Here is a 288,358-nt window from a genome sequence, read left to right on the forward strand (position 1 = left end):
AGCATTCTGAGCAGAGAAAACAGCAAGTACAAAAGCCCTCGGAAGGGAAGGTGAATTGTCATTCCTGGCCCTTCCCATGTTGAGCTGAGCTAGCTTTTTAGCCTTATCTCATATAACAACTCCACATGATACTCAGGTTCCAGCCAAATCATCTTTCAAACTGTTCTCCAAACATGCCTTTGTATTCCTGCTTGCATCTTTCCATTTCATGTGGAAAGCCCTGCTCTTTCTTATGACTATTGAAATCCAACAAAAACCCAGTGAGAGGCCACCCCTTCTGTGAAAGCATCACTGATAACCCCCCAGCCAAGTCCAGTTTCTCCTCACTGAAATCTTATTGCACATGCTGGAAACTCTCTTACTTGCGACATCCAGGTGGTGCTATAGGAGGCTGCATTCCTGGAAAAGGCATGCGATTTTAAGTACATAAGATGAATCTGAATTTTCTCATGGAGACTGTGTCATGATGATGGTTTTTCTCCCAGTCAAGGACCTGATGACTGGAATATAGAGAAATGTTTTGAAACAATAAATTTGAGGAACTCTAATAAATCCATATGCTATCTCAGAGCTATTTGTATTTTATTTTTAAACTCCATGATAATATATACACTTATTTTCCATTATATAAAGCATAAAAGCAGAACCAGTCTGGTTGAATCAGAGAAAGGAAACCCAAGAGCCATCCTGCTCAGCTTCTTCGCCCTCTGCAAGCCCCTCTGCCTCCATTTCCACCCCTCACCTCCACCCCTGAGTCCCTGACACCTTTGTGGAACACTAGGACTTCAGGAGTATGATTCAATGATACGCAATCTTACCCAACATAAAGCATATATAAATCAATTCAATTACCCTCATATTTTAATTTTCTTTAGAAGAAATTTTATGGAGGCTTTGAGGATGGAGGTGTTAGGGGAGGACATTGCTATAAGGCTCACAAATAAGAAATGGCCAAAGTACTCACAGGACAGAGGTTCTGAGATCGTATCTCCATCTACTTTTGTTTAGCCAACTCCTCATATTCCTTTAAGTCTCAAATTATATGTCATTTATTCCCAGAAGCTTCCCCTGACCCCAGCCTGGGTTATATTCCTCTGATATGATTTTGTGTCTCACTCTTCACTTTGTTAAGCACAGATCCCTATTGCAAATGCTTGGTACACATTAACTGCAACAGTAGCTCTTCCACTGTTCAGTGAGCAGCTCCATGTAAATGGCAACTGTGCCCATTTTGTTTACTTCAGAACTCCCAGTACCACTAATGCATGGCACAAGGTGGGTGCTCTGATATCTGTTGAAGGGATGGGTGGATGAAAACAGGCAAGGAGCAATTCAAGGCAGGATAAGACAAAGAAAAGGGCCTTACCAATCAGAGCCCATGTGTAGGCACTCTGATGCCAGCAGACAGTGAGCAATCTGCTATAGAGTTATAAGAAGTATTCTGAGTGCCCTATAGCATGGCTCTGCGTACATGTTTATCTTTTCTTCTAAACTGTAAGCTTGTTGGAAGCCTCCACCTATAGTTTATATCCATTTCCCTGAAGGTAACATGCCTAGTATCCATGCCCTCTTCTTTTAACAGTCCCTTTTGGCAAGTACTCTTGCAGTCTTGACAGCCAGGTGCTGTCAATGGACAGACCAGACTCTCAGCTCCAGAGTGGGTTCTTCAAACCAATCAGCATTTCTTTTCCCAGCAGCCCATGAGATTGATTCAAGAAGAAGTACATAACCCATACAATGGGCTGTTAGCAGTTCTTAGTTGGGGCTTCTGGGAAGGCGTTGCTCAGCAGAGAATTCATAAGCACAACATTTAGCTCTAGACTGGGTCAGAGTCTTTGTCTCGTGGCCATCTAGCTGAAAAACCTTGGAGGAATTACTTAATTTCTCTGTGTCTCAGTTTCTTCACATGTAAAATAGACAATGAAATTGTAGAAGTATATACATATATGTACCCTAATACATATATACTTCCTTCTATGTATCTATAGCTCTACCCATGTCCATCTATCTATTGCTTAGAAAGGCACTGAAGTGGATATTAATTACAGTTGATCATAGGAATATTTCACAACAGTGTGTATTGTCTCAAATTATATGTCATTTATTCCCACATACACAACAATGTGTATTCACAACAATGTGTATTGATATACACATTTATCAAAACATCAAGTCATATACCTTCAGTATATATAATAAAGGAGAAAAAAGATGAAAAACACGCTTCATCCATGGATCAGTCCATATTGTTTCCACTGTTGTCATTGTTATTATTCCACAGGCTATGGCAATAAGAAGATGTGAGGCTTTGGGCTGCGACCATCTTGCTGCCTCAAGGGAAGCCAGCCAGAGAGTGAGGCAAGCACAGAAAACAGTGAAGTTCTAGAGTCAGAGAACTGAGCCCAAAGACATGATTCGAGTCTCTGGACTAAGCCCTGCCTGAAGCCAACCTTATCCCTACACTTTCAAAGATATGAGCTGATGAAGTCCCTTTCTTATGCAAGCCACTTAGGGTTATATTTGCTACTATTTGGAGTGCAAATATTCCTTTTTGGCTCACTCTTCTTTGGTGGCAAGGGAATAAACAGCTTTTTGAATACAAATGTGGGAACTGGGTGATCTAAACTCTGTTAGTCAGATTTGTGTATGTCGTATCATTTAACCTTCATTATGACCTTATATATATGTATGCCAGGTTTATCCACTTTGGATGTGGAAACTGAAGCTTACAGGGATTAAGTGATTTTCCCAAGGTCTAGAGCTAGCCACGGGTGGATGTGAATCATCTACCCTCTGATGCCAAAGCCTGTGTTCTTCCACCATAAACTTTACCTCTCTCCGAAGGAGGAAGAATAGATAAGACCCTGAAGGGTAAGTGCTCCTTATTTAGATACTTGAAAAAAACATGGGGTGAAATTTAATTCTTCCTGACTTTGATACTGTCTCTGTATCATACAATAAAACTCAATCCTAGGGACAAATGCTAGTTAGTATCCAAATGTTTAGAAAATCAATAATCTTGATTTTTAGAAAAGGAATTAATACCATATTTGAATATTTAGGCTCAGATCTCATTTTCTTAGAGCTACCTTAAACCAGCTGAACATTAAAAATAGAAAAGATCATGAAATTAATGTGCAGGATTTTTTTTCCTTTCTTTTTCCCCCTTCCCACTTTTAACCCCAGGCTCTGGGTAGGCAGCAAATAATTATTTCCTTTCAATTAATTATAGATGGCCACAGTCATACAAAAGGTTGTAATCCACAGCTCAATATTAGTAGCTTGGGTCAAAATGTTATGTTGGCAAATGTTCCTGTGGTGAATTGTGATTGTCCTGTTTTTAATAGTTATTTCCCTTCTGCTCTCTGTAGAATCAACCTCTTACAAATCCACTCATAAACTGTTAGCAAGAAATTTTAATTATGAAGAAAATTATATGGATTCTGAGCTACTTCATGACACCTACTCTGCCCACACAATTCTCTACATGATGATCGAGGGCTGTCATTGGAGGGGCTCTGTCCCATATGCTGGATTGAAGGCTGCTAGTGACATCTGTAGTAATTCTAAACCTTCCATGAATAATTTCCAGGATTTCTGTCACTATAGTTTTGCAATTCATTATTCCTGCTGTCACTTGTAATACTTAATTTTTACAAAAAGCACAAGTTGCAAACCCTCATTTATTACTAGTATAAGTTCTTTACCCTACAATAGCCCCAGTGAAGAAAAGATTATTAAAGTTGGTTTTTGAAATACAAAGACCATGAAACAAAACTTAAAGATAACTTTAAAAGTAATAATTTATAAAAAGAAGTATTGCTAGGTGCATCTTTTCTAGGATGTGCAAGTAATTCTTCTAGCTCACCTCTTCTGATTATATTTGGTGTTAATTTTATCTATGTTTTTGTTTAAAAGAACGATTCTGCATAAAAATGCAACAGAAGAAGAAGAACTCTGCCCCTGAAGTTGCTTTGCGGCATTTATTTGGAGATACATTGGATAATACTTTCAGCAACTAGTTAATGTATGTTTTTACCATAATCAAAATTCTTTTCTCCTTCAGTGCAAAGGCTTATCAAGCAGGACTTGTGGCAGCAGGAACCTGTTAGAGAGGGTTTCTGGGATACTTTATACCATTTTCTTACCTAGAGTTTAGGACAAAGAATGTTACTTCAGAGTGAAGCCTTTGGAAGAGGGAGACCTGAGGAATTGTCAGCCTTGCCCCTTCTCTGCTGAAACGTATACCTGAGGGGTTGTACAATGGATGTAGCATGGTGCTTTGGATATAATTCCAGTGCAAATAAAAAATTATATGGTTTTACTATAACCCACTATGCATGTTCACCAAAAGCAACTTGCTGTGCAAACTGTACAAAAAGGTCTTTGGGCAATCCATTAGAAAAGGTAGCTGAAGGTAACTTGGTTAAGTTGTGCTCCCTGGACTCTCTTATCAGGCCAAATCTTCTGTCAAACAACTTATTTTTAACATGTGTCCACATCTTGGTAATCTGGCCCTTCCACCTCATCCAGGGAAGGGAGCAGTTTGGAAAATCAGATGGCTTTCTTTCCTGGTTGATCCTTTGCAGCTTGCCTTGACTTCCTCTACCTTCTACTCTAGAAGAACAGAGTCTGTCTGTAGACCAGGGATAGGTTATGTATGGAAGACCCTCTAACACAGTGTCTTATCCATTCCCTCAGCCAGGCCAACATTACAAAAAACTTCTTAAACTATCCTTAGTTCTTTCCCTTAGATTCAAGTAATATAATCTCCTGGACATAATCAAATTGTGGTAGGTATCTCTGGTTTGTTTAACTTGTTCCCATGCCTAGTCTACAGGCATGGACACACATTCCTAGCCTTCTGATTGATTCTATTGGTTGTTGCAAATTCTCCATAGAGCCACTTTTTCGAATTCTTTTAACCCCTTCTCCACTCCCCAGCCCAAGTGTCTGCTTCTTCTCCCTGCTTTTATTGTTGTTATTGTTTTGTTTTGATTTATTGACATCAGGTCTAGTCTTTCTCAACACAAGATAGAGTGGAGGGGATACATAGGATCTAGACCCCACAGGGAGGGTGGATTATCAAGTCACCTGAAGCTGAAATCTTTCCAAAAATCTTATTTTTTGCGCTATGAAGGTCACACAGACTTTTCCTCCAGCTACTCCCAGGCTATCTCAGCACATGAGTATATATCTCTGTCCATGTCCAATTAACACAGTGACCATCTTTTCATAGTTCTGCTACTCTTCTGTAACTGTTCCTATTTTCAATTATAACTGTCCCATTTTCCTGCCTGTGTATTTTCCCCCTCCATTAGATTTCACGCTTCTAAGAGGAAGGAGCCATATCTTCTATTTCACTTTAATATCCTAAAATCTATACAAAGAGCCTTAATGGATGCTCTTGGCTGCCTGATATGTCTTAACAAGTAGCTTTCATTCTGTGGTGCCCTGGACTTTGAACAGGAAGCTTGTCATGTGGAGGTGCCCCCTTTGACCTTGAGCAAAGCTCTAAATCATAGTCAGCTGTGTATTTTCCTTTCATCATAAAAATGCCACTGCCAAGGAGTTGTGGTCCAACACAGACTCAGGAATCAGACCCCAAATTTGACCCCACTGTTGATGCTGAGAACAAGAGGACTGCAAGTCATACCTTGGATACTGGTGTTTTAGCTGTAGGGAAACTGTGAAATGAATAGTTCCGCTGACAAGGATTCAGCCACTCTCTTCCTCTTCGAAGAGAACACTTGCCTGACAGGCTCCTGATGACATTCTTTTTGTCCCTTTCTTGTATTCTAAAAAATAAAACCAAGGCCATTCGCAGAATAATGACATCAAAATAACACTAAGCTTGTGAATGGGCGTAATGAATGCAGAGAAAATTGCTGGCAATTAAGTCTGAAACACTGTCCCTGTCTTTCTAGGCCTAGCAACGCCTTTCCCAAACTGCTTTCTTCCTCCTCCATCCTGCCCAGGTTTTTTGAGGACATTTAGACATTTGGTCACTTTAGCCCTTGCTACGCTTTTTTCTTGCAATTTGTTGAGGAGTTTGTTGCTTGCTCTTTTAGTGTTACAACTCCTTTCATTTACTGGGGTTTTTAAAGGAGGTTGTGAGTGATCTCAGGGAGGACAAGATTTTAAAAGCTCCTAAACTGACAGATAATGATGACACTAGGGTGAGCCAGCAAACAAAGAGCAAAAACTAAGATCAGCGTTTAGGGAAAACTGGCATTCAAAACTTGATACAGAGATCTGAGGTCATTCAATTAGGCACTCAGAAACCCAACACAGCGTATAGTCAATGATGAGGAATACAGGTCAAGACAGAAATGGCCTCAGGTTTGACGATGGGGGATATTGGATTTGATATTTTATTTTGACTGATTATATTTCATAACTGAAGTGGCAAATGAAGGACTTTATTGGTTATCAGATAAGCACTGTTAAGGAAAGTTGGAGGCACATTTCTGTAACTCTGTCTTTTGATTAGGCTCTTAAGCTTCATTGGCTCTTGATCCCATGAAAAGTGATAGATACCCAGTTGTAATTTTCTTTTTTTGTTTAGAAGAGCATTGTTTTCTCTCTTTCAAATTCTCCTTTTAATTTCAATATAACTACCTCTCCCTGGCTTATGTGTAATCTTAAAGGGAAATTTAGCATATATTTATGAGAATCAGTTCCCCCAGTAAGGAGAAAATGCAGACTTACTCTATAAATGAGGCCAGGGAGAAGGAATCCTTTTATAACACTAATCTTGAATCTACTTTAAACCTCATTATTCTTTTTTTCAGTGTACGCTGATACTCCTTGACCTACCTTGAATTATTTTATTTTCCATGCCCTTACCTACTTTGACATGAATATCCATGCTTTTCATTTCTTTTGATGCTCCTAATGTTTGAAATCATGCTGAGAATCTTTACAATTTAATCAACAGAGAAGTACGATATATTTACCCTGTCCCTGTAGATACTCAGGTCTATCTCACAAAGAAAATGAATTCATCTCTAAGGTTCAGGGCTTCCCAACTGCTTCAAAGTCATGCACTCATATACATTGATGTGAATATGTACATATACATACAGGGCTTAAGAAACAGGGTCCCCTGCGCACTGCTGCAGCTGGGTTCTGGACTAGTGAAAACACAGCTGGGAATTCTTTTCAACTCACAATGGGCTCTACTCCAAGCTGTAACCATCACACTGCTTGTTTTAAAACACTTATTCAACTCCTAGGGAACATACAGATTCCTGCAGGGAGTAGTGGGGATAGAAGAAGGCACAATTCTGCCTGCCAAGATCTAGAGGGCATGAACCAACCTCTCACGAGGGATGAGTTAGAGCAGAGGAGTCTGGCATTTTCTTCATTTGTTTCACATTTATACTCTGGCAGTAGCTGAAGTCAATACTAAAAGTTGGTTGACAGTAAAGGTAGAGGAGAGGGGAAAGAAAGGTAGTTTTGATTATTTGATGTTAATAATGACATCCCAAATATTTTCCACTGCATTTCCATTGCAAAGAAAAGATTCAATTAAGAAAGAACAGTTAAGGTTCAGTCAATTAAGCAACAGCCTTCAACTCAGGTCATGATTTCAAGGTCTTGGGAGTCAGCCCTACATTGGAGTCTGCTTCTCCATCACCCTCTGCAACCCCCACCCCCCAGCTGGTGCTCTCTCTCTTTCTCAATAAGTAAATAAATAAAATATATTAAAAACAACAACAACAACAACAACAACAACAACAGTTAAGTTAGTTTGAAAAGTTCCCTTTTAAAGAGAACAAAAATTTCAAAGACAATGAGAGTTAAATAAATCCTATGCTGAAACTGACACATAAACATCAGACTTTTGAACAAACTCTTATTCTTAGAAAGGCAAAATGTTCTCAGCACAGCATGGGGTTCATCCACAAAAAGTCCTTTCCCTCTCTAATATATTCTGTTTAATTATGCAAACAGATGTCAGAAGGGGGTTATAAATGTTAATTTTTGCTCTGGATTCTTTAGCTTCTAACTACCCAGGTCTCTCTTCTTTTCTCACCATTCCTGGAGTCATTGGTCAGTCCTGTACTCACTCACTTTTTAGGGAACAGCAGCCAAACTGGGCAGGGTGCATGTGGATATACATATAAAATTCAAGTATTATTGTCAGCACTAAACTTTGAAAGGATGAGAAACTGGCTCTATGCCCTGTCATGACTTGCAGTTGGTCTGTTGATACATAAACTTTGGTTGGAGGAAAATAGGTCCTCTGACAATAATTCTGAACGTTAATTTTAAGTGCTCTCCCACAGATTTATTTAACTTCCAAAAATATCATGCTTCAAATTAATGGTCCATTTGTTTGAATTGAATGGATGCAAAAACGGTGAAGATGATACTCCAACTCTCAGCTCAGAGGCAGAACTCCTGCTAGGTTATCTGAGGAAGGGGATAAGAATGTGAACAGAAGTTAGTATCAACATTCTTCACCCCAGAAATAGAGTGACTGAATCAAGACAAGTGGTAATACTTTTTTTAAAAAACATAAAAAAAGGTATTTAAAGTAACCTTTTGCTAAATTTATATTCTAATGACTTTGTAGTGTTTATTTTATTTTTGAGAAATGCAGTGTCTCCCCACCTATTCTCCCTGCTCTCCAAAATTGAATAAGACCTTATGCTAAGAGCATCATTTCCTTCTCATGATTTAGGCATGATCTTTGATAACAAAACTGCCCTTTATTCATTCATTCAACAAATATATTTATGAGTGCAAATTACTGGGCAGGTTCTGTGGCAGATGTTAATGAAACAACAGGGAGTGAGTTAATACACAGTCACTGCCCCTGCAGGGAGCTTAGAATCTTGAGGAGAAAGACAAGTTAACATGTGACTGAGTGACTGCAAAGAGAAGGATAAAGATCATTCTGATGGTTACTAGGGTACTTGGGAGCACATGGTAGGGAAACCCAACCCAGATATTTGGAGAAGGGGTTAATGAATACTCTCTGGAGGAATAGAGAGGGGTTGACTAAGAGCAAAAGAATCAGGAGGTATGGGAAAGGAGTTCAAAGTTGGAGTATGTGGGAGAATTTTTCAGGAAGATAATGTGTTCAGTTGTGGCTAACAGTGGGGAGTGAATTTCCCATTACCTAGAGCAGTCAAGTTCCAATCATTGTTTTTGTTCACACTCTCCAATGTAAGAGAGGTCAATAATGAATATTTCCACTGAGTAGGTAAATATGGAAAATGACCTGGTTTTGAACTTGTACCCATAGAGGTAGGTACATCAAGGGGTCATTTTGCCTTAGAATGGGATTTCATGCAGGATTATTACTTGCTTGTCCCTGTGACTGTTTTTGATAACTAACAACAACAGCCTGTAACTTTATTTTTGAATTTTACATACAGTCATGTGGTATATAATTCAAAAAGAACCAAAAACAACAACACATGTGTACATACATGTTTATAATACTTTTATATGCCTTTATTTCCTCAATAGTAGATGAAGATTATTCCTAATGGGTAAATTAAACAACTCCCCATGTTTTTAAAAAATGGTTTCCTACTGTTCTGTTTTATGGATGTACCATAACTAGTACTACTATAAAGACATTTAGGTTTATCCAAATTTTGATCTCACAAATAACTCTGTGCCAGTAACCTCATACATTCCTGCAGGTTAAGTTTCTAGAAGGTGAATTGCTGGATCAAATGTTATGTGCATTGTAATTTTGTTTGATATTGGCAAACTGTCATCCACAGAGCTATGTCAACTTATATGCTCATTAGTAATGTACACAAGTCCATGTTTCCCCACAGTCTGTGTAATTCTTGGATATTTACCAATATAGATTTTTAAAAAAGATGTATCAGATTAATTTTAATTTGCATTTTTTCTCATTATAACTGAAGTTAAGCATTTTCCCTCTTTTCTAAAGAGCTACTTATATGTCTTTTTTGGGGAATTGTCTTTACATAAATTTTTATTCCATTTCTATTGTGTTTTGAATTTTCTATCCATTCAAGGAGCTCTTTATACAAAGACACATGATATATAGGACACATAGTTTTCTTTTACATTGTTTAGTGTGAACCTGAATACTTCTGGGGCCCAGACTTATTTTAGGGAACACCCCAGTATAGTAAATGGGGTCTTAAACACTGATTCAAGTGATTTAGGGAATTCAGAAATGTTTCCTAAGAAATATCCTGACTTGGATTTCAGATACTCCTGCCCTTCTCAACAAAGGAGACTATGCCTTATTTTCATCATAAAATATCCTTACCCACTACTCAACTACATGATTTTCAAAGCCAATGAGTCAGCAGTGACAAGATCATTTCATTCAGCACCCCCAAGGAAGTAGAAATTTGGTGTGCTTAATACCAGCTACCATGAAGAGCTGTTTGAAGGTAATGTCCTCCAAGTGTGAGGTATGATAAGGTATAGGGGCAACGCTATCTGATTACTCCTCTAGCATCATATTCTAGGTTTTGTTTGTATTTCATTTGAAGACCTCAGGACTACTCACTAAAACATGGCCCTATAATCCCTTTAAGAACTGCCTTCATTGCAGTGATAGTTTCATGGGTATATACTCACATCTAAATACATCAAGTTGTATATATTAGAACATACAGGACTTTGCACGTTAATTTTACCTCAGTGAAGCTTCAATAACATAGTTTTTTAAAAGCTGTCTTTAATTTGTCAGCAAGCATAAGAGTTTCTCTCAGAATTTGTTCCAGGAAAAATGCTGTTTCCTAAAGCATTAATTTGTTTTCTCCTTTTACAGAACTAAAGCTTGAATTCTACCCCCATACCCCCCTCTTTTATTTAAATGCCTTTAATTATTGTTCTTGCTATTGATGATTAATTTAATTTTTGTGGAGGAGGGGTGATCCAGCTTATCAATAACCAACAATTTCCATCAGCATTTCCCAACCCAATCTGTATATTAAAATCTTCTGCAGAGATTGAATACCTCCCTATGTCCCAGACAATTCAATAAACATATCTGGGAGTGGGTCTATTTAGCAGCTGCCCAGGTGATTCTGATGCTCTGTGAAGCTTGAGGACAAGTGAACTAACTAAGGTAAAACTGTATTAACACTCATAAGTTTGAAATGACATTGAGGGGGAGAGCTGATTTCCCTCTCGCTCTCATTAACCTTGAAGCACTGGAAAGGAAGATTCATGCAGTATTTTCCCACAAAACAAGAACGTTTCCTAGAAAATCTGACTGAAGTGTTAATATTGTCCTGGGCTTTTGAGGTGGGATTTTGTTATTTCACACTCCCACTTGGGAAAGCTCATTAAAGGCAAGGATCATGTCTTAACAGCTTTGTATACTCATTGTCCTACCTCTTGCCAGGCATACAGTCTGTACTTAACAAATGTTTGTGAAAGAAAAAAGGAATTAAGTTATAATTGTTGCAATTACCCAAGAATAAATTGAACACTCCATAACCGCTTTGTCATTTTATACTGCATTTAGTCACTCAACTAGAAAGCCTGTTATGAAAATGAACTGGTCTTTAAAAATCCCCTAAGTAAATATCCTATGAAACAGACATTAAAGTATACAGAGAATAAAGACAGTCTCTATAACTGTGTTGTGTATTCCATCCCACCACATATATGTATTTACCTGTTTTATCTTGCCTCTTTGACAACATCTCTTTGATGCTCCTCTCTATAAGAAGAAAGTGAATCAGTGTGGGAGGAATGCTTTCAGAAAGAGATGTGGGTGGAAAGAGAGATGGGGGAAAGGGACAAAAAGAGAGGGATAAAGAAAAAGGAACAAAAGTATGAAGTAAGAATTAGTTCTACACCATATGCAGTTAATGGGGGAAAAGTTGAAAATAATGTTCATGAAATTTTTCTATAGGTTTTGACCCTTCAGATACAGATCAAGGATGGGGTGAAGAGAGCAAAAGTGTAGTAAAGGGACTTTGACCTCTAGAAAGGGAACCCAAACCAACAACACAGATAGCATATCATTTAAGGGCATTTCCCCTGGCATCCCTTCCATTATGGCTCCACAGCCCATCCCATCTCTATTATTAATTCAGGAGAAGTTCACTGAGTACTTAATATTTGCAAGACATGGTGCTTATGTGAATATGAAGAATTTATCAAGATGATTGGAAAGGGAATTCTGTCCTCAGAGATCTTATGTCCATACCTTCAACTATAATTTAAAATAACAAGTAATATTTTCCATAAAAAGGTAAAGATACAATGGAATTTTATAAGTTATAAATTCTCCACTGATTCTCATTGGCAACCCTTTTGATGTTTCCTTTTCAAGGTGGTAATATCTCTAAATGTCTTAACTTCCTACAATCAGCCTATTGTGCCTAAAAGGAAATAATTTGCTTTCTAAAATTACAAATTACCTCCCAATTCCTGAATTCCACATAATTATTATTAAATAATATTTTTTAAGTGGCCAGATATGTATTTCATAGCTCTAGACTGTTAAACACACAGCCTTTGTCTTTAAGGAGTAGATAACCCCTGTAGGACATCAAATAATATATGAACATACCATGTATATGATGGAGTCCCCTGCTTATTTATAGGAATGAAGTAAAAACTGACATAGACATCTTTGGAGGTTCTTACAATCAATGTATTGGTACCGGAGAGTCAGAGCCAAGGCTGACACCAAAGGAAATCTTACAAGAGTTGGGATTCAGCTGATGCAAAGGATGTAATGGAGCTAAATTCAAAGTACCAGAGTACCCCACTTAAATAAGATGTGAAGGCTGTTTCAGGGGATGGAAAAGAAAGACACATTTTTTAAATCCTAGATTGAAGTAACATCTGAGATATTTGTAGAATGTATAATTTTATCATTTTATGATTAATGATAGACTTGGAAAGGGCTACTCTTGGGCATATCTTAGGATTGCACTAAGAGAAACTTGGGTTATGAAGGGAACCTGTTATTCTGATGTATGGCAATCCTTTCTTCTCATTATCTGAAAGAAAGAGACCTCTGTGGCCAGTCCAATAGGAAACACTGATTCTAAAGTGGCAAAGGCCAGGACAGAGAAGTCTTAGACTTGTCAGGTTCTATGCTTTTGTACTTACTTGTTCTTTGCTTTGTTTCAGTGAAAAAATTCCTTTTGAAAAGAAGGAGGAGGAGGAGGAGAAGTAGTTGTGGCAGCATCAGCAGTAGTAGAGCTTCTGTTTCAGCAAACCAGTGGCCTGGAGATTGATGGGTAGATCTCATTTCAGGCGGTTCAGCCAGGGGGCAAAATGGGGCTCAAGGTATACAAAGCTGGATGATTGGAAGAGGAGGCAAGGACACTGACTTCTCTTCACCTCCGTCTATCCTTTACCAAATGGCCAACCCTAAGCTAAACTGAGCGAAGAGAGGGAGGAAAGCCTAAAAGGAGCAATTAGAGGTGACTGGTTCATCAGAGCTTCTTGGACTTAAGGGTGACATGGTAAGGAGGTGCAGGTGGACTCTGAGGAGTTATTGTTAAGGAGAAAAGCCACGTGGTCAAGGGTGGGGAAGATATCCTCTTGGAAGCAGCATGAACCATTAAGAAGCAGTCTCCTAAGGCAGAGCATGCAAATCCTGTGAACTGCTGCCACAGATCTGGCTGAGTTGGCTCCAGCACTCCATATTGTACATGTCATTGTCAATTTGCTAAACCAGGCAGTGGCTGTAGCCACCATTTCAGGGGCCTCATAAAGTGAAACTGCATTATAATTTCAGCAGTGTTAAGAGAAACTGAAGGTTTCAACAAAATGAAACACGGGAACTATAGATATGAAGCTCTATCTTCCCTGAAAACAGCTTTATAGCATATAAAACCAACTTTCCTTTCTGCAATTAAATCAGGACAAGATAAATGTGTCTATTCCTTGACATAATGGCCTTGGAGCATCTTAATGGAAACATTCTAATAAAAGTTTATCTCAAATACTGACCAAAACCTTAGCATTGGCTGCAGTGAGAATGGTGAGCAACATCCCCAAGCCTTCAGCCTTATCAAAAAAGAAACTTCTGTGTCAAAACCTGGCAAAGAAGAGATCGGGATGAATTGTGAGAACTGTGGGATAAGAAATATACAGTGACATCTGGACTGAACCCCTTCCCTCACTATCTCAGATAAGGTATTTCTGATTTCTTAGTCAAAAAGTCTTCTGAAGACCTCCTGATATCTCCATCAACCCATCTATAGTGGCTGGAACATGAATAGGATGACCTCCAATTTCTCCTTCTCTTAGAGCCACGTGAAAGAGAACAGGGCATCACTATACTTCTCACACTGGAACTAGCTCTTTAAGAATAAGATCCCTTTTTAATCTCTAAAAGAAAGGCAAAGAAAATCTTTCGGCAGCCATAACAGAAATCCTAAGAATGTGCTCAAAGAGAAAAACATTTCTAAGATATGCACCTCTTAGTACTAACACAACACCTTCAACGTGGATGGAAGCCTGAATGCAATTTCCTCAAAGGGTTTTCCATTTCCACAGGAATCATGATGTTTCCAAGCTTTGCCTTCCATAATGACTGTATTCCACAAACTTTAGGCCCAATTCACATGCATATCCACTCCGCAACCCTGTCCCCTCAGCAGGAAACTAGGGATTGACTGATCCTCGTTTCAGTCAGTGTAATCAGAGGACAAGATGGTGCTTGAAGAACAGAAGCAAACAATAATCGATCCATCTTAATCTGAAAGAAGTGATTAAACTGGGATAAAGTGGGTAGTCATTTTCATGTCCACAACAATCATCTAGTATCTTTATTTACTGAAGGGGAAAACCAGAATAGAAATTGACATTGTAAACTTATACTGAAATTTAGCAGTCAAAAAATGGAATTCAGTTGCTAAATTCATTTCCTGTTGTTCACCTTGGCTTAGAAATACCACCTTGTACTATTGTTGGGAAAAGTCACTACTTTAAACAACAGTTACTATTCTTAGACTTTAGAAACTCACACAGCCATATGTCAATGGCATGGACTTTTCAGTAAGTCCCTTTTTGAGTTGGTCTCAGTTTGAGTCTCTGTATCATAAACTATTAGCTATATGACCTTGGGCAAGTTACATACCTCTCAACATCTCAGATTTTTCACCTGTAAAAAGGCAGTTACTTCCTACGTGTGTTGGGAGGAGAAATTCAGATGTGGTAGCTGGTACCAGGAAAGTGCTCCATAAATGGTATGTTAGTAGTAGTATTGCTAAGTGTCTCAGGCCAAGGATATACAAACTAGGCAGAATTGGCTAGGGTTGAAGTATCAGTGTACCTTCAGTTTTGTTTTGATTGTTCCACTTTCTGGGAATGAAAGGACATCAGTGAGGTTTTCAAAAAAATGGATCCAATTTTTTTCTGTATGCAACTGGTACTCTTTGTTAGGCCATGAATACACTGTCACTGTGAATAATGAAAATTCTATAATGTTTCACTCAACTTCTGCCTCTTGGCAGCCATGACCAAAATCACCCTGCAGCTGTCATTTACAACAGGGATCCCCAGCCAGTCACTTGCAGCTACCCTGCTGTGAGGGGCAGCTGCTCAAGAGTATTTCAAGCAGGAAAGTGGCAGAGCCAGATGCTATCAGGAATTCCTCAATGAGGTCAGAGCATTAGAAAACAGTAAGCCTTGGCTCCCCAAAAGGATGGGGACTCCTGTTTCCAACCCATGCCAGGCAACTAACCATATGATCTTCCTGAGATCCTGTTAATTACAACAAAGGCCCAGATACTTTACAGTGTTTGGAGATCTACAAAATTTGGAGAAAACCAGTGAAGCACAATGATAAAGTTTCAAGGAAAGGTGATATGTTACAAAAATCCTCTAAACCTTTCTTGTAGGAGTTCAGGATTTTAAAATGCAATGATGTAAGTAAGAATAACACATAATTTGAACTTTCATACAACTCAATCAAATACATAAAACACATTCTCTCCTTAAAATGCTCTGAATTCAATAACCTATTTGGGAAGTTTAAGATCTTATTGTTTCTCTCGAATTCTTCCCCCACTAGAATGGAAAAGATGTTCAGAAAAACATTTTTCATTTGCTGTTTCAGAAAGGTTAGTTTCTTGGGCCACTTACAGGTGTTATACAAAAGGTGTGTCCAAATTTATCTGAGTAAGATAAAATTAGATAGGATTAATTTAATAGTTAATACTAAATAAGATTCTGAGCTTTTAATATGCTTATGTACCCTGTGTATAACATTTCAAAAATATGCTGATGGGGAGAGGTCTGGGGAGGCATAAAGGAGGGGTAGAGTAAAACAACTACAGGAACGTGTTTTTTTCTGTAGTATATTTTGGGAAATAAGTGTAGCCTTGGACTGTAAGCATCTTGAGAATGGGGCAATATTTCATTTTTCTTTATTATTCCTAGACCCTAGCACAATGCCTGGCAAAAACACTAATTAGGTGAATTAATAAATGCTAAGGTGATTCTTCAAATTTATTAATAAATACTTATGCAGCAAGGAGGAAAAATTAGTTTCTGGTCAGACCAAAAGAATGGATGCTAAGATGCATCACCTGATAAAGGTCACAATCGATTTTACAGTAAAATTGAGTAAACTGAGCAATATTAGAATAAACAGAGACTAATTCAGAAAAGAAAAAAGACATTGATATGTCAGGGAGTAAGAACATAGTCACATATCTAGTAGAACAGAAAAATTATTTTAATACAGGAAATTCAATAAAGGATGAGTTTTGCAAATGAGGTCCATAGGATATTGTCTTCTACCTACCTATGTTCTGGTGGTGACCTAAAGGTCTACCGAAAGGTAGGATACCTCCTTGTTCATCTTCTCTTATTTCACCTATAGCACACCAAGAAGTTGAAGCAGTCCCTGCAGGTGTGATTACCCTATAATCCCCTATAATCCCTAGTGAATAGATGCCAGTGAGAAAAGAGAAAACAATTTGAAGGAGGTATATTTCTCCATCCAAGCCTCCCTTTTATGCCCCGACACACAACAGGGCCCACACCACACACCTGGCCACTGCTGCCCTGTCTGCAGCTCTTCCCTAACACACATGGCAGTGTGAAGACCATCTGGACCACTGCTTGAAGGCAGAGTAGATAATGAGTACCCCATAGAGTAGCTACAGAAATGATAACGAACCCCACATCAGCTGCCAGGGTGCAAGCTGCCAAGCCTAGCACCTGCTTCCCACAGAGACTGTATAGGGAAGCTGGAGAGGAGAGCTGAGGACCTGCTTACACCTGGCAGGATACTTGGTACAAGGAGATACAGGTTTTCATCTATCAGAAGGGGGAAAATATCAGTTTCGTAATCAACTATGCTCACTCGTTTTCTCAAAACTGCATATTGTTTATTCTAAGACTATGCTGGTCAAGAGTTTTTGGTAGGCTGATAAATTATCAGCATCTCATGTTAAAGGCAAAAAAGGTGTTATTTTGGGTTAAGTCAGATAATTAAGTTGCAATTCTTCAGTGTAAAAAATACCTTTAAATCTCTGGCAGAATATCTATAATCTAATATCTCCTCTTCCTATGCCAGCAGCGGTTGCATTTTAAGTGCTTTCCTAGGGATTCTATGTTGCCAAAAAATACAATTACTTTTCAGTTACTTCAGAAAACTTTTAAACAAACTGTAGGAAAATGTCAGAATCCGAAATAAGAATCTGCAAAGAAACTTGTTTCAATCACATCCATTTTGGCTGCAAGGTGCAAGCTTGGTGATTCCATCTTGATAGATTGTGAGGTGCAAGCTTGGTGATTCCATCTTGATAGATTGTGTTTCATTTGCCTTGTAAGCACCGTGTAATTTATGTCTAGGGTTGAATTCTATCAGTGGAAATCTGAGCTCTGCGGGATTTGCTGTTGGGCTGCTCTCTGTGTGTAAGTTGCCATGTAAGGCCTAGGATCTATCTTATCGTCGACCTTAGTGTTCTGTTAGATTGGCAGCATACAGAATGGTAAGGACAGTCAAGTCTCCAAATTGATCTCATATAATTACAAAGTGACAGTGGGCATTATGGACTTCTAGCAAATCTTTATAATTTCTGAAATGGCTGTGGACTCCTATTTTAAAACTGGAAGACCACTGTCCTTAATAAAGCAAAGGGCTATGCTTAAAGAACCAGGTGGTCCTAAACCCTTACCTGATCTCTGGAAAGGAAGCAAAAACAGATTATGTGCCTATCACATGGGATTGGTATGATTTCAAATGATCACCTTGGGATCCTATTTAATATTCACAAACCCCTGCAATGTTGGAATTCTTCTTCCCAATTTCCAAGATGGAACATTCAGATGCTAAGAAATTCATTCATGTGACATAAATCATATGACCAACATATTCTGTGGCATAGCCAGAATGTAAAGCCAGATCTGTCTAAATGTAAAATCCAGGCTCTTTCCATTAACTGACCCAAAAAAGACTACATTAATTTGGTCAGTTCATTAAGATGGTATTTAAGATGCTTCCGAGCTATTCTGTTCAATAGAAAGCTATCAACCGGGGCTCCTGGGTGGCTCAGTGGGTTAAGCCACTGCCTTCGGCTCAGGTCATGGTCTCAGGGTTCTGGGATCGAGTCCCGCATCGGGCTCTCTGCTCAGCGGGGAGCCTGCTTCCCTCTCTCTCTCTCTCTGCCTGCCTCTCCATCTACTTGTGATTTCTCTCTCTCAAATAAATAAATAAAAATCTTTAAAAAAAAAAAAAGAAAGCTATCAACCAAGATGCCCTTCAACAGACAAATAGATAAAGAAGATATGGTTCATATATACAATGGAATATCACACCTCCATCAGAAAGGGTGAATACCAACTTTTGTATCAACATGGACGGGACTGGAGGAGATTATGCTAAGTGAAATAAGTCAAGCAGAGAAAGTCAATTATCATATGGTTTCACTTATTTGTAGAGCATAAGGATTAACGTGGAGGGCATTAGGAGAAGGAAAGGAAAAGTGAATTGGGGAAAATTGGAGGAGGAGGCAAAGCATGAGAGACTGTGGACTCTGAGAACAACTGAGAGTTTTGAAGGGGAGGGGGGTAGGGGGTTGGGTGAGCCTGGTGGTGGGTATTAAGGAGGGCACAGATTGCATGGAGCACTGGGTGTGGTGCATAAACAATGAATCTTGGAACACTGAAGGAATAAAATTAAATTAAATTAAAAAAAAGTCATCAGCAGAGTTTACTGACTTTCTTACTATCTACATCTCTAATTGTGGACCAGGAGCGGGGGAGAAAGTGTACAGGACTGTTTTTGTCCCCACAATTCTAGTATACCTTGAAATGCACTGGGATGGAATCTAGGCAGCCTTCACAGAAGACTACCTTAGAGCAGATTCCCAACTGGCATTGGAAAAATATGGCCCATTTGGGTGAAGCCTATTGTAATCTTCCAAGCCAAACGACATTGAAATGGGATGGATTTCTCTCAGTCCCACTGGTCCTTACCATGATCTGTCTCTCCCACCAACTGCCCTGTTCAGTTTCCAAGAGTGTGGACTGCTTAATTTTGCTATCAGGGGAAAGCAAACACTAGTTTCAAGAGAAGAAAGTGTCCTCCTTGTCCCCTTGGAGTCCTTGGAGATCAGTGATGTGCAGGCTTCAAAACAAGCCCAAGGCCATATTGGCAGAACCTGAAGCTCATATCACACTTGAGCCTGGGGCATCCTGCCAGAGGAGAAACCTGAAACATCTCAGAACGAGTAAACAGCATATAGTGATTCATTAACTCACAACTTGTCTCGTGAGCAACAATTGCTACTCAGCTATACCTGGACCAGTTTAGAAAGAAACACGGTATACCCTTTTAAAGAACATCTGGGCACTCTGACATTTCTGCCATCCTTTAGTAAAGTATTTATTTATGACACTTGCTATGTGCTAGGCACTCTTTCAGGTACTCAGAGGATACTCAACAATGAAAAAAAAAATGAATAATCACTAAAAGACATTCATGAAAAGAAAGTAATACAAATTTGAGTGCACGGTTCAATCACAATTACCTAAGATAGATATACCTTAAGCTCAAGAATGCAGTAACAGATGTACAACTGAAAATAATTATCTTGGAGCCAAGTGACAGTTGATTTTTAAAATTTTTTCAAAATTTTCTTTAATATTGGTTTTATACCAAGTTTATAATTTAAAGAAAGCCCAAAAATAGGAAAACAGTAAAGTTAGACACTAGAGTTAACTTGTTTGAGCTGCGTTTTTGTGGGTCTCTGATTCTTTAGTGTAGGGTTTTTTTTTCCTAATTATAATTGGGGGCTTATATTCCTTGAGTATTAAAGCTCGATGCCATTTGGGATAAGGGTTGAAGATGGTGTGGCAATAAATCTATAAAGAAGAGAAAAATTAGCTTCTAAAAGAAGCACCTACTAAATCTTTATGTTCATTTGTTATATTGTCAAACTGTAATTCCCAATGACAGGAAGTGAGAAAAAGAAAGAAAGTAGAACCTATCACCAAGAATTTAAAAAAAGGGTTATGAATTAAAGTATGTTCACATATACTCTTGTCCAAGGGAATTTATTATTTGAGATATAATTTTAGAACCATCATACATCCTATAATGTACTGAAACAGCCTGTGTATGTTAGTTGTACTATTTAGCCAGTTGAACATTAAGTGGACATCACTGGTGAATAGATGGTGATGAACTATTGCACTGAAATATTAATATCATTATTATCACAGTGAAACTACACTTTCTCCCCTTTGCCACCATCTTTTCACTTGTTTGAACAGTAATTTCTATTATAGATATGGATTATCCTTGAGGTGACCAGGCTAAATCCATTCACATCCAGGTTGTTGCTTTTTTTCTTTTTCTTTCTTTCTTTTCTTTCTTTCTTTTTTTGGTCATTATTTATCCAGTACTTAGTACTGAGTCTTATTTGTCCATTCTGTATTGAAGAAAGAATTAAGTATATTGTTACCACTAACTCATGTGACCATTGTCTCATTAGGAATTTGCAACATTTTCTGATTATCAAATATCTTTTTTTTTTTTTTAAGATTTTATTTATTTATTTGACAGAGAGAGATGACAAGCAGGCAGAGAGGCAGGCAGAGAGAGAGGAGGAAGCAGGCTCCCTGCTGAGCAGAGAGCCTGATTTGGGGCTCGATCCCAGGACCCTGGGATCATGACCTGAGCCGAAGACAGTGGCTTAACCCACTGAGCCACCCAGGCGTCCCTGATTATCAAATATCTTGAAGCATTACATAAATAATTTCCTGTTGAGCAGGTCTTTAGGAACTTTGGTGCAGTACCAAATACCACTTGTTATGTTTTTTCTTTAGGTGAGCAAAAAGTTTTGTACTATCTGAAAAGCACTGAAAAGCAATCTGGTGGTTCACTTTGCTGCATCTAGAAAGAATTCATCCTCATACCATGGTTAAAAAAATAAAAAATAAATAAAATGTACAAAATTAGAAGTATCTCCACGAGTAATTTCACACATGCTGCTAAGTACAGCAGACTATTGCCAAGACTAGCCTTTAATCTCTATGGGAGCCAAAACAGCTGTAAACTCTTATTTGCTGTCAAATGTCTTTTTCAGGGTTATTAGCAGAGATAGAAGATAAATCCTTCCAAGTTATCTTACTTTATTTTTTAACCTGTTTTTCTTATCATTACTGTTTTATAATTGTTGATATCTTAAAACGTGCATATTTCACCAGGCCCAAGCAAAATTATGAAGTGGGATTCAGGAGGCCTTGAATTTCTTAGTGTTTTCCTCACTCTGCTTTCTAGGTTTGCCCCTACATTTCCTTCTAGCAAGTTTCTGACCCCCTGAACCCAGGTCCCACCCTCCATTCAAACCATTTTTCAACAATTTTAAGTGTATATTCTCAGCAAAGTGCATACCAGTGTGATCTAGTGACCCACATTCATGGGTCATCACATTACTTCTCTCAGGTAAGGATCTTACATAAGAAACTGGACCGAAAAGAGTAAAGCTAAGCTGTGGAGAAATCACACTTGCTAAAGTTGTCCATCTCCTGAGTGTGGGTCCATTTGTGGATCATTAGGAGACTCCTAGTGTGCTCTAGCTTTTTTTGCTCTAGAGCTCCCAGATATACTTTGCAGTATTACTGGATTCTCCTACCCCCACTTCAGTCACACTAGGCAAAAACAAAAACCCACACTACCCTACACTTTGCCAACTTTGCTGCTATCCTCCTAGTGCTGGAAACACGCTCCTAATTTTAAAACATTTTAGAACTTGTAAGGAATAATCATTCCCACTGTTAAATGTGTGAGGGTTAGATGGGGTGAGGTGGGGACAAGTATCAGTGATCTGCTGAGCCTGGAGAGCGGACTGCTACATTTTTAGGAATTTTGAGGGCCAACTGAATCACCTTGGCAGGTTACAATTAACCACAGGTGGAACCATTTACACCATGACTCAACAAATGCTACACAAATTAGCTGTCCCCACCCCCAGCTGGTGTGAGAAGAGCCAGGATTGGCATGTATAATAAACAGTGATAATAGTTCCTCATCACACCATAAACTCTGAGTATCTAGCTGTTCTATATTTATGTTGTTCATTCTTATATCTCACTTGCCTGGCATGTTAGGTCTTCACTAAGTATTGAATGAAGGAATAAATGAATGAGCTGGAAACAGAGATTTTTTATATAGTAAGTACATGTTCTGGTCATTGCTGAAACGTCAAAAAAGTCTAGGCCTATTCTTGCTGTGAGCTTAGAAGTTCTTCTGGTAATTGGCTCCTAGTCTACTTATCTTGTCACATTTATCTTGGAACTGGAGTTCACCATTTTCTCTACCCCGCCTCACCTCACACCCATTACTTCACCCATTTCTTTCTGTCACATAAGTTCATTGATATCCTACAGAATATGTTCCAAAAAAGTTAGGAAGAAAGAATAAAAGAACATTAACTTGTCTTAGTCTGTTCAGGCTGCTATAATAAACTACCACAAACTGAGTGGCTTATAAACAATAGACATTTATTTCTCACAGGTCTGGAGGCCAGGAAGTACCAGATCAAGGCACCAGCAGATTTGTTGTCTCATGAGAACCTGCTTCCTGGTTCAGAGACTGCCATCTTACAGTGACCTCACAAGGCAGAAGGGACTCTTTTATAAGAGCAGGGTCTCTTTTATAAGGGCACTAACTCTGTGCATAAGGGCTCCACCCTCATGACCTAATAACCTACCAAAGGCCCCATCTCCTAATGTTATCACATTGGGGATTGCATTTTAACATATAAATTTTGCGGGAACATAAACATTCACTCCATAACATTAACTTGTCAGGAAACCTGCTTTCTAGCCTCAGCTTAGTCACGTGATACCTGTACAACCTCAGGAGAACATGTAACCTCCCAAATCTTTGGTGTTTTCATGTGTAAGGGAGAATGTTATTAGTGCTCTACCTATTTTAGTGAGTTCATGAGGATCAAAGAAGGTAATGCATATAACATGGCTTTGTAAACTGCAGAGTGTTCTATAAACGTAAATTTTTTTGTTGAAGATAGCCAGATGTAATGAAGTAATCACTGACTTCAGAGATAGTGAGAATTACATCTGAAATGCATCTCCGCACTTCCTATCTTTTTGGCCTTGAGCAAGACTTTTAACTTTCCTGAGCCTCTGTTTCCTCAACCATAAAATGGGAAAAATTACATCGAACAGGGTTGTTGTCAGGCTTAAATAAAGTCATGTAGAAAAAAGGGGGGGGGCTATCACAGTGTCCCAATAATATCTCCTTCCTTTTCCAATTTCCTAGCTCAGATATCTTTGGGATGATATTATTGTCATTGCCATTAATCCATCATTAAGGTTTCCCTATTCTCAAGGAAGAACAATTTATATCTTACTGGCTAAGAGAGAAAGCTATGGTGCCAGATCACCTGGCTTCAGTTCTTGCTTCTGCTACTTGCTAAGTCTGTGATCTTGAGCAAGTCATTAAACTTCTCTGGGCCTCCTTTTTTTTTTTTTTTTTTAAAACTTACTATAGTACTTATCTGATATGATCAAGCATCCCAGCTTGCCTGAGAATAAAGAGTTCCTAGGGCACAGGATTTTCATTGTATAAGTCCCAAGCAACTGGTGATGACCTGGTCACATCCGTATTGACCTCACAGGACTATAATAATGACAATGAAGGGAGCTGTAAATGTGGCTTGCAAGGACTACATATTAGGTAGGGCCTTTAGTTATTACTCTTATTTCTCAAGCTGTATTCCTTTGGTTCAAAAGTTAAATAGTGAGACTTAAAGGCATGGTGACAAACTACAGTAGAGAGGCTTAGGAATAGAAAGCTAGAGTACAACTGCCCAGGGCTTGCTGCTGACAATGTTCTGAAATGTCCTGAGCTTCACAGGGTGAGTGGTAAAAAGGGAGGGGGTGGGGCACGTCAACCACTGAGCCATGACTGTCCTTCTGGTCACTCTGACCTTGCTGCTTGAAGGGAAGAAAGAGGTCAGGGAAGAAAACAACTACCTGCCTGTTGGATGCTTCTTGTGAGGACTGACCAAGGCCTGGAGGGTGAAGGGAAGTAAAGCCAGGGATGGATTTCAGTCCTGCTTTTCCTATCCTGGTTCTGAACGGGGCCAGCAGAGGGCCTGGACTATATTTTTGATGCTATCCTTTGAACACTATTGTAGTGACCGGAGGTGTTAATTCTGAGCTTCTCTCTGGGTCTGAAATCAAGCAGCCTGGGTTCCTGTGTGCCTCTGGCCCTGCTAGGTGGGTGACTTCAGATAAGCTATTCAACTTCTCAGTTCCTTCATCTGTGACACATATAATAACAGGATCAGCACCATGAACATGTTGTGAGAATTAAATGAGATAATCCATGTAATGAACTTTGCTCGCTGGCATATGGGAAACTCTCCATAGTTAGTCCTCTCAGTGCCCATTTATATCCGGGGTTGCTAAGGGGAAATGATGACTCTGAGGTGTTGTTTCATTGCTATGCTATCTGTAGATACTAAAGCCTTCTCTTTAGCTAACTAAACTCACACATATTTATTCACTCAGTCTTAACACATCTCTGAAATTAGAATGTTGAAAGTATGACTAAATATTTTTTCTAGGCCTAATGCTACTTGAAATGGAAATCATGTGTGGTTTCTCTGCCTTGTTATGAGTTTGTTTGCTTTTTGTCAATAACCAATAAGAATTTAAAATCTGTGCTTCTGAAAACTGGTTTCAGGAATCAGGTTTTAGTGTGTCATCAGTTCTCCCAGAAAGAATGCCAGAAGTGAACATCAAACAATAAAGTTATATCTTGCATGTTTAATTGCTTACATGTTTACTCAAATCACTTTTCATACCAAATTGCCAATCCCCACTCTTATCAATGTTTCAGAAGCGGTTTTACTTGTGATAAGGTAGTCAAACAATGTCTGAAATTCCAGCTTCTATTTTTCCTTCCTTCATGTTCTACTGGGTTTGGCTATTTGGCATTCTCTAGTATTTTTCCATGTGGAGAATCTTGCTCTCGGAAGCACGACCTGAGGCAAGTCTTTCTCCTTCAGACAGACTGGTGCTGGCAGAATTCCCTGTGCTGCTCCCTCTCCCACCACCTCCATACATAATGGGACCAACTAAAGGTCCCTGGTAAAGCTCTGGGGCCCAGATCTTAATACCATGAGTAGCCCTCTGCACTCCCCTCTCACATAATCCTACTCTTCTGTAACAGGCCTTCGGGTCATGTCATTGGTGGTGGAGGGTGTGTTGTGAATCACAAAGGGAAAAAAATCTTCTGGCTTCAGGCTGCATGGTCTTTCCACAGTTCACTGATATGCATCATTAATTTGGTGTTTCTCTATAGACAGCCAAGAAAGAAAATTTCAAAAGTTTATATATTATGACCCTTGACAAACTGTACCCTCTCAGTAAATGTAGTTCAAAATATATTTTAAAGGTAATTTTAGTAATCATTCTCCTTTCTGCTAATTTCCGAATCATTTCTGAATTTCTTCTAGTCCTAGAGATGTTCAACCTGTGGCTTGAAGATCAAAGACTGTATAACTCCCAAGTTTATGGCATCTCCATTTTAAAACTGGACCCACTCATCAAACAGTAGAACAAAAATCTGGTGTTTGTTACTATATGTATATTAAACCTAAGTCTTAATATAAGGGGGGAAAAGTCCCCCAACAGTTAACTTTGGACCTCTTGGTGATGGGGCCTGAATATTAATATATCATTCAAAATGTTCCAGGTGATTCTTATGTGCAACCAGGGAGGAGAGATATTACTTTTTAATATAGGAAAGCCAAGAGTAGTTTGGATACAGGGTTTGGGGCATATCTGCATCTCCTAGTACCGAGTTTCTACCCTGTACCTCTAATAGTACGCAACAGAAGATTCAATAATGCCATTTTCTTCTAAGCTGTTTGGGACTCTTCACACTTTCTCACTAGAACCTTAATTATGAGTTTGTGAAGGATATGTACAGTATTGTTACCTGGTAGCAATGATCCCAGACTATCTTTTCTCATTCATTCCCACATAATCGACATTTACCTTATTGTGAGATATAAAAATGCACTGAGAAGTTACTGTTCCTTTAATCAGGGACTAAAATTCCTATTTTTCATCTCAGTATAATTAGTTTGCATCTCTCCTTTCTTTGCCCTGCTCCCCTTTCTTGTCAGCCACAGGAGCACTAATCCATGATACACTTAGAACTAAGAAAAAACTGGGGCACCTGGGTGACTTATTTGGTGGAGCGTCCAATTCTTGATGTGGGCTCAGGTCATGATTCCAGGGTCATGGGATTGAGCTCTGTGCTCAGTGGGGAGTCTGCTTGGAATTCTCTCTCTCCCCCTTTCCTCTGCCCCTTCCCCCACTTTCTCTCTCCCTCTCTCTAATAAATAAATAAAATCTACAAAGAAAAAAAAACTAAGAAAAAAAACTGAATTTCACCCAGGAAAGAATGAACATGCCCACTATAGACCATAAAAAATGTGAATGGCAGCTTCCTGGCCCAGTCCAGAAACCAGAGTATGGCTTGCACTAAAAATGACAGAATAACTTACATCTCTTCCCTCTATATCCTACTGGCAGAAGGTTTTTAAAAAAAAAAAAAAATGATATTGATCATCTCATGTCCTTGATCAGAATTTTCCTGTGGTCCCACTGGTTGCAGGATGAAGTACAGCCTTCACAGTCCACCACTAAGTGGCCTTACTCCTCAGATCCGCAGCTACTAATTCTAGCCCGAGCCTTATTTTCCACTATTTATCAGCACTACTCCTCATTCTTCCTGAGCGAATTCCCTTTCCACCAGAATGACTATGGGCTTTGAACTAAGACAGATTCATGTTAAAATCCCATGACCTTCAACAAATTTTGTCATTCTTTTTGAGAAAAAAAAATGATAATAATATTTCTGGGAGAGGATTGCTGTAAGAATTATACGAGATCGCATGTAAATGCACTTAGATGACCAATACATATTTCCCTTCCCTTTACCACTCAAATAGCATTGGTCTCTATTGTGGGTTTTTGAGAGCAAGTCTTACTGTCTCTATAACAGCATAGGGTCCTTGAAAGCAAGAGCTTTTTCTTAAACTTATTTGAACATTCTTTAACACTTGCACACAGAAAGTCCTCCACAAATATTTCCGATGGCTGAATAAATAAATAAATGTATTTTCTGACCCTCTGTTGGGTAAAAGTTAATGGCATGAAGAGGGAGGTAAAAGAAGGAGACAAACCAGCCTACTTCAAATAGAGTGTCCTGACAAATGTTATGATGATGAGCATTAATAATCATTATGGAATATGCATTAAATAACATATCCAGTCAAATACTAGCCTATTTAGGCTTCCTGGACATGAGGATTTTAACTTCACAAAGAATCATTAAGCTTATGTTCCATACAACAACAAAGAGGTACCCAGTATAACACAAAAATAAATTCACTGACATTTGATATCCTTACACTTGCAACATAAAGAATAAAATAGGCTCTTACAGTTGCCTCTTTAAAACCTGCCTTTAATAAACTGCCTACTACTGTGTAGTCCAGATGTCTATTTAGTATATCAATGTAAAGAAATGCTTTAAATTCCAGGAAAATACGGAGGAGACACAATGAGGAATACTTTATGGAAAGTCCAGGCAGGCATAGTGTTTCTTTCATAATAGGGATAAAACACATTTTTAAAAATGATTCTGTATAGAGAAAGGATGCTCCTTCACTATGAGATGATGAACTGTTTGACAGGGAGATGATGCCAGGTTTCTATTCCTTGGGAGCAATAGCTTTGTTCTCTCTCAAGAGAAAAAGAAAGAGGAACTAGATGTGATGCTTTTGAGTGTTTACTTCTACCACTGCTTAAAAAACAAACAAACAAAAAAAACACATTGTTCTATTAGATGACACAGGAACAGACTCAGTTTTGTATTACAAGGTAGGAACGAGCCACTCATTAATGTTCAGGATCCATCAAGACTTGCAGGTAAATTGAGACTCTTAACAGATGACCTTGAAACAAAGCAGTGCTATGTGATATTTCTCAAACACCAAAAAGAAAACACATTTTTAACAGCTGATAAATGGTGACCAGATCTTGAAGTCACTGTTTTTCTCCTAAAGCTATCTGAAATATAAAACTTAAGATGAGAGGTATATCTTTGCCAGGCTTTTCAAGAGTTTAAGGTAATATCAAGATCTTGCAGATAAACAATGACTTCTCATCATTAAGTTTTTAAGAAAAAATAAATGATACGATTTAGTGAGGATTAAATTTAGAGCACAGTTTAACAAATGCCTCACAATTTCACATGGACAGATATTTATGCAGTTGGATCTTTCTTGCCACATCTATACTGATGGGACAAATAGAGGCTCACATAAAAATTCCTTGATGTAAATATATGATAGTAATATCATTGCTCTTCCCCTAGGTAATGCTCTATTGGGTGATCAGTATGACTAAACTTAAACAATGCTGCATTTTATGAGCACCTTCAAGATGTGTTTTACCTAATTTATTCTTTCAAGTGCCAAATTACCATTTTAAAAGAAGGAAAAATCACTGTTCATATTAAGGATGGATATCATAGCTAGTAGATAATCAATGACATATGATTATCTTTCTAACAGGTTAGATTTAGAGTAGAAAGGAAAACTGAAGGGAAACGAATGAAATTCCAGATTCTATCACTCTCACGAAGGTATCTACAAAATATTTAATGAGAATCAAGTTATAGGGGTGCCTGGTTGTCTCAGTTGGTTAAGTTTCTAACTTTGACTCAGGTCATGATCTCAGGGTCCTGGGATCAAATCCCAGATCAGACTCCTGGTAGGGCTCAAGGTCAGGCTCCCTGTTCAAAGTCTGCTTGGTCTGCTTGACCCTCTCCCTTCCTCTGCCCCTCCCCCAGCTTGTTCTCTCTCTCACACTCTTTGATAAAAAAAAAAAAAGAATCAAATTATAAAGTAATGTTACTGTTATCTTTGTTACCAAATATAACTGCTAATGCTAGATAGAGATTTTTTCCTGTTTCTTTCTAACACAAGCCTGACCATGATATAGATGAAGAAAAATATCCTTCAATTACTTACTTTACTATCTTACGGAAAGAAAGCTTTTGCTGACACCATTTAAGAAATGGATTCCCTTTCTAAAGCATAAGCTATGCTTCTGAATTTTTACCTTAAAATGTGCAAGTAAACAGACTTAATAAAAAGACAATATAAAATGGGAATTCATATTTTAATGTTGCTCTCATATATTTTTCTTCAATCACTTAGCTGTCATTTTGAGGCCACATTGTTTCTCTAATCAATAAAAGTGGAGGCGGAAGGATTTTTGAGAAATGTTATATCCAGAACTGATCAAAATGTATTAGTCTTTGTTTCACTTTAATTATACCAAATAAACAACTTTGTCTAGAAGTTTCTATATATTTTTTATCCTTTTAATCTCCCAGGTACTCTAATTGCTTCCACATTGTAAAGAATGAACATTGTCATGACAACTAAAAGGAAACTTTGCCACCAGAAGTTTTTCAAAATACAATGAAATACTTACTGTTGGGCTTTCTAGTGTTGGCTGAAATTATAAAAGTGCTTTGTGCCTCCCACCTCAATCTAGATCAAAGTATTTTGTCTGCTTACATCAGGAAAAGACTGTTTGCTTTTAATTTTTGTGTGGGTTTAGTTGAATATATTTTAGTTACAGTAATGGTATGTGGAAGGAAAGGATGTTTAAAGCAATAAAACCTAATTTTCATGGGTAGGGAAGGTGGCGAAAATGCAGTGGAATAAGCATGCAGCTGGTCTTAAAAGACATGGAGCTTCAAAAACATATACCAAGTTTAAAAAAAAATAGGCAAGACTAAACAATAGGGTCTAGGTTTGCATTCTTGGATGATAAAGCAAAGCAGACAGGGAATAATTATAAAAGTCAGTGTAGTGACTGCTTTGGGAGGATGGAATGGCTGAGGTTGAGACAATTCATATGGACAAGCTTCTAAGGTCACCTTGACGTGGTTACAAGGGTGTTAGTCTTATGATAATTCGTTAAGCTATACATTGACCTATCTTTCTTTATTTTACAATAAAGAGGTGGGTTTTTTTTTTTTTTTAAGTAAGGGTATGCAGCTTTATTTTACTTTTTGCAGGTTTAGGTTATGAGCATAACCGTAACTATCTATAATTTGGAAAAGTTTTCTTAGACTTAAAGCAATACCTCTTCCGTGGCACATCTCAAAATTGTACAGAGGGGGTTACAGTTCAAAGAGAAAGATCAAGAAGAAATACTATAAAGAGAAAGAAAAACCAATTATTTGAAAATAAAATTTTAATTTAGAATTGCCTTTAAATTATTATTAAATTATTCAGTATCATGACTTTTTCAAAGAGATACATACTGAAGTATTTATAAGTGAAATGATACAATATCTGAGATATGCCACAAAAATGATCCAGTGGGATGGGATATGAAAAAAATGGGGTTATAGGTGAAACCAGAGTGCCTGCATGTTGGTAATTGCTGATGCTATGAGATGGGTACATGGGGGATTATTATGTAATGTTCTCTACTTTTGCCTATGTTTGAACACTTCTATAGTAAAAAATTTCAAAAGAAAAGTAAATTCTAAGGTATATGGTGAGAACATGCATGCTTTATAAAATACCTTTAGACACTGTAGCCTATATGGAGTTTGTAGAATGCCAATCAGTTTTATATACCTGAATATAACTACTTGTAAAAATTTAAAAAGAACTATTTTAGAGATTAGTTCTTCACTTGGGACTAGTTTAATTACAAATCGGTGACTTAAAATAACTGAAATTCAATGGCTCTATAATGGAAATGAAATAAATCCAAGTATATGAGCAGGTGGGGAGGTTGGTGTTTCAAGCATTCAGAGAATCACTGCATTACTGCTAACCCACAATGAAGAGAGCAAGGGAGAGTTGAGCAAAGGCAAACTGTGCACAATCAAAATGGAGTAGAGAATTGAGTTAATTCCCAAGTTCACTAAAAGAGAGGAGAACTAGAGGACAGCTATTATTATTTCTAAAGAAACAGTTATCTTTTGCTTTTTTTTTCTTCTCCAGATTTGACACCTGTTTTATGGAAATCAGAATAGTTTGTTCTTTCTTACATACTGTTATTTACTTTAACATAAATGTTAAATCTATAAATAAATTTGTCATAACTCACAATCTTATATTCTTCCTGTTAAAATTTTATTCATTCTTGAGCTAAGAGTTCTTCAATATAAGAAAAAGTATCTTTTCCTGGATCAAAATACTACTCATAGCCAGCTTTTTTAGTTGCTTTCCTAATTACTGCCATTTTCTCTATAGATCAGTGTCCTCTAAAGGACAGAAAAATAGTTCACTAAAAGAACACCCATTCCTAAACAGTAATCTTTTCAGATAAAAAAAACCTTTTCTCAGAGCATCTTCCCTAGACATACAAAACACATAAACAAGCCCTAGAAAACAATTAAAAAAAAACAACCTTTGATTTGGAAATGATTTCAAACTTATACAAAGATGCAAGAAAAAGAATATTACAGAAAATACCAATATTCATTTTACCCAGTTTCATCTATTGTTAGTTTTTTACTCTATTTGCTTTATCATTTGTTCTGTATCATCTATATACAGAGTGTGTGTATATATATTTTTCCATGAACAATTTAAAGTAATTTGTATATATCAGGCTGTTTACTCCTAAATATGTCAATGTTTATTTCATAATATTGGGGATTTTTAAAAACATAAATAACCACAATATAGTTTTCAACTTCAGTATATACAACAGAGAAACAATACTTTTACCTAGTTCACCATCCATATATCCATTTTGTCCACTAACATAAAAGCGTCTTAATAACATTTCTTTCCCTCCAGAATAGGATCCAGTCTAGGATCAAATATTGCATTTAGTTATCAGCCTTTTACTGGAAGATTTCCACAGGCTTTGAGTGATTTTCATATTATTGATTTTTTTTTTAAAGATTTATTTATTTCACAGAGAGAAATCACAAGTAGACAGAGAGGCAGCCAGAGAGAGAGAGAGAGAGGGAAGCAGGCTCCCCGCTGAGCAGAGAGCCCGACGCGGGACTCGATCCCAAGACCCTGAGATCATGACCCGAGCCGAAGGCAGCGGCTCAATCCACTGAGCCACCCAGGCGCCCCTGATTTTTTAAGTATACAAAAATATACACTGTTTCTCATTTGGGCTTCTCTGATACTTCCTCATGATTTAATTCAGGTTATATATTACTGGCCAGAATATTGCAAAAGCAATGTTGTATCATTTTCAAGGTATCACATCTAGAAGAACACGATGTCTATTTGCTCTTCATTGGTAAAGTGAATTTTGATTACATGGTGAAGATGTCTTGATATTTGTGTACTACATAGTTACTATTTTTTCCCTTATAATTAACAAGCAACCTATGGGAAATTTTTTGAAGACTATGCAAATATCCTGTTCCCCATCAAAATTAGCCCTATATTTAGCATCCATTGATGACTCTTGTCTGGACCAATCTTCACAAACATATTTATCCAACTCTAGCCTTCCTTCTATGTTTGCCACTTGGCAAGTATTATACTGTAAGCAAGAGCCCTTCCTCTCCCTTATCCATTTATCTTATTTTCAGTATGAGCATGTGGATTCCTAGCTTATAATTAATTTATAATACATGATTGGACTCAGTTATTTTGGCATTAACATTGTCCCAGTTTGGCCATTCATAGGCCCTTTAAACTAGCCTCTATCTTTTTTTTTTTTTTTAAGATTTTATTTATTTATTTGACAGACAGAAATCACAAGTAGGCAGAGAGGCAGGCAAAGAGAGAGAGAGGAAGCAGGCTCCCTACTGAGTAGAGAGCCCGATGTGAGGCTCTCTATCCCAGGACCCTGAGATCATGACCCGAGCTGAAGGCAGAGGCTTAACCCACTGAGCCACCCAGGCATCCCTATCATTTTTTAAAAATAACTTTCTTTATTTCTGGCACAATAAAACCTTGTATGTTCACCTTGTACCTATTCTGCTCCAGTCTTCTGGTATTTTCTCTAAGAAGCCCTGGTTCCTTTTGATAAAAGAATATTTAAGACACCAAAATATGCATACTCAGTGCACTCCTCTGAGGCATCTCTGCTTAACCACCCTCTTGCTGCCTCTTCACATGGTCACTCCTCTGCTCACTCATCCTCCTGCTGTCTCTGTGTGTCCTCATCTCTTCTTACAAGGACATCAGTGAGACTGGGCCAGAGCCCACCCTAACGGGCTCATTTTAACTTAGACTCCTCAAACACCCTAACTATTCTTAGGTACTGGGGATTAGGGCTTCAACATATGAAATTTGAGGGAACAAATTCAGCCCATTATATCTTTCTGTTTCATTTTGTAAAGATAGGTAGGTATGGGAATGCTTTCTTCTTTCTTACACAAATGGTAGCATAGTATTTATATTCTCTTGCACTTTTCTGGCTTACTCTTCTCAGAGGCATTTTTATGAAACAGTTTTGAATTTTAGTATCCATTATGTAACATCTGTTACATATGTTCAATAGATTTCCAAGAATTTTTATGCATTTACAATGACTGCATGGATTTTAGCCTCACAGAAACTGTGTTTGGACTAGAGTGTAGGGAGTCATTTTGGATGTTTGGTCTACCAAAGGGTCTTGCAAAACAATAACAACAAGGTGCAATGGCTTAATCCATTAAGGCAGATATGAAATAATTAAATAACAAAATTGTCATGACTGTATCCAGGGAGTATTTGATAATGTGACTAAAGAAAGAGCATAGTAGCCAGTCATTTTCACTCAGAAGGAGAATTTTTTTCAGGTATAAATGAATATTTTCTCTCCAAAAGTCAGCAAGGTCTGTATAACCTTCTTACTATCAGCACACAGCAAAGAGAGAGACAATATAGAAAATAAAATATATCCCTTAACCCTACCCCCACCCCACCCCAAAAAATCTAAAAGCAGTTATACCACAGATTAAATTTGGATTGGTACAATAGCAAATTAGGAAAAGTGGTAGCTCATGCAATAGAAATATACTTGTCAAAGACCTTATACCTAAAGTCTAAACATACAGTATTAACACAGAGAGACTAAATTATCTTTGCAGAAGAAACTACCTGGCATAGTGAAAATGTACATGGGTTTTAGAGTCAGATATCTGCATATGAGTCAAGTGTCATTGGCCACCCAGCCAAACCACCTTTAAGTGTTTGGAGAATCTAACACTGTGTGTATGAGTCAGGACCTAGATTTCCATGATGAAATAAAAAATAAAGAAGCTGCTTCACTTCTATGACTGATTTGTATCTCCCCCAAAGTTGATGTGTTGTAGCCCTAATCCCAGTGTAACTGTATTTGAAGACAGGATCTTTAGGAGGCAATTAAGGTTAAATAACATCATAGAGTGGGGCTCTTAGCCTATGAAACTGCTGGCCTTATAAGAAAAGGAAGAGAGAATGAGAGAGAGAGAGAGGCAGAGAGAGAAAGAGGTCTATCTTGGTCCACAAGAAGAGGTCAGGAGAGGTTACAGTGAGATGGTAGCTGTCTACAAGCCAGGAAGAAAGAACACCAGAACCTCAATCAGCTGAATCTTGATCTTGGACATTTAGTTTCCAGAACTGTGAGAAGTCAATTTCTATTATTTAAGTTACCTAGCCTGTGGTGTTTTTTATGCAGCTGAGTTGACCAATATACTTGCTCAGACCAGGAGATGCTCTCCATCTTCAGATGCATTCCTTCTGGAGCAAAGGATGTAGAAAAGGCACAGATGTAGAAAGCTTGTATTGATGCCAGAACAGTCACAGAATCCTAACCAGACTCTGCCCTTGAGGTTTAAAAAATTATTATTTATTACATGTACCACATATAAACACAACTACATGTGGTTGTGTTTCTGCAAAAATGCAGAAATGCAATCGTATACAGTGTGTTTATCAGTTTCTTGTTGTCCTTGGTTCTATCATCCCTCATCCTGCCCTTTGCCCAACCTCAGCCAAACACTTCTGGTGACAACCTAGAATATATCCTTCCATGTTTTTCTCTGTATCATCTGTGTCATGTATTCATATGTGGAAAAATACATATTCATATATGTGTGTACAAATATGTAGGCTCTGTGATGTTTTATAAAGATGGGATTATATTATAGATGCTTTCCTGCATCTTGCTTTCCTTACTCAGCAACTCTTTATGGAAATATCTCCAAGCTTTCAGTGAGAGCTCAATTTGTCTTTGTTAATGACTGCATTATATTCCATTAATTCCATCATAACTTATTCAGCCATTCTCCTTGGTGGCCATTCACTGGGTCCATTTTATTTTCTATTATGAACAAGTGGCAGGACTTGGGCTAAAGTTCTGACTGTCTAGCCTCCCCTTTGTTCCCCCAATAAGTTTTGAGCCCATTTCTCCAGCATAATATGACATATTTTTTAAGGGGAAAAAATAATAAAAATAATAAAGGGAAAAAGTGTGTGTGTGTGTGTGTGTGTGTGTGTGTGTGTGTGTATAAAATTTCTGGAAGGATATTCATAGACATGGTGAGGTGTCTGATAATCTTCTAGTAGGTTACTATTGTGCTTTTGTTAGGCAAAACCAGATTCTATCATTTGCAACCCAGAACCCTAAATGGTACAACAGTATTCTCATCTTAGTTTTGGTATTATTGATTATTTATTACAATTATTATTATTTATTAATTACTACCCACGTACCCTCTTTGAGCCCTTGCTTCCTTGTAAAATTGTAAGAATTTGGTAAATACAAGCAATATGGTTGGTACAATGAACAATATATGCTAGGTTCTCAAAAAATGGTAACAAGAATCATCATTAATAATAAGTTACTAATAACAGTTTAAGGATATGAAAGAGAATCAGTGGAAGATAAGCAAGAAGGTGAGAATCCAAATGGGACTAGGCTCAAGTCTTTACCCATCTTTTAATGAGAAGGATTTGGGGTTATTGAGAGAATCATATAGTTATATATATTTTTATATATGTGATATATATATTATATATAGAAGCATATAGTTATACACACACACACACACATATATATATATATGCATATATATATACTTATATGTGTAATTACCTATTTGTAATTTCATATAATAATTCCCCAGTCTGGATCCAGGCATTCTTTTTTTTTTTTTTAAAGATTTTTTAAAATTTATTTATTTGACAGAGAAATCACAAGTAGACAGAGAGGCAGGCAGAGAGAGAGAGAGAGAGAGAGAGAGAAGCAGGCTCCCTGTTGAGCAAAGAGCCCGATATGGGACTCGATCCCAGGACCCTAAGATCATGACCTGAGCCAAAGGCAGCGGCTTAACCCACTGAGCCACCCAGGCGCCCTGGATCCAGGCATTCTTATTTTGCCTTTTGCATTGTCACTACAAAGTTTTATGTTACAAGAGTCCATTTAAATACCAAAAGGAATGAATAGACACATCTGATGACCACGGGCATGATTTGGCCCAGAATGGGTAGTGCAAGAAAGCACCTCCTCTTACTCCAAGGCCCATCCTTTGCAAGTGCCACATGTTAAATTACCATGTGACACACTCCAAAAATGTATGTATCTCTTTGAATGTTTTTTTTTTACCATGTAAGGGTATGGTTGCAGCAGCTATTGCAATGAAAAGAATGTCTACATTTAGATGTCGATATTTTAGGTGGGTCATGAAATTAAATTTCCCTTCAGTAGTGAGCATATGTTGACAGTGCATGGCAGAGCTGTGTGTGTGCGTGAGTGTGGTTAGGAAGAAGGGAAGAGGCCTTCTGTCTTTTAGATGCATATTCATAGGAAAATTCATAAAGTTCTTTGAGAAAAGTTCCATTTATGTATTTAATTCTTGATAATTAAAGCTACTGACTAAAAAAGAATCATTAGTTTCACAGTTTTCCTCATAATTTAGTGCTATTAACACATGGTAACTAATGTGTTTAATGTATTGTTTAACATTTATTTTCTGGTTGTTCTACTTTAGAATCATGGGATAAATTTATTTTCATAGAAAATTATTTATTTCACCTTTTTGGATCAAATAACGATTTCCCTTTATTAAGCTTTCAATTGTTTTTTGATACATTTGCCATTTGCCATTAACTGTTTATGTAATTTTTCATTAAATTTTTTTTCAGTTTTAAAGTTTATTATTATGGTAATTCATGCTCATGGCTAAAAATTCAACAGTATGATGGTGTATAAACTGAAAAGCACAAATACACCTCTCACCACAGTCTCATTCTAGAGGTAGTCACTATTTACAATCTCTTGTGTATTCTTCCAGAAATAATTTTATGAATATGTAATATCCCTTTAGAAGGGATATGTAACTTTTTAAAAAAGATTTTATTATTTATTTATTCACTTAGAGGATGTGAGTTGAGGGGAGGGAGAGAAGAAGGAGAGAGAGAATCTTAAGCAGACTCTGCACACAGCATGGAAACCAATGTGGGGCTTGATCTCATGATCCTGAGATCATGACCTGACCCCAAAATCAAGAGTCAGATGCTTAACTGACTGAGCCAACTAGGTGCCCCCAAAATGATATGTATATGAAGCCATTATATAATTAGAATATTTTATTTAATGGGTATCTTGAATAACTTTCCATATCTTTAACATCTCTATATATTATATATCCTTATTGTTCATGTGACTTCTGTAAAATATTTATATATATTTGGCACATATATGTTATTTTCATAGCTAATTATTATTCTATTGCATTGGATGTGTTATAAATTTTAATTTTCAATTTATGAACATTTAAGGTATTTTGAGGTTTTTTTTTGTTGTTGTTGTTAGATTATTTATAATAAATGATTGATGTTAATTTAATTGTCCATCCTATTTTTGAGTCATGGACATCAACTGATCAGACGAAAGACTTGAAATTTACTAATATTCAACCTATGCCAGCCCTGTTACAACAACAATTCCTATTGGGCTTCTCTAGCAGTATTCTGGAAACTAATTAACTAAGCAATAACCTTCCTAGAAGCATTACTTTTCTCAGTAAAATTCACTTACACTTTCATTTCTGGGTGAGAGTTTGCTAAGATTTAATGAAGTTGATTATTTTAATGGTCAGTTATATAATTTTCTTTTTGATGACAAAGAATGTTTACCAGAAAGGTGATGGATCAGTAAGATCTCAACTGTGCCTCTGCACATTGCCTAATTGTTCATGTGATTCCAGGAGAAATGCAGTAATAACAAGATCATTTGGAGTGAAAAAGAATTTAAAAATTCTCCTATGATATGTACCAAGTGCTTCCCACTTATCTCATTTATATTTGTAGAGTGTTTGTTGTTATTGCTTTTGAGACTTTAATGGTTTTTTAAAAGATTTATTTATTTATTTGGAGGGGGAAGGGTAGAGAGAGAGAATCTTCAAGCAGACTCCCCACTGAACATGGAGCCTGATGCAGGGCTTGATCTCAGGACCCAGAGATCATGAACTGAACCAAAACTAAGAGTCAGATTCTCAACCGACTGAGCCACCCAGGTGCCCCTTTAACAATTTTTCTTTCATTGCAATTGATTTCTTACTTTTCTATTAATAGATTTCTCTCTTTTGGTTGATAACCTCCTTTTGTGGCACCTATAAACATTAAACTAACAGTGAATACAAGTAATTTTATCTTTAGGTTTCTGAGTTTTCCTTGTCTATTTCATGAATGGCTTCAATTTTATAGCTAGTCCCTTTTTCACATTTTGATTGTTTATTTCTATTTATTTTCAAGTCATCACTATTGCAGATACCCCACAATGCATGTGTTACCTGAATTCCTTTCATTCTCTTTTATTTCTCACTTTATCTTTTTTGTGATATAAATGACTCCTAATGTAGGACATTCGTATGCCTCTTTGAATGAAACCAGCCATTACACAGACATTGGTCAGACATTCTCCAGTCACTTCTCTATTTTGCTATCAGCTCTGAAATATGCATTATCTTTTGTTTCGTGACTATTTCTCCATTCCTCTGCAGCAACATGTGAAAATCCTTGAGGTATGGGGGGAAAAAAGATATGCTACCAAAACAAAAACTGTATTTTTATCTAGATAGACTGTAAATTTTCAAGGTGTTGTATTCTTTGTGTTCCTAGTACCTTAGAATATGGCCTAATGTTTAGTAGGCAGAAAGACTTGAAATTTACTAATATTCGGTGCTCACTAGGGCATTTATGTGCTTTTTGAATAGATCCAAATTGCTAAAAGTGTAACTGCAAAACTATGTCTGGTGATGGAGAAAATAAAAAAAGAATATAGAAAAATAATAATTAATGTGTTAGCATGGAGGAGTAGTAGGTGCTTTGCTGCTTATTTCTATTTTTTGGTATTATTATACTGCTGATAGAAAAATAAAAATTTCTGTTAGAGTTCATCTGTAATAGGTCTGTGCCTGAATTCAGTATTCCCTCTTCTTCTACCAATGACAGAGCACACTGTGGCCTTTCTCTGACTCGCTGCCAGCAATTTTTGATACAATAACATTGAACTGAAAAGAGCATCCAGATTGATGTTAAGGGTAATGATAAAAATAAAAGCCAATATTGCATTGGCTTTTTTTTATTCACCCATAGACCAAGTATAGTATTTAGCACATTGCATGCAGCACCTCATTTAATCCTTTTGACATCATTAGGAGGGAGGATTATTATTGTCTCTATTTTAGAGATAATAAAGTAGAAACTCAGAAATCAAAGAACTTATTTGGGAACCCCCAGTATCTTGGGTCTGTCTCCAAAGTCCTTTCTAGTAACCATAATGGAGCTTATTATAAGCAGTTTAGAAAGGGGAGCTGGTAGGCACATCTACTTTGTTCCAAAAGGTTTAATAGGGTTGACTGATTATTCTTGGTTCATGGGTTGTAGCTGCTAACATTAGCTTTGTTTACCCAAAACTCAGATAAATCAGAATATAAGTGAAGTACAAATAAGGTGGACCCATCAAGGGAATTATTTGCATGAAAGACAAAGGGGTAGGGAGATAAAAAAAATACATAAATAAGGAAAACGACAAATATATTCTTATTCTCAGTAAAAAAAGAGTCAAGACCACAGGTTACACTCACTTCAGGCTCAAGACTCAGGATCAGATAGTAACAAGGGTGTTACTACCAAGAACAAAGAGGTTCTTTTGCACCATTTCTTTGCAGCTCTGAGAATACCACTTTCTGAGCCACATAAAAGACGACATATGGACCAAGGGGTGAAGTGTGAGTCAAGGCACCCCTTACATTGTAGCCTTAAGAGTTTCATTGCAGGAAACCAAAGCAAGCAAGAAAGAAAAAAATGGAGATGATTCCTTTCATAAGTTCATGTGAGACAGCTCTAGTGTTCATAACTGGGCTACTGCTAGTGTTCAGAACTACCTACCTTCCGTTCCTCCCTGGCCTTCTGACTGCTTCCCAGAGTTACACCCCACTGGATGAGGGTCAGCCCTACCAGAATGCACTACACCCAAGGAACAGCAATAGTTTATCATTTTTGTTATTAAATATTGCGGTTCTATGAAGGTAGCGAACTCTTCAAGGACAAGGGCAATATTATTTTTTGTCCCTTCGGTAGGGCTTAGGAAAATGTTGGACAGAGAGCAAGCAGTTGATAATTCCTCATTAACCTAATTTGACATTAGTTTGGTTCTTACTGTAAGTAACTCGAAACTTTACAAGGTTGCTGAAAGGTATAAATGAAAAGAAGAAATCCCTCCTTCCCAGCTATCACCAAGGACAACATTGCTTAGAAAGGATTAAAACATTTTGTATCTCTACCAGCCATTTCCCTGGGAAGCAAAGCCAAGCCTGTAATGCTGATTAACAATGTTCATGTTCTTCTGTAGGCGGACAGGCAACTCAGAGACTTGCTTCCCACCTTCCCCCTCTTCCTTAGACAGAATGACTGAACTCCTCTAATTTTCAGAAAGAGCAGGAGAGGAAGAAAGAGACCAAGACTTATTTACAGTTATGTAGACTCTACCTGGTATACACATATCCTATAGGAATTTAGAAAGCTGTGAACTTTAAACTGTAACAACAACACAAACGCTCTAGTTTAACCCTGTCTACCGTATCAGAATAAATTAGAAACCAAGAACTGAAAAGAGACTTGATGCTTTAGGCCATTTAAGGGCCTTTTTGCTGAAGTCAGTGAAGTTTCAGTATCAGAAATAGCTGCAGCCTCTAGATCTCAGTGACTGTAAGAAAAATAAAACACCACAACACACCTGGCGGATTATAGTCTTTCAGTTCAGCTGTTTAGTTATACATTACCATGCATTTTCTTGACTAGGAGACCCCATCTTTCTAAAACATTTTATTGCAAGACCTTATCTGCTGCCAGATTTCCCTGGTGATGAAGGGGTGTTCATTAACTTGTTGGCCTCTTGATGGAAATTAACTGGTTTGGGACGACTTGTGTTTATAACTAAGTTCAATAACCCTTTTTATCCATGTCAATAAGAACTGAGCACTGGTCCAGGAGTCAATAAGTTTTAGCCTGATTCCTTTCTGACCTTTGGTGAAAACCTCATCTCTTTGGGCCCCATTTCCTTACTTTACCTGTTAATGAGCAGGTTGGACTAGATATCTTAGAGGATCCAGCCCAACTCTGATGTCTTTGCAGTGAGAGTGGGGTGTGACAGAGAGGTAACCATCCAGCTGAAAACCAGAAGTCCCTGCCTTGCCATTTAGCTCGTTAAATCCTTATGAGCCTTAGTTTTTTTCACCTGTAAGGATCCGTTCCAGTTCGAAATTCTACAATATTTAAGACACTACTTACTGAGTCTGAAAAAGCACAAACATAAGATCTCAGAAATTACCTTTAAGATTTTCATACTGCACAGACTATAGCACATAAACAACCCAATCTGAGCATCAACCACTGCATTTATTAGGCAAGCAAATGGTTTATCAACACAACCTTGCAGGTGTGAGAGGATGTATATGTTACAAACATCATTCAGTAGTGGTGGCTTTACCTGCCTTGTCATAACTGAATTTTAAGCCACTGTTAGTATTTAGCACTAATTACCACCATGCTGTCTGGTTTTCATGAGGTTAAACATTGTGTCAAGTTGATAAGTTATGTATTTTTAATAGTCTTGATTGCCTGCTTTCTAGAGAATGGTGCCATTGGCAAACAGCCAAACAAGCACAGACTGACACCTTCATATGATTGGTCATTGGAAAGCTGCATGCCCAATGAGGTGCTTATATAGCCTGCTTCCTGTAGTAGGTCCCACTTTAGGGTATGGCCAACTCATTGTGCTCTTTCAGGAAACAGAGTGTCATTTTTCGTACCAGCTGGATTCTGGACCAGGCAGTTGTCTAAGCTATGAGAGTGTGCTGAGCAGAGAAGGACTGCTTCCGAAGAGCTATCTGTAAGATGCAGAGGGAGCTTGCATTGCTCTGAGGGGTCAGCTTTGTGCTCATCAGTCTCCATTCTCTTACTGACTTTCCTGTAAAAGCCCAAAACAGAAGTGTTGGTTGCCAAAGATGGTTTGAATCTTTATCTGGCAGATGCCAAAGTCCAAGAGGGAGGAAAAGAGATGGGCTATAACATTTATTGAGCACCTCCTATTGTTGCCAGTCACGGTTTAACTCATTCAATACTCAAGAAGTGACATCAGACATGATGGAATCCACAAGTTCGAACAACGTGGTCAGCACTCTGTCTCCATCTCGCAGCTCTGCTTTTCCCTGCTTGACTGTTTTACATGGGCTCTCTTCGTGCAGTAGCAAGATGGCCACCAGCAGCCCCGCTCTCACATTTGTAAGCCCATGCATGGAAGACTTCTCCTTCCTTTGTTTGTACAGCAATCTCTGGGAGATCAGACAGGCCTTGTTCTGTCACATGTTCATGATTAAACCAATCACCCCTCTGAGGCATGGCAAGCCTATTTAGGAATCGGATGTCACGGTGGTGGCCAGTCCCAGTGTAGAATGGGGGAGAGATTTCTATAAGGAACCAAAACTAGAGGAGTGGGAACACTTGCTGGATGGAAAAACTCTGTCCAAATAGCTACCCCAGACCATTGCAATGAGCTACTAAAGGATAATGCTGGTTTAAGTTGTCAATTTGAATATTTTCTCTAGAAGAACTGAATTGAGAACCAAAAGGGAAAGTTAAGAGCCATTTGCCAAGTCTCAGTGCACATACGTATTAATATACATTTATCAGACAAGCTACATAAATCTATTTTAATCTTTTTTTCCTTTTTTCATCTTTTGATGACTCTTGTGCAGAAATGGCAGTTAGCTTTCTCTTGGATACATATGCAGTCATCTAGATTTAAAGGCATATGGTCTATCTTGGATCGTTTACAGATTGCAAGATGTCTCTGAAGCCAAACTTGCTGCTTATTTCATGCCCTGCACATTTAATTACTGCTTGATGTGAATGAAGCATTTTATCCGAAGATACGTGCTGCTGAAATTTTAGCTGGGTTGAGTCATAAAACAGTTTTCAACAGATTGAGGCAATCTCAGAGGGAAGTTTGTGAAGAAAGTTGGCCTGAACTATCCCACTGTAAATCATAAATGTTTTGAATCTGTCTGATCATTGCTAGATAAGATGACAACTACAAGTGATCCTTGTTTAATACTTTCCTGGAAAACTCGAAGGCTAAAAAGCAAAATTCCTCTATTGGGGTTAATCAGTATTGGTAAATGGTTAACTATTAACAGGTAGGTTCTGAAAGAAGGAGGGCATTTCCCCTGGCCACTCCTTTTTGGGGTTACACTTTATTTTTAGTTTGGTACAAACTAATTTTTCTGCAGCACAAGTTTTCTTAGTTCTACTCTTTGGCTTTTCTTCCATGTCTTCTTCATGTGAGTTCAACCATCCCTCCAACTGGTCATCTTAGGAGGTACTAGCCTGGGCAGGGAAGAAGTGGTACCTGAGGAGACTACAACCTGGCATTTTGGCAGAAGAAGAGCTCATGAGTTCAGGCTGTTCTATCTCATGGGTCACTCTACCAGCTTCTAATTATGTAAGCATAAATGTAGGGAAATAGCTAGGCTTATAGTGAGGAATGGAAAAAATGATGCTAGTAAACTGTCCTGCATAGTATCTGGCAAGTGTCCTTCATATTAAGTGGCTACTGCATTGTTATTACAGTGCACAGGCTCCTGTCTGTGCGCATTCTTTGTATTGGAGCATTTGAGGGGTAAGGGAGAGTTACTAGACATTTCTGGCTCCTGTATACCTACTCTGCACTAGGCTTCACTATTCACTTCTCTGTTGCCTTCCCTTCATGCAAAATAACTTGGTTAAAATACAAAGAAAAAAAAGAGATTTTATCCAAGCTCTCATTCTGAGAAACAGACTGGAGAAAGTGATTTTACTGACTTCTTTAAACTCCTCTAGAGCAGGGCATGGTCTCTCCCTGCATCTGAGTTTTCACGCAGGCTGTTCCCTCAGTGAGGAACACTTTTCCTTTAGTATTTGGTTCATGAGACTTCTCATAATCCAGACCTTAGTTTACATTTCCTGCTCTCCAGAAAACCTTGCCTGACTCCTGCCCCAAAGCCAGGGTTCGATGCTGCATCTTCTAGGTCTTCTCTGCCTCCAAGCACTTTAGATTCCCTTACCACAGCAGTGTTCACCTCAGGTGACTGACTCTAGCAGAGACTGCAAGTTCCAGGAAGGGTAGAGATCATGTCTGCCTCATTGATCTGTATTGATCATTGTGCTCTTGGCACCTAGCACAGTGTCTGGCCAGGAGCAAGCACTCCATAAACGTCTGTCCTTGGAAACACATGTCAGTTCCTTTTCTGGAAGGGGCTCAAGGATCATTTGCTCTTTTGTATCTGCTCAGTTATCTGTCTTCTAGAGCAGTACTATTATTATGGTGGAAATGTCCAATGACTGTGCTGGTTAGCAGAGTAGCCACTAGCCACTACTGAACATGGGAAATGTGTCTGGTGGAAGTGAGGGGCTTACATTAATTTAATTTAAGTAGCCATATGTGCTATCATATCAGCCAGCACAGTCCAAGAGCCTGAGGTTTAGAGGTTTCTTTCCAGGAGCTGTAACTTGAGGAACTTTCACATTTAAGGAAAATGGAATTATCACAAATCCAAAAGACTGGCAACAGCCCCACAGTTTATTTAATATTTGGAAACAAGTTCCCAAATAACACATACATTGCACAACGGGTTGGGTGGTGTAAGTATTTGAGTTTTTGGCAAAGTGGCACAGGGTCTGGGTTAGCATACCTCTCTGCTACTTTACAGCTGTGTGATCCAGGAAACTCAACTGACAGCCTTGCCTACTAGTTTTCTTATCTATAAAATGGAGCTGATTATAGTTTCTCCCTCAAGTTGTGTTAAATGATAGTGTGTGTGTATTTAAGTATGTAATAAAATGTTTAGTATACAGCCTAGCACATAGTATGTTCTCAAAAAAGCTAATCACCATAGTTGATTATTCTATTCTTCCATTTCTAAATCAGCATGGGGTTTAGATGAACAGTGGTATGTGTTCGTGTGTCTATATACACCCCACCCCCCAATATACCCACTGCCTTTGCTTCATAAGCTTTGATCAGACAGAAGAGGCATGTGAGTGTGAGGTGCTGGGAGGAGGTTAGAGAATATGTGTGATAGAATGTTAACCTGGACCATTATTAGGGAAGGTGACTCATTTTAGAAAGGTAAAGTATCTTCAAATGTTATTTTTAAAGAGAAACAAAGTCTGAAGTGAGAGTAGAATTACTGCTTGCAGAAAGGCTTTGTTGCCAACATTTCTACTCTGCTCCATTTGTGTTCACCTGTCCAGGCTGCCCTTTTGACATCATCCCAATAGGCAAAATGTCGAGTGGGTAGCTCCCTTGTACCATGCAACCACACGGACTGAAATGAGCTGATGCAATGTGTCCAAAATTCAACCTTTGAGTTTTCCCACTCCAATCAGTGTACCATACAAGGTTCGTGTGTTCTTAGTGGCCCCTTTGCCCCATTATTAGGAAACAATGTGAGCAAGAGTGGGAGACAGGGAGAAGGTTTCCAGAATCAGTAGCTGATTTGCAAGCCTGAGGAGTTTGCATGAAAGGCAGCAGTAAAAGTCAGTCATCAGCTCTGATATTTATAGTGAAAGGGAGGAAAAAAAGAAGAGAGAGTCATGAAATGTTATCAGCAAGTCAGGGAAATAAAGCTATTCAATATAACTCATACCTTACTACTTACTACCTGTTCTTCATTTTTTAAAAATTTAGGTATGATGTATATGTGGGGGTCTTTTTTTTTTTTTTTTAAAGAAATGGAAACAAGAAACTGTCCTCCCACTGATCCATGGTGTATGGTAAGTTACTATATCCCTTTGATATAAGAAATTGAAATGAACTAACCACAAATGTAGAACAAGGAGATCTAAAGAGCACTATGAGGCTTCCTTTGTTTTTTTCCCTTGCTTTTTTTATGTCAGAAGTTGAGGAATCACATTGAATTTCAAACAATCTGCCTGGTCCCAATACCAAACTACTGCACATTATTTTATAACCTGAGACATATCTTGAAAACTATCTTATAAAATACATCTGGTGTATTTTATAATGAGAAGTTATATATATATATTATATAGTGAGAAGACAGAAAAAAAAAAACATAGTTCTCACATGATATTAGAAGACTATCTAGCGTCTTGCAAATTAGGAACAATACAATATTGTACAAACAGCAAGTGCTCATGTTATTCACAAACAAAAAAAATACCAATAGTCTCAGAGGCTATGGAAACTGTTGAAACTGCTGAAGTGGCACCAAACTGTAGAGTTTTAACATGCCCCCATGAATTGTCACTATTGGAAGTCCAGAATTATCTGGACTTATTGTTTGTTTTTGTAACTTTGACTTATTATTATCCTGGGAGATTAGACCATAGTGTTTGGAATGCTAATGGACCCTCCATGCTTGAAGATTATACTACGACTGAGTAACTAGAAAGCAGGCAAGTGTTTAGGGGGAAATATGCTCAAATATTTGACCGAATTCCCTTTTAAGCATCTTCTTGGGTCTCTGAAAGGCATTTGTCTTAACACTGAAACTGCTCTTTGGATTAGAACGAGGTCCTTTTGGGAAGGCTTATAAAAGCATTTGCTCTTGTGGGGCCATTGGCTTTCCACTGCAGTGAATTAAACAAACCAACAGCAATAACAGAACTTAAAAGATTCTGAAAGAAGAGTCGCTCTCTCTGCCCATTATTTTGCATGTGAGAGAACTGGAACCCCAGAGGTTAGAGGCCTTGCCCAACCCACACACTAGTCAGGAGTAAGCCTGGTCCCAGAATGGCACTTTCTAATGCTCCTCTAGTGCTCCTTTGACCACAGCATGCTCTCTGGAAATCTACGGTACCCAGCACCTACTCCAATGCCTGGCACATAGCAGGCTCTCAACAAATGTCCTTTGACTAACTGAATGGCCTGAGAGCCTTATATTTAAAAAAAATAATAATAATTTTAAATTAAAGTGATTAACAAATCTGGTTTTGGGAGATGCTAGCCCAATGCTAGCAAGACCATTATGAACAAGAAGAGGGACTAACTGTCTATCTCAGTCAGTAGAGCATGCTATTCTTGATCTCAGGGTCATGAGGTCAAGCCCCACATTGGGCCTAGAGCTTATATTACCAAAAAAAAAAAAAAAAAAGAGAGAGAGAGAGAGAGAGAGAGGCCACTGAATAAAAGAAACAGGAAGAAATAAATAATTCAACTGTAGCCTATAGGGATGGCTGAAACTTATTATGATGGAGAGGGGCTGGGAAAGGTGGTAACTTGTGACTATATTAGAAACATTAAAACATTCTTGGCTATGATGCAGAAAAGCATAGTGTGAGATTCCTTTGCTTTCTCCTGCTATTCAAACAGCAGGCATGTGCTCAGAATGGTTCTTTTAGAGAAAACAGGGTGAAATTTTGACATCAAAAGGTCTTGAGAAAACCGCAGTAATGAGAATGACCACTGGGGAAAGAGCTTCCCTCTTTTAGACTGAATTAGAATATATCTATTTTGAGCATTTTTATTCAAAAAAATGGAAATTTTGCTTAATTTCCATTTATCCTGTTCTAAGTCTACCAACCCTGCAAAGCAGAGGTATGATTGATCTTAAAATGTCAATCTCTCACCTAAGGAGAGGAAGAAAAGATTTATTTAAAGAATAAAATGTCATAGGGGTTCTTAGGAGAAAAGCTCCCGAGTTTGGATTTTGTCTTGACAGCCAGGCTTCCAAGTGAGTAATTTTGCCTCTTCATCCATCTTGTAGCAGCACCCCAGATAGTTATGAGTGCAGACTTCCAGACGAGCAAATGTTTGCATGTTTTAGGCTCCTTTTTGGCACTTCATCTACCTGGGCACTGACTTTCAGTAAAGAGTTCTTGTTACCAAAAGAAAAAAGTCCTTAGAACTTCCAGGAGATAATAAAATTCTACTCTTGAACACACTCATGCCAATAAAAACTCATTCGGTAGACTGGGTTTGGGATAAAGGAGCTAGAACTTGGTGTCTTTGGTGTAGTCCTAGGGGATGCAGGCAGCCAGTTAAACCCACAATTTGGAGAGTTTACCTGAGTACAGTTTAGTTTTTTTTAATTTTTATTTTTTAATTTTTTATTATTCATTTATCAGAGAGAGAGAGAGAGAGAGAGCCAGAGAGTGCACACAAGCAGGGGGAGCGGCAGAGGGTGAGGAAGAAGCAGGCTCCCCGCTCAGCAGGGAGCCCAATGTGGGACTCAATCCCAGGACCCTGAGATCATGACCTGAGCCAGAGGCAGACACTTAACTGACTGAGCTACCCAGACCCCCACTGAGTACAGTTTAAAGTACGAGTGGATACCAAAAATGTGAATGGATTCATGAGAGGGCCTAAAGAATTCTCAGCATCTACATGCAGTCTACACTCTGAACATTTAATGCATGCATTATGCTATATATCCAGCATCTACAGCTGTGCCTGCCTGGCACATCAGAGGTGTTTGATGTTTATTTTGTTAAAATAATTCAGCAGTAAAATTAGAGAAAATCTCCCACTGATTCAGATACGGACAGAAATTTATTTTGTTAAAATACAGACATTATTTTATGACCCTGTGAACTAAAAAATAGAACAAACAAAAAATTTAAAAACACCTTGAGGTATTGTCTAAACTGGCCTCTGTTTCAGAAAAAAAGTCTTACTCGTATCACTCTAGATTACTGAATTCTATTTCTGAAGACCCTTAGATGGAGAATAGCAGTATATAAAAAAAGTCCAGTGACTGGTGCCATGGTTTTCTTTGTGTGAGGGTAAACAATTCCTGTTCTTAACATTTGCTGTATTTCCCAGTGGTGGGCCAATTAATGGTACCCCTGGTCATTGCTCTAGACTAGCTGTAGGGAATCTCTAGTCATCTTAACAGGCTTGAAGACTAGGTTCCTCTCCTCATCCTTGCAGTCATTACAAAGGTCAAAGTGCAGAAAGAAGAATCACCATTATAGCAGAAAATCAGACCAAGGAAAAACCACTCTAAAGATAAGAACCTGTGGCCTGTTCGCACTCTTAGGGAGTTTAAGGAATGAGCCAGTCTCTCTAAGGACCACCAGGCTGCCAGAACCAATGAAGTCTCATTCGTCTCTTTAAAAGATGGGGAGGGAGAAAAGGCACAGGTGAGAACACAGCTAGCAGTTGTAGTAGTAGTAGAATAGCAGTTGGCAATTCTGAAACAATTTAGAGCGTACGTCTCAAAAAAAGAGAGAAAGGGGAAGGGAGCCTACTATGGCCTGAATGTTGGTGTCTCCCCATAATTCATATGTTGAAATCCTAAGCCCTAAAAGTGATGATAATAGCAGGTAGGGCCCTTGGGAGGTGTTAGGTCATGAGGGTACAGCCCTCACGAATGGGATTAGTGCTCTTATAAAAGAGAGCCCCCTTGCTCCTTCTACCATGTGAAGACAAAGACACAGTAAGAAGTCTGCAACCTGGAAAAGGACCCTCACCCAACCTTGATGGCAACTCGATCTGAGATTTCCAAACTGCTGGACTGTGAGCCACAAATTTCTGTAGTTTATAAGTGACCTAGTCTGTGGTATTTTGTTAGAGCAGCCTGAACTAACATAAGGCCCAACTAAGAATGTTCCTCATTAGTTCTCTAAAGAGTTAGTCCACCAGGAAGCCAACTATTCTTACTTTCCAGATAATGCATGTTTCATTCATTTATTTATTATTCAAGTTCAGTAAACAAATATAGTAGCTCAGACCAATATTATGGATTAGATAGGCAAATAACCTCTCTGCTGCTTAGCAGAAAATCAAGCAAGAAATTTACATGTGACTTAAGACTGTTATAAGTAACCTTTTTTAATAGTTTATCTGCTTAAGTAATTTCTACACCCCAAAATGGGTCTCTAACTCATGACCCCAAGATCAAGAACCACACACTCTTCTGACAGAGCCTGCTAGGCATGCCATAGACTGTAGGTTACATGGTTACATGCTTATATTCCAAATATATCAAGGACATACTCACTGTAGGTTACATGGTTACATGCTTATATTCCAAATATATCAAGGACAAAAGGAATGATCTCAAAATAAAATCACCCTCCAAAAATTAATAAAAAGGCCTGGGAGATGTTAAATTGAAGAGAAAGCTTAACATCAAGTCAGGGTCTAAATATACCAGAACTGCTATGTCTTAACAAATTTACTCCCCTAGGGGCAACATAATATACATGAAACTGAAAATGCACAGGCCTGCCACTCTCCAATAGCTGTAGGGAAATGCTCTAATATATTTGGAATCTGCCACGAAAACAGTTTACCCTTTCAGTTATGTCTCATTTTATGTTTTTGAATTTTTAATAAGTTTCATTGATTCTTTTTGACCATTTTTCTATGACACACTGAGAAAATTGTTTCAGAATTTTCTCTCTAAACACCCTCCATAGAATTTAATTATATTGTTTTTCATTTGTGTAGTTCTTGCATGCTATTTTCCCCACTTTGTGTCAATGACTCATCATGGGGGGGAAAAAAAAAGGTTCCCATCCATTTCTTATTTGGTATCTGTATAACTGTAAGGGAAGACATTGGTTTTATCCACAAACTACTATAGCCAGATTACTGTAAAAATATGAATTAATTAATGCAGAACTCATATAACGCTGTTACCAGGAACCAGAGAGTTACATCCGGCTCCAAGGTAATTCCTATAAACCAAAGTGGTTGGGATTTGTGTCTGAATCATGGTTGGGTATTAAAGTGTAAGAGGGAGGGTGGGATGGAGAGACAGAGAAAACCTCCTCACAGCACATGGAAGTTTCTCCTTAGGGGAGCCTTGTGGCTCATTGTGCCTGTCAAGTAGGCTAATGTGCCTGTAAATTTCCTCTGACAGAAAACACATCACAGCAGCACCACCAGAAAACAACACAACCAAACTGTGGAAGACTGAAAGCCCAGCGCTTCCAAGGGTGATCAGAATGTAACAGAGTAAAAAAAATACAACGCACTGAAAATAAACAAAGGCTAGGAAGAAATGAGATCACTTTCTAAGAAAAAGGCATTTATCATTTATAGGCCAAAGGAAATGCTTCTCCCACAGCCATTTTTTATATATTATTTGGCAGTCTCAGTTCAAGGTCAAAAATATCAGAGGGCAAAAGGAATAGGACTCAAGATTTAAGATATGTCATGACTGGCTTTGTAATTGCATAAATATTAACTATGTAGAAATAATTGTAAGCACATTATCTCCACATCTCCACACGTAGCTTTAATTTTTAATGTAATCTTTTATCCGCCTTTTCCTCAGCTGGCTGTGGGTTTGTGATTTGCATAGCTAGAATGATCTGGTGCCATCAATTTAGTAATGAAGTCACTCATTGAGCAGAAGAGGCTTCTAAAGATTATACAAAGCTATAGGAAGGAAGGGTGTGGAAATGAAATTTTATGTTTTAGGTAAATGGGAAATTTATTTTACAGCACATTTTACCACTGTAAATTTCATATGGCCACTTTAAAATAAATTTGGAAAACAGAGAAGAGGGGGGACAAAGCACCCACATTTTCACCATCCTAACTTATTGGTATTGTACATTCTGGTCTTTTGTACCTATGCACACGTATTTTTTTTTTTAATTTTTTTTTTTTAAGATTTTATTTATTTATCAGAGAGAGAGAGGGAGAGAGAGCGAGCACAGGCAGACAGAATGGCAGGCAGAGGCAGAGGGAGAAGCAGGCTCCCCGCTGAGCAAGGAGCCCGATGTGGGACCCGATCCCAGGACGCTGGGATCATGACCTGAGCCGAAGGCAGCTGCCTAACCAACTGAGCCACCCAGGCGTCCCTGCACACGTATTTTTTAAACAGATGTAATCACCATGTGTGTGTTTATAAATTTTGCATGCTCCTTTTTTCTCTTATTAACATGGTTATCATAACTATAACTTTAGTGATTGTAAAATAATAATAAAAAGAAAGGTCTGAAATTTACTCAGTCACTCAGTTTCTGGTGGTTAGCATAGAAGAATGGTTAAGCAGCTGACGCTGCAGCCAGATGAATCAAATACCAGCTCTGCTATCTAACTGTGTGGATCTGGACAGGTTAGTGAAGACTGTATCTCAGTTTCCTCATCTATGAAATGGGGATCCTAACAGTGCATCTATGAGAGTGTTCTAGTGAGAGTTAAAGAAAATCATCCATGAAAAGAACCTAACCTGGCTCTACTAAAACAAAGTGTTACTGAAGATGAGAAAGTCAAATACATTTCACTGCATTTTAAAATTAATAAAAATTACAAAACTGAGTCTCCTGAGACATTGCCGTCACCCCACAACTTCCCACGTACCTTTTACTAGTAACAACTCTCCACTTTCCCTGCTAACCAGACTTTGATGGTTAACATTTCCTCACTTTGTTTCATGCTTAACATGTAAGTATGTTTTCTGAAAAATATAGCTGTTTTGCCCATTATTGAACTTGATGTAAAGGCATCTGTCTCTCCTTCTCTCTCTCTCTTTCCCTCCCACACACACACACACACACACACACACATATATTCACATACATGATATCATTCTGTATTTAGGAGGCATACAATCCATGGATTGATTCTGTTGTGATGAGGAAAGGTTTGGACAGGGAGCCAGAGAACTTGGCTTCTAATCCAGCCTCCATGAGATCCCAGGCAAATCTTTCTGCTTCCCTGGGGCCTCCATGTAAAATGTGTGCATGCGTTAAGTGTCTCTGAAGCTTTAGAGTACTAAACTGTTAAGCCTTTCCTATTTGAGTACTTTGTTGGCATATGAGAAACCCAAGACAAAGAGAATCCAGAGGAAGACCTGGGGCCTACTGGAAATAAGCCTCCTCCGCCCAAAAATCATGCCAATAATAGTGTTAACAAACAAAGGACTATTATAAAAAAATGAAAGTGATGATCTTACACCACAAATAATTTTCTCTTCTCTGATATATGCATATTTAGATATCTTATGGCCTTAGTAATTATGTGCATGGATATTTTCCCCAAGATAAATCATAACCATAAAGATTTTAATGTTAGGAGTTTGACATTCAAATAAATAGTGACATATTATAGGTTTTCCTGGACAGAGTCAGTTTTAAACATCTTCACCAATTCTGTGTATTTCTTATATGTATTTGTTTCTGTATTTCTCCCAATACTGCTCATGGTAAATATTGCAGGTTGGCTCACTTAATGTTGGTTCCACCCTCCTTTTATGGCATCTTTCATAATGCGGAGACTGGAAGCTTACAACTGTTTCTAGATTTCTTTGCACCTAGAGCTATGGATATGAATTAGGTCTGCAATTAGATACATTCATGCAAGATTTAGAAAACATAAGAGAAGTTGGGGCATCTCTGTGACCACTTTTGGCTATATTTCCCTAATAATTAAAGTCACTCAGACATTTTTCTGAAGCAGTTGTTCATGTCCCATTACTCAGCTCCCTAAAAGACAATAAGCAGTTGGGACAGCAGTAGCTTTCTGGCTCTGCCTGCTATTGCAGGCTTATGTTATTAAAACTCGTATTCCAAAAGTCCTCAGCAGTCACAGCTCTGCTGATAGCTCAATTCTGTATTGTACTGGAATCACTGTCTGTCACTTGCTTCTCCAATCCTGTCCATTCATTTTTGTAAGCACCCTCTATTAAATACCTTCCTTCACGAAAATACTTAAAATTGTTTCTATTTGTTTACACTGAATCCTGACAAATACACATCCAAAATGTTAACTTTAGAAAATCTATTCACAAGGCATAAAGTATCATAACTCTGTAAAATGCAGTATTGAAAAGTTTTGAAGCCAGAAAAAATAAGCTATACCATTTAGTATCTATGTACCCTAAAGCAAGTTGTCTAACTTCTCTGTGTCTACATCCTTTCTAAATAAAGTAGATATTAATATACTAAGCTTATGGAGTTGTAAGAATTAAATGAGGCAGTACAGGTAAAGCACTGAGCATACACTAGTCATTCGCTATATAGAGATAATTTCTTTCTATCCCCATATTGGACTTCCTTTAGTAATGAAGGTAATTAGTAAAATAATTTGGGGGAAATTCTCTTTAGAGGACTTGGTAAAAAAAAATAAATAAATAAAACCCACACCCTTATAGGAACATAAAGATTCAGTGCTGATTCACAAAGACAAGAGAAATAGCTTTAAATGCCATTCGAGAGCAAACAGACTTCTATTATGAGCCAGAGTAATCCATTTTGAGTACTACCAATTCACCCCAACTAGTAACTCAAGGCCCAAATAATCATTAATTCATTCAATGAATATATCTTAAGCCTTGACATTGCTAGACACAACTTTATTCATTAAGATATAGTGATAAATCAAAAGGTCCCCAGCTTTCAGGAGCTTGCATTCTACTAGAAGGAACAGACATAAAGTAAGTCAATAAATAATTTCAAATAGTGAGGAAACATTATGAAGAAAAGGCACTCTTCCTTTAACTCTCTTTCCCTTACCTTCTCAGAAGTTAATTACATTACTGGACTCATCCTCTCTCTCAGCTTCCTTTCATGGAAGGGAAAGCATAGGGTGGTGAAGATCATTCCAACAATGTCATGATTCTCTTAGGCAGGCAAGTAGTTTCAGTATCTGTGATGGGTCTGGGGCCTGTCACTCTTTCATAGATGCCAGAAGAAAACGCAAGATGCCTGCATTAGAGACAAAAAACCATGTCAAACCAGCATGAGCATGATGATGGTGTTAGTTTCTCATGTCTCCCAAATCCTAGAGGGCTTAAAGGAAGGGATCCAGATGGCTGCCATACACAAAGTGGATTTCTGTTACAGGCTAAGGAATACCAAACTTGGAGAATTTAGAGCTTTTACAGTGCTTGGTAACCAAGCTGGCTCTTTATTTGGGAGAAGATACGGCTTACTTGCTCAAGGTTGTTCACTGTAAACACAATCCTGAAACTGACCCAAGTCAAGAGTTGTCAGGAGTCTTGCATTCTTGACATACACTAATAAAGTGTAGAGGTGCTCATGGCCCTTGGAAGATTGATTTTCTAGATGGGGAGGAGATAAAATGACTGAACCCTCTATCCTTTATAGTTTTATGCAATTGTAATTATAAAATTTTCTTAAGTTCTTAACCCCTTCCAAATATTAATCTTAGATATGATGTTCAGTCAGACTTAGAATAGCAGCTGGCAGGGGAAGAGATAACTTTTCCAGTTTTACCAAATATAACCTGAGACTCTTGTATAGCTATAGACCCTCTCATCATCAGAAGAATGGCGCTAGACCTCATACCTTCCAGAAAACTCACCCCAGGCTCTCTATTCCTGTTCAAAGATTACACTGATTGCCCATTTTAACAAACCTCAGTTGTGAACATCTATTTATGTAGGTAAGGAAAGAGTGTATGTTCCTACCCTGAGTACTCCTCACATGGCCATTGTTCTTGTATTCTGATGCAAACGACTCTTGCTGGATCACCCTCACAGTCAACTTTCCTTGGGCTCTCAACCCATGGATCAATAACAGGGAGAGAAGTTTGCAGACTTGCTCCATGACATATCAATGCTGTCCAAATTATCCATGGGGACTCCATTATCTACTTCCTGTAGTGGTCATTTCGAATGTTCTCTGTCCTACTCACTTATTCATGGGACTGTTCTTCCCCTTTTCCAGAGAAAATGGAAGGTATCTGGGGAATGCTTTCCTAACGTGTCATTTGTTACTTCTTGTAATCCTCCAGGAAATGCTAAAAAATAGCTATCACTAACCCAACATGGCATATTGGAAAATGGAGCTTTGCAGATATCATATAACTTTTCCAAAGTCACAAAAGCTATGTGTCCTAGAGAAGGAAGCAGATTGAATCTATATGATATGGGCCCTGCCCCCATGCAGCTTCCAGATAAGGTAAAATAAAACTCAGTTGTTTTTTTAAGTGTTCGTGTAAAAAGCCTCCTAAGCCACAGAAATATGTGCACTAAAGAGAATGTTTGCTCTTACCTTTCCTAGATACATTTTCTCATCTCATAAAGATTAGCTGTTTGTCTGGGGTGCCTCGGTGGCTCAGTGGGTTGAAGTTTCTGCCTTCAGCTCAGGTTTGATCCTGGGGTCCTGGGATCAAGTCCCCCATTGGGCTCTCTGCTCAGCAGGGAGCTTGCTTCCCTCTCTCTCTCTGCCTGCCTCTCTGCCTACTGGTGATCTCTTTCTGTGCATCAAAAAAAAAAAAAAAAAAAAAAAAAAAAAAGATTAGCTGTTTGTTTCCCTAATGACAGAGCTAATTGTTCTGATTCAAAGAGCGAATAAAACTTCTCTTATCTTCCTCAAAGCAAAATATTATATCCTGGGATAGGCATCTAGGTTAATTCTGCTGAAGGTGTTAGGGAGACTGGAGTGTTATCTTTACAGTTATTGAAATTCCAGCTAGGAATGAGACCCTAGAGCTTGGAATTATCTGGAGTAAAGAGGAGAACCTTTTAGGAGATGAGGAGGAACACTTGCATCCTTTATCTTTATAAAGAAAAATCACTTCTTGTCCCTTGCCTAGAGAGCATCTGGCCATTCATGTAGAAAAAATTTCATTGGATTTCATAATATCGCCCCAAGGATAAGACCTGGAGGAAGCGAGAGAGTGGAGCATGCCGTTCTTATTTACTCTGGGGTAGTAAGGAATCTGCCTCTGAGCCAGAACACTTCATGTGCTCATTCAAGTTAAAATGAATAAAGACCAACATTAAAAACACAACACTAGGGGCGCCTGGGTAACTGAGTCAACTGAGCATCTGACTCTTGATTCCTACTTAGGTCATGGTCTCAGGGGTGTGAGACAGAGACCCATGTTGGGCTCTGCACTCAGCTGGGAGTCTGCTTGAGTTCTCTCTCACTCTTACTCCATCCCTCCCCGATTGCTTGCGTGCTCTGAAATAAATAAAATCTTTTTAAAAAATCCCACAACACTAGATATTTCAGAGAAGATATTAGAACACAAATACCTCTAGACCATGAAGTAAATAGTTATTACAAATACCTGGTAATATTTGAAGAGATAGAGATAAAGTTTGAGCTTCTTTGTGTAGAATGAATAGAATTTTGCTGATGGACAAGGCTGCTGAAAAGTATTCTAAACATAAAGACAAGGAACTGAGGTACACCTTTGCTCAAGTTGCTATAAAATTGGGTCTTTCTTCAAGGTGTTTTATTTCCCTATATCACAAAATTGCCATATTATATTAATCTCATTAGAATAAGATACTCTACTGCCATCTTCCAGAAGATAATTCTAGTAACTACGCAAATTGACAATATCAATGATATACACAGAACCTCTTAGCGATGGTCTATGCATGGTCTGTACAAACACACGCAGTGGCCCTGTCTTTTTGTCTCAACAGGAAGAAAGCAAGTTGTTCAGCATGACTAGCATGAGGACTGTGTGTGAAAATGCGGGGGTAAGGGGATAGGGTGGATAGAAAGGCAGAGATCAGAATGTGAAGAAACTTAGGGTTCATACTACTGTGATTAGAATTAGATCTGAAAGTGCTGGGAAACTACTGATGGATTTTAGGCAAGAACATGTGGCTGACATTTTCACACACCTAGAATATAGAGAATTGAAAAAGTGGTAACTGTAGGATAAGATGAGTCAGGAGACCTGGTAAGCTGGTAAGAAGACCACAGGAGCTCTATGATAGGAAAGAATAGGGAGGAAGCTGATTTCTTTGGCTTCAGAGGGGCTGGAGCGGGGGTCTTCTTCCTGTCCAGAGTGATTCTCTCTTCCAGGGCTATTGGTCCCCATCACTGTACCTTCTTCTCTACTACCTTGATCTTTCACTTCACTCTTTTTCCTCTGTCTTCAGTCTCTCTCTCCACTTGTTCTAACCCTGCAGGGTTTGGTTGTCCTAATATGCCAAAGTCTTGATTCTGCTCACCCTGTTTTTCTACATGATAATTAGAACAGCTTTATTCACTCTTCAGTTTAGGAAAATACTACCCTTCTAACAAGTGGTTGAATAGTCGGTAAGCTGCAGTGTTGTAGCTAACAGAGTCACAAGGATCACTACTGAAGCTAGTAGGTTGGCTTGCGACACTTCCAGAGATTCAGTCAGTAAGATGCCAATATGCTCAACTGGATTAATGTAACTTATTACATACACACTAAAAACAGTATCAGGGGCACCTGGGTGCCCAGGTGGGTTAAGCCTCAGCCTTCAGCTCAGGTCATGATCCCAGGGTCCTAGGATCGAACCCCGCATTGGGCTCTCTGCTGGGTGGGGAGCCTGCTTCTCCCCCCACCGCCTGCCTCTGCCTACTTGTGATCTCTCTGTCAAATAAATTATAAATAAATAAATAAATAAAAACAATATCAGCACGGTGTCACTTCCCTATAGCTCTAGTCCCACGGGACAATATTGAACTGGAAGGACCTAATGAGAGAGACAGGAGAGATGGATTGTTCTGTTCCTGAGAAACCATCTACACTATAGCCCAACAGTTTCTAGACTTACACAGAAGCTTGAAGCTATAATTGAAGTCCGGTGGAGTAAGATGGAAAGTCCTATGCTCTACTGAAACTAGGGAGCTTGATGAGAAATGGTTTGATAGAAGTCTGTTGCTCACAGGAAGCTTATCTCTCCTTGGTCATGGAGGTATTGCAGGGCATTCCACCAAGACTGATCAGATATGCCTCTCTGGCTTACATAGACACATGGAAGATCAGGTGGTGGCGAGGCTGTACTCCCAAAACTCCCTCTCTGACCTTTCATATATTGAAGTAAGAATTATTTTCAGGAGTTTAGGACACCTGTGAGATTACCTAACTAACTGTACTGATTGATTGTAGGGGCTTGGACCAAATATTTTCCACTCATCTTAGGCCACAGCAGATGAAAGTGACCATGACCATGATGCCTAGCAAGATGGTCAGGCTAACTTGAAGGATAGATTGTAAAAAGGCTCCCCATCCAGAGCCAACACAGCTAAGTATGTCTCAGGTGTTGTTGAGACTGACCTGAGAAAGCCACACTGCTTTCTCCCTAGGGTAGAAGATAATTGTTCCACCTTTCCTGATTCATTAATCTAAGAGCAGTAATAGGTGTTAGCATTTGAGTATATTCTCCCTTGACTGGCAGTGGGAGGTCTAGGGCAACATGATTGTCTATAATCACTTGCATTAGAGACTTTACACTGGTTTATGTTTGTCAGGCAAGGATAGGTCTGATGCCCACATATGTACTCTACTGTTAGGAGTTTAAGTGTCATTTATGACAAGGGTGGGTCATATTTGTGTCCCTTACAGTGGACAAATTCCTTGATTAGAGCTAAATAATTTCCTGCAAAGTAGGCTACAGTGCTGCTTCTGAAGAGGACAATCTGGCTATGAGAGCCAACTAGCCTAGCCCTTTGGTATGGACTGTTCCTGGTGAACTAGATTCTACTAATACATAAGTTTGTAGTGACTTCGGCAATGGCATTTTGCTGACGTGGGGATCAAGGTTTAATTCTTCAGTGTCTGAAAGAAAAGCTGTTAAGATTTTTTCAGTAGGGTCCAGAGGGAATGAGAGATGCAGCAATCAGTGAAATACAGCAGTGGCTTTGGTCTGGAGAAAGCATACAAGAGAACTTTTTTTCTTAGACAAGACGGAAAGACCACAGTTGACTGATGAGAATACCAGGCTAGGGGTGAACCACATTAATATCCAGAAAATTAATCTTGTTCTGTCATTTCAGGTAGAAATCATCCACCTGAAGGAGCAACAGTCCTTAGTTTACGGTCTAAAAACTAAGGATCTAAGTCCTTACATCTAGGAGCCTAGGATTTAAGTTAAGAATGGGTATTCAAGGTTACAAAGGCATTCTGAGATGATAGGCCAGGACAGGTGTCCTCTAAGTGAGATCCAAGAGAGGCTTAATGATTCCTTCCCCAATTCCTGACTTCCCAGGTTTTAGAGTGTTCCTCTTCTACTAGCTGGGCTGTTCATTTCCTTCCATAGCCACATGATTGGGTATGACCAGTCTCTGCAGCTATCACTTTATTCTTTTTTCCAATCAACATTTCTAATTTTAGTATATGTGCTGCCGAAGTGAGCACAATCCACATCATTTCTAACCCACACCACTTGCTTGGATTCACTTCTCAGTGGTTTTTTGTTTGCTTTGTTTTGTATAGCTTATACCATCCCAGAACTTGTCCTACCTTAAAGGTGGGGACCGGCCAGGACCTCTTTAGAGTTATCATTTCATACTCATGGTTTTCTTCTGAGCTCTAGTTCAAATACATCTTACTAAGGCATCTGAAATATCTGCTACTTCCAGTTCATCAGGTCCAATTAGCATAATGTTGTCATAATGAACAACCAAAATGAACCAGTGTGATGTTTTGTGGAATGTGAAGATGATCAACATTTCTGCAGACTATATTAAGGAGAATTGATGTGTCCCTGCGCTAACAATGTGAATGTATACTATGGGCTCTGTTAAGTAATAGCCAACTACTTCTGCTGGTTTTTCTAAATAAGTATAGAGAAGATGGCATTAGCTAAATCAGTAGCTGCATAACAAGCATCAGGGACTGTGTTAATTTGTTCCAGCAAAAATACTGCACCTGGAACGGCAACCCCAGCCGAATTACCTCCTGGTTAAGTTCACAGTAATCCACATTTTTCAAGATCCATGTGACTTATGCAGTGGCCAAACTGGTGAGTTATACACGAATGTGATAGGTATCATTACCCCTGCTTCTTCCAAGTCCTTTCTGGTGGTATTGTTTCTGGTTTACGATTTTGGAAGGCAGTGAAAGTTCTAGGAGTGTCCCACGTGGCTCCTTACTGCTATAATGGCCTCCACCTCATGGGTTACAAAGCCTATTTGGGAATATTGTTAGTTTTAGAATGGAGAAAATAAACACAAAGTTCATGTGTGGACCAAATGAACTAAAAGAACCAACATGAGCTAAAACTTATCTAAGTACTGACCAAGATTAACTGTGGTTGGAGCATAAAAGTAGCATTTTGTATTCTTAGGGATTAGCATCAGTTCAGATCCAGGGTCTAGTAAACCTCAAAAGATCTGCACATTTCATTTTTTTCCAGCACATTATCACTCTAGTAGATGGCTTCACAGCTCTTTGGGGAAGGATTGGGCGAACACTTAAAATGGGTATTGTAGCAGTGGTACAAGTCTTTCCTTTTTTTTTTTTATTTATTTTTTATTTTTTTTTATTTTTTTTAGATTTTATTTATTTATTTATTTGACAGAGAGAGATCACAAGTAGGCAGAGAGGCAGGCAGAGAGAGAGAGGAGGAAGCAGGCTCCCCGCTGAGCAGAGAGCCCGATGTGGGACTCGATCCCAGGACCCTGAGATCATGACCTGAGCCGAAGGCAGCGGCTTAACCCACTGAGCCACCCAGGCGCCCTCCTTTTTTTTTTTTTTAAAGAATTGGTAAAATTAGGGGCACCTGGGTGGCTCAGTGGGTTAAGTCTCTGCCTTTGACTCAGGTCATGATCTCAGGGTCCTGGGATCGAGCCCCGCATCAGGCTCTCTGCTCAGCAGGGAGTCTGCCTGCCTCTTTGTCTACTTGTGACTTCTCTCTCTCTCTTTCTGTCAAATAAATAAATAAAATCTTTAAAAAAAAGAATTGGTAAAATTATATATTTTATATAATGTATTTAACCCATTATATCTAAATATCATTTCCAAATATAAGCAATATGAATAATTGAGATATTTTACTTTTTTTAAGGATTAAAAAATAGATGTTTATTATGACACTGTACATAATGGCAGAAATCTGAACATGATCTGATGGTCCATCACTGGTACTACTGCTATGATCTGTGCAAAGTCCTTCCTGAAGGAGACTCTCCTTCAGTCAAAGGGCTCTTGGTCTGTAAACGGGTTTAGGTCTGAATACTGCATGAGAGGCTGGGATTGTCCTCTCTGCCGACTAAAGTTAGATTTTACCTACCTGGGCTAGAGCCTTTGCTATTATAAATATCAAGCAGTAAAAATTAGGTTGGCTATCTACTTTGTTCCTAGGGCATCTCTGTGGGGTAAGGCATCTGACTGTACATACCTGCTGCCCTTTAAGGCAAATGCACCCACATCGTATTTAGTGCCCAAGTACTGCTTGTCCTCTGCTATTCTCAGGTCCTGTCATCTCCAGTGAAATACAAAAGTCCATCTTAGTGGTGGCATGCTCTGTAGTCATACATGGCCTACAGAGGGGAACATCCATAGTGATTTTCAAAGACACATGTCTTCCTCTAATTTAGTTCACAATTTTTCAGTGAAAGGAGTGTGTCTGAGCCTTTGATGGAATGCAGTTGAGGAAGGGTATGCAGGTCGTATATGGTAAATCCAGAAAAACATTTCCCTAAATCTTTGGATTCCCCTTTCCACGTGTCTGGGAAACTTGGGCACCTTAAACTAAAAACATGGGTCCAGGTTTCCATCAATCAACCAAGCGAGCTGTTAGAACCACCTCTAGCTGTGTACGTTGAAACATCTAATTAACACTATAGTAATAAATTTGGCTCAATATAGTGTTCTACTCCATCCTCCATAGTCTAACACCTTTAGAAGCCATTCCCACACATGTTCTCCAGTTCTCTACCTATGTATCAACATAGCTAGAGTATCAACAAGGTAAATTACTTCTTCTGCCTATGTATCAATTTTGGTGTTTATTTCTTCCTTCACCACAGTGTGCACCTATCCCCCAGAAGCATGCTGAGATTTGACCCTAGTTAAGAGTGTAGTGGCAACAGAGGATGATTGTGGTGGGTTGTGAGGAGAATGTGAATTCCCTCTCAAGGCATTGTCCCAAGGTGGGGCTGTCAAAAAGTTTTCAAGAAGAGAAAGCCCACCTCCTCAGACACTGTCATTGGTAAGAGAGGCACAGAATAACTTAATGGTTCAAGATTGCCAGTTTAATCTGGGTCCAATCTATTCTGAGTTTTGAAGCCCTATTATTTAATCATCAATACCCAAACTTTTACTTGAGAAACTTGGCACATCTGTGAATTCAAAGCAAGTTGTAATTCAGTAACCCCAAAATTAAAATTTTGTGTTCAATTTTCAGAAACACCATTTTGGTTGCTACAATAAGAGCCTCTTTTAGAATTGTTATAGAAGCTCTTTGGTTCTCGTGCCATAACTTTGATCTGTGCATGTCATTCCTCTTTGTAGGTATTCAAAGGAACTCAAAAGAATCCATCTCACATCACAGTCCTTATGGTCACCTTACAGCCATAACAGTTAAGTTCCACTGTCATTTGCACCCCCCCCACTCCGGAAAAGGTTCAGCTGGTTCTTCAATCACAATCACCCACAGGCAACTGATTAATTGGAAGGCCCTGTGTGCCATGAATCACTTGCATCTCATTTCCGTTTGGCAAAGAGTTCAGCACTGAGCTCAGGCCAAAAGCCCAATCAAACCAAATTCCTAACCCCATTTTCCCAAGGCTAGCTCTTGGGGTTACAGGTAAAGCTTAATAAAAATAAAAAAGGCTTAAGCAAAAACCATTTTAAACTATAACAGAGAATTAATGAGAGATTCACTAGTGGGAAGACAACCCTCGAGAATAGACAAACAGCAGTTATAAGGAGCTAACCTTATAACTAGCCCTGGGCTGGTAACTAGAGTTCCCCAAGAAAGGTCCCCAACTCCTCCAGACTTTATTGGAGAGGGGAAGAGTCCTCTCACTGAATGGCAGAGAGGTAACACCTGCAGAAATATGCCCCGTGGATCTTACTACAACGCTTGTCTCTAGAGAGCCTGGAAAGATGTTCATGGGGTAGTGGCTCACCTTAGCGCCTCCACCACAGAAGCACTAGAGTTAGGGATGAAGGGGGAAACTTCTGACTTCCAAGCATTATTGGAGCTTGGCAGTGGAGAAAGCCAGGTACGCTGTAAGGGCCTGCCTACATGGACACCAAAACCAGCAAGAAAATCCCTTTTCTTCCTGAAATGTCTCTTCAGCGCCCTCTACTGACAAAGTTTCAGCGGCTGCGGGCAAAGGAAAACTTTAAAAGGGCTCAGATCCATTTTCACCCAGCAGTCAAAAAGGGCAGGTTTGGAATAGCGCGGCAATAGAAAATAACCCGCACAAGCACCACTTCTTAGGCTCCACTCAGAGACTCTGTAGCCAGCTGTCGTTTGGCAGTCTCCTTACCCTCAGGTTTCACCAAGAGGTCACCAAAAACTTCCTGGTTCTCGTGCCATAAAAAGAGGAGTCTGGGCAGAACGCAAAGCCCCTTTCTCCTCTATCTCTACAGCTCCTCACCGAGTTGCCGTCCCAGGCACGCCAGGCCCGGGTCCTCAAGGACAGGAAACCTGGGCAGTGAAAAGGCAGTGGGGAGAAAGCTCAGCCCCTGTAGAACCGGGGCTGCTGGCGCCTGAAGGCCTCTGAGAGCCTCACCTCCACCCAGGTTGCATGCCAGTTCACAAAAGCCGTCCGAGGTCTTCTCTCCGCCTGGGCGCAGGAAGGCGGGCGCGGGGCGGGCCCGATGGACGGCGCACTGCGATTGGGCGCCGGAGGCCCCGCCCCCATCCCGGCGCGTCGAGAGGGGGCGGGGCCAGCCGCCTGTACGGCTTCGGGGCTGCGGGCGCCTATTGACCCAGCAGCCGCTTCGCCGCGGCTGTTTCCTCTTGCTCGTGGCGGGCGGTGTAGGAGCGCCGAGTGGCGCTGGAGAACCGGCGCTTCCTTTCGCAGCTGCCGCCGCCATCTCCGCATTTACGGGGCGGGAAGGAGGGAGGGGACTCGCGGCTGCAGCTGGAGCGGGCTTCTCTCCGGGGACGCTCCTCTCCTTGCTCTCCTTTTCCTCCTCCGCGCGCCGCCGCCGCCGCCCGCCCCCTGCGCCCTTCTCGCGCAGCCCGGGTCCGGGAGGAGAGAGGAAGGGGCGCCGGGGGGCGGGAGAGGACGGCGGGCGGGCGCGCGCTCGGAGGAAACTCCTGCCGTATCCGTTCGTCCCCTCGCCCAGGGTGCACCCCGGCCTGGCCTCGGCGGCGGCGGCGGCGCCGCCGGCTGTGGCAGGAAGGCGTTCTGGCGGGGGCGGTGCCGCGGGGGCGGGTCCGGCCGTCCCGGCGCTAAGTTGTGGGGCCCGGCTCCTCCCGACCCTGTTCCTTTCCCCTAGTCTGTTCCGACCTAGCTCCGTGCTGTCGACCCCAGAGCCGCTGATCCCGCACCTCCTGGGTGAGGGGGACACGCCTGCCCTCGTCGAGAAAACTTTTCCTGCTGACTCGGTCGGGGCGGCGGTGGCAGGAAGTCCGGACAGCGACCTCTTCTCTGCCTGCCTTGCGCACCCTTGCCGGGTGCGGGCGCTGAGCTCGAGATCAAGTTTGCGGGGGCCCCTTCCGGGCTGCAGGCGGGTCCCGCCTTAGGAGGGACGCCCGATCCCAGGGAGGGCGGTGGGCCCGGGCGAAGGCCGGGGGCGTGTGGTGGCAGGGGAGGCAAGGTGCGGAGCGCGGTCGGGATCCGCACCCGCAGCCAGAAGCGCAGAGAGCAGGAGCCCGGGAGCAGGGAGCCTCCGGCGGCCGCTTGCAGGAGTCCACAGTCCGCTTCCTTCTTCAGTGAGGACAGTGTCTTGGCCCCGAGTCTATCGAGGAAAAATGAAGTTAAGCCGCCAGTTCACCGTGTTCGGCAGCGCGATCTTCTGTGTGGTGATCTTCTCGCTCTACCTGATGCTGGACCGGGGTCACTTAGACTACCCCAAGAGCCCGCGCCGCGAGGGCTCTTTTCCCCAGGTAAGCACCGGCGTGGGGGCTCTGCGAGGGTAGGCGTGGGGGCCCGTAGTTCCTCGCTGCTTCGCGACCTCTCCCTCCTGCCGAGCCACCGCGCCGGGGCAGGGCGAGGACGAACCGGAGGAGGATCCAAACCTTCTCCAGCCGGGGCTCTGCAGCGTTCGGACGGCGGTGGCCGCGACCCGGGAAGCCTCCTCCTCCCGGGCGGCCGAGTTAACAAAGTGCCGGGCAGCATGCGGAGGCGGGATCGCGCTCAGGGGCAGTGGCCATGTTCCCGCACTCGCATTCGGGCCTGTTGGGATGGTCTCGGGCACCTGCCGGTTGGAAAGCAGCGCCGGGTTACCGCTGTTAGGCAGCCCCTCGGCCCACACTGGGTTAAGCTGCCCAGACCCCCCCCCCCCCCCCCCACCGAGCGCCCCCAGTCGCGGAAATTGATCAGGCAGACCCTGTCTGGTCTGTTTTTTTCACCCCACTGTCTCCCGAGAAAGAAGCAAAAGTTTATTACGTGTTGCAGACCTCTTAGATGTGAATCTGTAGGGTTGATTTTAGTGTCGTCATTCTTCAGCTATTACATAGGGTTTGTTTGGAGCAGACGTGGGAGCCCAGTAGGGAAGCGCGTGTTATACTCCAGCCGGAAGCTGTGGGGCGCTCAGTCCTGCGCCCAGTGGTCAAATTCTCCATCGAGTTGGGAAACCACCCGTCTTAAGTCTTTATATAAAGTTACTAAAAATAAGCAAACAGAGACAGTCGGCTGTTTAGAAAGATGCTGTGCTGCGTGTGCGATTCGTTTCAAGTTCTTTGCCCATGACCTGTACACTTCAGAAATTTTAGTAAAACTGGGTGTTGTATAGTATTCTCTAATGAATGAACCGGCAGAACTCAAAACCGTGACAAGCTGATCTAACAACTACTTGACTCAGACATATTGAACAAGCTGACGGGGGTTTTTCTTTTCTTTTGTGACAATGTAAGTGACCAGAGAGTATCCTTGCCATTTGTTCTTGTGATGTATTAAGGCAAAACGCTTGAATTTAATTGAAATTAAAACCACTAACTTCACCAGAATTCTGAAAGTGGGGAAAAACAAAAAACAAAAAACACCTCTTCGTGGATCCTGTCATCAGTACAGAGCCCTCGAAATATTTTGCAGGTGAAAGGTATTAAAAATATTTTAAACGCGTGTCAAAATTAGAAAATACAGTGAGATAAGCACTATGGGATGTCTTTTTAAATCTTGACTTTAGAGTTTGTCCAGTGCGTTCCTGAGATTGAGTAAAAGTTTAAAAATGGGGCAAACCCTCTGAAGCCATAGGAAAAGGAGTTCTAAGCCCTGCCTAACATGTATAATTTGGTGGCTAAACTTGCTGTGATTCCCTCCCCCTCCCCATATCACATTTTCAGAATTTTCTTCATTACAAGTAAAAGCATAAAAGCCGATATATTTTACTTAAGCTGTTATCTTGAATAATATCCTTTGGCTTTGACTTGATGATCACTTGGAAGTGATTTATGCAAACATCTGGGGCTGGGGTTCTCTGGCAACCTTGACATTTTACTGTTTCTAAAGAAGTGAGTGACTCATTCAGTTACTGGGAAATCTTAAGCAAAGTTAATTCCAATACTTTAATATCCAGCCTTAGTCCTCCTAAGGGGGCTTAAGTTCTGGATAGAGCAGAATGTGTTTGATGAAAAATGACAGTGGCTGCTGGAAGAGAAGGCTCTTGTCTGTTTTCTGTTTTGTGTGCAAGGGGAGAGGATTTGGAAGGTGGATTTTTTTATGCTCAAAGTTGACATTCTCAGGTTTTTAGGACTGGATTTTCGGTTCAGGAAGAAAGCACTTTTTTGCTGATTTAGTTTTGGAAGAAGCACTGAATCCCCAAACAGGTAGATAGAATAAGCACTCTGTAAACCTTTTACATGCCTGACATCAACCTATGTGTCTTACAGGACAAACTCGATCCCCACCACCCAACAGATGAGGAAACTGAGGCACAGAGAGATTAACTTGCCCATGGTCACACAGCTAAAAGCTGAGATTTGAACAGATGGCCCTTGGAGTCTAGGCTTCTAGCCAGTATACTACACTCTTAGTAGTTCTTCACCTACTTTTTAGGTCCCAGTCTGCCTGCAGAAAAGATCTGCTGTGGAAGATAGAGCATGTTGCTCTCTGGTTCCTTAGCTTATGACTTTTTTTTTTTTTTTTTTTTTGGTAAAGAAGTTTCATTATGAAGCTCTAACAAATGTGCTCCTTTTTCTGAAACATTTAACACTTGAGATTTATACCTCTCCCAGAATGTCTTGTCGCTCACTTTAGAGCTAAACATTGTAATGAAAACCATTATGCAGCACAGCATCCAGCCTTTTGAGTCAGTTTTAATTTTTTTCATTACTTCTAAATCCCATGTAAACCTTAATTTGATGAGAACACATAACAAAACTAGCTTGCAATATATTACATTTCTTTGGTCAAACTGAAGCAAGCTATTTTATCACTATATATTGTTTTTGGTGTCTAGTAGAATGATTTATCTAGAAAGGGATTGATTTTCACTGAATTTTAGTTTAGGATTTAGGATTTTAGTTTCTTTAAGTCAATGTGGAACCTTCAGTAATGTATATGGTCTATCTGGTAAGCAAGATATGTTTTAAAGCCATCCTAGATGGAGAGCAATCTATTTGCTGTTACTCTGGCTTTCGTTCTTTTCCCTTCCTCCTCCAATTCTGTGTTATTCACCAGTTGGCCAGACTCTGGGGTGGCAGTAGGCCCAACTCAAGGTGCTTCCGTTTTTCCCACCCTGGAGGAACAGCCTACCTCTGACATGGTCTTTGGAAGTCTTTTCCTTTTGCTCTTTGGGGAATTTCTTTGAGGCTTGGAGGCAACAGGCAGCCTTGTCTGTGTTTATTTCTGTGTCTATTTCAGGGTTAATAAATCTCAGCTAGAAAAATTAACAAAAATTACTCTGTAGTTAAGAGACTGACCAGGGCCTAACTCCCAGAAGATGCTTTGAGGCAATATAAAAATTCGAATAGATGGAAAAGAAAGACATTGTTAAGGTCCTGAAATTCTTCATCATTTCTTATAAGCACATTTCACAATTTGCTTACTATCTATATTGTGTGTAATAGATCGCTTATTAATGTCTTCAGTTTGGATCTGGAGAATTAAATTAATAAATCAGATCTTGTATAACAGACAGTTTTTGAATAATTAGTGTAGACTATGACCATAAGGATTAATATTAACTCTTGGAAGTGCCTTCAGAGATTAGAACTCTGATAGAAAATGTATAAGTGAAGTTTAGACTTCCTTGGCCAGATAACAGTTATCAAACAAAAAAGTGAGACTGTCTTTAAGATATTTGATTAAAAGACTTTGGAATGTGGAGACTTTTATGCCTTTTGGATTTTTTTTTTTTTTTTTTTTTTTTTAGAGGCGGGGAGGGGTAGAAGGAGGAGAGACTCTTAATCAGGCTGCATGCCCAGTGTGGACCCTGATACTGGGCTTGCTCTCACAACCCCTGAGATCATGACCCAAGCCAAAATCAAGAGATGGTTGCTTAAGGGACTGTGCCACTCAGGCCTTTTGGATTTTATTTTATTTTTTATTTTTTTTTTTTCTCCCGAAGCCTCAGTAGCGCGCGGATAATCAGACTGCGAGCGCAGTTGTCATATGAGGTGTCAGAAGTACGGCAGCTCATCACAGGCTCAATGCCGCGTAGGGGAGCGGGCCCCGCCCAGCCTTACCTGCCGGGAAGCGGAGGTCTGGAGGCTCCGACTTCCCGCGTGGGTGGGGGGTGACGAGCGGGGAGGCAGGAGGCAGGAGACGCGAATGGCGCTGAGGCAGAAGGGCGTCAGGCGGGACTGCAAGCCTGCGTGACCCCTCACACCCACGCGGCGGTTAGCGCGCCTGCCCACGGAAAAAAAGCCACCCACCTGCAGTCGATCCGAAAGACGCCTTTTGGATTTTAACTTTCATTGTAAATAAACACATACAAAAATATACTTAAATGTTTTACATTTCTAGTACTTTTTAAAGAGTCCATAGTAGATGTTTGATAAAAGTTGATTTTGGTCTTCCAGTTGTTTTTTTTCTTGCTTTCAGAAATCTGAGAATCCTAAAGATGATATATAGAAAAACATGATCTTCCTTGCTTCTGCATACTCTAGTGCACTCCATAAACTTTTGTCGCTGAGGTTTGTGCAGGTATGTGTAAGGGAGTTAGTTTCATTGTAGAGGGTATAATGTTTGAGATCTGTGACTTTGGCAAGTGATGGAACTTTAACAGCGGTGGCAAGTAGGCACTGAAGGAAGAATGCAAGAACATAGAAGCATCTGGAGAGGCTGGTCTACACCACCACCTCTTTTGGTCAGTCAGCAATTCTGCTGGACCTCCTTGCCCAGCATAAGCTCACTTCCTGTACAATAGCTGTGACAAGAGTACATCCATGCATTTAGTCTGAAGGCTTAAGTTTATTATTTTTTTAATTGAATTGAATTTGTTGTTCCCAGATCAGCACCGCTCTCAGGGACTAAACAAAATACTTTTGTTTGGGAGATGTTGCAATCCTAATTATCTGAAGGGCATTTTCTCTCTGACTCATTAATTAGCATTAAAGGGTATCTGCACTGTGGGCATATTGACTTAAATCACCACTTTTTTGGTGGTTTTTACTTTAAGTCAGCTTTTGTATTTTGTGATAGCTGTTAAAACTTTGGCCTTTTTTGACAGACTGGTGGAGTTAAGTGTTGAGATTTTTCCTAGTAGTAGTAGTTCAGTAGCAGCTACTTATCCCTTGCTTCAGTTTTCATTTTTTAGCTCAGTGGTCTTAGTTTTTCCTTGTTATTCCCTCTCTTCCAGAGAGATCTTTAAGAAAATGTGAAGATATTCAACAGCTTGGGATAGGATCACTGGTTGCTGGATTGTAAAGGCCTTACCTATGCTTTTGTCTCGTTTTGTCTTGGTGGTCAAGTTTCAGGTCGCATCAGCTTTTACAGTACACACAGCACTGAAGAGAAGAAGAAGAACTCCTGAAGAGTGGATTTTGCTTCTTTTTACAATTGTGATTAGCACGTTGATCAGGAACATGAAGTTAGACCATTTTGACTAAAATGGGTTTCTGTTTCAGTTGTAAACTTCAAGCCAATTTTGAGGTTGAAACCATGAGGAGGCTCAAACAAATTTTGAGGGTTGATTGTACTGAATGGTGTTTACACTTAGTATTTGAGAATTGCCAGATTTGCCTTATGATAGTCAGGAAATCATTTGATTTGGATGGACTAAGTCTCCTGAGGTTGAACTGTAACTCTGTCGTGAGATAGTATATAAAATGTAATGTTAGTTGTGTTTTTATGCAGAAAAACTCATAATTGATATCTAGGAAATACTTTGTTGAATTTGTAGATCTAACACACCATTTTCTAAGTAAAAGATCAACTTCGAAGCACTTTAGCTTAAAACTTTAATACTCTACCTTTGCCTCACAAACTCATAGCTATTGATATTTGGGGCTGGATAATCCTTTGGTGTAGGGGCTGTCCTGTGAATTGTGGAATGCTTAGCAGCATCCCAGTATACTACCAAGTATAAACCAGAAACACCTTTCTTCCTTCTCCTGGTTGTAGCAACCAAACAGGTCTACAGACATTGCTAAATCTTTTCGGGGGGGGGGGGGGAAATAAACCTGTTGAAAATCACTTGGCTGCAATCTAGCCAAAGGTCTATTCTTTATATCCCTGGCTCTGTGTTATATCATTTTGCATTTTAGGAAGGAATGATCAGAAGGCTTAGTTCTAATACTCAAAAGGATAACTAGCATTTTTTGGTGTATCCTTTCTCTGAATGCCTAAAAATGCACTTATGTTTTCAGGATCCTAAATTGCAGTATGTTGGAGAAAATACAAGGGTAGATATTATGTTCATATGTAAATTAAAGAAAAAATAGAGGATTATTATAATGAAATTTTTTTTAATTGAATATACTTATTCTGAGAAAAACTTCATGGCTAGGTGATAGTAAATAGATAATCTTTTACTTTTTGCTGGTTGAATTAGAGGTTGAAAGTAGTCCAGGTTTAGTCCCCTTATCTTTTAGGACTGAAGGAAAGACACACTGATCACTAATACGGTAGTATAAAAGTCATACACAAACATAATTTGAGATGTCTTAAGGTTTCTTAAGTAAGCTTTATTTCTGTTAATGCTGATGATTCGAGTTCCTGCATTTTGTATTCCTTCTTGAGAAAAAGCAGGAGCAGAAACTGAAAAATAAAGTGGACGGAGATTTCCTTCTTGTTCAATTCATTTTGTTTTAAATAGCCTTTTTTACAGAAAGGATGGTGGAAGTGGGGTAGGAAAAGAATGAAGTTCTTGGCAGATGTTCTCCTTCCTTTTTTTGTCCCCAAGGTCTCTGGTCTTGAACTCTGCCTAAGTCGGCTAACTGTGAGCCAAATCTGGCCCATCACCTGTTTTTGTGGGGCCACATGCTAAGAATGGTTCTTGTTTTCAAATGGTTAAATATTTCATGACTTGGCCACACTCGTTTCTCTACAAATCGTCTCTGGCTGCTTCTGTACCATAAGAGTTGAGCAGAACTGAGTAGTTGCCACAGAAACTCTCTGGCCCACAAAGCCTAAAATATTTGCTGTCTGGCCCTTGACTGAAAAAGTTTGCCAGTCCCAGATTTAAACTATATTTCTCTATTATTAACATTAGAGGCAAATAGTGTGGTTAGATCCGTTGAAGCAGAGGTGTGTATTGAAAACAAAATTCTTGTCACCTGGTTATTAGATAAGCATTAGTGAAACTTAGTTTGTGTTTTGAGACTGTGGTTTAAAACTGGTGTTATATCCGTGTTTCATAGATTTCCCAGGTACCCTTGGGGAACCTCTGTGCTGGAGCATGGACATGCTTGACATGTTTAATTTGTTTCCCTTCTATCACCTGCAGACTTCTCACTACAAGACTGCTGTGGGATGGAGGGTTCTGGGGCATGAACAGTGCAAAATTGATCCATAGTCTCAAGATCAAAAACCATAGCTTTATTGTATTTGGGATTGGTTGTAATTCACAGATGGGCTGAATTCTGAGCCTAAGTGGACAGCTTGGGTTAGGATTGTGGAGGGAGAGCCCGTGTCCATCAGAATGGAAGGTGGCAGTCCTCTCTGGGACCCTGAAGGCTACTCAGTTTGGAGGTGGAGAACCACCAGGATGTCTGCAGGGGCACTGGACTGCTAGTCTTCAAAGAGTAATACATTCTTGCTAATTTTGATACTTCTTCATGCTTCTTGAAGGTTATGTGTGACTTTCTTCTCTCCTTTTGGCACAGGCCACCACCCCCATTTATGTTCTCAGAGATTTCACTATCATCATTCAATTGCAGTACACTTAGTCCCAACAAAAATGAGTTTAATGAGTCTCATTGAGTAGTATTGCAATTTTTAAGCATTGTCTTTCCATTTTTAAATGTATGCATTTCAGCATTTTTCACATGCACGTGGATTTCTCACTGGCTTCATTTGCAGAGGGAAAAGTCTCTTGCCTCTATGAGTCAAGAGAAACTGAATGTTTTTTCCAAGGGCAGAACAAGCCCCAGATGTAACCTAGTCCTACCGGTGAACCTTATTGTCCTGAATTAGGAGCCTTGAGAGCTGAGGAATTTGCCAGTGATTTTTTTTCTTTTAAATTCATGTTTTCTTCCAGGATTGATTGTGTTTTGTGATGGGGAAAGCTCTCCTTCTGCAGGGTGAGGCTGTACTTTGGGGCTGAAGACAGACTTCGCAGCAATTCACTCCTGTTCTTTCATATCACAAGTATGAAAAAATGTGGGGATTTGTGGGTCCTGGCCTTTGTGGTGACATTTTTACTGGTGGAACATTAGAAGATGGAAGCCAGAGAATGTGAATTATTCTCAGAATTACTTTCTCCCTAAAAGAGTCCTGAATTTGCATTTTGAGAGTCTATGGAGCTAGTCATTCTCTTAATGATTAGCAGTACCCCTAGAAAAGTCATAATATAAAAAGTCAGATAGGGGGGCGCCTGGGTGGCTCAGTGGATTAAGCTGCTGCCTTCGGCTCAGGTCATGATCCCAGTGTCCTGGGATCGAGCCCCGCATCGGGCTCTTTGCTCAGCGGGAGCCTGCTTCCTCTTCTCTCTCTGCCTGACTCTCCGCCTACTTGTGATCTTTCTCTCTGTCAAATAAATTAATAAAATCTTAAAAAAAAAAAAAAAAAAGTCAGATAGGGAATTTTAGAGTAGGGAAGGTCCTTCCAGATCAGATAATTTAGTCTTTGATTTTTCAGAGAAGGACACTGAGACACATAAACCAGGCTTCATCTATTTGCCCTGGGTCTCATAACCAGTCATCGCATACCTGGGTTATGCATCCTGGCCTATAATTCAGTGCTTTCTGTTGTACTTTACTCAGCACATATTTGCGAATTACTTTGCGTTAGGTACTTTGGAAATTATGATAGATAATGTTTCTTGCTTTGCAAGAGCATCTTAGTTATTTGAGGTGGTCATTTGTGAAACTGTCATTTGTGAAACAATTAGAGACAGCTAAGTGTTATTCAATTACTCATTAAAAGAGTTATGGGACGCCTGGGTGGCTCAGTTGTTAAGCAGCTGCCTTCGGCTCAGGTCATGATCCCAGCGTCCTGGGATCGAGTCCCGCATCCCGCATCGGGCTCCTTGCTCAGCGGGGAGCCTGCTTCTCCCTCTGCCTCTGCCTGCCATTCTCTCTGCCTGTGCTCGCTCTCTCCCCCTCTCTCTCTCTGATAAATAAATAAAATCTTTAAAAAAAAAAAAAAGTTAGAACAGTGCCTGGCACATAGTATGTGTTCAGGAAATGCTAGTTATTGCCAATGAACAGAGATTTATGGAGTAGCCGTCCTGTATCAGGAGCTGTTGTAGGTTCTGGGCATATAAGAGCTAAGAATAAAATAAGAGTCCATGACCTTAATTCTTGGTATAAGGGCAGAGGCCTTAAAGGAAATTCAATACTAAGTAATGGCCTGGCTTAAGTTGACCAAAGGACCTGGAACCACAACTTGGCTTTTTTGATTGGGTAGGACTTTGTAGGGGGAAAGAACATCTCAGTGTGAAGTTATGAGCTTAAGGCTTGGGTCTTGAAGGAGCCTGGAATCATGAGAAGAGGTGAGGGGATTGGTTTGATTTGGAGTCGCTGGTGCTTGTAGGAAGTGGTTGGGAAGACATTGTAGGTAGTTTGGGATCAGATTGTGAATTGTCCCGCGAGCCAGTCTGAGAAGTTACATGAGTCAGATGATAGTGAGCCACTGAAAGTTATTGAGTATGTTAGGAAGCTGCTTAGGAAAAGCCGTGTTGGAGAATTAATTTTATAGAAAATTTTAGACCTGGAAGGGAGCTAAGAGTATTCAATCTAGATTATTCTGGTAGCAGTGTGTAGGAAGACTCAGAAGCAGGAAGGCAGCTGAGAATCTGTTTAAGGTAATACAGACATAAGGCACTAAATCCCTATATCAGTATTGAAATGGCTAGAAACAAGAGGAAGAGGAAAATGTGCAGACATTTTGTGAAAAAGAAGCATCAGGGCTTTCTCACAGATTTTTATAAAGGGTGTGTGGCTTGAATGAAACAATTTTTCCCACCTTTTTCCTTTGGGGCATTTGGAGAATGAGCTAATACCCCTTGCAGAAAGGGATAGTTTGGAAGATGACCTGGTTTGGGGAGCCAACCTCAGGTTCATGTATGATGAGGTGGATGTTAGTAGAATAGCCAAGGGGGCTGCAGCGCCCGAGTGAGAGGTGAGGGAAGGGAGCTGCTGATCTTGTAGTCAGCAGCATAGAGTGGATGAGCTCACTCGGGACTGTGCTTTGTGAGAAGAGAGCAGACAGCCAAGGAACATTTCTTATAGCCAAAAGCTATGCTTCTTGTATTAAGATGATTGTGTAGCAGATGCTAATAAAATGAAGCAGCTTGTATTCAAATTGTCAGAAACCAGCTCATTGATCAGCATACCTAAGAAAAGATAAGACCATCATAAAGAAAGATTTCAAAGAAGCATTTCAATTGGAAACTAAAAAAGACCCTTCTCATTTTTGGCCCAAATTATGGAGTGAAATAATTTTTTTCCCCTAGGTTATAAGAACAGAAAATAGATTACTCTGTGTGTGTGTGTGTGTGTGTGTGTGAGAGAGAGAGAGAGAGATAGATAGATGAAGAGAGATGGATTTATTAAAGATCAAAAGGCAACACTTGAAATAGGGGATTCATAGCTTAAGGTTGTTTTGAAGATCAGACAGATTTCCGAGTACCCCCAAACTACCTCTTGTTGATAGTAAAGAAGAGCCATTTCTTTTTCTTTAGGGGCTGACCACACCCTCCTCCCCCCTCAAACTGAAGAGATAAGAACTGTCTATGGCCCAAGGCCAACTTTTGAAAACTTGTAGGGCCCAATGACAAGAACACTTGAAATGCAGGATATTTCTTAAAACTTTAAGGGAAAAGACTTAACAAATAATTGTTTAAAATAAAGAAAAAAGACTTAAAAAGAACCTGAGAAATTTTGTATTCTTAACTTATCTTGATAGCTGATTGTATGATACTTAGAAATCTGTTTTTATTATATTTTAACATATCCTACTGTTCCTTACTGCTACATTTGTTGCTTCTGTGGTGTTTACCATGCCCCACCTTGCCCTTGTAGATTGAATGGTTCAGATGAACTTTTAGGAAGTCTGTAAGAAGGCTTTGTAAAACTATAGAATATTTGCTGCTTGAAATGAGATGTTAGGAAATTCAGAATTTAATAATTCAGATGAGGCTTGCCTAGACACTTTTCTCATGTTTGTAGGGAACAGAATGGGCTTATTCAGAAAATGATTAGTATAAATAAGATTGGAGGCAGGCTGTTTATATATTTAAAACAACACTGTCTTCAGAGGGCTCCCCAAAACTTTTCTGTATGAAAAACTGTCTTACACATGTCAGTTGCATTTATTTTAATGGACTAACACTGTTCAGGTTGATTTGCTTTTTCCACTGCCAACAGTTGTACTCTTTTTACATTAACATATTTCTGAAAATTACTTGGGTAAACTTATGTAGTTGGAACTTTTATCATCAGATCCTAAAATACAATGTATGTCATTCGTCCGTGCAGAATGAAATTAGGTGGCATAAATAGTACATAATAACAACCCTTGTTATTAAGACAGATTAACAACATAGATCAGCAGTCATTGACCAGATGACATAAGACAGCATGACCCTAGTTCTCTGGGAATTGTTGCCCTCTGAAAGCATATCCTAAGAACATTCATGCATGTTCTTGGGTGGGATACACTGTTGACATAGGTGTTGACATATGTTGACATAACTTTTGGCTATAAGAAATGTTTCTATGTATAAGTGCTATGTATAAGAATAGAAGTACATTAAAAATATGTTGTAGATGTAAAATTAGTGTGGTTTTCAAAAAAATAATTGCCAAAAAAAAAAAATGTAAAGAAAGGAAATGTTCCACAGAACAGTTTGGGAAGTGCTGAATTAAAGAATTTTATTAGTCAACACCTAATTTGCTTAGCACCACTTAATTGCAGTTATTAAATGTATTTGAAAGTTATAAAGCTGTACTGTATGAAAATATGTTATAATCGAAACCAGTTGTACTTACAAGCCCTTGTTACAATAATCGTTTTAAAAAAGATAGCTGTTTTGCGGCATCTTACTTTATACACAGTAGTGTGGTATCTGAAATGTGGCCTTGGCTGGAGGTGGTTTCTCTACAACTGCATGGAGGTGGTGTGGGTGGGGGCCTTATGGTTCTAACCTCCATTTACATCTGGAAACCCTTGGGTGGAGACGGAGCTGCATCCTGGAGCCTGGACACAGCGCCAGCAACTGGAGTCCTGACCACATTTTTGGAGGGTGGCAAGAGGATGGGGTTCACAAAGGTGGGGGAAACTGAAGTGGCCTGTTGTTACTCTAGGTCAGGGCTGGGAGGCACAGTGATTCAGGGGCAATGTCTGAGTCCTGAGGGTCCCCTCTTGGGGCAAGGCATGGTGAGCCTGAAGTCCCAGCTCTTCCCTTCACTGTCACTTGGCACTCTCATATACCTGCACCTGAATAGGTTCTGCTAACGTCATACGTAGGCAGGTGTGAGATTGATGAGTAACGATTTGCCAAGGCAAAGCCCACCGCTCCTGTGTTTTGGCAGGGTGTTACATAATTAAGTGCTCTTTGTGCTCATATGGTGAGTACATTTATTTCTTTGAATGGGCCAGTGGAAGCACAAAGGCAATAATACCTTGGAAGAGATTCAGGCATGATAAGCTTCAGGTCTGGAAAACACCATTAAAAGGTCATTTGTCACTGTGGTTTGTGGCTTGTTAAAACTGTACTATTACATAGACGACTGTGGCCACAGCCTCAGGTCACACTCTTTCTGGCCTCAGTACCACACATCTTAGGAGGTGGGGTGGTCATTGAGGGGTTTCTTGACTTCTTATGAAACCAGAATGCCTTCCTGTTAGGTGCCTGCAATCTGACTGAATATAAATAGCAGGATTCTTCTGTGTAGTTGAATAGCGGCTGACTGACTTGGAGCTACTGTGGGAACGGTGACACCCCTGCTGGAAAAACAGACTCTCTTTTACCAAATCACTGTTTTTATATTTAGCTTTAATACTGTGGTTCTTAACCGGGGATGTGTGAGAATTGCCTGGTGAGCCTTTTGCAATTATTAAAGGCAGATCTGGGCACTCTCTATAGGTGATCCCCATTTGTCACCACTGCTTTAAATTCCTATTTGTACTGACCACTCAAATATAGATTCTTCTGACTCTGAGACTTCGTGTCTACCTCACGCCGCCGTTGAGCTGTCTCATAGTTCCAGAACAGAACCTTTGCCCCTCCCTCTGCTCCTTTCCTGGGGCTCGCTCCTGATTACCCTAAAATACCACCCATCTTCTTCCCACTTGCCTCAGTAAAACAAAGAAACAAACACAAAACAAAAAAACACAACAGTTATTTTTCTTCTTTCTCTGTACCTCCCTAGCTCATCTGTCTTGTCACAGCCTTTTGCTTTCCTCCACCGCCTAGATCCAAGCCACCGCGGCATTGACTCCCGATTGCCCCACCATATTGCCCCACCATAGCTCCAGAGTAACCTTAAAACACTTTTTGCTCACTGACCCTAAAACGGTCCAAGATGAAGATGTTGATGTTTCTTTCTTGGAAAAATATTTTTAACTATTAAGTCTTTCCCTACCTCCTTTGGTCAAAGATAGGTGTAGAGCCTCGTGAGACCAAAACATGCCCCCGGGAGATAGGCTGTAGAGTCACATGCACTCACCTCTCATTGCTCCATTGCAGGGACTCTCAGCTGCTGAGGCTCACAGCTCTCCAACTCTCTGATGGGAATTGGGACAGACTTCCTCTAAGAGGACCAGCCAGGGGAAACTTTATTTATATAGGGTCAGCTTTTACTGGCTATGTTAGTTTCCCATTGTTGCTGTCGCAAAGCACACGGAGTGGCTTAAAACAGTAAAATCTATGTCTTCCAGTTTTGAGGATTTGAAGTTTGAAATAGGTCTTACTGGACTGAACTCAAGATATTGGCATGGCTGCCTCTCTTCCAGAGACTTTAGGGGAGAATCTGTTGCCTCATCTTTTCCATCTTCTAGAAGCTACCTACATTCCTTGGTTCCAAGCCTCCTCCAGCATGGCATCACTCTGACTTCCTCTTCCTTCTTTGTATCTCCTCTGCTTCTGATTCCCATCTCCCATTTTTCCCCCATAAGGACCCACATGATTACATTGGCCTGTCAGTATTTTAGGACAGTCTCCCCATCTCAGAATCCTTAAGTTAACCACATCAGCAAAGTCCCTTTTGCCACATAAAGTCACAGAGTCACAGGTTTCAGGGATTAGAACCTGAACATCACTGGGATGGCTGTCCTTCTGCCTATAACACCAGACACTCTTTAAACTCATTTGTATGTGCTCACTAATTGAACACTCATAACCACCCTGTGGGTGAGGTATTACTCATTATCCTCATTTTACAGATGAGGAAACAGGCACGGGAAAGTTATATAGTTTGCCCAGAGATTCACTGGGTAGTGGAGCTGTAATTCATAATTGGCTTGGTTTCATTTTTTTATCTTATTTTATTTTCCAGCTTTATTGAGATATAATTGATGTAGAACACTGTATTACGTTTAAGTTGTACCTTGTGTTGATTTGATACAATCATATATTACAAAATGGTTATTACCATGGTGTTAGCTAATACCTCCATCATGTCACATAATTACCATTTCTTTGTTATGATGAGAACATTTAAGATTTACTCTCTTAGCAACTTTAAGTATGTAATACAGTATTGACTATAATCATCATGCTGTACAGTGGATTCCCAGAACTGACTCATCTTATGATTGAAAGGGGTTTTTGTATTTTTGTTTTTTTAAATAACTGTAAGTTTATACCCTTTCATCAACAACTCTCTGTTTCCCCTTCCACGCTCTACCATTCTACTGTGTTTCTTTGACTTCAACTCTTTTGGGTTCCGCATGTAAGTGATATCACACAGCATGTGACTTTTTCTGTCTGACTTATTTCACTTAGTGTATCCTCAAGGTCCATCTATGTTGTCATAAATGAAAGTTTTCTTTTTTATGGCTGAATAGTTTTCAAGTGTGTGTGTATACATATACTTTCATAGACTATCTCTTTCCATCCCTTCACTTTGGATTTATGTTGTCCTTAAACCTGAAGTGAGTCTGTTATGGACAGCATACAGTTAGGTCTTGTTTGATTTTTTTTTTTTTTTTTTTTAATCTATCCAGCCACTCTTTGCCTTTTGGGTAGAGAATTCAGTCCATTTACATTTAAAGTAATTATTGATAGGTTAGGAACTTACGTCATTTTTATTGATTGTCTTTTTTTTAGCTCCCATGTTCCTTTCTTCCTCTTGCTGCCTTCCTTTGTGACTTGGTGATTTTCCATAGTGGTATGCTTTGATTATTATCTCCTCATCTTGTGTGCATCTGCTATAGTTTTCTGCTTTGTGGTTACCATGATACTTACATAGACATTTTGTAGATATATATTTTATGGTAACAACTTTGATCACATACAAGAACTTTACCCTTTTATTATTTTACCCTCCCTTTTATGTTTTTGATTTCACAGCTCATCTTTTTCTGTTGTGTATCCATTAACAAATATTGTAGTTGTAGTTATTTTTAATACTCTTGTCCTTTAACCATTTTATTGTACAATTAAATGGCTGACACTCCACCATATTGAAGTATTATTTTGGGTTTGACTGTATGCTTAACTTTTACCAGTAGGTTTTATATTTTCATAGGCTTTCATGTTACTAACTAGTGTGTTTTATTTTAGCTTGAACTATTTTTTGCATTCCTTGTAAGGCAGGTGCTGTGGTGATGAATTCCACCTTAGCCTTTGTTTGGGGAAATCTGTACCTCTTTTTCATTTCTAAAGGTCAACTTTGTTAGATGGTATATTTTTGGTTGGCATTTCTCTTCTTTCAGTACTTTGAATGTATCATCTCACAATCTCCTGCCCTATAAAGTTTCTGCTAAGAAATCTACCAATAGTCTAATGGAGGTTCCTTTTTCCCCCTCTCACAGCTTTTAAGATTCTCTTTGACTTTTGACACTTTTATTATAATGTGTCTTGGAGAGGATCTCTTTAAGATGATTTGGTATGGTGACCTCTTGGTTCCATGAACCTGAATATCCATATCTCTTCATATTGGGGAAGTTCTCAGCCATTGTTTCTTTAATTAAGCTTTTCTGCCTCCTTCTTCTTTTCTGTCCTTGAATTCTAATAATTTGCAGATTGCTTATTAGTCTTTTGTTGGTATCTCACAGATGATGTATGCTTTCTTCACTCTTTTTCATTCCTTTTTCACTTTTCTTCCTTTGATTGGATAATTTCAATTGATCTTTCTTAGAGCTCACTTACTCTTTCTTCTGCTTGGTCAAGTCTTAAAGCTTTTTGTTGACATTAGTTCAATCACTGTTTCCTTCAACTCCAAAATTTGTTTGGTTCTTATTTATGTTTTCCATTTCTTTGTTGAACTTCTCATTTTGTTCTTATATTGTTTTCCTGATATTATTAAATTTTTATCTCTATTCTCTTGTAACTCTGAACATCTTTAAGAACATTATTTTAAATTATTTGTTGGGAGATAGCTATATTTCCATTTTGGAAAAGTTTACTATATTCTTTTGGTAGTCACGTTTTCCTGAGTTTTAGTGATCCCTGTAACTTTGCACAGGTGTTTATGCTTTTGAAGAAGAAGTCACCTCTTCCAGACTTTATGGACTGACTTTGGCAAGAGAAGCCTTTTAGCTGTGTGGGAGAGGGGACATTGGAGCATGCTAGTGAACCCAGAATGCCCCCAGATCTAGCACCTGTGACTCCAGCTCTAGTGGTATAGGGCACCAGTTCAGGGACATGTGGTAACATCCCTTTTAAGGTGGCATGATGTCTCTTTGGCTCAGATTGCTGGGGTCCACAGCTTTAACAACTGCGTGATCCTTGCCAAATGCTCCAGGGTGTCAGCGGTGGCTGCAAGGGCTGCTTGTGTCCTCACTGGCACCTCCAGACCTAGTGACAGGGGCTAGGGAAGATAGCAGTGGTGGCCAAAGCTGGTTGTGTGCACCTGCTGAGCTGTAGAGACCTGTGCAGTGGCAGGGGCTTGTTGCACACATGCATGTAGTGGTGGGATCCGAAGCAGGCAGCAAAGCTGGGGCCAACAGTGAGTGCCCTGGTAGTTGCAGGGGCCCAGGTGGTTGATGAGTACTACCATGACTCCTCAGTCTCACCACAGGCACACAGCAGTGGAGTCTGGCAGTGGAGGTCAAGCTAGGGATGGGCTGTGCACAGCTGGAGTGTCTGATGCCAGAAGAGGATGATGGTGCAGACTAGTGACCAAAGACAGGACCTCATCCATGTTCACAAGTAGCTGTGGAGGCTCTGGCTATCAGCTTGCTCTCCTATTGTTGCAGTCTCCTCCTGAATGTGTGCAGGCAGTGGAGGCTGGTGACAAGTGTCAGATTGGCAGCATGTATGTGCATAGCTGGAGGGGTTAACTCCATGGCAGTGGGGATCAGCCATGTGGGTCTGGGCTGGAGTCTTGCACTTTAGCAGCCACAGAGGCCCTAGCTGGCTGCTGGTGTGGTTCCTAGGTTCCAGAGGGGCTTGGTGGGGAGAGAGCAGGAGGGTGACAGGTGGGTGGCATTAGCAAATGCCAATACAAGGGTTGTGAAAACTGGTAAAATCTGCAGGGATTCCATGGCAGCTGTGCTGGCTTTTGGTTCCTTCGGTGGTGAAAGCTGGGTTTGTCTGTAGAGCAGGTCACTATGAACCATTCTTGTTCATGCTATGTGGCTACTATTGGTAGCCCCTGCTTTTCTTCCTTGTTCCTAGTTGTCTCTCTGTGTCTCTTTGGGTGGTTGGTGCTCCCAGTGGCTGGGGGACCTGTTTGACCCTGCTCTTCTTTCTTAGCAAGAGGAACTCTTTCTGGGGGGAGCTCCCTCTTGACATTGAGCATTGCTGCCCTGGGGGATAGGATGATGCAAGCAAAATGAAGCAGTCTTTTTTTTTTTTTTTCCCCTGTGTGGTTATTTTCAGATTTTTTTGTTCCACTCTGTTTTAAAGTTTTATAAGTAGACTCCAGAGCTGCTACACAGCTGTTTTTGTTCATAGGTAGCTGTTTCATCGTTGATCTTTGTGGGAGGATGGAGGCTGGGGTCTCCCATGCTGCCATTTTGATGACATTACTCTTGGCTTAACTTTAGAGTCTGTTCTTATCACAGTTGTTGTGCCCTGAAAAGTTGTACCATTCAAAGTGATTTTAGGGGCTCTGGGGTGGCTCAGTGGGTTAAGTGTCTGCCTTCAGCCCAGGTCATGATCTTGGGGTCCTGGGATAGAACCCCACATCAGGCTCCCTGCTCAGTGGGGAGTCTGCTTCTCCATCTTCCTCTGCCCTTCCCCCTGCTTCTGTTCTCTCTCTCTCTCTCAAATAGGTAAATAAAATCTTAAAAAAAAAAAACCCAAAACAAAGTGATTTTAGAAAGCCATAGTTTTGTTCCAACAACAGCAGAAGTAATGTCTTCTTGAATGCCTATTTGGTAGCAGGCTCTGTGCTAAGTTCTTTGCAGCCATTCCAAGCAATACGTGTTAGCACTGCATTTTGCTTATAAAGGAAACTGAGGTCCAGGAAAGTTAAGTTACTTCCCCAAGGTCACAGTGTTACTAAGTGCCAAACTGAAGATTAGAACCCACATCGTCTGACCCAGAGCTGTTGTGCTTAACCGTTCAGCTAAACTGCCTTTATCTTTATCTGGTAAAAGGAGTTATTAAAACTAAAGATAATCATTATTTGCAGTTACTAAAAATAAAAATGTGGTGAGGTATAATATCATAAAGCGTGAAATAGAGGAATCTGGTACAAGGGTAATTAGGAGAATTAATATCCAGTTAAGCAGATTACCAAAGGGTGCAGGTTTGTGATTTATGTCACCCTCTCGGGTAGTTTAGGGGTGATTTGCCAAATGGCTTATCTAAAGTATTTCGCTGACATGCATGAGGTTGGAGGTATAGGTCCCAAACCTGGCTGATCACCAGAGTTACCTGTGGAGCATAAACATTGCAGTTTCTGGGTCCCTTCCCAAAGGATCCGGGGTGGATCCCCGGGATTTGTAATTCTTTTTTAAGATTTATTTATTGGAGAGAGAGAGAGAGCGCACATGCACACATGCAGGGAAAGGGGCAGAGGGAAAGAATCTTCAAGCAGACACCCCTGCTAAGCATGGAGCTCTACTGCGGCCCAGCCCCATCTCACAACCCTGGGATAATGGCCTGAGCCGAAACCAAGAATCTCATGCTTAACCTAATGGGCCACCTAGGGGGTCCCTGGGATCTGTAGTTTTGAGCAGCCTTTCAGATGCTTCTGATGGTTACTCTTAGAGCCTTTTACCCATTTACATCAGTACACTGTGGGCACATTTTAGGACAGAATCCATGTCCAAAAAGATATTGATGTGACGGAATGATTTACTGAATCTTACAAAATCTGACAAGCGGGAAAAGAAAGCATGAATGACAGGTGGTATGGAGCTGGAGTTTCAGACATACATACACACACATATGTATTGCAGGAAAATTTTGTTTCTTTCGGATCCCACTATTGGTGATTATATTATAAATAATATTTTCTCTTTCATTCTCTTAACTAGAAACTTGATTTCATTGAGTGAAGATCTTTTACCACTACTGTGGTAGGAAGAATTCTTTCTTTTGGTTCTTTTACCAAACCCTCTTCATCCCCCATATTAGTTGAAATTAGAGCCCAGTGAGCTATGATCACTGATAGTAGTGAACGTTGAAACTTTTGGTTGGACTGTAGAGTCCATAATCTTTGCCTGCCCTCAAAGAGGAGCCACATAATCTACCCTACTCACAAGGTCATGATTGTCAATCTGTGGCCAAACATAGCTCAATTTCTATATCATTTCCCTCTCAGTCAGTGAAGATCACCCTACAATTTAGGACTTTCTTTCTCATTCTTATCTACTTTTTGGGTCACAGTGAAGATTTTTGTGAATTTTCTTTCTTAGAAAAATTGTTAGACTGTTTTATTTTTATTCGTATTATTTTTGGTGTAAGCTGTGTGCCAAAAAATGGCATTTAATACTGCCTTGTCTTAGGAAAAAATGTTACTTTTTTTTTCTTTCTTCACCCTGCTATAAATATTTGTAATTCTTTTGTGCATCAGGCATTGTGCTAGGCATCAGGGTACAGTGGTGAATAAAACAGCTGTGGTGACTGTTCTCAATTTAGAGATTTACTTAGTGATGAAAATGGGGGAACAATATATGAATAAATAGGTAAAAAATGTAATAAGGCTGGGGAAGAAGCAGGAAATAGAGAAAAGCACAAGAAGGCCTATTTTAAATAGGATGGCTGGGGAAGCCTGTGCTGAGGGAACATTTCAGGTGAGATTTGAAGGACTGTATAAAGGGCGAATGTGTATGGAGGTCCTGAGATGGGTTGAGGAGGACCTGGCTGACAACTGAGCTGAGATCAGGGTGAAGCTACATTGGGGGAAGGATAGATAGATGCAGGTGTTTACGGATTGTAGTAGAAGTGCAGTTAGAAACTACCACTGGATTGTTAGAAGGGTAACACAGCTGCTCAGGGCATAGTTGAAGGATATAAGCCTAGCACTGGGGAATTAGTTAAGAGGCTGCTGTGTACTAGGCAGGAGAGGTTGCTGGAGGCTTGGATTAGTGTGGTTGCAGCTGAGAGGGAGAGATAGAGAATGATTCCACAAGTATTTTAGAAGTAGTAAGGAAAGGAAAGAGCTTGCAGATAAGTTAGATGTATGAACAGGGTGAGGAAGGAGGAAGAATCCGTTATTCCACCAAGATTTTGGGAGTGACCAACTAGATGGGGATTAATGCTACTCTCTGAAAATTTGAGGATTGTAGAAGGCATTTTTGGGGAGCGTATCTTTTGGACATAAGTTTGAAACCCAAGTCGAGGAGTGGAATAGTTGTTTGGCTCGATGGGTTTGTTTTTCAGAGAAGAGGCTTCAGCTGGAGATAGAAATAGAGATGAGACACCAGTACAAAAAAATGGAATTAAAATCATGGAGTTGATGAGATAACTTAAGACGTATAGAGAAGGCAGAGAGCTCAGGTGTTAACCTTGAGGCAGGCACTCTGTCATTTAGATACTAGGGGGAGAAGGAGACTGATAAACAGGAGGCAGGAGGAACCCCAAGAGCATGCTGGTCTGCGAGTTAGTGAAGAAAATGTTGCCAGGAGGAAGAAATGGTCTAGTGTGCTGATGCTCCTTGAGATGATGAGTAAGGGGAGGGGAGTGTATGCTTATCATGGCTGACAACATGGAAGCCTTTGGGGACTTTGCAGGGGCAGTTTTGGTAGAGCAGTGGGCAGATGCTAATTGGACTGGGCAGTTGAAAGAATAGGAGTTTAGAAGGAAGGGGAGGGGTGATTAGTATAGACTCTTCATACTCTATGTATGTCTGTGAAGGCGTTGGGCCCCAGGAAGGGAATCGTGGGGCTAACGAAAACACTGGAGTTTGATTTGGTGTTTTGGATAGGATATCATGTTAAGTTGAACCATAGGAACTTGGTAAATTTTACTATGTTTGGCTTAAGAGAATGGCAGATTTCATATTGCTTGACCTGAGGTTGCATGTTCCACAATTGAGAATGAGTTACATTTTTAAAAAGGGAGTTTGATGAAGCAGTGTTGAGAGAGTTTTAACCAAAAGAATACCAGCCTTTGAGCTATTGAGAGAGTTGGGTTTGGAGCTCACCAGTCAAGTGTTGGCCTTTGAAGTGGGGAAGGGGAAGGCACACATTTTTTTTCCACTGTAACAGGAAGGAAGATGCTGATGTGCAGATTCGGCCAAGCTTGAGTGATCACGGTGATGCCAATTCCGGCAGCTAGTGCTTACCTGGGGCAAATAATTATGTAATAAGCTTTCAGATTTAGCTGTAGGTGTACATTGATTGATTTTGCTCATAGGACTGAATGGGTACTGATCCTGTTTTGCCTTGTACGAGGCTCTAAATTTTCTCTCTTAACAGTCATTCGGATTAGTGATTTTTTTTGCTCAATTTTTCTCTTTTCATCAAAAGCGAAGTAAATCAAATATCATGACCTTCTTCTCCACTCCTCAGCAGTGCAACATCATGGCCTCCCTATAGAACTGATTAGCAAATCAAAGAGTAAAACGGTTTTCTCACAAGTGATTTTCTTACCCTATAGTAAATTTTCTTTTTCAGTATTACTATCAGTATTCCTTGACTTGTCAGTGTAATTGAAACATTTTCTATGATTTCTGTTCCTTTAATGCAGACTACAAGCACATCCTTTTAAGGCCATACTACTCTTCTCTATTGTATATACAAAATTTGTTTATGAGGTGCATGTGTTTCAAGAATTTCAGCCATTTGGGGGGAGACTTTGTGGCACCACATAATATAGTTTATAAAAAATGATTTTCATTAGATTATTCTGCTGACATATCCCCAGGCCACAATTTTCTCCACGGTCTTACTAATTTGGTACAGAATTCCAGGTACTGATCATTAATTGTATCTTTAAAGCTACAGGGAGATAAAAATTTGTCTTTGGTGCCTGCAGGGTTATTTTTCACGAAACATCTATCTCCTGTAATGTTTATTTTGAGTAATACTCTCATCCATGGGTTATGGGGCTAGGGCCATCGTAAGAATATTCCCAGATGGAGCCCTCTTCTTTCTCAGTGTGTGCTTATTGAACTACCTGTAGGCGGCTTTGCTGTATGCATGGCTCCAAAATTATCATTTCCTGAAAGTACAAAAAGGTCTGGGGAAGTGCAGGCACCCCTATATTAATTTATACACTGCTAGTTTATTGGAGGATGAAATATGTAGTAGTATTTAAAAGCTCTAGGGTGCTGATATTTTAGACTAAGTTTTATTGTGCGGAGGAGGGTAGCTTTACTAGAGGCAGGACAAGTCATCATGTTCTAATTCTGCTTGGAATCAGAGGAACTTGATTTACTGTTGTTACCTGCTGTGGTAGAAATTGCAAACATCGCTTGTATCTTCAGGATTGGAAATATTCAACAGAACACATCAGGTTTCAAAAAGCTGTAGTCTCCGTGTTTTGAAAATAAGCGAAGAAAAGTTTTTCCCCTTATTTCAGATGGTCTTTGATAGCACGTCTGTTTAGGAAAATCTGTATGGATTAGTTAGGAAAATCTCTATGGACTCTCACGTATTTTGAGCTTCTTTGGGTGAGCTTTGGGATATGCCAAGGGGACTGCCTTTGGCCTTTCTCCTGAGAATTGCTCAATCAGCATCGACGTCTGCTGATAAAGAAGGGTTTGTACTATGATAGTGCTCACTAGCTTTGCTGACCTGAAGTCTCCATGGTTCACCCAGCTTCTCTCTGAGCCCTGAACTGGTGTTGCACTGATCCATCCTGTTTCCTTTGCTTTGCCATTTTTAGTCATGAACTGATACATTTTCTCCCTCTTGCTTTTCACTAGAGGAAATGGGGCTTATCTTACAGGATGAGTTCTGTGTTAAAACCTTGCACTTCCGGCTTCTATATAATAGACTGATGAACAGGCTTCAGAGTTCTACCTCTTGGAGACATAGCACGCTATCCCAGAGGAGACAGTTGGCTTATAGGACTACAGTTTTGACATATAGAGCTATTTCTGTCACATGTCTCTAAGTAGGGTAGGGGAGCATCTTTCAGGCATGTGAAGGCTATCTTAATGTTTCTTGTTTCAGGATTTGGATATTTGTCCCCATGGTCATCTTTTCTTCCACCTCCCTCCTCCCCACAAAGATAATGTGCTGTTGACTTGCTTCTAATTTTGGATATTTCTTTTCTCATTCCAAAATATTTTCTCTAGTCCCTTCAGAATTCTGTCATTTTCACACAGTTTCCTCCAGTGGCCTTCCCTTGGTAGACACCAGTCTGCTGACTTGTCCCCTCCCTTTGTTGAACTGGCCTCTAACCCGGAAGTAGAATCATTTTTTCTTCTGGCTTCCCTATCACAAAGTTAGCAGCTGTTCATAACAGGCTAAAGAAGAATATAAATACCCTTAACCAGTTTTTACCATCTTGATTATGGTCTTTCATATTTTTTTCAAAAAGGATGGTATCAAATTATAATTATTTTGTGCATGCTTTTTAAGCGTTTTCTCCATTGTACCTCCTGATATACCTTCCCATATATTTCTGTTTTTAAGGAATTTATATTTCTAAATTTTTGTGACTGAAAGCATTTCCATGATGTACCATTTGACCAGTTCTTTACCTTTGGACATTTAAATGTTTTCTCTTTTCCCTTCCTCTTTCTTACTGTCCTCCTGTTACTTCCTTCTTCCTTTTTTCTGACTTCCTGTTCTTTACTGGTGATAGAACTTTTGTTTTTGGGTGTCCAGAGTTATTTGCTCACTGTGTGTGTTGTTCTTTTATTAAACCCCAGTGTGGACTTTTTGGGTAGGCTGTTTCTGAGGACAGTGTCACTTTCTTTGTTCAGGTACAGACTCATATCTTATGTATATCTGTCTTCCCAGCATGTAGCATTATGCCTGGTACAGTGGGTATTCACTAAAGATTTATTGTGGAGTTCCAGAAATATAAAGGCCATGGGACAAATATTTAAGTATCTACCATATATTTAAGGCCCAAGATATAGGCGTGAAGAAGACAAAGATTGTCCTTGCTCTCATAAGCTGAAATATTATTCTTACAACAAGGTTTATGTTATAAAGATGACAAACCTCTTAATGCAATGTGAGGATCAATGAAAAAACCTTAAATTCAGGGTGCTGGGTGACTCATTTGGCTAAGTGTCTGCCTTCGGCCCACGTTGTGATCCCGGGGTCCTGGGATCAAGACCCACATCAGGGCCCCTGCTCAGTGGGGAGCCTGCTTCTCCTTCTGCCCCTCCTCCTCCACTTGTGCTTTGTCTCTCATTTTTTTCTCTCAAATAAATAAAATATATATTTTTAAAGATTTTATTTATTTATTTGACAGAGATCACAAGTAGGCAGAGAGGCAGGCAGAGAGAGAGGAGGAAGCAGGCTCCCTGCTGAGCAGAGAGCCTGATGCGAGGCTCGATCCCAGGACCCTGGGATCATGACCTGAGCCGAAGGCAGAGGCTTTAACCCACTGAGCTACCCAGGTGCCCCTCAAATAAATAAAATCTTTAAAAAAGAAAAATAAAAACAATAAAAAACCTTAAGTCACACAATGTGGGAAAAGCAGTCTACATGACCTCTAACGTGGTTACTTTTCATGCATGTAGCTAATTTGAGTTGATTAATTGATCTTCCTGTAGATGATATTTCTTATTTAGGATTGTCCACTAGGGTTACTACAATGGAATGATTTTTTTCGGGTTCATACTTTTTGACCCTTTCAAGTAACAGAATCAGTTAACTGAAATTTAAAATTTCATACCTGAACATAATATGTTGTGCTTAGCTATTATAGAGAACTCAACAGTCTTTTAGGACTGGGTTTGGGGCAATAGGAAATAAATCCCCAAATATTTTTGGTCTCTCTGTTGCACATTTTAAAACGCGATTAAACAAAGATTGCAGCCATGGAGATTTTCTGCTGTAAATTGGTGTTTCAACACAGCCAGCTGTTCATGCTTTTTGTGATCCCACTTACAAAAGTGGAAAGTAAAGGGTGAGTGGCTGCCCTCTTGGGCAGGCACATAATTTAAAAAAAAAAATGTGTGTGTCTCAGCAGAGCTATATTAGAGTTTCATATAGCTGCCTTTTTCTTTTTTATTGTAGGGCCAGCTCTCAATGTTGCAAGAAAAAATAGACCATTTGGAACGTTTGCTAGCTGAGAATAATGAGATCATCTCAAATATTAGAGACTCGGTCATCAATTTGAGTGAGTCTGTGGAGGATGGTCCAAAAAGTTCACAAGGCAATTTCAGCCAAGGTGCTGGCTCACCTCTTCTGCCATCAAAACAATTGTCCCTTGTAGTGGACCCCGAAGACTGTTCATTCTCTTTGCAGAGTGGAAGTCAGAATTCAGATGTGCAGGTAATGTATGCATTTGTTAATTATCATTGGGTTTTTCTTGCTTTTATTTCTTTTTTTGATCTGGTGTCTGTTTTAACTTAGTAAGTTACTTAAACTCTCTGGATTCCAGTTTCTGTTTTTGTAAAGTAAATTGATTAATCACATGATCATTAAAGTTCTTTTTAGTGATAAAATTCTATAATTCTGTGCTTCCCCCAGTTTTTTTTTATTATTTTATGCTTTATGATTATGACCTTTTTGTATGCTTCTTAGGTCTTATGTAATCTAGTAGATGAAGACCTTTAGAGGTTTAAATTTGTCTAAAGAGATTCTCTTATCTTCCTATAAAGAATATAGGAAAAGCTCTATTCTTACTATATATCTTACACATTATAGGTTTCACACAGTATAGGGTTAGATACCTTCTGGTGAATATCTCTTTGTGAGAGAGGGAAGGGAAATATTCTAGAGCTGTGTTGTTCAGTGTGAAAGTTATTATCCACATGTGGCTGCTGAGCACTTGAAATGTGGCTAGTTTGAATTGAGATGTGCTCTAATGTTAAATAAAGACTTACTGTGAAAACAAATGCAAGATTCTTTGTTTCATTTTATACATATGTGGAGATAATATTATAAATATATTGGTTTAAGTAAATTTGTCTTAAAATAATTTCACTTATTTCATTTTACTAGGAAATTTAAAATTAAGGATTTTGGCTTGAATTCTGTTTCTCTTGGATAGCACCTTTCTAGACAGTAGAGGAGTTATAATCTAGGATAAAAAAGGACTTCTGCTTTTCTTAAATTTAAGGTCAAATGTGCTCTGTTCTGCCAGTTAGGACAGAGCTGTGTTTAACTTGTACCTTAGACCTGCAGCTGGAATTGGGTGACAGGTCCATAAGGAGCAAATATGTTACAGTTGGACAACATGGGTTGGCTCTGGCCTCCCTTCAGAGTAGATGTTTCCACTAACTTCTGGGGACAGAGAACGTGAGGATCTTGAAGTCATGACTCACAGGCCAACAGCTGGGACAGAGTTGGCCAGGCCTCACGCTTATAATCTTATCAACTAGTGTGTGACCAGGTTCACACACTATCAGGATTCTGTGTTGTGAAGGTTATGTCTGTTTTTGTGAGTCTTGGCCTTGTATAGATTTTAAATAAGTACCTTTTAAAGGAAAACAACAAAAAAGGAGGGGGCTGTTAAATCTGGGCTGGACAGAAACAACTGTGCTGCTGAACAACCCCAGAATGTGGGCAGAGCGAGGCAGTGTGGGACAGGGCAAGCTGCAGGGCTAGGAAAAGAAGGAATAACAGAGACTGCTAACACATCCTCCTTTCTAGCTGGTTCCCAAAGAGTTATCGACTGTTCCTTGGGAGCATTTTATTTTATTTATTAAATAAATTCATACATTGTGAAGTGAGATGTTGTTGCCTTAAAATTCTTTGTATTCATTTCTTACATAATGGCTTGGTATCTTTAAATTTTTTTGTGGCTTAAATATTTTATAATATATAATAATTTTACATAATTTAAATGTTATCAAAGACATTTGCGTTCTTTGTCCCATTTAGTATTATAGAGGGGATGAAAAATATAAGTTTTTAGGTTTCTTTTTTTTCCTTCAATATTTTTTCCTTTGTATCCAAAGAGGTTATTACCTAGGACTATTACATTGAAAATGTAGGCAACATTTGAACATTTAACAATTTCCATTTTCACATGATTATGCCTCATTGACTCAGTTGTAGTTTTATTTTTAGAATGAAGATAGTAAATAATATTTGCTAAGAGAAGGAATAGCTGTAGATGCATTTCCATTCAGATACAGATTTTAAAATATATGTGATTAATTGTAAAAAAAGGACAACTCGAAATAAAAAAAAATTATCGATATTGTGTGTGAAAATCCTTAAATATTTGGTCATAATTGCATTTCATGAGAAATTTTTTCTTTGCTAAAATAAAAAAAGAGATTTTGTTTTCTTTGCTGTTTAGTTCCTATCAATTTCTATTAGATTTTATTAGAAGTCAAGCAGGGCAAGAAGTAATTGAATGAACTTATTTTTCATAAGAAGCAGATGGGGGAGGGGCTTATTTATCAGAATAGTAAAGTAACAGTAACATTTTAAGAATTTGAATGGTAATTAAATGTTTTCTGCCTTAAACTCTTCAGTTAATGTACATAGAAATAACTTTATCTGGTAAAATACATACAGGGTCAACACTGAAGAGCTCTGAGCAAATATTTTCCAACATTGAGTTCAAATTAAAAATGGTAATGCATGGTTAAACTTACTCTTTTTTCCCCCTTTATTTTGTCTTTTGTATTTTTAGATGTTGGATGTTTACAGTCTAATTCCTTTTGACAATCCAGATGGTGGAGTTTGGAAACAAGGATTTGACATTAGCTATTTATTTAATGAATGGGACTCTAAGCCCCTTCAAGTCTTTGTGGTGCCTCATTCCCATAATGACCCAGGTAAAATTTGCACTTCAAAAAAACTACAGGTTATTAAGCCGCTGTACACACAGAGTATTTTAATGAGAATCTGGTAGATCCAGTTTCTCAAATGTTTGAGACATTATTCGTTGACTTATTACAGTAACAGATTTCTTTTATATGTCATCGTATTTTGAGTTTTTATTTTTATCAATTTTTGTGCCATTCCTGGATAGTACTTGTACAGTGTAAAATGGTAATAAGCGCAAGAAGATATTTGTTCTGGTAATGAAAAGTTGCACTCACTTAAAGTGCTGATGTTCATTATAGTTACGTCTTATAAAATACTGCATGGGAGAATTACTTCATGTTATAAACTCTGCACTAAAAAATGCAGAATTCTCTTGGGAATGTTAGAATCTTTAAAATGGAAAAACAGTGTGAAGTGGTTAAGAGTCTTGGTCAGGTGGACCTGAGTGTGGAGTCCCAAGCCCCTGGTGTGAGACAACTTTAGGCAAGTTACTGAATATGAAAGTATAAGTATTTTTTCCCCAGTAGAGTCAGGATAAAGTACCTACTTCATTGGATGAGATGTAGAAGCATGACGCATGGCTCCAGGAACTGCTGTCATTATCATTTTTGTTATTATTTCATATGACAGCTTTTGTTATTTATTGGGGCTGGAGACTTTTTCCACCAACGTAAGGGAAAATCACTAAAATTACAATGGGAAACATGATTCAGTGTAAAGATCTGTTAGAGCGAGTACACTGGCACCAAGTAAATACGTCATGAATTTGGTTGCCGGATTTTTGGGGGCATATACTTCGAAAGACTTCCTTTGAGGACTGACTTAACGCTTCTGTTTGTTATTTTTCTCAATTTCTCCATTTCATCATTACTCATCTAGTATCATCTACTCACCATTATTCATCTAGTACTTTCAAGGCTTTTTCTTTACTACCAACATTCATTTATCCCTGACTTATATCCCTTCACATTGGTTTATTGGCATATGTTCCTTTTTGTTTCTAAGACAGTAGAACTTGTTACTTTAGGTCTGGACCCATGATTTGGTAAAGTTGTATGTGTATGTTTGTGCATACACATGTGTGCTGCTTTTGAATGTGAAAGGTACTTGGAGACAGTTTGGATGCTGAAATGTTTGAATTTCCATAAAACTTCAATATATAGCATGCACGGAGGTATAAAATATGTGCAATCAGTATTTTTCTGGAATGTGTAGTGAGCACATGTCATACTTCTGACTTCGGTTTCTCTGTCCTTGGACTTAATATCTTTATCTTTTCTTAGAAATGCCTATCAGTCTTATTAACCATTCCTCTTAAATGTTTTGTGTCATATTCTTCCTTAGTGTTAGCCATTCCCTTCAAATCCAAACTCCAATGGCTGGGCATCATGGAAAGACTGCAGGGATCTAGAACCAGGCAGAATGAGGCAGGCATCCTGGCTTTGCTGTATACTGGCCCCAAGTCCTTTGGGCGTGATTGTCTGTCAAATGTAGATCGTATGGGTAGAATAGTATCTTCAAATGATAATTAGTTATCAAGTACATACAAATGGTGATCACATGTGGTTAAAATTCCTTTTGCTATTTACTTGTATGCCAGATTGAAGAGTATATCTGCATTTAGGGTATGTGTACTAAAAAAATAGATCTTTGTTTATATCTAGACTTACTGTGAGGTGAGGTGCTCACACAGTACACATGGGATCTGAGTTTGCCTGTAGAACTACAGATGATTTTCTCTGTAAATCTCATTCACTCTGAAATACCCCTTATTGAGTGTAATAATGGAAGAGCCCCTCTAGTATTTAAACTGTTATCTCCTTTCTTCTCTGCCGGCTATACACAGTTTAGTTCTTGTCACTTAATTAGGTGTGTGATGGGATTCCACTATGTCCAGTTTCTTATAAATACACTTGGCAGTATGTCTTGCAGGTTCTCGTGTGAACCTATTTCTCCTCCCTCTGAGATTTTCTAAAGACTTTTATTATCTCCTCCCTTTTTATGCCATCCTCAATTTCCACCAATCTCATTTTTTGTAATTCTATAACACATACACTAAACTATAGTAATAAAAATTTGTAGTTTACCAGGCAGTGTGCCAAATGTTTTATGAACATGGAATGCTCACCATAACCCTTGAAGGTGAGTGTCATTATTCATGACTAAGACGTCACCAGCTCGTCAAGCTTCCGGGACCAGTAAGTGGCACCAAGGAATTCCTCGTTAGTTTCCCTGGATCTCCCACCCGAGTACACTTGAAAGACAGAGAATATGTGCCTCCCGTCATTGCCTAGCACCACATTTGGCATATAATAATCGCTAAATATAGACAAGGCCTTCTCGACCTGTCTCTGTGCCCCTCTGAAGCTACTTGAACTTCATACACTTTGCCCTGTTTGCACACAGTCTAAGACCATCAACACTTAGAGCATTTCTGCTTTGTCTCCTCACTTGAGTGTAAGCTCAGTGAGGGCTGAGACTTTGTCTTATAACCAGCACATCGCTAACGCCCAGAAGAGTAAGCAGCACATGGTACTGACTTACTTGGTTAAATAAGCTAATGAACCAGGGAATGTGGCTCTGCAGTCTAAGATGAAACATTGGACCTTGACGTACATTTTTCTTTAGTTTCCTTCCCTCCATCTCTTTTTCCTGTTATCCTATTTCTCTTCCTTAAAAAAATATATATATTTAAAATGTTCTTTGGAATTTTAAATACAAACGGCAAATGATATGAAGCTCTTCAAGGGCAGGGATTGCCTGTGCCTTTGAGATTTTGTGTCTTGGCATTCCAGCAGTAGTTTGTGTGTTGTTCCCTGGGGAGACTGTCCAGTCAGTGGTCCTCACTGCTATTGGTGACTCTGTCTGTTGGTATCTTAGCAACCACAGTTGAGTCTTTTTGTCTTAGTAAAAGATGTTAATGACCCTTACCCTCAGGCCCTTCACCACTTGAGGGATAAATAATGGCCAGACACAGACCTTGTAAAGCGAAAGCGATTTCTGCTATTAAGCAAAGTGCTAGAGAACAGAACCCGCTGGCTTTTCTTCATAATTTTCATTGCTCCTTCACCAAAGTAGAGTTGAGGTAAACTAAATTATTCTGTGAAGAACTAAATGAATGATTCGAATCATGAAGAAACCCCTCTTTCAGTGGAAGAAAAGAGATAAGTGTGTGCACAAACATTCCGAGTCAAAATGTGACTTCGTAATGGGAAATCTTCGTATAATACTCCTAAATGAATGTGCAGTTAGGCGGTTTACTTTCTAAATGAGATTTAGAGAGATTTGTTTGCATTTTCTGCAGCAACAGTTTAAAACAAACTTTAGCTCTGTGGCTTGTTTCGTCGATGGAGTTTTGTCTGTTGGGGATAGGAGTGTTTGAGACAGACTTTTAAAAGACTCCTCTATTGCGTTCCCTAACTTTAAGATTACGTTGCTGTGTTTTTATATATGTTGGTATTTTTCTTTTTGGATGAAGTTCTGATATCTCACAAGACAGATAAATTTCAAATTATGTTTGTATTTTAATTTCTGATCATGCCTTCTTCCAGTCCATGAGGACATGTAACAATTGTCATACAGTATTTTATGTGGCTTACATGAGTTAAAACAAAATTGGAAAGGAATTGTTAAGTAAATGCTGATAACTTTGTACTGTTACGCTTTTGAAAAGTTTTGAATCATAGACCATGAAATTAAATGTTAGTTGATTGATACATGTTCATGTTATATTTAATAAGCTGATTAAAACACAATTACAGCCCCTTTGTATCTGCAATCTTAATTCTTTCCTTCCCACTACTTAAACTGCTGAAATATTTAGTTAATTTTCCTTCAAAGAAATCACAGTGTGTAGAGAGCAGATAAGGTATACTAAATGGAAAGTTGGACAGCATATTGTTAGTTAAGCAATTTGTAAAATGAACATTAGAAAATAATCCCCCATGTGGTATGACTCCAAATAGGAGAGAGACCTAGGCACAGGAGCCACAGTGGAAAATCATTTTATTTTGCACATTTGCAATTCTTCTAGAGTTTTTGTTGATTCAAATGAGTGAGTAGGATTTTTCACTTTTGTTTTGAAAATTAAGAAAACAATTTTGCTTTTAGCATTATATGATAATTTGAAATGTGTTTATGTGCCCTTCTTTTTTTTTTCTTTTTAAAGATTTATTTATTTATTTTAGAGAGAGAGAAAGCAGGGGACAGTCTCCCTACTGAGCAGTCTCCCTACTGAGTGCAGATCCAGACGTGGGGCTCAGTCTCATGACCCCAAGATCACGACCTGAGCCAAAATCAAGAGTCACCTTTAACCATCTGAGCTACTCAGGTGCCCCTATGTGCCCTTATTCTTAAAAAACGAGAAAGACCGAAAACGTGAGGCAGTCACAGAATTAAGTTATTGGAAAGGTTTTTCTGTTCATATATTGTTCAGCACAGTCAGAAGAAAAGAGTTCTGGGCAGCCCTAGTTAGGTATCAAACAGGTGGGTGAAAACAGGGGAGACTTGCAAGTCCTGCTGCCAAAGGAACCTGCAGAGTGGAAGGAGGAGGTGGTCAGGAGAGGGGAGGTTTGTTTGTGGGCACAGTTTGGGGGCCACTTTGTTCTGTTCAGTAATTGAGGGTTAAACTGAGTTCTTGGTTTTGACTACTGTGATGGGAAATTTGAGTTTCTGGAGCTAAGATAGTATGGAGGAGAACCGAGTAAGGGCTGATAGTCATTGCCTGTCTTGTGTTAGGGGAGTGTCAAGTGTGTGTTGCTTCATGTAATCCATTCTGCAACCCTCAAAACTAGTAAATTAAACCCTATTTACCAGGTGAGGACAGTGAGGCTAAAGTAGGTATACTAATGTCTTTGAGATCCATCAGTTATAAATTGGTACAGGGTGGCCACTTAAAGCTCAGATTTGCCTGATTCTGAGATCTCTGTTCTTTCTCTTTACTATGCTGCTTCTCCAGATACTTTCTTTAGTTGATTTTCTTGCTTTATGGGGATTAACTAATTTGGCACATTTATCTGAAACTTGGGTTGTTAATAGAGTTGCCAGATTTTTTTTTATTTTTTTAGATTTTATTTATTTATTTTAGAGAGTGCTGAAGCAGGGGAGTGGCAGAAGGAGAGAGACTCCCCGCTGAGCATGGATCCTGACTCCGGGCTTGATCTCAGGAGACTGAGATGACCTGAGTTGAAACCAAGAGTCAGGTGCTCAACCGACTGAGCCACCCAGGAGCTCTTTGGGTTGCCAGATTTAACTTAAAAAAAAAAAAAAAAAAAGTAAAGCTTACATTTCCAATAAATAATAATTTTTTTAGTGTATTATGTGTTCCGAATATCATATGGAACACATAGTAAATATTTGTTCATTATTTATCTGAAATTCAAATTTAACTTGGCATCCTATATTTTATCTGGCAATCTTAATTAAGAAAATGTTGGCATTAAGAGTTAAATGTTTACACAGCTCTTTAGAATTATTATTTTTTTTTTAAAGATTTTATTTGTTTATTTGACAGAGAGAGACAGAGAGGTCACAAGTAGGCAGAGAAGCAGGCAGAGAGAGAGGGAGAAGCAGGCTCCCCACCAAGGAGAGAGCCCGACGCGGGGCTCGATCCCAGGACCCTGGGATCTTGACCTGGGCCGAAGGCAGAGGCTTAACCCACTGAGCCACCCAGGCGCCCCTAGAATTATTTTTTTAAGCAATTTCTAGAATTGGTATATTGAGGTTCTTTTTCAGAGGGAAAAGGCTGATTGTTGTGGCTCTGACTGCATTCCCTAGGAGCACATAGATCAAGTAGCACCTAGAGATGTGGTAGTCATCAAACAGGTCCTCATTCTCCCAATTTGGTTACTTTTGTCTGTCTTTCAAGTCTGGGTCTTCAGAGCTCACCAATGCGCCAGTTATACAAATAATTGCTAGTACTTACGGGAATTTTCTGTGTTTCAGGCCCTGTTCTATACACATATTAAATCCAGTTCTGCTCCCAGCAACTTTATGGCAAAAGTCTAGTTATTACCCTTATTTCACAGATGAGAAAACTGAGGCAGAAGAGTCCAAGTAATGTGTTGGTGGTAGGGCTGGGCTTGAACCCAAGCTGTCCAGCTCTGGACTCAGGACTTGGAAACATTTAATATTGACTCTTGAAGGTAATACTTATGAAACCACAGGCAGAGCTTCTAAGGAGAAGATCTTTTAAATGTTTCCACGTCAGATATCATCTACTGTAGTATGATTAATCATATAAAACATTTTATAACTATCTCGCAGAAGTAGACCCCTCACTGCACTGTTTCCCGTCCTTTTTCCTTCTGGTCTATCCTTATTAAAATGGATGTCCCTGTCCTCAAATAGTACTTGAGTAAATGAGATGGTGAGTGGTTTTTCTCATTGCTGCATATTTTACAATTAGCAAGTCATTTAGAAGTAGTATTTTCCAGCTTTTAAATGGTTTCTTTTAGAAACTGATAATTTGCCCTGTATTTGCCTGATTGTAAGGCTAACTAGCCTCATATACTCAGAGTAACTCCTTGAAGGAAGTCACTTTTACTTTTGCTTCTAAAGATGTCTCTCATCTTATAGACACTTTTCATTTTTTTCAAACCACTAAGCTCTGTTTGGGGAGGACATATTAGGGCCTGGCGTGTCCTGTGAACTGATGCTCGTGGATGGAGTCCTTAACAAGGGAGGGAAGTGACTTTAGCCCAGATTTAGAAATTTTTGTGGTGGTTGATCTCATAATGCAGGAGTCAAATATTGAGGTACACAGGTCTTTTAAAGGGCATTTTGAAAAGCAATATAGTAAGGAGTCACAATTGGGCATTATACATACAGCTGTAGGATGAACAAAACCCCAGCTTTCCTAACAGTAATGCAAACGGCTCCCGTGGTGTGGGATAGAATTTCCAGTGAGGACATCTTACGTGGGTTCAAAAAGTGCTGTATCTCAAACAACTTAGTGGAAGTGAAGCTGATATGCTTTGAAAACTATTAGATGACACTGAATCACCTGGAAAAAAGGTGAGGTGATTCTGGAAACCCGAGTTCAGAAGCATATACAGGATTCAGCAGGCCTCTAGGTTTTGAAAGACTCACAGGTCTCTGGAAAACCTCAATTTCATCCTCGAGTCTCTCTCTCCTCCCTCTCGGGAGCATCTGTCAGCATATTCTCATGATTTTGCTTCCTTGGCCTCATGAATGTTTTCACGAGAATTTTTGCAGGGGCCTCGTTTCCTGTTTGTTTTTTACTTTACCACCTTCCTTCATGTATAGTCTATAGTATATGTAATATGCTATATATGTATATAGAGTATATATAGTGTATAGTATATGAGTATACATCTTGTATATTCATTTTTGAAAGCACAGATCAAAACACCCTAACTTCCTTTCTCCTAAATTTTCAGCAAGATTCAAGAACGGTTTAGAGGATTTTCAGTGATCTGACCCCCACTTCTATTTTTATTTCTCTCCATACTCCCACTGTGTAAGCTTCCATATAGCCGTACCCGCCTGCCTTCTGCTCCCTGAAATTGACACAGACCTTTGTAGCTTAGTGTCTTTTCCATATGCTCTGCCTTCTATTTGGGAACTACCACCTTTTTCCTCTAGCCAGATGATGACTATTCTAAGAATCTCTTCTGTCCTTATGGTAGTAATTCACCACTTCTTTATTCCCACAGCATTTTGTTCATATTTTCACTGTGGAATCTCTTTTTACTGACTAACTTTATTGCTTTGCCTTCTTAGAGGTTTGAATGTGTTTGAATGAATAATCTGGAACAGGACATTGATTTAAGCTCTTTCACAGTCTGTTGGGTTGAGGGAGGGTGGACACAGGCTTAACTTGTAATAGAAAGGTTGGAATTAAAATTAACCATTAGATTTGATTAAAACAGATACAATAATACCAACTAAGATGGTATGTGATACCTTAAGTGTAAGACTGGCTATTGCAGTCAACTGTGGAAGGGTTTAACAAGTGATGAAAGAAACCTGTTGATCGTATGTTGGTAGACAATAACATAATTCCTGAATTAAAGAAGCTTTCCTATTTTATGAATATTTGTACTTATTTTTAAATCTGCGAGTATCCTGTTAAAACAGAAGTAATCTGAAGCTTCAGTTGTAGTTTTTGTGTGTTTATTATCTGGCTATAATTATTTTTGACTCAAAATTTCTCATGTATTCTTAACAGTTGGTACCTATTTAAATTTGTGTAGAATAAATATAGTTATTAAAAAAATCATCATAGCAGTTAAAATCACAATAGTGTAGCACTGATTTGAGAGGCATGCCCTCTTTGGGTTGTGTGTTTTAAATCATCTTAGGGCTGACATAGCTTTTTCTAAATATAAAATACAGCCTCAAAAGACAATGGCCAGAGATTATTAGGTTAGCATCAGAACGGACAATGAATGCGTTAGAGCTAATTGTGTATGTGTGCCGTGTCTTTTCCTTTTGGTTTCATTTCTAGTTGAAGGAATAAACTTACATCTATACTTCATATACCTTCCCCTCGCCCCCATCCTTTCGGCCATACATTTCATTCATCTATCACATACTTACTGAATTCTTGACAGTGTAAGCTTCATACCAGGTGCCAGCTTCATGAGAATTGACTGCTTTGAAGTTCAGGTTATAGGTTCTTAAATTTGTAGGAATTGGGGCAGAAATACCTGGAGGCCCTCAGACCCTTTGTATAAACATTTAAAAGTCATAAATCACATTGATACGTTGCTAAATAAAAATAGGTCTTTTTCTCCTGCCTTGAGAAACAGAACCGTTATCAGGAAGGCCAGGCGTGGGTTGAGATGCATCAGGCTCCAGTTCTCCACTGGAATGTGTTGGTGTGTGTGGAAAGAGCCAGCCTCTGGTAGCCCAGTTCCATCTCCCAGAAATGGCCCTGTCCTAAACCTGCCCTCCTTTGCTTGCACACACCCCAGGACTCTTCCCATACCTCTGCAAACTGCATCTGCCCTGCCCATTGCTCAGGCTAGGGAGGTTACCACCTGTAGGCCGACTGTCCTATTGAAGGCCCCTGGTGGGCTCTAGAAACTGTCTTGGGGCCATTTGAGTACAGATTTCTGGGCCCTGGTACTAGAGAGGGCAGGCCAGGGCAGGCTCTGGGAGGTTCTTTGCTTTGGGAATTTACTGTGTGAAAGGAGTGTGGTCAGAGGAAGAATGGAACAATCCCTCAAGTGTCCAGGGCTCAGGAAGGGATCCCCTTGCCCAGGTCTTAAATGGGTGCTGTGTGCCCTTGAACCAGATAAAACTGAGTGTTTCTTCTGAGAATGAGAGCCCCACAAAAAGTCTTTGGGCTTTGAAGCTAGATCAAGAGTCAAATTTTAAAAAATTGTGTTTTGTCAGTGTACAGCTATGAGATGTTTAATTGTCCATACGCATTAAAAATAAGCAGTAGAGTTGTCAACTTTACTAGGTTTTATATTTTAGAACTTTTTTTATGATAAAATAGTGATAGCGAATTTGGAGTTATGCCTGCCTTACAGAACTTCTAATTATGTATTCTTCGTTTCAGATATTTCCCCACTTACTAAAAAATGGTGATTAGCTGTTTTATGGGTAAGAGTGTTGTTAGAGGGGAAAAAGAGGAAATGGAAAGGTATTCTTCGTGCTATTCTAGCCCCGGTTCAATTTCCAAGTGTATTCAAGGGAAAGAAAAAGGCTGTGAATTGACCACTTAAGTAAATCAGTTTGCTACTGAATGTCCTAAGATTATTAAATCCAGAGGTAGGAATATAATTTTATGTCCCATACAACTTTTCATAAAATACTATCTTTCTGATTGGTCTCATGTTAATATACAATTGTAGTTTTACAGTAATTGAGGAAAAGAAAGAGCCAATTCAGTATAGAGGGAATACTTGATTACTCTATTGTATAAGAGCAATAAAAGCTAATTTACTGTTATATTACTCAATATTGAAAGCTGCAAGAGGCTATCTTTTAGTTCATTCTTCATTAATTGTGCTGTATTGTAGTGATATTAGTATCTATTATAGATGAGTTTTATGGAAGGCTTTTAAGTTGACATCTCTGAGCATGTATTTTGGCTCACGTAAATATCTTTGACATATTTTCTGTGTGATTGTGGAAGGGCAAATGAAGTGTTGAAGGCAAAATGGATTAATCAGTCACTGTGATTTCTTTATGAAAACTGTGATAAACTATTCTTTGAAAGGGTCTTAGCTAATAACAAATTATAACCGATGAAAACACGTAATTGTGCTTAAAAAAGAAAAAAAAACCTGTTACTTTTTCATCTTCATAAAGACGATTTCTTCTAAATTTCCTTTCTATGCTAGATTACCAGAGTTTTATTATTAAATTAATTTTGGAGTCCTTCTGTTGTTCATAGTTCTTTTCTTTTATTGAGTTAATAGCCAAATAATGAGGGCTTAGCTTTGACCCTTGTTGAAATTCAGGTCAAAGTTATGTGTGATGTCTTAAGACAGTAATTTTCACAGAGACATTTCAAGAATTTACATGGTCCTTACTGCACCTATATAGTAATACTGTGGTACAGAAGTAGATGTTACTTACATACATGTGATTTTAGCTGAGTCTTGCAATATGTAGGTAGATATGTGTTAAATATTACGATGGTACTTGGTAAAATAAATTCTCTCCACATCGTAATCTTTGTTTTTTGGATGGTAACAACACTGATTTGTCCTAGGGCTAAGTTAGTTTGTAGGGGCTGCCATCCCAAAGTACTACAGACTGGGTGGCTTAAGTGACAGAAAATCATTTCCTTACGGTTCTGGTAGCTGGAAGCTGGAAGTCCAAAATCAAGGTGTTGGCAGTGTTGGTTTCTTCCGAAGGCCTTCTTGTATTGGTTTGCAGATAGCACTCTGTCTTTGTCTGGTCTTTCCTCTGTGTGTATCTGTGTCCTAATTGCTTTTTCTTATAAAGACACATTGAATTAGGACCCACCCTCATGACCTTATTATACATTAATCACCTCTTGAAAGACCCTTTCTCCAGACACAGTTGCATTCTGAGGTATGGAGGTTTAGGACTTCAACATAGGAATTTTGAGGGGACACAATTCCCCCCGTAACGGGGCCATAGAATGAATTCTTTGTAAACCAAAGTTTTGGGTCACCAATATGTTTAAGATGTAGAACAGCTGGTTTAAACGTTTTAAATAAATGTGTATTCTTCAAAATTTAGATGTTAGAAATATCTTTTATTTCTTCTTTTACCCGTTTTGATTGTAGAGATGGGGAAGGGACAATTAAAGACTGATGAAGATGAAAAAATAATAGTAACTAGTATTTATCAAGTCTTGTGTTATATCCTGGGCTCAGGTCTGAGCACTTGATTTTTTTTTTTTTTTTTTTTTTTTGTCTTGGATCTTGACATGGTGGGCTCAGCAGTGAGTTAGAGCATTCTAGGGGTAGGTTGGATATTCTTTCCTTGTCTTTGGGAATCCAGATGTGGATCTTGGCTTTGTGCTCTGAGGCAGGAATCCAGGTTTGTATCTTAGCCAAGCAAAATGGAATTCTTTGCAAACCACTATTTAGTGAGCTATCTTTGAATTTTCTCTATGTACAAGCTTTTTGTTTGAACATAGAAAAGTTGAATTATCCATGTAGTATTTCTTTGGTGACTTTAAAAGTACTTAAAAGTGTCCTAGATCAAGAAAGTCCTATAAAGAATATTTTACACTGCATTCAAACCTACACTTTGTACATGCTCACTAAATAACTATGCATTGAATGAATAGATTTTAGTTAAAAGGGAGAAATATAGTCATAGTGGCATGCCCTTTTCAGAAGCTTGTTATCAAAATCGTTGTATTATCTTACCTGTCCTAGCAGATTTTAATATTTTTCTAGCCAATATAGTATATTTTAGATAGTAATTATAGACAAAAAGAACTAACCCATTGACCCCTTAATATTTTAGTCATCCCACATGTTTGAGGTTTGGAAAAAATAAAGAAGTCATTTAGCCTGGATGTATAGAAACTCCTACCTCTGTAAGATTTGAGAGATAAGAGGTTGTACTCTGAAGGGTCTCTTTGGCCAGTAGACAGCTAGGCATGATTTTGCCTCTTCCGCTCATCATGTTGCTTTGATGCTCTGACAGGCAGGGCTATGCTTGGATGTATGGGTCTTGTTAAAAATGTTTCTTCATAGTAATGGGGCACCTGGGGGCTTAGCCAGTTAAGTGTCTGCCTTTGACTCAGGTCATGCTCCCAGGGTCCGGGGGTCAAGCCCCACATCAGGCTTCCTGTTCTGCTTCTCTCTCTGCCTGCCGCTTCCCCTGCTTGTGGTCTCTTCTCTCTCTCTCTGGCAAATAAATAAAATCTTAAAATTTGATGTTTCTTTATAGTGAAATTGCAAATATCTTTAGATAAAATTTCCAGGCTATTTGAGAAAAGTCCAAGAACTAAGTCCTCAATATCTGCAATTTTCTTTTGAAAAAGACCTGACGTACATGTAGACACTTGTGGTGTTTGATTAGTGTCAGTTTGTGCTTCCAAAAAATGGAATAATTTACAGCCTTTGGAAACTAATGCCCGTTCTTGGCAGAATTCTACTTCTCTGTATTCATAATAGGGCTCTTAATTACCTTACTACTTTGCTTCTGGCTTTTAGATACAGTTTATTCTTGTGATTTTCTTTTTCTTGATTTAACTTACTAAAATGGGTAGGAAATTTCAGATGTCATATGAAAAGATACAGTTTTCATCCCATATTATGAGTAGTACCAGCTTGTTAATTAATGCTTGTTCAGATTTTTAAAATTAAAGCAAATTCCTTAAATTAGAGATAGATATAAGTAATTGAATTTGATACCATAATTATTAAGCATAAATAAATACTTTTTGTCCTCAGGTCGTTTTCTCATTTTTTCCTCATTTCTATCTGAATTTTGCAGTTTTCAGAGTATTCTTGTCATCAGTGACTTTTTAAGTTTTGTGTCCGTTGAAATGGAATTTCACCACTTGAAACATTTCTGAAATTTTTAAATGTGTCTTCATATGAATGAAATATCTAAGGGCTTCCAAAGGTGATGCAATGGAATGTGACTCAGTTGAAATCAGACATATGAATCAGACCTTTGTTGTATATTTGTGTCTTGATTTAGGTTGGTTGAAGACTTTTGATGACTACTTTAGAGAGATGACTCAGTATATTTTTAATAACATGGTCATCAAGCTGAAAGAAGACTCACGGAGAAAATTTATGTGGTCTGAGATTTCTTACCTTTCAAAGTGGTGGGATACTATAGATAAGCCGAAGAAGGATGCTATTAAAAGGTTTGTTTTAAAACTGTTTTTTGTTTTTTGTTTTCTTTGTGTTTTTGTTTTTGTTTTTGCAATTTGGTAATATTAAACATTAATTATACACTGAAGTGTTGAATTTTTAGAAGGTAAAAATTCCTAGCCTTATTATCTGAAACTTAAAATATTTCTTCACATCCTTTTTTCCTTGTTTCTGGTTCATCTCTGAAAAAGTGACTTGAAACTTTGCTATTGAAATCCTGTGTTCCACCTTTGTCCCAGAAATTGAATTACTAGGTCAAAGGGGCTCAATATTTTAAACGGCTTTTGAAGCTTATAATCAAAGTGACCCCTGGGAAGATTGTTTCAGAGTATTCTTCTGTCTTCCATATAGAATTGTACCAATGTCTCTGCCTAGTTGGCTTCCAATATAATTTTTTTTTAAACTTTGACCAATTTGGTGGTTGAAATATTTTAATTTCAATTTTTGATTACTGATAATGTTGCATATTTTCTCATATACACAGGCTAAGTGTTTTGTGAATTGCTCCATAGTATACTTTTTCTTACCCATTTGTAAGTTTATATGCATGTACATCAACCCTTATTTTCCCTCAAGTTATTTTCTTACTTATTAGTGTTTGATATACAGACTTGAAAATTCTTATGTAATTGAACATATTAATCTGTTTTCTTAATGCTTTACTTTCCCAATCTAAAGATCAAATGAACAGTCCTTTCCCCCCACCCAGTTTAATTTATCATTCAGTTTTTAAAATGCTGAAATTTATCTTTTTAATGTGGTATGATGGGAGATTCTGTTCCCCATGTCTCCCTCCCCTCTGTTCCCACGAGGTTAAGGATTATCATGGCATGAACTGCTTTCTTTTATTTATTTAATATCACATATATAGCACTTACTGTTTTAGTGGCTGTTCTGAGCACTTCACAAATGATAACTGATAATCCTCTCAGCAGTCTGTGAAGTAGGTACAATGACTGTCCTCGTTTCACAGATAAAGACACTGGTCGTCTGGGGTCACCCAGCTGGGATGCTCCTGGCTTGTGTGCCATCCGGGCAGCCTGTCCAGCCCCACAGGCCATTCCCTCCCATGCTGTGCTCTGCTGCTGCCCTAAGATGTAAATTGTCCATTTTTCCCCCTACTGACTTGAAGTGCCGGTCTTTATTGTATTTAAATATGCATTGATTTCTGGGTTTTCTGACCTTTTTCATGGGCATTTCTGCTTGATTCTAATTGTTGGGGCTTTAAGATCTGTTTTATTAACAGACAGTTTAAATCTCCCCTTGTCTTTCTTTACTGAAAAACTCCTTTAATGAATGACCTCTTAATTTTCCCAAGGAGCTTTAAAATTAATTTGTTAAATTCTTCCTACCATATCAGAGAAGAAAAGGGTTTTGATGGAAGTTGACACAAACATTTAAAGATAATTTGGGGAGAATTGGTTTTCCATCATTATCCATCAGACCTTTTGTTTTTTTCTTCTTGACAGGGCACAACATTCATAATCTTTGCTAGTGACACACACACACACACACACACACACACACACATACACACACGAGATGGGAACATAATAAAGATGCTGGTAGAGTTTTACATATGTTAGGTGGTTAGAAATACGCAAATGCTACAATAAAAGACCTGAGATTTGCTTGTAGACCTGGGTGTCAAAAGGGGTACAGATTGTGAGTTAGTGCAAAGTAGTAGAAAGTGGGTTATCTGAAACTTGACACAAAGTTTTTTGGCATATGTGGATGGTCATGAACACAGGCGGTGAACTGAGGTAGCTGGTAGACCTTGGACGCACATGTGTACGTGTGTGTGTGTGTGTGTGTGTGTGTGTATATGTCTCATGTGTCCCTTTGTGGCTGATTCAGCTGGGTGCAGTTTTCTGCCTTCTTTTTTTTTTTTTTTTTTTTAGATTTTTTTTTTTATTTATTTTGACAGAGAGAGAGAGAAATCACAAATAGGGAGAGAGGCAGGCAGAGAGAGAGAGAGAGGAGGAAGCAGGCTCTCCTCGGAGCAGAGAGCCTGACGTGGGGCTCGATCCCAGGATCCTGGGATCATGACCTGAGCCGAAGGCAGAGGCTTTAACCCACTGAGCCACCCAGGCGCCCCAGTTTTCTGCCTTCTTTTATTTTTTCTCAGGGACAAAATTTCACTTAAGCAATACAAAATTTGCTCCCTGATATAGTCATTCACTTTGGAGTAAATTTTTGTTTTTGAAGCAAGCATTTATAGCAGAAGTGACTGTACCTATTTTTGTCTCTGTTCCCCTGTTGACTTCCTTTTATTTTTAGGGATTTTATTATTTTTTAAATTCAGTACATAAGGATTCATGCCCGGTCTTTGCTTATTAGCTCATTCTGTCATTCATTCTGCATCTGTTTCTTGAACATCTACAATGGGGCTATAAGGTTTGGACCCTCTTGGGCTGAGTATTTCTTTTTTTGATCATAAATTTTAACTCTCACCATTAACAAATAACTATCTTTTCTCTTTTTAATAACTAAAATTACTATTACTACCACTCACTTGTAGTTTGTTGGGGTTTGCCTGATCTCTACTGTCCTTTTTACATTAAAGAGAATTCATTTAGAACAGCTGTTCAAATGGCTGAGCCCTGGAACCAGGCTACCTAGGTTCAAATTCTGACAACTCCCATCTACTGTGTGAACTTTGGGCAAATTACCTAATCTCTCTGTGCCTCGTTTTTTTTTTTTTTTTTTTTTTTTCCGTTTGTGAAGTGGGGATAATATTGGGACATATTTTATTTGTTTTTTATGAGGATTGAATGAGTACAAATCTTAGCCCAATGCCTGGTGTATTTGAAGTCCTTAATAAATATTAAAAGCTCTTGTTATTTCAACTTTTGTCACTTTGAGCCTTACTCTTGGACACTCAATATAGATTTTAGTTCCGAAGTCATCAGGAGAGTCTTCATATTTTATTTATTTTATTTTTTTAATGATTTTATTTATTTGACAGAGAGAGAGAGAGAGAGAGAGAGATCGTAAGTAGGCAGAGAGAGGGGGGGAAGCAGCTCCCTGCTGAACAGAGAGCCTGATATGAGGCTAGATCCCAGGACCCTGGGATCATGACCTGAGCCAAACACAGAGGCTTAACCCACTGAGCCACCCAGGCTCCCTGTGTCTTCATCTTTTAATAAAAGAATTTAACTATAAAATATATGCTTTCTTTCTTAAAAAAGCTTTTTAATGTATTGCTTCAGTGAAGATAACCTTCCCCTCCACCTCCCCGCTCAGACATTTTTAGGATTTTTAAAATTTTATCCATAAAGTTCTAAATTTTGACCACGTATCTAGGTATAACTTGTTATTAAATTTTCCGTCTGTCAGTTCAAGCATATCTTCGGCTAATGTGTTCTGCTTTTACTATGTACTGTTTTTATTTTCTTTGGAGATTGAATTTTCTAGTTATTGAGTCTCTCCTTTGCACATGCATTTTTTATTTCTTTGTTATATTTACTGTGTTTGGGAGATTCTTCTTAAGGGCTCTTTTTCTCCCCCACCTCAGATTCAGTTTTCTGGGCTATGAAACATGTTCTTTTCAGCCTTTGAATGCGTGGTTTTAACTGTTCTTGTTTGCTTGTTTTTTAGCCCTCAGTTCTGCATTCTTTATGTAGCACCCTATAAGTCCAAGTATTTTCCCCCTTTTTATTTATCCTTGAACAATAACAGATATATACCTGGAATTTGTCCCAAAACAGAGAGTGAAACTGGCCTCAATTCCTTCCTGTTCTAACTAAATACTCTGTTTCCTTGTTATGGGTGTTAGTTAATATGGACCGGCCAGAGGTCGTTCCCCCCATTTCCTTTTGGGAAATGGTCTCTCAGCCATGTCAGATCCTCCATCTTCCTGCCTCAGGTCAGACAGGCCAGCTTTAGCCTGAGCTCAGCTAATCTGTATATTACTACCTAGCATTGTGAGTCATTAGTAAGCATCTGAGTGAAATGAGGGTGGACAGATGGAAGCAGGAGAGGCAGACGTAGAGGAAGGTTGTAGGTCATCCCTCACAGTCCTGGTACATTCACAAGACTCTTCCTGTCCTGGTCCCTGTGATTCCTGTAGCATAGCCTCTCATTTTCTTCCAGCCCTTCATTAAGCCTGGACTTGCCATCCTCCGTTCTGTGTGCCCAGCAGAGTCTCCCAGTGCCTTTTCTCTCCACAGTTGGCAGGTGTTGTTGGCAAACAAGAAAGCTAGCTGATGTATGTCCCTCAGTTCCTTTGTTGGAGAGTCGGATTCTGAAAGACTGCATGATCATCAGAGACCCAGCAGCTGGAGAAGATGTCCCTGTCCTGAATAGGAGTGGCCGAGGGGAAGAGAGGAGCTGGGCTGTGGGAAGATGGAGAGATTTATGAAGTGTTTGCTCTCTGCTGGGTGAGGCTGCAGAGGCCAGGATTAGCTTTCTCCACTCAGTTCTTTGTTTTGTGACAAGTATGCCAAATAAGAGCTTTGGCCTGTCTGAAGGTCCTGCTTCACTAGAGTATAGGAAAGAGTCCAGCTACCTCTGTAGGAAACTGGGCTTGCTGCCTGCTGCTTTTTGTAAAGTGAGGCCATGCTTGATTCCTCCCAGCATGGCTGCGTTAGGGAGATGCCTTCTGTGGCAGTAAGGACCTTGGGGTGGAGCAACTTCTCTGTAGGATGGGACTCGCCAAGAGCCCTCAGGTTGAAGTATGGAGATAGTGATTAGTGTCTCAAGATACAGCTTTGCTTCAGTGAAGTATCCATATGAAGTATGGAGATAGTGATTAGTGTCTCAAGATACAGATTTGCTTCAGTCCTTGGACCTCCAGATGAGGGGCTGTTGCCCAAATCTCTCCGAGTCCTTTCTTTTTATGATCTGTGACTCCATGTTGATTGTTCTTGTAGGGCAATGGCAAGTCAGTACTTGAATAGTTTGTTTCATCTGTGCAGTATCTGCCAGAAATGCCACCAATTTATGGCATGAGGATAGTTTCCTCCTCCTTAGTCTAGTTTGTTGCATGTTTCTCTCTTTCTACACTGTTAGCCATTTTACTTAGGTTGAGGTGTATGAAATTGCCAGTATTTCACCATTTTTGATGTACAAAATATCAATTTCATGGGAGTCAACCTAAGATTAAGGATAGAAAATGGTAAGATGTTGGGAGTGGGAATGCAAATTAGAATGTAATGCTAATTCATTGTCTTAAACTTTTTTGACAGATGCTATTTTGGCAATAGGAAATATTCTGGAATATAGGCCTGATCTTGATGATACCATTTTGCTTGAAGAAAATACTGTTTTTGTTTGTTTGTTCTTTTTGGTTTTTTAAAGTTTTTATTTATTTGAGAGAGAGACAGAGACAACACAAGTGGAGGGAGGGGCAGAGGGAGAGGGACAAACAGATCCCCCCTGCTGAGAGGAAACCTGACATGGGGCTCAATCCCAGGACCCCGAGATCATCTGAACCAAAGTCAGATAATTAACCAACTGAGCCACCAAGGTGCCCCGAAGAAAACATTGTTTTATAACATTAGGGCAAATGAGTTTTGTTTCTGATCAAGTTTTGTCAGACTTTTCTCCCTTCTTGGTATAATCATTCACTTTTTTTCACTTATTACATTTATCTGTGGAACTAGGGTGATAGCATATTTTCCCCTACTTACTTAAACATTACATTCTTAGTATTTCTTGCCTAAATACATGTTTTGGAGAAAAATTAATAGATTTATAGGTGTGCTCTCAGGATTTAAAATTCTGAGCTTGTACTAAGTGGTGTTACTGATAGAATTTTTTTTTGACTGCTAGTATAATGCTTATGCAATGGCTTATTTTTTCCTTTTTGAAGATGAGTCTATGGATTATATGTCTGTACCTAAATTTGCAAGCTAGCTGTTGCAGAACAGAACTTGTTAATTCCAGCAGAGTTCCATGTAAGCTTTTATTGTCCCTGAAGAATACCAATTGATTGTGGGAACTTAACAGAAACATAACTCAAATGATCCCCATAATCTATTCTAGCAGTGACTTGTTTGATTCTCACCCCCTGTGGCAGCAGTATTCAGCTCTATACGCTTTTAAAAATGAGAACCTAGTTAACTAAAGGGAGATCCATGCAAATAACATCTAGCTTTTTTATTTTTACTTTTTGTGATTCAAAGTAATTTAATCAATTATAGTCATGGTGCCTACTTGTAACACATATCCAGTCGATTTAAAAGAAACTGCCTCCCATTAAATAATCAGCACATTTTCTGTCTATGCTTGTTTTATTTTTGAAAATGACTAGGATGTTAACATACTTTTTAGGCTTCATATTTGAATATTTTCCGGCTAAATGCAGTTAAATACTGCATGATGTTTATAATACATCAAAATGTGAATCCTTATTCAGAACCAAACAGCTGAAACATTAGCCTTAGCATTTCCTTGACTAGCGCCCAGCATATTACATGCTTATTTTTCCTCTCGACTCTGAGACACTGAGACAGGTTTTTAACAGTGCTGATGCTCTTGCTGTTGAGACTGTGTTCAGTGAAGAAGCCCAATGAGTTGTTGGAATCTAGAACAGTTTATGTGTTCACCAAAGTCTTGACCAGCTTCCATGTGGACATTTTGGTATGAAATAAGGCTTCACATGTGTGTGGGGAGGAAAGGTATCAAAGTGAATGGTTATTGACATTACGGCTAATGAAAATATTTTATCTTCACCACATTGCTGGGTTTCATTGCTTTGCCAAGAATGCAAAGTCTTTTTTTTTTTTTTTTTTTAAGATTATTTATTTGAGAGAGACTGTATGCATGAGAGAGAGCACTAGCTGGGGGGCATAGGTAGGAGCAGGGAGGGAGGAGAAGCAGACTCCCCGCTGAGCAGGGAGCCCAATGCAGGAGTCAATCCCAGGACCCCAGGATCATGAACTGAACCGAAGGCAGACTCTTAACTAACTGAGCCACCCAGGCATCCCAAGAATGGAAAATTTTTCATCTTTATACCAATCCCTTCTATCTTTTTTCCTAGGTTTATATTTAAGTGAACCTTGTACTATTTTCTTAACTATCTGTTTGCTTATTGAAATCAGAAAAATGTTTGAGATCACCTTCTTAAATAATACAAATCCAAACTTATTGATGTACATTTCAAGTATCACTATAAAAATGTACCTTTAAAGTTCTCATACACGTTAATTTATTATACATTTTATACAGGTCAAATTTTATGGTATTTGACCTAAGGCTGCTGTAAAATTTGCAGAGCAATGAGAAGTTACAGTGTGTCTTGTGATGTTCAGAGTAAACTGAAGATTTGGATTGATTTTCGAGCCTAAAGATACATAGCATTTCATCAAAGGAATCAAAGCAATTCACCGGTGTCTAAAATAATTTAGGTTCTAAGTTGAAGCAGCCCCAATGAATATTTGAAAAAGTATAAGGTCCTCTCCCAGCTCCTCCATTCCCAGTTCAGTTCCTGGGAGGCAGCTTTTGTAACTTCTGCCTAGCCCTCAGTCATTTCAGCTGCCTGCTTCTGTTTACATTGTGGATTCTGGCAAAAGCCCTGAGGGACTTCTCTGATGTTCTGCCCACTGGATGTTTCCTTGGTCCCCCTAAAGGCTTTCTTTGCAGCGTCAACCCTGACCACTCCACTGTCCTTGAAATTCTTTTCTCTTTTGTCTTCTGTGACCCAGAGCCCTTTCTCTCCTGTGTCTCTCCCTGCACTGCTGAGCATTCCTTTTTCATCCCCTCAATTTCCTCCTCTGCTCACTTCCTCCACATCCCTTTCTGGCCCATGGGGTCATACCTTTTGCTTCTTCTCTTCATCCTGCAGGCACATCCACCCTGTTGTTGTAATTACTAGGTGTCTGGACTGTTTCCAGATCTAAAGCTCCAACCTCAACTTCTTTTTTCCCTGTTTAGTGGTAATAGTAACAGCTAACACTTCCTATGTGCTTAACGTATACCAGGCACAGTGTAAGCTCTTACGTGAATTTATTCAGTCCATCCTATAGCTTTTTTACAAGTTAAGATGAGAGTTAAGTTTCCTTATGAGGAAACTGAGGTAGGGGTGTAAAGGAACACCCCTAGGATCCTCCGGCTAATAAGTAGGACACGAGAGCCAGGCAGCCTTGCCCCAGAACCAGTGTCGTTAAGCATTGTGTGTTCTGTCTTTCCATCTGCCCATTCAGGCCACATCCCATCAGTCCCCTAAGCCTTGTTAGTTACGCCTTTTTAAGTATTTCTGTGCTCTGAACCCCAGCTCCATCCCCATTACTCTTTGTTTCCTGCTGTTATGAAAACCTCCAGCTGGTCTTCCTGTTTCTAGCTCTGTCTGTGAAATGGAGGTGTCCTCCATTTCTCCAGCAGAGTTAGGATTCTAATATATCATTCTGTCCATGTCATTTCTTGGCTTTAAAATGCTTCATTGACGCTTCAGTGTCAAAAGGTACAGACCCATCTCTTTTGTCTGGCACACACTGGCTCTTGCTCTGATACCTCCCTCCTTGTCCACCCTTACCTCTGATCACTTCCTGCCTCCCATTCTACTCTTAGCCCTGCTGAGCCACAGGCGGTGTCCTCAAACTCATGCTATTTCTTGTTTAGGACTTTGGCCATGAGTTGAAGCTTAGATTTTTTTTTTCCTTTTGTGCACTGGATAATCTCAGTCTTACTCATTTTTCAAGACTCAGCTGAAAGATGATCTGATTTCCAAAGACTTCCCTTATTTACTCCACATCATTTATTCAACAACATTTACTGTGCTAGGTTCCAGGGATATAGGAGGTGAGTAAGACAGGCCTGATTCCTGTCTTTAAGGCAGAACAGGGAAGACATGTAATTAAACCTAGTATCACAATAAAGTGTTTCCTTCTATGGAAGTAAGAAGGGTGTCTTCGAAGGCTTCCTAAAGCAGGTGGTATTCAGGCTGAAACCTGAAGGAGGTTTAGAATTATCCAACTAGGTAGGGGTAGAGTAGGAATTCCAGGTTATGAGAGGAGAATTGTGATTATGGGCCAGGGATTAGCAAGAGCTTGGCATGTTCAGACACCTGGAAAAAGTTTATGAGGCTGCAGCAGTGGAGGAATGTGTGTTTGCTCAGGCTGGTTAATGTCTGGTCATCAAGGAGATACAAATTAAAACTACTACAGGTTCTACCTCAGACCCTTTAGAATGTCTAAAATCACAGATCATGACAGCACTAAGAGTTGACAAGAATGTGCAGCAACTGGAACTCTCATGTTGCTAGTGGGAAAGAAAAATGGGACAGTTGCTTTTTGAAAAGCCCCCAGAGTTTTCCAAAGTAAAATATACATAATGAGACCTTAGGAGCCACCTGCTAGGAATTTACCTAAGAGAAATGAAAACATGCTCACAGAAAGACTTGTTTAAACCTTTTCATAGCAGAGTCTTTCATGGTAATTTCAAACTGGAAACAGTTCAAATGTCCATCCAGGAGATAATAGATGAACAAATGTAGCATATTCATGTAGTGGAATACTGACGAAGTCTAAGAGTAGCTAAACTTATCTGTTATGGTAGAAATGAAGAAGTAAGAATGTCTTTCTTTTTTGGACCAATTGAAGCAGGAAATGATTAGAAGGGGGCATGAAGGAACTCTCTGAATTAATGGAAAAAGTTCTTATCTTTTTTTTGGTAGTGATTACGGGGATGTAAACACTTGTCAAAACTGATCAAACCAAACGTGTGTTGTGTGTTGTTATCTCAATTAAAAGTCATTTTATTTATTTTATTTATTTATTTATTTATTTTTTTAATAGATTTTATTTATTTATTTGACAGAGAGAGATCACAAGCAGACGGAGAGGCAGGCAGAGAGGGAGATAGAGGGAAGCAGGCTCCCTGCTGAGCCCGATGTGGGACTCGATCCCAGGACCCCGAGATCATGACCTGAGCCGAAGGCAGCGGCTTAACCCACTGAGCCACCCAGGCGCCCAAAAGTCATTTTAAAAATACAATACAACCAGGAACACAACGATAGTCTGTTTATTAACATGAAAAGGGATGCATTGGTATAGAAATAAGTAAAATAAGTTGGTTAAAAACTGTGCCTACCATAACCCCTTATGCATTTATAGCAAGATGGTAGATTTTTAAATTTTATTCTTTAATCTCGTATATTTTCTGATTCATTATGAATGAGCATTTTATTAATTTTGTTTTGGAAAATGAGAAAATGAGGTAATATTCATTATACAGTTAAATATTTAAAGACTATCCTCTTTTTTTTGTTTTCTTTTATTTCTTTAGTTTTTGTTTAAATTCCAGTTAGTTAACATACACTGTTATATTAGCTTCAGCTGTACAATGTACTGGTTCAACACTTACATGCAATGCTCAGTGCTTATCACAAGTGTCCTCCTTAGGGGCGCCTGGGTGGCTCAGTGGGTTTAGGCCTCTGCTTTCAGCTTGGGTCATGGTCTCAGGTCCTGGGATCGAGCCTTGCATTGGGCTCTCTGCTCAGCGGGGAGCCTGCTTCCTCCTCTCTCTCTGCCTGCTTCTCTGCTTACTTGTGATCTCTGTCTGTCAAGTAAATAAATAAAATCTTCAAAAAAAATAAATAAAAATAAATTTAAAAAGAAGTATCCTTCTTAATTCCCATCACTATTTTGCCCATCCCTCCACCAACACCCATCTGGTAGCCATAAGTTTATACTCTATAGTTAAGTGTCTCTTTCTTGGTTTGTTCCTCTTTCTTTCCTCCATGATCATTTGTTTTTTTGGGTGTCTTAAATTTCACATATGAGTGAGCTCATCATGTGGTATTTGTCTTTCTCTGAGTTACTTCGCTTAGGATAATATACTCTGGCTCCATTTACATCATTGCAGATGCACGATTTCATTCTTTTATATGGCTGGGTAATATTCCATTATTTATATGTGTATATATAAATATATATACATATACATATACGTGACACGCACACACACATACTTATATAATATATGGCATCTTTAGCCATTCATCAGTCAATGGACATTTAGGGTCTTTACATAATTTGGCTGTTGTTGATAATACTGCTGTAAACTTTGGGGTACAGGTATCCCTTCAAATAAGTATTTTTGTAACCTTTTGTTAGGATAGTTCTATTTTAACTTTTTGAAGATAATCCATACTCTTTTTCAGAATGGCTGCACCAGTTTGTATAAAGAATATCCTTCTATTAAAGCTTTATAGAAATGGGGGCATCTGTGTGGCTCAGGTAATTGTCTGCCTTTGGCTTGGGTCATGATCCCCTGGATCATGAGCCCTATGTCAGGCTTCCTGCCCAGTGGGGAGTCTGCTTCTCCCTCTACCTCTGCTGCTACCCTCTGCTTGTGTTCTCTCTCTCTCTGTTAAATAAATAAAATCTTGAAGAAGAAGAAAAAACTTTACAGAAATGATTAATCAGAGGGTACCTGAGTGGCTCATTGGTTAAACGTCTGCCTTCAGCTCACGTCATGATCCCAGGGTACTGGCATGGAGCCCTGTGTCAGGCTCTCTGCTCAGAGGGGAGTCTGATTCTCCCTCTCCCTCTGCCCCTTTCCCCTGCTCATGCTCTTTCCTGCTCTCTCTTTCTTTCTTGCTCTCTCTTTCACATAAATAAAATCTTAAAAAAAAACTGATTGAGTTATCTAATATGGGAATATTCTTAAATAACATTTTTATACTATAGCTATATTAGTTTTCAATGCTACGAGACATTAGTGTATAATATTTATTGTTTGGAAAAAATTTTTCGTTTAATTAATGTTTTAATGTAAGTCCAAGTATATAAAGATATAAAGGGGACACAGTGAAGGGTAAGAGATGAACCACTCCTGTCTCCTTGTCGTCTGTTTCTTCCCACAGGACACAGTTGCTGTGAACTCTTCTATTATAGATACACAGGAAAACATACATACATAGACCTGTGTGCAAATACATGTGTATTATGAAAATGATAGCATGCCATGTTCATTGTTCTTAGTTTTTTTTTAGTGAGTCTACTTTTTTATTATAAAAATACTCATAACATAAAACTTAGCGTCTTACTGATTTTATTTGTACCATTTGGTAACATTAAGTACATTCACGTTGCTGTGTAGTCATAACTGTCATCTGTCTCCAGAACTTTTTCATGATCTCAAACCGTGACTGTACCTGTTAAACAATAACTTGCCATTCACTTTCACTGCCCCTGGCATCCACCATTCTTTCTGTTTCTGTAAGTTGAACTACTCTAAGTACCTCATATAAATGGAATCATTCAGTATGTGTCTTACTGTGTCTGGCTTTGATTTGACTTAGCATAAAGTCTTCAGGGTTTATCCATGTTAAAGATGAATCCATGTGTCAGAATTCCCTTTTTAAGGCTGAATAATGATACTTTATTGCATGAATATACCACATTTTACTTATCCATTCATCCATCATTGGTCATTTGGGTTGTTTCTACCTTTTGGCTATTGTGAATAATATTGCTGTGAACATGGGTGTTCATGTATCTGTTCAAGTCCCTGCTTTTAATTCTTTTGTGTATATACCCAGAAGTGGAATTGCTGGATCATGTAGTAATTCTATGTTTGAATTTTTGCAGAACCTCCATGTTCTCCACAGCAACTGTACCACTTTATATTGCCATCCACAGTGTGTAAGGTTTCCAATAGCTCCACATCCTCAACACCTATTTGCTGGGTTTTTTTTTAGTATAATTTCCATCCTAATGGGTATTGTACCATGCTTTTTAATCTTAGTGTATCTTGGAGAACCTTTCAGGAAAGAAGAGCCCTTCTTTTTAAAGACAGTATAAAAAGCTTTTTTTTTGACTGTTCCCAGTGGGTGACCGTGTAGTTTTATTTCTGATCTTTTGTGAATGCATGGAATGTGTCTTTATATTTAGTGTGTATAATGCTTCTGTTTATTTTTATACTTTATTTTCTGACTTAATTTGAATGAACATGTATAAAAGTGCATATGTATTTTACAATTTGATAGTTCCTGCCAGCAATATGTACCAATACCAATTTCCATACACCTTTGACCTCATAGTATATTACACAACTTTTTGATCTTTCCAATATAGTTAAGTGCAATTGACATCTCTTTGAAGTTTTAATTTTCATTTCCTTATGAGTAAGACTAAATATCTTTTCATTTTTGGGAGGCAGTCATTTCTGAAATATATGCTGCATATTCTTTGTTCACTTGTCTTTTGAGTTATTGGTACCCTTTTCTAATAGGAGCCCTGGAGTGCTAAATGGTGTGCAAACTAGGTGTGACTCTTGCCCTCGCGGGGCTTACAGTCCATGGAGGGAGAAAGACTGTAAACATACAGTGTGTAATTAAATTTTGTGATAAATGCTATGAGAGAAAGATTTTGGGTTATATGAAAGATAACAATTTAGGTGGCTGGGCTTTGGATGCGATGTGGTGGCTAGGAAAGGCTCCCGATGGATCCCTAAGAGCCAGTGAGGCAAGCGTTGGGGTGGGAGGGAAATATGCCAGGCAGAGAGGACAGCGAAATGAAGGGAGTATGGCTGGAATGAAGTAAGGAAGGAATGATAAGAGAGAACACATTTGCCATCTGTCCCTCATGTTCTAAATCTTTATACATAAATTTTTTAAAGATTTCATTTATTTATTTTAGAGAGAGAGAGAACGTGTGAGCAGGGGGAGGGACATACGGAGGGGGAGAGAGAGAATCTCTAGCAGATTCCGCAGTGAGCCCAGAGCCTGACATGGGTCTCCATCTCAATAGCCTGACATGGGTCTCGATCTCATGACCCTGAGAGCATGACCTGAGCTGAAACCAAGAGTCAGATGCTCAGCCAACTGTGCCACCCAGGCGCCCCCTTGTGTACTATATCTTCTAAGACAGGTGTCAACAATATTCAGAAATACATGATGGATTTCCCCTATTAGTATTATATGAGAAGTCTTAAAGCGGATTTTATTGTTGTTCTCCTATATTAGTTCCCAAGAAAGGCATATGAATAGGCACATGATAAGCAAATGTTTTTAGGCTATTAATTGATTCGTTGGGAACCTCCATCTTTTTGAATTTTCCACTTAGCTAAATTTTTATTTAAGAATGAATCCCTGTACATCATCTTGTTTTATTTCATATTTCCCCAGATGTATGATTACAAATTCAACTCATTTTCTCATGTGAAATTAATTTGTGATTCTTTGAAGCTTGCTAAATGATGCATTTTTTACTACTGAGTTATCTGTAACAATTTCGCCATTAGGGAAAAAAGCTCTTTGAGTCTGTCTTTCTATGTGTGACCAAGTTCCAAATGTGTGATAAGTCTACATAGGGGAAAAAGTGACACTCACAGAAAATGATTTGCAGTTCCATGTGCTCGGCAAGTACATTCATAAGTGTAAAATCTGCATCTTAGGCAAATCGAGCTGTGACAGATATGCTCAGCCTAATTTTGATCAGTTATTTTGTTAAGCTTTTTATACCAAATTCCTCGGCAGTGAAATAGTAGAAACAGAAATGTGCCATGCTGTTACCAGTAGTTACAAGTCAACCATTTAAAAACGTGAAACAGGAGTGTTGTTAATTTTGAAAGTTCGTGCCTGGTTTCCTATTTTCTGTATGTGTATATTCTTTTCTTTCCCTCCGTTTCCTTGCTTTTTCACTTCTGCTTCTAGATCTCATGTTTGTTCGGTAATATGAAGGAAAATGTACACGCAAAAAATTTGCCAGAAGCCAGTCTCTTTGGCAGAAACCAAGCAACACATTCTATGGAGTGGGCATGTCTTTTCTGATTTTGTATTCCTCTGGGCCAGAGAAAGAGTTCAGTTGTTTCTTGTTGAGCACTGAGTGCATGGAAATTGGAAGCACCTGTATTTGTTCTAAGTGACTTTTTCCATAGCTATAGGTACTTCCCATTGCTTGATTAAAAAAAATTAAAGTCTCAAATATAGAGTTGCAGTCTCTCTTAATTTTATTTTCATCATGTTGCTAACAGTGGCAATTTTAAATAATTGTACTTTTTTGTAGACTACCGTAGCTTTTCTGTTATTACTTAGAAATATTTTTCTAAGTCTTTCCTGAGGTGGTGTTTCTCTAGCCTGGCAGTCCTACTTTTTGTACAGTTGCTGTGTTTCTCAATCATCTGGTTAATGTTTTACTCATATTTCTTTAGACCTTTTTGTTTTTCTGTCATTCATGAATACTTGCATAGAATACAGGCTTCTACGTGGGAATTCTGTAACTTTCTCTCTTCTGCAGTTGCAGTGTATGGGTTTTTTTGCTGGGTTTTGGTTTTGGTGAGCATTTTTGCCTAACCCAGTGAATATTTCATATCTGACCAACCATGCTGCTTCTAAGAATCTTCCAGTTTATCATCTGGTTTTCACCATTCTTTTGTATAGACTAGGAAAACCAGACAGTCCAGTGGAATAGGAGCACTTACCAACCTGATGGTTTGGCCAGATGTCTCAGTCACTGTTACATTGCTTCGTATTTCATTTCATGATGTCGTCGTCGTCGTCATCGTCTTCTTCTTCTTCTTTTTTCCACTTTTGGTTTTTCTTCTGCTTGAGTAGAGACACTGTCCTAAGAAAAGCTAAAACCTGTGTCTTTTCTGGCCTGCGACTGTGACATCATTCATACTTGTTGTGACCTGTTCATGCAGTTTTCCTTAAAAAATGTATCCTTATTAAAGCTGATTTTCTATTGGAGATGCTCTTTCAAAGTATCAGTCTTTTGGCTTGCATGACATAATAACTTGGCTTTCTTATGAGTTTGCTTTAAATCCCTCTGATTGAAGCTTTTGTAAATAAAACTGTATCCTGTTCTTTTCCACTAACATAATTTGCTACTTTAATAGTATAAATACTTTAAAAATTTATTTCTCTGCTTTATATTCTGACCCACTGATACGTCTTTTTTTGGGTAGGTCACAATTACATGGTAGCTTTTTAACTATAAAAGTTCCTTTTTCCAAGGGGGAGTATAGGTTGCACCTCATTACTGTTTTCTAGAATGTTCCAGGCTATTTTCTCAGATTTATTCTTTTTATCTTTAACATTTCTTATTGCCTCTATTTCCTTTTATATTTTCTTCTTCTTTGTCCTCGACTCTGCTTTTGATTGTTTTCTCCTTATGCCCTAGCTTTTCTGTTTCCTCTGTGTTTTAGTCCCCTCAAGCTTAATTTTCACTTTGGCCTCTTTTCCTGAACTTTTCTTCTTCAGTTAGCTCCTTTGGGATGTCTCACCATCCTATCAAACAGCTTATCCAAATTTATATTTATGACCACAAAGTGACCTTCATTCTCACCTCCCCTGTTGTGTGTCACACTATGGTGCTGTTAGACACCAGGAATTAACACCCAAACCATATGTGCTTTAGTCCATTCTTTTATTGCCTGTCGTTGCCCAATTCCCATTGATGATTTTTCATGAGACACATCTTCTCTCTCCCTCCTCTTCCATATTTCCTATCACTTTAATTTTCTTTTTTTTTTCCTTAAGATTTTATTTATTTTTGTGTGTGTGAGAGAGAGAGAGAGCAAGCAAGAGTGGGGAGAGAGGGGCAGAGAGAGAAGCAGGCTTCCCCGTGATCAGGGAACCTGATTTGGGATTCAGTTCCAGGACCCCAAGATCATGATCAGAGCCAAAGGCAGATCCTTAACCAGTTGACTGAGCCACCCAAGCACCCCACCACTTTCATATTCTGGGTCATACCACCTCATACCTAGATCATTCACACTCCTTTACACCTGGCCGCTTGCTGTCCAATTTATTTTGCATGTGTCTGTGAGATTCATGTAATCCCAAACTGCCTATAGATACTGATTTTGAGCCGAGAGTCTTGTTCAGTCATTCCTCATTTATCTCACAACTATCAGAGTGCCCCTGACAGTCCACATACAATTCTCAGTGCTGAGTGTGTGTGAGTGAGCGAAACAGCAGGTGCTAGTCCGTGCTCTCTGGGAGCTTACATTATGCTCTCTTGGTGGCTGGGGTGGGAGGTAGGGCATGGAAACTAACAAGGTAATTCTGGTTGGTGATAAATGCTATTGTGTGAGATAAATGCTATTGCATGGTGGTATGGTGGGAGGATTGATTTAAGTTAGGTGCACGGGGAGACTTCTCTGGGTAGGTTTTATTTGAGCTGAGACCTGAGGATACCTGGCACCAGTCAGTTTGGGAAAAATAGGAGAGAAGAGAGTAAGTAGGTAAAAATATTCTGGAAAATATTTTAATGCGTGGGAGGCTTGTCATGCCTTCCAAAATTAAGTGACAAGTTGATCTTTAAGATAACCATTGTGTTTGAATAAGAAGTCAGTACCGATTACAGTCATCTATGGCATAATGGGGAGGGGAGAAAGTCTAGGTATACAAATGGACCTGGGGAAACTAGTTGCTGTATATAGTAGGTGTGATTCTTTTCTCAACTGTTTTTGGAGCCCATTCATGCCGTGGGACAGGGATCATGTAGCAAAATAAAACTGAAATGAAAAATTCCATCATTGGCGTGATTTTTTTTATTTTAATTTTTTGATTTCTTAATCTGTAATTTCTATTTTCTGTTTAGAAGCAGCAAAGACTTTGTTTTGACCAATTTATTTCTGAATTTTTTCTGAAAGATCTATTTGCTGGAATGCTAAGATAAGAAGCCAGGTTTCTGTATTTGATGGCCAGAATTTAAATCCCAAATTGGTCCTGACATCTCAGGCTTCTAGGTACTGGCCATAAGACATAAGTGCTGGGTCTGGGCCGAGGCCTCCACAGTGCGGCTAAATCTGGCACTCACCAGAAAGATGTGAGGGAGAATTGACTGGAAGTAGTTTGGCTTTAAGAATAGGACAAAATAACCTTGGATTTAGTTGTGTTCTTAAAGAAATGAATTTTTTTTTGAGATTTCCAGCATGCATATCAGAAGTTCTTGATTTGGGCCTATGAGAATCTAAGGTTTGGCTGGACATTTGGGTTTTTGTAGACACTGTAATGACGTTAGCCATCATAATTCCATGTAAAATTATGTTAGTTGGTGATTCCCATGGCAATACAGATTAAATTAACATTTAAAAATTTTATACAAGGCATTATTCATTTTTAAAGTTAGTGTCCATTATCCACTCTGTCATGGATTATATGATTATGCATATATTTGAATAAATGAGATGTCGTATTAATGTAGTGGATTCTGTTATAGGTTTTAGAGGAAAATGTTTATCTTTTATGCTTCTGGGCTACTTTGACTAAATGTGGCTTGGTACTTGGCTGTTGGGGGTAGGTATCCAGTGATGTGTACCCTTATTAGAGCTGCTTTTTTATCTGAAATTCTACACTATTTTTCAAACCATCTTACTGCAAACTGACAAATCTATGGCATTGAAGGTGTTTGCTTAAATTCTCAACTTCTATACTTCCTTGGACACTTCTTCACATTTTTAATAGTCTATGATTTTGTTTTTTTGGAGGAAAGGATTTTCTTGTAACAATTCAGTTGTTCTAGGGTTTGAAATCTAGTTACCTTGATAGTATTATGGCAAAGGAGTACCCATTGGACAAGAAATGGTAATGTTAGAGTTTTTCAATCAATAATGTAAAATAAACTATATAGACGCATATTTTTTTTAAAGATTTTATTTATTTGATAGACAGAGATCACAAGTAGGCAGAAAGGCAGGCACAGAGGGAGGGAAGCAGGCTCCCTGCTGAGCAGAGAGCCTGATGCAGGGCTCAGTCCCAGGACCCTGGGACCATGACCTGAGCCGAAAACAGAGGCTTTAACCCACTGAGCCACCCAGGCACCCCTGTATAGACACATTTTAACTGAATCTGGAGCAAAGTGCTTTATAATGTTTTCTGTATTCCCAGAGGCATGTTATCTACTGGCTTTACCTTTATTATTATTACTTTTGTGTAGTTTTCATGATTAACTCACCATTGTCAGAAGGACTAAAATAAATATTGGTTTTTCAATATAGGTATATTGAAACAAATATCATGCTTAAAATGACAGCCCTCCAATAAACATTCAGCATATACTGCAAGGAAAGCACTTTGCTAGGTGCTTTGTAAGATTCAGAAATAAATCAAATGTGTCTCCTAATCTCAGGATCTTTAGAGTTGTCTGGGAGATCAACCTTATGAAAAGGAATTTCCAAAGTCACCTGCAGTGGCTTTGCTTAGGAAAGGATGGGGGGAGGGGTCACTGCACACACTTTCCTACAGATGTTTTATCACTAGGGCCCCAAAGTTGAAATTTATTCCCTGGTTTAAAAAATTTTTTTTAGTAACTCATATAAATACTGGTTATACTTGCTTGATGGCTGTCCCTAATGTTTGCACTATTTTGAATCTTTTATTTAAACTTTTCTTATATATGTTACTATAACTATATTATTTTCTCTCTAGTTTGCTACAGAATGGTCAATTTGAAATTGTGACAGGTGGCTGGGTTATGCCTGATGAAGCTGCTGCACATTATTTTGCCTTAATTGACCAACTAATTGAAGGACATCAGTGGCTGGAAAAAAATCTAGGTATGTATTGATGTCTTTCTCCTTCATTTGGACTACTTTGGGTAATTAATTTTGGGGAACGTGAGATTGAGGCTCTGTTTTATTTTTTTTAAAAACCAATTTTCCCTCTATTTTTTATCCTTCATTAATTTATGATGTCTCTTCAAATATAAGCTAACTTATGTAAATATAATATGGTCACTTTCTGGGTCATCTACTTTATAATCTATTATTTTATGTACTCTTCTTATTAATTTTAGAATAATTTTTTTCTAATGGTATCCCATTGGGATTTTAATTTTATATTAAAACTATTGGTTAGAAGAGGCAAAACCTAATTTACTTGCCTAAGAAAAAGAAGAACTAAAGAAAGTTATTAGTTTTGTCATTGAGAATTCCAGAGGTATGGTAGGTTCAGGTAAGGTTGGATCCAGGGGACTCAAATTATGTTGTGTGGACACTGTCTCTTTTGGCTCTATCTGCTTATTTGCTTATTTATTTGTGAGAGGGAGGGTCGGGGAGGAGCAGAGGGAGAAGGAAAGAGAGAACCTGAAGCAGTCTCCATGCCCAGCACAGAGCCCTACATGGGTCTTGATCTCACTACCCTGAGATCATAACCTGAGCATAAATCAAGAATCGGACGCTCACCCGACTGAGCCACCTGGGCACTGCTTGGCTCTGCTTATTCTGCATGGCTTTAGTCTTCTCCTGGTTCTCTTCACATGCTAAGATGGCCATAGGCAACTAGGATTCTCATCTTCCCAGTCTAATCAGTAGAAGTTTTTCTTAATACGTTATCTAATTGCCTCACTTCGAATTAAGTGTATAATTCTGAGCCAGTTTCTGTGGCCAGAAGTATAGGAGCTGAAAACATCAAGGCCTAGTCAATTTATAGGAAATGGTCATGGGGGAGAGGGGTTTGTGGAATGCACAGTCAGCTCCACTGGAACCATGTGATTAGGTCCTCCCTGAGAAAGAAGGATCTTGTTACCCCAAGATGTGGGGAAGGGGCTACTGCACTGATAAAAATCAGGTGTTCGCTACAACTTGTAAGAACATGGGGTTCATTTAAATCTTTGCAATGTCTAATATTTGCATCTTGCAGTATGTAATTCTTTTCAAATATTTCATATCTTAGTATAGTTTTATAGCATTTAGGAAATCCAAGTCCCCAGACAACAGCCAAGTGCAAAGCTTCCAAGCAAGACCTTTCTAAAGATAGTACATTCAGACCTCCTGTGTTATCTCTTTTCTGTACAGATATGATACCTGCAACTTATTCTGATAATAACAACAATCATACCAACGATATGGCAAAAGAAAAAAATAAAGCAAATATATTAATAGTAAATCTGGTGGAGGAGTTTATGGGAGTTCTTCATATTATTCTTACACCTTTTCTTTTAAGTTGAATTATTCCAAAATATAAGGAATGAGTAGGGGTGGCAGTGAGTTAATCTCTAACAAAAAATGGAAATGCCAAGAAATAAGTTCAATAAAAAACATGTATACTTACCACACTGATACTATGGAATTTGTTCACTATGTTTAAACTGTATAAAAACAATGTAGTTTATGCTAATCATAGATGCTACTGTGATTGTGTATTGAGTTCGTTTCCTTCTGGAAGTCCAGAATCTTAGTATGTACTGCTAGCCTGAGGGTGTCTCCATGACCAGCCCCTAGTAAATACCCTGAACATGGAGTCTCTCGGGGCCTTCCTTGGTTGACAGCATTTCACTCTTGTCAGTTGTTTCGATTGTTGTCAAAACATGGAGGAATTGAACCCATCCCGTGTGACTCCATAGGGAAGGACTCTTAGAAGCTTGTGCTTGGTTTCCCAGGGACACTGTGCCCGCCTGCGCCCCGCCCCCGTGCCTTTTCCCTTTGTGGATTTTTGCATTGTATCCTTTCACTGTAATAAATCACAGCTGTGAGCAGGACTGTATACTGAGTCTTAATAGGTCACTAAATGGGGGAGGCAGACTTAGGGACCCCCTACACAGTGCCACTTTTCTTAAATACTTAGCTATTTTCTAAACCACAAATGTTTTCTTTATAAACCTCAGTTTGGGGGATTTTTTTTTTCCTTTACGTTTAGCTTTTATTGACATATAGTTAAATGCAGTGTAACATGTAAATCTTAACTATGGAGTTCAAGTTTTGGGGAAAATATACCCAATGAGCCACTTTTTCATCACCCCAGAAAGTTCCCTCATCCTCCTCAAGTCTCCTGCAGCCAGCTGCTCCCTGATTTCTATCACTGTAGATTATTTTTGCTTATTTCAGAACTTCATATATGTGAACTCTTGGGACCTGGCGGCCTTTGCTCAGCATAAATTTTCTTCTTACAATTGTATTGTCTCCTGTATCATAACATGTACGCACTTAAAGTGTACAGTTCAGTAGTTTTGAGTATGTTCACAGAGTTGTGCAACCATTACCACCACCTATTTTTAGAACATTTTCAACATTCCCCCAAAAGAAATCTCTTAACCATTAGTAGTCACACTTCTAATTGCCTGCAACCTTTCCTGCCCTAAGCCCATGCCACGACTGCTTTTTTTTTTTTTTTTTAAGATGTGTTCATTTATTTTAGAGACTGGGGAGTGTGGGGGGCAGGGAGGAAGAGCAGAGGGAGACAGAGAATCCAAGAGTCCGCACTGACTGCGGAGCTCAACAGGGCCTGAGCCAAAATCAAGTTTGACCCTTAATGGACTGAGTCATCCAGGAGCCCTCTCATCTGCTTTTTGTATGTATGGATTTGACTTTTCTGGACATTGCAGATACACAGAATCCTATAGTAAGGCCTTTGTAACGGACTTCTTTTACTTGGCATGATGTTTTCAAGTTCATTCATATTGTAGCATGCATCAGTGCTCCATTCATTTTTATAGCTGAATAATATTATTTTGTTTGGAAAGACCACATTTGTTTCTCCTTTTTTCACTTGATGGACATTTAGAGTGTTCCCTTTTTGGCTACTGTGCATATGCTTGCTATACACACTTCTGTAAGTTTTTTGTTTTTGTTCTTTTTTTTTTTTTTTAATTTAAATTCAGTTTAATTAACATACAGCAGATTAATAGTTTCAGGGGTAGAATTTAGTGATTCATGAGTTGCATATAACACTAAGTGCTCATCATTTCATCACCCAGTTCCTTAATGCCCATCACCCAGTTACCCCATCTCCACCTCCCACAGTTATGTACATTTTTGTGAGGACGTAGGTTTACATTTCTTTTGGGTGTATACCTAGCTAGGAATGGGATTGCTGGGCCATATGGTAGCTCTGTGCTTAGCATTTCAAGGGGGCCTAGTTGTTTTCCAAAATGGCTCTACCATTCTACGTCCCCTCCAGCGACGTATGAGGTTTCTAATTTCTTCACGTGTGCAACAACATTTGTTACTGTCTTTTTCATTTTCACTATGCTACTGTGTATGAAATGGTCCCTCATGATGGCTTTGATCTGCATTTTCCTGAAGACTAATGATATTAAGCATTATTCTTGTGTGTATTGGCTGTTTGCATATCTTCTTTGGAGAAATGCCTGTGCAAATTATTTGCCTATTTTTATAATTGGATTCTTTGTCCTTTTATTGTTGACTTATAAGGGTTCTTTATATATTCTTGATACAGGTTTCTTGTCAGACAAGGATTTGCAAATTATTTTTTTCCATTCTGTAGGTTGTTTTTCAGTTTCATGAAGGTGTCCTCTGATGCATATGTTTTGATTTTCATGAAGTCCTGTTTAGTTTTTCTTTCATCACTTGTTTTTATGATGTCACAGCCAAGAAACAGTTATCTCACTTAAGGTCATAAGAATTTACTCTGTGGTTTATACCTAGGAATTGTATGGTTTTAGCTCTTACATTTAGATGATGAACACATTTGAGACTATGAATTACCTTTTTTGTAGCTTTGGCTGCATTTTATAAATTCATGCTCTGTTTTCTAAGCAGCTTAGAACAACATGTTATTTTGGATGCTTTATTTTTATATTTGGTCATGGAATCTTTTTAAAATTATTCAGTTTTTTGTTAATTTCTGCTTTTGTGAACTCTATTATTCAAATATCATTATAAATTTTTTAAAGTTTGAATTATTAAGGTTGTCTTTGGGCCCACATATCCATTTTTTTTAACTGTTACCTGACTTCTATTATGCTTTCATAGTAAATGTACTTGGAATAATCCAGTTGTGCCAATTATATTATTCAGATAACTCATGTTGTAATTTTTAAGTCTATTAGGTTTGACAAAAATCAAGTGGTATATTTATTCTTTTTAATGACTATTTCTTATCATTTTTCCTAACAATTTTTAGTTTTACATATTTTGATAATCTTAATCTTGCCCAATGGCACAAAATTTTTTTCATGACCTTTCCTGGTATTGGCAGACATGCCCATTATAAAACTTTGGCCTTTTTTTTTTTTTTTTTTTTTTTTTAATGCTGCGCTTTTCCCTAAATTTGCCCCATTCCCCCTTTTGAAACAATACTTGCCATACCAAGGAAAACCCTAGCAGGGTACCTTTCTAGGTCTCATCTCATTTCATGTCAGAGTTTTAAAAAATACGGTTTATATTCTTTCTTTTCTCTATTGTTGCCTCCCAGGGACTCTTTCAAGTCCACTGCAGCTAGGTTGCTGCTCCTAATGTGTCAAGTGAGTTTGATATGGAAAATATCCCTGACTATGCTAGAATCTGACATCACTGTAGAATTTGATGGTGATTCTTATTCTCACTTCTAAGCTAAGTCCACCCTTTGTATTTGGGACTTTGCAATCCTTTATTACAACTTTTTTTTTTATTGAAGATTTTATTTATTTATTGTTCAGGGAGAGACAGAGAATGCACAAGTGGGGGAGCAACAGGGAGGGGGAGAAGCAGACTCCCTGCTGGATAAAGAGCTTGATGCAGGACTCAGTCCCAGAACCCCAGGATAATGACCTGAGCCGAAGGCAGCGGCTTAATCCACTGAGCCACCCAGGCGCCCCTCTATAATTTAATTTTGATATAATTTCAATCTTATAAAAAGTTGCATGACAGCTGGGAAGGGTTCTTTCATATGTCTTCTACTTTGATTTATATCCTTTTTTTTTTTTTAGCCATTTGACAGTAAGTTGGAGGCATCTTCCTTTATCTTCCAGTCTTTCCTGGTGTATTTTCTAAGAAATAAGGACATTTTCTTATATAACCAGAAGAAAGTTACCAAATCCAGAATGGTGGTGGTGATATAATACTATAATATAATTCATAGGCTATATTCAAATTGTCTCAGTAGCATTTTTTTTTTCTTTTTTAATGAAAGGTGCTTCCTTTTTTCCTTGAAGTCCAGGATCCAACCATGGTCATGTGTTGAATTTAGTTATCACATCTCTTCCATCTCCTTTAATTTGGAACAGCTAGCTCCTCGGCCTTTTTTTTTTTTTTTTTAATTTCTTGATCTTAATATTTTTGAGGAGTGCAAACCTTTGTTGTAGAAAGTCTTTTTATTTGAGTGTGTCCATTTCCATGTGATTAGCTTCAGGTTATTTTCCCTTCCTCCTTTCTTTTGTAACCTAACCTAGTCTACTACTTTTGCTGGAAGATCACTGCAGTGATGTCCTGCTGGCCTCAGTGCACTCTGCTTTAATCCTGGTGCTACTAGACTTGGTCAGTTGCTTAATTTGTGTCTGTTAAGTTTCTTTGCTGTACTATCACATTTTTCTTCTTTAATTCTTAACTTATTTATGGGAGACACGTTGAGATTAGGTAAATATCCTTTTCCTCATCAGACTTGCATGTTGTAGTTTTAGGATCCATTGATGATTTTCTAACTTTGTCATTCTTTCTATAATTATTAGTTGGAATTCTGTTGAAAGGAATACCTTCCCTTTTTATTTCCTTTGTTTTCTATTTCTTTTTTTTTTTAATTTTCTTTTTATTTGGGGCTCATGGATCTCATGGCTTCTTACTTTATTCAGTGGGTTATAATCCAATACTATCATTGTTTATTTTGATACCCCAGTTGTCACACATTTGGATAGTGGAAGGTCCTACAGGCTGTCTCCCGAGTTATTTTAATATGTTCCCATGATGCTTTGACCATTTCTTTACTTTATGCTCTAAGTATAATTTCCAGGCTTATTTGTATTTTCCTAATCACCATCCTGGAATGAGCATTTCCTTAAGGTTATTTTTAATAGAGCATAGTGTCATATCTAGAAGCTAAGGTGTACTCATTGGTCCTGGGGTGTTACTGCATCTAGGCCTTCCTAGGACAGAGCTAGAAAATGGGTGTGGGTGTGTGTTTCTTAAAAAAACCTAAGTTAGTGCTGATGCCTCCTATTTCAATTCAGTGTTCTAAGTACATTCTGCTCTCCCACATTTACATATTTGATGGTTCCTTAACAGTGGGAAACCTGGCTTCCTTGTCTTAATTTGCCCAATCTTGGAATACAGAAGAAGTAGTTCCAGAATTGTTAAACCATACCACCACAAAAACGCAAAAATACTAAATTGAGTTCAAGGCTTCTTTAGGTTTTAGAGGTGAATTGCATATGTGAAATACAAAAATATGTGGTTGGTTCTTTGAGTTTTGACACATATTCTTGGTCCTCTGAGAGTTCTGACTTTTTCTCCGGTCTTCTCCGTGGGCTTCCCAGCCCTGTGTTCATCTTCAAGATTGTTCCACAGAGTTCTGAGTATCCTGAATAAATAAAAGATCAGATTTGTAAAATGCTGGATAACTAGTTGTCTTTCTTTAATCCCAATCATTACATTTATTATGTTTTTTTTTTATACTGTACCCTGTGTGAAATTGAGCTGTATCTTTAGTCTGTGGCTCTCATAATTGCTGTGAGTCAGTTGTGAAAAATTCCATTAATCCTTTCTGGGTAGAGAGAAAGTACCAGCATTATATTATGTTACAATTATATTTCATCAAGATTTAATGAAATGTGCTAATTATTTTGGCCAGTGCTGCTATTATATAAAAAGATGATTCAGAGCTGTTGTGAGGTATGAAAGCCTGAAAATTCCTTAACGTTGTGATTGAGGGGTACAGGTTGAAATACGTTAGCTTACTTTTTTATTACATAGCAGCAGTTGCTGGGTTATCCAACTCAAAGGAAAACAAGACTGTGAGGTCTTAGAAGGCGGAAGGTTAGGTCCTGTTTGTTTCTCTAGCTCCATTAAATGGCAGTAGCTTTCTAATACCTACAAGATGGCAGAGTGCCTCTTTCAGCACCAACTGATTAACCTCTAGCACCATTCCTCTGCTTGGGAAGACATGGTGGCAGGATCCTCCCAGTTGGGAGCCCTGCTGGGAGTATATGCTAAGAGGTAATGCTGGGGAGATGCTTCGTCCCCAAACCCAGAATACTGTAGAACTCTGAATGGTCTGAATGGATTGTGACTTCTTTTCATTTCATTAGCAATTAAAAAAATAACACTTATTTTCTTTATCAACAGGAGTGAAACCTCGGTCCGGTTGGTCTATTGATCCTTTTGGACATTCACCAACGATGGCTTATCTCCTCAAACGTGCTGGATTTTCTCACATGCTTATTCAGAGAGTTCATTATGCAATTAAAAAACATTTTGCATTGCATAAAACGCTGGAATTTTTTTGGAGACAGAGTTGGGGTATGTGGGGTGTGATGAAAGTAGAAGATCTCACTTGACCTAGATGTTCCTTCATAAGGGTTATGAACTTCTGCTTTTACGGGTTTTATATTCAGAGTGTCTGTCTTGAGAATGAGGTTGCTTCTGGATACACATTCTTACAATTTTTTCCCCAGTGTTTTTGTGTTAAGATTCTCTTAATAAGTGCTGAGGCTCTTTATCTATAGAACATTGTGGCTTCTTTTTCATGCCTTAAGGAGGTAAAGAAATGTAAACAATCGGTCTTTTGCAAATAATGCTTTTACTTCTGTTTTGAAAAGGACGTGTTTTATAACAAAGTTGAACATGTGTTAGAACTTATGTCCAGTCATTTATTTCACATTCAGCCTGTGTTTTCTCCTTTTGGCTTTCCTCTCTCTGCATCTAGTAAGGATTGCTTTTTTTAAAACCTTAATCCTGTCGTCCTGGAACAGCCCTCCCTCCTATTACCTGTCCTGCTTATTTTCACGCTGTATTCTGTGGGTACACAGGTATTGCCAAGGTCATACTTCTACAGCTCTCAGCTGTGGGGTGGGGAGGAGACAAGATTTAGGCTTCTTGAGAGGTTTTTGCCTTTCCCAACCCACATTTAATTCAGAATACTCTATTACTTCTTTTTCTTTACTGAGTTCTTATGATGGGCCATGCATTGTATTGTATGCCTTACACCTGCTCTCTCACTAGATCGTTATCCTTTAACTTTGGTTCTCTTATTATCCCTTTCAAATGGCGAAGAAGTGGATGCTTAGAGCTGTGAAACCATTTGCCAAAAGTCATACAGGTACATACAGCTTTGTGTAGTTCAGAAGCCCAGGCTTTAAGCCCCTGGCATTCACTGCCATCCTGGTACTGAGATCTCAGTAAGATTTCATCTGCAAAAAGGATTTCATTGCTAAAACAATGTTCAGAAATGACTGCATTGCATCATACTTGCTTTCCTGTGTAAGTTAGTTCCCCCTGTAAGTGTTTTCAAAAAATCATTTGTAAATCTAGACGGTAACTTTGTTATACATACTGCTGTTTTTTCAGTAAGGAAAGAAATTAAACTGTATAATTTTTTATTCTGGGAATTAAAACCTGTAGGGAAAACAAGAACTCGTAGGAGGTTATATTCTGTATAGTTTGATCAAATGCAAAAGAGCATATTAATTTCTTTAAAAAAAAAGGATTTTTAATGTGAAGAGGCCCTGCTTACAGTATTGCCCACATTCAAATTGCCCATAAATATCAATCAGCAAGAAATTACTAAGTACTTTTATGTACTGAACACCATGCTTGGAAAAAATAAAGAAAACTTCTTTGCCTATCAGGAAATTACAGTCTTAGTGTGATAAAAGACAAGACCAACTGGCAGCAGATAAACTGAGATGTGCAAATGAGCTGCTAAATAGTACAGGTGCGGCAAAGGAGTGGGGCTGTCGAGTGTGTCTTTGATCTATAGGAGAAGGCAAGAAAAGTTGCCACCCAAGGCCTCTGTGCAGATAGCAAACACTAGTGACCAGCATCTATGATGTCACACTCGAGTGTGATTCAGAGAAGCAACTGACAGCACAGAAATATACAAATTAGAATAGCTTTAAAATTTGGAAAAGAGCTGGTAATTACTTTAACTAAATGGAGTATGAGATAGAACTGGAATATTTTAGCACTTACCAGATAGATTTGAACATGTTGCTTCAAAATTATGTTTTGGAACTCATTTGAGCTTCTTTGTGTGTTCTGGTTCTTAATGAAGCAGTTATTTTCATTCTTTCAAACGTGTGTGTTGTCTTTTTTTTTTTTTTTTTTCGTTGATGTTGTTGTGTCTGTCTTTGTCATAAAAGCAGTACATAACCCACTGCTGAGAAGTAGAAATCCACACTTAAATAAGGGGAGAGTGGTATTTACAGATCAGGAGACGACAAAGGTAACAATTGTTAACCCTTGTTTAAGCTTTCCATCACTGGGTGGTAGGCTTCTGACCTCTCAAGGGCAGTGATAAGGATACTTGCTGGCATTGAGGATTTAATTAAAGACAGTTCTACATCAGGAACCAGTGCTCACTTTCTGTATATTTTTTGTTTGCCTTGTTTTTGTTCTTGGTTTTTTTGTTTGTTTGTTTGTTTGTTCTTTGGTTTTAAGAAGTACTTTCCCTTGTCCTGTGTTGCTTTCTTGGTGACAAGTCCCAGTGGCTCTTCATTGGTGAACATGGAGGAGACTGTGAACTCCTCTAGTGGCCCTTTCTTCTCACAGCAAGAAAGAGATAGGAATTTGCCCGGCATTTCATAAGCCTCCCTACCTCCCTCCTTTCTTCCCTTTATTCTCTTCCTCTGTTCTTCTCTCCTTTCCTCTGCAGCCAGTGTCATGGCCTTTCTCAGTGGGTCCCATAACTGCTATGGGGGCAGATATGGCAAGGAGCTGGCAGCCCATATGGGATGGTCACAGGGATGGACATAGCCCATAATTTTGGATGAGCCAGTGATTAAGTTTTGCTTCTGTTCGGTTTGTATCTTTCCAGGCCAGCAGATGCTGGTCCGTGTTGGGTCTCTGCTCAGTTGAGATAGAGGAGGTAGAAACTGAGATGTAAGTCTCTTCCTTTAGGCTGGTGGTCGTTAAATGCGGCTGGGGCTTATGTACGAGTAGTAGTCAAGTAGGTTGTGGATTTAGGGTGGAGCTTGCATTATATATGTAGAAAATACTGGCAATTTGATCAGTTTTGGGAAAACACAGTTTATAAATCCAGGTTTTGTCTGTTGGCTCTTTATTTTAGATCTGGGATCTGGCACAGATATTTTTTGCCACATGATGCCCTTCTACAGCTATGACATCCCTCATACGTGCGGACCTGATCCTAAAATATGCTGCCAGTTTGATTTTAAACGGCTTCCCGGAGGCAGATTCGGTTGTCCCTGGGGAGTCCCCCCAGAAACAATACATCTTGGAAATGTCCAAAAGAGGTATGAGAATATGCATTTCGTAAAGACAGCCTCTCGAACAAAGCAGCAGCTCTGCTGCTCCTTGCTAAAGGGTTCAGTGGCCAACGTCATCCACGCTCAAGGTAGTTATTCAACCAGATCTAAAGCAACTTAAAAATGCCAGAGCTTTGACTGTGCCTTTTATGTGTTATAACTTAATGGAAAATGAACAACAGTTGATCAATATACAGGGGAGAACCTATAACACTCTGTTATTACCCTCTCCTTTGCTTTCATTATAAAAGCCTTCTGCTGCGTTTCATTGATCTCACATACTTTCGTTGATAATAAAACTTCTGGTCTCTATTGTATACATTAGTAAGAAAAGCAACCCAACTGCAAAAACACGTTTATTGAAATGGAACACATAAAGAGCATAATTATCTGTTCTTTTAATACAATTTCAATATTAGTGGAATGCTGCCGAGCTCTGATGAATACACTCTTTCGATCTTTCTCATATTTTTGACTCACAGACCATTTTTAATTAGGAATATTGATACTTAAAGATCTTTTCTTAAATAAAAAAGGAAAGAATCACTTTTTAAAGAAGAAAATTCTGTTCATGATGGAGGCATCTCATTATACCAAGTTACCTATACTTCTCATTTGTGTGCTTTTTAAAGTTTAATTTCTTCACTTAAAAATTACTGGTGTATAATGCCTTTAAATAAAACATTGTGTTGCAATATAAACCACTCACCTCTGGCAGAAAGATGATACAGGCTTTTATTTTATTTTATTTTTTTTAGATCGATTGTGTTATTTATTATCCACATGAGGAGATTTTTGAGAGTTAGAGGGGGAACAATAAACAATTAAACTAGGATGACAGCCATAAATTCTGCAAACCACAAGTTTCATTAACTCTATTTTTAAGACCCTAGAATTTCTGGTTTCTGAAAACCTACTCTGCCTGGGTTCTTATACATGTTATCCTTAAAAAATTTTCAGTAACATGATGGTAACACAAATGTAGGTATATTTTTAAACTCCTCATATTGTGTACATTAATTGTATAACAATAATTATGTGGGTTTTGGTTGTTTTTTTTTTCTTTTTTTTTGCCATTTGTAAATTTGATGGTTTCTGGGAACTCCACGTTCATGTGAGTTGCTAAGAAGCAGCCAGGCATTCTACCTTCCATAGGAGGGTTAAAATGGGCAGGGGTGAGGTAGGTCAGTAGTTACCAAGCATGGCTGCCCAACTCACCCAGGGAGCTTTCGAAAAATCTCCAGCCCAACAAAATGAGAATATGGTACTCACGTAACCACACCCCACATGGTTGCGAAACACAATGATAAAGCCTTTTAGATAGAGTGAAATCTTTGCAGTATGCACTGTCAAGTCTATTTATTTTAAAAATTGCTTTTTTAAAAATTGTGTGTGGAAGGAGAAGGTGAATTGAATCTCTGCCTTGAGTCAGTCCTTGAGCCATAAAATACTCCATTGTGAGCCTCTCACTGTAGCACACACAAAAGTATCTTAACATAGCAGACTTCTTGAAGCCATACAGCCCTTCTAGTAAAATCTGACTTTCATAGTTATTTTGAAAAACTGTCCAAGATTAGGGATCAGCCTGGTTTCATTTTATTGGTTCCTGCTGCAATAAAGATGAATGAAGAAAGTGAGCAGCATGCTTTCTGGGGTTAGGTTAGTTAGAGAGAGGAGAATAATCCAGTGTATTATGTGGCAAAAGGTAGAAAGTTGGGCAGCATAAGCTGTTCTGTAGCTCAAGAGGTCAGAGATAGGGAATTCCTTTGAAGGTAACCAGATGCTTCAGTTGGGAACTCCCAGTGCACCAAAGACCTTGTGAGGCTCCTCCTTTTCTTTCTTGGGTGCTGTTAAGAGTACCTGTTTAAAGTGCATTATTGGGGAAAAAAGCTATTTTGTGTAATCCTTTTGCTGTGTCCCATCTGACACTTCAAAGATTGCCCCCCAGGAACAGACCTTGTGCTCAGTCACTTCCAGTGAACCTGCAAGTGGTTTCCAGGCACCTGGAGGCATGGAGATGAAAGAGTCTATTTAATACTTATGTAGATTTTTTTAAAAACTTCTTATAAGTCTTGAAATCTTGACTCTACTGGTTACTTTACATTCCAGACATCACCTTCCTTTTTACTTTGTGATGAATGGAGATCAAAACCATGCATTCCGGCCTAGTGGCACTTGATTTTTAATACCCTAAAGAAAATGAAATTTAACTATAATTTACAGGTTCCTCTACTTCACAAATAAAGAATTACCATTCTTTATCAAGTTGAGTGTTTGTTCTCATACAGTATATTTTACATATAATGGTGATTTACATGTCACATGATATAGGATATTCTAGGGAATTTTTTCTTTTTTCTTGGTTCTAGTTAAGTTGACATTTCTAACCTGGTAGAAATAAAGAGCAGATTGCTGCTACACATCTTCAAATGTGATATTGGTCAATTCATTTGGCATTAGTGTACCATAGATTTTGTGAATATCCACTCTCTACCAGGTAGTATAGATTGGTCTCTTGGCTTTGCCAGTGTTGACACCTTCTTGCAGGAGCTTGGGAATTAGGACAGATGCTGAATGGAAAAGTCACATTTAATGTTTGTGATTTCTTTCCTCTTATGTGTCTTATGCACATACACACAAGATATGATGTATCTAGTAGTAAACCTCGGCATTCACTTAAATGATCACTTATCCTTTTCTATGCTGGTTGCCTAGGGGGATCTGATTGAGTATACTTTTATCCATGATTTCTATGTGCAGTTTACTCTCTCATTTATTTTTCTCTTATTTATCTTTCTATTTGATTAGTTTCATTAGACATGTGTTTTTTAATTATAAATAATAATCCAAAGTTATTTTTGGTTAAGTGTGGAATATTAGTAAAATATTAGCAACAATTGAGTATTCTACCGAATGCTAATCTCAGAAAACTATGTTATATCAGAACAGTATGGTTATATTTTACTCACCAAGTTATTGAATTTTACTAATAATTTAATATTGCAAGGCAGTTTCAGAGACCATCAGTATAAAAAGATCATATGAGATTCTAAATTTAAATGTTTTTAATTCTATAAAAAACTTCTTTCCATTATTGATGTTCTTTGAGTTTCTTTTCATAAGTTTTTATATCGTGAATTGGAACTTCTCAATAGCCCTTGACATGAAAATTGGAATATTGGGTAAAAAGCACATTAGTCATCACTAATTTCTTAAGCGTGGCATTACATAGAGAACTACTGTGAGTTCATCTGCTTATTTAATTTCATTTTTGTAAGCCGTTCCTCTTAAATAGTTTGTATTCCTAGACTTGCTCAAATGGTGCCCCGATTCAGCACTCAGCAGTTCAACCCCAAAGGTTTTCTGCAGAATACAAGAATACGATATATAAAAGCACATCAGCACATTTAGTATTTAGCTGACCTTTAGACTTGTGGGTTAGATCTGTGGGAGGTAGAAATCAAAAAAGCTAATTCAACTTCAAAGCTTTATCTGTTGATCAGCACTGGGAAGGACACTGTGACAGATACCCAGTTTATTAATGGCAGGTGTTAAGTGAGTTGCTTTTCTTCCTTTTGAAGAGGAAATCAGGTTCTGTAATCCATTTCATTTAAACTATTACTTTTGTTATGTTTAATCAGGCAAGTTTAGATCAAATTAGAGAAAGGGACCTTAAGTCAAAGCCAGCTTCAAAGTTTATATAGGTGAGAACTCCTTATTGTCTTCTTGGACTGACTTATTTTAAAACACGGACAGTCTGGGATCCAGTGTGTATGGCTGGGCTTCAGGAGGCTATTGATGTTCCCAATTATTATATGCCAAAGTTCGAACGTGACTTTAGTTCTCTAAGGATAATCTATTGGAAACTGCGGGGTTTTCCCTCTGGTAAGAATTTATGAGTATATATTTTTTTAAAGATTTTATTTATTTATTTGACAGACAGTGATCACAAGTAGGCAGAGAGGCAGACAGAGAGAGAAGAGGAAGCAGGCTTCCTGCTGAGCAGAGAGCCTGATGCAGGGCTTAATCCCAGGACTCTGGGATCATGACCCGAGCCGAAGGCAGAGGCTTTAACCCACTGAGCCACCCAGGCGCCCCTATGAATATGTTTTTTAAAAGATTTATTTATCCATTTTAGAGAGAGAGAGAGAAAGCGGGGGGGGGGAGGCAGAGGAAGAGAGAGTCCCAAGTTGACTCTGAGCTGAGTGCAGGACCCAATGCAGAGCTTGATTTCATGACCCTGAGATCACGACCCAAGCTAAAACCAAGAGCGTGGATGCTCAACCAACTGTGCCACCCAGGCACCCCAGAATCTAGGAATATTTTAAAGATTTTATTTTTATTTATTTATTTGACAGAAAGTGATCACAAGTAGGCAGAGAGGCAGACAGGGAGAAAGGGGAAGCAGGCTCCCCGCTGAACAGAGAGCCCAATGCGGGTCTTGATCCCAGGACCCTGAGAACATGACCTGAGCTGAAGACAGAGACTTAACCCACTGAGCTGACCAGGCGCCCCAGGAATATTTTAAATGGATAATGAAAATTAGTTAGTAGTTTTTTAAAAATTTGCCTTATAAATCATACTAATCTAGAATATAGGAAGAATATATAACAATTTCTTTTAACATAATATACTTTTTAATGAGTTGCCCTGTTGTCCTTTTCATAATATTACTCTTATTTTCCCTTTCTCTTTTGTAGGGCTGAGATGCTTCTAGATCAGTACCGAAAAAAGTCAAAACTCTTTCGTACTACAGTTGTCCTGGCCCCACTAGGAGATGATTTTCGCTACTCTGAACGTACAGAATGGGATCATCAGTATAAGAATTATCAGCTGCTTTTTGATTACATGAATTCTCATCCTGAGTATAATGTTAAGGTAATTTGAAAATATTTAATTATGATACTGTATTTGAAGTCGAGCCTTCATTATTAAATGAGGCTAAAACAGAATAGCAGCCTTTGTTTCTTTGTCCCGTCTCCCAATATTTCCTAGTATATGTAGTCCTTATGTAAGAGGGTAGTTCTTAAACAGGAAAATTATCTAGTACTATAGCTGCATTTCTGAAGTTGTCCCTTGCTCCCATTCCTACAGCATTAAAGAGATGTTACTTTTATGTAGTTGTCAATATGTACCTGCTAAGTTGTCGTCTTTATTTTTCAATGATGTCCTGTTTTTCTACCAGCATTGAAAGTTTGTTTCTCTGTGACAGTTGCATCCTTGTGATTTAGTAGTGTGACGGGCAGATACAGATGAACATGTCATAAATTTTGCAAATGAATATCTTGTGTCCAGAGAATACACTAGCATTTTTCTTGGTTGAGAAGACTTCCAAAATTAATAATTTGTCTGTAGCTCTTCTTTCCCCACACCCACCCCCCGGGTTGGAAATTTTCAAATGTACTGTAAAGTTATGAAAACAACTAAAGTACCCATCCCCTGAATCCTGCTTCCCCATATCCATAGTTCAGCTACCACATTGATCAATTCAACGTCACTTTCTCTTCAGCTGTGACTCACTGTCCTCTCTCACCCTCTCCTGGGGAATATTTTGGAGGAAATAGTAGTCATTTAGTTTCATCTGTAACCATTTCACTACTTACAAATTATGAGGACTCTATTTAAAAGTACAATAATAATGTCATTATTATATCTAAAAAATTAACAATAATTCAATATTATCATGTATCCAGATAGATTCAGGTTTTCCTGATCACATACTGGCAATTTTTTCTTAGCATATGTTTCATGAGTCAGGATTCAAACTTTCTTAGACCCTATATGAGAAAATTACCCAATGTGTTTATTATAGTCACAAACTAACCTATGAGACAGTAGAATATCTATGGAAATACTATAGAAAAGAAGAGATGTTACTGTTTAGGAGGTTAGAAAGCTGATGATAGGCCACATTTTATGTTGGGATAATTCAAGTTTATTAAGTAAATGTAAATAATATCAAATAGTTAAATAAACTTAAATAAGATGCCAAGTGTATTCAAGATACTTAACAACTGAACTTCTGCCAGATTATGAACTCAATGCATCAGGTCAATGTTTAAATTATCTGTTTAATCTCCTCAAAGGTGAAGCTGATACACAAACATTTGCTTAGGGGATGGCATGTATAGATGGGGTATTTTATCCCTAAATACATCTTCCTAGTGAATGATTTTGAGATCCACAAAAGGAGCTACCACTGATTTTAAAAAATTAAAGTCCTGATTTTTGTATTTTACCTATTTCCTTCTTTACCCAATAGGGCAGTTTTTACTGAGGGTTTAGAGGGGACAGGGGTGGGGGAATGGGTTGGCCCAGTGATGGGTTTTAAGATGGGCATATATTGCATGGAGCATTGGATGTTATATGTGAACAATGAATCACAGAACAATACATCAAAAATTAATGACGTACTGTATGGTTACTAACGTAACATAATAAAAAATAAAGTTACTTTTTGATTATATGAATTATAAGCATCCCATACATAGGAGATATGCACAAACCAGAAGTGTACAGAGAATTTTTCAAGTTTAAAAACCCCCATGTAACCACCTCCAGCATTTATGGCATCCCAAAAGAGTCCCTTAGATGTCCTTCAAATCATTGCCAAATTTTACAGAAGTAACCTTATTTTCCCTTTTCTCATCGTGAGTAGTAGTTTTCTTTTGAAATGATCTAAGAAGGGAATCTTAAGTGTGTTCCTTTGTGTCTGCCTTTCTCTGCTCTACTTAGTGTTCGTGAGATTCATCTGTGGTGCATATAGTAGTATATTCATTTTTTAAAAAGATTTTATTTATTTATTTTAGTGGAGGGGGGAACACGAGCAGGGGGAGGGACAGACGGAGAGGAAAGAGATTCTCAAGCAGACTTTGCGCTGAGTACAGAGCCCAACGTGAAGCTCAGTCTCAGCACCCCATGATCATGACCTGAACCAAGATCAAGAGTCAGATGCTTAACCCACTGAGCCACCCAGGCACCCCATAATATATTCCTTTTTAATACTGTATATTATCTTTAGTTTCCATTTGATATGTCACAATTTGTCCATTCTATTATTAATGGACATTTGGGTTGTTTCTGGTTTTTATCTATTACAAATAAAGCCATTTTGAATATTGTGAATGTATTTATATATATGTATGTGAATTTATGTGGGTATAAAATGGGATGGGACTGTTGATCATTGAGGATGCACGTGTTCAACTTCAGTAGATATTTCCAAATGGCATCCCAAAATAGATGCGCTAGTCCTTGTGCTGCATGACAATTTCAGTTGCTGTTCTTCCTTACTGACATTTTTTATTGTAAGGATTTTTTTTAAATTTTTTTTATGATTGATGTGATGGTTTTATTTTATATTTCCATGTTGGTTAATGAGTTGAACATCTTTTCATAAGTTTATTGCTGTTTGTGAAGTGACTATTTAAAGTTTTTGATGACTTTTCCTTACATTGGGTTGTCTTTTTGTACCATTTATAGCTCTTTTATATATTTTGGTTTGAGTCTTTCTCCAGATAAAAGTTATGCAAATACTGTCTCCCACTATGGAAGCCTGTTTTTAAATTTCTTTCTTAAAGCTGTCTTTTAATAAACATGGATTCTTTGTTTTAGTTAAATCTAAGTTAACAGTATTTTCCTTTATGGTTAATGCTTGTCATGTTCTGCTTAAGAATTTTTGTTTATACTGCATAGTCATGAAAATACACTTTTTATGAAGCTGTCTTCCAGAAGCCTTATTATTTTACCTTCAATATTTAGGTCTGCAATCTATTTGGAATTGATTTTTTTGTGAATTGTATGAAGATAGGGATCAAGTTCCATTTTGCCCATATGGATATCTACCACCATTTATTGAAAAGACCAGTGTGCCTAATTTACCGTAGCACCATATTTGTCATTAATTATTAGTGAAACTATTTCTGTGGATCTTGTGTAGACTCTATTCAATTTGTCTGTTTGACTAACCTCATACTGTTTTAAATACTGTGGTTTTAGAATGGATATTAATGATAGCTTAAGTCTTTTAATTTGTTTCCTTCTCAAGATTGCATTGGTTTTCTTTATAGTTCTATATAGGTTTAAGATCAACTTTTAAATTTCTACCCCCCAAAAAGTTGGAATTTTAGTTGGGATTGCATTGAACCAATAGATCAATTTTAGTGCAGTTAACTTTTTTACAAACATTAGGCCATCCATTATCGTGGTATATTCCACATATAAAAATACAGTTGACTTTTGCCTTCTAGCCTTGTACCCAGTAACCTTCATGTGGTCCCTTCTTTTATGGAATTTTTGTCACATGTTTGCTGGTTTGATTACCCTTACATACCTTCAAACAAAAGCTTTTTTTCTTTCTGTGGTTTGTATAGTTATATCTGTTCTCTGCAGGATGTTTGACGTTATTTCATCCAAGCCAGAAGCCTCAATTTATGATTATTTTCTTTTGATGAAAAGAAAAACAAAAGCAAGCAATTGAATTTAGATGGCTAAAAAATTGACATTGTACTAGTCAAGACGGTTAGTTTGCCATTGGTCATCACTTATTTAACAATTTATATACTTTTTTCCTCATATGTTGTTCTGATAGAGAAATTTGATTATGTTTAAGAATAAGGTTATTTTAAAAATATAATTTGTTGCCTTTTAATGTAAAAAAATTTACTTTTTCTGTTATTTGGAATATGTACTTTATTTGAGCTACCAAGAGACTAGAAATTATATATACAGGATATATATATGTGTGTGTGTGTGTGTGTGTATCCACACACACATACATACAGGATTATATATCAATTCTTTGAGACTGAGTCAAGTTTGTGAGAAGACCAACCAGTCCACCACTTACATAAACTTTGCCCAGGAAATAGCTAAGAAGGAAATATTTTCATCTTGGCTAATACCAAAAATTAATTAAAATATTTTAAAAGGATATACTTTGTTGTTAATATTGACTCTGTGGCATGCCACAGTTCCCTAAAATCTGAAACTGAAGGGGATTTTTGTTATAGAAATTCCTTTTCTATATAGATGAGAAAATGAGGCCCAGGAATTTAGATTGCTGAATATTTTGTTACTTTTATCAGTATACTTCCCTGAGCTTATCTGTACCCTCTGGGCCTGAAGTTAATGCTATATTTCTTTGTATTTGTGACCCTCATGATTGTACACACACACTTAATTCTGCTTTTTAGAATGTGTTAGGTGAATAATAAATAACACTTAATTTTTGAGTTACTTACTATTTGCTATTAACTTTTTTTATTTAAGAGAGAAAGGGAGAGCATATGCTTGGAGGGGTGTGGGGGAATGGGCAGAGGGAGAGACTTTTAAGAAGGCTCCATGCTGGGGTGCCTGGGTGGCTCAGTGGATTGGGCCGCTGCCTTCGGCTCAGGTCATGATCTCAGTGTCCTGGGATCGAGCCCCGCATAGGGCTCTTTGCTCAGCGGGAGCCTGCTTCTCTCTCTCTCTCTCTCTGCCTGACTCTCCACCGACTTGTGATCTCTCTCTCTGTCAAATAAATAAATAAAATCTTTAAAAAAAAAAAAAAAAAAAGAAGGCTCCATGCCCAATTCAGAGCCCCATGTAGGGCTCAATCTTAAGACCTTGAGATCATGACCTGAGCTGAAATCAAGAGTTAGATGCTTAACTCACTGAGCCATCCAGGCGCCCCTGCTATTAATTTTTCAAAGTGCTTCACCTTAGTTAACTTTTTTAATTCTCTGAACATTTTCCGATAGGTACTATGATCATCCCCGTTATAGATGAGGAAACTGAGACCCAAATAGATTAACTTGCCCACGATACATAGTGTTTGGTGAAGCCCAGACAAGACTAGGTAATACTATTGAAAATTGCTTTTCTGTGATATAAACATAAGGATTTAGAAATAATCGTCTATTTTGCTGTTATAAAATGTATTGTGTCACAGGTGCATGATGATAGCTTAGATTTGCATACTAATAATATCAGTTGTGTTTCCAGCTGAAATTTTGCCTTTGCAATAGAAAAGTGGTAACTAAAACTCAGACCATTATTTCCCAGTTTTGTTTCAAAGCATTTTACTTAGAAACCTATTAGCTGTAACACAAACACAATATATATAACATGCTCAAAACCACATATTAAGTAAGGGGTAGAGATGGAATTCAAACCCATGCTTTCTGGATCCAGGTTCTGTGCTGTTCTTAGCGACTCTTTGAGAGCACTACTCACTGTTTTTTAATTACTCTTAACTATTTTTCTGCCACATTGAATAAAAATAGCTTTCTGTGTGTATGTGTGTGTGTGTGTGTGTGTGTGTGTGTTAAGAAACAGCAAAAACAGCATCTTACCGTTCTTCAAAGAAAAATTCCCTTTTAAATTCTCTGTTTTTCTCTAAAAACACTGCCTTTCAATATCTGTTTACATGGTCTGGTATAATACTTCCTTTTTCCTTTGATTTATGGAATAGCTTGGGCTCATAAAAATGGATTTATGTTCTGGTAATTTAAATCATTAGTCAAAAGACCTTTTCATTTGAGCAGTCAACCGTGCAGTTCTTGTCACTCTTTGTGTTTTACTTCTATTCAATGTTACCTGCTGGTAGAGAAAGTCCATTTTTTTAATGACCTGCTGTTCTTAAAGTCTCCCTCATGAGACCTCAAACTAGGGGCACGGGGAGGCCAGGGGAGTATTTGTGCATATGACATAGGAAAATACTTAACAGTTAACCAAACTGTTATGTAAATGTTTTATTTTTGCTGCTTCCCATCTTTTATTCATCTCTGAGTTATTCTATTCCCTGACCCTTACACAGTTTGAAATTCTGGAGATTTGTAAGGCATTTTCAGACCCACAGATTTGTGTTTCTAAGTAGTACTTCTAACCTCTTAAGTGTGTAAGTTTTATTTCATTTTAGTTTGGGGACCTGATGCAAGTGAAAGAGTTACTGTGTATTTCTCTTCCTGCACTTGAGTTTTGTACAATCTGAGCTAGATTTTCATCCTAACTTGGAAACACATCTTAAATATTTATTATTAACTTTTCCTTTCAGAGCTAGAAGTAATTTTTGAGGTAGAGAATGAATAATTTAAGTGTCACCTTTTTTTTATATTAGATACAGTTTGGGACTTTATCAGATTATTTTGATGCACTGGATAAAGAAGATGTAACTATTACGAAGAATAGCCAATCCATGTTCCCTGTTCTAAGTGGAGATTTTTTCACTTACGCTGACCGAGACGATCATTACTGGAGCGGCTACTTTACATCCAGACCCTTTTACAAACGAATGGATAGGATACTGGAATCCCATTTAAGGTACAAAATTTATGTTTATATAGCTACATCAATTATTCACCTCTTTTATGTGATCATAGCCTTTTCATAGAGTTTTGCATAATATACAACATTTATGCAGTATTAGAATGTTTAATGTAATTGTGAAATTTTAATGCAATCAGAGATATGTCTCCAGTGCAGAATCAGATTATTACATGGGTTTTTGCTTTGAAAGGAAAAGTAGTTAATGTGATTAGACTCTCTCCTGTATCTTAGGTTTTACATGTTTCTAATTAATTACTGTATTGTTTGCACACTGTGATAATATCCAGCGGCATGGTCATGTGTGTCTGCAGGTCAGTAATCAGGCAGACTAAATTGTTGGAAATGAGCAAAGGTTACAGGGAACAAATAGGGTCTCTCCGTGGCCAAAATGTGGACCTCAACGTACATAATATAAAACCAATGTATTTTATATGGGGGAAAACTCCAGAGGCTCCACCTCAGTTCTTATTTATTTGAAACATATTTCTATAGGTGTGATTCTCTGTTTAGAAGAGCAAAACTTGAAAGAGATGAGAACTAATAGCGGCAGAGTGATTGGCTGAGAAAGAACAGCGACAGGGAGAAGGCAAAAAGTCAGCAGAAAACAACAGTGCTCTAAACCAGCGTTGTCCAGTAGAACTTTGAGTCACTGGCCCACAGAACTTTCTGCCGTGGTGGAAATCTTCTGTTTCTGCTTTCTGCACTGTTCAGTATGGTAGCCACTTGCCATGTGTAACTGTTGAGCGCTTAATGTGACCAGTGTGGGCTCTTAATTCCCTTTAATTTTAATTGGCTTAAGTATAAATAACCACATGTGGCTAGTAGCTATTATAGTGGGTCTTGTTGCTTTGTAGTAAAGATGAACCACCCCAGGGACTTCTAGGGCTCTTTCTATCTATATGTATGTAGCCTGGGAGGTTAATTCATTTTCATAAGTTCACTTTCAGCTTAGTTCAGATCATGAATTCATGATGATTAATTTTCATGATGAATCCTAGTATTAAAAATAAAAAGTCAGTGTGATGTGGTGAGTGCTGTGAAGTGTGTAAGCCTGACGAGTCACAGACCTGTACCTCTGGGGAAAATAGTATATTATATGTTAATAAAAATAATTAATAAAAAAGATAAAAAAATAAAAGTCATGTCATACCTACATTCTTCTAAGTACTGGTAGAAACAGTACATTTTGGAAAACCTTTTTATAAAGATCATGAATTTCTCCAAGAGTTGTACTTTGGTATAGTAGTGTGTTGTTGTTGTTTTAATTTTTATTATTTCTGTGCTGTTATCTTTATTTCAAAAGTCTGATCTTTGCCTGTTTTGGGGATATTCACAAATGTGCTGGATGGATACATGTTACTGTATCTATAATAAAATAGTATTTCTATATTATAGAGATTTATGCATTCTTGGCCAGTAGAATATTATCTGTTACATTATTCTAAATTACGTATGATTAAAAACAGAAAAAGTACTAAGTAATATAGAGATTCTTTTGGATCACTGCATTTTTTTAGTGTCAACTTTTTTTTAGTGACAAAGAGTTATAAATATTGATTCAATCTTACTTTATTGAATGTATTTTAAGGTGAAGTACTTAGTGCAAGTAATAATATATTTTGAAAATTTTGCTTTAAAACAACAAAAAGCCATATAATAATTATGAATTTCAAAATGTAATCAACTGATTTGAAAATAAGTTTATCGTTTGATAAAAGATATTTCATCTTAATGCTCATTTATAAAACATTTGGATAGGATTGAGGAGTATAAAGAAGAAAATATTTTTTAAATCCCATGTTTATATTTTGGGATATCTGTATGTATATGTACCCTTACAAAGCCAGGAATATGTGTTTTGGATATAGATGAACATATATATGCAATTTCCTTAATTCACATTTAGTGTTTCTCCTGCCATGAATTTTAGAAGGATTAGAATTTAAAGGCAGAAATTATTTAGTATGCTTTAATTATTTCAAAATGTAAAGGAATTTTTTTTTTAATATTTTACTTATTTATTTGACAGACAGAGATCACAGGTAGGCAGAGAGAGGGGAGAAAGCAGGTTCCCTGTTGAGCAGAGAGCCTGATGTGAGGCTCGATCCCAGGACCCTGGGATCATACCTGAGCTGAAGGCAGGAGGCTTTTACCCACTGAGCCACCCAGGCACTCCAAGCCATTATCTCTTTTTAAAGACTTCTTTTGAAACCTGCCTTGAACCATACCCTCTGATGAAAAAAATAAAGCATGAAAATGAGAAGTCCACATATTCTTGCTCACAAACTACTCTTAAGCCAAAGTATTTTCTTCTTTAAAATAAACAAGAAACAACAGCATATGTGTTATCACCTTTCAGTTTATATTGTTCCATTCCCTCCAGTTGTTGAATGTTCTTATTCAGCCTGGAGACTAGCCATTGTTACTGAGCTGTCAGGCCATCGCTTTCTGACTCTCCTTCATTGTTAGTCTCCCACTCGCGTGACCATTTCTGCGCCATCTCTCCTTTAATGTACATATGTGAGAGTGAATGGCTTTCTGGTGATGAAGTTCCTGGTACGTGTCTGTGTCGATCTTGGAGAGAAGAAAGGACACAAACCATTATCCACTTCTTACTGCTGGGTGGAGCTATTTTTTTTTTCACTATATTATACAGAAGTAAACCTATCTTGCTGCCAGTGGCTACTGGCTTTTTTCCAGGACCATCTGGAACAAGGGCCCTTTTATCAATTTTATCAATTTAGACATGATGTTCTCTGATGATTGATAATTTATATATATATTATAATTGATAACTTATATATATTAGATAATTTATATATTATATATTAGATGGCTATCTTGATGGTTTTATAGGAAGGTTTATTATCAATATCTTTTTTACAAATTGTGCTAGTCTTGGATTTTTAAAAAACTGCATTTGAAAATGTATCAGTACCACATATTTAAATAGTAAATGTTTGTTTTGAAATAAGAATTAATGACTGTTTTATGCAATTAGGGCTGCTGAAATTCTTTACTATTTCGCCCTGAAACAAGCTCAGAAATACAAGATAAGTAAATTTCTTTCATCATCCCATTACATGACACTGACAGAAGCCAGAAGAAATTTGGGACTGTTTCAACATCATGATGCTATCACAGGAACTGCAAAAGATTGGGTAGTTGTGGATTATGGTACCAGGTAATATAATTATTAAAAAGTGACTATAAAACAATTTTTTTAAAATTTGGGGTCATAGGCTTATATCTTTGGTGAAGTTGTTAATGTACAACAGGCCATATCAATAATGACATCCCTTGTAAGTATTGCTTTAGAAAAACAACATCAGTATTCAAAGCATTTTTCAATAAATATATTGACAATGTGCTTGCTCTCCTAACTTTAATATTATTGCAGTGCATTTCTGCAAATGGAGTAGTAAAACATTATTATAAAGCTGATTCTGTTTTCTCCCAAGTATAGTGTAGTACCAAGGATTTGGTATAAAATAAATCACAGCTATAATCCAAGGTGATGAAGAGCCACACTTAATTGTATAGCAGTTTAATTTCATCCTATTCCGTATCCAGTTGTTCTCAGATCCCCCCCCCCCACGAGGGACATTGACAAAAAAGAATCAGCCTGGAGGATAGCCAGGACGTAGAAGAATCTACAAACCTTGACATATATGGATGATATAAGGAATTGGGATGAGAAGGGTTGGCCTGGGTATTGATATCAAAGCCCTCTTCAACTCTTGGAAGGGCTGTGAGATGAGGGGAGGAGGAAGGGGAAGCTCCATTATTTTCACATTGCAGAATTGGAAACAGTGAGTACAGGCTTTAGCTCAGAACAGCAGACTTGTCAATAGTGCTTCTCAATAATCAAAAGGCTTACTACCTTTTGTGATAGTGAAATTTCCATCATTATGCCCTAGTTTGGGTAACCATTCATTAGGATCAGTGTAGAGCAGATTCCTATGTTGGGGAATGAGTTTTGACTATTAATTTCGTTACGGTTTAGTTATTATTTTTTCCAGATTTTTTTTTCCTATCAGTAATGGTGTACTTTGATAATACTTTAAAATTGTTAAAATATGCTCTGATTTTCTTATAATAGAGATTAAAAAAGTGAATCTCTCTTTTTTTTTAAAGATTTTATTTGACAAAGAGAGATCACAAGTAGGCAGAGGGGGAAGCAGGCTCCCTGCTGAGAAGAGAGCCTGATGCGGGGCTCCATCCCAAGACCCTGAGATCATGACCTTAGCCGAAGGCAGAGGCTTAACCTTCTGAGCCACCCAGGTGCCCCATAAAGTGAATCCCTTTTTTTTAAATGAATGCTCCCTCCCATATGTGTAAAGTGTATACAGTACATGAAGTCAGCATTACAGATTGATCCATAAAACCGATATCACTAACATAAGTGTTAATTAAAATTTTAGTTACAGTATTTTGACTGCCTTTCTAGATATTTGAAAAATAAATTCTTGAGGTTTCATTAGCTGACTTGAGTCCTTGAAAATATATTTATGGTGGTATCTTGAATATCTTTTCAGTCTTCTTGTGGCAAATGTATTTGGCACCTGTTGAGGTTGAGCTGGGCTTAAAATGGAAAACACTCATTGGCTGATAATGATAATTGGTTTTTCTCCCAAAGAAGGCATTTTTTAAAGTAAGGTCAGCTCCTTCATTTTTTCCTTTTAACCTGCCTGTCTTCTTGGTTTATTGAGAGTTTAAAAATGAAGCTATACTCAGAAAAGAGTTCCTAAGAGGAAATGAAGAAGTCGTTCTCCTGCACTGTCTGCTTGCTCTCTCTCTGGCTGCCATATTGAAAGGGGCTTGGGTACAGGTCATTGAGTTTTTGCAACCGAACATTTTCTGTCTCATAACCTTTCCAGAAGGCCTGTCATTAGTTCCTCCATATGTTTGGTTTTGCTTTTAGCTTATAACAACATCACCGTACAAAATTGCATCTTAGCGAAAAAAAGACAATAATTCTCAAATTGTACTTGACATTTGTAAATTTGCTTTGCGAGCACTTCACACTTCATTGAAAAGTCATACACAATTATCAAGTCATTAGCATAGACATTTTAAGGAGGAAATTTCAAAACACAAGTTAGAGAGATATAAACAAAGAGGCAGCTAGCATTGGGTGTTCTCTTGTTCTTAGACTGTTGACTGTTTATTCAGGTGTTGGCAGAAGTGTCCCTGTGAACAAATGTATGAGTTAAGGATTGCATTTGGTTGCTAGTAATAGCAACTTGAAACTGAATAAATCCAATCCTACTTATTTTTGTGCCGTGTGGAAGAAGTCTGCATGTCCCGAGTTCAGGTATAGCAGCTCCACAGTTCCAACAGGAGTGCAGACTCTTCTAGTTTTCTCTTTGGCCATCTAAAGGTGATTCTTAGCATACTGCTCTCAACGGTAGATTGAATGTTTATATAATTATCACCTATAGAGCAGGAATGCATCATGGCTATTTGAAGGTTAATTCTAATCATGGCACGAAAAAATGAATTAGAGTGGGACAGTGTTTGTGATGGATATTCAGCATGGCATGAGATCAGTTACAGAAAGATTTAGAATTCTGCCAATTTCTATATTGTAATTAAGGTAGATAGGAGAAAAAAATGAACAAAGAGTAATTATGAGGGCCCATATGTATGGATCGAATGGTTCATTGACAAACATGCTAATATCTACTTTCAACAGTTGTAATGATAACCGAGTAGAAAACTGCAATTTCTAAGTGATGGTCCTTGAATAGTTCAATGATAAAAGAATACAGGCATGTTAGGGTATTAGAAGCTCTGCAGAAGCCCACAATGATGAAATGTTGAAACATTGAAATTTTACTTTCCCAAACTGTGGGAAATTTACTGTGTTTAGTCTTGTTTTGCTTTAAACAAAACGGCTTTATGCATCCTAAGAAAGCAGTTGGAGAATACTGTGCCAGTACTTAGTGCTTATCTTGTTTGAAGACTATGCATGTGCCTTTAGGATACAGTCATTGATGTGTGACATTCCCTCAGTTTAAGCAGGACTCTTCTGTGCACTGTAATACATATAAGGTTTTAGCTGGTGGAGAATATAACTTTTATTTTTCAGCTTTTGACAGACTAATAAAGTTAGCCATGTAGATAATAAAAATAAACTTAAATCGAGGGGCTTGTTTCTCTAACTGAAATGTATTCATTCATATTGTTTTTTAGTCTGGTGAAAACACTTATCACCTAGGAAAATATTTGAATAGACTAAGAAACTTAGTTGGCTGATGGCCTGAATTTACATGCATAAGACTTTAATACTATGTATGTATAATATGTTTGCATAGTTAACTTACTGATTGTGATCACTTATCTTTGAAAGTAATCTCAATGCTCTGCAAAAAAAAAAAAAAGTTATATCTCTCTTACACGTTTTCTTGTTGTTGCATGACAACAAAAATGTTCTTAACATGTAGATCCAAAATTGCTTCCTATATTGGGGAAAATAATATAATCACTCTATAAATATAATAGATTCAATGGCTGATTGAAAGCATTTTTAGCCAAGTTTCTCTACAGATTTCTCCAGTGGCTTTACTTGGTGTTACCTGTTCTATAAAGCTTTAAAGAAACAAAATGAAACTTGAAAAAAACTTCAAACAAATTCTTTTCCCATGTGTAGTGCTTCAGCAATAGCTGGTAATAGACCAAGATTATGTTCCAGAACTGATCTTGAATAGGTTGATTCATATGTATCTCTTTGGTTCCTCAGACATAAAAATACTGTTAGAATACAGTTAACTGTTTTATTTTATTTATTTATTTATTTAACAGATTTATGTATTTATTTATTTATTTGTCAGAGAGAGAGAGAGCAAAAGCAGGGAGAGCAGCAGGCAGAGGGAGAAGCAGGCTGTCTGCTGATCAGGGAGCCAGACGTGGGGCTCAATCCCAGGACCCTGGGGTCATGACCTGAGCTGAAGGCAGACGTTTAACCGAATGAGCTACCCCAGGCATCTCACAGTGAACAATTTCAATGACCAAGAAAAGTGAAAAGGATAAAGATAGTTTCATTATCCAGACCTGTGAAAACTTTCTCTTTTTTTGAATAAGTATATGAAACTAAAGTCAACAAAATTTTTTTTTGAATTTTTCAGGCATTTGAGGTTTTTTTGAAGTGTGGATACTGATTGAATTTTCTTGTGAATGACAGTTAATCTCATGCTTTCTTCTGCTGTTTCAGCATTTGTTAAAGAATTTTCTGATGTAAAGGACCAAATCACTTCTTTTATAACAATGCCTTAAAGCATGTGGAGTGATCATGTTGAATATTCTTAGTATTTGGCATGATATTCATAGAAAGTGTCAGTAGTTTGAATAAGTTTTTACATGTTTCAGGTGTGTACAGGAAGTTTTCTATTTTAAATGAATCTTTATTAGTGATATCTTTTGATTAACCTTTTTTCCTAAGGACTTAGTTCTGAGCAAAGAAGAGTCAGTTCGTTAGATGTTCATTATAGGTTTCACTTTGGGAATACAGGGTGAAAGTAATGGTGGCTTAGCCATTATTAAAGAAACTGAAAATATTGTATACAGATATTTGAATTCCTTCTCAGACCAGTAAAATTTTTGGTTCACAGACTCTTCCATTCGTTAACGAATCTGAAGAAGATAATTGGATATTCTGCACTGCTACTTATTTTGAAGGACAAAAACTCATACAACTCTTACTCTTTTGATAACCTCCTAGACATGGTTAGTTGCTGCCTTTTATATTATCATAAAAATGTATGATTCTTTGAATCTTGGGTTGGAAAAGGAGGTGAGAAGCTGAATGAAAAGAGACGTTGCAAGATAGCGATTTCCTTGTATATGATTTGAGAGGATTTGTATCCTTTTATATTAAATATTCGTGTGTTTGTCTTTCCTATAAGTGTATCTTTGTTTGATTTATGGTGTATATTTTGTTCTAACTCAATCTAAACATGAAAAATAATGAGCTTGCTTTGTTACATGGAACATACAGCTTTCAGAACATTATTAAGAGGACATTGTAAGGTAACTGGATGTTATAATTAGTTATTTTTTCTTAGCTTCAATTAGAAGCCCGTTGGTATTGGAACTTCTGTAAATCCTTCATCTATTCTTGCCGAACTTCAACTTGAATAATCCTAAAGTCTTCTGGTTTCAGGATGAGTCCATGGAGGGCTGTGGGCAGTGCTCCGATATGTGTAACCGTAGAGGAGCAGTTAAGGAATCAGGAGATTAGCTATTAGCCTCAATCCTCTGTACCTGACTGAAATCCTCTTTACCTGTACTTGAAAAAGTTTCCTGACATCTGTGAGCCCTCATTCATTTTTCTGTAAGGTGGGATGATACCTGCCTTGGTTTGTATCATTGTTAGGATCAGAGAGGCCAATAAAACAGAGCATACTCTGAAAGGAAGAATATACTCTTCAGCAGCAAGGAAGAACAGTTGAAAAAACAATTGATTGCAAACCTCCTTAGACTTCCACGTGGCAACACAGATGTTTCAAAATTGTAACGTTTTATCATTAGAGTCTGTTGTGAACTATACATGTTGAAATTTTACAGTTATTAGAGCTCACACATCTGGAATCAGAGATAATAATTCAGTATTTTCATATACTGATGCTTGCAATCGAATTATAGTTACACATTTTCATATTAAAGTGAAAAATCCAATAAATGAACATACTTTGCTTAAGGATGTGAAACCTGTAATACAAAGGTAAAATAAGAAACTTTTTGCATTATCTTTAGTACTTTGATTTACTTGGTTCCTAACTAGACTCTAGTAGTCCCTGGAACATACGCCATACTGAAGTCTAAAGACACACCCATAAAAATGCACACATGCAAGAATTACTTATTTTGAACTTTGATGGAACTGATGTAGCTAGAAGGAGGATTTTTTTCCATCCATTTTAGGATTTTTCTAAGTATACATAACGGATTTTGAAACTTAAATTTTAAAAGTAAAATAAAAATTTTTGTTTATTTTTATAGGATTTGAAACAAAACTCACAAAGTTCTCTACCACAGAAAACTATAATAACGCTGAGTGCAGAGCCAAGGTAAATAATAATTTCTCATAAACTTTTGCAACTGTTCTGATGACTTTTTTGCTTTCCATGATTCTTTTCTTTAGCCAGGATGTACTTTGAGGAGGTGTTTTATTTAATGAATTTATTAATTAAATTTTTTTGAAGATACGGATTTTTCTCCCATGAGTGTCATGCTCAGTGTTAATAGCTAACACAGTGTTTGGTACATTGATTGTTGAATGAACCATTATAATAATATTTTTTTACAGATACTTGGTATGAGATGGTAAATGATTTATGAATATGTTCTTTCTTAAATCCTTGTTTACTTACCTTCTTTTCATTAATCCCTTGATCCCATTTTTAAAATGAAGGAAGGAACTTAATTATCAAAGTTTCCTGATACAAATTATATACTAAGTGACTGTCATGGTGATGGTCAGACTGTATCGTTTTAGCATGTGGATTTGTGTTAAAGTAAATGGGAAAGATGTTCAGTTAACCTGAAAATGGGGTGACTAATTGGTAGCTGCCTCTGATTATTATAAAGAAATGTTTCATGTTTTTATTGGTAATTATTTAGCCAAGTATTCTGTTTTTAATGATGAAATATCACTAGGTCAGTATCCACTGTCCCCAGATACACAGTATATTCTTATATACTATAACTTTTTGCTGTCTAAATGGAGTAATTTAGTATGTAGAAATGGTAGGATAAAAGAATAATTATAAAGGATAATTCATGATTTTAATTAAGTATTCTTTATTAGGATTATTTTAAAATAAGTGGAAGCAAAGTATTACAGAAATTTTACAATCCTTGATAAAATTGACATTTTAGTTATGCATAGAATAAAGCCTTAGTTGGTTCTAAATCTCTTCAGGAAGTAGAGTCTTAAAATGTATACAGCTCATACCTTTGAACAAGAAGACAGGTATTTTTTAGTAACACTAAAGTATCGCTAAAGTGATGGTAAAGAAATCCTGCATTTCTTTTTTTTTAGCCAGAATAAGAAGGGATTAACTGGAAAAGACAGTTTAAGTCTCAACTTTAAAGTCTTGTTGCAGGTTTAACAGCCGTCAGGTTGCCAGGTCATGAGAGAGTAATGATACCCCCATTGCAAAATGTTTTCTTTGTCTCAAAATAAATAGTATTTTGATGTAGCTGAGGTTATATGGCTGTTCCTTAAATATTGTGCCCCTTATAAACTCTGATGCCTGTAAATTTCTTTGGCCTTAGGTATAATCCCCCTTTTCTATTTTGGTGGGGAAAGATCTTTGTTTCTGCTGACTCTAAGAATGTCTTATGCTTGCTGTTAAGTAATTTATGCCCCTCCTACACCTCATTAGTCTCCCTTTGGGTGTATGGCATGGTGGGGTGGGTGGGATGGAGTTCTAATGGTTTATAAACCCTGTGGCTTTTCTTCTTCCTCTATTGTCCTTGCTTTAGCCAGAAGTAAGTGATAATTTAGCCCTACCTATGAAGGAAGAAAGGAGATCCAGGTGTATTAACTAAGAAGAAATTTATTTTTGAGCTTTAATATTGAGGAGTTTTAATTATAGATAAATGTAAATAGCATTTTTGAGACTTAGTGAAATTATCACTTTCTGATACTTCCTTTTGAATGGTTTGTATTTAAATAGTGTTCTTCATCTATTACTTCTTCATAGTTCTTTTCTACCAAATGTCAGTGCTACTGCTGTTTCTGTAGTTAAGTAAACTGGGGATACTTAAGATTGTCAAATTCTTATTTCTGTCTTTAGTATTTATTTTTTACTTGAGGACCTCATGAATAGAATTACGTGTACTTCTGATTTTAAAAATCTATGTTTTACTTGTTAGCCGCAAATAATCTGAATGACTGATCTCTCAGTAAAATCAGTGAAGGATGGGGGAATGTCAGTGGCCTTTGAAATGGAAGAATTTGATAGTTTCATTTAGCAGGTACTGAAAGTGAAGTCATTGCCCTTCTTAGTCTTGAAGTTGAAAGTTTCAGAAGTATGGTTGTGAGTCTTTCTCATGTTCTTCATGAGTTCTGTATAGTGATCTAAGGCTTAACATTATTTGGATGATAAGAATAATTCTTGTTTGAGCAACAGAGTATTAATCTAAATAAACATGCATTCTCAAGTGAGAGAGACATCCTCCTTAGGAGGGTAAAAATTGGTTTTGGGGAAGTTTGAAATAAAAGGATTTTTTAAACATATAAAGCATAAAAATAGTACTAATAGTACAATAACATATACTTTTAAGTGTTGTGTTAAAATTGTATGTGGGGGATGATTAGCAAAAAATGTCTAAGAGTCTGTAAGGAGTTATGTGAAAAGTATGAGAAACACTGATCTAAGCTCACACAATTTCAATAATACATGTCAGTGAATTTGATCATGCTGTTTGGCAACATTAGTTATAGCTGTAACCTAACATAATTTAGTTTGGGAGTATATTTTTTTATTTTTTTAAGATTTTATTTATTTGCCAGAGAGAGAGAGAGTATACACAAGCAGGCAGAGAGGTAGGCAGAGGCAGTGAGAGAAGCAGGCTTCCTGCTGAGCAAGGAGGCCATTGCGGGACTCCATCCTAGGACCCTGGGATCATGACCTGAGCCGAAGTCAGCGGCTTAACAAACTGAGCTACCCAGGCATCCCAGTTTGGGAGTCTTTAAAAAGGAGTCCCTAATCTGCTCATGGGGATGTAGTACATGTCCATGAGCCTAACTGAGTTCCCAAGATTAGATAAGCTCTATGGTATATGCACCCATAGCCTTTATATGGAAAGCAGGTATAATTAGGGGTTAAAAGTTAGGATACCTTGATCGAGTCATCAATTTTCTAGCTTAAAAGAATCCTTAAATGTACAGAGGTGTTTCTTTTTCTCTAAGGAAACCAATTTTTAAAAGCTGTAATACAAAGATTTACAGGATTAGGGACACGGAGGACATAGGGGATGGAAAGTAAACTCCTGAGACAGCCAGAGATTTCAGTCTTCTTTCAGTGTTTAGTACTTCAGACAGGAGGGAAGCAAATATTGCTGCAGCACAAGCAGCCAAGTCATGTGTTTTGAGAACGTGTGAAGGAACTTTTTTTTTCAATGTGGAAAATTTTAAATGCCACCGAGTACACAACTAAAATTGCATTGAGATAACTTCTATAAATGTGAAAATTTAATTTTTCAAGTAGAAAAATCTTTTAGTTTGAGAGCAATTTATTCAAACCCATTACGTATTTATCATTATGTGCTTTTAATGTTTAGCAAGGTATTTCTTGGTAAGGGATCTTCTATCTCTTTTGGCTAGGAAAAAGAAGGGATTCACTTGAAATGAAACCATCAACCAGGTGGAGACACAAAAGAAGTCATTGTTTGGGGGCCTTGGGTGACTTCAGAGTATCAACCAGATAGTAGAAGTACTCAATTCCAGAGAAGTCACTCAGTACGTCCCTTGCCCTGTACTTGTTGAAGGGTTCTCCCTGGATGGCTGCCCAGCAGCTCTAATTTAATTTCCTCTTGTTTTCTCTATGCATGCTTTCTTTTTGTATCCTAATCTTTATTAATAGCATTATTCTCTTTCTGGTTGTCTAGGTTCTGAAACCCCAGAACCCACTTTGACTTCTATCTTTTCTTGTTCTTTTAAGTTTCATCAGCTGGAGAGTCTTTTGGATTTTCCCGTCTACTCATCTCTTGACATTCATCGTCTCCTGCCTTCCTATTACTTTCCGGTTTTAAGCCTTTTTTTTTTTTTTTTTTTAATGTTTTACTTGAACTCCTGCAATGACTTCCTGTTTTTTTGTCTTCAGTTTCCCTCTGCTCCTAATTTATTGCATGTAATTGTCACAGGAATCTGTCCACAGCAGAACGTGAGAAAGTCACTTGGGTGGAAGCGGCAAGGCTTCTAGGACCTAGTCTCAGAAGTCCTAGAAGGTCTTTTCCGCTGCGTTCTTAGTCAGGCGAGTCACTAGGGTCAGCCAAGATTGAAGAGGAAAGAATTATTCTCCGTTACTCTGATTTGAGGAGCACCTGCAGAAAGTGAAGAGAATGATAGCAGACGTCTTTGGAGATGGTCTCCCACAGCTCACCCACTGGCCCCTACAATTCTCGCACCTACCATGTGCACAATATTCCTTCTCCTTCCAAGATGCCAAAGTGTCATCCCCTTAATGATACTGGCCCCCAATTTTCACCTAAATCAGGTCCAAAATGACTCAGTCACATGGCTGGGAATTGATGTTTTCTTATTCCTGTCAGTATAATACTTAGTATAGGTTAATTCTGCTAGATTGTAAACTCCTTGACAGCAGGGGTCAAGGAGTTGAAAACTGCTAGGAGTTTAAAAACTGCTTTTACTTATGTCTCCCACCATGCCATGGAATTACAGTCAGCATAGTAAGAATAGAATAAATATTTATTGAAATGTAATTAATTACCGTTTGAAGAGATTATTAAAGCTCAGACACCAGATATGCAGAGACCTTCTATGTGAAATTGTGGTATCCTGGTATATCTCCTCCCCAAATAGTTCTTTCATCTAGTGTTTGGAGTTTGCGTGCTGGAGAGCTTCTGAATACACTGAATCCTGCTACAAGCAAAATTAAATTAAATAACAATTCAAAGCTTCGAATTTGCTCAACATTTGGACAGCTGCTCATTGGAGATTTTAGAGTTTCATACCATGATACCTGAAAAATTTTAGGTTCCATCTTAGCATCATTGAATTCTTACAGAATTACCTTTGTTGAGGGCTCTGTAGAATGAGTGGGTTCAAAAGATACTCCCAAATATCTAAGTGATCGCTTAGATCATCAGATCAGGTTTTTTTTTTCTTTTTTAGATTTTATTTAAATTGAAGTTAGTTAGCATTATAGTGTATGATTAGTTTCAGAGATAGTATTTAGTGATTCATCAATTGCATGTAACACCCAGTGCTCATTTCATTAAGTGCCCTCCTTAATGCCTGTCACCCAGTTATCCCATCCCCGGACTACCTCCTCTCCAGCAACTCTCAGTTTCTTCCCTGTAGGTAAGCATCTCTTGTGGTTTGCCTCCTCTGTTTGTTTGTTTTTTTAAAGATTTTATTTCTTTACCTGACAGAGGGAGAGGTCACAAGTAGGCAGAGAGGCAGGCAGAGAGAGAGGAGGAAGTAGGCTTCCCGCTGAGCAGAGAGCCTGATTCGGGACTTGATCCCAGAACCCTGGGATCATGACCCGAGCCGAAGGCAGAGGCTTTAACCCTCTGAGCCACCCAATCACCCCTCCTCCTCTGTTTTTATCTTCTTTTTCCTTCCCTTCCCCTATGTTCATCCGTTTTGCTTTTTAAATTCTAGCTATTAGTAAAATCATATGGTATTTGCCTTTCTCTGACTGACTTATTTCACTTGCCATAATATAGTCTAGTTCCATCCACATTGTTGCAAATGACAAAATTCATTCTTTTTAATGGCTGAGTAATATTCCATGCCCTGTGTATACCACATCTTCTTTATTCATTCATCAGTTGATGGACATTTGGGCTCTTTCCATGTTTTGGCTATTGTGGACATTGCTGTTCAGATCAGTTTTTACACACAAGACTTTCTGTTGTTGCTGACTTAAAGAGTATTTGCCTCATTCTTTATTTTGTGTTTTTAATGTTGTTATCACAAACAGTTCCTCTCACAGTAAATATCTATTGGTGTAATGAAATTCAAGGCTTCAGATCACTTTTTCATCAGTTACCATGTCATCAGTGTATTTTTATACCAAGTTACACTGTATCTAAGAAAGTATCTAATATCCCCACCACTTGTTTAAGCTTATGTTTTAAGTGAAGTAACCAAATTAACTGCTGTACAGTTATTGTTTGGAAGTGGAATTTCTACGAAATAGAATTCTAACCACTCAGATTCTGGCAATGTTATTTACTACAATATTGATAGACCTGGTAGAAACAATCAGTTGGCGTTCAAGAACTGAGCTGCATTTCCGCTACTTGAATGAAAGTGGTTCTAATCTGAGCACCTAGAGTCTCCTGAGGGCTTTGAATGTCAAGATGCAGCTTGCTTTGTACCTGGGGGTCTTTCTTGGGGGAGATGGAACAGTGTTAGCAGTGACAACTAGTGTAAGAACTGTGCTTATTGCTCACAGATCGTAGCGATGTGAGATCAAATCTTGTCGTGTACTAAAAAACTAGTACAGAAATGTCTTCACAGTAGTTAGCAGAGAAATAAATGTACAGAGTCACAAAGATCTGAGGGCTCCTGTCCTTGATAATGAACGGCTGCATTTTAACACTATCCCAAGGGAATTTAAAGTAATAATAGAATCCATGATTTGACTAGGATTTCACACTCTGGACCCTCTGCCGGTTCTGTTACTATGAGAGCAGCTGAAATGTTCTTTCCGTTTAAAGTTACTTTAGAACTTTTCTTTTAATGGGGGAATTGTTAACTGACAGTACTGGAGACTCTTAAAAATAAAACTGAGTTCTAGTCTAGTATAGGTCTGTCTGGATATTAATAGCATAGTCTATTTAAGAATTAATGCTCATTACTGGATTTGAAGGAGGAGTTCCTAAACTCTCCTCTGAGATGCTCTTCTGTTTAAGTGTTTATTGCTTGTGAAAGGTATTTGTGTATTTTCATTGATGTTGTATCTGAGTTACATTTTATTAATTTTGACTTTTCCGAGATAGACATTGACCAGTTCACCAATTATCCAGAAACACCTTTCAGCCTGTGTGTAATGTGAGATATTTTTAGAAAGGGTGTCCGACCCTCTGCTATTCTGAGTAGAATATAGTACGTTACTTTAAGTAACCAAAAACTTCCTGGGGAGTTAGAGATACCATCAACATGATATATTAGTTAATTTTATATTAGAACTAGTTTAAGAGCCTTCGTGTCTGGATTGCAACATCAGATAGTCATATTTGGTGTTTGCTATTCTAAATCTGTCATTCGCAGTCTTGTCTTTTGCCTGATTTTTTTTTCAGGGAAATATAAAGTTCTCTGGGGGAGCGAATAGGAGAAAAAGCCCTACCTTTCCCACAACAGTCTCCCTACCCTTAACATTTCTATTTATTTTATGATATCAGAAATGACGAGTATTAATTCCTGAAATACTGTTTCAACCTTACATTGACTTAGACAAATAACACCTATTATGTGGAAAAGCAAAAAAGTTGACACTTTGATTTTATGTGATGGCAGACGAGGGACTCTGAGACTGACTCTCTCAATTTCCTATTAAAACTCATGAAAACAAAGAAGATGATGAACAAACAGAGGATCACCAAACCTTGGTTTGACAGTCATCCTATTGCCACAATTTAAGATATCCACAAACTATAAAGTTGATCGACCGGACTGGAAAATACAATTACTCACTGGCCAGTAGTAAACAGTTAGAAATAAAAACTACATTGCAGGTCTCTAGAAGGAAGTATGGAAATTGATTCTTTTTCCTTTTTATAATGTCTACCCCCAAAGTTTTGAAATTTGTGTACTTTACCAACTAGAACAGAGAATGAATATTTTAATACAGGGCTGTGGCTACTTTTTGAGGCTGTTAAGGAGATAAAGTAGCTCTTGTTTACATTCTCTCCTCCTAAGATTTCTGTTAACCAATCTCCGTTTAATAGGCCAACGAGATCAGCTGATTTTCTCCATTCCCTTTCTGTGCCCATGATAACCTGACCTTGTTCCTAATAGGCCACTAGCTAAGGAAATGGGCACAATTCCCTTTGTCTTGTCTTTCAGTTGAATGGTATGATTATCATGAAACAATTGTTTATTCCCAGATCAGTTGTTCTTATTACAGGATTTGATTAATTTTTACTGAACTGATGAATTATACAAAAAGATTGTGTTTTTTAAGCAAAGTTGGGTGCTTTGGAAATTTTCAATAAATGTGAGTCACTGGTGAGATGCCTATAAAAACAATTGGGACGAAATCATAAAGCTGTAGAAGCAGTCTGTACTTGGATTGCTTAAGATTTTTTCAAGTGTTGAAGTTCTTGGGCTGCTTTAGGAAAACCTAACCTAGAAACCATACATGATTAATCACATGCATGGTTATGCAGAAAATGTGACACAGGACTCCAGTTAGTGGTCCCATAGTTAAAACAGAAACTTTGCTCTTTCATTAGTAGATTAGGAAATGTTATATGTGCAAGTATATTCAAGACATATATGAAAATATGAATTATTAAGTCATATGTGTGTAACTTAAAACTGTCCTACATAATTTTACTTTAAAGTCAACTTTATCTCTTTCAGTTAATTGGTCTATTGCCAGCCTTAATTACATTGATAAGAGGGCTTCCATTGTGTCTGTATTTTACAGCCAATTTGGAGACTGAATCTGACAGAAATAAAATAAGCAGAAACAAGTGGGGAACTGATGGCCGAGTAGAGTAGAGCATTGACCTAGGGAGGTGCTGTTCAAGGAAATTGCTATTGACAGTGGCACGGGCCAGAAGGATACCATGATAGTCTTTGCTGAAGAAAGAATCCCTCCATTTGTTCACCAGAGCTGGCATAAAATAATGGATGTATAGGCATAGCCACCTTGGATGGTGGCCTTTGGGAACTTGTGCACTCAGGTTGTCTGTATGCATGTGGACTTATATTCCTTATTGTATATTTTATATGTTATATAACTTACTCCCTGTTCTCCATCACTGCATTTTCTTCCCCTGCTTTAGGCATTATTAACAAAGTGGTTATTTAATTTATTTATTTCTTGCTGTCTGTCACCCTTGTTATAATATAAGCTCCATGATGGCAGGGAATTACCTTGCTTTTGAATTCCCTGGCAAATACTTGCTTTTGAATCCCTCGCCAAGTAACTTGTCAAATAAACTAACTCTAGGTAAGAGAGGGACCTTAATCCCAAAATAAAGACCAAGAGTACCTTTAGCATATCCAAGGTCTGGATGTGTGCTTCTATGAGGGTAAGTAAAGGGGAAGTTACCCCAGCAAACCTTTGCAAAGGCTCTTCAGAATGACAGAAAATGGCGGTACAAGAAGTCTCAGAAGAACAGTTTTACCTTTTAAAATGATTTATTTACAGAGACCAGGAAAACATTACAAAAAAGCCTCTTTGGAGTTCTCAAAAAGTCTGAGTCATGATCTCTAAGAAATCTGAGACGGAAAGCAAAGAGCCGAGACGAAAAAATGTGAGAAGATAACAGGGGAGCGACAGAAGGGAAGTTATTGGTGGGGGCACAACAAGAGAGCATCTTCACGAGCGATACTGAAGAGTGAGGCTGCCATTGTGAAAGAGTGGCCAGTGACATGAAAGAAGACCCATGTGATGCTTTGCAAGAATGCAGAGAAAAGGAAGAGGAGTGGAAACAACGGGTGAGAAGACAATAGGTATGGAGGACAAGATTTTAACAAAAGACAAGAGATTTTCTTCAGCAAAAAAAAATGGAGCAGAGGCAATGATCAAAGATAGACTTGATGAAAAGTTTTCTGAGCCGAGAAGGTCTGGCTTTGTAGATAAAAGCGTTAAGTTCTGGATAATATAAATGAAAAGAAGGTCACTCCTGCTATGTGTTGGTAACTTAGTCCATATAAAAGGAAAGGGGCATATTTTAGAAGTACCCAAGCAGAAAGATAGATACTGTATAATATGGAACAAAAGTTAAACAGACTTAGAGTTCTTCTCTATAACAAGTAAACTATAGAGTTTTTAAATCATTTTTATACTCACAGTTATATGTGAAAGCAACAACAACAAAAAGACATTTTCAAATATTAAAACACTTAAAAAGTGTACTATGGGTACTCTACTTTTTAAAAATTTTCATGATAAAACCAACTCAGAGGACTAATACTTGAACCAAAAGTAAGAAGACATTGAAAATAATGAGACATCGTGAAATGCAAATCATGACTGGAAATTTGGTTACCAGAACTGAAGCTAGATAGGTACTGTAGAAAAAGCTATAGGACTGTAGATCTGTAGCTTCAGATTATGTTAACATCTGAAAGAGGTAGAGAGTCAAGAGCCTATAAGAGATCTTAAATAAGTAATTGTTTTGCCTCAGGAAGATTTAAAAGATAAAAGCTCCTGGTGAGAGTGATATTTCCTACTCCATTGCCTTCATTTATTATCAGTGTACTGTTGACTCACCATATACATATCTCTTCTGAGAAAAGTTTGCCAAGGTTTGCCTACAGGCCAGATGGATAGCTCCATCAGGATGGTCCACTTGTACCTCCTTCTCAGCGTGTATAACACTGAACTCCTGGGGCACCTGGGTGGCTCAGTGGATTTTGTGTCTGCCTTTGGCTCAGTTCATGATCCTGGGGTCCTGGGATCAAGCCCCTCCTGAGGCTCCCGGCTCAGCAGGGAACCCACTTCTCCCACTCCGGCTCCCCCTGCTTGTGGGCACGCATGCACTCGCTTGCTCTCTCTGTCAAATAAATAAAATCTTTTAAAAAAATTTTTTAAATTAAAAATAAAACTGGACTCCTGCTCTCTACTCAAATATTCTGTGGTCCTGAGTTCCTTAATAAAACTTCAGCATCGTCATCCAGTTACCTGGGCCTCAGCTTTAGAGTTTCTCATTAGTGTCCCCTTTCAATCTCAAAGGTGTACTCATTTGGACCATAAATTGCAGATAACTTGATCATCTTTGTCTCTTTTCTTTCACTTTCACCTTGTATCCAAACAAATACTAGGTCTTTATATTCTGCTTTCTAAATGTATCACACTTCTCCTTAGCTTCAGTACTGGTGCCCTACTTGAAGTTGCTATTGTCTCTCCCCTGGGTGATGTGACGGTGACAGGGGTCCCTCCCTCATGCATTTTTTGGAGGAATTAAATAAGGTTACGTATATGAATTTAATTAGTATAGAGTCTTGTACTTAGTAGGCATTTAACAGATAACTAACAATGATGGTACAACTCAAAACTCTTCTTTTCTCCGTTGCCCTAAGGATAAATTCACAGAGTCTTTAACTTGAATTATGTGTCTGCATTTTGGTTGCTCTAGCATTATCTTTCACATCACCCCAGCCTGCACTGTGTGCTTTAGCCCTTCAACTATCAATTCTCTTAACATACCATGTTCTCTTAGTTCTAGACCTTTGCTGCCTGGAGACAAAACAAATCCCCCTCCTACCACATCCCAAATCATATACAACACACACACACACAATTTGCCTGATTGGTTCCTGGTTATCTTTTAGGATTCAGCTTAAATATTGCATTATCTGAAAACTTTTTCCAGTATCCTTGAGTCAGACTAGGTGTCACTCTTGTATGTTCTCATGGGACTGTGCATTTAACCACTGTTGTCCCATATAGCACATATATAACATTCCTCCGAAGAAGCTTGAGATAAACCCTGTGAAGGCACAGGCTGGGTCTTATTCATCACTCTTACATGACACTTAACAATCTGTCTAGAAAGTAACCTAGTAATAAGTGTTCAAATTAGGCATTGCACTGGAAGAAATCTATCCTGCAGAAGTAGTGCTGTGTAGAGATGAAGAGAACTGTGGGCAAAATCTGTCTCTCAGCTTTATCATCTGAAAAAATTCTTGAAAAGACTTAAATGTTCAACAGTAACCATCAAGGAATTGGTTGGATACACTGTGTTCAGAAAATTTTTATAAAGTTTAAAAAGATGCCCACATTAGCATGTATTTTGTAATAAAGACCATAGGATTGGTAAATTCTGAGGTTTTAGCTCAAGTTTTTATACACTCTGCCTTTCACATTCCACAGAGAAAATACAGACTCACCTGAATTAAAGAAGTTATAAATGATTAAGTGAAATAAGGAAGAAGTACTTGGTATACGGGAACTGTCTGCTGATTGATCATTAAAAATTGTGCTAGAGAAGGTGACAGTTATGAGAAGTTAGGTGTAGTAATTGAGAGGCAGTTATGGACAGATTTAAAACTAAACGCTCTGAGGAAAAAGTACCTTTGTAGTGATCGATCTTTATGGGAAAATTTTTGCTTTAGGAGAGTCATCTTATATTCACTGTTTTCTTCTTTTAAGATCAATAGGAGTTTTGGGTACTTGAGTATAATTTGTTGTGGGTATAGTATTTCATTTCAGATTACATTCAGCTGCACATAACAAAAAGCATGCTACATAAGCTTCCCAAGAAAGCCAATTATTTTTCTTAGGTACAAGTTTCAAAGTAGTAGGTAGTCTAGGACTTGTGATTTGTTCCATGAGGTTGTGAAAGGACCAGGCCCCTTTTAGCTCTCAGCTCAGCATTAGCCTGTGGTAGTTTTCATGGTCTCAAGATTGTGCCTGATTCTCTAGACATTGCATTGTGTTCCAGCCAGGAAGGGGTAGGAGGAGCAAAGGATGAGAATTATGCCACTTGAGTCTCTGACTTTTATTAGAAGCTCCACTTGCTGAATTCTAATTATATTTCAGTGGCCGGGACTATGTCACGTGGCCACATTAAGTATGGAGAATCAAGGGCTTTTAAGCTAGGATTATTGTCTTCCTGAGTTTTTGTCAGGAAAGGAGAATTTGAGAATGGCTATTGAGTAGGCAACTAGCATTATCTGCTCACTGGGTTCATTAACTAGATGACTCAGGCCAGCTACCATATTTTCTGATCATTGACGACTCTTCCCTGCGCTCTTGCGCTCGGACTGGAGTTGTATTCTATGCACTGTAGAAACAAGTCTGCACTGAATAAATCAGTCCTGGGTGCTAGAAGCTTCTGAAAATTTTCTTTTCAAGACTCTCCTACCAGTTTGGTAGAAAAATCGTATCTAACACAATTATTAAAAACCAGCTTTTCCATTTATTCCAAAACCAAGACATAATTAGGTATTGCAAGAGTAAAAATTGGGAGAGAGATAAAGTAGAAGCATATATGTCCTCTTGGGATTTGGGGTATACACATATTAAGAAAATATAATATTCTTGAACATTTGTTTCTTGGTGGCCTATTTAGGATCATGTTAAAAGATACTTGTTTCTTGGTTCAGAGAGTCAGCCATTTAATGACATTTATTTTGTATTCCTGCCTTTGTAGCACTGTCCTGGGATATAGTCATGTTTTCCTTCCCCTTTGATTTCTTGTTTTTGTTTTTTTTTTCTTTCTTTCTTTCTTGCTCAGCACCTGCATAGATAGGGTGTCTTCTTAAAGTAGTCTATGACTTCGACTGCTTATATTGCTTACCTTTAAATAAAATCCTCAATCCTTTACCTGAAATCTTTTGTGAATTCAGAATTTTTAATTTTTAAGAACATAATATGCATATATGGCATATTACATAAATCTTTCAGTCTGGGACAGGGCTCATTAAATAATTTAAAATTTCTGGATATTTAGAACAAGTGGAATAAATAATTATATGCGGTTTCATGTCAGTTCAGTTTAGGTTTTGCCACCAAATGAGTTTTGAAAAAACATGATTTTCAGAGTTCTTCAGATTTTGCAGGTAGAGATTGTAGATCTATATAATAAAGGTTTGGAAGAATTATGAGATAATTAGTTTAAGGTAATTAGTAGCAAATTCCCTAATAAAGAGACAGTATGGGAGAAAGCACTATAACTCTTCTGACTGGCATTGGATTGCTATTAGCATCATGCTTAAGTACCTCGAATTTTCTTTGTCCTGATTCCCATCCCTTCCAAAAATTGAAAACTGTCTATCTTTCAAGAAATTTTTGCAAGTCGAGTGGTGCTGTCTCTTCACCCCCTGCACCACGTTCAGGAAGCACAGAGGTATTTAAGTGCTAACTTTTCTTCTTGAGTGTACAGTATGCTTCCTCATTATCAGAATTAAAAAAGGAATTCTTATTCCTTTCTTGCGCCTCCTGAAGTAATACTGTTTATAACTTTGCATTAGGCATTTTAAAGTTTATGACAGGCATCTTTAAATAATATAACTGTATATTAATTCTTTTTACATTTTTACCGTCATTTAGAGATTTGAAGAAACTATTTATCAGTAGGCTACCATCATTCTCACATCTTGATTTCTAAAAGATTTACAATGTAGATGGCTTTTGTCCCCTTAGTCCTTCCAGGGCATGTTACCTTAAATCATTCTTATCATCAATTTTATGTGAACTTGAAAAGAATTTTCCTTCCGAGGCCCTTATAATTGGTCTGCTGTGATTTTGTTTCTAGGTACAAAAGTCTTTTAGATTTTATTAGCTTTAGAGTTTATCTGTGGAAGTGGCTGAACAGACTGCATTGAAAATGATAGTTTTAAGTTTTATTTCTTCAAAAGCAATGGTAAAGAAGTTATGCGTTCAGTGAACACCTGCTAAATTGCCTGGTTAGTCTGTGTTTTAATTGCCTCTCTATTGTTTATACTTTAAATCAAACTTTCTTAACTAGCCATGTGGTTCTAGTTTATTGTCAGATTATTACACAGTGAATTAAGTTTATACAAGGCGTTGTAGTTGTGTGGTTTGTCTAATGAAATTATTTTTTATTTTTTTAAATTTAATTTAATTAATTTATTTGACACAGAGAGAGAGAGTGGGGAGCAGAGAGCCCGATGTGGGGCTCGATCCCAGGACCCTGAGATCATGACCTGAGCCGAAGGCAGAGGCTTAACCCACTGAGCCACCCAAGTGCCCCTGTCTAATGAAATTAAAGCGATTTTGTTTGTCGCTTCCAACCTCTTACAGTTCCCTTACCAAGGATCATAATTAGGGGAGTGCAGAAGATGGACAGGAAAAATATGTGCCCTCTATCTGTTGGATCGAGATTTTTTTTGTTGCCTTACAATGTGAAGGCAGAGTTCGCACGGGGACTACCAACTGTAATCTGGGAAGGATTATAGTAGTTTCCACTTAAACTATTTGGAAATGCATAACTTCATAGAACCTAAGAAAAACTCCAGGAAGGAGATGAGATCGTGTCAAAGGAAAGCTGATGTTGGTTTGATGTATCTGCCAGATGTTGCAAATCTTGAGTGATTCTCTTCTCTTACTGCTGTAGTGCTACAGGTGCTCCCCCCATGTGTTGGGAGTTATATAACGCACTATGAAGAGAGAAAGCAAATATCCGCAATACCAGTAATTTTTTAAGGTGTTGGGGTTGGGGGAAGTGATGATTAAATGACAGTCCTTAGTTGTTGTTTTGTTTTGTTTTGTTTTTTTTCTGGTTTCTTGCACACTCAGTCCTCTGTTCTCTCTCTTCTTTCCTCCCTGTGTCCATCATGTCTTCTGAAATTGCTGAGATAGAGCTGATTAATAACTCAAAGCAGTTCACAGCATAGACTGAAGTGATATGGCATATTTCAAAGTCTTCCATTCTTCTGAACCAGATTTTTTTTCCTTCTAAATGCAGATTAATAAAGCGTGCACTACAAGAGGAACAAGGAAAAGGATTTTAGTGAAGGTATCCTGATCCTGAAAAAGTCAGGAAGGGCTTCAAGCCCATCTTGGACTTCAGAACACTTCACAACTTTGTGGTAAAAGAAAAATTTTAAATAGAGCATTTGGACTTATTTATTTCATCCTTATTTGGAGAGCAGCATTATTTTATTATTTTATTTTATTTTAGGCAAATATTGTATGTGAAATTAGGCTACTTTTCAAAGTAAAGCATACCTGGGTTTTAGGTTTTTTTGTAGGTACTGAATATATACTCAAAGTATTATAGGTAGTTGGATGGCTTGTGTGTTTTTCTTCGAAACGTGTTCTTTATCCCTTGTGACATTGTGTTTGCCTTCACTGTGAGTGATGTTTTCTCTAGTGTTTTGTATCTTCTTCAGTCGGTTCATTGGATTGTAGAGGAGAATGTCTTTCCCAGGACCAATATTGTGTCTAAAAGTGTTTTGAAAATAGAAAGTGGTTTGTGTTTTGTTGTTTCCATATTTTTACTTCTTATATAATGGCTCACTTGCATGGAGAGATACAGCACCCATAAAAAATTGTTATTGTTGTTTTTTTCTTTTCACCTGAAAAACCTCACAGAGACTAGATTTCTGTTGTTGACAAAGATGTACAAAGTGAATACAAACGTATTTGCCGTGTCTGTCTTTAGTAACAAAACAACTTTATTTTACTGCATTAACTTTTAAGGTCTTTTTATTCATGAAAATCAGCCTGTTTATGTACTACGTGTTCCTCCAAAGTTACAGCATTATAGTTATTGGAGAAATGAAATGTTCTCCCGGTAGATGAAAATTACATTTTGATTGAACATCATTTCTTATGCAGTCACCCATAAATATAATGCCTTCTGCTGTCTTTTTAGAAAATGGCTACAGATGTGATTTCTGAATTGACAAGAAAATAGAACATCTTAATGTTTTAGGTAAAACAGATGGTATTTTTGTTTTAGGCAAAACTCCCTTGTAGTGAAAGCGACTTAATTGGTGACAAGACTCTTGGGGTCAGCCAACTTATATACAGCTTTCGTATCTGTTTCTTATTATTGCTTTAATATCAAAGGTTTTAGAACAGTTGGAAAGGAGTATTTATTCCCGTTACTGCTATTTTCTGTTAGGCCCTGGAAATAGATGTAAGATTTTTCAGGCCTGTTTTATTTACAAAAGTTGTGAAATTGCATGTTGTTTCTACTTTGGTTATATTTTGGCTTTTAGAAGTGCTTTTCCCATTCCTGAAATATGTAGTTGTACTTTTTGACAGTTAACACCTTATAATAGTATTGAATTGCGGCTATAAAGAGTATTTGCCCCAATAAATTCTGGTAACGTTTATATACTAACTCTTTCGTTTCCATACATTGAGCTTTCAGCAGATTTCATGATCGGGTGCCTAAAAAGAGCACAGTATTGTGAAAGGAGCTCTGAGCTGAGAGTCCGGCTCAGTCTAGTCCCACCTCTGGCACTAACCATTTTTTGGAAACCTAATTTCATTTACTGCACATGCTGGGAGAGAGTGGCCTGAAGTACATGATTCCTAGAGTTGCAGCTAGCCTCCGTTGGTTTTCTTGTCTGTTAAAAACATAAATTGCTATAAAGCATACATTTGGATAAACGCTAAGGAAGGAAGTTTTTGAGTAGAAAACTCAACTGTGGAAATTAAGCAAGCTTGTCCAATAACTGGGACATAGGAAACTATTTTCCAAAATACCACCACGATTGCAAAATGGAGACTTATTACAGTAATTCCCTTCCTATCACCTCTTAGAAAAAGTTAGAACTTACTGAAAGAATAGCTTGTGTTATCATTATAGCAGTTCAGGAAGGTAGTCCCAATTTCATCTCAAAGAAACTCCTTTAAACCACAGTGTAGCCATTGGAGGTGATTAGAAGGTTTCTGAGTGAAGACTCTTTACTGGTGTGGGCACAGAGCCTTCTGATGAACCCCAGACCAAGAACCTTGGGGACGTGGGGACTCTGATGGGACTCTGAGTGCTGCAGATGGCGCGTCTTCTAGCACATACACCTTGAGTGTCTCCCCCAGAAAGGTGCCTTGAAGCCTGACTGCTTTAATGTAAATCCTGGCTCTGCACTTGAGTGGCTCTGCATCCATGAGCAGGATATGGAACCACTCTACACATCTGTAAAATAGGCATGATTCTGGGACGGCATAAGTTAGTTAGGAAACTGAATGGAGTTAATCCAAGTGACATACAGACTGAATGCTAGACAGTGTTCTAAAGGCCAATTAAGTGCAGCTGTTGGTGTAATTGGTATTATTGTTAGTGTTTTTACCATTATATCTGAAAATCTCCCTACCACCTGCCAAGTCAAATTTACTGTATTAAAAATAGCAAAATTATTTCTTTATATAAAGTGCTATTTGTGAATTACTGCTTTGTCTCTTAGTATTATAAACAAGCATAATTCTCTACTCAGTAATATTTTCTAACAGACAGCATTCCAGAATGTGCATTTAACAATCACATACTTTTCATCTAAATGAAGATCTTTGATTAGAAATATTTTGTAGATTCCTTGGATTTGAGGTAGAAGGTATTCTCAGAAATTAAATCCTTAGTTGACAATAGCAATTTTAGGCCCCGCTATCATGTTGTTTCATGAAGGCAGCTTCTTGTTTGGATTCAAGCTCATATGCAGTGCACTTGTACACTTTGCTTCTGAATCTTGTCCTTGGACAAATGACTGTTGATAGAATGGTAGATTCATAATATTTTTGTCCCATGAATTTTAAGAATGTTATTTCTCCTAAATGTAGGGGAAAATGGTGAAATACTGTGTTAGGAAGATCAGGTAACATTTATGTCCTCCTATATTCAAATATAGTCCTAATTTTTATTGCAGAGAAAAAGAGTGTTCTTTTCCTTAGTGTTCAATTTTTTTTGCCTCTTAGATGAGACCATATTTGCTATTTAATCAACTGGAGGCTTTCAAAAAGCATAATTTTTTTTTATTTTTCCCCTTACAAATATAAATTCTATTATCTGGTAATTGCAGAGAAGCAAGACTGTTACTGTACATTTTCCAGACAAGTTTTTATAGGGAAACAGTTAAATATTTGCCTGTATAAGAAGGCTCCTATTTTTATAAAAATGGAAAGGTTTTTAAACTGGGAGGCCTTGGAACTTCTCTGAAAAATCTTGTGTATGTGTGCATTTCTCCGGTGAATGCAGTCTGTATGAGATACTCAAAGTTAGAAAATAAACAGAATTTTAAATGGCTAGGAATAACCACCTTATTCGCTGTAAGGGCCTATTGGTCATTTGCTTTTCACAAAGTACAGGTTCAGGAATTTCCTTGTTTTCTTCGTAGTGTTTGCTGGGAGCACCTGCACTGAGACACTGGGTTTGGGGCACATCAGACCTGGCCGTCAGTAGATGAGGAAGTGGGAAGGCACCCTCCCTGGAAGAGAGGGTCAGAGAGCTGGATACACTTCCTTTCAGTCTTTGCTTGGGCCCAGTTCCAAGGACCCCAAGTTTTTCCTTATTGATCTTTGCCCATCCCCACTCTGCCCTCCTTTCCAGCCCCCAAGATTTTCTTTTACGTGTTTGATGGTAAAAAGTCTCAGTCTTGGTGATATGAAACCACAGCTTAGCCCTCATTTTCAAGAGGAATAGTATAACCTGATGCATTAGTTTCCTCTTGCTGGTTTAACCAATTACCACAAACTTAGCCTCTTAAAAAAGCACGCTTTTATTGTTTTTACAATGTTGAAGATCAGAAGTCCAAAGTCAGTTTTACAGGCCTAACCAGGTGTTGGCAGGGCTGGTTCCTTCTGGAGGCTCTGAAGGGAGAGTCTGTTTCTTTGCCTTCTTCATCTTCTAGAGGCCACCTGCATTCCTTGGCCTGTGGTCTCTTCCCTGTGTATTCCAGCCTTGTGGTTCTGTTGTCACATGGCCTTCTGGTCAGTTGGACCTCCTTATATCTCTTTTATAAAGACTCCTGTGATTATATTGGGCTCTGCTGGACAATCCAGGAAATCTCACTATCCCAAGATCTTTAATTTAATCGTATTTGCAAAGTCTTTTGCCATATAAGTTACTCATAGGTTCTGGGGATTAGGATGTGGACAGTTTGTGGGAGGGTGGGGGGATTGTGGTAAATTTTTCTGTCTACCATACCTGGAAACCTAATATTTATATCCAGTGGATAAATAAGTAGATTCTGAGTTTAGAATAATTAAGAAGCATCAAGATAAAGCTGTGTAGATGTTCCTCAAGCACCTCAAGTTGAAGAAGTCTAAACCTGAATTTATCACCATCTTGAAACTTCCTCCCACTACACATCCTTAGGTGTTTGATCCTGGTTAATGGTACTACTACCATGTCTGTCCCCCTCTAACTGGAAACCAGGAGTTGCAGAAGATTTATTTTTCTCTGGTTTTACTCAGCCTTTTCCAAGGAATCCAAAAAATCTACTGATAAGGTATCTGCCTGAGATATCTTCCTTCTTTTTGTGTTTCTACCACTCCTGTAACTTAGGTTTTCACCTTTCCTGCCTGGGCTATTATAGCTAGCTATTTGCTTGGTCTTCTGCTTTTAATTCTAACTCCTTAAATCCTTCCTCTAGCTAGCAACTAGAAATATCTGTTGAAACTGAATATGACCATGTTAAGCTTTCTAGTCACTCCGTATAACTTATATAATTGGGTCTGTTTTCCTTGTAATGATTTAAAGACACCCATTCCTCACTGTGACTTGAGATTTAACTCCCTTTCTAGCTCGTATCTTGGCATTTTAGAGTTTCACTTTACTGTGTAGATTTTAGTGGTATTGGCTGGTTTGTGTGTCCTGAAAATAGCATCCTTTTTCTTGTATCTGTGCTTCTATTCTCACAGTCCCACTACGCAGACTGTATTTCCCTTACACTACTTTACCTGGCTATCCCTCCCCTGCCCCACTTTTAAAAAGTTGCTTATTTTCATTGTTGTCATATTTTTCCGGTTACTTTAAAAATACGTACTTTTTATGGAATAGGGTTTTACATCCAGAAGTATTAAAGAGTAGTTGCAGAATATTCACTCTTAATACCAGAATCTATAGAGGAAGTACCCTGTTAATTGTTTAACTTCTCTTCTGCTCAGTGTATTCTGTTGTTAAATATATCTGCAGAATTCTTTATTTCAACTATTTCTCCTTTGAGAATTCATTCTGTTTAATTTTAATGTATTCAGTTTCTGTGGTGAAATTGTTCACCCTTTCACCTACTTTATTCATATTTTTTTCTTTCCTTAGAAATATGAATCATTATTTTAAAGTCTTACCAGTTAAACTCCAGTATCTGGATCATGTGGAGTTCTAATTCTTAATGTATTTTTCTCCTTGGTGTTTAGTCATGTGGCTCTGTCCTTGCGGATGTCTCAAAATTTCATACTAAGTTGTAGACGTTGTGTATGAAATTCATGTAGTCTCCAGAAAATATCTTCTTCTGGAAAGCAGTCTTCCTCTAATCTAGCACTTTGCTCAACTGAGGCTAATTCATGTCTTGTTCTCTAGCTCTCCAAGTTTTCAGCTAATAGTCTTGCATATTCTGTGGGCCCTCCTCCCTGGTAGGTTCTGAAATGTCATGAGGGGGCACCTGTGTGGCTCAGTGGGTTGAGTGTCTGGCTCTTGGTTTCGGCTCAGGTTATGCTCTCAGGAATGGAGCCGCATGTTGGCCTTTGCTCTCAGAGGGGTGCCTGCTTGAAATTCTCTCTCCCTCTCCTTCTGCCACTTCTTGCCCCCACCACTCTGTCTGTCTCTCTCTCTAAAATAAATAAACCAATCTTTAAATAAAATAAAATGTCATGAGATGTCTCTGGCCTACTTTTCATCAGCTTTCTGTTTAGGGTTTAAACTTACCTTTCTGTGCAGCAGCCTAGTGTTTGACACATGTACTGATGAGAAAGCTACATGTATACTTGAAGCTTCCTGGGTCCTCACCAAATGCTTTTCAGCTTTTTGCTCCCATAAGACCCTCCTCTGGGCTTTGCATGGAACTCAGCTGTTCTTGTTCTGAGAATTGGCATGCCCCAGGGTAAAACTGGCTAGAGAAGAAAGCTCACTTCTCTGAAATTCTTTTTTTTTAAAAAAATATTTTATCTATTTATTTGTCAGAGAGAGCCCAATGTGGGACTCGATCCCAGGACTCTGGGATCATGACCCCCAGGCCTCCCAATCTCTGAAGTTCTTTACACCCCTCACCAGTTTTCTCTGTTGCCTTCAGATGATGCTGCGTCAATCTGGGTTTTCTAGCTGGCGAGTAGAGGTGAGAGCTCCTGCCTGTCAGCATCTCCATCTCTCTGAGATCTATGTCTCCTAGAAGCTGAAGCAGCATTTCTTTTTCAACTTCAGTTTGATAGTTGAAAAACATTCAATTTGTCTACTTGGGTGTTTATGTTTCTGTTGATTTGTAAGAACACTTTACAGATTTCCCAAATTTTCTTTTCTTTTCTTTTTTTAATTTATTCTTGAACCTTACTTTTAAGGTAGAAAATGTGTAAGCTTTTGTTATCAATTCCACTAAGCTTTCACTTTGCTATTTTTTTACTCTTCCAGTTAGGGAGACCCTTTGTGCCACAGAGGACGTATTTATTTTTTCTACTAATCTTATATCATTTTTTATGCTTCTACATTTTTCAATCTAGACCAGTGTCGGCATATTGTCTGAAAGTGCCTGTTTAACCATTTGTCTTGCCCATCTAGTATCGCGATAGAATTATTTTGCTCCTTCTCCCAACAAAAGGATTTCAGTGTGATTTTGATTAGCATTGCATAAGATTCATGAATTAATTTGGGGATAGTTGGGATTTTTTGGCAGTCTTTTTTGTTTTTCTCTCTTATGAAAGTATGTCTCTTCATTTATTCATTTTTATGTCTCCCAATAAAATATTATCATCTTCCTTATATACCATCATTTTGTGTAAAATTAATTTCCTATTTTGAATACTGTCCTGATTCTTAATCATCCTGCCACCTTTTTGTGTGTGTCAGAATGTTCTGTGCGTACCTTTGTCGTGTTACCTACCCTATATATTGAACTTAACAGTTTCCATCTCTCTCTCCTCCTAGATTATAGGTACTTCCACGACAGGAACTATGTAATCACATTCATAAGTTGATAACTTCACATTTCAGGAAGGATACCTCCTTCCTTCTCTCTGTCCTTTTTTTCTTTTTAAATTATTCATACACCATGTGGTTACTTTCTACATGTGCGTATTGTAAAATCTCCCCCCTTCCATGTTACCCTAACTCTTGTTTCAAGGAATCTTTGTTATCATATACATAGTTTGGTTAATTTCTCTCATTTAGATTTTTATATACCTTACACAGAAAAGCATTTAAGGTAGTTCAGTGACCTGGGTTAATTAAAACATTCACTCCACTGCCCAGTGTGATTCATGTACCAGAGTCCTTGGTCAGGACGCCAGGAGGATTTTGTAAGGAAAAGGAAAGATTTAATTGCTATTGAGATTCTACTTTGTGTCAGGTCTAAGCTATGTGATTTTCCAAGCATTTTATCATTTAACCCCAATAAGAGTCTTGTCTCCTGATTTTATAGATGAGGATATTAAGGCTTAGAGAAATGAAATACCTTGCCAAAAGCCTCTTAAATTCTAAGGCCCATGGTGGGGTTTTAAAAGCTTGAAGGTGTTTGATTCCAGAACCCAGGAATCACAGAACTCTGTGATTTTTGAGACCTGCCATGTCTCAAAATGGCTTTTTGTTTTTAGTATCTTGATTGTTTTCTCCCTAACGACGAACATGGTAAGAATTGTGTTTTAAACCGGGAAAACTAGGTGGACTATATCAGAAAGACTTCAAGTCTAGAAACTGAAATTTTTATAAACATGTCAATCTTTATATTTCCACAATCAGAAAATTCTTTAAGTTTGCTACTTTTCTTGCAGATTATGCTCCACTAATGAGACTACTTAGGGGAGATGAATACATTCTTATTTGAAATAAATTTTTTACGATGCTGTCACTGATTAAAAATCAGACACACTGAGATCTAGTCTGCTTTATTCTTAACTTTATCTGTGATCTTGGATCTGTCATTTCTCCCGTCTTTGAAAAGGGGCTAATTGTATAGCTTGTTGACCTTAAAAGCATTTCTTTGTGGAAGTAAAATAACTGAAATGAAAATGATCTGCTAAAATCATAAAGCCCCATACTAGTAGGCATTATTTATAAATGAAACATTCTCTTAGTGGGATTTTTCTACATTACTCATTTATCAACTATTTATTGAATGTTATTCTGTGTCAGGTACTATACTAGGCACATGAAGTTACAATGATTTTTCATATAACCTAGTGTTTGCTTACTTGATATTAAACTGCACTTAAAGGAGATTCGCAGATACTTCTCATTTTTATCTCCCTTGCACAGTCATAAATACATGTAATGCTTTTTAAATGTTTTCCTTGAATGTTGCTTTGCTTACCTCATATCGTGAGGTCATAAGATGAGCTCCTTAGTATATATTGCAAGATTTTTTTGCTCCACTGTTCCAGTTTATAAGTTTTCTTTTACAAATATAATATATTGAAATGTAAATAGCTTTCTGTGCATCCTGAACTTTCCAAAGAAAGAGGCTCCATGGGAATCTTTGGCATCAGTGAGGAGAGAAAATTCTTCACATGTAAATTTGGAACTAAAGAAATCTCCACAGGAAACCCAGTTGTCAAAAAGGTGCTTATAAGCTTGACCTGTGAGTAAAATGGTTAAGAAGATGGCTAAGGGAGTAAAGTCAGGTTCAGAGTCTTGTGGTGCCACTTTCTGCTGGGAGTCTTGCTTGCATACCTATCCTCCGTTTCCTACCTGTCCAGTGGGAAAGATGAAAGGCCGTACGTACATTATAAGTTGACTCTACAGGCCACCGAGGGCTGGGCCACGCAGACAGGAAGCATGCTAAGTGGTAACTCCAAGGTCACTCTGACCACGAGGCATACCCCTGCTCTGCCCTTCATTCAGTCCTAGAAGGAAGCCCACTTGCTCATAGACTCTTCGTTCATAGTCAGCACCGATTGGATTTGCCTTAAAGACAGAGTGCCACAGTTGTCTTTTTTAACATGACATGAATCATTTCTACAAAGGGGTGAGGGAATTCTAAATAGACTCGTCCTCGATAGAGTCTTCAAGGACAGAAGAACCACATTTACAATGAAATTCTGGTTCTTCCATAAAATGATTTCCAATTTGATATGAGTATGTGGATGTCCTTTCATTTTTCTCTCAAAGTAGATCATTATCTGTCATCTAATTTGATGGACAGGTCACATATGAATGCTTTGCCTTTGTGAGGTGAGGGTTGTTCCTTGTACACAGAGAATTGAGATCATTGCTATAAGCCCCAAGTTAATGGGGCCTACTGTCATGACGAGAGCAAGGAATCTGGACGTGATCTGGTGATAGATGACCCAGAAAGTGGGGAAAATCAAGGAGGCAAAGTCCAGAGCTTCCTATATAGTCACTTACAAGATGAAATAGAAATCAACTCTCCCCATTTTTAGGTTATAACTATTGCTCTCATCTTCTTTAGTGTGAACCAGATATTATTAATTTCTAATAACTGGGGTTGATATTTAGGATATTGAAACCCGTTGATTTCATTCACAGCAGATGGGTTTAAATAGACTCCTATTTAAGGATATTGGCAGAATAACAATTGTTTGACTACCAAACATGATAATAAAACCGAACCTTTAGTTAATTTTTGATTGTGTACTTATTTCTGAAGGAAAATATTTCATATGTGATTATACTTTCTCTGTACTCTACTTATAGTGTGTGTATGTCAGGTGAATTTATGCTGTGGTGCATTTGAAGAACCTGGTGTGAATCTCTAATTATGTTAAAAAAATGATTTTCTTAGTGCAGCGTTATATTCATTATATACTCTACACATTTAGTTTTTGAATAGATTCCTGGCATGATAATTACATAATCATTCAGTACAGTAGAAACATCATTATGGTCACATACTAATTAGCTACTAAAATGAAACAAAACAGAAACTAGTTCATAGTTTATTTTTAAAAGTGACTTAATATTGTACAAAACCAAATGTATGGTTAAAATTATTATTTGCTTTAAGTGTGAATCTTTTCCACCCTATGGGCCATGGGACAGAACCAGTGTTCTGAATGCTTATTACCTAATTGATTGATTGGGAACGTGTTACATTTCATTACCAGAGCCTTACGACAAGCCAGGTGTAGTGGAGAATCCAACCAACCTACCAGTAGGAGTTCTAGGCTCAGTACCTGGGTGTGCCTTAGGGTTTCTGCTGGCCCGAGGCTTCCAACCATGTCTTAAGAGTTCTTCACATAATACCTCTAAGCCTCTGAGAACATGAGGTTCAGCAGTAAATCACTCATTTCGGGGATGCTGGCTTGAACATCTTTGGTGCTGAGGATAGGTGATCCTCAACTGTTTTTCTTTCCCAGTGCACATTAGGAACATAATATTGTCTTGCTGGTAACAATGAATCCTGGGAGTTGAGATTTTCCAGGTGGGTTTGTGACAGGACAAGTCAAGTGAAACATAAGCTCTGATAGAGGGCAGTGGGAGGGTGCCAGAAGGTCGGCAGACCCTTCAGGTAAGTCTGTTAAGGATTGCTCTCACTATCCTTTTGAATTGCTTCTGTGGATAAAATAGGGTTTTGCCTAGTACATCAAGGCTTCAGTGTCCTTTGTAAATATGTTTTTGACTACATGGCTTTGACCACTCTTCTCTCGTATACCTCTGGAATCTTGGTGAATAGAAGTGATGTAAATTAGGTGGTGTGATCCTGATGCATACTATAAGCCATTAGGAGTTAGGGACATTTTTATTGCTGTATTGTTGCTTCTGATATCTCAGAATAATATTTCTATCGTAAGAGCTTCTCCCGATAAATGACTAAGTCAGATATTTTATAGATTTTATGCTACATTCTCTTTCTTTTCTTTTATGTTTTCCTGTTGTCCTTCACTTTCGTTTTGACCACGGCAGGTATCAATTTTATTTCTTACTCAATTTGCGATGCAACTGAAATACACAGAACATACATAAAAGAGCACGACAAAGCTTTCTGATACACTAAGCAAGCAATGCTAGCTTGTGTCTGCCATCTCTGACGTAGCCACTGTGGGTTAGGGGGTCAGGGGGAGATGGGGTTGCTATCGGACTATTCAGTTCTGTGTTCCTGCAGTTACAAGTTTGTATAGGAAACCAAAATATTTCAATCAAGAAAATATTCAGTAATGAATCAGTGAATTACATTATTCAAACTTCCTCTTTGAAATAAATATCTTTTGATTTATTTGAAGATAATATGATTAAAATTGATCATAAAGTAAAATCATAAATCTTTCAAAGACTGTGTATTTCATGATGTCTGTGATATGATGGTCTAGAACACTTCTGCTCACAGGCAAAGCCTTGAAACCATGAGGATCTCCAACTAAGAATTCTTTGACTATCAAAGAAAGTAAGAGAGGACTTCAGGAAAAATGATGAAGTCCTTGAATATTTTTTACAAATGTAGTTATGCTTAAAATCACTCTATAAAAATTAAATGTGTGAAGAATGTCAAAATGTGCTAATATAGAATATTGTTGGAAAAAGTCTGCCAGAAACTCCAGTTCATTCATTTTTTGTTCATTCTAAGAATTGCCTGTAGTTTTAAATATTGTCTAAACTTATTCTGCTGGTTTGTGTTATCCTTTTCTTAGGTAGGCCCAATCAAATCTTTTTTTACCTTTGTTTGTTATAAAATTTTAACCCCCTTTTTAAGTGAAGTTACTTCAAATGATCTTTTTTCCAGAACCAACTCTCTTGGGGAATAAGGACATAAACATATACATAAACATATACATAAAATATATATATGTGTGACTCTGTGTGGATAGCCATACATTTTTGTTGTCTTTTAGTGGTCTGAAATGAATGTCAGGATTTTAATTGAAATGAATTGTGGCTGAAGTACAAATAGGCAATGCATGTGTTTTCTTACTCAGAGACCTTAGGCAGGGACCAAGAAATTAGTTTTATCAAGCTGATTGTTTTAGAAAGGCTAATAAAACCATGTGTTATATAGGTCATTTTCTGGGCCACGGAAATAACTTTATTATAGTTCTATTAATGTCTCTTATTTGTATGTATAACATTTATTCTTAGAAAGTGAATCATTATTTCATTACCCTTTGTACTGTGTGTTATTTGTGATGAAATTGTATGTTCTCCAAAAATTGTACCAGAATGTTCCTTATAAGCTCTCTTCATGTGTTGACTCTATGACTGTCTATGAGCTGAGTCCTTACACATAGTGTAAAAAAAGTAGAATTTTTTTTTTTAAGACCTGAATAGTGAAGCAGCTGTTTTTGCAGGTACCTTGTGGTCTGTAACCCTTCAGAACAAGACCGAATCTCAGTGGTCTCCGTGTATGTGAGTTCCCCCACAGCACAAGTGTCTTCTGCTTCTGGAAAGCCTGTGGAAATTCAGATGAGTGCAGTTTGGAATACAGCAAGTACTATTTCACAGACAGCCTATGAGGTAGGTTTTTGCCCTAGATCTTAAAGAGACATCATTTAAAAAGCATAGCCAGTATGTAGTTTATATATGTAGCCATGCCCCTCTTGAGCTGTCAGATTGGTGTATGTGAAGTGGTTCAAGTTGTGGATACCAGAGGATTTATATGACACTAAAGGAAAAGAGATCCTGTGTTTCCTAGAATACTAATATCATTGTTAGTAGGTGTATCATATATTATTACTAGTTTGTTATTAGCATGTATATTCCATATCTTTGTAAGTATTGGAACTCTTTCCTGAAATAATAAAGTCATCATTACTTAAAATATTTTGAATTTTTTAACTCAATTTAGTAAAAATTATGCACATTGAATTTGGGACAAATAACACCTTTTCTAAGTAATTTCAGTTACTTTCAGCTTTTCACTGCAAAGATGATGTGACATACCATAAAGGAAAGACTTCCTAACATATAGGAAGGTGCTTTTTTCCTGAGATACAACTATAGAAAACCAGGCCTGAAGTAATAGATGGTTTTATTAAAGTAATGTTAAACTAGATCCCTGTGTCACTAGAAAAGTTGAATTTTTGGAGTCTTGAGTGCAAGTTAAACTGTACTTCTGAAGGCAGAACCAATAGCTAGGAACTCTAAATGAGAATTACTTTGCTTGTTAAAAACCATTTCTGCGGTGGTGGGGTTATGGACATTGGGAAGGGTATGCACTATGGTGAGTGCTGTGAAGTGTGTAAATCTGGCGATTCACAGGATTCCCTGTACCCCTGGGACTAATAATACATTATATGCTAATTAAAAAATTTTTTTAAAAAGCCATTTCTGGCTGCTTTCATAAATTTACAGTCTTCTAGTTAGAAAGGAAAAGAATAATAGAAGTTTGGGTCTCAGATGTCGCAGGAGACCGCCTGTCTAGAAAAGGGAGGAGTTGCTCCTAGAACTACCTTCTGGTAGAGGTCACGTACAACCATGGGTGCATCCTCTGTGCTTTGTGCCTTGTCTGCTGGACCAAGGCATTAGATTTCCTGGATAAATGGAAATGTTGGATAGTCTACCCATAAATTCTCAAAACATCTTTATAGTAGAGTACTCTTTAAAATACGGTGGTTTTTTGTTTTTAACAGTCTTTTTTTTTTTTTTTTTAATTTCTTTTCAGCATAACAGTATTCATTGTTTTTGCACCACACCCAGTGCTCCATGCAATCCGTGCCCTCTCCAATACCCACCACCTGGTTCCTCCAACCTCCCACCCTCCCGCCCCTTCAAAACCCTCGGATTGTTTTTCAGAGTCCATAGTCTCTCATGGTTCACCTCCCCTTCCAATTTGTTTTTGTTTCTACTAGATGTATAAATGCTTTCTCTGAGTAGATTATATTTCTCTTTTAAAAACTTTCTCATCTGTCTTTTAAAGATCTCTTTCCTAGTGCAGATACCACCACTCGGACTGAAAGTGTATACCATTTTGGAATCAGCAAGTTCAGACCCACATTTAGCTGAGTATGTCCTGCATAATGGTAACGTCAAAGATAAAGGACTTTTCAACATGAAGAATGTAAAAAGTACTGACGAAAATATAATTCTAGAGAACTCCTTTGTTAAACTTCGGTTTGGTCTGTCTGGGCTTATGGAGGTATGTTCTGAATAGTTTTCAAAGTCATAAAAGGCTTATCACTTTTATTATAATGCGTGCAGATTATGTATGTAAAGAGGGGAAAGTTGATGCAAATAACATGGGAGAAAGAATGGATGAGCTATATGTATCTGATTTTCGGGATGCACTGTGACCACTTGCTCCTAACAAGTGTGGTCTGTGTGGTGTTGCTCCATGAGCTGTTACTGGTCCACAAGATAAGTATAGAAGCTGGTACAGTTGAGAACAATGTTTGTGGAAACTCTGAAAGCACCACAACACAGTAAGTTTATGCCTGCTGAATCTAATAGTAAAAAATTTGAGTTTATATTTGGTCTATCACTTTAAATTTAATTGTCCTAGTAATTCACTGTTATTGTACTTCACAAAAATACTGGTATGTGCATACTGGAAATTAAAAAAAAAAAAAAGAAAATGTGCTCCTTTAGTACAGAAAGTTTTAGAAGCACTCGTCTACATCTCTTCATTTGTGTGTCTCTCTTCCTGGATGAAATGTGTTCTGACTTTTTGTTTCTGCTGTGAATGTTTTAAATTCAAAGATGTAAAAGTATACTTCTAAGTATTAGTTTTGGGTGTTCATCCAAGAATCATGAACATTAGAAGCAGAATGTTAGCTATTTTCAGTCTGTCTTCAGGTTTTTTTTTTTTTTTTTTATCAACATAAACATAGAACCAGGTGCAACATCATTAAAATCTTAAAAGTGAGTTGCTTTTAAACATCGTTTTTATCCTTAGGAAATGATAAATAAAGAAGATGGTAAACGTCATGAAGTAAAAGTGCAATTTTCATGGTATGGAACCACCAGTAAAAAAGACAAAAGTGGTGCCTACCTCTTCTTACCTGATGGGGAAGCCAAGGTAAGTGCCAATGAGCTGAGCTGTGATTAAGGATTTATTGAAAGAGTAATGAAGAAAAAAATAACGTCATCTCATTATTTGGTCATCTGTTAGGTATAGATGAGTTGGTTCCACTATTATATTTCCTTATTGGCACTTGGCAATTGATAGTCTTAAGTGTTAGGTAAAAAAAAATAATTTTTCAGGGTTGGAATTCAATAAGATGATATAATGAACAATGGATCTCCATGGAAAGAAGTCAGATTTGATGGAGTTCAGGTGTTGTCATGGTGTTCTATACATATGTGGCATGGCATATAGACAGACACAAATTATCTAGCCAGAGGAGAAAAATAAATTGCCCAGTGAGCCATTTTTTTTACTTAACTTTCAACACTTAAAAAACAAAAAAAAAAATTTCCCTCCCTTTGACCGTAAAGGTGTAAAATATGCAAATTTTGGTACATTTTTGAAAATGCAGAAGACTGAAGAAAACAACAAAATTTACTAGCTATTCCAAAGGCCGTACAAACTACTGCCAACATTTTGATATATTTTTTGTTGTCTTACTATGCGTATCCCTTTCTCCCCCATTTTCAAGTTTTGTCTTCTTACATTTACATATTTTTTCATTGTGACAGTGCTCACAATCAGATGGTGTGTTCTTTGAAAGCACAATTTTAATATATACTGTTGTGATTAAAGGTCTGAGGATTCAATGTCTACTGTGGTGACTATAGTTGATAACACTGTATTAATGGATATGCGGAGGGAGTAGAACTTAAATGTTCTCACACACACACAAATGTATATATATGTGAAAAAAAAAAAGAATTTCCTGTTGTTGTATATGTAGATTTTCTCCCCATGCTTCAGTACTGTGTAGCATTGTGATAAGCTTTCTTTGTACCACCCTTTTTATGCAGTGATGATTATTTCCTGAGAATAACTTTCTAGAGGAGTCATTTTGTGTCAGTGGATGAGGCCTTTAAGACTTGATTCATGCTATTTCTCTGTCCTATAAAGTAACTGCATAAATATTTGCTCCCACCAGCATTTTTGAGAGTAGCTCTCTAATACACTACTCCAAGCACTGAGAATCAGCCATATCAAAAGCTTTTCCTATAATAATGGGTGAAAAATACTTTACTGTTAACATTTTGCGATTATTAGGGAAGCTAACCTTCATACTCTCTCCTATATCTTTTGTGAGTTTTCTGTTTAAGTTCTTTGACCATTTTTCTACTGGTACAACTTACGGATCTGTAAGCATTCTTTATATATGGTAAAAATTAATCCTTTTTCCTATATATAGCAAAGTGTTCCATCAGCGTGTCATTTAATTATTTTATGTTGTTATGGTATTTTTTAAATTTTTGTGTAGTCCATTCTGTATTTTTTTCTTTAGAACATCTTCTTTGCTCTTCTACTTATATAGGTTTTCTCTACTTCAAGATAAGTTTAATTTTTTCCCCATATTTTGTTGTCTAGAGACCTGTCTCCTGCAAAAGTTACTTTTGTTCTACAATTTAGAAAAGCTTGCTAACCAAAATCAAATAATAGATTTTAAAGAATATAGCATTGATCACCCTAAGGAATCTAGTTTTTTGTTCTTTTGATTTTTTAAAATCAGGTAGAAATTAAAGGTAAACTATAGCTCAGAGTAGTCATTCCAGAAAGGGCAGTGTATCCTTATAAGCTGTATTAGTCTGTATTCACTTGGACAGGAATTTGGGGTTTTTTTTTATGTGTTTTTGTTTTTTAACATTTATATTTATTTATTTGAATGAGAGAGCCAGAGAGAGGGCACAAGTGAGGGGAGCAACAGAGGGAAAGGGAGAAGCAGACTCCCTGCAGAACAGGGAGCCCAATGCAGGGCTCAATCCCAGAACCCTGGGATCATGACCTGAGTGGAGGGCAGATGCTCAACCAACTGAGCCACCCAGGTGTCCCAGGAATTTGGTTTTGATTGACTGGGTTTTTTTGTTTGTTTTTTTTTTGTTTTGTTTTGTTTTTTTATTTGTTTATTTGACAGGCAGAGAGGCAGGCAGAGAAAGAGAGAGGAGGAAGCAAGCTCCCCACTGAGCAGAGAGCCTGACGAGGGGCTCAATCCCAGGGCTTTGGGATCACAACCCGAGCCAAAGGCAAAGGCTTTAACCTACTGAGCCACACAGGTGCCCCATTGATTGCTCTTATACTAAAGGAAAAATGAAAGGTAGCTGTACTTACAGAATATTATTCATGGACAGTTGTGACTAATTTATTTAAAATTATTCTATCTTTAAATAGCTCTAATATTAGATAAAAAGACCAAGAGAATTATCATGTGTTTACAAAGAGAAAATACAAGACTCTCAGGGAGGCAGCTGGGCACATCAGAAGTAGACAAGAGCCCAGAAATCCCCATGCCAGCTCTTGTCTTCTTTCCTTACTTTTTAGCTATATGGTAAAATTAGGTCTAAGAACTTTGTAAACCTTAACATTTTATGTTAATTTCAGAATATTTTTTCTAGAACTAGAGAGGTACATTTGGAAGAAAACTGCACAGTCTGAAAACCTGACACTGCTTAAGTAGTATCTTACTTACTCGACATGCCATTGTTGAGCCTTTCCAGCCTGTAATGCTTAAGAAAATATAATTCCTTGTAGAAAAAAAAGAAAAAAATATATAATTCTTCATAAATGCTTTCTATTTGTTTCTGTGTTGCAGAAGTTACATTCTGTTCCTGTTTTTTCTTGACACTAGGTTCGAAATGATGAAACCTAAACCAATGGTTGCCATAGCTTTTTCAAGTTTGTAAATTTGCTTTATATTCAGCTATTTCTTTCTAGTAAAAGGGCAGTGTGTTTTATAGAGTAGTAAACCTAACTGTGATTAAACGGTATCTCTGAATCCTGCTTTCTCTTTGCTTAGATGACTCCCTGTGGTCATCCTTGCCACCTGCCCCGACCCCTGAACATTAGGGGGCCATGGTTAGAATAAATGTTTCCCTGGGAAAATGTCACTGCTGTAGAATGAATGGTATTTCTAATAAATAACATATGGACTATATAGAAGGGTTTTAATTAGAAATTTTTATAGCTGGGAGAAATGTTTGTAGATCATCTAGGCCAGTCACATTGTAAACATTTTTATTTTCCGTTTTCAGCACTTTCTGTCTAATGGAAAACTTTATATTCCATTTTTATAGCATGTGCATATTCTGATACATTGTAAGGTTTGGTTTTCACTTGAAATAGCAAATATCAGGTGTTATGTATTATTTTGGAAATGGTAATAAACATCTCTTGGAAAAGTTAAAAGCTAATTTTTTTTTTTTTAAAATGTCATTTCCTCCTCAGCCTTATATTTACACAACACTGCCCTTTGTCAGAGTGCAACATGGAAGGTTTTACTCAGACGTGACTTGCTTTTTGGAACATGTTACCCATAGAGTTCGACTGTACAACATACAGGGTAAGAAAACAGAGAAGCATAGTTGTGAAACATGTATACTGGTTCTGGAATTTGTGTGTGTGTCACTTTTAGTAAATTAGCCATTGGTTTTTGAACACGGTATATATGGTAGTCTTTTCTTAACTTGCCATCATACTCACTGTGTGGTTTAAAAATATACTTAACCTTTTGATAATCAGAAATGGTCAGACATTTAACTCTACATATATAGGTTTTTTCCTTCTGTGTATCACCCGTATCTATCATAATATCTGTCTTGGTCATGAGTTCATTAGTTGGAAGCTTTATTTCTAAGATCTAAAAAGAGGGTTTTTTTTGTTTTGTTTTGCTTTTAATTTTACCAAATGGGAATTCTGTCAAGTATGGCTTTCAGTTAGTGGATCACTGACCACCTCGGGGACATACACACACACACGCACACCCCCTCCACCCCACGTACAGCCTGTCTTAAATATGGAATATATCACACTAGCAGGTGTTACTGGAACTTAACTTCTTTTTAAGAAAAACATTAGTTACTAGTTCTTTTTGTTTACATCTCTTTACCTCGGAGAGTATAAAGCTGGGCGATTGTTGCTTTCGGGATGGGACCGAGCAGCATCTGTATCAAACAAGTTATAGTAAATAGGCTTTTAATCCTCTTAGGGACTTAACCACAGGCAGTGGCTCTTGTCCTTCCTTCAGATTTGGGTGGAGCCCGGGTTCCCAGATACCCTCAGAGTTGTACATTTATTTTGGTTGGTGTTGAATTCACTGTTTTTAGAATAAAGTACTTTTCCAACCACAAGCCTAATCCTAGTAAGTGGACCACTTACCATGGTCTCAACTCTCTTAGGAAAGGACCTCATAAAAATGCCACGTTAGATTTTTCTTTGCTGTTAGCTAGGCTGCAAAAATTAGAAAAGGAAATATTGTTTCCCTGAATCTTTATACCAGTAGATAATAAAGTGTTTGAAAACTAATGATAAAATATATGGTCAGATGCTCTTTGCTTTTTGGGTTTTGTGGGGAAGCAAAGGATACTGCGCTCAGGGAATGTTCACTTTCCTCCCTGCAAGGAAGCCTGTGCTTCTGAAATAAGCTTTTATTGAGTTTTCTAAAATCTCTAGAGAGTCAGAAATAATATTTTTGACTATCCCTTTCTGCTCTTGCATAAGCCATTGTTCAACATCTCTGAGAGCTCTAAATTACTCCTTCAGCTATGGCCAAACGTTTCGTTTTATGGGTAAAAAGTAGCATCGTCACATAGCAGATGTGCTTATCTTCTGTTAGATTTGCTTAAAACTGTTGCTTGTAATGGAATGTTTCTTCCTTGAGTACAATGGGGCACCCACTTTGGCCCAGACCTGTGTCATCAAGCATGGTTTACCGTCATTTTTCGTCAGGTATACTCAGGGAGTAGGCTGTGTTGCAGAGTTAACGCTGAAACTACTCGCCGGATAATTCCAACTTCTCAGTCAAGTCTGTTCGCTTAATTGCTTTTGCTTTTATTGAAATGAGTCTGTCCACCATCACGGCAGCCTCAGTTTTCTCAGGTTGTCCAGGGGATCTGGAGCTCATCACAGAGACGGTTTCTGTAATTTAGAGGGCCTTCTGCTACTGCTGTGACTATAAGCTTAGTTTGCTGTCATACCCCAGTGGTTGATTTGGAAATTAATAGATTCTGGCTGACTTGCCTCATCCCAGAGAACATGTACTTACCAGACCCTAAATGCCTTTATTTTCTCCTCTCTCCTTCTCCCCTACTGAGTAGTCTAAAATGCCCAGTGGCTGACTAGTAGTCCCTTAGCGTAATCAGGAACCACCAAGATTTAACTGACTCCCAGCCCTCCAAGGTGACCATGCTGGTGGATTAGTGAGTTAAGAAACAGAAGTTGTTCACAACTGGTTGCTTAGAGTATTAGCATAACAAAAGTAATAATAATAAAGTAAGAATACGGACCCCAGATTGCCTCTAGATGTCACAGTGGGTGGAATAAACAGGCTGAAGCATTTGTATTAGATTTTTGTAGTTTGAAAGCAGAAAGCTTCAGAAGTTGGTGGGAAACGACGTATAATGTGAAGTTAACTCAGAGTGCTTCTCCAGATGAGTTTTACTGTTCTTGCTTGGATTGAACCTGCAACCAGCGTATATAACTATTCGAAGTGACATAGCAATTTTTCTTTTTGCACTCTCAAGCCCAGAGTGTTTATATTTTTTGGTGGGTTTTTTTTTTCCCCCAACATGAAAGCTCTCAGTAGGAGATGGAGTTACCAGTTCACCTGAAAGGCTTTCATCCCAACTATACATCCTTCCTTCTGTGTTTGTATCTGAACCCCTTTCAGTAGATCTCCCTCTTGGGAAAAATAAGGCCTGTTGCGGAGAGAGAGCCTTTTTCTCAGTGGCCTTCCTGACCTCCCTCCATCTGTCATTTTCTTTCACACACCGTTGCATGAAGGCTCAGGTTGTCTGGATCCTGGCTTATTGGGGTTTTAATTCACTGATCAAAACCTAAGAAAGAGATGTGAGGTCTTCAGGGTGTTTGGATGTCGACAAGTTCAAAGTGCCTGAACGGGGTCTGTTTATGCCGTACCAAAGCAGCCGCACTTGCCATACTTGAAAGCTCTTCGGTGTTTTAAACTTTGGCCTCATGTAAACCAGGCATCTGGGTGATTGAGCAAGATCCATGGACAGGATAGCTTTCCCTCTTAGGTGTTAAAGAAAACATCAGCCAACTTACATGCTTTTGTAGATCGGCTTGTATTTAATATTTCTTAACACAAATACCTACTTTCGAATTTAATTTACTAAACTGTCTTTGGATGTATGCTAATTTTGCCCCCTTTAAACTGACCAGATGCAGTTACTGGATGAGTATTAAAGAATAGAGCATGTTTGTTGTTAGTTCCAAATTTATGAGCCAGAAAAAAATGGGGCTTGGGGGAGAGAAGCTATTAATATTTTATGATTAGATACTATAATTGTATTAGGTTACTAAACCATTAATTAAACAAAAGATTTTATTATCTCTCAGCAACAGGATAAAGAAACAGGAAGATTTGTGATATTATGGATTATTTGTCTTTATTGAGAGTCTATATTAAGTTTTTCAAAATCCGTTTACTTGAAATACTCTTTTAAAAAACTAAAGTAATGTGAACCTGATAAAGTATCCTTAAATTCCTCAATCTCTGTTTTAGTTACTCTATGACCATTTTCTCCCCAAAGTAACCTTTGGCCCAAATTAAGCTTTGAGAGAAAACAAAGTCAAGAACAGAGCTCAAATAGCACTTGCCAGATTATAAAAACTGTGTGGTCATCATGGATTTTGCAACAAACTGAATTGGTATGGGTTCAACCAACTTTGTTTGTTTGGTTTTTTCCCCCCCTTAGTGTTTTATATTTAAGTTTCAGTGTCTTATTTGCATTCTCTCCAGATTCTGAAAATGGTAGGGGTTGCTGTTTAGAGCCCTCTCTTAACATCATTTAAGCTATTAAAAAACACTCTGTGTTTCTTTTCATTATTGTTCAAACATTACATTCAAAGGTTCCTAGAAATATTAAATTAGAGGAAATCTTGTGCTCACTAGCTTTAAAAGCTCTACAAGATCAGAGGGATTTGAGAGATTTCTAATGCAACACAATGTTTTGCCTTCCATCAGGTTAAATAAGAAATTCATTTTGTAGCACCCATAATTTAATGAAATGCCCTTTTGTAACTATTTTTTTTTCAAAGATTATATTTCGTTTATAGAAAATAACATTTTTCTGGAGGAAATGGTGGGAGAAGTGAGGATTAGTTTTCTCGTACTATAATCATCTTTTATTTAGTTGAAGCTTTACGTGTTCCTAAGGCTGCTTTGGCTACGTTAGCTTTTTTTGTTAATCTTGGTTTGGAAGATAGAATGTGATCTAGGCAGAAGCCCATGTATCCCCTTATATTTGTTTCTGTGCCATCACAGTAAGTGCATAACTTGCAGTGACATCATGATCAGTAGGTGACATTTCTTAGCTGTGGCTTCATTTGTCTTTGGAGCGGTAATTATTAGACTTTGGTGCCCTAGTTTTCTGACATCAGCAGCTACTTTGAAGAATTAGGTTGCTATGGGTTACCAATGTGTCAGGTACATTTTCTCCAGCACAAGGTTCAGGTTCCAGGTCAGTTATAATACATACCTTCAAGCTTCTTTTCCCTGGGACTACGTTCTTCTAGGCAGGTGTTTGTGAGTGAATGCGTATGTGTGTAAACCATGTTTCAGCCCTTAGGAGAAATACCTAAATGCAATACTTTTGGCCTATTTTCTGCTGACATATTATGAAAGTACTAAATGTAATGGATCTTGCTAAAAGAAAGCAAGTAGCCTGGAGGTAAAATGTAATGAACTGCCATCAAAAAGTATGGAAGAAAAGACTTTCCTTTGGCAGCTATGACTGAATAATTTCCTTGAGTGGGCACAGTTAGCATTCAAAAAGAGGTCGCTTAGTCTTTCTCTGTTTTGAATATGTAATATGATTGGATTCATAACATGACCCTTGACTTTTAGAGAGTCAAAATGAACTTCATCTGGTTAAATACATAAGAGAATCCACATTGGGAATTAGAGATTTGAATCCTTAGTTGCACCTTGAAGCCAACCAGAGTGACCTTGAGTTTGTCCTTAAATTTCTTATGGGCTCAGTTTCTTAAATGGTAGAAAGACTAGATGGCCAATTAGGTGTGGCCAATTAAAGTTAAGCACATAAAGTCTCTGTTGTGCTTAACTCCTTGCTCCTAAATTCCATCTTCTAAGGATGCTTGAATCTGGGCCTTCCATCCCTAGAGTCCTCCTACTTGTAAACAAGGTCTCAGAGCTTCACTGAAGCTGTTTTTATTTCCATAAAAAGATTCATGAGGATATTAAAATGGTTTGCAGTCAATCTCTCATTCCCCCCCCCCCCAGGACTACATTCCATATTTAGTTTAAGAGTAAAAGCATTAAGTAAGTTATGGCTAGGCAGACTTAGGTAATTAAAACATTTTTGGAATACCATAATATGTAATTGACTGCTAAGGATTTTTTTTTTCCTTTTAATTGGAACTTTTAAAAATTGAATAAGGAGCTATGCGTTGAATCTGATTATTCCCAACAGGCATGAAAGGAAAGGTTATTTTGAGGGACTATAAGCACATGCTGTTTATACAAATTCAGAACTCAGAGGTTATCTTGGGGGCTCTTTGACATCAGCTGCCATCTTGAAGGCATAGTTTCCTAGCAGGGAAACATCATCCCCTACAAATAAGTGTTGTAGTAAACTCAGATGAAGGGCGTAGGGATGGGAAATATAGGGGAAGTATGATGGTTAAGAGCTCAAACTCCAGAGTCAACACACTTGCATGTCATTTTCAGCTCCTGCCCTAGCTCCCACTGCTTACCGTCTAGCTGCTTGATCTTGCACAAGTTATTACCTCTCTGTCCTTGGTTTTGTCATCCTGAAAAAGGTGACAATAAAAGAGTCTACCTCATGGAAGTGTTGGAGGATTAACTGAATTAATAATGTACATAAAGCCTGGCACATATTAAGTATTGTTTCTCCTTTAGATGATGTGTAGGCTTTGGGCACCTGGGTGGCTCTGTCTGTTCGGCGTCTGACTCTTGATTTCAGCTCAGGTCTGGATCTTAGGGCTTGTGAGTTCAAGCCCCACACTGGGCTCCATGCTGGGAGTGGAGTCTACTTAAAAAAAAAAAAAAAAGAGGATGTGGGCCAGATGAATTAGACATAAGTGTTAAAAAAGAGAGTAGCCATTGAGGTTTGGGGGTGTTGGGGAAGATTTGATAAAGGAAGTGGGCTGTTGAGATGCTGTGTCTTAGAGAAATGTCATTTATATAGGCAGAAAGGAGGGAAAGAACATTACAAAGCATGAAGTGGGTTTTTTTTTTTTAATCAAACTCCTTTGTTCCTATAAAGATTTGGAAAACTATTACATATATTTAAGTTGACATCTATTTTTTATACATTTTAAAAATTGCAAAAGATGTTTTTTCTGGAGTATAATAAATACTGACATTTTAAAATAAGCATATCCAGTGAGTAGCGATTTGATTTTGAAATCACACATTTTTAAAAAGGCCTGAATAAGACCTTTAACAGTCAAATTTCACATCTTTATTTTCTCCTTGAACTCGTATTTCCATCCCGCTTCCCACAGAGTTTTATCTTAATATACTATTTTTATGCTTGAGGGTATTGATCAACCTTTCATTATTCTTATGAAACATATATGTATGTGTATATTAATTTAAGTTCAACAATTCATTCATCCTAAAAGTAAGTGTTAAATTTTTTCTGGATTGAGTTATAAAAATTATTAATAGTATACAGTTGATCAAAACAGTCCCAATGTATTACCGTTTTGGTCATTTATTTCATGAGCTTGAATGAAAACCTTTCTCTCAGTGGATGAATCATATGTACCCTTTATATTCCACATATGTTCATATATCCATTGGTGAATTATACTTAATGCTAGAGTGAGATAGGTTTCAGCATCGATTTTCTTCTTAATTTTTGTTTTTATAAAGGTAAGGCAAAAAAAAAAAAAAAAAGTTACCATAAATAAGTAGGTGGGAATGGAAGGAGCTCTATTATAAGAATGTCATTCAGGGACACCTGGGTGGCTCAGTTGGTTAAGCCGCTGCCTTCAGCTCGGGTCATGGTCCCAGGGTCCTGGGATCGAGTCCTGCATCAGGCTCCTTGCTCGGCAGGGAGCCTGCTTCTCACGTTGCCTCTGCCTGCCTCTCTGCCTTCTTGTATGTACTCTCTCTCTCTCGCTCGCTCTCTCTCTGGCAAATAAATAAAATCTCTTAAAAAAAAAAAAAAGTCATTCAGTCCCTTGAACTCCTTGTGAGTTATATTCCATAAATCACAGAAATGTCTATTGTCAAACATGAATTTCAGTCAGTTAATTATAATGCTTTACTGCCTGACAAATTGATTAGATACACCTTCAATTTTGTTGAAAGCAAACAAAAGAAAATCACATGTTTTGGAAAAATGTTTGTTACCCAACCATTAAAGTTCAGCCAAACACCAGTACTGCAAATTGTCTCTGTTTAGCATCCACTGAGTTAGGATGAGTGAGAGGTATCCTACTGCTTCTTTTTTGGTAAGTTGAGAGAAGTAATGGTAAAAGTGTGGTTTAAAAAAAAAGAAAGAAAGAAAAAACAAGAAAGAACTGCTTGCCTCCATGGCAAGATCAACTTGAGAAGTAAGAGAACACAGAATCCAGGCTTCCTGCATTAAGCTACCTTTTAAAGGAACATGTTCAGGAGAGCAGGAAGTAGGCAAGTTCAGAGTGACTGTCAGTCTGAAGGGTATACAAACAGACCATTGTGATTATTCCATATTCTTCCCTCACTTGTCCTGGACCAGCCCCAGCTTGGAAGGGAACTGAAGGGAACAGAAAAGTTTCAGTGTTGTGAGCTGTTTTATTCTCTTCCCATGGAAATGCTTTCTTTAGACCTTGTCTGTAGGAATACTATGCAGCCTTAAAAACCCAAATCTTGCCATTTGCAATGACATGGATGGAATTAGAGGGTATTATGCTAAGTGAAACAATCAGAGAAAAGACAATTATCATATACTCTCTCTGATAGGAGGAATTTGAGAGGGAGGGGGGGTGTTCATGGGAGATGGGGAGGGAAGAAATGAAACAAGGTGGGACCACAGAGGGAGACAAACCATAAGTGACTCTTAATCTCAGGAAACAAACTGAGGATTGCTAAGGGTTGGGAGAGTAGGGATAGGATAGCTGGGTGATGGACACTGGGGAGGGTATTTGCTGTGGTGAGTGCTGTGAATTGTGTAAGCCTGATGATTCACAGACCCGTACTCCTGAAACAAATAAATACATTATATGTTAATTTAAAAAAAGTTACTGATGTAGATGTTGCATTCCCATGAAGACAGAGCTTCCAAAATACCTGTTGTTTCTTAAAATCAATACTTAATAGGACCAAAAAAAAAAAAAAAAAAGAAAAGAAAAGCTTCCAGTGTTATTGTGTATTTTTTTTCTATTATTAGGTCTTCAAGTATATTGTGGTTAATTGGTATCATCTTTAATCAAAATTTGCAATCCATGGAATCAAATGCTCTAACTTTGCTATTATGCGTGTACTTTTGTGTCATTGTAAGAATTACCGAAATGAAAAGCCTACAATTTTGGACACTAGTGCCTCGCTCGTAATAAGTTCATCCCTAAGTCGTAGTAGTTATTTATCTAGTGCTTTAGAAATGAAACAAAGTGGTACATCATCATTTTCTTAAATTCAAGACTTGAAATGAAATTTACTCAAATTTATATTCATGAAAGCAGATGTTAAAATTTTCACTTGTGGAGAAATAATCAATGTGAACATTTACAGACCTGGAAATCAGCAAGTACCTCAGAGGATAAATTAGATCTTACAATGGATAGGCAAGTTGAGTAAGTCAACATGGAGAAAAAGGTCATCCAAATGTGGGAATTATTACCATTTTTATTCTTGGTGCTTTCACATGTGAGTACAGTTTTATTATCATTTTAAAAATGATAATATTTGCTTTTTTAGAAACATCATCTCCATAATGGCCTACTAAATTTATCATTGTTGCAAGAATTATCCTTAAAGTTTATGTGTTGAATGATGCAGTGTGTAATTAGTTAATAATTCTACGTGTCAACTCCTGGTTAAGTTGGATAAGTTCACAAAAGCACTGTCACGAAAGTAAATATATAATGAGAAAATTATTTTTTGTACTTTTGATGATTTAAATACAGAACAAAATACTCCCCACATTGGAGGGGCAATATTTAGACTTACAATCCGTGGTTTTTCGTGACAGCTTTTATTGTCCCTATTGTGATTGTTACCATTGTCCTACTTCTGCAGTGAAGCGATGGCTCGGGCACCCCTCTGCTTAGACATAGATTCAAGAAAAGGGAATGAGGGCAACAATGATATAATAAGCTGGCATTTTTGCCCAAGAACCTACATTTTTAGGACACTCACTGAAAACCTTGCTTTGAATCTTAGATGGGTTTTTTGAGGTTTGATTTTATATGATTTCATATCTATTTCAAATTCAGTTAAACACCTTTTTTAGGTTCTCTCACCTTCACTTTTCGGTTTCCTAGGTGGGTGTGGCCCAGTTGCTGTTAGGGCACATTGATGTAAGGACTTGTCCTAATCATACATTGAACGGCACTAATAAGATATGGAAAACTTGCCAGTTGTGGGTCAGGCTCTCTTTTGTTTGCTCTTTCTCCCAAGCTGCTGCCTCTCACTCTGATAACCATTTGAATATGGTGGGCAGTGTCTCGTATACTCCTTGGAAAGGTTCTCTCTGCATTTCAAAATTGCTAGAATAAGGTGAGTGGGTTGGTGGAGAAAATTGGGCCAACTCTGAGATTCTGCAGGTCAGGCTTGACTTCCGCTGCCCAGATAGGTGTTAAAATGATCTGATGATGAAGTAAGGAGACTGCAAGAAAATGAGGCCTACAGTTCTCTGAAAGCCACCAGCTGCTGCCTGGAGCCATGGCCCCAGGCTTTCCATCTGCATTCCTCAGCCACACCCTCCCTGGACATTTTCCTCTACCTCTTCTTTCACACACAAAGGATGTGTCAGAGACACCTTCTAGTTTTTCTTCCCACACAAGAAAGGGAATCCTTCTCAGTTTCATTAAGACTGGTGCTAAGCAACAAAATCAGAAGGTGAAGCCTCCCGCCCTGACCCTTTGCCTATTCAATTTCATCTTTTTCTCTACCTTCCTAAAAAATAATCTTCTTTTAAAAATACTTAAAATAATTTTTACGTATACAAGTAATATCTATGTATACTTTTTTGAAAAAAATGTCACACATTATAATATATGTATATAATGTAAAATCCCTCTAGAATCTGTATGGCCCCTATCCACTACTCTAGAGAGGTAATCAGATAACTGTGTGCACACTCGATCACTTGCGTTCTCTCTCTCTCTCTCTCTCTCTGTTTCTCTCTCTCTCTCTCTCTCTCTCGCGCGCGCGCACGCGCACGCACACGCAGACACTTGAAATGCACACCTGTGTTTGGTTTTAGCATGAAGTTCATCACACTGTACAAATGCTGCATTCACTTCTTACATCAGATATCTTTCGTGGCCCCGGGCAGGGAGCTATCTCATTCATTTGCTACAGAGCATTTATTTGCCTATTGGTGGACATCTCGCCTATTTTCCATGTTTCTACCCTTGGCAGCAGTGCACAGTGAATATGCTTATGCTTGTGATTAGTGTTCATCTTATATAGACAAGTGAGATCATAGTGTCTTTAATTAATATATATTACTTTATTGGCTTTAAAGTGACTGTGACAATTTTTTTTTCCAGGATATTTTGTTCTCATAACATCAGGTTATAGAAAGAACCTGAGGCTCTGGCACTGTCCATGTAATTTGTCCATAAAAGTCATTTGCTGTTAACTTAAAAAAAAAAAAAAAGATTTTGTATTTTTTTTAATAATAGTGGGGTGTTTTTTAAAGTTTTTATTTATTTATTTGACAGAGAGAGAAATCACAAGTAGACAGAGAGGCAGGTGGGGCAGGGGGCGGGTGGGGAGCAGACTCCCCGCTGAGCCGAGTGCCTGATGTCGGGCTCCATCCCAGAAACCTGAGATATCCTGAGCCGAAGGCAGAGGCTTAACCCACTGAGCCACCCAGGCGCCCCAAAGATTTTGTATTGTTTTAAAGAAGTTTTGTATTCCAGCAAGCCCGTCCTGTAATTATTTTTTATTATTTTTATTTTTATTCTATTGTCATTTTCTTCATAATTTATTTGGCTCTGTTAAGTAGCACTTGCAGCATATCAGATCCCAGATCAGTACCCTTTTCCTTTCTTAAAAAATAACATGGGGGTCTCCTTTCTACTTAGAGTCACTGCAAAGCTCCTCCAATCCCTGGTCCCAAAGTAACTTCAACATTCTCTAGTGTTCAGTTTGCCAGCGAGGCATGATGGCCAAGGGGCTTAGTGCTGGTTCTGCCAGCCTTGTGATCTGGGGCAAGGAATGTCCTCCTAGGCCTACAGTCAGCATTGAATGAACTACCATAGTTACTGTACGTAAAGCTATGGCAAGCATATGGTACACAGCAAGGACTTGGTAATTTTTGGCTTATTACTCCACGTAGCTGCTGCCTGTCACTCAGCAAACACTACTATCTGCTCATATTATGTGCTGGGAGCATAAAGATAAATAAGACATGGTCTCAGTGCTTGAGGAGCTTTCACTCTAGCATGCATATGTTTGCTCAAAATTAAAGTGCTTATTCTCTTATCTTTCTATTTGTTTAAACTCTGTCCGTGGCCTGGTTTGCTTGCCTCCCATGTCAGCTGACTTGGGCATCGTGAAGGACAGCCTCTCCCCTCTTAACGCATTCTCTTTAATGGTGATTCAGCACCTGCTGCATTCCCAAAATGTTGTTAAAAACTGGAATGCAGAGATGTTGTGTAAGACCATCTCTAAGAAGCTAACAGCCTCTAGGGAGGAAGAAGAAAGTGGGTTCTGCAAGACTCTTTCCATTCTCTATGATGGCTTTCCACACCTATGGACTTGCTCCGTTTTTAGTTTGCATTTCTTCTGCTAATAAAGATAAATAGTCTCCATTCTCTCTTTCTCGGGACAGAGTGTGAAGCGTTAGCAGCAAGAGGGCATTTACTTCTCTTTCTTTCTTTTTTTTTTTTTTTAAAGATTTTATTTATTTATTTGACAGAGATCACAAGTAGGCAGAGAGGCAGACAGAGAGAGAGAAGGAAGCAGGCTCCCTGCTGAGCAGAGAGCCCAATGCAGGGCTTGATCCCAGGACCCTGGGACCATGACCTGAGCTGAAGGCAGAGGCCTAACCCACCGAGCCACCCAGGCGCCCCTACTTCTCTTTCTTTATCAATGACATACATCACGTCTTTGGACTTTGGACTGCTCTTGTTAGGTAGGAGCTGTTTTCTGTCCTAGGACTGAATTAAAACCAGAGGGGCTTAGAAATCCCTGGCTGTCCATGCCCAGATGGAACAACTTTGGTAAAAGGACCTTTTGCTGCCACATAACTGCAAAGATTCTGTAGACCACTGAGACCACTGGGTTCATACCCATGCTTTCCAGGGAGTTGTCCCCTCAATGCCATGAACTTCTTTGGGAATGGCACACCTTAGGGAATTCTTGACCTAGAGTAGGAAAAGGTAGCAGTCCTTCATCTCCCGCACACAGATTCTTCTTTAAAAAGTAATAAATTCCCTTTCCTAACTCAGGGATATCTCCTTGCTTTGATTACCATTACAAGATTTGTTTGGTTTGTTCGTAGTAAGTGTATTAAGTTTGATCTTACTTTAAAAGCCTGTCCTGGCATAGAATTTAAATTAATGTCTCGCTGAATTGTGAATGGACACTGAGGCTCCTTTTATTTATTTATTTTCTAAGATTTTATTTATTTATTTGACAGGGAGAGAGAGATCACAAGTAGGCAGAGAGGCAGGCACAGAGAGAAGAAGGGAAGCAGGCTTCCTGCTGAGCAGAGAGCCTGATGCTTGGCTCAATTCCAGGACCCTGAGATCATGACCTGAGCTAAAGGCAGAGGCTTAACCCATTGAGCCACCCCAGCACCCCTTGAATCTCCTTTTAAAGGAGATGTAAACATTTGTTGCCACAACAGGATCTGAGCATAATACTGAGCTCAAGAAGGATGATTTTCTCAACAGAAATCATTTATTATTGCCAGAGGTAATGTGAAATTACCTATTTTTTCTTGAAACATGTTTTTTTGTAAATGTTTTCTAGAGATACATGACTTGAAATTAACAACACTCTCCTTTGTTAAGACTTTATTTCATTTCATGTATTGTGTTGACCCTTGAGAGAATATCCAGTCTAGAGAGGAGAAAAGGTACGCAGTGCTCAAAACCCTATGAACGCTTCCAGCAAATGAGGTGTTCTCCTGATTGCTCTAGAGGGGACTACATCCCTATTGCTACATTTTGTGTTTTTGGCATCTTTGGTTCATTTATAGAAGCTTGTCTGTTAAAAATCCATATACATTTCATTGGCTTTGAAAAATACTGAGATTGACATCAACCTACTGAAAGACACTTTGCATTGAAAGTAATACATTTCCTAACCAAAGAAGATACCATTGTTCTAGCATCAGTAGATGTCACTTTTTTTTTTCCCCCCTTTTAACTTCCCAGTTGTAGTGAAGCTCTTTGGGTCAGCTATCTGGTAATTGTCATAAAAAAGGTTATATGTATATTTAACAGGACAGAAGTTAGTAGTTCAAACTGACCATAAAGTGGAAGGGAATAATGGTGCCCTCTTCCTGCACACATGAGGTCACACTGCTCATCTCAGCTTTGTGAACATAGTAAGAAACAAGTCATTTCTGACAGAGGTTGTCAAGTTGGAAGAGTAACATCTCCCAGAAGAGAACTCCTGTGTGAATTTTGAAAATTCTATTGATGGAGGCTTTTGCCCATTTAGCATTGTCAGTATATTACTCTTTATGTTTTACAATTTCTGGTGTACTTCTCACATAAACCTATATTGCCTCGACTAGCTGCATTTTCATGATTTTCCTCAAGTTCCACAGATTCAAACTTCCTTTCCTTAACTCTTTTACCTTCTCTAAGCCCTGGGGATTCTTCTTGGCTCCCAGAAAAAGTTCTCCTTTCTCCCTTCCCTCACTCCCCATTTCTCTTTACATAGCCCTCTTTATCTCAAGAGTGTGCTGGTTAATTGCACACTTTGACAGATTGTGTGTGAGGCACGCTGGGTAACAACTAACAACGGCCAGTACATGTCCAGAGCTCTTAGAACCTTAAAAACCTTCTGCTGTATGAAATAGAATAGAGCCAGTCTTTCTTCTTTTGACTGCTTGCTTTCCTGAATGCTCTTTCTTAGAAGATCCAATATCTCTTCTACACACTCAATCTGTATTAGGAATGTTGGATTTCTTCCTAACTCCCCTCTCCATCTCTGAAATAGATCCAAGGCTTCACTGAGGACCAGAAGATAGAGTCAGGGTGGCGTGACAGATAGAAATTAGTGAACAGTTTAGGCTTATCCAAAAAAATAAATGCTTGATACATCTGGGACTTCTTCAAGCTGTCCTCTGCTTTATCCAGCAAAGGGCAAAATGAATCACTCCATAACAAGGGGTCCTAAGAGATAACAAACTCAATTAAAATTGATTTAACTTCTGGGGAGTTCTCCAGATTATACTCCACAAATACTAATATGATAATACCCACTTCAGCCATAAATCATCTCATTGGACCTCGTGTCTCTTTTCCTAGATTATAGATCATGGGCAATAATAGACTGCCTCTTGAACCAACAGGGTGTAAATTTCACTGCTTTGGATTTCCAGTGCAGAAGGTGAGTGGTGAAGAAGTAGGCTCCAGTGGTTCTGTCGGGGAAGGACAGTACACAAGACAGGTGGCCTCTTAACGCATTTTAACAACCTTTTCTCATTCAATGTCCTCTTTTCCCTCCGAAACTTATTGGAGAATCATTTGCATGTTATATTTCATCTTCATTTATTTCATCCTAACCTCTTCATCCTTCTGCTGAGTTCTATGTGCCCTGGAGAAAGCGTTTTCTACCATCTGACAGTTTAGGAAAAAAAAAAAAAAGAAAAAGAAAAGAAAAAAAAAGGTGAACAGTGGCACAGCTAGCATGAAAAATAGTAAAGATAGGAGTAGAAAATGGGAAAAATGTATGTCACTTTGTTAGTTCCGTACAGTATATTTAAGAAAAGTGGAGCAATAAATTTCTATTAACGTATATATTCTTTTAAATTTAGGAATAGACGGACAGTCTGTGGAAGTGTCCAATATCGTGGACATCCGAAAAGAACATAACCGTGAGATTGCAATGAGAATTTCTTCTAGCATAAACAGTCAAAACAGATTTTATACTGACCTGAATGGATACCAGGTAATTTTCCTTTAAAATGTCTAAGTAATAGCGGTTTTAGTGTGCAAGTTTCATGTATGGAAATGGGTCAGTTAAATTCACATCCTTCGAAAAATTTGCTTAAGTTTACAGATTATTTCTAAAGGAAAACTGAATTTTAACAGGTACTTATAGGTTCTATATTCAACCAGATTTCCAAAGTTAGAACAAATATTTGAGAGATTGGTTTGTAGAACATCTGATTTACAGATGTATTTTTTTCAAAGGCATTTGCATGTTAAATGCCTTGATACCAAAATATATCTGAATTTGTCTCATAGAAAGGAAACATAATTAGGGACTGATGGAATATATATTTTCCCTCATAAGGAAACGGTCTGTGCATATTTAATTATTACATATATACTTTTAAATGTGTAATGTAATAATAGGCTCTTAAATTTCAGGGAAACTCTTCCTCTCTTTTTATCAATAATGTAAGGGTGTTTACCTTTATGCACACACATATGTGTACATAGACTTAGACAAAGAAATACAAACATGTATCTATTTAGAAATGTGGGTAGGTATGTATTTAATCAAAATGTTCACAAAATAGTTTGAAATGGTAATGAGAAAATTGACTCAAAATTTTTCGAGATTGTCAGCACTCTAATTTAATAGGGCTCTTTCGATTGTTACCTAAATCTCTGTATTCAGAGTATATGTGTGTGACAACATAGTTTGAAATAATACTATTAAAAACATTAGCATGTTTTTGAGACATTAGCATTTTAGAAAGTTCTGGCTATGAATAGAAATAATTTCACAACAAATGCTTTTACTTTGTCTGATTTTCAACTGGGTTGAGTGGAAGGGATTGTGGTAATTTTCTCTTGTGCAATTTCCTGCAAAGGTTAAATTTAAACCTTTTCCAAAGCATAAAAATTGCATTATACACTTTGAATTTACATGTTAATTCTACCGCAGCTGTTTGGTTTTCAAATGAAGCCATGACTTTATGGTGATTCATTTTCCTCGTGTACAAAAGAAACTCCTTTTCTTAAAATCTTACAGAAGCAATTATTTGTATGTGTGGGTGTATACATGAATGAAAAAAAAAACTTAGTAAAAGTGAATAAAAATGTGAATTTTCTTTTCAAGGATCAAGCATTTGAATAAGTAGGGAAATATTATTTCTAAATTTATAAATGTCTAAATTTATAACGTAAATATTTCTGCTTCTAAAATAGGCCATTTTTTTAAGCCTTGGAAAGAGTAGTTCTTGGGCAAAACTAGAAATCTAGACCCACAGGTAGGGAGTATGGCTGGCAGCCCCTTAGTCATGACAGTGTGAATGTGTGAATGCCCTTTGCATTGAGTATACAAGTTAATTTGAATGGAAGGATTAGGACTGGAAAGAAGAAATGGAGAATTCTTTGAAACTATCTCTTTTTTTTTTTTTTTAAACATTTTACAGTTGTTTCTTCAGTTTCATAATTTCCTGGGCCTGTGATACAAATTACCACAAACTGGGTGGCTTAGAACAGCAGAATTTATTCTGTCACAGTTCTGGACAGCCAAAGTCCAAAATCAAGATGTCTTCAGGGCCACATTCCCTCCAGAGTATGTAGGGAAATACTCTTCCTTGCCTGTTCTAGCTTCTGGAGACATCAGGCCATTCTGGGCCCTGTTGGCTTATAGAGCCATCACTCTACTGTTTGCCTCTGCTGTCACAGAGTCTCTGTTGTATTCTCCGTGTGTCTCCATTGTGTGCAGACTTCCCTCTTAGAAGGACTCCAGTCCTTGGATTAGAGCCCACCCTAATCCAGTATACCTTATGTCTGTAGAGATCCTATTTCAAAATAAAATCACATTCACAGATTGTGGGTGACCATGAATTTGGGGGGCTCTATTCGGTACAACCAGTAAGTTGAAGGATACACTGTGGAGTTGTTGTAAAGATTAAAAGATGGTATTTGTGAATACCTAGTACTTTGCCTCGTTATAATGAGCACTCAATACGTGTTAACTATTACATTAACTTTATATTTCTTTCCTTCTCGAATGTCATGTCATGTCAAACTTGCATGAGCTGAATAGGAGAGGTATCATTTTTATGTGGTGTGAATAAGACACCTGATAACAAAGTCTCTGTTTGATGTTTCCTGCTGTGGTTTGAGGGAGTTTCCTTGACCCCAGCCAGCTTAGTGCATTTTCGGTCAGAAAATAAAATAATGTATTTCATGCATTCACATACGAGACCAAGAAAAATTAAAATATGGAACTATCTACATTGAAACTAAACAGGAAAAGTAAGCACTGAAGAGTCTTTAAATATAAATATGAATTTGATTACTTTAGTGTAACATGTTGGAGAATTCGATGAGGGGATCTGTGGTATTTATTAAAACTGATTCAAGAATTATAAAAGATATTTTTTGAAAGGGGATAGAGAGCTATTATGCTTAACATTCATTACAAAAGCAGTATGTTAGATTTAGATGAGAAATGAATACTTAATACCTTTATAATTTGTTTTATGCAAATATTGGAAAGCTAGAAGACTTTTGTTAAGGATTTTTATTCTGAATTTAAATAGGAATGCCTATTTTAAAAACCTGGATAAGTTCTACCTTTTTTCACTTTAAATTTCTCTAAGATCCTCATTATTTTTTTTATATTGTTTTGAGGAATGTTTTAATTCTTAAATTAGCTCTTCCTTTGAACAAGAAAGGAAGCTATACTCTTTTCTCTTTGGAAGAAAAGTCATCTGTCTGTAGTCAGTACTAATTTTTTAAAGTACATCTGTAAATATCACTTGATTTCTTTTTTTTAAAGTGAACTGTTTGGTCTTTTAGATTCAGCCTAGAATGACAATGAGCAAATTACCTCTTCAAGCAAACGTCTATCCGATGACTACAATGGCCTATATCCAGGATGCCAAACATCGTTTGACATTACTCTCTGCTCAGTCTTTAGGGGTGTCAAGTTTGAAAAGTGGTACGTATTGTTTGGAATCTTTGGGGCTCTTACAAGTTTCATTTTCAAGTGTATAATTTTTCTCTTGGTCATGTGTAATAATTATCATCTTCAGCCAGCCTCCTTCTTTTGAGAACCAGACTATTAGTTAATTTTGGTTTTGTGAGAATAACATAAAATAATGTATTTGCTCAATCTTCTGAGGAAGAATGAGGGACCTAAAACCCCACAAAACCATTGCTTCTTAAAGATAATTTATCTCCCCTGATAGCTCATTGTTTGCACAGTCTTCTGCCATTGTTATAATGGAATAGCTGTGGAAATTCTCCAGAAGTAAAAGAAGAGAAGTGGCTGGGAGAAAAGTTAGAGAATTTCAAGAGCTGCGTAAGTTCCCACAAACCTAGGTCCTTCTGAATCGCAGCCTTCTAGGGCACTGCCACCTGAAAGGCGAGAGCTGAAATCATACAGCTAGGGGAATAAAGAGGTGACAGACACAATTTCAAGGATTCTGAAAGAGAGAACAAGATGGAAAGATAAGATAAATCATAAACACAGATTAATTTTTATAAAATCTTCTATAGGGAGGCTTATGTCCTTCATAATACATGTTTTTCATTGTCATTTATATGTAGTCAGTTGTTCTTCTTTCTTACATCTTAAGAGTTGCTAAGACAAATGTCTTAAGAAGCCAGACAGATAATAAAGGGGTGCGGGTGCCTGGCTTACCCTTTGCCACAAACCCATTTTTTTATTAGGCATATGCATACATTCTGTATGCCCCCCCCCCGCCCCGCCCACGAAAAAGCATACTATTCCTCTTTCTTCATGACTTTCGTTACACAAAATCATGAGATGATACTGTAAAGCCATGAATGCCATCACAAAGATAATAATGGTCTCACATCAGGGATGCAGAGGGAGTGGTGGGGCTTTAGCAGGCTGGGGCCCACCACTCCCAGTGTACGACGATGGGGCAGCTGCAGCTCAGTGCCGGACTCTTATTGCCCTGGGGTAAGGGGTCCCGGGTTGCCAAATTTTTCTGTTGCTGAAGAGTCCAGAAGTCTTGAACTGCTTATGTTTTAATTTTTAAAAAATTAAGTACATTTATAGATTGGACAACTTTACATAAAATTCCTAAATGTGGTTTAGGGGCAGAGGAGCTTTATTTCTCAGCTCGCCTTTATCAAGGGAAATGATGTAACTGTCTAGTCCATGACTGCTCCACTCCTCATGTCTAGTTCCCTACTTAAGGACCCAGCTTTGAGAATTTAAGGCAAGGTTTAAAAATGGGCTCAAGAGTCATACCTGGCCTAGGTGCCCCTGCTAGAGACACTCAAGTACCCTAGCATTTGAGTACCTACAAACATAAGAACAATTTTGAGGACAGCCCAGATCTACTGAGTGTCGCATATTAAGAGGGCTAACATTTGGAGACAGGGAGAAGAGAGAAATTGCCAAGAGACCGATGTACTAATTTGGGTGTGAAATGATCAATGCCTGAGGAGCAAATTCTAGACAGTTAAATGACTATGGTTCTGGGTGGTTTTTGGATAGGGCTTTTTTTTTTTTTTTTTAGTTTTTGGGTTTTGTTTTGTTTTGTTTTTGAAATTTGTAGTCTCATAGTCTAACTATTGTTTACAACTTAAACTAGAAATGAAAGAAGCAAATATGACCACTTTTTGAGCTGGAGGAGAGAGGATAGTTGATGATACTAATGTAATACCAGGGAGGGAACGTGGTACATGGTGGATGTCTTCAAATCCTGGGGTTTCTTCAGAGAACCCCCAGATACCAAGTAACCCAAATTGTCTTTCAAATCCTACTTAGATTCTACCCATCTGTATTTGTCTTGTTTTTCCATGTGTGATGTATGTTTCCTAATGAACCTCATGAACATTTTTAAATTCCAGATGCTGCCACTAAAAACTTTAGAGGACATAATTTTCTCTTCAGATTAATTCTTTTTAGCTCTCACTTAAATTTTGATCTGTCTTGTTTTTAAATTTCATTACCAGATTTTACCAGACATTAATGAAGAAACACAGTCCTATTTTTTACATTTATATTAGCTGCTTTGAGAAAGCCCTTGGTGTACTGTTTGCTGTACAGATCTGTCTCCGTGGCTTAAATCAGAACCATGCCTACACTTAAGAGATCCTTACTAGATGTTGGTATTAAATAACCCTGGCCAGTTTGTTTGTTTGTCTGTTTGTTTGTTAGGTCAGATTGAAGTTATCATGGATCGAAGACTGATGCAAGATGATAATCGCGGCCTTGAGCAAGGTGTCCATGATAACAAGGTTACAGCTAATTTATTTCGAATACTACTGGAAAAAAGAAGTGTTGTGAATATGGTAGGAAAAAAAATAACTCGTATGTTCTGATGTTGATTGTTCTTTGCCACCCAAAATTTGACATTATGACTTTCCACTTTTTTTATGACTTAACAATTCCCGGTATTGAGATATCTTTATGCTAGATGTAGCCTATAGTCACAAGAAAGAGAACTTCAGTTACACAGAAGTCAGATTTGCATTTAGGTCATCTTCTTTTTTTATTTTTGCTTATTATGCAGATGGAAAATAATGTTAAGGAATCAGTTTGGATGAAATTTTCTGAAATTATTTCGAAAGAAAATAAGAGTTGAATTTAAGAATAGAACCTTGGCCCATTCTTAGGAGATCAAGTTTGATTAGTAAACTTTATTGGAAACTTTTGTATGCTTATTGTAGTCCTAGACTTCTCACCTGAAAATGGATTTACTTGTCTGTCTTCTTGCTCAGTTTTCATTTCTCAGAACAAACCCCAGCATTCCATTAAACAATCCAGCTAAAGCTCCATTAGACGTCAAGCAACATGACAATACACCCCTTCAAGGCCACACCAAAGTCATCATCACCATCCCCCCATCCTTTACTGATTTCCCACCACAGATGACTCTCTACACAGCCCTTTTTTTCCCTCATTCTGCTCTCCTCCTTTCTTCACTGACCCATTTCAGATCTTTTCAGCTCTTCTCAGCTGGCAGCCTCCCCACTGACTTCACATTTGACAGGGCTCTCTGTTCTAGGTATCAGCCATCTCCTCCCACGCTTTCCTTCTTCCCTCATGTTGCAGTGGAGACGCCACCCTCCTCCTCCCCTCCCCCTGCCCGGCAGAGCCAGCGTTCCCCCCTAGGAAACCCTTTCTGCAGGCTTTCAGACACTCTTCCTTATCTCCTATTAGAAATAAAAACCAAAACAGCCTCCATGCAGACTCCTCCCCTTTTCTCCTGCACTACCATCCTGGCGCCCACACCCGCTTGAGCCAGTTTGTGAGAGGTTTATGTCCTTGCTTCCATGTCACACTCCCTTCATTTTAGTGGTGCTTTAGCCTCCCCCACACACCTTTGCCAGTGTCACCAGATCCAGTAGATGTTTCACACCCTTTCCAGGATCACAAGATCTATCGTCTTAGTTCACCTTGCAGCAACATTTGACACTGACCATGTCACTTCTTAGAAGACATTCTGAGCCAGCGCTTCCATGGTACCATGCTCATTTGGTTTCCCTCTTGCCTCCCAAGTGGTTCTTTCTCTATCTCTCCAATGGTTATTGATTCAGCCACTAAATGTCAGAGCTCCCAAGGGTTGGCCTCGTGTCTTCTCCTTTTCTCATGATACTTTGTCCCTCTGCAATATCTCCTACTCCCGTGGCTATGTGACCACCTCTACATGGATGAAACTGGCACAAACATTTCACCTCTAACCTGCAGACCCTACCACTTAGCTGTGTCTTACTGTTCAGACCCAACATATCCATGATTACTCTCATGGTCTCTCTCCCCGTCCAAACCTGCTCTTTTCTAGTGTTCCCTCTCTCCGGGACTGGCACCACCTTTCATCCAGTGCCACACACATAGGAGGGACCTCTCATTGGTACTCTCATTGGCCTGCCCCTTTCTTAAAACAATAATCACCAGTGCTTGGCTCTCTTATTGCCTAAATATTTCAAATCTATAAGCCCGCTTATTAAGACCACCCTAACCTAAACATCATGTTTTTCCTGAATCATTCTGCTCTTCTTTTCCTGACATATTTGTTCTCAATCAAGTAGGCAAAGTGATTTGTTTTTTCAAAACTCAATCTGATCTCACTGCCCCCTTTGAGACCCCTCAGATATCTTCTCATTGCTCTCCTGATAAAAGCCAAAAACCCTTCCCACAGCCTGAAGAGCCCCCTTCGTGATCTGGGCCCTGCCTGTCCCCCAGCCTCATCTAGCATGACTCACACTATTTCTGCTCTGGGCCCACTGATTTTCTTTCAGTCCCAAGTACTCCCCCTGCACCCTGCGCCCATGGCACCTTTCCGTGGATATTATTAATACATACATACATACATGGGCATTTCCCCAGGGAACTATTCAAAGGAGTTAGGTCAAAGCTGCCTTGGTCGACTGCTTTTACTTGAGCAGGCCAGAGCACCGTCTTCGGTGCCTCCTCAGAACTGCGCATCTGTCCTCTGTGCATAGATGTGATTATTTTTGATCATTGTCTCTCTCTCTCCTCTTTTGGACCATAACTTCACGAGTGTGGGGGCCATGTTCCTCTGCTTCTAGAATTGTTCCTAACAGAGGAAGCACCCCATCCTTATTGCAGGAATGAATGCACAAAGGAATCCACGAGGGAACCGTAACAGCGCCTGATGCCACCACACTTACCCCAGGCCCCTCTTCCTGCCTCGTCACATGAGGCGTGTTCTCTTCCCCCTGCTCGATTCCAGGGACTCGTCTGCTTCATTTTCATGTGCCCCACACGGCTCCTTGCCTGTGGTAGCTATTCTATAAATAAAACACTAGTTGATTGAATGAAATGGCAACAGCTCATTAAAGCCAAGAATTCTTCCAGAATCTAGCATCTTTTAGGAAAAAAAGATTTTAATATCCATTTTTAGATGTCAAGATTTAAACCAGTTCTTGGGACTCGTGGTTTAAATCAATTACTGACAAGATAGCTTAATTTTAGGACTGAAACTGCACAGGAAAATCATTGTCTGAGTGCTGGCAGCTACTATCTTTTTCTCCTCCTGAAAATGTTTCCAGCTTTTATGATTTTTTTTCTCTCTATATAGACACTAATTTGCAAAGCTTCTGTTAACTGTGGCAATAAGCATTTTCATGTCAGATCTATAAAGCTTTCACTTAGAAGTAAAATAATTTGTTTATTCCCATTCAAAAACTCCTTGGATAGTAATTGATTGAAATTTGATCCAATGTTTTTATAATCCTGTGTTGGTTAAATTTTTCTTTTGCTCAACTCTAGATTCTTGGACTTAGATCAGTAGTTTCTTTTAAATAAAAAATGAACTAGAGAAGAGAAAATACATTTTAATTTCTAGTGACATTGATTAAAAAGACAATTGATTAGGGAATGTTCCATCTCATATAGCTTAAACTTTCCGAAAAGTACTTTTTTTTTTTCCAGAAAGTACTTTTATTTTCAACTCAGACTCTCATGTTTAAACCATTGACAGTAGGAAGCAGGGTGATGAGGAGACTTTCTCTATACAAGAAGACATGTTAGCAGGAGGTCTTCAGCCTGCCGGAGCCTCTGGGAGTAATCCGGGTGACTAAGTAGAACTGAGTCCTGTTCTTGAGTGTTCCACAGAGAGAGAGTGAGAACAGGGACTGGAGTGATACTTTTGAGATGTGAAGATGTCCAGTCGGTTGCCGTAGCTCTATGAGGTGAACTGTCATCCATGGTAATGACACTTGGGGGTCAACGGAAGTGGAAAATGAGAATTGTCTGTTTGGCATTGACCCTTTAGGTTTTGTTTCCTTGATGCTTACTCCCTTTCCCTTCCCGCCGACTGCTGTATACAGTCGAGGGCGTTGAACCAGGAATTAGAAGTGCTACAAGTGTTCAGGTATTACAGTTGTGTCTTTTGACCTGTGATACCAGTTATTTACGTGTAAGGAAAAAGAGCTAGGAGAGATCAGATGAAAAGTTCACATGCTTACAGGGCTCAGAGAAGTGATGGCATGAGGGAGGTTGGTCAGGTTTCAGGGCAAACACTTAAGTGAGGTGACCCCAAGTCTGTGATGGGTATGAGGATACATCCCACTGAGAGCTACAACTCAGCTGCACTTGAGGGAATGTCAGGGCCCTGTGTGACTTGGATTTGCGGTGTTTGGGTAAAGTTACCTGTTGTGGGGAGTTTTTTTTTTTTTTTTTTATTGTTGTTGAGAATTTCAACATGAAATCTCCTGGATGTTTTTTTTTTCTTTTTTTGAGAGTTGGCCGAAAAGCAGACATTAGTACCATGCAGACCTACCAAAACCTGTCTATAGGCAAATTTAGCCCACAGATCACCAGGCTTTACCTCTGCATTAAATGAGGTTTATTTCTAAATCTTATGATTCATTTTATTTTCATTCATTATTTCTTCTGTCTCTGTCTTTTCCTGCATCCTTTCCCCTACTGTATTTTTCTCTCATTTATTTATATTACATTTGCTTGTTGATAGATTAAGTTCAAAAAACATTTATCAAGTTCCCACCATGTATCAGGTCATACCGAATAAGCAAAAGTGATTCAAGATATCATCTCTTATTATCTTAGATAATTTATTTAGCAAGTTTTGATGTAGATGAATGGAAACCTTTGATATTTAGGGATCACATAACTTAAGTGGGCTTAATGAAGGACACCATGGAGCCTAGCAAGAGATTCTGACTTATGAAATAAGGGCTAGAACCCAAAGGAGGTCTCAACTTGGTATGGTTTGGAATCAGAATGTGCTGGAAACTCTTTATAATTTCATACAGGCTGAAAGGAAAAAGCTAGACCTGAACAGCTTGAAGCCTTCCAACACACAAGAAACCAAATAATGTTTAGAATAGTATATTAGTTACTGCAAGGCTGGGGAATTCATTTACAGCTTAAACAAACACATAAAATTTCCCATAACAAACATGTATTATCAGCTTTGGGTTTATCATAAAAGTTTCAGTTAAAAGATTACCTTTCCAGGAGATTAGTCAAAAAATGATAATTCATCAGCTATAAATATCTTGTCAAGCCCCTCATTGCTATAAAAATGTTAAGAAAGTACATGAATCCTGGAACTTCTGTGTGATTTTGTCCCACCCCACCTGGCCACTTCCAGCGATGTTGTATGTTCTTGGTGCTTTTATAACTCTGAACTACAACTCTTCCATAGACTTCTCTTCCTTATCCTGCTTAGGACAATAAATGGCACAGTTTTCGAATTCTCAAAGCACTTACATTCATGGCATTGTTTCCTTTGATGAGGCTTATAATTAACATGTTTCTGAGTTTGAATCACTTCCTTAATCCAAAACTTTTTGAAGGGTGAGACTTAGACATTCAGTTCCAAAAAGAACGGTTTCTTGTGCAAGGTTGTCTGGGGCGACGGTTTCCGGCATATGTCCACAGAGCTGTGTCAGACCGACTGAGATTTTGAGATTTGCTTTGGGGGCTAAACTTTGGCTTGCTAGGGCTCATCCCTGGACGTTCTGATTAAGTATATTTGGGTTAGGGTTCAGGGATTCATGTTTAAATCTTCCCAAGCCATTCTTATGTGTGGTCAGTTTGGGGGCACTGAGAGCCAGGGAAACTGGTGCGGGTCAGGAGGAATGGTACATACGCCCACTACTGCTTGAAAGGTATACAAAATCCATCAAGAAGTAGCCCACCTATTCACTGAAGTGTCCAGGGATTCCTCCAAGGGCAGAGAACAAAGCCAGAGAGCTTTTTCTGAATCTTACTTGACCTAGAATGGACTTAATGCCTTCTGATTCTGATACAGCAGGTGTCTTCTTTTCTGTTGGAATCTTTTATCTTTTATTACTGAAAACTGATTTTTGTCAGCAATCCTGACCTAGATTATGAAGCCCTTTGATCTTGGAATACATTTAAAGTTTCCGGTTGAAACTGTTCCCTCAATATTCAACAACATGCATTAAATTTCAGTATTGTTGGTGAATATAATTATCTATGCTTTATTTAATCTTTCTTGTAAAGAAAGAGTGTGGGATGGGTACATATTTGTTTTTTTTTTCCAACTCTTTCAGACCTGATATATTTTGTCAGTATCTTAATATTACAGTGTCCCTCTATTGCCTTTAATTTTTTTTCTCTCTCTCCGTAGTCTGAATTGTAATGACATCTACAGTTCACTGCTGGCAAGATGCCTGTCACTCTTTGCTCAACACCCTCTGTTCAGTGCTAATCTCACATTCTGATTCTTAAGCCCCATATCTCCTATAAATCCTATCCTTTCACCCAGATAAGTAGCCAAGCCTTTTATTTGAGCTCCATATTACAAAAAGGATGCAAAATCAGAGGATATCAGTGAAATGGACAGTTTAAAAATAAGATACAAAATTAAATTTGTTACACGTGTCACTGTTGATCAAAAAACCTTTCTACATAAATTATTTTTTTCTCAGTGTTTTTCTATGTGTGTTCTCTTATACCTTAGGCGTTATTGGTTAAGTTTCTACTTAGTCATTGATTTAATTAATTGAGTGTGTCATCTGCCATATGCCTATCCCCAGCCCTGGCAGGCTTATTTAATATCTGAACATGCTGAACCACTTGTCTGAAAGTATATACCATAGCAATGACTAAAGTACTTTGTAAATTCTAGTGAATAATTATGTACGAGGTAAATATGTACTAACTATTGCATAACATAATTTAAACAGTTCCTGTTCAGTGGCTGTGATTTACCAAATTTAACAGATGATCTTGGAATACTCATTGTGCTACTTAAAAACCTTATTTATTTTGAGAATTTCACACACCCCCCCCAAAAAATCCTGTAATTGGGTAACATGTATAGAGCATAGCTTTGGATCGCCACAAGAATTATGGTCTAGTTGAGTATAAATGAAACCACGAGAATATGCTGGGTAAAACCCAAGGGAGAAGAGATCATATTTGATGGTGTGCAAGATGTGTGAATATCCCAACCTGTCTATTTAAGAATTGTGTGGTAGGTTGAGAAAGAGCTTCCATAAAACATTATACCTTATCCTAAAATTTTTTTTTTTGAAAACATTGTCAGGATTTTTAGTACTAAAACAGTGGAAAAAAGATCTTTCTAAACATGAGCTAAGTGGACACTGTTCATTTTCTTATATTGCTTACAGATGAACTTGGTAATCTCTGTGTTGGCTAAGACTGTTAGTTCCAAAATATCATGAAATTAAACATAAACTGCTTACATTTCTTTTCTACTTCAACCCTGTTGGGTAATTCCATTAATATTGTGAAAATTGCAACTATGTCACACTTAAGCATTTCTGTTTTTTCTTGATAGGAAGAAGAAAAGAAGTCAGTCAGTTATCCTTCTCTCGTTAGCCACATAACTTCCTTTTTCCTGAATCATCCTGTCTTCACAATGACAGAAAAGATCCCCGTGCCCACCCTTCAGCTGCTAGGTGAATTCTCTCCGTTACTGTCGTCTCTGCCTTGTGACATTCATCTCGTTAATCTGAGGACAATACAGTCAAAGGTATATCCCAAAATGTATCTATAAAGAATTACTTTTTACAATATATTTGATATAAGGGATGAGAAGCAGAAAGAAATCCAGCTGACCCTTGAACCGGAGGAGCTGGAATGCACTGGCCGGCTAACCCAGCTTGTTTTCGGTAAACACAGTACAGGACTGAAAATGTATTTTCTCTTCCTTATGATTTTCTGAATAGTTTCTTTTCTCTAGCTTACTTCATTAAAAGAATACAGGGTAACATACATATAACATATAAAATATGTGCTGATCAACTGTCGATGTTATCAGTAAGGCTTCCAATCAAGGGGAGGCTATTAGTAGTTATGTTTTGGGAGAGTCAGAGTCCTGTGGATTTTTGACTTGCGGGGAGGGGGGTCATCACCCCTAACCCCCTGCACTGTTCAAGGGTTAACCATACTGTGAGTTTTACTATGCTTCAAGGAGCCTTTAAGAGGACTTGACCTTTAGGCAAAATCATTCTACCTTTCATTTGGTTAGGGAATATTATCTTTTTATAGATAAGAAAGCAAACTCTGCCCCCAGGGTCGCATAATAGTAGGTGGGAGAACAGGCCTTAAGATCAGCTCTTCTGACATTTTCCATTCATTTCTCCTTGTTAGCCAGTATTTCTTGAGGAGTTAGAGAATTAAGAAGCATAGCATTTAATTATTTCTCTATCAGAGGACTTGTACACTGATCTCTTTCTCCTGAAAGTGACTGCAACTCAGACCTTTGCATTGAGAAACAAACTCTTTAAAGACATCTAGAGATGGGCTAGAGGAAGAGAGGGAAAGGCTTTATTAGATTCGGAATTTTTCTTCGGTTAAGACTGCTTTTGTTTACATGTATGCCAACTTTTAAAAGTCAGAGATTGCATTTGAAAAGAATAAAAATTAGACATTTGACATCATTTTTGTCCTTCGTGGAGCTGTTTTGATACTGTGAATTGACATATGCATGGCTGGAAATAGTAAGTGCTTAGGGATTCTGTAGGGAATGTGATAAATGGCCCAAGTATGAAAAAAAAGAGAATGTTCATGTTTGAAGACCACGTAAGAAGAGAAAAATGTTTCATTTAAGCACAAAGAACTAAAGCGAACCAAAGTAAGGATAAATGCCTGCAAATCTGGACATACAGGGCTTTTAAAACTGTAGTGACCAAGAGAAAGAACTTAGCCCTAACTCTGTAGGAATATCCATACGGCCCGTGATAATGAATACAGGTGAACGCAAGAGGCCTGCATCTATCTGCTTGTGTCAGAAGTCTTGTTCGATCATGTGAACAAACCTGCAGGATTTATTTCGTGCCTACTACATTACAGTTACAGCTAAAGGCACTAGGGATACCATCATGGGCAAACCCATGACAAACAATAACCCCTGCCTTTCTGAAGCATGGATCCTGATGGGGGGAGAAAAAGAAAAAAGAAGAGAGACGTACAATGTGTTAGATGGTGATAAGCGTCAGGGAGGGAAAGCCGGAGGGAAGGATGGCACTGGAAGTTGACGCAAGTTTGCATGTGGTTGGAGGAGGAACTTGCCTTAAGAGTGTTAATGGAGTAAAAATCCGAGGGAGGTTAGAGAGTAAGAGACCCATGCAGATTTCTGGAGGTAGAGTGGTCCTGGAAGAGTTACAAGCAAGCAGAATGGCCTAAATGTGGGTGCTGTGGTGAGAACAGAAGCTCCGTGGGAGCTGGCCTTTTCTTTGATTCCTTGCATCGTTCTGTTGCCTAGAAGAGCGCTTGCACATAGAAGGGATTCAGCCACAATTTGCTGATTGAGCAAATCTCATGAGTGCTCTTTCTAGGATTCTGCTAGTCTTTTGTGGGTCGACTTTTTGACTCATGGAAAGAACACAGCAGCGATGGATAGCCTCCCTGAGGAGCCAGAGGGAATGAGGGGGTAGAGTGGCGGTTACCAAAGACTCAGAGCCTCAGTCTGCTGCCTCTGGGCATGGATGGTAGAGGATGTTAGCAGCCTATGGATCTGAGGGCTTCTGGGGCACACGGCGGCCACTGTTCCTTCACCTCGTTTCTAGATGTCTCTCCCATGATTATTTTCCAGAAGCAGATCTAGTTGTCTACAGTCAACGAATGTAGGGTCTCACCCACCATAATCCACGGCTGGCACCTGTTTTCCATATCACCGCTTTTTTATGGATACCTGCTTCTTTCATTCTCCCTGCATGTTGCCTAGCTTTCTGTCACCCAAGTCTCATCTCTTCCCAGATTAAAAATCCCGTTGCTACTCAACTGATTCATGCTCTCAAGAATTTGGGCTCTGTGTGGTCTGGCCTTCACTCACTGTATCCGCTTGGCGTCCCCTTGCTCCTCACGCCCTTTGGGTAGTGGCCCACCTCCACTCCCTGATGGCTGGCCAGGGGCTGACTCAGCTACCTGTTATAAAATGGGGCTGCTCTCAGAGCCACCGCCTCAGGTCTGTGGTGAGAAACACTGAAGCTATTGCTGTGAAGGCCCTTTGGAAACAGAAATGCTTTGTAAACATACATTTGTGTCCTGGTGGGGCTTATGGTACTGGTCAGCCCAGGGGCAAACCAGGGGTTTAGCAGAGGAAATAGAGAGGAATTTAACAATTGGGCCAGGAAGAATCAAGACTGAAATGTTAATGTTTAACCATAACTAGCATGTTGGCTCATGGTCCAAACTCAGTATTTGGGGCTGTTTCACATTATCCTATCAATCAGTGCTGGTTCCTATGTTCGTCTTTGACTCTTAGCACATATTTCTAACAGCTATTTAAAAAGCTCACCAGTAATCCAAGGGGATTGATTTGGCCATTCAAAATTGCTTCTTTAAAGAATTGCTTTCTGTCCCTTAACCTCTGGTAATAGGAAAATAATCATTGAAAGAAGCTGATGTAGGTATTGAATCAAAGAAAGCTTGGTGCTTAAAAAGATGTCAAGTGTAATTTCATGGTTACACTAAAAGAAGACAAAAATGACTTGGAAGAAATCCAGAAGCCAGACCTCAACATTTTGGATTGTGTTCCTATTTTTATGTGCTGGCAGCTCCAAACATACAATCGTGAATTGTTCCTTTGGACGTTGAAAACATTTTTCCCATTGAAATAATGTGAACATGGCTCTCGGCTTCTAAGCAAGACCAGAGCTCTGCATTGGTCTGTGTGTAAGTAAGCATTTTCATAACTACCACCTCCCAGTGTTTCCACAAAAAACATGTTTGAGAATCCACCCCCCGGACATGAGGGAGTCACATCTCTCTTCCTGCCTCACTGATGGAGGAGGCCTCTGCTTGCCCAGCTCCTGGGCCACATTGTCAGAAGCTTCCTCACGTCCTAAACCTCATGTGGGCAGCCTGACTCCTCAGGGAGAAAGTGGTTATGGGCTCGAGCAACAGTAAGAGGAGCGAGGGGCTGGAGGTGTGCTGACTCATCACGGTGCTTCAGCATTTCCAACTCCCCATCCTCAGAGTCAATGTGTCCGGGTCACACTGGGGAGATTTTGAAACCGAGACTTCTACAGGTTTCCCCGTCTCTGCAGTTCTGATTCCAGAGGTGTGGGGTGGGGCAACTTAGGAATTAGTAATTTTTTAAAATTCTCATGATTCTAAAAATTACTGTTACCTCCGTTTACTTAACTGGGAAAGTAAGAGCTGGAAATTAAATGCCTGAGATAAAATTACGCAGCAATGAATGGCAGAATTAGTGCCCACATGCAGGTTTTCTGAATCTGAGTGCTGGACAGGGCCTCAGAGGGTGGTGGTGGACTTCTTAAGAGTTACTAAATCTGCTCCTCCCAAATCCAGTTTTTCAGGAATTATTCTGTATTGGTAGATGAGTTTATGTTTTTTTATAAGCATATCTTGCTCTTATTCTGTATGTTTTTGGAGAAAAACTGATTGCGTGTCATATAGTTGCAGTCAGATGAAACTGGAAGCAAACATCTCTTAAACCGTGTCTCACAGCATTGCCGAGTGCCTCCGTGCAGTCCCGTCTAGCAGTGTAACTGTCAGCCTTCTCCTTCTGTAGGCTCGCCCCCCACTTCACTTTACCACCTCCTTTTCTTATACTGTCAAAAGCTTGACATATTAAAAAGAGGATTTTATAAAGGTTTGAAAACTGGGAACAGGAGCACCACTGAAGTGGTCGGGAACAGGAATCCCATGCCATCATCAGGAAGGGTATTAATGAAGGGAGAAGGGAGTCTTGGTAGAGAGGATGCTGGGAGAATCTCACAGGGGCACAGATCATCGATCAGGGTTCTGTAGGCTGGAATGATAGGTTCAGCCTGAAATGCAGACATTCCAGGGACCAGAAGGAATTTGATTAAGCCATTTAATTAGGCTTCATGGAGCCATGCTGCCTTGATGTTTTGCACAATGATATGTTGTTCGACCTTTTTCCTCTCCCCCAGATTATTTCCACCACTTTTATGTTCAGATGTATTTGTATTTAATTCACGTATAGATCTGTATCTTTGTATCCATCTCTATCTCTGTGTATTATATTTAGCTCTATTCTCTGCGACATTTTATTCTGATTCTGCTTAACAATTTCTTGCAGATAGTTAACTAATCATTTCAACATCAGCATCACTTACTGAACAAGATTTTCTCTCTCCACTTGTTTATACCACCCCCTTTTCTTATAAGAGGCAGTTTAAGGTATTTCTTCATTTTGCCTTTCTTACAAGAATTGATTGGTGCTTTATTAATCTCCCTGGCATCTGGAAAGGTGAAAATTGTGGAGAAAATTTCCTTTGTTGTATGTATCTAAGAACAGATACGTACCTGTTCTTTCATTCACCTTACCTGTTCTTTCTGTCATCTTATCTTGTTGATCAAAACAGGATAACTGTTATTGGACATTTTAATGAATACCCTGGAAAATGAATTTCAACTGGTTATTTATTTCCTGTCTCGGGACTTAAAACACTGTGCAATTTTCTCACCTTTCCAGTTGCCAGAATAACACGGAAAGATGGATGTTGGTAAGCATTTTCAAGGAATCTGGGCAGGTTGGAGAAATTTTTCCACCAGGTGTTTAGCTCTGCCGTTATCTATTAGACCTTAGACATTCTTTGAGGAGGGTGGGGACACATTTCTCTTGGAGAATGTAGTCAAAGTTATGGCTTCTCTCTTCCACAGAAAAAAAGTGTGCACCCATAACATTTACTAGTTTCCAGAAGTGTACTTCTCTGTGAAGCTCGCATTATTCATGAGAAAATCAGGTTTCTTTTGGTGTGAGACCAGACCGGCACAGCTTTCTATTCTGAGTTCTCACCCACTTTGGTAAAGGAACACTGGCGTGCTCCTTTGCTTATGAGACCCTGCCATGTGTGTGGATAATTTTCAGCGTGGCCTTAAATCCTGCTTAAAATGGGGTGAATGGATGGGTAGGCAGGCTGGCTGGATGGAAATGACCGCGTCCACGCCTTCCTTTCTGAATTGATGTATATTTTGATAAATTGTGGTTTTAGCACTGCTGGAACTGTGGATTAAATACTCCCTTTTTCTAACCTCAGATCAGAGAGTGAGCTCCTTCCGGTTGTAGGCTTTTCTTCTATTACATTAGAAGCGATCTTTCTCCTTTCCTTCCAGTCCTTAGCCAGGGTGAAGGCAGGAGGGTGAAGCTGTTACTGTCCTGCTGCCTTTGTTTGAGCCCTCGCCTGCATTTACCACCTGGTTCGCTTAGCACACAGCCCCTCATTCTCTCACTTGCCTCATTCACAACATGGCAGTGATAATAGGACCCACCTCAGAGATGTGCTAGGGATTAAATGACTCACTTAGAAGAGTGTCTGGCAGGTAGTAAGCACGGGGTGCTTGACAAATGAAGTTCTTAACAGTCATGAGCAGTGGTGATTGTTACAAAAAATGTAGGCACTTTTTTTTTTTTAATTGAACGTTGAAGTTTATTCCCAAAGTAAATCTTGATGTCACTTTGACTTGTATTCTTTATATATTTTTGGGGGGTGTGTGTGTGGTTTAAGATTTACTTATTTATTTGACAGAGAGAAGGAGATCACAAGTAGAGAGGCAGGCAGAGAGAGAGGGAAGCAGGCTTCCTGCTGAGCAGAGAGCCCGATGTGGGGCTTGATCCCAGGACCCTGAGATCATGACCTGAGCTGAAGGCAGAGGCTTTAACCCACTGAGCCATCCAGGTGCCCCTCCTTATATATGTTTTTGAAAACTCTGAGAAGTTATTAATAAAGTACCTAAAATTGTCTGCGTGCCAGGCATAATGCTGAGGGTTTTCTTTGTAAAGAGAGCCTTATTTAGCTCTCCCAGCTCTACTGTGAAGGTAGGTGGGCAATATCATGCCCCCATGTTTCAGAAGAGGACATTCGCCGACTGAGAGATGGTAGGTAGCCTTCTCAGATCATGCAGTCAGTAAATGGCGTGCTAAGGGGTGCAGCCCAGCATGGCTGACTCCAGATCCCCACCCAGAACCTCATACTCCTCTTCCCAGGGAACAAAGGGAAGTGAGAGTGCCGAAAATGTTAGGGAATACTCTGCCTGTTTTTCTCTTGACCACTCAGTCATGACGGGACACCCTTAGAAGGATCCACCCACCATCTGTGGGGAGGATCATGAAGGACTAAGGTAGGGTGGATGGGTGATCATTGCTAGTTGACCGTGAGAGTGTATGCTTCGTGACTGGGACATTCACGTGCACGTAAATATAATAATGCAAACTTGCATACCACCTCCCCTGTTTCAGAGACTGTTGTGAGAGGAATTGAGTTCTTCCGTGAGAAGTATTCTGTACAGGGTTCTGCACACGGTGAGCGCTCAGAAAGCGTTAGCTGCGGTTACTGTTATCGTCACTGTGGTTGGCACTTGATCCTCCAAGGGGCGCTTTGGGAGCCTCACCGAGTTTTCTGAGTTCTGAGAAGTTAAATGACGTATTCGCAGACACACGACTGGCTTATGGTAGAACCAAACCAAACCTTGCTTCCAATCCAGCTTTTTCTAACCTCGATGGCTTCATTCTGCCAGCCGCACCACTTTCCCTCCACTCCCCCCAGTTGCCAGAGAAACCTCATGGGCCCCGCTTAACCTCAGAGCTGCTGGTTGCTTTATCCAGTGGAAGTTAGTTCCACAGTGGATTCTCCAAGTGCCTTTGGAACACCCGAGTCCTTCTGAGGCGATTCAGCCTTCGCTGTGATCTGAGCTGTTTCACAGACACGCTCGATTTGCCACTCACCTTGCACAGTGCTTGGCCCAATGTCAAAGTTGGTAAATTTTCTTCCCTACCCACTTTCCTTGTTTTGTTTTGTTTTTTCCTGAGGTCCGGATAGTACTCATACACTAATGAGTGTGAAAACAGGTCTTTCAGAGTCTGTTTACTCTCCTCGAGTGAACAGCGTCTTTTTGGTGAAGGTATCTGTTTTCTTGCATGCATATTCAAGTTAAATTCACAGTTTCCCTACTTTGAAAAACAGTTTTCTTGGAAATAAAATGACAAGACAGACTTTGAAACTGAAAAACTGCTGCTTTGCCTCAGGTATTTTTGCTTGAAAACTGATACTTTCATGAATATTTAATTTTTAAAAACTTGGACACGATGATTGCTATTTCAGTTGGTGTTCTGGTCCTTACGAAAGCGATGCAGTTTTGGTTTTGAGAGAAAGTGTAACTTTTTTTTCCAGCAGTGAAAATTACTCTTTATGACTTCAATTTCTACTTTTCATATTGTTTAAATCTCTTCTAAAACTAATGGCAAAATTCCAAAGATACTTCCTTTCCTCTTATTTGTTTTTTTTTTTTTTATTGTCACCTCCAGTCTGCTAAAGGCCTCACATGCTCATTATTTCAAGAGCACATGTGTTGCTGTGTTGCTCTAGTGAATTAAAATGGCCAAATGCTTCCCCCCCTCTCTCTGCCTACCTCTCTACTCACTTGTAATCAATCTCTCTCTCTCTCTTTCTCTCTCTCTCTCTCTCTCTCTCTGTGTTAAATAAATAAATAAATAAATAATCTTTAAAAAAAGAAAAGGACGCCTGGGTGGCTCAATGGGTTAAGCCTCTGCCTTCAGCTCAGGTCATGATCCCAAAGTCCTGGGATGAAGCCCCACATCAGGCTCTCTGCTCAGCAGGAAGCCTGCTCCACCCCCCACTCCCCACCCCCGCCTGCCTTTCTGCCTGCTTAAAATCTTTTTTTTTTTCTCTCTCTCTCTCTCTGTCAAATAAATAAATAAATAAATCTTTAAAAATGGCCAGAGTCTTTGGTTATAATGATAGGGGCTTTTAAAGGAGCCTCACAAATAGACCACGTAAGTAGTGAATCCAAATTGTGACTTTGTTATGATTTTGATGCATAATCGTTGACATATAGTTTGGAGGGTCTCTGATTCCTCAGCTTCAAAGTTATGACATCATGAAAGAAAAATTGTGAATGAAAAGTTAAGTGAGAGTATTGATTAATTGGTAACTGCTTGGAAAATAGTCACCAGCACTTAATTGATAGATTCCATTGATAGAAATAATAATAGCTAAAATGTACCCAGGGCTTCCTCTACTGCAGACACTGGGCTGAGTCCCTATTACACGATTGAATTTCATCTCCATTTTATGGTAAAGGAGAAACCAGGTTTTGCTAAAAGCATCTAAGAAATTGTAGAAGTAGCATCTAGATCCTGAGCTGCCTGACTCCCAGCCAACGTTTGGATCCATTTGCTACAGCTTCTGTACTAGCACTTTCTGTCTCATGAGCTAAGCCACCATAAATAGTATTTTCAGCATTTTATGAGACACCACGTCTCCAGGAAGAAGGGAAACCTGCATTAACTCCATTTTGCAGACAGACAAACTGATGCTTAGGTAATCAGTGATTATTCTAAGCCTAAACACTTAGCACATAACAGAATTATCCTTGTTTTTCTCCTGGAGACCTTGTATAGGATACACGAAGGATTCTTCTTTTTTTTTTTTTTTTTTTTTTACTCTGCTCTTTTCATGCTGTTTTGGGACTGTGTGAAACACATTGAAATTTTATTAGAAATTTTTATCATATGATTTAAACCTTCTATGTTTATCATGTTGGTCCTGTGATGACTCAGAATTCCTTAAATGACTTTTTTCCTCTCCCTTCAAACAAAATCTTAGCAGTACCACTACAAAATACCAGTGTGAAATGTCATGAAGCAGGTTATTCCAGCCAAGAATCTGAGGTGAGGACAGCTTTAAATTGTTGAGGCACATTAAAATCAAATCAGTGATGAGAATGCTGGCAGCTCTTCACCAAAGATGTCTCTATGGTACATTTAAAAATCGTATGCCCTAGTGAGGATGATTAAGAACTCGGACATATGTGTATCTGTGGCCACAGAGGAGAAAAAGGGATCATTGTCATCACAGGTCAGTGCTGAGCACACTCAACTCCTTTGAATAGCTGTATCTTTCTTAATTCATCCAAGGATTCTTAATTTATTTTGCTTATTATTAGAAACATTGCCGCCCTTTAGGAAACATAATATTTATTAAGAGAATTGTAATTTAAAATACTCAAAGCACTCACGGCATCCTTATTTAAATGGATGCAGGAAATTTTACTGCAAGAGAGTGTATATTGATCCCTGTAGCTGACTTGTCATGTTTAGTATTTTTCTCTTTGCCTGCACGAGAATAGCTTCTGTAATGTGAATTTAAATGATACATCAAGCTAATAAATGTGGTTGGCCTAGCAAGTGATAAGCATAACTAATTCAATTTAAATGTCTTTTATATAAAAATAATGAACCAATGCATTAAAGATTAAAAATGTTAATGCAATTAGCAAAAATTAGCATTCAATAAAGAAGTCTATTTCAGTTTTGAGATGGATGATGTATCATGCAATGTCCAGATAAGGACTAAATTCAGGTACACTTTATTCAGCTGATGTATATGTTAAAAACTAAATAAATAAAAAGTCAGTGCTTTTTTTGCCCCTTTGCAGCGACGTGGATTGAACTAGAGGGTATTACGCCAAGCTAAATAAATCAATCAGAGAAAGATAATTATCATATGATCTCACTCATACGTGGAATTTAAGAAACAAAACAGAGGGGACCATAGGGGAAGGGAGGGAAAAGTAAAACAAGACAAAACCAGGAAGGGAGAGAAACTGTAAGAGACTGTTAATCATAGGAAACAAACTGAGGGTTGCTGGAGGGATGGGGTAACGGGGAAATAGGCATTAAGGAGAGCACATGATGTAATGAGCGCTGAGCATTATATAAGACTGATGAATCGCCAAGCTCTACCTAGACATGAAGCCAATAATTTATTATATGTTAAGTAATTAAATTTAATAAATAAAAAAATGCTTTATTTGAAGAAACTTTGGTAAAACAGCATGTGACATGTAGACAAAAGGACACCCAGATCCTCAGGGACTGTACTGGGAACCAGGGCATGAGGTGACTTAACAAGGAGCCTTAAAACTTAGTGTCACCTGCCTCCTTGTGGGGGGAGGTAGAGGGAATGTAGCAGGTATGACAGTGAATGTGAGACCTGAGGGGAAATGAACGTTCCTGGCATCACTGCTAAGTAAAGTGAGCATTTGTGGTTGGAGGACACTGACTTCAAGACAGTGGAGTATACGGTGGTGTCGCTATTTGCCTTAATGTCGCTGTGGTGTGTTGGCACTCTGCCCATCTGCAGGTGGACGGCAAGCATTCCGATGAAGCAGCCTTGATCCTCCACAGGAAAGGGTTTGACTGCCGCTTCTCCAGCAGAGACACGGGGCTGCTTTGTTCCACCACCCAGGGAAAGGTGAGCTGAAAAGAGACTTTTGCTTGTTGACTTCATGTACTTCGAAATCTTTGTTTTCTGCTAATAATTCTGACAGTAAGAAGGTAATGTTTCATTGCCTCTTCACGGACTCATTCCCCTCAGCTGATAAAATTAGCTCAAATCTCTCCATCTTAAGAAAGCAACTTTCAGGTTCCTAGGTGGCCCAGTCATTAAGCTTCTGCCTTTGGCTTGGGTCATCCTAGAGTCCTGGGATCTCAAATAAATAAACAAAATCTTGGGTGCCTGGGTGGCTCAGTGGGTTAAGCCGCTGCCTTTGGCTCAGGTCATGATCTCAGGGTCCTGGGATCGAGGCCCACATCGGGTTCTCTGCTCAGCAGGGAGCCTGCTTCCCTCTCTCTCTCTCTGCCTGCCTCTCTGCCTCCTTGTGATCTCTGCCTGTCAAATAAATAAATAAAATCTTTAAAATCAATCAATCAATCAATCAATCAATAAACAAACAAAATCTTGAAAAAAAAACTTTCTCCACCTTCAGAAAGAAAGCAAGCAACTTTCTCCCCCTTTAGTCTCTCTTCCTTGTCAGTATTCAAAATCCATGTCTGGAACATGGGCACCTGTGAGGACAACATTCTTAGGCCTTCCACTGCCAACAGACAAAGCACCCTCTTCCCACCCACTCTCTCCATACTTCCTCCTGTCTCACACATGCTCATGTAGGATCCAGATCTGCAAAGTCTCAAAGGGACTAAAGCAGATTCTATAATAACTAAAGTGGGGTGGCAGTAGGGAAGTGACAGGGAGCAGTGACATTGTGGCCATTCAGGGAGTTTTACCACAGCCCTGAAGCAGCCTCACTGAGCTCCAGTCAGTTGTTTCCTCAGGGGACACGAGGGTCTGGATCTCCTGGTCAAGCCAGATTTGCATGGGAGTCCATGGGGTCCTCAGGCTGCCTCATTTTTATGTCTCCTTTGAGCTGGTCTTGCTGATAGTTCCCACAGGCCTTTCCTTGGAAGGAAAAGAATCTCCAGCCTTGTGCCTCTGGCTCTGAGCGGGTTGTGCTCAGAGAAGGCAGTTGAATGGCACACAGGCAGGTCTCTGCCCCATGGGGCAGCTCTTCTCCAAAACCTCACAGATACCCTATAGATCAGACTCCAGTGATTCACTTCCAATCCTACAAATTAGAATGTGCATCGGATATGAAAAGGATAGAAAAGAAAATGTGGTAGGTGGTCAAAATCCTCTTAGGTAGATAAAGCTGCTCCATTTCTTGTATCATGCCCTACATGGAGTTGGTGCTAAGAAAGCACCGATGTTTTTTTTTTCCTCTTTTTTTCATTTTACCTTATTACTGATGATGTGCGTATACTTGGTTGTAAGCATTTGTATATAGATGTTGAGGCCTCAAGTCTTAAGGGGATTATAGGATCCAGAGAAACATGGAGTGAGGGTAGTACTTTTCCAGCCCCCTCAGCCTTCAAAATGGGAGTCCCTGATACGAGCAGCCTTCCTTGTAGCAGGCCTCTGTCCTTTCTCTCTGCTCTTTGGGCACAAGAAGAACCATGACTGTTAGGTGTTAAGTGTTGAGTATAAGAGGATATGCATGTTTTTAAAGCTTGCTGGGGTATAGATGTTTTTTTCTTTTATTGAAAAAGTGGTCTCGGGACGCCTGGGTGGCTCAGTGGGTTAAAGCCTCTGCCTTCGGCTCAGGTCATGATCCCAGAGTCCTGGGATGGAGCCCCGCATCGGGCTCTCTGCTCCGCGGAGAGCCTGCTTCCCCCTCTCTCTCTCTCTGTCTGCTCTGCCTACTTGTGATCTCTGTCTGTCAAATAAATAAATTAAAAAAATTTGTATAAGTCAAGCAGAGAGAGTCAATTATCATATGGTTTCACTTATTTGTGGAGCATAACAAATATCATGGAGAACAAGGGGTGTTAGAGAGGAGAAGGGAGTTGGGGTAAATTGGAAGGGGAGGTGAACCATGAAGGACTATGGACTCTGAAAAACAATCTGAGGGGTTTGAAGTGGTGGGGGTCGGTGGGAGGTTGGGAGAACCAGGTGGTGGGTATAAAATTCAGAAGAAGAACGTACAGCGAGCCGTCCTCTCCTGGCTACCCTTCTCCTAGGTGTCCCTCCAAGGACGGTCTGTGTGTCCAAGCACGCTGAGCTGTATCTAATCTCCTTCCCTTTCCCCTTTTGACTTTAAAAGGAAACTAAATACGCTTTTTCATTCTACTGTTTTCTACTCACAAAATATATAGATGTGCCGGTAACCTTTCCTCAAAGTTGACCTAACTGGGCAACTTTTTTGTCGTTTATTTTTCAGATTTTGGTACAGAAGCTTTTTAGCATGTTTACTGTCACAAGTCTCATACCTTCGTCATTATCCTTGATGCATTCACCTCCAGACGCCCGAAATATAAGTGAGATCAACTTGAGTCCCATGGAAATCAGCACGTTCCGAATCCAGTTGAGATGAACCCGGCTTTCAGATTTGGATTGGGAAGCATTGTCTTTTATACACTTCTAGGTTTGACGTGCAATAAGGAAGCACATTATTTTAGCTTCTGGCTACTGTGAGGACATGAATTCTGTGATTGTTACTTTTTTTTTTTTTTTTTTTAACCAGTATAGAAAGAAAAAAAAAAAGCCATGTGATAGCCATTTTTTTTTTTTAAAGTTCCATCCATGAACCACCACCATCAGTATGAATCGATGCAACAATGAAGGAAGAAATGTCGAAAACAACCTCTCCACAGATTGTATCTCAGGTTAAATGCTAACTAACTATATCTGTGTCGGGGGTTGTGAGGAGATTGTTATAAGTAGTCATGTTGCTGATCCTTCATTAGTTTTACAGAAATACCCGTTTGTACCAAAATGGAATAAAAGGCTGCGGGGTAAAAGCTAACGGCCAAAATGGTTGCAGTCGTTCATACTCATTGGAAAAATTTTGTGTAGTGACATATGTGGAAAAGTGCAATCCATCAGCCCTTAACGATACCTGTACATCATTGATCTTCACACCCTTTTCTAATGTACCACTTGACCCCTCCCTTCTCACCCTTTGTAAGTATTTCCAGAAATAGCAGATTTTGAATCATTCAATAGTAGAAAAAGAGGCATATTTTCATGACTTGACAACGTGGGATAGGTGCAATTTATTCCATTGTCACTAAAATAGAAGAAGCAATTCCATAGGTACCATAACCTGTTTTAGGTACCACAAGGTGTCTTTTTACACAGCTCATTTGAATACAGATGTTCGGAGAGGGGTTTTCTATTTTAAAAATAACCATATCAAGATAAATGTGCCTTATTTTTTTATAAGTCTTGTTAAATCTTTTGGTGTCCCATGTGACTGAGGAAGGGGGGAGAGGGCGGGGGTGGGGAGGAGGTGGGTACTTTCGATGACACATGACGTGTTATCAGTTTTGCCTGACAATGCTGGCCACGTTCTGATCTGTTTCATTAAATTTGTGGTGATGTTATTCTAAACATTTTGACTATTTGAATGTACGGAGATGTCAGAAAACAAAACAAAGAAGAAAAAATACTGTTAATTAAAATACGCTGCTGCCAAGAAGACTGCAGCTTGACGCAAGGATTTTGTAACGTGCAAAATCCATACACTTGTTCCATTTCGCAGGAGGTAACTCAATGAAAGAATGCTTTAAAAGGGACCCTGTTTTGAAACCCACTTATATGTAGCTCATAATTATATGTAGCTCGTGGTTTATTTTATTGAAGAACATGTGTGTTGAGTGAATTCCAAACTTTTGTACATGCTAACCTCAAAGGGAAGTTCCAAGCCTATGTGCCATTACAATATGTGTGATAAAATTTGTTGGAGATCTTTATTCACGTGCCATTGAAGTTGAAGCAACATTAGAAGCATCTAGAACGTTCAGTTTTAGGATAGAAAGGATTCACTGAGTATGTACACTTTTGAAAATTCTCTGTGTTACCTAATGAATTTAGTATTCTCTGACTTTACACTTCCCTCTTACCTCCTGCCAGTCCAACATCTTTACAGAGAAGTTGAAACCTAATTTCTGTTTCACCATGTAGTCTGATGATCACCTGTTTTGTTTTGTTTTGTTTTTTAATCAAGATGCAGCTCCTAAGATTATTGCTAAGTTATGTTAAGTTCATAAACTTTTTTCGCCTTTAATAATTAAGGAAACAATACTAGTGTTGATGAAGATATTATAAGGGAGTAATTTCATGCAATAAACATGTACTGTAAGTTTCCTTCCTCATTTGGGGAGATAAACAGCTAAAAGGAAAAGAAAAACCACACTTCCTTTTTGTGGACATCTATAGATGTTAAGATTGCCAGAAGCAAATCCCAGGAATAAGATCAGTATTTTCTTTGCATCTTAAATGTAAAACCTTCCTTTGGGAGTTCACTGTGTTCTGTGGTTAAGTGGGTGTGCTTAATCATTCTGGAAATTCTGATCAGTTGAAATAAAAAATCTTGATGCAATAACAGTGGTTTTGCCACTTCTGGTGTTGGAGATGGATCTGTCCCATGTCAGTCGAGGTCTTAGTGTGTGTCGCCACCAGCTGCTCACAGGTAAAGCAGAAACTCTCTTGAAACCAGCAAGTTTCTGCTTTTTATTTTTAGAATAAATCATCAGGGAAATGAAGAGAGGACGCTTTTGCTTTGGGTTGTGGTCAAGAACTGATTAAATAGTTTAGTGTCTCTGGCACACAGTAAAAACCGTACACTTCAGTTGTGATCTCGGTGGCATATTTGTTTGCTTAGGTTTTATTATGTTGGTTATCACAGATGTTCAGTTAAGCAACTAGTTCGTTCCTTTTTGTGATCTTTGTTTTTCTTTTTGAATATCTGAGCTTATACCTGCAGTGTTTGAGAACTTGGCATCCTTGTTTTCTTCAAACGCTGATTAAAATAAAATGCTACAAAATGTGTTGTGAAACATTGCAATTACCTTCCCATGTCTTTGTTGTACTTGTGCCGAAATGTTTTCACATTCCTTTGTCTAGAAGAAAATCTTTGCTTTCGTTGTGATGATGTTGCTTATCTTGGAATCAAATAGGTTTTGATATTTTTCTCTTGGAAGATTTTATATCTTTTTGGGAATATGTAATATAAGATCTCTAATAAAAGATGAATCTTACCATGTACATAGTCCTCTAGAGTGCTGCTTCAGACTTATTTGGTCAACAGCGTATATTAATACATTTTTGAGGGGTAGGGTGGAATAGTGAGGGGCTGTTTTCTGTTCTTTGAGGAATGAACCACTCCACCTTCTGCCCACTGCTAGCTGGGAAACGTGGTTTTAGAGAGCAAGGGGCAGACGGGGGTGGGGTGGTGAGTTTCTTGTCGGGGTTTGGGGCCATCTTCGAGTTTGGAGTCTAGGGAACTTCCCAACAACACGGTACCTGTGGGGCCTTCTGAGCCAATTGGAGGAGCAGATTCTGGTCAGATTCCATATACTGCAGGACACAAATGAGGCTAAGAAGGTCCTTGGGAACTGATCCAAAAGGTAGAGTGTGTTGGAAGAGTGGGACCTGGAGGAATGCCGCCAGCCTGCTGGCCCCAAGTAGCCCCCAGTGTAGTAGTTTTCAGGAAGTTCCTTCAAAAGCCGGGAGGTGGGGGTGGCTGAAGGACAAATACACTGGAGGTTCCTAAGGGTTAGCCAGACAAGTGATACATGCTAACCAGGGAGTTTGGGCTTGTTTTGGGTGACTTAGGAAAGAGGCTAACGATTCATAATATCTATATGCCAAACTGTAAAAACTTGAGAAATATCCATAAACATTTCATTAGCAGATAATGGAAATTGTCTTTGGCTCCATCATACTTGATTATCAGTGTACCAAAAATAATTTGAATATTAAAACTTGTAAAGAAAAACCTAATTAAGGTAAGTATATTTGCATGTCTCCTATGAGTCTGTGTACTGAAACCAAGGAAATGTGATTGGGACTGTCTGGTTGAAGGGGTAGCCAGGAGGGGAGTGGCCAAGAATTAGCAAGGGCCCTGTGCTGCTGTATGTCAGAGCAGAGTACTGATGCCCAGAGAGAGGTTGTAATAGATAATCCCCTCATGGGATACTGACTGAAGCAAAACTAGGAGATTTATTGTTCCCAGCAACGGTCAAGGATAGATAGAGCCCTCCAAATACAGTCAGAGCCAGGTATGAGATGATGTCATCCAGTAACTGTCCTTATCTCCTGTTTTTGCTTTCCTCTCTGTGATTCTCATTCCCAGGCAAGGGCTCCACATTTGAGGGCACAATGGCTGCCAGCAGACCCAGACTCGCTGGGTTGGATAATGAATGAATGAATAAATGAATGAATGAAAATATGTTTACCCCCAGTAAGGGTTGTGAAACAAGAATTAGAATTTTCAGAATTACAGTTTTTCCAAATCCTTTACATCTTAATCTGTTCGTGTTATTTTCCCACTCAAAAACCTTCAGGAAGTTCCCTTTACCAGAAATTAAAGTATGGAGGCTTCAAGGTGCATTCCTAATCTCCCTGAAGGATGTGACCTCCTTATGAAAGATACTATAGTTGCTTAATGAGCAGCTAAGTTGGATACTTAGAATACTAGGCGGACAAAAGTCAGTAGAAATACATTGCCAGAAAGAGCCAAATACATAGATTTGAAGGAAGTAGGACACCCAGTTTCAGTTCCAGGAAAGTTCCATAGAAGAGGTAGACTTAAGATAGTTCTTAAAGGATGCCTTTGATTGTGTTCCTTGGAAAAGACAGAGTAAGGAAAGATGGTAACAGGAAGCATAGAGAACTAGAAATATTTTCTTCTGCCTGGTGCATTGCCACCCAATAAAATTTTCTTAATAAGGGCAAATTCATTATACATGCACTATCCAATAGAGTAGCCACAAGCCACCTATAGCTTTTGAACATTTGAAATGTAGTAGTGCAACTAAGGAACTGAGTATCTTATTTTAGCTTACTTATCTTTATTTTTTTTTTATTTTTTTTAAAGATTTTATTTATTTATTTGACAGACAGAGATCACAAGTAGGCAGAGAGACAGGCAGAGAGAGGGGAAACAGGCTCCCCGCTGAGCAGAGAGCCCGATGCGGGGCTCGATCCCAGGACCCTGAGATCATGACCTGAGCCGAAGGCAGAGGCTTTAACCCACTGAGCCACCCAGGCGCCCCGCTTACTTATCTTTAAATAGCAACATGTGGCCAATGTTTTAGCACCAGTCTATTTAGGACAGTAGTAGGAGATACAACTAAATATACGTTAAGGTCACAGGAGCTAGAATCCTGCTACTGACAGTGGTTCTCAGATGAGAAACTGACGTCACTTGGAAAACTGATTAGAAATGCAGGATCCCAGGCCCCACCTCAGACCTGTTGAGTCACAATCTGCGCTTTACAAAGATCCCTAGAGGGTTCACATGCACACTAAATCACTGGCCTAGAACATTCCTCAGTAAGTAATTTCTCTCTGCTCTTACTGAACTTTTCTAAACAGCTCTTGACCATAACTCCTATCCCCTACAATCTCTAGGAAGCATCCCATAATACCTGTCTGGCTGTCCCACTGCCGCCCAATTCCAAGCCACCTTCATGTACATGCATTGTGCCTTATAACAGCTCTACTTCTGCTCTTTCCCCCTTACGTTTCTTTTTTTCCACACAGAAGCCAGAAAGTAAGATTCAAAAAATACCCTCCCTGTTGAAAATTGTGTGTTTCCCATCATACCGGGAATAACATACAAACTTTCACCATGGTCTAGAAGCCCTGCCTGGATTGGTCCCTGTCCTTCCCTTCACCTCAACTCTGCAAAGGGGGTGCAGGTGTTGAAGAAATCCGTTCCAGACCCAAATCCGCCTTCTCCTCTCCTCTCCCAGGCTCGCTCTTAACTGTTGTCCAGGATCCTGATGGGTCTCTCACATGCCAAGATTATTCCTCTTGGGGGCTTTGCCCTTGTCCCTTCTGCTTCATACTTGCTCTCAAATCCTGCCCTGGTGCCCAGTTATTCTGGTTTGGTTCAAGTGTCATTTCTCCAGAATCTTCCTTCTCGTCCCGCCTCCACTCCTTCACTGGACATTTTTATGTCACTGCTTCTTTTCTGCTTCAACAAAACCAAACTTGAAATTACGTAGTCTGCCTTCCCCACTAGAATGTAAGCTCCCCCGAAGGCAAGACCCCCACCGTTCACTCAGCGTCACATCCTCACACGTAGAACAGCAGGTGTTCAGAAAATATTTGCTCAAAAAAATGAATGAAGGGGCGCCTGGGTGGCTCAGTGGGTTAAGCCGCTGCCTTCGGTTCAGGTCATGATCTCAGGGTCCTGGGATCGAGTCCCGCATCGGGCTCTCTGCTCAGCAGGGAGCCTGCTTCCTCCTCTCTCTCTCTCTCTCTGCCTGCCTCTCTGCCTACTTGTGATCTCTCTCTCTGTCAAATAAATAAATAAAATCTTAAAAAAAAAAATGAATGAAAATATGTTTACCCCCAGTAAGGGTTGTGAAACAAGAATTAGAATTTTCAGAATTACAATTTTTCCAAATCCTTTACATCTTATTCTGTTCGTGTTATTTTCCTGCTCAAAAACTTTCAGGAAGTTCTCCTTACCAGAAATTAAAGTATGGAGTTTTCAAGGTGCATTCCTAATGTCCCTGAAGGATGTGACCTCCTTCTGGAAGATACTATAGTTGCTTAACGAGCAGCCAAGGTCCTTCTGCCTTTTGTGCTAATAAACCCTGATTTTATTCATAATCAGAAACCCATGAGCTTCGGGAGGTGAATTGTTCTTGATCTAAATTAGTCATGAGAATTTTCTTCTCCAGGCTGGATGATGCATTTAGGAATTGGCAAGTGACACAATTTTGGCCAATTGACTGTCATGGGAAGTCAGCTGGGGACTCCTGGGGGAGGCTTCCTTCCTCTTCAGAAGGAGGGAGCGTCTTACCTTCATGGTAATGTTTAAAGGCAGTATTGGTCTAAGTGTTGATGCTGGAGCTGCTGCAGCCATTTTTGCAACCCTGCAGTGACAAGCCTGAGGACAAAAGACAACTAGACGACCAAGTAAAAAATGAGTAGAGCTTGGGTCCCTGATGATGTTGAGCAGCTGAAATGAACGAACTCCAAAATTCTTGTTACGTAAAACAATACCACTTTGCTATTTAAGCCATTTTGAGCTTAGTGTTTTGCTAGAACGAACTAAAAACAATTAAACTGCTGATTCTCGCCATGGCCTCAGCGCTGTGCTTTCTCGGTTAGGTATTTTCCTGAATGAGTGCATGCATACTTGCACAGCTAAGGCTTGGTCAAAGGTCATAGTCGGTTCTTCAGAACACAGCCCCTTACTTTGTCCCTGCTGTTCCCACCCCCTTGCATATTTTGCTCAATACGTTCAATAAAATTGTGTTTAATTAATTATATTGTGCAGAGATTTATTTTTAATTTATTTTATTTTATTTTGCAAATGTAAGGTGAGAAGAAGATTTTTAAGAAATGCAAAGTGAGTTAAGGATGTGTGTACTAACAACATGCCTGAAGATGGCACAGTCCCTGCGGCACATGTAGTCAGTGTCTCATTCACTTCAAATATGGGATAGGGGCTGGCTCCTGTGTAGCAAGATGAACCTTCCAAATGTCAAATAAAATCTGGAAGGAAGAGGAGAAAATGATCAAGGGGCTGGGGTCGGAGCAACGAATGGGTGGGACTCGCTCCTTTGAAGTATGTCAGCTAATGCTTTAAATATTTTAATATTTTTTCCCAATAGATGTATATCATTGAAAAACTATAAATGAATTTCTGAATCTCCAAGCAAGCAAAGGAGGGAAATTGGAAGAGTGCTATTGGAAAGGACGTATTTTAAGGGCTTTGGATGGAGCCTTGTGTTCTTGGCTCCCATGCTCCATATAGCTTTCCAATTTTTTTATTCACAAGCTTAGCCTTGGGGCTCATTTTCTGGTCCCAAGTACTTGGTAGCAATGCTACCAAGTAAGATGTGTCTCTAGGGTCTGGATGTATAAAACTTTTCAGTAAACCAAATGGAGCATTCGTTGGTTGGCTTTCCATGCATGATCTGAAGTCTCAGTGAGGCCTTTGTTTTGGTCCGAAACTCCATCTCTGGAGCGGAAGATCAGAGCATTTGCCTTTCTTGGGTTGGATTTCCTTGCCACACGCAGGACTGAAATCATTTCAGGCTGCCTGTATGGAAGTGAGTTTTCAAGAAAAACAATTTGACTCATTCGTTTATCTTCCTTAAATGGATTTTTAAAGTGCAGTTAATAAGATTACTTTGAAGTTAAAATCTATTTTCTTAGGTAAAAATCTACAAATTAATCCTCATTGAATTTATGGGGCTCCCTTTAATAGAGCCTGAAGGTAATCTGTTTTAGATTTTGCACTGAGCTTTCAACAAACATTAACTGAAGTTGTCATTTGGGCAGGATACCTGTGCTAGGCTCCGAGGGAGAAAGATTTTCATAATCTTGCCCTGAGGTCTAGTACAGGAGAGAAGTCCTGTATGGAGTCAAGAAGCCACATGACCAGAGAGCAGGGGAGCCACCTCAGGGCTGGCTATAGGGATGATGGATATTTGGATACAGGGGAAGGAGATTTGGCTTCTGTGTGGAGTGATGCAGGCAGACGGCAGGGAAGTGGGAGGATCTGAACTGAGCCTGGAAGGATGGAAGTGTATCACCAACTATGTGGTTACATGTGGGAGAGGAGGTGACATGACACTAATGGCACCAAAACAAGGGATCTCAAATCTGGTGGAAGTTCCATGAAGGGAAATCACCGAAAGTTAGACCAAAAGTGTCTTTCCTAAATTTAAAGACCCTCCTTAATCTGTATTTAAGCTTTGGACCCTACAGAAGAGAAGGACGTGCGGTAGCATGAAAGGAAAGAAACGCATGTGTCATTTTCAGGAAACTTTGATGCAATGTCACATAGTTGCCAAAATTGTGAAGAAAAGGACACCTATATCTCTGAATTTGTGATACTTTTTTTTTTTTTTGTAGCCACATGATACTGGATTAAGGCAATTAGGAAATGTATATTTCTTATATATGAACCTGTTGACTCCAGAGCTCTGTGGCAATGATTCGGTGAAGACTTCCAGTGTCGAATCCAAACTTGGACAGAACAATTTTACAGGGTATTTCATTAGTCCACAGTCAATCTACTTCAGGATTGTCTCTAGGGTTTAATTTGTCAACCATAAATTCAGGAATATTTGTCACCTAGATAAGAGGTTAAAGAATTAATGAGACACATTATTAAATACTTTCAGCTTCAAAAGGATTTAATATTTTAAAGTTTAGATGAACCTTGTCATAATGCAATCTCTGGGGCCTGTGTCATTGAAATGTAATAATGATGAGGTTTTATAATTCAGTAAAACCTGCAGCAGGTGAAAGATGAGCCCACCTCCTCCTGAATCCTATCCTATTTACATGAGGAGAGAAGAGTAAGGCGTTAGCAAAGTTGAAGCCCCAGTTTCCGTGGCTTTCACAAGCTCTAGGAAAAGGGAGCTCTGTGAAGTACAAAATTTCAAATTAGAAGGAAACACAAGGGGCAGGGTGGCACCAGCAAAAACGACTGGTCTTTGAAACTGTGCACCTGGCTTCCTTAAAATATCTAGAAATAAACAATGAAAGTGAAAGCTGTTCAATATTTTAAAAGAAACTATCGGTTTGAGCACCTGGTGTCGGGGAGCCAGGAGGCAGTAGGAACTCTTGCCAGGGTTCCAAATAGAAGACAAACTGTCCATCTCAGGCATACAGAGCCCTGAGAGCCCACAGTGTGATGGTACCATCTGTGTGACTGTGGCGATCAGCTACCCGATGATGTTCGTGAAGCCGTCGGGGGCTCAAGGCAGTGGGCATATGTTAGTTTGTCTGGGTGCAAGGGAAAAAGAAAGGATCACGCACTTAATGTTGGTTTGTTTCTCTTCCTTTTTTGAAAGGTATAGTAAAAAGTAAACTAGTGATAAAACAATAATAGAAAATAATAAATGGGGTGAATGGGTGAAATAGGTAAAGGAGATTAAGAATAGATTTATCATGATGAGCATGGAGTAATGTATAGAATTGTTGAACTACTGATATTGTTCACTTGAAATTAACAGTAGGTTAATTATAGTGAAATTAAAAAAATAAAAGGGGCGCCCGGGTGACTCAGTTGGTTAAGTATCTCTCTTCAGCTCAGGTCATGATCTTGGGGTTCTGGGATTGAGCCCATGTCGGTCTCCTTGCTCAGCGGGGAGCCTACTTTTCCTTCTCCCTCTGCTCCTACCACCCCCCATGCTCTCTCTCTTTCTCTCTCAAATAAATAAAACCTTTCATAATAATAATTAATAATAATAATAATTGCCAACATTTATTGAGTGTTAAGTGCCAGGCACTGTGAATCTATGATATACTTATATCATTGAATCCTTATAACCAACCTATACAGCTAAACTATTATTATACCCATTTTACAGAACAGGAAAGTGAATATTAATGAAACTTAACTCCAATCTTAGTCTTTCTAGGGGCCTGAGAACTACAGTCCACAGGCCAAAGCTAGCCCACTGCCTGTTTTTGTAAATATAGTTTATTATTTGAACATCATGTTACTATTTGTTTACATATTTTCCATGGCTGCTCTGTGGCTACAAGGGCAGAGTTGAGCAGTTCTAACAGAAACCATATGGCCCCCAAAGTGGAAAATATTTACTAATGGTCCTTTAGAGAAAGACTAGACCATTTGTTTATCCGACTGTCAAGTCTGCTTGATGTGGAATCCATAAAGTTGTCACTCCAGGGAGTATCTTAGTTTTAAGAGAATGGATGGGGTGCCAGTGTGGTTCAGTCAGTTGAGTGAGGGACTCTTGGTTTTGGCTCAGGCCATGATCTCAGGATCATGGGATGGAGCCCTGTATTGGGCTCTGCAATCAGTGTAGAGTCTACTTAAGATTCTTTCTCCCTCTCCCTCCCATGACTTGTGTACTCTCTCTCTCTCTCTCTCAAATAAATAAATATTTGGTTTTTTTTAAAGAGAGAGAATGGGAAATGTGGTATCAGTAGTGGAAAGAGCACTAGACTGGGAGCCTGTCAAAAAGTGGCCATGGGACCTTGGAAAAGTCCCTCTACCTCCTAAGAAATTTTTTTTCTGATCTACTAATTAAAGCCAAACTGCCAAGTTTCCAAAGTAGAAGGTGTCCTAAACACTTCTTTCTTTTTTTTCTTTTTAAAATATTTTATTTATTTACTTGACAGAGATCACAAGCAGGCAGAAAGGCAGTCCGAGAGAGAGGAAGGGAAGCAGGCTCCCTGCTGAGCAGAAAGCCCGAATGCAGAACCCTGAGATCATGACCTGACCTGAAGGCAGAGGCTTTAACCCACTGAGCTACCCAGGTGCCCCTAAACACTTCTTCTTGATTTGCAAAAAGCTATTTAACAGATGAAATAAAATAAAAACTGGTTCTCCATGGCAACACTCACAGCCCTTGCCAAGTTACCTTTTGAAGTCCTATTTCTCCACATTTTGGTTATGGCACCTTTGGGTAGCTAGATGTTTGGGAATGGAAATAGAATGATCTGTTTGAGGCAAAAATGTATTTTTGTTTTGTTTTCTTTTTGTGAGCACCAATATTTCCTTCTGAAACAACCTAAGCCTGGAGCTTTCTCTGGAGAGGTAGAAGCCTGTGATTGAAGAATAAGATGAAAAATCCTGAAAGGATGATGTGAAGACCATGGAGTTTTGCCCTATGAATGAGCACTAAAAACGTCTACACAGCGTGGCTTCAGAAGAGTGCAGGTGACCCCTGGAAAGGGAAATTCTTCTGCTGAAGGACTAACACAAGAGATCACTTTAGATTTCAAGGAATCTTAATCTTTGGCTTTCTGTGTTTAGGTCAGTCCTGCTGCAGCTTTGCTCTGAAAGTTTGAGGGAAAGGTCTGCTTAAGAGAATACAGGCTGCCCTTGGGAGAAGCTCCTGGGCTATGCCTTTTGCAAAGAGGATTTGACTGGAAGACTAGTGTTGAGATCTTTATCTTATTCCGTGATGCCACACGGTAGTTTGAAATAAGAAACGTGCTAGTTTGGTGGTCCTGTCTTGACTCTTTTTCTATTTAGGGTTTGAAGATTTGGAGCGGGAACCAGAAGGAGATAATTAAATGTAAGTCTTTGAATTCAACCTCAGTCAAGTTTGAGTCTGAGAGAAGCTATATGAATATTTTAGGAACAGCAAAATGTCAGAACGTCATGTGCATCCTCTGAAAATGAACTTCCATTTGGCTAATATCAGCCTTGGCCTGTTGGGTCTAGGGCTGATAAAACACTGCATGTTCTGAGCTTGCTTTGCATTCACCTCCTCTTATGATGCAATGCCTTCAGGGTGGGTTGAATGGTGGTTCCCCAAAAGATCTGTCTCTGTCCTTATACTGGGAACCTGCCAATGTTACCTCATTTGGGAAAGAAGCCTTTGCAGAAGTACTTAAATTAAAGACTTAGAGATGAGATCATCCTGGATTATCTGGGTGGGTCCTAAATCTAATGACAAATACCCTTAATAAGAGCCAGAATAGAAAAAAAACAGCGAGGAGGGGGCAAGGTGACCTCACAGGCAGAGACCACAAGTCAAAAAATGCTAGCTGCTACCAGAAGCAGGCAGAAGCCAGGAAGGGTTCTCCCCTGGATCCTCCAGAGGGTGTGTGGCCCTGTGTAAATTTCTGAGGTTTGTGGTAATTTTTACAGAAGCCTCAGGAAACTAATAGAGCTCTCAAAACACATGTATCCAGGCCATCCCACTGCCCTCTGGAGAAGGGCATGGCAGGGATGGGGGCTTCTCCCGTCTCCCTGGGATCCTGTCGGAGAACGAAGGGCTGTGGCATTATGTTGATTTGTGACAGACATGGTACTGGGCCAAAACAGGTACAAAACGAGACAAGAAAGCCTTTGGTATTTGATTCATTTTGTGTGATGGCCTCCCCACTGGCGGTTCAGAATACATGTTGGACTAAAAATAGGAAGATGTTTTCACTGATTTGCCACCATTTACCACAGAATGTTACTCATCTAGTTCCAATCCATTCAAGATGAATGGATTTCAAGATGAAGTAGCTGGATACTTGTCAATAATAGAGAATATGAATAATTTTCACTTCTCGGGAACGTCTAATTTTTAGAGCACTTTTAATATGCAGACCAATTTGCACCCTCTCGTCTCACAATAACTCTGTGAAGCAGGTCAGACAGGTATGATTACGGATCATTCAAAACTGTGCATCTTAACGGTGGAGAGCTAATGAAGGAGGCCAGATTGGAAGATTATTTTTCCTGATCCAATACCCTGCTCATCGGCTTACTCTTTAGGGAATAACTGCACTTAACAGAGACTTGGCAAATTGACACCATATTTACCTGGAAATATCCTTGCATGAGATGGGGGGGGAAAAAAGTAAAAAGCCTTAAAGAAGAAAAACAGATTTTTTTTCCCATCACATAACAAAACATACATGTAAACTATAAACATGTGTCCTACATAGGATATGATAAAGATTGCTCTCACATTGGTGGTAAAGAGATAGATCATTCAATAAATAGTAGGGTATTTATTTGGAGAAAAATAAAATCATGTATCTACCTCAACAGACAAAAATAATTTGCAGATGGAAGATTTATTGCAAAAATTAGGACTATAAATATAATAGAAGAAATGCAGGAAAATATCTTAAATCATTTGAGGGTAAAGGCCCTTCTATGCATGGTAGGAACTTGAGAGCAAAAAAATATAGAAAAATTTAATTATAAAATTTAAAAATCATATGGCCAAAGATGCCATTAATATGGTTAAAAGAAAAAGAAAACAAAGCTATTCAATACTTTTGGAGCTATTTATTCAAATATGAGACAGACACTGTAGTCGGAGCTGGGAACAAAGACAAGTGCATGTCTGACCTCATGGAGCTTGTGATCCAGTGAGTGACGAACCCCACTGAACAAGTACCTTTGAGTGTAATGAATATTATAACGGTCAAGTCTGGTGGCCATAGGAGAGTATGATGTGGATGAGTATTGACAGACAAGAATGAACACCTCCTATGTATAAAGAATTCATGGAAATCAATGAGAAAAATATTAGTATAGAAAAGCTAGTATAGTATAGTATAGTATAGTATAGTATAGTATAGTATAGTATAGAAAAGTTGACAAAGGATATGCAGTGGAAAGTCCCAAATGAGGAAATATACTCCACCAAGAAACATAGGAAAAGATATTTATCTTCATGAATAATCAAATATATGCAAATCAAAAATTGATATAATGTTTTACCTATCAGATTATCAAAGAATAAAATGAATAGTTAATGATGAGATGTAGAGGATTGGTCACTCTCGCGTACTTCAGGAGGAGTATAAATGGTAGAAAGTCTGATACACATATTAACACAAACTGTCTAAAAATCTATTACTAATATGTTATAATATGTTATGGACTGTCTAATATGTTATGGACTGAACATTGCTGTCTTCCCCAAAATTCACCTGTTGGAGCCCTAAGCTCACAATGTGATGGTATTTGGAGATGGGGCCTACAGGAGGTAATTAGTATTAGAGGGGGTTATGAGGGTGGAACCCCATGGTAGGACTAGTGCCCTCATGAAAAGAGACACCAAGAGTTTGTTCTCTCTCTCTTCACAGACACACTGTGCAGAAAGGCCATGTGAGGATATAGAGTACTATAGAGAATTATGTAGCAACTGACAGATTCTTATAGACATGGGTGTATGTCTTAAGATACTTTGTTAAGTGAGAATTATAGTTAAATATGTATGGCATGATCCATTTATGTAAACAATATATGTAAAGACAGATATATAGATTTTTATGTAACCATTTACAAAGTGCTAGAGTGTGCCAAGTACTGTGCTCAGCACTTAGCATAATTTATCTCATTTTCATCCATAGAAGAGCCACAAGTGGTAGGTAGTATTATTATTCCTGTTTTGCAGATGAAATATTGAGGGCTGAGGTTAATTTGCCTAGTCACACAGCTAATAAGTGGCAAAGCTGGAATGTGAATTCATGTTCTTTACTATTACAACTCTGCGTGAATGTTCAGAAAGGAAAAATACCGATAGTTATGGTTGTAGAATAGAGATGGGAATAGGAATAGGACTGCGGATGTCTTTAATTTTTTGCTATTATTTATTGTTTACTGGTAACATGTGATTATTGTTAAAAATTCAAAGTTACTTCTGTTTTTGGAAGAAAAAGAATGTATGAGAGCATCTTATGACTTTGCCTATCTATGAAACAATGTTTATAGTCAGTACACTGTTGATTGCTATCACATTAATCCAAAATACACCGAAAGCTGTCATTTGGGATCACTTCTTAATTAATTAAGCTTTTACCAAAAAAAGCCAATTCAGTTTATAAATGAAGGAAAGAAAGCTTTAATATAAATTATTTCTATAAAACTTGCAAGACAAGGAAAACTATAAAAGGTCAAAGCTTACAGTAAGCACCATAGAGTCCCCTAAGTTTTCATTAGTCAAAGGGATACAATTTTCCTCCCAAGCCTTTGAGAGGCATAGTTGTGGCTTGGTGAAAACAGGTTTACAATGGAAATAAATTAGGTTGACTTAACTAAATGATATGGATTTAAATCTTGTCCCTGCCCTTTTACTAGGTAGTGCATTAAGTAACAATTATTTACTCTCTTGAAACCTTGCTTTCTTCATGTTTAAAATGGGGATGTTAGTCCCTAACTTTCTGGGTTTACATACATTAAATTCTCCAGCACATTGCCAACCACTTAGGTGCTTACTAACAGTGGCTATATCTATAGAGATATAATTTAAGCTCTTAAGTAGAGAGTTAAAATCGGTCACCTCAGATTTTTCTGTCCTCTGCTACACTAGTCCAGAAGGAAAGTGGTTTTCTCCCACTCACTAGCAGAAGCCGGCAACAGCACCATCCGGACTGGATGTTCATCACTATGGTAACAACCGTGGTCTCCCTGCTTCCTGCTCAGTGTTTATTCTCCCATTTTTCTCTCTTCTCAGAGCCAGACTCAGCTTCATGGCTCCCACTCAGAAGTCCTTTCAAAACGAATAGACAAATTATAGCAAAGTGAAATTGGACACCATCTCTTGTTCCCTCAAAGTAAGATACTGCTATAGTACTTTTTTTTTTTTTTTTTTGGTAAAAGGAATCTAAATATGGTACTTCCATCTTTGTAACAACACAAGATTACCCCGTTTGATGAAAATATAAGCAGGAGACAAGATTTTTGATACTCACTTGATCCTGATGCATTTGCTGACTACTCTTTAAAGCCCTAACATAGGAGCATTCCCTTGAAGGGACTGTGAGAGCAAAGATACAGATATAGGAATGCGATCAGTGGATCCACAAAGGTCCTTGTTTGGTTGGCTTCGTTGGAAGAGAAGATTGACACACATGAGGAGTGGGTTGTAAAGCTGAAGTGCTAGTTTGGGGCCATGTTGTCGAAGAGTAGATATCACTACTCTTGTTAGTTTCCCAAAAGAAGTCATCTCTCATTATATCAGTTTCCTCTGTAATGATATCTAGAGTATTGCACTCCCTGTTTCTGTGATTCTTGCATCTGCAAGAGACCCTAAAGTAGAGAAACTCAACAATATTTGGTCCTAAGTTTACCATCAATGGCCTTAGGGGCAATGCTTATATTTGCATAAAGTATAATCTTCTTAGCTTCCTATTTCTGTGAAGCAATCTACTTAGATTCTTGTTTTCACAGAAAAAATACTTTTGCTTACATTAAACTGGCATTTTTTCATTCCCAGAAGTCATGTGCCTATGTGGCTTGGCACTTATTAAATCAATGGGCTTCATCATTTCAAAAGAGGTTAGAAGAGAGAAGTCATTTCTTGGCCTTCAGTGGGAAAATATAGTTTTAAAAACTCACAGCGAGACCATAGTGTTGAAATCCAGGCTTTGTTGAGAGGGGGAAAAAGTTGTTTAAATTTGCCAAAATTCCTTTTACAAATCAAATGCTGAGCCCCAGGGAATCTGGATCACTGAATTTTATTATAAGTCTTTGTGGAGAGGACCAATATACGCTTTAAGGGTCATTTAAAGAAGGAACAGGAAAAACCCTTCTTATTTCTGAGAGGAGGTGGCTGGGAGGAGAAAGAAGAAATACACATCATTAGACATGAATATCCCAGCAGTCTAGGCCCCTTTGGGGTTGTGTTTTGCTGGATTATGTGGTGGAAACATGTTCCAGAACAGTGGGTTTATCCTAGCATATATTTCAGAGCTTCCCCACAGTTGGCATGACACTACGTCTAACGTGGCGCCAGACAGGATTTTAGAAACGGCTGAGGGAGGTGTCTACGGGGCTGCGCATTAGATATCACCCCATTTCTTCATATCCTACCATATGCCTTATCCATGGAAGAGAGGGGAAAGGAAGAAGCAGTGGACCAGGAGAACTCAAGCGTCAGAAAGAAGGCATTACACGTGTGACCCTACAACTAAGGCTGTGACTTCAGCAGGGGGTGCCCACGTGGCATTTGAAGGAACCAGGTGAGGAGAAGCATACCTCAGTGGATGCCCCTATTGTCACATGGACAGCAGACTAAACAACTGGCAACACCTCAGAGACCAGCAAGGATCCAGGGGACCATACATGACCCTAAGGACATTTCATTTCTGGTACGTGGTCACACACAAACGTACCTTTAAAAAAAAAAAAAAAAAGATTTTATTTATTTATTTGTTTGACAGACAGAGATCACAAGTAGGCTGAGAGGCAGGCAGACAGAGAGAGGAGGAAGCAGGCTTCCTGCTGAGCAGAGAGCCCCATGTGGGGCTTGATCCCAGGACCCTGGGATCATGACCTGAGCTGAAGGTGGAGGCTTAACCCACTGAGCCACCCAGGCGCCCCACCCAAATGTACCTTTATGTCCAGATGCCAGGTTGAGCAAGAAAGAGGGCAGGACCGTACTGAGAAGGAGATCAAATTTTGAACTCTCTAAGACAGAGGCATTTTTAGAGAGCAGATATATAGAGGATCGAGAAAGTTTATTTTTACTCAGTGTGTGTAATTGTGAACACTCTACAACAGCATTCTTAACCCCATAGAGAACTTCTTGGAGGACTTCTGGAGAAGTAAATGTATGTTTAGCCTTAAATAACAGAGAAAAACTAGCCACTCCTAATGGTTGACCTAATGTTATGATAGAATCATAGCATCTCATGATTAAGGGAGATCTTTTAGTTTAACCACGTAGTTAACCTGTGCCAGTGAAAAAATGAGCCTACCAACCAGTGTGCAGCCAACAGAATGCTGTGATGTGCCATGAGGACTGGAATCTTTGTTACCCAACCCAGTACCCAGTGAATAAGGATCTCAAATAAAAATAGATGTTATCTGAGCACGTTTGGATTTTGTCAGGCATAGTACATTCTGTGAATGGTCAATAAACATTGAGTAGAAGACAGTTAAGTTGTAAGAGACTTAGAGATCATGTGTTTTAATGTTTCTCTGGATTCTCTGCATTAGAATCCCCTTAAATGTGCCAAAGTGCAGATTTTTGGACCTTACCTTCTATCTACTGAATCACAAATCTCTAGGGAAGGGCTTGGGGTCTACAGTTTCTAGAGCAAATTTGTTTTATGCCCCTCACGTCACTGATCTACCCAACCCCTCATTTAGCAGCGGAAGAAACTGAGGTGAAAAGTAAATGGGTTGGTCTGGATCATTTCACAGGTTAGTGAAAGAGCCAAAATTCTATCTAATATTGCTTGTTGACAATTCATTCATGCAAGGAGTTAGTTTCTATACACAGTATGGTGAAAAAGGAGGGAGAGATGGTGGGGGTCATTGGATGGGATACACCAGGCTGGTTGATCTTGGTTTATTTAGTTAGTTTTTATTAGCATATAATGTATTATTTGCTTCAGGGGTACAGGTCTGGGAATCATCAGTCAAACACAATTCACAGCATTCAGAATAGCACATACTTACCCCAATGTCCATAATTCAGCTACCCTCCTCCCCACAACTGCTCAGCAACCCTCAGTTCGTTTCCTGAGATTTAGAGTTTGTTATGGTTTGTCACCCTCCCCGGTCCCATCTTGTTTCATTTTTTTCCCTCCCTACCCACCATGAACCCCCCTCCCACCTCTCAAACTCCTCATATCAGAGAGATCAATGATAATTATCTTTTAGTGATTGACTTATTTCACTTAGCATAATACCCTCCAGTTCCATACACATCGTTGCAAATAGCAAGATTTCATTTCATTTCTTGATGGCTGCATAGTATTCCATTGTACAAAGATATACCACCTCTTCTTTATCCATTCATCTGTTTAGGGACATCTAGGTTCTTTCCATAGTTTCGCTATTGTGGACATTGCTGCTATAAACATTTGGGTGCATGCCCCTTTGTATCACCACATTTGTATCTCTAGGATAAATACACAGTAGTGCGATTGCTGGGTCGTAGGGTAGCTCTATTTTCAACTTTTTGGGGAACCTCCATACTGTTTTCCAGAGTGGCTGCACCAGCTTGCATTCCCACTAACAGTGTAGGAGGGTTCCCCTTTCTCCACATCCTTGCCACCCCCTGTCATTTTCTGACTGGTTACTTTTAACCATTCTGACTGGTATGAGGTAATATCTCACTGTGGTTTTGATTTGTTTCCCTGATGCCAAGTGATGTTGAGAACTTTTTCATGTGTTTATTGGTCATCTGAATGTCCTCTTTGCAGAAATGGCTCTTCATGTCTTCTGTCCATTTCTTTATTGGATTCTTTGTTCTTTGGGTGTTGAGTTTGATAAGTTCTTTATAGATTTTGGATACTAGCCCTTTATCTGATATGTCATTTGCAAATATCTTCTCCCATTCTATCAGTTGTCTTTTGGTTTTGTTGACTGTTCCCTTTGCTGTGCAAAAGCTTTTTAACCTTGATGAAATCCCAATAGTTCATTTTTGCCCTTGCTTCCCTTGCCTTTGGCGCTGTTTCTAGAAAGAAGTTCCTGTGGCTATGGTCAAAGAGGTTGTTGCTTGTATTCCCCTCAAGGATCTGGATGAACTCCTGTCTCACACTGAGGTCTTTCATCCATATTGAGTGTGTTTTTGTGTATGGTGTAAGGAAATTACCCAGTTTCATTCTTGGGCATGTGCTTGTCCAATTTTCCCAACACCATTTGTTGAAGAGACTTTTTTCAATTGGACATTCTTTCCTGCTTTGTCAAAGATTAATTGACCATAGAGTCAGGTTTATTTCTGGGTTCTCTATTCTGTTCCATTGATGTATGTGTCTGTTTCTGTGCCAGTACCATACTGTCTTGATGATAACAGCTTTGTAATAGACTTTGAAGTCTGGAATTGTGATGCCACCAACTTTGGCTTTCTTTTTCAACATTTCTCTGACTACATGGAGTCTTTTCTGGTTCCATATAAATTTTAGGATTATTTGTTTCATTTCTTCAAAAAAGTTGATAGTATTTTTATAGGGATTGCATTAAATGTGTAGATTGCTTTAGGTAGCATAGACATTTTCACAATATTTGTTATTTCGATCCATGATCATGGAACATTTTTCCATTTCTTTGTGTCTTCCTCAATTTCTTTCATGAGTACCTTATAGTTTTCTGAGTACAGATTCTCTTTGGTTAGGTTTATTTCTAGGTGTCTTATGGTTTTGGGTGCTATTGTAAATGGATCGACTCCTTAATTTCTTTTTTTTGTATTGCTGTTGGTTTATAGAAATGTAAATGATTTCAGTGCATTGATTTTATATCCTGACATGTTACCGAATTCCTGTATGACTTCTAGAAGTTTTGGAGTGGAGTCTTTTGGTTTTCTACATAAAGTATGATATCACCTGCAAAGAGGGAGAGTATGACTTCTTCTTTGCCAATTCAGATGTCTTTTATTTCTTTTTGTTGTCTGATTGCTGAGGCTAGGACTTCTAGTACTATGTTGAATAGCAGTGGTGATAGCAGATATCCCTGCCATGTTGCTGACCTTAGGGGAAAAGCTCTCAGTTTTTCCACATGGAGAATGATATTCACTGTGGGATTTTCATATATGGCTTTTATGAGGTATATACCTCAATCAGAGTTTTGATCAAGAAAAGATGCTGTAATTTGTCAACTGCTTATTCAGCATCTATTGAGAATATCATATGGTTCTTGTTCTTTTTTGTTATTAATGTATTGTATCACATTGATTGATTTGTGGATGTGGAACCAACCTTGCAGCCCAGGAATGAATCCCACGTGGTCGTGGTGAATAATCCTTTTAATGTACTGTTGCATTCTATTGGCCAATATTTTGGTGAGAATTTTTACATCTGTGTTCATCAAGGATATTGGTCTGTAAGTCTCCTTTTTGATGGGGTCTTTTTCTGGTTTTGGAATCAAGGTAATGCTGGCCTCATAAAGTGAGTTTGGAAGTTTTCCTTCCATTTCTAGGAACAGTTTCAGGAAAATAGGTATTAATTCTCCTTTTAATGTTTGGAAGAATTCCACTGGGAAGCCATCTGGTCCTGGACTCTTGCTTTTTGGGAGATTTTTTATGACTACTTCAACCTCCTTACTGGTTATGGGTCTATTCAGGTTTTCTATTTCTTCTTGGTTCAGTTTTGGTAGTTAAATGTCTCTAGGGATGCATCCATTTCTTCCAGATTTACTGGTGTATAGTTGCTCGTAATATGTTCTTATAATTGTTTGTATTTCTTTGGTGTTGGTTGTAAACTCTCCTTTTTCATTCATGATTTTGTTAATTTGTGTTCCAAGGATTTTGAACAGTTGTGTTTTCATTTGTTTCCACGAATATTTTTAAATCTTATTTAATTTCCTGGTTGACCCATTCATTCTTTAGTAGGATGCTCTTTTGCCTCCATGTATTTGAGTTCTTTCCAACTTTCTTCTTGTGGTTGACTTCTAGCTTCAAAGCATTGTGTTCTGAAAATATGCAGGGAGTGATCCCAATCTTTTGGTACTAGTTGAGATCTGATTTGTGACCCAGGATATGATCTATTCTGGAGAATAATGTTCTGTAGGCACTACAGAAGAATGTGTACTCTGTTGCTTTGGGATGGAATGTTCTGACTATATCTGTGATGTCTATCTGGTCCAGTATGTCATTTAAAGCCTTTATTTCCTTGTTGATCTTTATCTTAGATGATCTGTCCATTTTAGTGAGGGAGGTGTTAAAGTCCCCTACTATTATTGTTTATTATTGTTGATGTGTTTCTTTGATTTTGTTATTAATTGGTTTATATAATTGGCTGCCCCCATGTTAGGGGCATAGATACTTAAAATTGTTAGATCTTTTTTGTAGGGCAGACCTTTTAAGATGATATACTGTCCTTCCTCATCCCTTATTATAGTCTTTCACTTAAAAATCTAATTTATCGGGACGCCTGGGTGGCTCAGTGGGTTAAGCCGCTGCCTTTGGCTCAGGTCATGATCTCAGGGTCCTGGGATCGAGTCCCGCATCGGGCTCTCTGCTCAGCAGGGAGCCTGCTTCTCTCTCTCTCTGCCTGCCTCTCCATCTACTTGTGATTTCTCTCTGTCAGATAAATAAATAAAATCTTTAAAAAGAAATCTAATTTATCTGATATAAGGATTGCCATTCCAGCTTTCTTTTATTGTCCATTAGCATGGTAAATGGTTTTCAACCCCCTCCCTTTAAATCTGGAGGTGTATTTGGGTCTAAAATGAGTTTGTTATAGATAGCATATCAATGAGTCTTGTTTTTTATCCATTCTGTTACCTTGTGTCCTTTGATTGGGAATTTAGCCCATTTACATTCTGGGTAACTTTTGAAAGATATGAATTTAGTGCCATTGTATTTCCTGTAAGGCGACTGTTACTATATATTGTCTCTGTACCTTTCTGGCCTGTTGCTTTTAGGCTCTCTCTTTGCTTAGAGGACCCCTTTCAATATTTCCAGTAAGTCTGGTTTGGTGTTTGGAAGTTCTTTTAGTTTTTCTTTGTCCTGGAAGATTTTATCTCTCCTATTTCCAATGACAGCCTAGCTGGATATAGTATTCTTGGGAGCATATTTTTCTCATTTAGTGCTATGAATATATCCTGCCAGTCAGTTTTGGCCTGCCAGGTCTCTGTAGAAAGGTCTGCCACCAATCTAATATTTCTACCATTGTAGGCTACAGACATCTTGTCCAGAGCTGTTTTCAGGATTTTCTCTTTGTCACCAAGACTTGTAAGTTTTACTATTTAATGACAGGGTGTAGACCTAGTTTTATTGATTTTGAAGGGTGTTCTCTGTGTCTCCTGGATTTTGATGCTTATTCCCTTTGCCATGTTAGGGAAATTCTCTGCTATAATTTGGTCCAATATACCTCTGCCCCTCTCTCTCTTTCTTCTTCTTCTTCTTGGATCCCAATTATTCTAATATTGTTCCATCTTACAGTATCACTTATTTCTCGAATTCTACCCTCATGGTCCAGTAGTTGTTTGTCTCTCTTTTTCTTATCTTTATTCTCCAGCATTTGGTCTTCTGTATCACTAATTTTCTCTTCTGCCTCATTTATCCTAACAGTAAGAGCCTCCACTTTTTATTGTACTTCATTAATAACTTCTTAAATTTCAACTTGGTTAGGTTTTAGTTCTTTTATTTCTCCAGAGAAGGTTTCTCTAGTATCTTCCATGCTTTTTTTGAGCCCATCTAGCACCTCGATAATTGTCATTCTGAACTCTAGTTCTGACATCTTACTGATGTCTATATTGATTAGATCTCTAGCCATTTGTACTGCGTCTTGTTCCTTCCCCCCCGCCCCGAGGTGAGTTTTTCCACCTTGTCATTTTATCCAGATAAGAACAGATGAATGAGAGAACAAAATACTAGAAGGGTAGCAGAAAAATATACATTAACCAAGTCAGAAGAGACCTGAAACCTTGTGGGGGGGGATAAAGAGGGGGGAAATATATATATATATATAGACTGGTGAATAAAACGCCAGTCTAATATATATATACACTTGATTTTGGGTGTATTTTGGTTTGTTAGAAGAAAGTGCCTCCCAAAATTTTAAGAAAAGAAAAACATATATGTACAAAAATAAGGGTAAACACAATGAAGGGATGGAATATAACTGAAAGATGAAAAATTTTAAAGATTCTAAAAAAGGAATTGATAAGATTAGAAGTTTGTTGAAAAAAGAAAAAAGAGAAAGAATGTGATCAGGCTGGAGACTAGAACAAAGCCATGTGCTAGATTTAGGGTATATTTTGATCTGTTAGAAGAAACTTTATCCCAGAATTTTAAAGAAAGAAAAACCTACATGTATACAAAAAATAAGGTTAAATACAATGAAGGGAAAGAATAGGACTATAACAATGAAAATTTTAAAAGACTTTTTAAAAGTCTTTTAAAATGGTATTGATAAGATAAAATTTTTAAAAATGTTAAAATAGGAAAGAGGAAAATTTTAAAAAATAGAAAAAGAAAAAATAAAATTTAAAAAATTTAACTTTGAATGACTAAAGAATCATGGGAAAAAAAGCCATGAATTCTATGTGTTGTACTCCAGTAGCTCTCAAGTTTTAAAGTTCTCATTGATTGGTGAACTTTGTCTTGGCTGGATGTTTTTGTTGATCTTCAGGGGCAGGGGCCTGTTGCTGTGATACTCAAATGTCTTTGCCTGAGGTGGAATTGCACCATCCTTGTCAGGGCAAGACTAAGTAATCTGCTCCAGTTCGCTCTCGGAGCATTTGTTCCCTGAACAGTTTCCATAAAGCTTTGGAGGACAGGAATGAAAATGGCGGCCTCCCTATTTCCTACCTGGAGGAGCCGAGAGCTCAGGGCCCCACTCCTCAGTGCACCCTCAGAGAAAAGAGATCAATTACTCCCATCTCCCTTATGTCTGGCTGCACTCTGTGCTCACCCAGCCTGTCTCTGGTGCTTGGCCATGTTTGGAGTCTCCAAACCTGCAGATTCCTGCCACCCACTCCTGCACCACTGATCCTGGAGGAGGAAGGAGGGGGTCTCTCTGGATCTGCCACTTGTAGGGTCCCTGCTTGAAGAGCAGCAGCCCAACTCTGCCTTGGATCATGGTTTAAGGTAACCCTGAGCAGAGAGCTCACTCTTCGGCCCTGTCTCTGCAGCCGGCTTCCCCGCTGTGATACCTGGCAGCTCTGCCACACTCAGATGCCCCTGATCTTTCTGTGACCCCGCAGGTCCTGAGACTACACTGTCCCAGCAAGGGCTCTACCCACACCCCCCACCTCCGGCTCAGCCTCTGGAGCAACATCCCTCAGTGGAACAGACTTCTAAAAGTTCCGATTTTGTGTTCTGCTGCTCTACCGCTTACCAGGAGCCAGCCCCTCCCCTGTGGCCTCTCTTCCTGTATGTGGCCTTGGATTCAGTTCGCTGCATGTCCTACCTCCCAGAGACTGGTCGCTTTTCTGTTGCTAGAATTGCTGTTCTTCTCTTTGATCTCCTGTTGAGTTTGTAGGTGTTCAGAATGGCTTGATAACTATCTAGCTGAATGCCTGGGACCAGACGAAACACAGTTCTCCTACTTCTCCACCATCTTGCACCTCCCCTGATCTTGATTTATAGTCTCATGATGCTCCTTTTTCTCCCACACTCCACCTCCATGATTCTCCTAAAGCTATTGCTTATATGGTTATTGTTCATGTGAATCTGACTAGGTCATTAAACTCCGTTAGCTAGGAGTTACATTCTCAGTCCAGTGACATAAGAATTTCGATGATCAGCACATTCCAGTGATGAGGTTCTAAAAGAACAGATTCTTACCCAAACCCATATACAACTTTTCTTTGTACTGGGAAGGTGATTTCCTAAATTATATAGGAGGCACAGGTTCACCCAGAATCAAGACTGCTCGTCCACCTTCAGAGGTCAGTCCTTTCTTATTTGAAAAATACACTGAAGAATGCATGTTCCACGTCAGTATATTGTTTTTATTAAATTTTCCCCAAGAAAGGAGTTTAGGTATTCTGCCCAGAGTTAATTTCTTTTCTTTCTTTTTTTTTTTTAAGATTTTATTTATTTATTTGACAGAGAGAAAGATCACAAGTAGGCAGAGAGGCAGGCATAGAAAGAGGGGGAAGCAGTCTCCCTGCTGAGCAGAGAGCCTGATGCGAGGCTCGATCCCAGGACCCTGAGATCATGACCCAAGCCGAAGGCAGTGGCTTAACCCTCTGAGCAACCCATGTGCCCCAGTTAATTTCTTTTCAAATATATAGTTGCTGTGAGCCATTTGCTATCATCAGAGGCCCCTTTAGTTCCCTTCTTCTTCTTCTTCTTCTCCTCCTCCTCCTCCTCCTCCTCCTTCTTCTTCTTCTATTAAAAAGATTTTATTTGTTTGTCAGAGAGAGAGGGCAAAAGCAGGGTAAGCAGCAGGCAGAGGGCCTGATGTGGGACTCTATCTGGGACCTGTGACCTGAGCCAAAGGCAGACGCTTAACCAACGGAGCCACCCAGGTGTCCCTAGTTCCATTCTTCTATTGTCCTAAATGCAATGCAGATTTTTGTCTTTATGTCTCCAGCAGATATTCAACCTTGCCTAATTCTTCTTCTCCTCCATGGAATGTTTTCTCATTTCTAGAGTTGTTCTAGGACCTGCTTTCACTTACCTGTTTATATGTTTATGGACATTTTTATGTTATCATTGGCATTGAACAAATGAGAATTTTAAGGGACAGTAATAAAATCAATGAAATTTTTTTTCTCTTACAACGAATGCAGCAAACCCAATTTAAGGGCTGGCCCAGATGAACTCACACAGCAGGAAATAAAATAGCTTTTTATTTCCAGAGTAGTGTCTGTCAATTCTGCCATGTGGATGTCCATCCAGTCAAAACTAAAAAGTTTACTGAAAGTTATATTCTCCCCTCTTCCAGCTTTGACCTGACAGGGCCCAAGATGAGAAGGTGAGTAGGATGTTATTGGCACCCTTACTGTGCAAGCTTCTCTCTACCATCCTCTCTAGCTCTCTGACAAAATAAGAGGGAAGAAGGGGAGGCCAGGACTGGCATTAATCTCTGAGAGACACTTAAAGCTGACTTTGTCCCGGGACATTCTCCTGGGTTCTCTGGGATCATCCATTGCTGGGAATCTCTCATTGACCCTTTCCTCCATGTGGGTACATGCTTTTGCTAATAACTATGGCTTCCTCCCCCTGCCCTCTGGGTATCTTGTTGTGCCTCTCCTTTCTTGAGTGCACTGTCTTCCCAAAACACAGTCCATTTTTCCTTTAGCCACCCTTTAGCACCAAGCCTCATCCCCATAGTTAACTTGTATATTTCTCAGACACTAGTTTCGTGCTAACCTGGTGTCAGAGATCACACTGAAGCTTCCACCTGTGTTCTGCTTTAAGCCCCCTCACTAGACGTGGAGAAATGACACAGGAGAAAGCAACACTGTCTCCCAACTGGGGTTGGAGAAGGCACAGGGTGTGGGAAGGGATGAGATTCAGCAATGCAGCAAATCTCTCTAAAGAAATATTTTTTTTCTCCCAGTGCCTGGGTGGCTCAGTCGGTTAAGCATCTGCCTTTAGCTCAGGTCATGATTCCAGGGTCCTGGGATCAAGCCTCACATCTGGTTCCCTCCTCAGCAGGGAGTCTGTTTCTCCCTCTCACTCTGCTTTCTGCTCCCCCTGCTTGTGTTCTCTCTCTCTCTCTCTGTCCAAAAAAATAAAAAAATAAAAAATAAATTCTAAAAAGAAAAATGTTTTTCTCTAATTGCTATTCCCCAGGTATTTGATTTTTTGATTTTCTTTTGAGAAAGGTAAAACTGGATTTGAACCATGTCCATTACAATTCCTGCAGAGGTATTTCTGTGCATCATTTTGGAATTGGGGGGCAGTTTCCAGCTATTGTCCCAGAGCCCAGACTCAACTGCATTCCATTTTACCTTCCTGTGGTGTTCAGTTGGTGACAAATCTATGCACCTGGGGGTGAGGTGGTAAAGACATAACCTCTGGGGGCTTGTCCACCTCTGGGTTTCCTTATGTTTTGGACCTTCTCCTCCCCTCCTCTACCTCTTAACATCCTCTCCTGTGACGTCAACCCCACAGCACCTATTTTGTACCATTCTTCATCCTTTGATTCTGTGACTCTCTCCGGTTTGATATTTCCTTGGCTGCTATCTCCCCAACCCCAAACCTGAGGATTTTTAGGTTTTGTGCCAACTGACTACTCAGCTCAAGGCTCCTATTAAAAGGTAAGAGATATAGCTCTTAGAAAGGAACATTAGGCAAGTTTTTCCAATACCCTAGGCTCTTGGTCCCCCAAGTACTTGTCCTCCAGCCCTTCCACAGAGTCTTGCTCACTTCAACGGAACTCTGCTTGCTTTGAGGGCACAGAAAGACCCTGTTGTTTGTTGCCTACATAAGTGTGGTATAAAGTATTCATGCTGTGAACTCTATGCCAGTGTATTTCAGCTTGTATGTACATATTTTTTTCCAATTCTTTACTTGCAGTCAAAGAACAAACAAAAGCAAACTTAAAAAATGACTTTGGAAAAAAATAAATAAAAATAAAAAATGACTTTGGGAAAACAACAGAAAGCAAACATAGCCATTTTTTTTCAGACTAAGGGTTTTTTTTTTTTTTTTGAAGTATTTTATTTACTGTTGAAAAGAAACTAATAGAAATAGATTAAAATAATGTAGATGCAGAGCTAGGAAGATATTAAAATCAACACACTGCATTATATTGTTATCAGTGATTTATTTGGCCATATGACAAACATTATAAATGTTTCAACTTTCCTCAGACCCTAAAAAGAATGCTTCTTGTTCATGTTAGACTAATATACTTTGGAAAATAATTTGAATTTAAGAAGCTAAATATTTAGAACAATTTTGATTAGACTGTATATTAAAGAGGGTTTATATATTCATCATTAGTAATTCCCAATCTAATATTGCCAATGAGGAAACTCTGAACAGCTGCCATCTAGAATTCTAAAATATCACTCGTTGATAAATGTGCAACATAAGCACCATAGCTCAACAAAATGAAGTGCAATTTTCTCTTCAGTCAGAGAAAAGAGCAAGTTCAAGATTAGTTATGCATTAAACAGTCCATTTGGGGAGGCTAATTAGAGAGAGAAGACCTTGAAATAGAAGTCATCAGAAAAAGCTAGCAGATGAGTATTTTGGAGACTTAATTTGTCCTTTGTCACAGACAAGAACACCTGTGAAGAGTGCAAGTTGCCCTCATCCAAACTCTGGTTATGAGGTTCAGAAGGTTTTCTAATCCTGGAAAGGAAAAAACAAAGCCAAAGCGAAACAGTGGTAGTTTAGGAGACTGTCTTCAGGGGTACTAGAGCCTTTGGAGTTTAGGTTTCCAAATTGGTACAACAGGCATGCAAATTAAGTGCCCCCAAAAGACATGAGCACAGAATTTGGATTGTTCTCTTTTCCCCGGGACTTCACAAGGACTGAGAATGAAGAGGGCATATGGTGTTAAGACAGCCACAATTTCAACAGGAAATCTAATATGTGAAAAAAACTATCTGAGTTCTATGCCATTTAAATGCACTTGGATCAGTGTAATTCTCACTCCTACCATATAACAATGCTCTGAAGCTGCCCCAGTTTAATATCATGTATTTTTTTGTAGTATATTAATCACGAACAAGAAAGAAGTAATTTTTGTGTAAGTTGGAATCATATTAGTATCATCAATGTGCGAACTTCCCAGAAAATTTAGATGACATTTTTAAACAAATTTGTGTTAGATGATAAACCCAGAAGGTTTCTCAGTATTTTCGTATAAAAGGGCAAGGAAAAAAATGTTTTGGAGAAGGGTAAGAGTGTTGATTGTCCATTATAAGGGGTTTCTACCAGAATTAGTGGTCACTCCCGTGAAATATCTCTGAGCAGACTGTCCTAGGCTTGTCTTTTCTGAAGAATGGACAAAATGCCCTCAAGAAAAGACCAGAATCATAAATTAAGAGGTTTTTTTTTTTTCCCCCCTTAGAGGCTATTTTCTGAAGAGTTGTCAGCCCAGGCCTGAAGCGAGATGGGCCAGAAGTTCAACTCCTAAACTTTATCAGTGTCAAAAACTCTCAGATGATCTATTAAAATCTAAGGCTGTGTATTTCTCTTCAGAAAAACTATTTTTATTGTAAAAATAAATGAGTTTTGTTCTTCCTGTGCAAGTAACAAGGCTAAAGAAAGTCACCTGTGGTGATTAAATAATGTGGCTTAATGCATGGCTGACCTTGCCCACTCCTCTGAATTCAGGGGAGGCAGTGCTTAAAGGCCAGAGAGTTGCTTCTGGGTCATACCAGTCAGTGCTCTTCCCTTTCTCCTCAAGCTTCCTCACCTTTGTAGGGGATTGTAGCTTAGTCCCAAGGGGCAAAACATCCTATTGATCTGAGAAGATTACTGCGCATATATGTTTCTTGAAAAAAAGCTCCCAATCTCCTCCGTCTATGATCTCACCCATGTGAATCACCTCATTCATATTTAATTCCCACAACCAGAGAAAATATTCACACTAACGACAATAAGGCACCTTTACGGATAATTCCAATGGCACCCTGGAATCGTATTGAAGTAGGACCCTGGAGGCCCCAGTGCCTTTAGTTGGAAGATTATGGAGAAGGCAAGTAGAAACCATGGGGAACACTGGAAGGCCTAGGGCACCAGTTATTTGCCAACTGGTACTGAAGAATTTCAGTATTTTAATCATCAATACAGTTATACCAGTATATGGCATCTGGATAGAGGCCCTGCTCACAGCACTATGAGGTAGAAATTATAATCTCTCCTTCACAGTTGAAGAAACAAAGACGCAGAAGGTTAGGGATTTTCGCTGTGATCACTCAGCTAGAGGGAGACAGGGAGAAGGGGGAACCTAGAGCACAGCCATGCTGTTAAGACTCTACGTAGCCTCTCCATGAGCCAGGCCAGCATTTATCATCAGCGCCTTAGTGTCAAGTCTGGTGTTAAACCAAGTTTAGTTATGTCCTCCGATGCTCCCTCATTCTGTGAAGCTGACCTGGCTGGAAAAGGCTGCAAGGAGACCAGGGAACTGAGATTCCACGGAGAACAGGTGGTCACTGTCCTACACCCTCCCTCCAGCAGCTGAAGGAGCCCATGGCTATATTCAGGCTGTGCAAGACCACATTCAGTGGCTGTGTTCCCAAATAAGAGATATCAGTTTGAGGGGACATCTTTTCTGAGGTTGCTTTGGGAACAGGAGGCTTAAATACAGTCCTCTTCTATATACTTTTTTTCCTCCTCTGCTTTTCTCTCTGAAGATCAGGGAAATGTATGAAGGAAACGAATTTTCTTTTTTCTTCTTAAAATTTCTTGAAATCCAAGAAATTTTGGTATTGCCTGTTAAATTCACATATATTCCTTGTAGATAATTGAAAAAAATGAAAGGCAGTTTTAAAAAATACTTATGCTCAAAAAAAAAAAAAAACTACTTATGCTCCTATTGCCTGTTAATTTATTTATTTACATACATAGTCTTGGAATCATACTTAGCGTTTTAAAGTTGGTTTTTAAGTTAGCAGGTTTTTTTTTTAAAGATTTTATTTATTTATTTGACAGAGAGAAATCACAAGTAGACGGAGAGGCAGGCAGAGAGAGAGGGAACAGGCTCCCTGCTGAGCAGAGAGCCCGATGAGGGACTCGATCCCAGCACCCTGAGGTCATGACCTGAGCCGAAGGCAGCGGCTTAACCCACTGAGCCACCCAGGCATCCCTAAGTTATCAGTTTTTTAAAGGTATTTTTGAAATAGTCTATGAACTCTTCCCCCACTTTCTTACATTATCTTTGACATTTATTTGATTACTTCTTTCCTTTGTTGTCAGACATTAAGGATACATCCAGTGTTTCACTGTTCTGCATGAGGCTCCCTCGAAATCCTGATAACATGACTCTCTGCCTCACCACAGACTGTTTCTAGGGAAACAGAGAGAGGAATGTGGAAAGATTTTCCTTAAAGCCCTTTGTCAGTTTTGTTTTTCTAGTTTGTTATAGCCCTTAACCCACAGTTGTAATCATGTTAGTGCTTGTCTTATTTTTTACCTTTAACATCTTTTTTTAAAAAAATATTTTATTTATTTGTTTGACAGAGAGAGAGATCACAAACAGGCAGAGAGGCAGGCGGAGAGAGAGGGGGAAGCAGGTTCCCTGCTGAGCAAAGAGCCTGATGTGGGGCTCGATCCCAGGACCCTGAGATCATGACCTGAGCCGAAGGCAGCAGCTTAACCCACTGAGTCACCCGGGTGCCCCTCCTTTAACATCTTTATATTAAAGATTTTATGTTTTGAACTAGCATATTTCATATCAAATAATGGCTCCCAGTATATTGTTTACCAATTGAGATTTTTTTTTGTATAGAAAAGTTTTCCATTTTATGACCAATCCACCTCCCTTTTCTGTTTTGATTCTTACATTAGTTAATTATTTTTTTAAGATTTTTTATTTATATATTTGACAGAGAGAGAGAGAGAGAGAGAGACAGCAAGAGAGGGAACACAAGCAGCGGGAGTGGGAGAGGGAGAAGCAGGCTTTCCCCTGAGCAGGGAGACCGAGGCAGGGCTGGATCTCAAGACTCCAGGATTATGACCCAAGCCGAAGGCTCACACTTAACAGCTGAGCCACCCAGGTGTCCCATTATTGGTTAATTCGTTAAAAGACATTCCAAAAATCTAGATCTGATAAGAATTGAATATATTTTCTTCTCATTTCTTTGAGGCTAATTTTTAACATTTGACTCTTTAAGCCATCAGAAGATTTATTTGATTGAGGTAAAAATCTTTTCTTCAAAATAGTGATGTAGTTATTCCAGCACTGTTTATTAAGTATTCGTTCTTTTCCCATTAACATATGATACTACAGGGACACCTGGGTGGCTGAGTTGGTTAAACATTGCTTTTTGTTCAGGTCATAATCCCAGCGTCCTGGGATTGAGTTCTGCATCGGCTCCCTGCTCGGTGGGGAGCCTGCTTCTCCCTTTCCCTCTGCCTGTGGCTCTGCCGGCTTGTACTTCCTCTCACTCTCTCTTTCTGTCAAATAAGTAAATAAAAATAATAAAGATATGATACTACATTTCTCTTACACTAAATCGTCATATATAAACATGAAATATTATACATACAAACCAAGTATTGGTTTCTGGGCAATTTGTTTTGCCCTATTGATGTACATATATTTCCTCGAAGCAATACATACCACTTGGTTTACTGAAACAAGACTCATACAATTATTATAAAAGAATTACTGTCTATTCTCGAATTTTCATTTTTAAAAACCCCATTTATGTTAAAAGACCTGAAAAATTACTTACAAAGAGATATATGTACATAATTTATTTATGCATCTTCATTACCAAAGGCTTTTAAATATTTTAGACAACTGTGACATAGCATAATAGAATGAAAAAATTTAAAATAGCGTAAAGTCAGGGGTCAGGTTCGGATTTGAAATGATTGTCCCAAGATAGCAGAGAATAGGCCATGTATTATCAACCCTAAGCTTTCTAATAGTAAGAGCGAAGAAGAAAATGTGACTAGCAAGATTCCAAGGTTAAGTGACAGAAATGATCTTTCTGGGAGTGCTGCTCCCCTAACACGGAGACCCAAAGTGATGGCAATCATTTGGGATTACATCTCTATAAGACCAGTGAGTCCCTCCCTCCCTGTGCTTTTGAGGTGTTCCTGTGTGGCTCTCACAACACTCAGGAGTAGTACTGTAACAATGAAACATGATTTGTTCCCTGCCCCCACCAGGACCTTCCCAAACCCCACCTGTAATCCTCTTCAGTGTTATTGCTGTTGTTGTTTTTAATTTATTTATTGTCAGAGAGAGAACACCAGCAGGCAGAGTCGCAGGCAGAGGTGGAGAGAGAAAGCAGGCTCCCTGCTGGACAAGGAGCCTGATGCGGGACTCGATCCCAGGATCCTGGGATCATGACCTGAGCCGAAGGCAGCGGCTTAACCAACTGAGCCACCCAGGCATCCCTCTTCAGTGTTTTTTTTTTGTTTTGTTTTGTTTTTTCACAACCTTTGTGACAGGCATAGTGCTTGGAACAGTTGAGAGCGTGAAAATTATTTTAAAAATAATAAATAAAAGAAAGAAAAAAAGGAGAGAGGGGAAGAAGGAAAGGACCTTGTAATCAACACGGATTATTTGAAGTTAGCACCAACCTATTTTATTCTTTTCAATGCTGTTACAAATGAAATTGCTTTTCCTAAGCTCCTTTCCAGGTAGTTTGTTATTAACATATAGAAAGGCAACTGATTTTTATATGCTGCAACTTTATTGTATTTGTTTATTACTTTTCATATTTTTTGCGATGTCTTTAGGGTTTCTTATATATAAGATTATGCCATTTGCAAATAGGGACACTTTTACTTTTTTCTTTATGATTTGCATGTTTTTTTTTTCCTCTTTCCTGCCTAATTTCTCTGTCGAGGACTTCCAGGACTGTATGGGATAGAATTGGCAAGAGCGGGCCTCTATGCATTGTTCTGTGGATTAGTGGAAAAGCTTTCTGGTTTTCACCTTTAAATATGATGTTAGCTATGGGCTGGTCACATATGGCTTTTATTATGGTGAGGTACATTTCTTCTATACCTAGTTTATTGAGCATTTTGATCACGAGAGTTGGATTTTATCAAACACCTTTTCTGCATCTATTGAGATGATCATGTGATTTTTATCCCTCATCCTGTTAATGAAGCAAATCACATTAATTGATTTTCATATGCTGAACCGTCTTTGCATCCTAGGGATAAATACCACTTGGTCATGGTTTATGATCCCTTTAATGTGCTGTTGGATTTGGTTTGCTAGGATTTTATAAGAGGTTTTTTGTATCTATGTTCATCACGGATACTGGCCTGTAGCTCTCTTCTCTTTGGTGTCTTTGTCTGCCGACTCTATTTTTCAGTTCAATTATCTTCAGCAACCTTTTCTGTTTGCTGACATTTTCACTTTGTTCATGCATTGTTCTCCTGACCTCAGTAAGCATCATTATCTTGGTTATTTTAAATTCTCTACTAGGTATATCATAGATCTCATCTGATTACAATCAGTTTCTGGAGATTTATCTTGTTTCTTTTGTTGGGGGGCGGGCGTGGGCAGGGGCGGGGAGAACATATTTCCCTGTCTCTATTTTCCTTGACTCTCTATGTTGGTGGCTGTGCATTTTATAAAATAGCCACTTCCCCCAATCTTCATGGACTGACCTTGTAAAGGAGAAGACCCTCAGGGGTGCCTGGGTGGCTGAGTCAGCTAAGTGTCTGCCTTTTGATCAGGTTATGATCCCAGGGTCCTAGGATTAAGCCCCATATTCAGGCTTCCTGGTCAGCAGGGAGTCTGCTTTTCCCTCTGTGTCTCCCTCCTTCACCCCCCTCCACTCACGCTCATGTTCTCGCTCTCTCAAATTAAAAAAAAAAAAATCTAAAAAAATAAAATCTACGAAGAGTGATAATTTGACTTCTTCTTTGCAGATTTGGATGCCTTTAATTTCCTTCTGTTGTCTGATTGCTGAGGCTAGGACCCAGTAATTGCACTACTGGGTATTTACCCTAAAGATACAAACATAGTGATCCGAAGGGGCACGTGCACCCGAATGTTTATAGCAGCAATGTCCACAATAGCCAAACTGTGGAAAGAACCTAGATGTCCATCAACAGATGAATGGATCAAGAAATTGTGGTATATATACACAATGGAATACTATGCAGCCATCAAAAGAAATGAAACCTTGCCATTTGCGACAACATGGATGGAACTAGAGCGTATCATGCTTAGCGAAATAAGTCAAGCAGAGAAAGAAAACTACCATATGATCTCCCTGATATGAGGAAGTGGTGATGCAACATGGGGGCTTAAGTGGGTAGGAGAAGAATCAATGAAACAAGATGGGATTGGGAGGGAGACAAACCATAAGTGACTCTTAATCTCACAAAACAAACTGAGGGTTGCTGGGGGGAGGGGGGTTGGGAGAAGGGGAGTGTGGTTATGGACATTGGGGAGGGTATGTGCTTTGGTGAGTGCTGTGAAGTGTGTAAACCTGGCGATTCACAGACCTGTACCCCTGGGGATAAAAATATACGTTTATAAAAAATTAAAAAAAAAATCATAGGATCATCTCAAAAAAAAAAATCTAAAAAAAAAAAAAAAAAGAGATGACCCTCAGCAATATGTCCAGTCAGAGATTCTGGAACCTTCTCAAAGCTTTGTGCTTATCCAACCTGTTTTCTTTGTTCTTAGCATCCCCCAGGCATCCAGTGTATGCCAGGTCCTGTCAGTATGCTGAGACAGAGGAGACTGAAGTCAGCTCCTCAGGCAACCCCCAGAAAAGCTAGATTGTTGAACACTCCTTCCAACTCTTTCCCTCCCCAAAAAGAAGCTGGGATCTGAGGGGTTTTGCCTGTTTGCTATCTTCTGGGTTGGCAGGATGGCTGTGGTGGTGAGCTGTATGCTAGATCAAATCGCCATCTCTCTTCTCTGTAGCCCTGAGGGGCTTGTGTCTGAGGGGACCCATCAGTTCTCTGAGATAGGTGAGATTGAAGCCAGTTCCTCAGGCAGCAGTAGGAAAAGTTGGGACATTAGATGTGCTATTGGACTCTCTCACTCCTCAGGGAGCAGCTGGGGTTTACGGCCTGCTCACTCCGTGCTGTGCCAGAGGGGAGAGCTGTAGCAATTGCCTGCACACCAGTGCAAGCTACCACTTTGTTCTCTGGAACCTCAGGGGACTAGCAACTCTCCGTGAGAGACGCGATACAAGCCAGACCCTTGGGTGGCACTCAGCAGAGTTGGGACCCTGGATGTGTGTTCCAACTCCTTTCCTCCTTAGGGAGAAAGCGGGCACTGGGAGTTCCTTCTTCATCACATGGCTCTGTACCAGAAGCGGGGTTTCTGGAGAGAGAGTGTTTGTTTCCCATACTCGCTTTGATGTGGCTGGATTTTGCACTTGCCAGGGGTGCCAGAAACTTTCCGCTGGTTTCTGGACTTCTCACAAAGGGTATTAAACCATGTGCTGTTGTGAATCATTGTGTCTGTGGAAGAAAGGAGTGTTCAGGGCTTCCTAGTCCACCATCTCCATGATGTGAGGAGAGACGCTAACCATCCAGGGTCCCAAATTCAGTTCCCATCACTCAGCTCAGTAGGAATGGGGTTTTAGGCTCTTGGCTCCCTCTCCCCAATCCCAGCCCTGACCGTACACTGTATATGCTCATATTAAAGGGCACCAGATGATTTTTATTGTCAAAGCTATGGAATTTTAGGGACAGAATCATTTCCAGTTAATAGTGTGACATTAGTAGTTGATAGATTTAGCTTCAGCCTCAGAAACTAAGTCCAGCTCACTCAACTGCCTTCAGCGATGCTATAACTTAGTTCAAAAAGACCGTGTGGAAAGGCGAGCTGCCAGCTGCTTGCTCACTACTCCTAAGATAAGGCAGGCCCATTCCCTTCGCTTATTCTCTGACCATAATGTGCTCACAGAATCTGTCAGGACTCATTGCTTACAAAAGAAAAGGACTTACCTTAAATCAGCTTAAGCATGAAATGAAACGCAAAGCAACTAACTCATGTAACTTGTGCAGCTAAAATGTCTAGGGAAAGTTGTCTCAGGGCTCAAACCAAACCCTGTCACCAAGCCTCAGTTTCTCTCTTTTTTTTAAATCTTGTCACCTCTCAGCTCCATTCTTGTGTGTTGGGATTAATCTTAGGTAGGTCCTCTCCACAGGACTTGAGCAGTTCTCGCTCTATATCCTACCAACATTATTAACCCCAGAATGGAACGTCCCTTTTCATTTTATTTTCCTGAGTGAGATTCAGTGGTCTGTCTCAGAATCACTCACTCTATCCAGAGGGCTGAAATGCTCTCACATTGTCTATTCCTAGAAATTTAGGATTGGGGGGCCCCTGGGTGGCTCAGTGGGTTAAAGCCTCTGCCTTCGGCTCAGGTCATGATCCCAGGGTCCTGGGATTGAGCCCCGCGTTGGGCTCTCTGCTCAGCAGGGAGCCTGCTTCCCTTCCTCTCTCTTCCTGCTTGTGATCTCTGTCAAATAAATAAACAAAATCTTAAAAAAAAAAAAAAGAAATTTAGGATTGGGATCAGCCCTGGCCCATCTACATGGATGGAGTGTGGGCAAGCGGTGGTTTCCCTAAAGTGAAAGAGTGTCATGGAGTTACAATAGGAAAGAGTGGATGTTGGGCAGATATAACAGTTAATTTTATCTGTCAACTTGAATGGGTCCTGGTCATATATTTGGTCAAATTATTTTAGGTGTTTTTGTGAGGGTGCTCGAGATTAACATTTAAATTGGTAGACAGAGTAAAGCAAACTGCTCTCCCTAATGTTGGTGGGCATCACCCAATCGTTGCAGGCCTGAATTTAAAAAGACTGGCCTTCCTCCAAGTGAAAGAGAATGACCTTTACCCTAACACATTTGACCTAAAACACTGGCTTTTCCTTGCCTTCAGACTCAAACTGAAACATCAGTTCTTTCTGTGTCTTGAGCCTGCTGGCCTTTGGATTGGAAATTATACCACTGGTTCTCCTTTTTCACAGACCTTCAGACTCAGACTAGAACTACCCCAGAGGCTCTCCTAGGTCTCCAGCTTGCAGCTTACCTGCAGGTCCTGGGACTTGTCAACCTCCATAATAATTGTGAACCAATTCCTTATAATAAGTATCTTTCTTTAAAAAAATGTATTTTATTGAATTATTTGAGAGAAAGAAAGAGAGAGAGAGAGAGAGAGAGCATGAGCAGGGGGGAGGTGCAGCGGGAGAGCAGGAAGCAGATGAGAACAACTGACGCAGGGCTTGATCCCAGGACCCTGGATCATGACCTGAGCTAAAGGCCGCCACTTAACCAACTGAGCCACCGAGGCACACCATAATAAACATTTTTATATTTATAGGTATAACCAACTGGTTCTGTGTCTTTGCAGAACCCTGATTAATAGAGCAGGCAAAACAATAGAAACTCTTTACACCCTCCATTTCCTCTCCAACTCTTCTGGTTGTTTTTGTTGTTGTTGAGGTGTGTGTGTATATGTATGTGTGTGTGTGTGTGTGTGTGTGTGTGTGTGTGTGTGTTTAAGGCCCTGTATTCTATCTACCTGACCTCTCCTCCCTGTCCCTGAAAAATGTGGGTGGCCTAGTCCAGAGCTTGTCCTTAACATCTCATTTAAAGTCCTCCCTTGCTTTATTCTTGAAGAACAAGGCATCACCTACTTCATAGTTTCACAGGGCACTGGAGTTCCTCGCATCTCTTCATTCTGTTTCTACATAGACTTCTCTAGCTTCCCTACCTTTAAGGAAGAAAGCACACTTTCTTTTTTTGTGCACCTACTATGTATAAAACTTTGTGTTAAATGTTTTATGTAATAGGGGTAGGAAATACTTGCTTCTTTCTCACCAACAAGGCAAGACTCAGATAATCATTCTTTGCTTCTCCCCTCTGCTAACCTTGTTTTCTTAGTCATCTCTGATGAGGCAGTTCATGATATTTTTAAAAACTTCTACTTTGCCCCCAGCCCTGCTGTTAGGGTAGTAATTTCGGTTCTATGATCAGCTGCAGTAAAGCAGAGTAACATCTAGAAAGAGCAGTGGAATTACCTTGAGTAGCAAGCTAATTAGTGGTAAGCGGTGTGAGAGTTGGTCCCTTAGGGTGGTTAGAGCCTGCTGAAGGAGGGTCAAGGCCAGAGGCAGTGCTGTTGTGCCTGAATGGGGAGGGACATCAATTACAAATGTAGCAGTAAGACCCACCCCCAAAATGTCTGGTTTTCCTTGCAGAAGTCGGTCTCGCATGCTGCAAACAATTGCAAGGCCCAGGATCAGATCTGGTGCCACCATTGTTCTAAAGTAAGATCATGAAGAGTCCACTTCAGCTTTCAGGGTTTGCTTTTCTCTCTGTGACTTGAGGATAATGAGTCCTCAAGGTTGACTTCATGGTTGTGCTAGCTCAGTGTAGTCCCTCAGAGTCCCATGCTTAGAATGGCCCCACACTTGGGTTATTGCTCTGCTGTCACTGTCTTGGAATTCTTAATGACTTTTGAATAAGGGGCCCAGGATTTTCATTTTTCACTGGGTGCTGCAAATTATCCAGCTGGTCCTGTAGGCCAGGTCAGTGGTTCCATAGGACCCCTAGGTTTCTTCCGTGGAATTCAAGAGACCCGAAGCCCTATTAGTTTGAAAGAAACAAGCTAACTGTTAACAAAGCTAAATAGGTCTCTGTGTTGGAGGACATCTCAAAGTCTTCAGTATGTTAATGTGCTTTGTCATTTTCCAGGAAGGGGATATGAAAGTCATTTTTAAACTTATTTGACTACAAAGCCCCTCCACTTTTTTTTTCAAGAAGGATCTCACGGAACAAGTACTACACATAATACATCCTAGGAAATCTTGACCTTGGTGTTTGCATAGGGGGCTGTCATCTCTAGCAACCTTGACTACTTTGATTATAATGAGTCATGTGGGGATGGCTGAGGTTGGGAGTAGGAAATAGAGCTGGAACTAAGGAATGAGGATAATGCTATTTCATGCCCCACGGCTCTGTTGCAAGGAAAAGTTATGCTGTTCTAATCTCCCCGGAGTCCATGTAGACCCACCATTTTTCTCCTCTGAATCTTTACTTATGTTGTTTTGTCTTCTTAAATGCCCTTATCCACCTTCCTCTAGTAAATTCTTGTTTCTTTTTCCAAAATACATCTCAAATTTATCTACCTTTGTATCTTCCAGCTTTACCCTTATGTAAAATACATTGTCACAAGTGTACTAATGCTGTTGTCTCCTAGCTCACCTCCCGGCTCCAGCACTTTCTCCACATGGCACTCTGACTTGAATTCTCTTTTCAAAATGCAAGTTAGCCTCATGCCCATGCCCAGCTTAACACCCTTTAGAGATCCTGCTACAGTTAGCAGAAAAACCAGACCCTCTCCTACCACCAAATGCCTGACAAGTGAACCTCACTACTTCTTGAGACTCTACTTAAGCTGGCCTGCCCATTGCTCCCATTCTCCAGTCACAGTGAAATTTTGAGTCTTCCTTGATAATACCCCATTCTTTTTTTTTTTTCTTTAAAGATTTTATTTATTAATTTGAAAGAGAGGGAGATCACAAGTAGGCAGAGAGACGGGCAGAGAGAGAGGGGAAACAGTCTCCCTGCCGAGCAGAGACCCCTATGTGGGACTTGATCTCAGGACCCTGAGACTATGACCCAAGCCAAAGGCAGTGGACCAACCCAATGAGCCACCCAGGTGTTGGGCCAATTTTTTTTTTCTTTTTAGGAACATTTTACTTACTTACTGCTCACTGTATCTTGAACATTCCAACTTCTGCTTTTCAAATGGTTCTTCCTCATTCCCCAGATTGTCACTGAAAATCATTTCCTTGGTAAGTAAGACCTTCCTTGACTGCTTTGCCAGAGTAGGTGCCCCCCATCATCAACATCACATACCCCAGTTAGGTTACACAATCAGTGCATACTCTCATTCAATTCTCAGTGTCCATAATAAGCCATAATTAATTAATTTGTTTACTTGTTCATTATCTAATTTATCACTAGATTGCAGATGCCTTGAAGGCAAGGATTAGGTACCTCTTGTGTCTCCAGTTATTAGCTTATGCTTAGATGTTCCCTAAATATTTATTGACTGAGTGACTGAATTAATTCCTAAAGGCCTGTATCAAATGCTAACTCCTTATCTATGGTGTCTTCCCAGACTCAGAAGTGAGTCTCTTGTCTAAATTCCTGTGCTGTTTTAGCTGTACTCCTTAGCATTATTTGTGGGTTTTACTGCGTCTTCCTAGTGGCCGAAGGTCCTAGAGCAGTATCTCAGAGATCTTTTCATACCCCAGCTATCCCCAGCAAAAATAGGTGCTCTGTAAATTCTGATTGAATTTATTTGAATAATTGAAAGAACTTTCAATAAAATAAGCAATTAAAAAAATGTTAGAGGGGGGCGCCTGGGTGGCTCAGTGGGTTAAGCCGCTGCCTTCGGCTCAGGTCATGATCTCAGGGTCCTGGGATCGAGCCCCGCATCGGGCTCTCTGCTTGGCAGGGAGCCTGCTTCCTCCTCTCTCTCTCTCTGCCTACTTGTGATCTCTCTCTGTCAAATAAATAAATAAAATCTTAAAAAAAATGTTAGAGAGGTTTATTTAAAAATAAAACCACAATAAGCACTGGATTCTTTGCCAAAAATGGGCATGCTTCCCAGACGTTTTAGAGGTCTTGGAGGATGGCCTAAACACTGATCTCCACTGATCCAAATCAACTTCATTAAACACTCCCTGGGCCTGTGAGATGGATGGCGTGGGAACTGAGTCCTGACAGGGAGGGAGAAGAGAGCTCCTGCCTCCAGGTGTTCCTGGCCTCAATTAATGGCCCTGCCATGGACGTTTTCAAGGAGGAAACTGCCATGGTCATGGGGACTGAATGGTGCCTTTTTCCAGATCTTTTGCAAGTTCCCTCCACCTGGAGTAAGCCTGCATGTGTGTGCATGGGTGTGATTGCAATGAAGACTTAGGGAAACGGGAAGGTGTCCATTCTGGCCAACACACTCAAATGTGAGAGATCATTTCATCTGTAGAAGTAATAATAGATAACTCATGGAGTTTGGGAGTATTAATTACATTAATATATATCTTAACTTCATATGCTTATAATGGATGGTAAATACAAGTTAAATTCCTTCCTTTCTCCCTTTCCATTCCAGGTTGAGAGCTCTACCTATGACCTCTAGGTAGACTGCTTCAGGGTACATAGCTAGAATTTGTGGAAAAGGGGAAAAATAGATATAGATAGATAGATAGATAGATATGTTTATGTATGTGTGTGTGTGTGTGTGCATATGGCTCATGTATATATGTTAGATAAAGGGAAGTTTTTATTTGCTATGCATTTTGATATAGTAAGTGAACAACAAAATGATGGACAATTAGCATCTGTTACTTTTGCCCTCCCAAGAGAATGTGATTGGAATCTTGGTCTCAAAATGGATGGAGATGAGTTGCTAGACTAATGTTATTCTGTAGAAAGAAAAGTTCTACAACTGTAAAGAGGCAAACAAAAGGAAGATTTTCTTACTCAAACCAGGAATAAGAACACATTTAGTCTGAGGCAGACTGACAAGCAGCATAGAAAAATCAGAATTTCTTGTTTAAAATTTGCTTAATAGACAGAGGGAGGAATTTCCACTGGTAGATATGGAAAATTTTCAGGTCGGTCTCCAATATTTATTAAATGAACATGGGAAATGGTTGCTTAAATGAGTGCCTATATTGGTTTTCTAGGGCTACTATAACAAAGGGCAACAAACTGGGTGGCTTAAACAACAGATATTTATTGTCTCATTGTTCTGGAGGTCAGAAGTCAGAAATCAAGATGTTGGCAGGCTTGGTTCCTTCTGGGCACTGCGGAGGAGTGATGTGTTCCAGGCCTTTCCCCTTGGTTTGTTGATAGCTGTCTTCTCCTTGTTTCTTCACATCATCCTCCCTCTGTATGTATCTGTCTCCATGTTGCCCCTCTTTATAAGGACACTATTCATAGTGGATTAGGGGCCACACTAATATCCTTGTTTTAACTCATTTACCTCTCTCAGGACCCTATCTCCAATTTGGTCACCTTCTGAGGAACTGGGGATTAGGACTTTCACGTAGGAATTTGAGGTGAGGGTAGGAGATACATTTCAATTGAATTTCATAACAATTCTAAAACTTGAAAGTCCTTGCTAAGATGCTATGCTCCTCACTCAGCAAACGAGCGACCAAGTCATAAGGTAGTCATTCTTGTGTCTCTGATGACCAGTTCTGGACACAGGTATGGAAAACAGATTACATGGATATAGAACACTTCCAGGAAGAGCTCACTGAAGGTTGAGGAAGTTCTTAAGGCAGTAAGTGTGACATGATGTGAGAGACTCACGTATGGACCAACTGAAGCAAATGCATGAAGGCCCACTGAGGTATGCATCTCCTGGAGGATTTTATTTTATTTTTTAAATTTATTTGATAGACAGAGACCACAAGTAGGCAGACAGGTAGGCAGAGAGGAAGGGAAGCAGGCTCTCCACTGAGCAAAGAGCCCAATGCGGGGCTCGATCCCAGGACTCTGGGATCATGACCCGAGCCAAAGGCAGAGGTTTCAACCCACTGAGCCACCCAGGCACCCCTCCTGGAGGATTTTAAATGGCACGTGAACTGGAAAACCATTGTGGGATTTTCTTTTTTGTGTGTGTCTCTTCTATAATTATAAGGTGTGGAAAATAATATGCATATTTGTTTCGCTGTTAATGTTAAAAAGGGCACAGAGTTGCAGTAGGAGATTCTTCCAGAGAAATGGTCATCTGCCCTGACATCCAATACTCTAATAGCAAACACAGCAAAGAGATAGGGAACTAATGTAACAAGTTCCAGAACGTTAATATTTCAGAGCAACCTCCCCAACTATTTGTTTCTTCCCTCCTCCATCTCAGTAACACAGAGGCATAGTGGCATAGGGCCATTTATTAGATGAGGCTATCTATAAGATGAAACAATGAAGTTTCTTTGGAGTGGAGACCTATTCAGTCATTGAGGGAAGGCACTGGCTGGTAATGGGAAGAGCATAGGTCCCTCAGGCATTATTAAAGATGGCCGGGCGTTGACACAGCAGGATGTCAAGATGTATTTGGAGAAGGGTTTTAGTCTTCTTTTAGCAAAGAGCAGAACACCTCATATAAAGACAGGCAGAGCCCTCTGAAATCTTTCCTGGAGCTTAACCAATGGATTTGAACACGCTTATAAAAACGACTGCATAAATATTTTTCTTTGCCCATTTCAGCGCATGCTAATCAGAAAGGCTCTTTGAAAACAATATTTTTATCTGTACCTCAGATTCATCCATACCCATTAGCTGCTCAATTAGGCGAAACAAACTTTTAGTTGCATGCCAGGGGCTTAATTTAATTTGCCTGGGATAAGCAGTTGGCTATAACTGTGAAACCCTGTGTTTTTTTTAGAAATTAAACCAGAGTACTGAAGCAAAAAAACCTTAAAATACAGTGTGGAAATTGAAGCAGACCATAGTTCATATTGTGTGGCAATGCGAAGCGATTTAGTAAGCAGTATGCAGGTATGTTAGTCACATCCTCCTGACTTGTTCGCTTTCCAGTTACTGCTTGTTCTTTTTGTTGTTTTTCGCTCTAGTCTTGTGGATTCTAAAGCAGAACAACTCAAGTGGCATTAGTTCATGAAGACAAAAGTAGTTTTTTTCCCTCTCTTTTTGATTGTGGCAGGGTGGGTGTGTAGTTCAAGCAAGAACAGAGCGAAATAAAAATGGTCTTTATAAATTCTTAGCCTAATATAATTTTCTTGGATTTGAAATGTAAATTCTATTGAATTACTTTCCAACTATCATATAATGTACTTAAGCATTTCTAGACAGTGAGACCCATTTGACTCAAGTGCAAAGGGGGAACAATTTAACTTTGCCAAAAAATGTTCTTTTGTTGATAATCATCAAAACAACATCCATGATACACAATTCTTATAAAAAGGAAGTTAAAAAGTTGATTCTGTATGGCACATAAAAGAAGTATGAGTCACCTTCCTAGAAAAATGGTGGAATACGAGCAAAGCCTATTTCCGTTGCATCTCGTTCACGGACACACATGTGGTGTGGAAAAGCAGGAAGAACCACGGATGGGGCATCAGAGGCTCGGGTGTGAGTTCTGCTCTGATACTAGTATTAGCTGCCTGACTGCCGGCAAGTCACCGGACTACGATGCCTCAGTCTTCTGATGTGTGAAAAGGTGAAAGGAATGCTATCTGTCTGAGACAGGCCACAGGTTGGTCTTTATCAAAGGAGAAAAAGAGTGTGATGACATATTTCAGGAGGCAGGAAAGGGGCACCGGGGAACACAGGTTCAGAGGAATTTGGAAGTGAAAAGCGTAAGGGCCAGACGTACTGGCTACTGAGGAGGATGCATAGAAGAAAAGCCTCAAGAAGTGTGAGCAGGGAGGAGCTGGGGAGAGAATAGACAAGACACTGCGTGGAACTCCTTGAGGGAGATAGGTGGCCTCTTCCTGCTTGACTGTCTGTAGTGTGCACCTTCCGCTGAATGTCCCTGCTCCGCAGTCGGGGAGAGAGCGGGATTTAAGAATCCTCGTGAAGGGGTGCCTGGGTGGCTCAGTGGGTTAAAGCCTCTGCCTTCAGCTCGGGTCATGGTCCGGGGGTCCTGGGATCGAGCCCCACATTGGGCTTTCTGCTCAGCGGGGAGCCTGCTTCCTCCTCTCTCTCTGCCTGCCTGTGATCTCTATCTGTCAAATAATAAATAAAATCTTAAAAAAAAAATAATAATCCTTGTGGAGTCAGGGCCAAGGAAGAATCAGGGGGAAAAACTGCACTGTGTTGAGACTGAGTCCCCAGCCAAACCTGGTGGAATGGAACAGTCCATGCAACCACTGACAGCGATGAGGTGACGACCGAAGAGATAGAGGAAAACGAAGAGAAAACCACTGGATGCCCGTCTCGTGAGAGTCTCCTTGCACTGGGTTTATCCAGCAGGGAAAAGGGATAGAGGGAAGCAATTGGCTGATGATCGCTCATTTGTAGATTTACTTGCTTAATTGCCAATGAGGAAGAGAAGCTGCTCACAGGTGAGTTGCCAAAGCTAGTAAACGTGAGTTATGTTAAGAAATTAACAAAAGATGAATTTTAGGCAGCTTTCTGGAAAACACAGTCTGGTGATAAGATCCACTGGACTGTGAAATAGCCTTTCAGCGGAAAGGGGAGGGAGTGCCATCATTTAAGATATTTAAAACAAGACTAGCTAAAGCATCTGCTAGAATCTTATCCAGAAGGGAAAAATCCAGACCTGGCAAGAGATGAACTAGCTGATGTCTGGGAGTTCTCACACCTCTCATTCTTGATGTTGAGAAGTTGTGGTTGAATCCCTGAACATTTTCACAAATGCATTTAAGACTGGGAGCTCTGTGACTCATTAGTCATTGTGGTAATCTCTAGGATTCAGTGCCAGCTGTGGGATTTCAAGCAGATGTGGCAAAACAGTGAAGACCACCTTTCAGATTCATATCCTCTTCGTCTCTCACTCTGGTTCATCCTTGGAAGAATAAAGCATATTTTTAAAGGGCAACTTAGGTAGTGCAGAGATACTTAAAAAAAAAAAAAAAAAGGAAAACGAAAAATCTGTTTAAGAAAGAAAGCTTCCAACTTCCTAATTTATATTAAGAAGAGGAAAGTTGCAAATGCCAGATTTGAGTACTGTAGACTATGCCTTGATCTGACAGTTGTAAGACTGTGCCCAACCCAGAACAATTGTCAACTGCTAATTATGCATTTGAGCATTAGGCCCAGCAAATTGATAATTCTAGACCATCTTCCCTCTGCTGTCTAATATGTTCCTAGTGTGTCCCTTGGCTATTTGCTAGCAGAATGAACTATATCCTTGATAAGATGGTCATTTGAGAGGAAATGCATCTGGAAACACTGGCAGAAGAGAAGAGATAGGAGTGCTCCCTTGGTAAGAGTAACAACCATCTGTCAGTTCTGAGTCTCTGGGCTAGCTAGCTGGGGAAAAGACAGGTGCAGATCAAAGTTGAAAAGACTTTGAATGAATTTGTCAAAAGTTCCCCTTACTTAATTTCCAAAAGATACTAAACCAGTGGCTTTGAACTGGCCTCCTGAGAGCGCACTTCCATTGTCTACTACTGACATGCGTGCTGTGTGGAAAAGCAGAAAGAACCAGGGTTGGGGCCTCAGAAGCTCGGAGTGTATGTCCTGGCTCTGATATTTATATTAGCTGTTTGATTTCAGACAAGTTGCTTACCCATATTGTCTCAGTTTCCTGGTGTGTGAAAAGTGAAAAAAAAAATCCCTATCTTTCATAGATAGCCCAAAGGGTTGTCACTATTAAGGGAGGGAAAAAATGGAAGCAATTAGTATATTTATTCCGAAAGAAAAGCAACTTAGGTTAGAAAAATGTGTCTTATCAAAGCCAAGTTCTCTATCCATTTAGGAACTGGAGCTTATCCTCTCTCATGTGAACTCCAACAATTCCTTATTGTATTAGCCAGTCTGGGATGCTATAGCAAAAATATCATAAACTGGGTGGCTTAAACAGCAGAAACATACTTCTCAGAGTCTGGAGGCTGGGAAGTCCAAGACCAAGGTGCTGGCAGATTCAGTTCCTGCTGAGGGCCATCCTCCTGGTTTACTGATGGTCTCCTTCTTGCTGTATCCCCACATGGCAGAGAGAACTAATTTCTCTCATATATCTTCTTAAATGGACACTAATCTCATTCATGAGGGCTCCACCTTTGTAACTTAATCACCGCTCAAAGCGCCCACCTCCCTGTCTCTTCACATTAAGAAGGCTTCAACATAGGACTTTTGAGGAGACACAAACATTCAGTCTGTAGCATCTACCATCAATTTTCTTGTCTCTACTGGATAATTCCCACAGGCTTGCCCGTATCATGTTTCTCATCTTAAAACAAAACACACAGACAAACAAGTTCTTTGAACCTGAGTTTCATGTCTTCCTCCACCTACTGCCTCTTTCCACTGTTCTCTTGGACAACACAACACTCCAAGAGAGTTGTCTGTACTCTGCTTTCATGATCACTTTTCAGTCCCTTTTTTAACTCATTCTCTTGGGTTTTGTCCTCACTACTCCTTGAAGCCATCATGGCAAAGTCATCAGTCACTTCCCTATTACCAAATCTACCGGTTCACCTGACAGCCCTCATCTTTTGTGAACTTTCAGCCTCATTTGACATACATTGTCACTCCTTGTTTTTGAAACATACTTCACTTGGCTTCTAACCATCACAAGTGCCTGATAGTCCTTCTATAACCTCAACTACTTCCCAGGCTCCTCTGCTGGTTCCACCTCTTCTTTCTGACCACAATTCTGGGGCGCTCTGGGGTTCATGCCTCAGATCTCTGTTTTTACATCTGTAGGTGATTGCATCTAGTTCCATGGGTTTCAATATTACATGTCTCCCGTGTCTAACCTCAGCCCCTCCTCTGAGCTCCAAATCACATCAAGGTGCCTTGCTGGCATCTCCAACATCTAATACATTTCTCAAACTCAGCATGTCCAATAAATCTCCTCAGATATTCAGGTCAAAATTAAAGGAGTAGACATTTAATCTTTTGCTTCCTTCATATGCAGATCATATGCAGAAGCAAATCCTGTCCACTCTTCGATTACATCTCAAATCTAACTACTCCTCAATTTCAAAATGACTATTCTATTGCTTTACCGTCTGCTCTCATTTAGTGCAAAGGCCTCCTAATGGACTGTCTTGCTTCAGGTTGAGACTGCCCCGAATCCAATCTCAATGATCTTTTGGAAACTTAAGTCAGAGCCTGACACTTCTCATTCAAAATTCTCTAACATATTGCTATCACATAAATGGTAAAATTCAAATTCTTTATCAGGCCAACAAGTCCCATATAACTGGCTTCTACCTACCTCTCTGATCTAATCTCCTACTTCTGTGCCCATTACATAGTCTGTTCAGTTACGTGAGCTTTCTTAGTTCCAGGAACATGCTAGCTTATGTCTTCCACTTGATTCTTGCAGTTTTTCTTCCCTCTGTCTGAAGGGTTTCTTTCAGATCTTTGCAAGAATTTTTATGTAGAATCTTTCCCTGACTGTCTTATCTGAAATTGTGCTTGATTCCCACTGTCTTACCACAATCCTTCAACCTGATCATATTGTCTTCAAAGGATCTATTAGCTATTAGTATCTGAAGTTATACCTTTTTGGTTATCACTTGCTTTTCTCTGTCTACCCAATAAATGTAAGTTCCCAATTAAATTTACCATTGGGGACACCTGGGTGGCTCAGTGGATAAAGCCTCTGCCTTCGGCTCAGGTCATGATCTCAGGGTCCTGGGATCAAGCCCTGCATTGGGTTCTCTGCTCAGCAGGGAACCTGCTTCTTCCTCTCTCTCTGCCTGCCTCTCTGCCTACTTGTGGTCTCTCTCTCTCTCTCTCTCTCTCTCAGTGTCAAATAAGTAAATAAATAAATAAAATCTTCAAAAAAATAAATTTACCATTGGATCAGTACGTAGAATAAACCTAGCATACAGTAAGTACTCTGCTATGGTATGAATGTTTGTGTCCCCTGTCCACCTGCCCCCCTGGCCACCTCCCACCAAATTCATATGTTGAAATCCTATTCCTCCCAAACTATGTATTGTAGGTAGAGCCTTTGGAAGGAGATTAGGTCATGAGGGTAAAGCCATTATTAATGGAATTAGTGCTTTTATTTAAGAAATCCCACAGAGTTCCCTCACCCCTTCTACCATGTGAGGACATAAGGAGAAGGTGTTGGTTATGAGCCGGAAAGAGGACCCTCAACAAAATATAGCCATACTCCTTAACCTTGGACTTTCCAGCTCCCAGAGCTATGAGAAAGAAATTTCTGTTGTTAATAAGCTACCCAGCCTGTGCTGTTTGTTTTTTTTTTTTTTAATAGCAGCCTGAATAGATTAAGATGTACTCCATAGTGTGCTTTTTTTTGGCACCTTGTTAATTCACCACATCTTTTACATTTCCTTAAAAATTGTTTTGTTATGTTTGACTTTTGATGCATAAGGAAACCAGGTCTTCTTTACAGAGCCAGAAGATGCCTGTTTATTGGCTAATTCCAACATGCTATTCTTTATTCTCATTGTTGAGAAGTAGTATTTGTTTAGTGGCTGATTCTTTATAACTCCCATGTTTTTTCTCCTGAAAGACTCCTAGGTATGTCTGTGTATCATAGATCACAAGCAAAATTGACCACTTGTATGCTCTTTGGAATTGGCTTTTTGATGAAACTATAAAAAATCTGGGTTCCTCTTCTTTGGTCATCTTCCTGAAACATAGTTGTGTCAGTATGGGGATGCAGGTTGAAGCAATTAGACTTGAGAATAGAGGAGAGTGAGCTGACAAGAGTAAGCCAGGTTGAGTCTCGGTCCCAGCAGAGAGATGAAAGCAGAACTGAGGGCTTGGTGCATAGACTGATTTGACACCTTGAGGTAGAACAAAGAGGTCTGGTTGCTGGAAGGTGGGAAGCTAGTGAAGGCCAGTTATAAGTCAGGAGAGGAGATCATGGGACTGAGCCAGAGGAGTAGATAGCAGTCTGCAGAAAAGATGACATGGTGGTGAGGGAGAAACGAACTTCCACTCGGGGTGTCCCTCAGATAGCTCTTTCTGGAGCACTAACTGCATGCTTCGTTCAACTTAACTGATCATTTATGAAGACCCCATATCTTTCAAGCTTTGTGATTGGAAGCTGAAAGATCCATTCTATGTCCTCAAAGTGCTCACACTCTGATGTGTTCTTTGTCCTTGATAAACCTATATGCATAACAAATCTTCGTTAAACTAAGTAAATTGGTTTAATTTCAGAAAGATAAAGATGAAATTGTTGAGATTAGGGGACAAAAGGAAGATTACAAGGAAGAGAGAAGATTTGAGGAGGAAAGGTGCCTCCTTGAAAATAATGGTCTTCCGGGGCACCTGGGTGGTTCAGTAGGTTAAGCCTCTGCCTTCGGCTAAGGTCATGTTCTCAGGGTCCTGGGATCGAGCCCCACATCGGGCTCTCTGCTCAACAGGGAGCCTGATTCCTCCTCTCTTTCTCTGCCTGCCTCTCTGCATACTTGTGATCTCTATCTGTCAAATAAATAAATAAAATCTAAAAGAAAATAATGGTCTTTTTTGTTTTTTCATTATTATTTCAGTATTTATCAAAAGCTTCCTCAGTGTAACTAGTACTTCACTGTCAACAGGGAGAATTTCCCCCTTTTTCTCTTTTGCTCACATCAGCAAAGGAGCATGGATGATGAAATAGGAAATCTGAAATCAGTTAGATAGGCACATTATTTCCAAGTGTCTGAAAAATTTTATACAGGAGAATTTTAAATGTAGGCAAACGTTTATAAATGCTGTTCTTATCTTTTATGCTCTTCTTCTTTTTTTTTTTCCCCTAGGACTCCTTGGAGAAGTTTGCATGACATTCTGTTTGACGTAAAATCAGCATGTGTCCCAAGTAAATCAACAACAGCTGTTTTAAATAGCAGATTGTATCCCAAAATATCATTATGAACCAAGGGAAGAATTGCTTGGATGCTTATGTTTTCAGATTACACTGATGGATCCTAGCATCTGGACATTGTGGCCAGGGGTAGACAGAGTTCAAGTTGGCTGAGAGATGGTGAGCTATTTAACAGAAAATGTGACCTTTGGGGGAAATTTCAATGTGATCTCAGGGTTAGACATGCCAGCAAGAAAGGAGCCCAGATACATTCCAAAGAGTCATGCTTCAGTTAGATGAAGCTTTTACTTGGAATCTTAGGGATTTCTCTGAATGGGCCAGCAAAGCAGTTCAATAACAGATGGTTCCCCAAAACACCCACATCAGTGTTCTAGCAAATATTCAGTGCCCTCCTCCCTTCACGAATTTGTTGTATAATATGATGGGCTAATTGTGTTATGCAATGTCACAGAAAAAGTTTCTGTTCTATGACCTAAAGAATGTTTTAGACTCAGGATAGAACCGGCTCTACCCTCAGTCTTTTGCATTGCCTCCCATTAGCTGGGATTCCTTTGACAATGACTGTGGCACTGCTCTCCGTTTGGATATCAGGCATAACAGTAAGGGCATTTCCACTTCACCTCCTAACAACTGCTTCTTTGAGCAGTATTTTCCCTTTCCACAATACTGCCAAATGCAAGCCTTATCTAATGAAATGGTTCCATGGGGTTACACAACAGCTTCAGACTGTAGGTGGCACATGCATATCCCAGGAGCTTTGGAGCAGGCCCAATGCATCCTTCCCATGAGGCAACACTTCTCTGGGGAGCCTCCCTTCTGCCTTATTTTGTAGGCTTGCTAAGTGGCATTACATCAACTTTCACTTCTAAGAGATCCCTCCCTGCCTGAGCAGGCTTGTCCATTGGGCACAATTTTATAAGTCCCTGTGTCATCTCATATATATTAAGAGGACTACTTTCAAAAAATCAGATAATAACAAGTGTCGGCAGGATATAGAGAAACCAGAATCCTTGTGTACTACTGATGGCAAGGTCAAAAGGCACAGTTGCTATGGAAAACAGTATGGTCATCCCTCAAAAAATTAGAAATGGAATTACTATATGATCTAATAATTCCATTTCTAGATATTTATCCAAAATAGCTGCAAGCAGGATCTTGAAAAATTATCTGTACACCTATATTAATTGCAACAATATTTACAAAAGCTAAAAAGTAGAGGCAACCCAAGTGTCCATTAATGAATGGATAGATAAATAAAATGTGCTATATATCTGCAATGGAATATTACTCAGCCTTGAAAAGAAGGGAAATTCTAACATATGCCACAGCATGGATGAACTTCGGGGACATTATACTAATTGAACTAAGCCAGTCATGAAATAGACAAATATTGTACAAATCCAGGGGAAAGTCATAGTTTAATGGGTATAAAGTTTCAATTTTGCAAGATGAATAGAATTGGGGGAACTGGTTGTACAACAATGTGAGTGAGCTTAATACTATTATATATTTAAACATAATTAAGATGATAAATTTTGTGTTATATATATTTTAAAATAACCAGAAATTTTTAAAAAAAGATTAAAGAAAAAAAGCTGAGCGACTAGGCTTAGTATCTCAAGGAACTGCCAGCTTTGACCTTGTGTCCCAGATTCTCTATGACATCATACCTGCTATCTTTGGACTGACAACCTTAGAAAGCTGGACTGTTGGCCAGAGATTTTCCACCATTCCTACACATATTCCAGCCTGAGGACAGTCCCTTCCCAAGCCCCCACACTTAGCCATTGGCAGGGCTTTGGGGCCCCTGCTACTCTGGGATGAAGTTTGCACATATCTCCATTGGTCATAAACGTCCAAAGACATTAATAAGAAACATCTATTTCTATCACTTTTATCCAGGTTTTGCCCAATACAAGTAAAAATGTGAGTCCAGAAAGTTCACTGGTCTAATTTGTGTTTTCCCACGAATTTGGTGCCCTTTTATTTGAAATGGTTGGTGTAGTACCTGATGAAACCTGCTGGTCCCGGACCTCTCTTGCCACAGAGAAAATTTATCTGGGGAACAACATGACTTATTTATTTTTAAATATTTACTGTTTAAAAAAATAGGAAAGAAAGCTTGTTAATTTCAATGCTTCTAGAATGGCTTCCAGTTCAAATCATACCCATCCTTTAAGGCTCAGCTCAAATGCCAAAAGATCCTCTGAGTCAGAGGACTTCCTCTTCTGAATTCCCTTTGCATTTTATCTGAAACTCTCTTAAGACATTTATACTTTTTATCCTAGGTTATGGTTATGGATATATATCCATATTCCATATAGACTTATGTCATATGGGTTACTGTATTGCTGTGTTTCCCACAATGCCTGTCCACGGAAGATGCTTAATATATATTTGCTGAATATAAAATACAGAAATCCTTGGAAAGATTGTGCTAACTCTGCAAAAATAAATAGAAAATGGCAAAATTTCTGGTTCCATAGCTCCCGGGTAGAGCAGATATCTTTGGCAAGGATAGTGGTCCCTTTCCGGTTCTTCCCACATCACCCTCCCCAGGCAGCTGAGACTCATGGGAAGCCTGACTCCAAGTGTGAAGTTGTTAATGAGACAAAGGCAATGTGATTTTGACCACTCACCCAGGTCAACATGGAATCTAATTAACAAGCGTGGTCTTGACCAATGCATGAGAATAAGAGTTCACATGCATGCTCACAGAGAGAACTTTCTGAGGAAAAAGGAGTCTCACCAAGTGACAAAAATGGTTATTTCACCAAGAGAAGCAGCCTGGTTGTTATAATGGAGCATAGGCAGAGAAATCTGTTCGGCTTGAGAGACCCAGACTTAACTCTTTCAAGTGAGCAACAAAGGACTCTCCAGCTTTCAAACTACATTTCTTCAGTCTGGAAATCTCTCCTAACTCGTGCCCAAGGTCAGAGGAAGGAGGAAGCTACAAATGGAGTTACAGAAAATTTTTTATCAATGCTGCTACTTTTCCCTTGGAGGTTAATCTCTATTCGGAATCCTCTTCACGGAAGAGCTTAGAAAAAATGCAAAATAGAATCAGTGGGAACAGCATCCAAATTGCTCTTTCCCTGGGAAAGAGCTCTTAACAAACCCTTCATGGGACATGCCACTGAGAAAGGCATTCTTGCTCTTCTCCCCTCATAATTAACGGGTTAGGCAGCCATGTTACCCTGTCCTTTTACCTAGGTCCTGAAGTTACTTTTAGTGCCTACCAAAAACAGTGAATATGGAGAACACGTCGTTCATGCCTTCTGGTGTATTGTATTTACTGTGTGATCTTGAACAGCCGGGAAGTATATGGATGAGTCTCCAAGACCGGCACCTCATGAGACCTCTTCTGTGTGGTACGTTTATTTCCCCTTTATTAGCCAACTAAATGCTGCTTATAGGTGCACAATTTTCATTTTTGTTCAGTATATATTTGAGTGTCAGCAATAAGCCAAGTATAGAATATACATTTAGATAATGTTTCTACCCTTAAGCATGTGCATGGTGAGTGGAAAGTGAAATGATTACTAAAGAAACGCAATGCTTAGGGGCTTAGGGGAAGTACCAGCATCCATTCTAATTCCCTTTCCCTGGAGGAACCATGCAGAAGCCTTCTTTCCCCACAGATGTCCTCCATTCCCACCCACCAGCCCAACCCTTCTTTTGCTCCCACATCAGATGTGCTTGCAGACTTGAGGACTGGCTCTAGCTCTTCTGAATTCCTGAACCATATGTTTAAATTCTTTGTTTTGCAAAGTGCTGAGTGGTTCTACCAGAGATAGAGATTCATAGCCAAACTCTACAGTAAGTACTCCCTGGTTTGGTGGGTGAAAATGATGATGTTCAGCGAGACCCAGTGTCATCTGAGAAAAAACTAATTGTGTGATACTCACAGAGCTAGAAAGCTGTGTTCAGTTATGTCCTATATATCTAACA

The 288,358-nt window shown here is 38.9% G+C and overlaps 1 protein-coding gene across 2 annotated transcripts; it reads left to right on the forward strand.

Annotated features, from left to right (window-relative positions):
- The first annotated feature begins 65,530 nt into the window (after window positions 1–65,530).
- On the forward strand, window positions 65,531–235,543 carry MAN2A1 (mannosidase alpha class 2A member 1). Of its 2 annotated transcripts, XM_082724900.1 has the most exons (22): window positions 65,531–66,706; window positions 92,079–92,336; window positions 94,654–94,798; window positions 107,907–108,078; window positions 127,410–127,537; window positions 134,975–135,148; window positions 137,916–138,102; window positions 142,815–142,992; window positions 149,213–149,415; window positions 152,423–152,605; window positions 157,035–157,149; window positions 158,425–158,492; window positions 186,159–186,324; window positions 187,727–187,945; window positions 188,702–188,824; window positions 192,146–192,260; window positions 207,082–207,215; window positions 210,035–210,176; window positions 212,376–212,509; window positions 219,481–219,675; window positions 230,303–230,413; window positions 232,716–235,543. In XM_082724900.1, exons 1-22 carry the CDS (start codon window positions 66,572–66,574, stop codon window positions 232,866–232,868), a joined length of 3,438 nt encoding a protein of 1,145 aa, XP_082581026.1. In that variant the 5' UTR covers window positions 65,531–66,571; the 3' UTR covers window positions 232,869–235,543. The 2 variants fall into 2 exon arrangements, with proteins under 2 accessions (XP_082581026.1, XP_082581027.1); XM_082724901.1 differs by lacking the exon at window positions 219,481–219,675 and having other exon boundaries at window positions 66,013–66,706.
- Window positions 235,544–288,358: the final 52,815 nt, after the last annotated feature.

This window comes from Mustela nivalis (genome assembly GCF_964662115.1).
Source record: "Mustela nivalis genome assembly, chromosome: 3".
Taxonomy (NCBI): Eukaryota; Metazoa; Chordata; class Mammalia; order Carnivora; family Mustelidae; genus Mustela; species Mustela nivalis.

Coding starts and splice junctions, on each gene's coding strand:
- MAN2A1 (XM_082724900.1), top strand. CDS start 66,572: ATGAAGTTAAGCCGCCAGTTCACCGTGTTCGGCAGCGCGATCTTCTGT. Junction 92,337..94,653: donor GTCAGAATTCAGATGTGCAG/GTAATGTATGCA, acceptor TTGTATTTTTAG/ATGTTGGATGTTTACAGTCT. Junction 152,606..157,034: donor GTTGTGGATTATGGTACCAG/GTAATATAATTA, acceptor TTTGGTTCACAG/ACTCTTCCATTCGTTAACGA.